The sequence below is a fragment of the Neolamprologus brichardi genome, chromosome 7 (genome assembly GCF_056152115.1).
Source record: "Neolamprologus brichardi isolate AB-2024 chromosome 7, ASM5615211v1, whole genome shotgun sequence".
NCBI lineage: Eukaryota > Metazoa > Chordata > Actinopteri > Cichliformes > Cichlidae > Neolamprologus > Neolamprologus brichardi.
In genome coordinates this window covers 59,480,209-59,755,778 of record NC_142110.1, presented here as the reverse complement: position 1 = coordinate 59,755,778, position 275,570 = coordinate 59,480,209, and the positions used below count along the sequence as shown (strand labels likewise).

General features: G+C 38.7%; 13 protein-coding genes and 1 pseudogene across 21 annotated transcripts; 7 read left to right on the top strand and 7 right to left on the bottom strand.

The window, feature by feature from the left end:
- Nucleotides 1-11,314: 11,314 nt before the first annotated feature.
- LOC148102263 (uncharacterized) lies at nucleotides 11,315-22,154 on the bottom strand. The gene is made up of 5 exons (XM_087842723.1): nucleotides 22,145-22,154; nucleotides 21,663-21,782; nucleotides 18,653-18,738; nucleotides 18,224-18,252; nucleotides 11,315-11,815 (listed from the first exon to the last, which is right to left on the bottom strand). The coding sequence occupies exons 1-5, from the start codon at nucleotides 22,152-22,154 to the stop codon at nucleotides 11,656-11,658; spliced, it is 405 nt and encodes a 134-aa protein (XP_087698849.1). The 3' UTR covers nucleotides 11,315-11,655.
- An 88-nt stretch (nucleotides 22,155-22,242) lies between these two features.
- Nucleotides 22,243-25,493, top strand: LOC148102262 (uncharacterized). The gene has a single exon (XM_087844517.1). The coding sequence runs from the start codon at nucleotides 22,414-22,416 to the stop codon at nucleotides 24,898-24,900; it is 2,487 nt and encodes an 828-aa protein (XP_087700643.1). The 5' UTR covers nucleotides 22,243-22,413; the 3' UTR covers nucleotides 24,901-25,493.
- A 14,621-nt stretch (nucleotides 25,494-40,114) lies between these two features.
- On the bottom strand, nucleotides 40,115-40,233 carry LOC148102261 (5S ribosomal RNA; annotated as a pseudogene).
- A 14,643-nt stretch (nucleotides 40,234-54,876) lies between these two features.
- On the bottom strand, nucleotides 54,877-57,327 carry purbb (purine-rich element binding protein Bb). Its single transcript, XM_006797342.3, has one exon. The coding sequence runs from the start codon at nucleotides 57,239-57,241 to the stop codon at nucleotides 56,330-56,332; it is 912 nt and encodes a 303-aa protein (XP_006797405.1). The 5' UTR covers nucleotides 57,242-57,327; the 3' UTR covers nucleotides 54,877-56,329.
- Nucleotides 57,328-59,521: 2,194 nt separating this feature from the next.
- On the bottom strand, nucleotides 59,522-61,739 carry ved (ventrally expressed dharma/bozozok antagonist). The gene is made up of 3 exons (XM_087844516.1): nucleotides 61,364-61,739; nucleotides 60,255-60,508; nucleotides 59,522-59,893 (listed from the first exon to the last, which is right to left on the bottom strand). The coding sequence occupies exons 1-3, from the start codon at nucleotides 61,737-61,739 to the stop codon at nucleotides 59,522-59,524; spliced, it is 1,002 nt and encodes a 333-aa protein (XP_087700642.1).
- A 13,852-nt stretch (nucleotides 61,740-75,591) lies between these two features.
- On the bottom strand, nucleotides 75,592-84,560 carry polm (polymerase (DNA directed), mu). The gene is made up of 11 exons (XM_006797340.3): nucleotides 84,091-84,560; nucleotides 83,734-83,908; nucleotides 81,871-81,969; nucleotides 81,603-81,773; nucleotides 81,454-81,525; nucleotides 80,322-80,442; nucleotides 78,253-78,385; nucleotides 77,929-78,031; nucleotides 76,634-76,984; nucleotides 76,445-76,528; nucleotides 75,592-75,887 (listed from the first exon to the last, which is right to left on the bottom strand). The coding sequence occupies exons 1-11, from the start codon at nucleotides 84,285-84,287 to the stop codon at nucleotides 75,801-75,803; spliced, it is 1,593 nt and encodes a 530-aa protein (XP_006797403.2). The 5' UTR covers nucleotides 84,288-84,560; the 3' UTR covers nucleotides 75,592-75,800.
- Nucleotides 84,561-86,319: 1,759 nt separating this feature from the next.
- Nucleotides 86,320-98,540, top strand: gnsb (glucosamine (N-acetyl)-6-sulfatase (Sanfilippo disease IIID), b). The gene is made up of 13 exons (XM_006797339.3): nucleotides 86,320-86,659; nucleotides 88,040-88,099; nucleotides 88,725-88,928; nucleotides 89,308-89,373; nucleotides 89,450-89,548; nucleotides 91,857-92,024; nucleotides 92,109-92,191; nucleotides 93,160-93,278; nucleotides 95,170-95,273; nucleotides 95,401-95,502; nucleotides 95,576-95,686; nucleotides 96,241-96,351; nucleotides 96,459-98,540. The coding sequence occupies exons 1-13, from the start codon at nucleotides 86,468-86,470 to the stop codon at nucleotides 96,612-96,614; spliced, it is 1,575 nt and encodes a 524-aa protein (XP_006797402.1). The 5' UTR covers nucleotides 86,320-86,467; the 3' UTR covers nucleotides 96,615-98,540.
- A 1,419-nt stretch (nucleotides 98,541-99,959) lies between these two features.
- On the bottom strand, nucleotides 99,960-104,280 carry mrps24 (mitochondrial ribosomal protein S24). Its single transcript, XM_006797338.3, has 4 exons — nucleotides 104,046-104,280; nucleotides 102,600-102,677; nucleotides 101,874-101,985; nucleotides 99,960-100,489 (listed from the first exon to the last, which is right to left on the bottom strand). The coding sequence occupies exons 1-4, from the start codon at nucleotides 104,085-104,087 to the stop codon at nucleotides 100,206-100,208; spliced, it is 516 nt and encodes a 171-aa protein (XP_006797401.1). The 5' UTR covers nucleotides 104,088-104,280; the 3' UTR covers nucleotides 99,960-100,205.
- An 846-nt stretch (nucleotides 104,281-105,126) lies between these two features.
- On the top strand, nucleotides 105,127-109,785 carry nudcd3 (NudC domain containing 3). The gene is made up of 6 exons (XM_006797337.2): nucleotides 105,127-105,486; nucleotides 105,846-106,153; nucleotides 107,892-108,024; nucleotides 108,113-108,256; nucleotides 108,990-109,178; nucleotides 109,464-109,785. The coding sequence occupies exons 1-6, from the start codon at nucleotides 105,289-105,291 to the stop codon at nucleotides 109,572-109,574; spliced, it is 1,083 nt and encodes a 360-aa protein (XP_006797400.1). The 5' UTR covers nucleotides 105,127-105,288; the 3' UTR covers nucleotides 109,575-109,785.
- A 7,856-nt stretch (nucleotides 109,786-117,641) lies between these two features.
- On the top strand, nucleotides 117,642-182,916 carry camk2b2 (calcium/calmodulin-dependent protein kinase (CaM kinase) II beta 2). 5 transcript variants are annotated; one of them, XM_087843987.1, is made up of 21 exons: nucleotides 117,642-117,933; nucleotides 123,431-123,525; nucleotides 124,858-124,917; nucleotides 126,111-126,165; nucleotides 126,715-126,780; nucleotides 136,734-136,806; nucleotides 144,868-144,970; nucleotides 146,472-146,555; nucleotides 146,639-146,733; nucleotides 146,834-146,956; nucleotides 148,698-148,781; nucleotides 151,546-151,588; nucleotides 156,923-156,994; nucleotides 158,145-158,182; nucleotides 165,624-165,692; nucleotides 168,808-168,852; nucleotides 169,469-169,517; nucleotides 174,506-174,581; nucleotides 178,037-178,131; nucleotides 178,234-178,470; nucleotides 178,634-182,916. In XM_087843987.1, the coding sequence occupies exons 1-20, from the start codon at nucleotides 117,872-117,874 to the stop codon at nucleotides 178,467-178,469; spliced, it is 1,623 nt and encodes a 540-aa protein (XP_087700113.1). In that variant the 5' UTR covers nucleotides 117,642-117,871; the 3' UTR covers nucleotide 178,470; nucleotides 178,634-182,916. The 5 variants fall into 5 exon arrangements, with proteins under 5 accessions (XP_087700113.1, XP_087700115.1, XP_087700114.1 ...); XM_087843988.1 differs by lacking the exon at nucleotides 136,734-136,806 and adding an exon at nucleotides 137,499-137,571 and having other exon boundaries at nucleotides 117,644-117,933; nucleotides 158,148-158,182; XM_087843986.1 differs by lacking the exon at nucleotides 136,734-136,806 and adding an exon at nucleotides 137,499-137,571 and having other exon boundaries at nucleotides 117,644-117,933.
- A 3,162-nt stretch (nucleotides 182,917-186,078) lies between these two features.
- On the top strand, nucleotides 186,079-208,727 carry ogdhb (oxoglutarate dehydrogenase b). Of its 2 annotated transcripts, XM_006797336.3 has the most exons (23): nucleotides 186,079-186,130; nucleotides 187,440-187,838; nucleotides 189,664-189,852; nucleotides 191,162-191,255; nucleotides 193,551-193,666; nucleotides 193,879-194,033; nucleotides 194,165-194,311; nucleotides 197,754-197,844; nucleotides 198,675-198,854; nucleotides 198,949-199,077; nucleotides 199,410-199,589; nucleotides 200,330-200,482; nucleotides 201,049-201,151; nucleotides 201,347-201,475; nucleotides 201,573-201,723; nucleotides 201,920-202,047; nucleotides 202,238-202,416; nucleotides 202,836-202,907; nucleotides 204,712-204,837; nucleotides 204,919-204,991; nucleotides 205,071-205,234; nucleotides 205,524-205,678; nucleotides 207,204-208,726. In XM_006797336.3, exons 2-23 carry the CDS (start codon nucleotides 187,605-187,607, stop codon nucleotides 207,298-207,300), a joined length of 3,045 nt encoding a protein of 1,014 aa, XP_006797399.2. In that variant the 5' UTR covers nucleotides 186,079-186,130; nucleotides 187,440-187,604; the 3' UTR covers nucleotides 207,301-208,726. The 2 variants fall into 2 exon arrangements, with proteins under 2 accessions (XP_006797399.2, XP_087700111.1); XM_087843985.1 differs by lacking the exon at nucleotides 186,079-186,130 and having other exon boundaries at nucleotides 187,555-187,838; nucleotides 207,204-208,727.
- pargl (poly (ADP-ribose) glycohydrolase, like) lies at nucleotides 208,534-225,313 on the bottom strand. Its single transcript, XM_006797335.2, has 16 exons — nucleotides 225,177-225,313; nucleotides 221,592-221,920; nucleotides 220,705-220,794; nucleotides 217,374-217,463; nucleotides 217,127-217,198; nucleotides 216,949-217,035; nucleotides 215,001-215,161; nucleotides 214,838-214,917; nucleotides 214,686-214,758; nucleotides 214,502-214,577; nucleotides 214,262-214,409; nucleotides 212,310-212,388; nucleotides 212,124-212,232; nucleotides 210,816-210,915; nucleotides 210,076-210,204; nucleotides 208,534-209,226 (listed from the first exon to the last, which is right to left on the bottom strand). Exons 2-16 carry the CDS (start codon nucleotides 221,916-221,918, stop codon nucleotides 209,114-209,116), a joined length of 1,734 nt encoding a protein of 577 aa, XP_006797398.2. The 5' UTR covers nucleotides 221,919-221,920; nucleotides 225,177-225,313; the 3' UTR covers nucleotides 208,534-209,113.
- A 5,263-nt stretch (nucleotides 225,314-230,576) lies between these two features.
- Nucleotides 230,577-263,878, top strand: zmiz2 (zinc finger, MIZ-type containing 2). 3 transcript variants are annotated; one of them, XM_006797332.3, is made up of 20 exons: nucleotides 230,577-230,956; nucleotides 237,787-237,862; nucleotides 239,681-239,798; nucleotides 240,778-240,980; nucleotides 241,906-242,074; nucleotides 243,551-243,769; nucleotides 244,336-244,548; nucleotides 247,790-247,873; nucleotides 249,136-249,313; nucleotides 249,822-249,963; nucleotides 250,280-250,358; nucleotides 250,864-250,995; nucleotides 251,130-251,235; nucleotides 252,391-252,548; nucleotides 252,638-252,705; nucleotides 252,797-252,865; nucleotides 254,356-254,597; nucleotides 257,842-257,963; nucleotides 260,196-260,405; nucleotides 260,715-263,878. In XM_006797332.3, the coding sequence occupies exons 2-20, from the start codon at nucleotides 237,819-237,821 to the stop codon at nucleotides 260,820-260,822; spliced, it is 2,664 nt and encodes an 887-aa protein (XP_006797395.2). In that variant the 5' UTR covers nucleotides 230,577-230,956; nucleotides 237,787-237,818; the 3' UTR covers nucleotides 260,823-263,878. The 3 variants fall into 3 exon arrangements, with proteins under 3 accessions (XP_006797395.2, XP_006797396.2, XP_006797397.2); XM_006797333.3 differs by lacking the exon at nucleotides 230,577-230,956 and adding an exon at nucleotides 230,973-231,336; XM_006797334.3 differs by lacking the exons at nucleotides 230,577-230,956; nucleotides 237,787-237,862; nucleotides 239,681-239,798 and adding an exon at nucleotides 230,974-231,336.
- Nucleotides 263,879-265,413: 1,535 nt separating this feature from the next.
- Nucleotides 265,414-267,760, top strand: ppiab (peptidylprolyl isomerase Ab (cyclophilin A)). 2 transcript variants are annotated; one of them, XM_006797331.3, is made up of 5 exons: nucleotides 265,418-265,592; nucleotides 266,193-266,223; nucleotides 266,862-266,950; nucleotides 267,059-267,231; nucleotides 267,326-267,760. In XM_006797331.3, exons 1-5 carry the CDS (start codon nucleotides 265,524-265,526, stop codon nucleotides 267,459-267,461), a joined length of 498 nt encoding a protein of 165 aa, XP_006797394.1. In that variant the 5' UTR covers nucleotides 265,418-265,523; the 3' UTR covers nucleotides 267,462-267,760. The 2 variants fall into 2 exon arrangements, with proteins under 2 accessions (XP_087700110.1, XP_006797394.1); XM_087843984.1 differs by having other exon boundaries at nucleotides 265,414-265,592; nucleotides 266,862-267,231.
- Nucleotides 267,761-275,570: the final 7,810 nt, after the last annotated feature.

Below are 275,570 nucleotides of genomic sequence, written 5' to 3'. Positions count from 1 at the left end.
CAAAAAATACCCTACCCTAGTGACAAATGAAAAAAGTTAAGCTTGTAATTCTTGCGAATTTATTAAAAAGAAAAGAAAATATAACATGTTAAATGGACTGGTTCCCATATACCACTTTACTATGATATCTGAGCACTCAAAGTGCTTTATACAACTTGCCTCATACATACTTATACATACAATACTCTTTTTTCTGTGTGTTTTCTACATAAGTTCTTTCTATCTAACATTCACACACATTCATACGCTGATGAACACATAGGAGAGCAATTTGGGGTTAGTATGTTGCCCAAGGATATTAGACTGGAGCAACCAGGGATTGACCTGCTCTGCCTCCTGAGCTACAGCCACCCCTAACATGTACATAAGTATTCAAAGCCTAGGCTCATTGCTAGCACCTTTGGCAGCAGTTACAGCAACAAGTATTTTTTGAGTATGATGCTACAAGTTTGGCACACCTATTTTGGGGCAGTTTCTCACATTCTTTTTTGTAGCACTTGTCAAGCAAGCTCCATCAAGTTGGATGGAGAGCACTGGTTTTCAGATTTCTCCTGATATGTTAAATCAGGTTCAAGTCTAGCATCTGGCTTGGCCACTTAAGGACATTCACAGAGTGGTCCCAAAGCCACTCCTTTGTTATCTTGGCTATGTGCTTAGGATCATTGTCCTGTTGGAATACAACCCTTTGCCTTAGTCCAAGCGCTCTGGAGCAAGTTGTATCAAGCATAATGCTATGCATTGCTGCATTCATCTTTCCCCTCATCATTCCTGCTGCTGAAAAACATTCCCAAGGCGTAATGCTGCTGTGCTTGGTTTCCTTCAGGCATGACGTTTGGTATTCAGGTCAAAGAGTTCAATGTTTGGTTCATCAGACCAGAGAATTTTGTTTCTTATGTCTAAGAGCCTTTCAAGTTCCTTTAGGCAAACTCCAGGCAGGCTGTCGTGTACCTTGTATTTCAGTTCAATTAAATTTTACTTACATAGCACCAAATCACAATAACACTCACCTCAAAGTGCTTTTACTGAGGAGCTACATCATCCATTGATGGATAACGTAAAACGATGTGCTCATTGGGACCCTCAATGCTGCAGAAATTTTTCTGTACCCTTCCCCAGATCTGTGCCTTGATTCAAACCTGTCTTGGACATCTACAGGCAATTCTTTGGGCTTCATGGCTTGGTTTGTCCTTTGACATGCACTGTCATCTGATGGACCAGTTTATGCCTTTCCAAATTATGTCAAGTCAACTGAAATTACCAGAGATGGACTCCAATCAAGTTGTAGAAACATCTGACAGATGATTAGTGGAATCAGGATGCACCTGAGCTTAATTCTTAGTATCATGGAAAAGGCTGTGAATACTTATGTACATATTAGAATACTTTTTTGGTTTGTTGATTAAATAAACATATTTATTAAATGAAACATATTTATTACATGAGTTTTTAAGCAAACATTTTCACGTTGTCACTATGGCGTAGTGTGTCTAATATTTTAAGGTTACAATTAATTTAATCCATTTTGGAATAAAGCTGTGATATGACAAAATGTGGAACAAATGAAGCGCTGTGAATACTTTCCGGATGCACTGTATATAAAAGATACATAGTCATAAGTTTTTGGTTCCTGAAGTCCATTTGTCAAGCTCAAGTTGACTTTTATTGCTCTTGCCATGCTGGTGCTTTGAGAATGGACATGAAGAGCAGTCAGACTGTGAAACTGATACTGCTTATGTTATCACAGGCTTGTCAGTCTCATTATTAGGTATAGTCTGTTTTATCTTCTTTTCTGACTCTGATGGGGGACACTAATTTACGTGAGAATGTTAAAGATGCAACTTTTTTTTTCCTTGATGTTCTTTAGTTAGAACATTCCACACTAGATGTCAACCAGCTAGCAAATGTAAGTGTTAATGTTTAACTTTATTATAGAAGTGTTGTAGTTTTATTACAATAAAATAGCCAGAATGATAATTTTATATTGGAAGTAAAATAATTTTATATATATAGCAAACCACAACAAAGGTGTAACACTTCAAGGTGTAACTCTTAGTGTGCTTCTGGAAAAATTAAGAATTTGGACTAGGAAATGACTAAAGACCTCACACTTAACAAATTGATAGTTCAGGGTTGTTTCACCAGATATCTTGTGGAAAACATCGGGAACTTCCATCATTCCATTTTCTTTATCCAACTCAGGGTCGCAGGGTGGCTGGAACCTATCCCAGCCACCATAGGGAGATAGGCAGGATACACCCTGGACAGGTTGTCAGTCTGTCACAGGGCTATCAGGAACTTAATAAAAATAAATAAATAAAACAATTGGTATGGGAAAGGGAAATGGAAGTAATTAAAGATTGAGGAAGACATTGAAACAGGATGCAAAACCCATTGAAGAGGTATTACAAAAGATCGTGCTCAAATACTGAAATGAAATGTCACAGATACACATGAAAAACAGGACAGAAGTTATTGTCTTATTGTTATTGTTTAAGGGCTTCTTATATTAAGAAGTCACTTAAACAATTAATTCTTATATTATTGAGGATGTGTCTTTTAAGGTCACTTCTGAATAGGCAGTGCTTGTATGTGGGAATGTTCTTCAAGAGGAGGAAACAGGATTGGGCAGTGTTTCTGAGACTACAGCTATTGTTCAAAACTAAATATCCGGTTATTTTTCTGCTGACATACAGTTTAAAAGATACAAGGCCACTTCTGAGAGTACATTTCCAGTTTGGAAGACCTAGTTAAAATAAAAAGGATAAGAGCTCTTTTACTTTTTGCTTGACATTATAATTAAAGTTGCCTCACTTTAGAATCTGATATTCTTTTTCCAAAATATATTTCATTTCAACAAAATAATTTAGACAACTTCTTGATACAGACAGAAAGACAGGTTACATGCAGGCATCAACACAAGGCTCTTTGAACAAGACCAGTAATGTCATGTGGCTGCAACAATTACAACAATATTATACTACTACTACTACTACTACTACTACTACTACTAATAATAATAATAATAATAATAATAATAATAATAATAATAATAATAATATACACCTCAAGTGTAAATAAATTTGTTTACATTCATGAAACATTGTCAGTTAATGAAGCACCTGTACTTGAATTTATGTATTTCTTTTAATTGAGTCTCTTTAACATTGTATTTGTTGTCTGATGTAAAAGTGCTGTGTTATTTGTTGATGAACAGGCGCAACTCTCACTTCATTTTCTTAAAGACAAACAACTAGATTTAGTTGGAAACAGTTGTATGACTGCCGACACTCAGAGGCAGTCGTACAACTGTTGACTGAGGCCCTGAAGGATTAAAGTGTGTCTCCCTGACCCCATATTTGACATTTGATCGCACTCAAAGATAACTGAATCTCACCTTTATTTTACCTAAAACACAATAATATTTTTACCACTGCACCATTATTTACAACACGGAGTATGAATGGCCTGAGATGTACTATGAAAAACTGTGCAGTTTTAAAAATGTATTTCACTTTTTTTCTCATTAATTGTACTGTAAATACATGTGTGTTCCACACAGCTCACACTAACTTTAAAAAGGCAGATCGCACTGCAATGTCAGGATATGAAACATTTTAGTTGTGACATTCAATGCTGGTCATCCATTTTTTTTTATGGATTTGGTAAATTTGGATCATAAAGAAGTTCTCTCTTCCTGAGGAGACACATGATGTCTTCATACATAATGAAGGGAAAAAAGGCCAGATAGCCACAGACCACGACAGCTCCTCATCTGACTACGCTGTGAAATCTGTTGTCCTCATTTAACATTTCACAAGCAGGAATTGTATTCTTGCCTCATTCCTCACTAAACTTACTAAACTAAGCGTTTCCTCACATGCCTTCCATCCCAAATGCTGATGGTGTCTCTTAATAGAAGGAAGTTTCGAAAAAGATGCTTAGAGCTTCCCTAAAACATCATGTGTTTGCCATGTGATTTGTGTGTATTGCTGACGTAACCATTATGGCTAATATCTGTCATTATAATGTTTTCTTTTTTCTGATATTGCTCAGTTTTTGATACCCACAGTTTTTGATATTTCACAGATATTTCATCCCATTCATCTCTGTTGCAGTGGCATCTATTTGGACATAGAGTCATTTCTCTTTCTCACTTCTATCTCTAAATGGTATCTGCTTTCACTGTTAGGTCACCTGAATTTCACCATCCACCTAATTCCCCGAGGTTGCTCCTTCATCTCTTTAACCCCAACCTTGATGACATTCTGAAGAGGAATTTAACCATTTTATTCAGCTGTGTTGGAGTAATGCTGCATCTAAAAGCTGCAGGAAATTAGCTCTTGAGGACTGGAGTTGGGAACCCTTGGTCTATGGTTTCCCCAGCAGATAAACTACCACACCATTACCCAGTACCTTTTTTAAGCCATATGCCCATAATCATATGTTAGCATGTATTCAGTATTTTTGAGAGTTTATAGATTTTCAAATCTCTGCTTTTCCTTTGAAACTAAAAGCTCTGTTTTCATATAGGTAACACAAGTGGAAGCCCACATGCCCCAGCTTTACACTGGCGCTTTAACGCTGGATGATTTGGATGCTTTGACAGAGAGAGAGATTCACAAATATTTTTAGACATTTGCATGCACAGGAAGCTTTTTTGAAAGTGACAAAGATCATGGTAGAACAACGATCTCAAAACACACAGCCAAAGAAAGTCTCAATTGGTTTCAGAGAAAGAAATTAAAAGTACTAGAACTGCTAAAAGCACTACGCAAAACCAACCACTTCTGTTGCTGAGTTGGCCCCTTTTGTGCTCTCTAAAGCTCAGAGTTTATAGAAGGGGCCAACTGAACCTTCAGGATTTGAATACTGGTTGTCTGGAAGAATGGACCAAAATTACACCTGAGCAATGCATGCCATCAGTTTCTCCATACAGCAAGGGTTGCTTGAAACTGTCATCACCAAAAAAGGTAAATAAACTTCAGTAATTGTCCTGAGACACACTCTCTGGGTTGGTAAGTTCAACATATAGACATAAATTCCTTAATACTACCACAGAAAACCCTGCAAACAGGACTCAATTTTTGATTCTATTTTGGAGAAGACTCCTTTCCTAGTCCAAGGACAGACCAGTGACATGCAAATCCAAATTGTAGTAAAAGGTAAGGGATCCTTTTGATAACCCACTTATTGCTGTATGCAGTTGCCTGCATCTCTGTGGAAATGGAGTCCTAAAGAAGTAGACACCATTCTGATTTTTAAGTAAATTTTCTGTATGCATTACTGCATAGATACTTCCAAACCTCTGGACACATTTGTTTCTAATGTTTTGGAAGACTTTTGACATTATACATCTATAGCTGATAACTCTCAGATTGTATAAGTAAAATCTCATATTCTGTGTAAGCTGCTTGAGCCTTCATATGCTACTCTGCCAGATACTTTGCACACCAACCTTCTTCATTTGCCTCTTTTGTATGCCTCATTGTGAGTTTTTTAAAATCATAAATAGAGCGGCGGTATTCTACCAGAGCACTCAAAGCGCTCTTACATCTTGCCTCATTCACCCATTCATACAAGCACTTTTTTATGCTTTCTTCAGACCGGAGCAGCAAGTGATCAAACAACCTTCCGTAGATAACCTCCGAACCTACAGCCACCCACCAAGGCAACGGCATTCCATCAGGACAAACCTAAAAATGTACATAAATTGAAATGTACCAAAGTAAATTGATCTATCTCTCCTTTTAGCTCCTCATCTGTTCACCTCCATCCTTTATATTGCCTCCATCTTGTGGCCACAGTTGGCAATTGTTGCTGAAAGCTGTGCTTATTTCATACTCATTGAAGGCTGTGGTTCTCTATGTTATATGGGTGTGTCAGCAGCTTTTCTACTGATGATTTAGGTCATAGGTGTCAAACTCTGGCCCGCAGCCTAATTACATTTGGCCCGCGAAGCCATACCAAATTTACTATTAGAGCTGGCCTACTGGTATTATACAGATAATATATATATTGTTTAGTATTAAGCTTTGCTTGTTCCATATTCAGTTTTTCAGCAAAACATGTTTGAGTCCATAAGAAAAGATATAAATATATATATATAATATATAAATATATTTCAATAAATATTAACTTTAGCCCGCAACTTTGTTCCAGTTTTGAATTTTGGCCCACTGTGTATTTGAGTTTGACACCCCTGACTTAGGTTGAGCTTTCACTCCTTTCAGATCAGTTACAACCTGGGCTTTGTATGGAAACACAGCTAGCACCTACCAATTATAATTATATGGTTTGACTCTAGTCTGCATTACACATATCCTTGGGCAAGATATTAACCCCAAGCTGCTCTTTGATGAATCTATGGAAGTATGAATTTCTGTGAATGTTAGAAAAAAAAGTGCTTGTGTGAATGAGGCAAGTTGTGTAGAGCACTCAGAGTAGAAAAGCACATTTGAGCCAGCCTGTTTACCATTCCATTTTGGTAAACAGGCTGATTTTTCAGTAATACAGTTTTGTTTGTACTGAAGTGTTTTCCAAGTGTTTGATTGCTTCTTTTCCTAAAGAAATGATTAGGAAAAAAATCCTCCATCACTTGTCATTGTCAGCAAATAGCAAATAATTTTTGATAATAATAGATATTTATTTAGCTATAGAATGAATAATACTTTTAAATTCTTCAGCAAAGAAGGACCACAGAAAGGTGATGACATCCATGTCCTGATGTAGAGTACAAATAAATTTAATGTTTAAAATTGATCCAGTTTATCTTGAATTGCTAAATTGTGGAGAATGTTTTTGTTTGTCTGAATCTGCCACTTTTGAGGATTTCTATGAAGTCATTTGTTGTAAATACACTGCCAGTCTTCCTCTTTGTTTTTTTCTGCCTTCCATACTGTCAGAAATTAAACTGATTTCAGCTTTGAAAGCAAAGTTACACACAAGAGCATTAAACTGCTGCTGTGCTTGTCACGCAGACACCCACGTATCACACGCCTGTTTTGTGTGCTTAAATTTTAAGCATGCAGGGTGTTAATTTTACATGCAAGGAATTTAACTGTTTCAGTGAGATGTGCCTTTGAAATTGAATTATTTTCTGGTAATTGCTTCCCACTATGCCATATTGCTGATTCCATCTGACAAATACTTTTCAAATAAAAAAGTATTTTGCATTTCTTTTTACATATAAAATTACGAAATGTTTTTGTGCATAGTTCAACTGTAATTTGATTAGCAATATTTAAATCATGTACACAGCTGTGAGATTAAGGATGACCCCTGTGGTTAAAGGTTAAGAGCACGCACCACATAATTTTGGAAAATAATTTTGGATAGCAATAATATTTGTTTGCTGCATCCAGCCTCATTTCTGTCATGGGCCGATTGGGACAAAATGGTCAAAAATGACTGAGGGTAATTTTCTGTTATCTTGGTTTACTTGCACACAGACAGAAAAGGGAGATGGACAACACAGAAAGTCCTCTCAAAGCGACCACAAGTTTCCACAAAAACAGAAAGCCATGTTGCCTCTGAAAGAGAGAGCATATTTTTCCCATATTGGAGAAGATCTGTCAGTGCAACATGAAGAAAGGTTTAATTCTTTAAGTAAGAAGCTAACAAACAGCTTTCTGCTTGTAAACTACGGGAGATATGGTTTATGCCTCCATCGTACATATCTACAGGTAGGACGCTCAGATGGCCAAATCACACTTAAAAACATGTTCCTGCTTGGATTTATCTAGGTAGGACGTTCTGATGGCCAAATCACACTTAAAAACATGCTTCCTGCTTGGATTCATCTAGGTAGGACGTTCTGATGGCCAAATCACACTTAAAAACATGCGTCCTGCTTGGATTCATCTAGGTAGGACGTTCTGATGGCCAAATCACACTTAAAAACATGCTTCCTGCTTGGATTCATCTAGGTAGGACGTTCTGATGGCCAAATCACACTTAAAAACATGCTTCCTGCTTGGATTCATCTAGGTAGGACGTTCTGATGGCCAAATCACACTTAAAAACATGCTTGGATTTATCTTGGTAGGACGTTCGGATGGCCAAATCACACTTAAAAACATGCTTCCTGCTTGGATTCATCTAGGTAGGACGTTCTGATGGCCAAATCACACTTAAAAACATGCGTCCTGCTTGGATTCATCTAGGTAGGACGTTCTGATGGCCAAATCACACTTAAAAACATGCCTCCAGCACACATTCATCTAATGTTGACACAGAATACAAGGAGAAATGGAGGGGGAAAGACAGCTGTTTTTATTAGAAGTTGTTACATGTTTTCCTCACATTTTTTGCATTTATATTCTCGGTTGCTCTCCTTATATTTTGCACATTCAGAAATGTTGACAATCTAAAAAGAAAAAAAAAAGTAAATAAATTAAAAATTAAAATAGTTTTTGCCACTGAAAACCTATTTAAAAATAACACTTTGAGCAAGAAACTGCTTCACAACAAATTACGCTAATTAATAACTAAATGAACACATACCACAAGAATCCAGTGTCTACCAAAGTTCACAGGGCACAGCCACATGTCTTCAACTGGGAACTTCATGTGTGGGATTGGAAGTTTAGAATAATTTCAATTTACTTAGGTACCATGCGTCTCAGGGTGTTTCCAAATATAGTCTTTTTTAGAGGAACTGAACTCTGTCCTCAGAAATAGAAAGGAGTCAACTTTTTGGACCACTTCTGAACTGCCCAGAAAACAACGAGCTTGCAACTACTGAACAGAGCAGGTGTGCAGCATTCTGTAAAAGTATACAAAAATGTTATAGAACAGTAAATACATTTTTTGTATTTCAAAATAAGTGGGCAAAGGACATTTCTTACTTACCTTTTGTGATGGTTCTGGGTCGGTTCGACCCAGCATTTTGAGTTCTGATGTTTTGGTTTATTTTTGAATGATTGTTTTGTTTTTCGGGTGTTATGATGATGATGATTATTATTAGAGTTCCACGTTTCTGTTTATTCGTGTTTGAAGATTTGTGTCTCATGCCTCTCAGTGTCGAGTCTGCGTCTTTGTGTGATGGTTTCTTGTTTCCTGTTTTATTGTGAAAGTCCGTGTCTTATGTGAGTGTTTTTAGTTTTACCTCCCTTGTCTCATCTCGTTAATTACTCCTGTGTGTGTTCTCCGTGCTGTCCGCATGAAAATATCTTAAAAGTGTATTTTGTGACCCAGAAGGAGTAATATTTCAAACTCCGCCACTCTGTGTTCCTCCGCCACTGCCTTGTTTGAGTTTGGGACAAAATGGATTCTGGGATATTGCATTTCGTCATTTCGAGCTGGTTGGAGACCAAAACAGACAATCAGATTTTTTTGCATCCAAGTCTGTGATTGGCTGGTTTTGTGGCACAAATATAACAGTGTACAGAAAGAGTTGAGCGCACACAGGCAGAAATGTTGAGAGCGCAAGCAATACATTGTGAGCAAGCGCAAATGCAAAAACTGAGCGAGAGGGGCTGCTATTGTGTGTGTGTGTATGGATAATAGCAAACACTGAAATACATTTTTTGCACGCAGCAATAAATTTTGTTCACTCAAATTTAGATTTTCTTCGCTCAAAATGAATTTCTCCTCAAAATGCAACACTTGCACCTGCAATTTTTTTTTCTTCTTTTCTTGCTCAGTGTGTAAAATGTGAAACTTAATGGATTGAAAAGAAAAATGATGGCATCCTTGTAGTTCACACAAGTGGTGATGATTCAGGGTTTTAATTTGTAAGGTTTGAATTTTGAGCCATCATAAATTTAAAAACAGAAAAGTATAATATTTAACATATGTTAAGTCAAAGCTAATATAACTGCTCATATATAGCTACTTATAATTTGAAGAGCTGCCTACACTAATGAGTAGACTTCCCAGAATGGAAACGGCACTCTTTGTGTGGTTTGAGAAAACAGTCAAGTTGTTAACTATGACTAAGATGTTAATGGTACTTTTAAAAAATGCAGTTTATTCGTAATTTTGTAGAAAAAGGCTCTGCACCTGTGGAAGAAAAATAGGTATCCACACCCCCAAAATCATTGTAGATCAGAGTAGCTAAGCTCTGGTTAACTGCAATTATATAACAGGAGATGAAAAATATTGGAATGATTGAAAGAAACAAAGATTGCTTTAGGGTTTGAAGATTTGACTTTCTTATTGAAAGAGACGAAAACTAATCCATGTGTGACACTGAGAAAAAAACTGAAAGCTTAAAAGATCTGGAGGTCCAGCTGTTGTTACACAAATGTGCAAACTTGTTTTAATGACATTAGAAAGAAAAATGGGATGTTTAAAAAGGTAATATATAAAATTGATTTTTATATTACTTGAAAAAAAGGATGTTGGTTAGCGCTGCTGTACTTGGAAAAATGCTGGGTCACTAGTAAACTGAGATTTAATGTGATAAAATGAGGAACGGTAATATAATCTACACACTCGCTATTATTGTTGTAATCCATACACCACCATTATTGTTGCATCCATACACCAGTTAATGTTTTATCAAACATCATTTATAACTGGTGATCAATGTAAGTTTTAAGCAATAATATTTATTAATATTTATTTGCATTCCATACTAATTAAAAAAAAATATAAAAAAGAATCTTGTTTTTTTAAGAAAAAAAGACATTTCTAACTGACTTCAAACTTTTGAACATTAGAGTAGATTGATGAGCACGCAATAAAGTGAACTTGTTAGGGAGAGTTTGCCATCAACTCAATTTCTGATGATAGACACAGCTAAAAAAAAGTGAGCGTTTTGTTGACACTGATGTGTGCAGAGATGACATGGTTATAAACCAGGTGAAAATTGACTTCAAACTTTTGAGCTGTAGTGTAGATTGCAGTGATAGTGTATAGTTATCTATTACAGAAGAATATATAGAAGTATGAGGACAGGGAGACACTGTAAAAAAAAGTTATGAGCTGTCTTGCTGCAGAGAAAGTGGAGTCTGTCATCCTTGAAAAGCTCCCAAGATAGGCAGCTGGCAGGTTGAATGATGCTCTGCCTCTGTGGTCAAGTACAGACATAGGCCTTAAGCAACCATGAGCCACTGATAAGCGTGACAGATAAGGAAACATGCATAAAGTGCATTAGTTAGACTCCTATGAGCCACTAATAGGAGAAAATGAGCACGCAATAAAGTGGACTTGTTAGGGGGAGATTGCCATCAGAGTTAAAACACTCCCACTCAATTTTGATGATAGACACAGCTAAAAAACGAGCGTTTTGTTGACACTGATGACAAAATCCTGATCAGATACAGACAGAGACATGCATACAACACACACTACTGCTCAAAAGTTTGTGGTCAGACTGAATCAGTCGTCTTTTAATTAATAATTTACATTTACTTTAACGTAATATTACAAGGAGGTTATCAGTAATGTTTTAATAGATGTGTGTTTAATGAATCATTTCTGTTAAATTACCCATGATTCGTAGAATTCATATCCTTGTTAATAACAATTCCCAAATATGTTACACAACTTTTCACTGGGATACCGGAAACATAGGACACGGTACACTTGTTCACTGGTAGCAGTTCACACTTATTGAGGTTTAGGAAGAGGCCCGATGCTCTGGAGAAAGACTCAAGGGTGCTGATTGCAACTGAAACCTGAGAAACATCTTTAAGGAAGAGCACTGTGTCATCTGCCAGCTGACTGATAAAAATCTCTCTTCCTGAGGTCTGAGTCCAGCTTTGCAACGCCAGCCAGGTCACATGACACAGGGGTGTGCTCTGATGTCAGCAGGCAGGTCAGTGGAGCCCTCTGGTGATGGATATATGCCAGTGAAACAGGAGGAGGCCTGAGAAAAGACAGCAGGCTTAACTAGCAGGACAAAGTAGCATGTAGTACTTGAAGGAGTCATCACAGCCAATCAGTTCTCAGGAAATGGAACATCACATAAATATTTCTCTTCTTTGATTTTCATCAATGTATTTCCTTTGATAGATTTTCTGTCAATATTTCTGCCTGATTAGAAGCTCATAGGCAGTTCCTGTCACTCTACAATAAAACAATGTAAAGGCTGCCTTCTCTGCCCTCCCACTAGCTGAACTAACTGACACAAATAAACTGTGCTAAGATACCCTACATGGACTAAGGTTCTTGGCCACATACATATAGATTTGCTTGGCTGTAGAAATCCATGCCACGAAGCTCCCAGCGCACATTTTTGATGCTTCTGTCTGTGGCAGAGGAATATGTGAATATCAAATAAAGTCTCATGAATCAAATTATGTCAGTCCTTCATCACATGTATCACTTGTTTTTTTAGAGTGTTCTTTTTCTTTGTTTTTTCATTTTGTTATCCCACATGAAAAATTCCAAAACTGCAGATTTTAGACACTTTAGACCTAAAATGTATATTCATTAGGGGAAAAAACATTCATTTGTGATCGTAAACGTAAAACAACCTGAAAGTCTCCATGTGACAGTCAGAACATTGAGCTTAAAAAGTAAGGTCCAGTTATTTGTTTTAACAAACATTTCAGGCACATCCTCTAGTCTATTTGTAGGATTGTTGGCTGTCCACTCAAGAAGTTCAGAATACAAAAAGCAGAACAGGAGATTTTTGACTACCTGACTTCTGTCTGTATTAAGAGTGGCCTTTGGTGTCATATTTCAGCTGCTGCATTGGTTAAGTGATTTAATAGACTTTAATATTTGAGACTGCTATTAAGCAGGTCAAAAATGAAGTTTTATGCTCATCTGAGGCTACATATATACAAACCCCATTTACTTCACACCAGATCATTTCTCATATGTAGGAAAAGGTAAGTTCATTAGATGAAACTTAAAGGATCTTTGGCTCACGTCTTCATCTGGATGGTACAGCATAACCAGGTTAAGACATCTCTAAAAAAAAAGATATTTTTGAGTGTTTTTAATTATTTATTTCAATTTTATTTTCCATTGTTCACTGTGGCCTGTTAAGCATTTTATCAATATATATTTCGTTAAATATTTACAAGAAATCAGGCATTATACAGTGTGTAAACTTCAGTCCAGTGTGATTTGGATGCTCACCAGAAAATTTAGCCAGATATCAGCTGGGTTTAGATACAGTTCAGATAAGTTGGAAAATCAAATTGTTACTGCAGCAGAGCACACAAGGCAGGAACAAATGAACACATGCAGCATACCTAACAGCAATAATGCTTTGCAGAAATAGAAGAAATATAGACTATGCAGGTACAATAAATAGATATGTACTTATATATGTAAATCACTCTATCTACACATACACACACACACACAGAGAGAGAGTCCGGAAGAAAAACAATCCAACATGAGGCAGCTGCAAAAACAAGGACAGCAGGTCTGACAGCTCAGCACCAATCTTGACCACATGATGTGAAGAAAGACCATAAATCCTGGTCAAAGTCACATTTCCTGCACCCTGACAATCAATCTCATTTTAGGTGTACAGTAAATAAACAGCCACCTCTTTAGCATCCTTGGATTTACTCTGTTCCTGGTCTCCAAACCTCATCTTTGTCAGGTAGCCAATGATCAAGACTGAAAGAACGTAGTCTGACTCGGTGGCTTAAAATAGAAAAGCATCAATGAGTCCTCCTTTACCTTCCCCTCGCTGAGCATCCTGGTTGTAGCGCATAGAGCGAGAGCTGTCCCACTTACTCTTCTGGACGCTTACTCTACAACACACACAAACACCCACAGAGCGAGCACCAGTTAACTTCAAACAGCAAACACGAGAAATAGATTATACGTTTTTTTTAATCAATGTTATTGATCCAGATTTACAGCAGAGAAATTCGTTCAGAGTATGAATATGTTGTTATATCAGGTTCGTGCCGTACACTTTCAGCCCCACCTGGAACAAACAGGCACTGAAAAGGAGCAGCTTCCCCTTAACCACAGAGTATTTCCCAGGGTGAGTACCCAGCTTAAGGGGACTATCTCCAGTTAAGTGTGAGAAAAGGCAGCCAAGGACAATGTCCTGACCTGATTCTCCACACCTTACCTGGAACTCCTAAGTCAAAATAACTTGTGCCTATGACGACAACCAATCAGGACACAGAGCGCCTTCCCACATGCAGTGAACATGGCGCAAACGCAGACTGAAGGAGAAACATTTCAAAACAAAACACCGCAACACACCTCTGACTAGTTGCTGTTGACATTCTTGCTACCAAAAGTCCTATCCTGCTAACTTCCACATAAAGATGGCAAAACGATTACTGACTGGGACTAATGTGTCTCAGAACAGTCACTATATCAACTTAAAATTAAACTTTATTTATATAGTACCAGGTCCCAACAACAGTGGCCTCAGGACACTTTATATTGTAAGGCATAGTTCCTACAATAATACAGAGAAAACTCCAACAATCAAATGACCCCCTTCAAGTAAGCACCTGGTGACAGTGGGAAGAAAAAAATTCCCTTTTAACAGGAAGAAACCTCCAGCAGAACCAGGCTCAGGGAGGGGCGGCCATCTGCCACCACCGGTTGGGCATGAGGCAGGAGAAAAGAAACTGTGGAGGACAGCTTAGATTGATAATAACTAAAAATTAAATGCAGAGGGGTGTATAAACACAGAGAGTGCAAAGAGGTGAGTAAAGTAGAAACAGTGCATCATGGGAAACCCCAAGAGCCTAAGCATATTGCAGGGTAACTAAGGTAGGATTCTGGGTCACTTGATCCAGCCCTGACCATAAGCCTTATCAAAAAAGAAAGTTCTAATGTTAAAACCAGACTGGTTGGGCTGAAGGTCGGAGGTGGGTTTTGTGGTTTTGGGTTCTTTATCTCAGTCGGTGATCCCCACATGCTTCAAGGAGTCCATCATTGTTCCTGTCCCGAAGAAACCCCACCCTGCTTCTCTCAATGACTATCGCCCTGTAGCCCTCACCTCAGTAGTGATGAAGTGCTTTGAACGCCTGGTCAGAGACTTTCTTCACTACCAGACACACTGGACCCACTACAGTTCGCTTACCGTCCAAACCGTTCCACAGACGATGCCATCTCTCATCTCCTCCACACATCACTTACTCACTTGGACACTAGAAGGGGGAATTATGTTAAAATGCTCTTCATAGACTACAGCTCTGCATTTAATACCATAATTCCCTCCACACTCACCACCAAACTGGAGCACCTGGGACTCAGCTCATCTATGTGTCAGTGGATCTCCAACTTCCTAACTGGCAGACCACAGGCAGTAAGGATGGGCGGACATGTCTCAGCCTCCCCCACTCTCAGCACTGGAGCCCCCCAGGGGTGTGTTCTGAGCCCCCTGCTGTACTATTTGTACACATATGACTGTGTGGCCACTACCAGCTCCACCACCATCATCAAGTTTGCTGACGACACCGTCGTGGTGGGCCTGATGATAACAACGAGACGGCCTACCTGAAGGAGATTAGGAATCTGGAGAACTGGAGCGGAACAACCTCCTTCTAAACGTCAGTAAGACAAAGGAGTTGATAGTGGACTTCAGCACTAAGCAGGAGAGGAACTACCAGACCCCCGTCATCAACGAGTGCCCAGTGGAGAGAGTGGACAGCTTCAAATACCTCGGAGTTCACATCACACAGCACCTGTCATGGTCCTGTCACATCAACACCATGGTGAAAAAGGCCCGACAGCGTCTCTACCACCTCAGACGCTTGAGAGACTTCCAACTGCCCTCCAAGGTGCTCAGGAACTTTTACTCGTGCACCATAGAGAACATACTGACGGGAAACATCTTAACCTGGTTCGGGAACAGCACCATGCAGAACAGACGAGCTCTACAGAGGGTTGTGTGTTCAGCTGAGCGCACCATCCGCTCCGAGCTCCCTGACCTGCACTCAATCTACAGCAGGCAGTGCTGGACCAAGGCCAGGAAGATCATGAAGGACCTCAGCCATTCCAACAATGGACTGTTCTCTCTGTTGAGGTCAGGAAAGCGATTCCGCTCCCTGAAGACCAAAACAGAGAGACTGAGGAGGAGCTTCTTCCCGCAGGCGATGCGGTCTCTCAATCACACCACCACATAGTACTGACCCACACATATGGTTCTTACACACACACTGAACATTCTGGACATTGTTTTCACTTCATCACTTAAATCACTTTAAGCATATTTGCACTGCACAAGTCACTTACAAATGTGGATTGCACAACACTGGACATTATATTCTTCATTTCCATTTAATACTTGTACAGCTGCTGTTATTGTGTATATATATATTTATATTTCTTCATACATTCTTATATATTTCTATACTGTGTATTGTGTATTTTGTTGTACAGTTATTTTATTTCCAACTTTAATTTATATATTTCATCTTATTCTTTCCCAGTTAAATTTACCCTTCATTCTAATTTTTGTTGTACAGTTATTTCATTTTTAACTTTAATTTTTATATTTTATTTTATTTTATTCCTTCCTTGTTAAATTTACCCTTTTTAATTTTCATATTTATTTCCTAACTTATTCATAGCCTTTTTTTTTCTTCTTTAGGTCACGAGCAGTTGTGTAAGCATTTCACTGCATATTGTACTGTGTATGACTGTGTATGTGACAAATAAAATTTGAATTTGAATTTGAATTTGTAGCTATTTCCCTCACTGCCGGATTTCAAAAATGTCAGTTTTGATTTTTGTGAAGGAGTCTGAAGCCACTGACTGGCCAATCGGTGGCATGCAGTCTGTTGATGTCTGTATTCAAATTGATTTGGATCACTTGGAAACTCGGCTGAGAAACTACAAAAACATTACCTGGTACCAAGTACTACCACTAGAGAAGGGCGATATGACCAAAAATATTTATCACGATATACATTTGAAAATTTGCGATAACGATATAACTGACGATATAATTGACACCAGACAAAATACTTTACAACTCCACAACTTTATAGTGCAAAAAAAAATCTATGTATTTTCACTTAAACAAGCAGCTGTTTTCTATGTGCATTAAAGTTATATAAAAATTTAACAGTGAAAAATTTCTTGCTGACAGTTTAACCAAAAGGTATTTCCAGTAGAAATTGGCCGACATATCCTCAGCATAACCATGTATAATATCCACAAAACTTAAAAAGAGGTTATACACACACAATACGATAATATTATGTTGAAGCACAGTATGTATCACTCCGCGAGGCTCCTGCCTACGATAGCCGTAATGCTCCGACAATCCATCAAGCGGTGCGGCTTCGTAGCTTAGCAAAGTCGTACTAAAACATTTGACAGATTTTTGAGCGCCGTGTACCACATAAAATAGTTTCGAGGTCAGTAAACACAACCAGAATTTATACATAAGGCACACAGGATTATAAGGGGCACTGTCGATTTTCAGAAAAATCAAAGGATTGATTTTAAGTGTGCCGTATTTTCCAAAAAACATGGTAATAACGACGGCCCGCTAGCATGCTCTACCAAAAATAGTGCTTTGTTGTGTATCTGACGGGCGAAAGCTAAACCAGTTCCACACTGAAGCTGCAGCATTTTTACAAACCAATTCTGGTTCATCCGTTTTATTCAACAATCCACTTTCGCCCTTCTTATTCTCCGTCACCGCCATGCTTTTTCCGCTATGTCCGTATGAAAACAAAGGCACTGTGCATACGTGTTTTACCCATATTCTATCGCGGTATTCCATTTTCTTATCGTTGCCCAACATTATACCAGTATTACTGTGAACGGTATGATATGGCCCTAACTACGACCTAATGGAAAACCCTAAAAGCTGAGCTCAGCGGATCCACTGGTTTCTACCCAGGACTGGTTTACCTGTTGTAACTGTTTACCATCACCAGAGGGCACCAGCTGGTCTATGGGCTACTATTGTTCTCTGTGGCTCTTCTGCCACAGACAAGATCCGAGTCATGCTAGACAAAGAAATTTTTAATTGAAGTAAAGTCTGGATAGCTTGAATACCCATAATGCTTTATTCCTTCTAGCCAAATATGCAAACAAACGCAGATGTGGCAACATGAATTCTGTTTCAGTCGGAGCCACGCCCAGTTTTAAAACACCAAGACTGTAAAGGCAATGATACACCCCTCACAACAGGACTTCAACAACAAGTTAATGAGAACATGGTGGCTTCATCCATCTTTTCTATGCAGTCTATGAATGTGATTAATACAAAGTGCTGAACCCTTATATTAGCTCCAGCTACATTTTAAAGAATTAAACTTCAATGCACAGCTACTGCTTAGCAAATTTGTAAGTAGGATAAACGTGTAGATCTACTCACATGAAAGGCGTGTTGTCCCTGGTCTGTGACTGAGGGAGGAAAAAAAGCACATTCTGAAGACAAAATAATGAATGTTGCAAAATTGAAGTAAAAAAAGATAAGCAACAATTATGACAGAATATCTAAAAGGAAGTGTAAGTCAGTGTGTGAGATCTTTTTATGGACACACAATAAGATATTGTGGAGTATCAATAATAAATCCAGCTTTTTCCTGTAGGGTATCCACTAATATCAGATATGCACCAAAATGCTACAAAGTCAGTTCTGTATCCATATTTAGGGCATTTCAGTTATTTATAAGACCCAGCTAAAAACAATTCATCCTGTTGTAGGTTACAGATAAGATGTGTCAGATATTTGGGTTGTACTCTGCCGTGTTTGACTCCATTAAGGAGCCGCAGTGAAATATTCATGAAACTGCTGACTCACTTTCTCAGATTTTTCTTTGCGTTGGAAGTTTGGCGAGGACAGCTGTTTTTTCAAAGGTCTGTGAGCCTTTTTAGCCTTCTTAGCAGCTGGAAAACAGAAAAACAGGATGAGATGTAGTGAAGGACTGCAGCGCCATCTGCAGGCTGAAAAGAGAAATGCCTTCAGTTTCCATTCTTAAGCTGTGAGGACTGACAATAAAATGTTAAAAATAGATGAGGGTGGAACAGCGGTAATGTGCTATGAATAGATCGTGTTTCGTCAAGTATCCTCATCTTGCTTTAATCACTTAAAGAGGCGCTCTGTGACGAGAGGATTACAGGACTGTCGGGTTAAAGGAAATGAGTAAGCATAACATCATGCGATCTTTAGTCAGAGCACATGGTAACATGAAGCCATCACGTGATTAAAACCAGTCAGTGATGAAAATAGGATGACTTTGGGATTTTCAGCTCTCACACTGCCAACATCAAAAGCTACTTCTGATAAGCTGCCAGTTCAGCCCAGTATGTAACAGCCATGTATGTAAAGTTTCAGCATCTTGTGTTCAAAGTTTTAAACCTGTCAGTCAAACCTGTTTTGAAGACGAATAGGTGTGTCACTTTTTTCTGTCCAGCGATACGTATTAAAAACTTAACGTCTGAATTGCTCCTCCTATTTCTAAGTTCTAACAATATCTCTTCTTAAGCTCTTCATTAAGATCAGAGTAAACTAAATGGATGAATGGACACTAGAAACAATGCTCAGAGAGTAAAGTATCTCTTATTTTATGATGAGCCTCATCTATTTGAACGACGCAGTGTCTGTTTTGTAAATCATCAGCCTTTTACATCTGAGAGGAAACAGTCAGCTTGAGGCTTCAGAAAGAGTCATCCCTACAGCTGCAACCCCCAATACCAGTATACCTGGGACTTCTGATCCTCTCAGAAGTACTACCTGATGCAGCGAGTTTTGGGTACTATGATCACCAAGCATTTAAAAAAATCTATTAGAGGATAATAAAGTGTTTTCACCAACTTGGCCAAAAAGAAAAACATATGTTAGCATATAAATTAGCACTCTCTTCTAAACAAGTTCTTCAGCATGCTGATGTTAAAAATATAATAAAAGGCATCTATCAAATTGCTAAAAGTACTAATTACACTGTATTTTAATTGTTTCTAGTACTTTAATTCTAGCAATGTTTTTGTTTACGTTCATAAAAGACAAAATATGTAAAACAATTAATAATGAACGAGTCTGTTCAATGAAAACACTTTACAAGAAAACATATCCAGCTGTAACTATAGCATGCATTAGCTCAGTAGTTGAGATCACAGCTCACTGCGAGGAAAGTCTTTATGCTGGTACACAAATGAGCCTCAAAACTGCAACTAAACTGTCACTGCGAGGCAGAGCTGTGGTGGTAATAAAGACAATGTCAAGCACAATGAAACCTCTGCACGAGCATTTTCCTGACAGGAACAGATCCATTATTACTATTATTATAAGATTATTTCATGTATCACAGATTATCATGACATATTATTGTTACTTCCTACATCCACCTATGAAAGTACTAAAGAAGAAGCTGAAGGCTCCAAGATAAGCTCTTTGTCTAGCCCAAAATTTATGAGACAGGTAAAGATACCAAAATACAAAAAAAGATTTTTAAAAAAAAGCTACATGAAAATGTAAATGTAACACATGTATAAAATATATAGAATTAAAAACACATAAGATTACAATAAAAAAAAGTTAATAAACATAAAGATCTATAAAAAAAAATATGTACAAAAAACAAAATATGTACTGAACTCCTGCTTTAAACATGTTTCCCAATGAAGGTAAATCAGATGTTGTCCTGACTGTGTGACTAAATTTTGTGCTGAAAGCATCAAACTCAGATTTTACTTCATACACCTTTTTCAGGGTGACATTCAAGCAATTTGTAAGCACTATCAATCTCCATCTTCAAGCTTTTCCAGCACATTACCAAAAAATGATGCATATTTCACTTCGCATCACCTCAGTAAGACCATGAGAAAGGCCAAATTAATAAGTCTTCTCATCAGATATTTATGCTTCTTTTTTACGTTACACAAAAGAATAGGAGACAGATGTTTGCTTGTCTCTTTTCATTCATTCAAAACTAACTGTAAGATGCTTAACTACATTGCAGTCTGTGTTATTGCTGAAGTCCTAAATTATCACCTTCAAAGTGTTTGCTAATAACATCATGTACAGTAAGACAGGCACATAGAACAGCACTGACTGGGAGAGGCTTTGAACAGATGACATACTCAGTTCAATTCAACATATAAGACTTTAAGAATGCACAAGCATCTTTCAAAAACCTATTTAATCAATCATCTGTGATATTATTATATACAATTATAATGTATTGTTCATCTCCCTTAAATAAACAGGCAGCCTTAAGGTATGAAATATTCATTTGTCTACTGTTTCAGTGGCTTATAGTGCCCCACAGGCCGTAATGTGAGTTTGAAGCCATTATAATGTTTAAGTTGTTTAACGATAAACAGATTTTGAATGAAAGCGAGGGAACTTCGGTAGAATTAAAAAGTGTATATTCTTTGTGTCCATATGGATCAGCCATTTTATTTCCCCCTAAGGTTGCCAAAAGCACCAAGTTAAAACTTGAAAAAACTGCAGCAATACACAAAAATATAATCAATATTCTATTTACTTGGTGACAACGCCGCTTTTAGCCTTCAATCAGAAAGCCTTAAGTTGGCTAGTTAAGCATCGGGCTAACGTTTAAAGCGTTCACTCTGGGGAAGTAACTCGCAATACTGCTACTGCTGTGTAATCTTGGTTAAATTCACAGCATATTCCATAAATTACCCTGCAATAACTAACTGTTATAATAGCGGCACCGTATTGCATCACACTGAGTACATTTCAATCATTTATCCCACGAGTTTGCTAGCTAGAAAAATAATAAAAAACAATTTTAAAAAATTAGCATGTGTGACGTACACACTCGAGAAAATTATTTACTAGGACTTACGCAAACTCCCCCATTGTGAAAACGTACAAATCCTTCTTGCAGACTCCTTGTATTTTTCGTTTTCCAGCAAACACTCATTAAAACGGCATCCTCCGGACACGTTAGTGCACTCACCCCCGACTGTTGGGGGAGGGAGGGGGGGTCACACATTGAAGAGACAACGTGCAGAGCTACAAGGCAGCCCAGGCAGAGAAATGTTGGTTTTAGACTTCTGTATCTGATAAGAAAACTATTCAAAATCAGATAGTTATTTATGGTGAATGAAATACGGTTACAGTTTCACGAAGTTTTAAGCTCCAAATCCGAAATCCACGCACTACAATATTAAAATCCAAGATTCTTCATTAGTTTATACAGAAAAGCTGGATATGGTATGCAGAAAAAACAACAACAAAAAAAAACAACACCAAATACAAATAAACGAACAAAAAGTTTTGTAACTCAGTTTACTTTTAAAATTCTTAGTGTGAACAAACAACCACGTGTGCGCATGCGCACATATTAGAACGCTTTGATTCCTTGTGATGGGGTACCTTTGCTTTGATCCTTTCTGACGTGGCAACTTTGCTTTGATCACAAAACCCTTAAGTAGGAGCGCTCACCTATTAGACTTTATGGCTTAACGGACATTGACCTGACAGCAACAAAAACCCTTTTGAGAAGTTTTGAGAGCATTTTATGACAGAAACCAAAACAAGTTCAGTTTTGTTTCTCACCAATTCACCAAAAAAAAAATAATACACGTTACACCATGTCAGCCAACCCATCCTTTGGCTCAGATGAGCTTGAAATAAGTCGTGGATCACAAAAATTCAACTGCAGTTTCCAAAACTCAGTTGAATTTCCACAAAAAGGATACTTCAAAACCTCAGCAAACCCAATTTCCTCTGAAATATCATCTTCCTCTGAAGATAATTCTGAAATATCATCTTCCTCTGAAGATGATCTTGAAATACCTGAAGGAACCATTTTGGGAGATCACCATGTGGTAGAGGCTTTCCTTGGGGAAGGAGGCTTTGGTGTTGTAACCAAATGTCGCAATACAAAAAACAACCAAACTGTGGCTATTAAAGTCAACAAGAGCGACCCTGCAATTCTGCAACAGGCAAAACTGGAAATTTTCATCCTGGAGCAGCTGCGACGCTTGGATCCAGACAGGTGCAACATTGTTGAATGGAACGGCTATTTCCTCGATGGAGAGCGTATTTGCTTAAATTTTGAACTCCTCGACCAAAGCTTGTGGGACTATATAGGGGACCGAAATAACCGGGGTCTCCCAATAACAGAACTCAGTCCAATTTTGCATCAGCTCGCAAATGCTCTGTTCCACCTGGGTTCTGTGGGAATAGTGCATGCTGACCTCAAATCTGGAAACATAATGGTTGTGAATCGCCATGAGTCTCCCGTCAAAGTCAAACTTATAGACTTTGGCCTCGCACGTCCCGCTTCTGCACTGATTCCTGGTCACCGTGTGGGGACAGTTGGTTATTGTGCACCCGAGGTTATGCTTGGCATTCCATGTGATGAAGCAATTGACATGTGGGCTCTGGGGCTGGTAGCTGTGGAGCTTGCTACAGGGGTGCCTCTCTATCCTGGGAAAGAGGATTATGATGTTTTGAGATTCATAACTGAAACCCAGGGTCAGCTACCAGATCATCTTCTAGATTCTGGCGTGTACACTGATTGCTATTTCATCGAAGATAACTACAACGAACAGCGCTGGACATTTAAGACCAAAGAACAATTTCAATACGAGACAGATTATCAATCCAAGGAAACTCGATATATAAAACTTAAGTGTCTCGATGACCTCGAAAAACTAATGAAGGTTAGGCGAGGACCTGAAAATGGCCAACAATTACTTGTTAGGCTAATCAAACAGATGTTGGCCTTGGATGCAAATCAGCGCATAACACCCTCGGAGGTTCTGAAGCATCCCTTTTTCAACACTGGCCTCTCAGGGAGAGCCCCCTGCACTGACATGAATAGCACAGGGGGAGAAAACTTTGTGCTCTCTCAGCAGCCTTCAAGCTGGAAAAGTCACGGATCGCAAAAATTCAACTGCAGTTTCCAAAACTCAGTTGAATTTCCACAAAAAGGATACTTCAAAACCTCAGCAAACCCAATTTCCTCTGAAATATCATCTTCCTTTGAAGATGATTCTGAAAAATCATCTTCCTCTGAAGATGATTCTGAAATATCATCTTCCTCTGAAGATGATCTTGAAATACCTGAAGGGACCATTTTGGGAGATCACCACGTGGTAGAGGCTTTCCTTGGGGAAGGAGGCTTTGGTGTTGTAACCAAATGTCGCAATACAAAAAACAACCAAACTGTGGCTATTAAAGTCAACAAGAGCGACCCTGCAATTCTGCAACAGGCAAAACTGGAAATTTTCATCCTGGAGCAGCTGCGACGCTTGGATCCAGACAGGTGCAACATTGTTGAATGGAACGGCTATTTCCTCGATGGAGAGCGTATTTGCTTAAATTTTGAACTCCTCGACCAAAGCCTGTGGGACTACATAGGGGACCGAAATAACCAGGGTCTCCCAATAAGAGAACTCAGTCCAATTTTGCATCAGCTCGCAAATGCTCTGTTCCACCTGGGTTCTGTGGGAATAGTGCATGCTGACCTCAAATCTGGAAACATAATGGTTGTGAATCGCCATGAGTCTCCTGTCAAAGTCAAACTTATAGACTTTGGCCTCGCACGTCCCGCTTCTGCACTGATTCCTGGTCACCGTGTAGGGACGGTTGGTTATTGTGCACCCGAGGTTATGCTTGGCATTCCATGTGATGAAGCAATTGACATGTGGGCTCTGGGGCTGGTAGCTGTACAGCTTGCTACAGGGGTGCCTCTCTATCCTGGGAAAGAGGATTATGATGTTTTGAGATTCATAACTGAAACCCAGGGTCAGCTACCAGATCATCTTCTAGATTCTGGCGTGTACACTGATTGCTATTTCATCGAAGATAACTACAACGAACAGCGCTGGACATTTAAGACCAAAGAACAATTTCAATACGAGACAGATTATCAATCCAAGGAAACTCGATATATAAAACTTAAGTGTCTCGATGACCTCGAAAAACTAATGAAGGTTAGGCGAGGACCTGAAAATGGCCAACAATTACTTGTCAGGCTAATCAAACAGATGTTGGCCTTGGATGCAAATCAGCGCATAACACCCTCGGAGGTTCTGAAGCATCCTTTTTTTCAACCTTGGCCTCTCTAGGAGACCATCCTGCACCGACATGAATAGCACAGGGGGAGAGAAACCTTGTGCTTTCTCAGCAATCATCTGATTGTCTAGGTGTCCAAAACTCTAGGGAAGCTAGCAATTCTTGTGAACAAAAGCCCAAAGTAATAACAACAACAAAAACAACCAATGAATATGGTCTTAAACTTAGGCACAATTGGGGTTAAAATCCATTGACTAATCACTCAAAATTCAAAGCGGAGCAGCAGTCAACTTACCATCACATCAGTCCTTCAATCAGACCTACAACAAATGTCTTCCTTCTCTCACCCCAACCGGTCGCAGCAGATGGCCGCCCCTCCCTGAGCCTGGTTCTGCTGGAGGTTTCTTCCTTTTAAAAGGGAGTTTTTCCTCCCCACTGTCACCAAAGTGCTTGCTCATAGGGGGTCATATGATTGTTGGGTTCTCTGTATGTATTATTGTAGGGTCTACCATGCAATAATACATACAGCCTTGAAGTGACTGATGGTGTGATTTGCTGCTATATCAATAAAATTGAATTGAATTGAATTCAAGATGAATTTGGAACTAATTGGAAATAAACTGGACATTAATTAATTAATTTGAGCATCAAATAATTGTTGTTTGTAATTCTTTATGAATATATAAATATAGTGCTACTCTTTTACTGTTTAAATTGCTACTGTTTAAAACTGACTCGTTTATTCATTCACTCGAACATAAAAACACACACAGACACACACACACACACACACACACATATACTGTACAGTATCAGTCAGTGCTTACATACTAGGTCTTTGCCCTCCTTTTTCATGCTCACTGGTACAAATGCCTGTTACTAGAGCTAAATGCTCTCAATGTACTCTCACAGTTATCGAACTGTACAAATGCATACAGAATAACGCTCACGTAAACATAACTGTGCACTAGTTTGCCCTATTGCTGCAGTTTGTTTTAAATCACTTTGAATAAAGCTCAGCTTCTCTCGGTCTCTCTTTCTTACACACACACACGAGCCCAAATGGACACAAACGTGTTTCTTGGCAGCCACTTAAGCACACTGAGAGCTGTTAATTACGTCAACAACATCTGTCTCTGCAACAGTGACTTTAATGTAATGCATGGCTTTATCTCTCTCTCTCACACACACAAATACACACACATACATATACAGACATACATATATACACATATATGATGCAATTATACAGATTACTAGTAGAAGAAGAATGAAACATAGTGCAGTGTTTGGGTGTTAATAGTAGCAGGTATTGAGTATTGCACACTGATATATGTAAAGACCCCAGTGTGTTCATATGTGGTGTACATTCACTGCTGTTGTGCAGTGTACAGTCTGACAGCAGCTGGTGGGAAAGGCATCCAAAATCTCCCATTTGCACAATGTGGGTGCAGCAGCCAGTCACTGAAGGGACTGCTCAGTGTTGTCAGGATGACCTGTATGGGATGGATCGAAGATGGGGTATTTTAATCGAGTATATAGGGAAATGTGAACTCCTCTGACAATCTCAGTAATTGGATAACGCACTGTTATTGAAATTTCCAACTTCTGAGCCACAGAAAGACATAACAGGCTTCATTAGGTTACCTTCCACTTGTTGACAGCAACTAAATAAAACCAACATATCCACATAATAACACCTTAAAGCAGGGGTGTCAATCTTAAATGAGCTGTGGGCCACTGCTGGTACTGTCATGTCATTGGAGGGCCACTTTAGCGTTCAAGTAGTACAAAAACAAACCAACAAGAAATCACCCACAAATCTTTCAGAAAAAGATTGGAAGCACTTCTACCATAGTTTTGTCCATATTTAACAAAATAAAAATGCAGACATAAGTTCAATTCAATTCAATTTTATTTATATAGCGCCAAATCACAACAAATGTCGCCTCAAGGCGCTTCATAGATACAGAGAAAAGCCCAACAATCATATGACCCCCTATGAGCAAGCACTTTGGCGACAGTGGGAAGGAAAAACTCCCTTTTAACAGGAAGAAACCTCCGGCAGAACCAGGCTCAGGGAGGGGCGGCCATCTGCTGCGACCGGTTGGGGTGAGAGAAGGAAGACAGGATAAAAGACATGCTGTGGAAGAGAGACAGAGATTAATAACAGATATGATTCAATACAGAGAGGTCTATTAACACATAGTGAGTGAGAAAGGTGACTGGAAAGGAAAAACTCAATGCATCATGGGAATCCCCCGGCAGCCTACATCTATTGCAGCATAACTAAGGGAGGATTCAGGGTCACCTGGTCCAGCCCTAACTATATGCTTTAGCAAAAAGGAAAGTTTTAAGCCTAATCTTAAAAGTAGAGATAGTGTCTGTCTCCCGAATCCAAACTGGAAGCTGGTTCCACAGAAGAGGGGCCTGAAAACTGAAGGCTCTCCCTCCCATTCTACTTTTAAATACTCTAGGAACAACAAGTAGACCTGCAGAGCGGGAGCGAAGTGCTCTAATAGGGTAATATGGTACTACAAGGTCATTAAGATAAGATGGGGCCTGATTATTTAAGACCTTGTATGTGAGGAGCAGGATTTTGAATTCAATTCTGGATTTAACAGGAAGCCAATGAAGGGAAGCCAAAACAGGAGAAATATGCTCTCTCTTTCTAGTCCCTGTCAGTACTCTTGCTGCAGCATTTTGGATTAACTGAAGGCTTTTCAGTGAGTTTTTTGGACATCCTGATAATAATGAATTGCAGTAGTCCAGCCTGGAAGTAATAAATGCATGAACTAGTTTTTCAGCATCACTCTGAGACAGGATATTTCTAATTTTAGAGATGTTGCGCAAATGGAAGAACGCAGTCTTACATATTTGTTTAATATGTGCGTTGAAGGACATATCCTGGTCAAAAATGACTCCAAGGTTCCTCACAGTGTTACTGGAGGCCAAGGTAATGCCACCCAGAGTAAGAATCTGGTTAGATACCATATTTCTAAGCTTTTCAGCGCCGAGTACAATGACCTCAGTTTTATCTGAGTTAAGAAGCAGAAAGTTAGTGGCCATCCAAGTCTTTATGTCTTTAAGACATTCCTGCAGTTTAACTAATTGGTGTGTGTTATCTGGCTTTATGGACAGATAGAGCTGGGTGTCATCTGCATAGCAGTGAAAATGTATGCTATATCTTCTAATGATGCTGCCTAGGGGAAGCATGTATAATGTAAACAGAATTGGTCCTAGCACTGAACCCTGTGGAACTCCATAATTAACCTCAGTGTGTGAAGAGGACTCTCCATTTACATGCACAAATTGGAGTCTATTAGATAGATATGATACAAACCACTGCAGTGCAATACCTGTAATACCTACAGCATGTTCTAATCGCTCTAACAGGATATTATGGTCAACAGTATCGAACGCTGCACTAAGGTCAAGAAGGACAAGCACAGAGATGAGTCCACTGTCAGAGGCCATAAGAAGATCATTTGTAACCTTCACTAAAGCTGTTTCTGTGCTGTGATGAACTCTGAAACCTGACTGAAACTCTTCAAATAAACCATTCCTCTGCAGATGATCTGTTAGCTGTTTGACAACTACTCTTTCAAGGATTTTTGATATGAAAGGAAGGTTGGAGATTGGCCTATAATTAGCTAAGACTGCTGGGTCTAGAGATGGCTTTTTGAGTAAAGGTTTAACTGCAGCCACCTTGAAGGCCTGTGGTACATAGCCGATTATTAGAGATAGGTTGATCATATATAAGATCGAAGAATTAATCAATGGCAGGACTTCTTTGAGCAGTTTTGTAGGAATGGGGTCTAAAAGACACGTTGATGGTTTGGAGGAAGTAATTATTGAAGTTAACTCAGAAAGATCGATTGGAGAAAAAGAGTCTAACTTAACATCAATGGAACTAAGAGTAGCTGTAGATAATATTACATCTGTGGGATGATTATTGGTAATTTTTTCTCTAATGATAAAAATTTTATTTGTGAAGAAGTTCATGAAGTCATTACTAGTTAACGTTAAAGGGATGGTTGGCTCAAAAGAGCTCTGACTTTTTTTCAGCCTGGCTACAGTGCTGAAGAGAAACCTGGGGTTGTTCTTATTTTCTTCAATCAGTGATGAGTAGTAAGCTGTTCTGGCTTTGCGGAGGGCTTTCTTATAAAGCAACAAACTATTTCTCCAGGCTAAATGATGATCCTCTAAATTTGTGACACGCCATTTCCTCTCCAGATTACGAGTCATCTGCTTTAGGGTACGTGTTTGAGAATTATACCACGGGGTCAGGTACTTCTGATTAGAGACCTTAGTTTTCACCGGAGCTACAGTATCCAGAGTCGTACGTAGTGAGGAGGTGAAATTATTAACAAGATAATCGACCTCTGTTGGGGTAGCGTTCAGATAGCTGCTCTGCTCTGTGTTGGTACAGGGCATTGACGATGATAACAGTGGCTGGATTATATTCTTAAACTTAGTTACAGCGCTTTCAGAAAGACATCTACTTTGATAAAGTCCACTCTCCACTGCTGCGTAATCAATTATTGTAAATGTAAATGTTATCAAGAAATGATCAGACAGGAGAGGGTTTTCAGGAAACACTGTTAAATGTTCAGTTTCTATGCCATATGTTAAAACCAGATCTAGAGTGTGATTAAAGTGGTGGGTGGGTTCTTTTACATTTTGAGAGAAACCAATTGAGTCTAACAACAGATTAAATGCCATGTTGAGGCTGTCATTTTTAGCATCAACATGGATGTTAAAATCACCCACAATAATTATTTTATCTGAGCTCAGAACTAAATTAGATATAAAGTCTGAGAAATCAGACAGAAACTCTGTGTAAGGCCCAGGTGGACGATAGATGATAACAAGTAAGACTGGTTTCTGAGTTTCACAGCTGGGGTGGACAATGTTAAGCATCAGGTTTTCACATGAATTAAAAGTCTGTCTTGGTCTTTCATTAATTAATAGACTGGTGTGAAAAATTGCTGCCAAACCGCCCCCTCGACCTGTGCTTCGAGATTTCTGGTAGTTAGAATGACTCGGGGGTGTTGATTCATTTAAACTAACATAATCATCCTGCTGCAACCAGGTTTCTGTAAGGCAGAGTAAATCAATTTGTTGATCAATTATTAAGTCATGTACTAACAGAGACTTGGAGGAGAGAGACCTAATATTTAATAATCCACATTTCACTGTTTTACTCTTTGGTTCAGATGTGGATACTGTATTGTTCTTTCTTTGTAAATGTTTAAGTTGTTTGTTGCTGGTTTTTAGTTTGTTTTTTGTCTTTTTGGAAGCAGACACAGTCTCTATGGAGATGGGTTTTTGGGGGGGTAGCAGGAGGAGAGAAGCTGCAGAGAGGCGTGTAAGACTGCAACTCTGCTTCCTGGTCCCAACTCTGGATAGTCATGTTTTGAGGGGTTTAATAAATTTGTCGATATTTCTAGAAATGAGAGCTGCTCCATCCAAAGTGGGATGGATGCCATCTCTCCTAACAAGACCAGGTTTCCTCCAGAAGGTTTGCCAATTATCTATGAAGCCCACATCATTTCTGGGACACCACTCAGACAGCCAGCAATTTAAGGAGAACATGCGGCTAAACATGTCACTCCTGGTCTGATTGGGGAGGGGACCAGAGAAAACTACAGAGTCCGACATTGTTTTGGCAAAGTTACACACCGATTCAATATTGATTTTAGTGACCTCCGATTGGCGTAACCGGGTGTCATTACTGCCGACGTGAATTATGATTTTACTGAAATTACGTTTACCCTTAGCCAGCAGTTTTAAATTTCCTTCAATGTCGCCTGCTCTGGCCCCTGGAAGACAATTGACTATGGTTGCCGGTGTCTCTAGCTTCACATGTCTGAGAACAGAATCACCAATTACCAGAGTTTGACCCCCAGCGGGTGTGTCACCGAGTGGGGAAAAACGGTTAGACACATGAACGGGTTGGTGGTGTACCTGGGGCTTCTGTTTAGGACTATGCTTCCTCCTCACCGTTACCCAGCCGCCTTCTTTCCGCAGCTGCTTGGGATTTGCCGGGGAACAGCTAGCGGGGCCTACGCTATCTTTGGCTGCACCAGCTACAGGGGCCTGGCTAGCTAAGGGTGAGAGAAGGGTGCAAAGCCGAGTCTCCAGATCAGTAATCCTGGCCTCCAGAGCTGCAAATATGCTACATTTGCTACAGATATCATTACTGCTAAAGGAGGCCGAGGAGTAACTAAACATCTGACACAATGAGCAAGAAAGTGCAGAAGGGACAGGTGAAGTAGCCATGGTGCTAACGGGTCGGCTACGAGCTAAGCTAGCGAAACAGTACAGAGACAGTGAGTGAATACTTTGGCTATAAATTAGGTAGTGAGTACACAGAAAGTGTGCTTCGGATGAAGCACGTAAAGATTATACTGTGAAAAAAAAGAATGTATTTAAAAGTTGTTAATTAAACTGCTAAGCAAATAAGCTACTCAGAAACACCACTGTGTTTGAGCAGGAACAGGAAGCGATACTATACCACAGAGCGAGCGAACACCAAGTGAGTGAGTAAGTGAACACATTAGTTTTTGACTGCTAGTAAAAATTGTTTTCTTCACATGTAACTCTCTCACTGAACTAATACAGCCAATCCCTCAACATATTTTCACTCTCTGCTCATATTGCCCTCATTTTAAAACATTTTTGCTTTTTAAACAACTTATTTTCAAATTCCACAAAATCCCCCGTAACAAAAACTAACTTCAAGGGCCAAATTGCATTTCCTTTCTTCACGTCTATAGTAGGGGTGGCAAGTAGGGGTGAGGTGGGCCGCAAGTGGGCCCCAGGCCGTGAGTTTGAGACCCCTGGTTTACCTACTGTCACTGCAGTGATATTAGCGTTTTTATTTTGAAAGGTTACTAGTGGATGCTGGCAACCATCATCAAAGTTACTGAACAGTGTTGGAATAAAGTGTGAAAATTGTGAAGGATTAAAATATCCAGGAGCTCAAATTGGATATTTTGTTTCAATCAAATTTTATCAACACAAATTGCACAGGTTTATTGAATATTAATAACTTTATTGTGTTAATTCACCTCAATTGTTTAAGCTCCTGCCAAAGCAAAACATCTGTGTGCAACCAGTGTCCACTATTGAATTAAGTAAACCCAACATGTTTGGTCTTTTTAGTGCATAATCACATTTAGTGTAATAAATTATTAAACCAGAATTACATATTAGGATTTAGCCAAGTGTTAGGATGTAATGCAGAGTAGTATTTCTAGTAGGCTGGTTTTGATATGCCTGTTTTCATTTTATTTTCTAATTTTTAAAGAAGGCTTTAGAAAGGTCAAAATAAATCTTCTGTAAGGGAGTATCAGCTATTCTAGTAGAATTTATTTTACCAATGCAAGGGTGCATTAGTACCTTGTAATACAACATATGTATTTCATAAAGGGCGAACACAAATGTCCAAAGAGACTTCCTGGCAGCTGCCATTTTAAGTATAACCTCTGGTACGGGCACATTCAGTTTGCAGCAGCTATACAACAGTGGCCTCTAGAGGTGTTTACACACTACGACCAAATCAGACAATGCAACACAACACGCAGGTCGCCCCAATGAATTGATTAAGCTGGTAGCAGTGACTTGTTAACTTATCATTTGTCAAGCATATCTCCCATGAATGATATGAAATAATTTAGAGACGTAACATTGACATCACAAAGTAGAAGCTGCAATCAGTTTTTAGGAAAGTGAGTTTAATAAGAGTAGGTGAAATAATGCAGTAATTTCTTAGATTTTATAATCCTTTAATAAATCATGTTGGCTACAGCCTATTTAGCAGTGCAACAAGAGCATTAGACAAACAAACAAATAAATAAACAGTCAGCAAAAACAAAAAAGTTAGTACCCAGGGATAAAAATGTTGAGTATGAAAGGGAAACCTAATGGACAGATGTGATGCCTGAACAGTGGTGGCTTTAAGTGATGTATCAACTTAAACATGCATCCACAGTCTATGTTACATAAGTATGATGATGGGTGGTGACGGCTGGCGCCACTTTGGAAGCAGAAACTGTTGGTTTGAAAGCCTTTAGTGTCTCCTTGTGGTGGGACTGTTATACTGTACTGTGAGATGTCGAGCAGTGACCCTCCCTCAGTCACTCAGGCACAGCTGGCTGCCGGCGGAGCTCACGGGCACGTCACTGCCCGCCCCCGCCCCCCCACCCCCCCCACCCCCACCCCTACACCAATGAGTAGACTTCCCATAATGGAAACAGCACTCTTTGTGTGGTTGGAGAAAACAGTCAAGTTGTTAACTATGACTGAGAAGAATCCGCCTGTGTAAGGCAGCAGGCTGCCTTCCTAGAATTTGGATATCCCCTGTGCGCTCGTCTCTGCATTATGTGCATTACCTCTCTTGGAAAGTTAAAACCACAGCATCTTTTTATAGTTTTCTTCATTCACTATCAGCATACACAAAAAGTCTACTCTGAAGAAGATTATTGAAAACATGCAACACAGTCACCAACCCCAGCAAATTCACCCCTAAGTCAGACTGTACAATACAGAAAATAAAAGAGCTACATCTCAGACTCTAAAGATCAGTTAGCATGTTAAATGTGAAAGTTCAGTTAGAAAAAGACTGAACAAAAACGGCCTGAGTTTAGCAATTAACCAAAGTGACAAACATTGCTCTAAATAATACTCCCCTAATCGAAGTAGTCACCCAAACCTGGACGTGGATTTAGAGGCCTGAGGGCCATCTCACACATTTATTCAGAATAAAACAAGTTTTAATTAAAATTAAACAAATCAAAATCTCGTGGACGTATGCCTTTTACATGTTGGTAAAATGTTTAGGATGAGATGGAGATATAACACTCATGCACCCTGAAAATTATGAAGGTCTAAACATGTGTCAAAGGAACTCAATGGATTTCTATGGGGCAAACGTACTTAAACCAGCCACTGTGACCATTGAGGCAGAGCAGAATGAATGATACTGATGGGAACTATGAGGGTTTGTAGTTAAATTCCTACTCTTACAGGATCAGTGAGTGTCTGTTTAAAGATTATTAACATACTTTTACATCACAATGGAACACCAGCATTTCTGCAGAGGACAGAACCTGATTTTTTTTTTATTTAAATGGAAATTTTGCGAATACAAGTCAAGGAGGAAACAAGGAGGCAGGTTGGATTATATCTGAGCAGAGCGATGGTGCAGAGCTAATTGTGGATCAAGCCGAAGAAGCAAGCATCAAAACTGTGAGTAAACATAACACACAAAGACTTAAAAATTACTGTGCTGATTAAGGAAACATTAAATTTGGTTAGTTTGGGGTCTGCAGCTTCAAGTTTGTGGGTTCAGTTGGTCTCAAAATTGAGGAAAGACAAAAAATGTTTCTTTTGAAAGGTTGTTGGAGGATTCTTACTGTAAGAAATATCTGGGTGTTCATCTGCTTTTATTTAAAAAAAAAAATAGTTGAATTTTATTTAGTCACATTGGAAAGGGAAAATTGGAGGATCGGGACAATAATGCGGCCAGATTTACTGTTTCCTTAATCAGAACAATAATTTTGATCTGAACTAGACATTTTGAAATGGGTTATTTTCTTTCTTCTCTACTGATCACTGTGTTAAAGGTTGAGTTACTTGTCAGTCTACATTTATGTTAATGGTACTTTTAAAAATGCAGTTTATTCGTAATTTTGTAGAAAAAGGCTCTGCACCTGTGAAAGAAAATAGGTATCCACACCCCCAAAATCACTGTAGATCAGAGTAGCTAAGCCCTGGTTAACTGCAATTATATCACAGGAGATGAAAAATATTGGAATGATTGAAAGAAACAAAGATTGCTTTAGGGTTTGAAGATTTGACTTTCTTATTGAACGAGACGAAAATTAATCCATGTGTGACACTGAGAAAAAAAACCTAAAAGCTTGAAAGATCTGGAGGTCCAACTGTTGTTATACAAATGTGCAAACTTGTTTTAATGACATTAGAAAGAAAAATGGGATGTTTAAAAAGGTAATATATAAAACTGATTTTTATATTACTTGAAAAAAAGGATGTTGGTTAGCGCTGCTGTACTTGGAAAAATGCTGGGTCACTAGTAAACTGAGATTTAATGTGATAAAATGAGGAACGGTAATATAATCTACACTCTCGCTATTATTGTTGTAATCCATACACCAGTTAATGTCATATCAAACATCATTCAGCTGTAGAGTAGATTGATGAGCACGCAATAAAGTGAACATGTTAGGGAGAGTTTGCCATCAACTCAATTTCTGAAGATAACACAGCTAAAAAAAATGAGAGTTTGGTTGACACTGATATGTGGATTGATCACATGGTTGTAACCCAGGTGAAAATTGACTTCAAACTTTTGAGTTGTAGTGTAGATTGATTGCAATGATAGTGTATAGTTATCTATTACAGAAGAATATATAGAAGTATGGGGACAGGGAGACACTGTAAAAAAGTTATGAGCTGTCTTGCTGCAGAGAAAGTGGAGTCTGTCATCCTTGAAAAGCTCCCAAGATAGGCAGCTGGCAGGTTGAATGATGCTCGGCCTCTGTGGTCAAGTACAGACATAGGCCTTAAGCAACCATGAGCCACTGATAAGCGTGACAGATAAGGAAACATGCATAAAGTGCATTAGTTAGACTCCTATGAGCCATTAATAGGAGAAAATGAGCACGCAATAAAGTGGACTTGTTAGGGAGAGATTGATATCAGAGTTATAACACTCCAACTCAATTTTGATGATAGACACCGCTAAAAAATGAGCATTTTGTTGACACTGATGACAAAATCCTGATCAGATACAGACAGACACATGCATACAACACACACTACTGCTCAAAAGTTTGTGGTCAGACTGAAACAGTTGTCTTTTAATTAATAATTTACATTTACTTTAACATAATATTACATGAAATTTATCAGAAATTTTCACAGATGTGTGTTTAATGATTCATTTCTGTTAAATTACCCATGATGCATTAGGAAATGTCTACACAGTTATACATGGGCCCATTTTTAGTAACAATCATCTATCCACGTGGACCGATCACATGGTTATAAACCAGGAACACGTCTGATTTAATCAGATTACAAACAGAAAATGGGATGATCCATCACAAACTTCGACAATTTACTGTTTTTAATCCGCACTATGATTTCGGTTTGTGCTGATATCTTTGGAAAAAGGTTTCTTGACTGGCAAGTTGGAATCTAACATCACAAACTGACATCTGGTGATACGATGTATCAAATGAAAATGGGCTTCTGTAGATGTCATGGTTCCATTGCCCTCTTTTTCTGGCCTGCTTCTTTCTCTCTCTCCTCTTTCGGTGTATGCCTGTGTTGTTGTCCGTGTGCTTGTCTTTTTTAGGGCATGCTCCTCCACCTTCCCGTCCCTCAGTCACTTGTGAACAATCAGCTGTTTACTCGCCTGTTCCTCACGAGGTCTTCATGCTGGCTTCTAAACAACCAGATCATTGCAGTACCAAGGTAACGTATCATGCCACAGTCATGTCACATTTTCCATCAGTTCCTGCCTTTGCTCACTCTCTGTTTGTGTGCAGATGTTTTAGCTTTACGGATCTCCGCGACCTTCTGTGACAGTGTCTGAGTGTGCCTCCAGAAAACCTTCACTACCTCTGCCCCGTCTCCTGGAGCCCACAGTGTTTATCCTGTATTCATAACTATCTGCAAATAAACCTGTAAAACTTTACCACAGTGTCTCTGTGACACAGGACCCCCCCCCCACACACACACACACACGGGTTATGCTTAATGTCTTTTTATTTTGAAAATAATCTGTGGTTTTTTTGCACCCGCCACCGACGCAGCCACTCCGTCTCTCTGCCAGCATCCTCTGCTTCATCTCATTGTGGGCACACAAAAAGACATCTACCTCATTAACGCAGTCCCGTACACCTGTTGCCTCCCTGCCTCCGTGCCGCCCAGAGAGCTCACTGTGTCACCCTTCCTCTGCAGCAGGCCAGCAAACCACTCCCCCGCCACAGTCTCATCATCATTCTGTTGTTTTCATAACAGTACACTGTAGAAATAATGGACTGTGTATTAGGTATTGAGGTCATAGTGAATGTAGTTTATTGGTGTGTGTCGTAGTATGATTTTCTTGTTGATAGGATTTAAGATTAGAAAATAGAAAATAGTCCTGGGATGGGAACAAAGAACTGGGGTGCAGGGAAGTGGGGCAATTAATCCCCAAACACAGGACAGTAGCAAGATTTACTGAGGGTGAGGGGCAGACAATTGCCAATGTACATTACCTTAAAAGGAGATGGGGGTCAGGGTGTCAGCACCTGGCTGGCTGCAGGACCAGGCATGGCAGGACCAGGCATGGCAGGACCAGGCATGGCAGGACCAGGCGTGGCAGGACCAGGCGGCGGCGCAGGACCAGGCGACGGCGCTGCAGGCGACGGCGCTGCAGGCGACGGAGAGGAAGCTGCAAGTGGTGGAGCAGGTGGTGGCTGAACAGACTCACCAGAGCCGTCAGTGGATGTGAGGAAAGGCTGGACGGGCTCTCCAGAACCCACAGCTGACGTGGCATGAGGCTGGATCGGTTCTCCAGAACCCCCAGCGGGAACAGACGGTGGCGTGGAAGCCGTGCAGTGCTGACCAGGTGACTGAGCTTGTCAATGAGCTAGAGACTGAACTGGTGCAATAACTGATAACGAAGCTAAAGACTGACCTGGAGACTGAGCAGGGGACAAAGCTAGACACAAAACAGATACCTCAGCTAATAACTGAGGTAGAGACTGAAGTAGAGGCTGTAGTGGTGGTAGTTGGAATGAAGTTTTTAGCGGTCGTACCTGTGATGGTTGCTGAGCTAATTCTCCTGAACCTCTAGAACGTGAGGTAAACAGCTGGACGGGCTCATCTGAGTCTCCAGCGGGGACAGGAGGCACCTGCTGGACACTAGCCGCTCCAAACCAAGGAGTAGGTACAGGTGCAAAGGAAGGTTGTGTCCTGGCTGACTTTACCTTAGGGACCAGCATGGGTGTAGTGGTGGACCGGACACCAATCACTTCCACCCAAGGAGTAGGTAAAGTGCCAAAAACTGACAGAGCCTCAGCCAGCCTGGAAGCCAGAGCAGGGACCAAATGGGCCCTAGACCCCCCTCACTGATACAAGTGCAGTGGAGGGCTGGCCCACAGCCACCCTGGAAATAGGAACACAAGGCAGAGGAGGTGGCTCAGAAAACACAGACTCATAAACAGGAACACAATCTTCTTTTGCAGCAAAACACAAACTGGGAACACGAAATGTAACCATGTCAGCCAGCTCAGAGCTACTGAGTTTTAGGCCCTTAGCTAGCTTTGAAACAGAAAAAGCAGTCTGAATTAGCAGAGGGTGTTGTAAATGGACCACCTTAGGTTGCAGAACAAAAGTCTCTGGACAGCTGAATGCATAAACTCTGGTACTTGACATGAAGCAGGAACATTCTCTGTGACAAAATGTAATGCTATGTCATTCAGTGCCGACAAAGAGAAAAATGGCAAAAATGTAACTGAGCTATTCTCAGTAGACTGAGGTGTTGTTGAGTGTGAGCCTAAGGAGATCATGCCCATAACAAAGTCTTTTGACTCCTCAAGTAAGTAGTCCATAAACCTTGGATTGGCCATGGCCGGCTGAGCCCAAATAGACTCCTCCTCCTGCTTCCCCGTGCAGTTGCGTAACACGAATTTTAAATTCAACAAAGTCGCTGAAATAAATGTCTGCTGGGTCCAACATGGTCAAGTCGTACTGTCACAGTCTGGCTGAGGCAGACTGTATGTAGTAAGGAGTGGACCCAAAATGCAGACACCAATGAACGTGAAACAAAACTTGATATAAACAAAGTGAGCCCAGTGACCCAGTGTTTGGGTTTTAGGTATTTTTGTATTCATTTTTGATCTAGTTAATTTCTAGGTTGCTGGTTAGTCCTTATTTCTTAGTTGTTTCTGTCATCTCCCCCTGTACTCAGTCTCCCTGGTTCCTGCGTCTACGTGTCATGTTTCAATTCAATTCAATTCAATTCAATTTTATTTATATAGCGCCAAATCACAACAAAAGTCGCCTCAAGGCGCTTCATAGATACAGAGAAAAACCCAACAATCATATGACCCCCTATGAGCAAGCACTTTGGCAACAGTGGGAAGGAAAAACTCCCTTTTAACAGGAAGAAACCTCCGGCAGAACCAGGCTCAGGGAGGGGCGGCCATCTGCTGCGACCGGTTGGGGTGAGAGAAGGAAGACAGGATAAAAGACATGCTGTGGAAGAGAGACAGAGGTTAATAACAGATATGATTCAACGCAGAGAGGTCTGGTAATACATAGTGAGCGAGAAAGGTGACTGGAAAGGAAAAACTCAATGCATCATGGGAATCCCCCGGCAGCCTACATCTATTGCAGCATAACTAAGGGAGGATTCAGGGTCACCTGGTCCAGCCCTAACTATATGCTTTAGCAAAAAGGAAAGTTTTAAGCCTAATCTTAAAAGTAGAGATAGTGTCTGTCTCCCGAATCCAAACTGGAAGCTGGTTCCACAGAAGAGGGGCCTGAAAACTGAAGGCTCTCCCTCCCATTCTACTTTTAAATACTCTAGGAACAACAAGTAGGCCTGCAGAGTGGGAGCGAAGTGCTCTAATAGGGTGATATGGTACTACAAGGTCATTAAGATAAGATGGGGCCTGATTATTTAAGACCTTGTATGTGAGGAGCAGGATTTTGAATTCAATTCTGGATTTAACAGGAAGCCAATGAAGGGAAGCCAAAACAGTGTCTACAGTGTTTCTTGTCTATGCGGTTATGTCAAGTTCATGTCTATGTCTCCGTGTTTCCTGTTTTATTTTGGAAGAGTCTGGTGTTCTTTGTTCATTGTAGTTAGTGTTACTCTCCTCCTCATTATGTTTCCTTCTAGTCAGCTGTGTTCTCATGTGTCTCCACTTCCCCTGATCACCTCATGTGTGTATTTAAGTCCTCAGTCTTCCTTTGTTCGTCGTTGCGTCGTCTGTGTTATCTCCCCTACCCCTTGTCATAGTTTCCCAACCATATTAAGTCATAGTTTGTATATTGTTTAGTCATAGTCTAAATTCTCAGTAAGAGTCATAGTTTCCTAGTCTATGTTCAGGTTTTCCCTCAGTTACTTTGTTGTTGTTTTTTCCGTGAGTTTTTGGCCCTAAATAAAGGCTCGCTTTTTGTTAAGTCCAGTTTTGTCTCCTCGCCTCTGTCTGCTCTTGGGTCCTCAACTCACTCCACAGCTTATAGCACCCGGTATTCCCAGGCAGTCTCCCATCCAAGTACTGACCAGGCCCGACCTTGCTTATCTGCCAAGATCTGATGAGATTGGGCGTGTTCAGGGTGGTATGGCCGTAAGTGAGAATGTTGTAACATAAAAATCCTAAACCTAACCCTGAAAAGGTGGCAAATGTCACACAGTTTAATATATATTATTGTGTTTTGCAGCGAAAACATGCAAACCTCCATTATTAACTGCAGCTTCAACATTGAGCTGCAAAAATGCTTTTCAGTAACATCTCAATAATAACACTTGCTAGTTTATTACAGCACAGTGTTAAAGTGACAGAGAGCACACAGTGTGTTAGGACGATTTGCAACGTCTCCCAATGCCTTTTTGTGAAGGTACGTCTGTGTATATCAGTGATCTTTATATAACTAACCTAACAAACTGCTTTAGCTTTGTTTGCTTTTATTTTCTGATTTCCCATCACCTCGCCTACCTTGGTGCTACTGGACCTCCCTGCATTTGTCTCACGTCCTCTCATGGGCCACCCCATTTTAAAAATCCTGCTAAATTTCCTTAACAGCTCTGTAATGTGACCTTTTTAAAAAAAAAAAAAAAAAAAAAAACTTAATATCAAGGACACAAACATAACAATTGTTTATTTTCTACATTTTGCCTTTCTTTTCTAGTGTGCAACAATCATATGGGTTATTTATGGTTTTGGACTAAATAGTAGAAGATGTACAGTATAACTACAATTTCATGTTATTATCTCAAAAGTTTGGCTTTTCTCCATTTCAGTTTCAGTTAGTTAGACAAAGTTTTGGATGGATGGTTAAGAAAAGAAGAAGCTGTTTTTGTTTGTCTTTTTTTCTTTTTTTCAGAAACAAGTTTGCAAAATAACTGCATGCTTATGTCCTGTTTTCCTTTTATCTTACTATCTCATATACCATTTCTTATTTTATTTATATTGAATTTACTATTTTTACCATTAAGACCACCCCACCTACTAATCCCACTTATCCCCTTGAAGAAAGATTCCCGTTTTCTACCCACATGGGATGCGAAGCTCATTTTATCAAGTGCCAAATATAGCTCGTTTGCATCTCAAGTGTTCCAGACAAGTAAATAAAAACAGCTCTGCGTCACATGAACCATAAGATTTAAAAAAATACATTTAAATCTACTGTTCCTGGACATGGAAAGGGCAGTGTATATAAGCTACGTATAGAACAACATGATTTATGGGAGGTAGGGTAACAGGGGTGTCAAACATAGGCCCCAGGGGACAGATGCGACCGACAAAAGGGTCTAATTTGTCTCATTGGATGGCTTAGCATGTGACAACTGCAGGGAAGTAATTAACAAATCTATGCTGCAAACCCAGGTTTGCTGATGGAAGCTGTTGCAGTCAGAATGTACTGGAAGCCACTAGATGTTTTTGGAAGAGGCCCAGTTAGTTCTATTCCGATTAGCTTCCAGACATGTGACACCTGTCAATGATAAAAGAATCACATTTTTATGATGTACATTATAACACTACTATTTTCTACAACAGCCAAAGGTTTTCCCATTTTTTGGCACTGGTCACAAGCCAGGACCTTAAACATATTATATGTTCTTATTTATATTATCCAACAATGTCAATTAATTAAACAACATAATTACAAATATTCTATAAAAAAAAATACTCAATCAAGCTACAGTGTTAATTACTGTACATCATCCTGAAATCTGGGACAGGTCTTCAGGATAACTATGCATTCTTTTTGTGCACTATTAACATACTATACATTTGTTTTATAAATGACAACTTTAAAAATACATACGCAATTCCAATTCTCAACTGACATGCCATACCAGTAAAATCTGGAACACATTGCAATTTGAGTCTTGAGTACACCAGTGTGTCCACCAATAGGACTTGAATGAAACTTCTGAAATAGTCCCATGGCTTCTTCTTTTGTTTTTATCACTTTCCTGTTTCCAAAGAAGAGCTCTCCATCTACATTTAAAAAAATGTAAATTGATTATAACATGTATTGAACCAATAATTACATCCAGTTATTATTTACATTAAAATACTGACCCTTCAACCTGAATTTTGTGGCGTAAGAGTTTGCCTCTGGGACTTGTCGTATTCTGATGGGTAGGACCCAGCAGAAAGAAATGTGAGCAGTTCCTCGTATTTGTTCTCCATAACTAAGGAGAAATCGGACATTTTCAAAATGGCTTTGGGATCCATTATGTAAGACGCAATGCACATACAGTAAATAAAACGATTAAACAACATTATCACTCAATTTATAAGTATGTGGTGCAATATTACTTTCCCTCGACATAACAACGGAGCGTGGTTTCCACTAACTGTGGAGTGTTGTTAACTGGTGTTCATTCAGTCTTTGTCAGATTGTCTGCTATCCTGCCATGTTACCAGATTGACATCTATTCATGCCAAGTAGCCATGTTTAAGGTTTTTTCTTTTCTTCCATGTTTAGGATGTGTCATGTTTTCTTTCTAGTTTTCCCAGTTTAAGTTATTGTTTAGCTTCGCCTCTGCTTTTTGTTTGGTAATGTTTTCCCAGCCTTAATAAACTGCTCGTTTTCTGTTAAGTTTGAGTTTTTGTTTTAGAGCAGCGGTCCCCAACCTTTTTTGCGCCACGGACCGGTTTATGCCCGACAATATTTTCACGGACCGGCCTTTAAGGTGTCGCGGATAAATACAACAAAATAAAACTAGTACCGGTACCGAAAAAAAGAAAATTTATTCATAACACACGTGAAAAGACCCAGGAAAACCGAGTTAACGATAAAAACGATAACAAAATAACGCCGAAAACCGACAAAAATCCTGAAAACCATACATTTCACACCTGAGCCTCTACTCTCGCGGCCCGGTACCAAATGACTCACGGACCGGTTCCGGACGGAGGCCCGGGGGTTGGGGACCGCTGTTTTAGAGTGTCACCTCCTTTTTCCACACAGTCAGCTTTGCAGCCTGACTGTGACAACTCCATAGTATACATGAAGGGAGTGAAGGGAATCCAATATAGTTGAAATACACTGTCTGTTTTTAGTCCCTGTCAGTACTCTTGCTGCAGCAATTTGGATTAACTGAAGGCTTTTCTGGGAGTTTTTAGGACATCCTGATAATAACGAATTACAGTAGTCCAGCCTAGAAGTAATAAATACATGAAGTATTTTTTCAGCGTCACTCTGAGATAGGATATTGCGCAAATGGAAGAAAGATATGCACATATTTGTTTAATATGTGCATTGAAGGACATATCCTGGTCAAAAATGACTCCAAGGTTCCTCACAGTGTTACTGGAGGCCAGGGTAATGCCATCCAGAGTCATGGCATTACCATTATTTTTTAAGATTTTCAGGGCCAAGTACAATAACTTCAGTTTTTTTTATGAATTTAGAAGCAGAAAATTAGAGGCCATCCAGGTCTTTATGTCTGACATTCCTCCAGTTTAACTAATTGGTGTGTGTTATCTGGCTTCATGGAGAGATGAAGTTACAGTGTGAAGAGGATTCTCCATTTAGATAAACAAATTGAAGTCTATTGGAGAGATATGATACATCTGTGTTGAATGTCACAGCACCATTAACCACTTCAAAGAATTTTGATTTCAGTAAACCAGTTGCAGAATATTTTTAATAGAATAACCTTCAGTCATTACCACCAGCTGCTTGTTATACTCACAAGGATATTACTGTTGTGGTTCATAGCATCATCAAGATAGTAAGTCTTGATTTACAGTGCTTTAAGGCCATAAATACTTGATGAACTAATCATCTTGTACTGTCGATATTAACACTATTGTGTGGATGTTACTTTACTACTTGGTTGCTTTCTTCCAAAAAATGACAGCGACCAAAGTCTGGTTTAAGTAGTATTTTTCCCAGCACGTCCATCTGCCATAAAAAAAACATATAGTGGAACTCTTATAATGTGTCTGCTTTACCAAAATAGTAGGACTGGGAGCATACAGTATAATGTCGAAGAGGGGATGTAGAAAGTCTGCACTGTTTGACTTTACACTTTGGAAATGAATCCCTGACTTATGACAGACCAACAGAAACAGGGAACAGCATCATAAAGGGGTTGGCTCTTTCAGTCTGCAGTCAGAGGGCAACTGGTCTCCTGTGCCATCAATGTGTGGTGCAGTGTTTAAGACTAGAAGAGGTACACACACTGAGTTTGCAACAGATAACCTCACAACAGAAAAGTTTTTCTCTGCCCTGAAACACTACTCTATCAACCCACAATGCCCTCTAGCATCTGAATATGGAAAAGCGCTTTAATAATAGACTCACAAGACTTCGTAAATGAAAGATACATTTGAAAAAAAAAAAAAACTTAAGGGGTGCCTGTTCTAAAGTGAGCTGATTTTAACTCTCCACAAAGGTATGTTTGCAGTGATTATCAAATGTAATATAAATACTGGCCAAATGAATGAAGAGAGACACATAAGATGATGTAATGGCCCAGACTGCTCACAACTAAAATCTTAAACCTATTCAGTCTGCAATTGAATAGGTTCAAGATTTAATTGCCATATTGATGTACCAAATTCCTTTTGAAGATGGTGACTGACTGCATGTGATCACTGACCTGATTCCCATTTTCAAAAAAGCCACTTCAAAGGCAGCAAACTTCCAAATTTATTATACACCGTGACAATAATTTTGGTCATGCTGTAGCCTTCAAACACTGTTTTCCCTGGTGTGACTGTAGCATTACATGCCATTACAGTGTGATTAAGCAAGAATAACTGAATCCAAGATTAGGTAATTTCTTGTTTGTCAGATCTGGTAACACTTATATGACATTTACATTTTTTAATACTTATGTGCTGAGGCACTGAGAGCCATTTTGTTCAAATTGACCATCTAACTATCTCTGTTGCTGAGACACAAGGATTACCAAAGAGAAGAAGGCAATTTGTCTAGTAACAATCCCTGCTTGCGCATAGCTCAGCATGTTTCAGCAGGAGAACCTTGTGTGTACCCAGTGTTGGGAAGGTTACTTTTAAAATGTATTCCATTACAGATTACAGAATACATGCCCCAAAATGTATTCTGTAACGTATTCCGTTACGTTACTCAATGAGAGTAACGTATTCTGAATACTTTGGATTACTTAATATATTATCATGCATTTTACAACTACATGAATGTACTATTGCTGTGATTTATTACTGTTACTGAAGGTCCGCGGCTCCGAACCGTAGTAAAGGGACCTCTGGCTAATACGGTGGGTTCTGTGTCGGCTCGTAGCCGAAAACTAGCTTAACTCTGTTGTCTGGGTCAACTTTGCTAGCGAGAGACAGAGAGAGGCATTGAAAGGCTGCTCCAACGGAACTTATTGTTTTTGGAGGAAAACACGAATACGGTGTACAGTCGAGTCTTAATAGCTTACTTACAACTGGGCTCGTCAGGCACTCTTCTTGGCTGCAGTGGTTATTATTATATTTACATGCTTCCAGCTCCCGTTTTTGCTCGATGACAGCTCCTACTTTTCCTTTTTCTCCCTCCCTCACTCACAGACACATAACGTGTATGGCAGTCCATTCTCCCTGCAGCACGGACTACACTGCCTATGATGCTACATTCTTTAGAGCTATACCGGTAGCATTCTGGTATTAGCTTAGCACAACAACAACAGGCGCTCTCTCACCCAGGAAACACGCAGAGAGAGAGCGTCACCCTGTAACCATGGCAACCGTAACCCAAACAGTCCTGACCCGCCACAATATGAAACAGGGAAGTACCGCCGTGTAATCCATTTATTTCAACAAAGTAACTGTATTCTAAATACCACCTTGTTAAACGGTAACTGTAACGGAATACAGTTACTCATATTTTGTATTTTAAATACGTAACGGCGGTACATGTATTCCGTTACTCCCCAACACTGTGTGTACCACATGTGAGCAGAGCTCATCACAATCAAACTATTGTATGCCTCCATCCCCAGACACTGAAATCCTAATAGCACAGCTGACTCCTAGACCTGGAATGCCAACTCTGTAAAGGACTCCCACATTAAAATAGCCAGCATGCCCTGTCAGCATACCCTCTCTGCATGCGCATAGACGGCTAACAGCTGCCAAATTTTCTCATTGAAGAAACAGCAAACGACAACAGGAGAACAGATCCCTGAAGAGGAGGAGGTGATGGAGTCAGATTACTTGTAAGTCTCTACTTTTCTGATCTTCACACCAGGAAACAAATTCAGCTCTATACTTTCACACATTGTATTAATCATTTTTAAAAAAAGAAAACTAAGGGATGATGCTGCGGACTGAACATGACCAAAAAGCACATCTTGACTTTGTTTAGTTGTGCATTTAAACACAAGTTCTGCTACCTTTGAACACTCTTTTTCTACTTTAGAGTCATATGTGTGCAGGAGGAGAGCAACTGTAAAACACATGTGGCCCATTCCCCAACTGCCAATCATTTTGCAGGTTTCAGTTAAGAACTCCATAGGCATTTCAGTGCCAAAGGTTTATCTGATACTAGTCCAAAACCTAAATTATGTACCATCGGCAAAACTTTGTGCTGTCAAGATCTCTGTCTAAATAAATAAAGAAATCTGGGTAAATTCCCAGATGAATAACCTCCTAGGACCTGGCGCCCGAACTGCAACTGCTCTATCGAAATTTCAAATGAATATCCTTATATGTGGCTCTCATTTTTCTCAGAAACAAAAAATGGGGGGGGCTGTTATATACACACATCTCAATAAAATATTTACATCTGACAACAAATTCAGCTGTATACTTCTACACAACACAATAATCTTATGATTTACACAATGATTAATTAAGACACGCACTTGGCAACATCGAAGTGGAAAAACTCTACTTTACAGGAAGAACCTCCAGCAGAACCAGGCTTAGGGAAGGGCAGCCATCTGCCATGAGGAGTTAGGAGTGAGGTAAAACAGACAGGATAAAAGATACACTGTGGAAGAGAGCCATAGATTTATAATAGTTAATAGTTAAATGCAAAGTAATATATAAATACATGGACAGTGAAGAAAAGTGATTGGAGAAGAAATGCTAAGTGCATTATGGGAAGCCCCCAGCAGACTTAGAATAGAATAGAATAGAATAGAGTAGAATAGAATAGAATAGAATAATCCTTTAATTGTCCCAGAAGGGGAAATTTGGTTGTAACAGCAGCCAAAAAGACACATATACAAACAAACAGTACACAGGACACAGAACAGAAACATACACAATTTTTCTTACATATTTACATTATTGGACTTGGAAGTGTTGCTTCAGTTAAACTAATATACAGTGGGGCAAAAAAGTATTTAGTCAGCCACCGATTGTGCAAGTTCCCCCACTTAAAATGATGACAGAGGTCAGTAATTTGCACCAGAGGTACACTTCAACTGTGAGAGACAGAATGTGAAAAAAAAAAAAATCCATGAATTCACATGGTAGGATTTGTAAAGAATTTATTCGTAAATCAGGGTGGAAAATAAGTATTTGGTCAATAACAAAAATACAACTCAATACTTTGTAACATAACCTTTGTTGGCAATAACAGAGGTCAAACGTTTACTATAGGTCTTTACCAGGTTTGCACACACAGTAGCTGGTATTTTGGCCCATTCCTCCATGCAGATCTTCTCAAGAGCAGTGATGTTTTGGGGCTGTCGCCGAGCAACACGGACTTTCAACTCCCGCCACAGATTTTCTATGGGGTTGAGGTCTGGAGACTGGCTAGGCCACTCCAGGACTTTCAAATGCTTCTTACGGAGCCACTCCTTTGTTGCCCGGGCGGTGTGTTTTGGATCATTGTCATGTTGGAAGACCCAGCCTTGTTTCATCTTCAAAGTTCTCACTGATGGAAGGAGGTTTTGGCTCAAAATCTCACGATACTTGGCCCCATTCATTCTGTCCTTAACACGGATCAGTCGTCCTGTCCCCTTGGCAGAAAAACAGCCCCATAGCATGATGTTTCCACCCCCATGCTTCACAGTAGGTATGGTGTTCTTGGGATGCAACTCAGTATTCTTCTTCCTCCAAACACGACGAGTTGAGTTTATACCAAAAAGTTCTACTTTGGTTTCATCTGACCACATGACATTCTCCCAATCCTCTGCTGTATCATCCATGTGCTCTCTGGCAAACTTCAGACGGGCCTGGACATGCACTGGCTTCAGCACCGGAACACGTCTGGCACTGCGGGATTTGATTCCCTGCCATTGTAGTGTGTTACTGATGGTGACCTTTGTTACTTTGGTCCCAGCTCTCTGCAGGTCATTCACCAGGTCCCCCCGTGTGGTTCTGGGATCTTTGCTCACCGTTCTCATGATCATTTTGACCCCACGGGATGAGATCTTGCGTGGAGCCCCAGATCGAGGGAGATTATCAGTGGTCTTGTATGTCTTCCATTTTCTGATGATTGCTCCCACAGTTGATTTTTTCACACCAAGCTGCTTGCCTATTGTAGATTCACTCTTCCCAGTCTGGTGCAGGTCTACAATTCTTTTCCTGGTGTCCTTCGAAAGCTCTTTGATCTTGGCCATGGCGGAGTTTGGAGTCTGACTGGTTGAGGCTGTGGACAGGTGTCTTTTATACAGATGATGAGGTCAAACAGGTGCCATTCATACAGGTAACGAGTGGGGGACAGAAAAGCTTCTTACAGAAGACGTTACAGGTCTGTGAGAGCCAGGGATTTTCCTTGTTTGAGGTGACCAAATACTTATTTTCCACCCTGATTTACGAATAAATTCTTTACAAATCCTACCATGTGAATTCATGGATTTTTTTTTTCACATTCTGTCTCTCACAGTTGAAGTGTACCTCTGGTGCAAATTACTGACCTCTGTCATCATTTTAAGTGGGGGAACTTGCACAGTCGGTGGCTGACTAAATACTTTTTTGCCCCACTGTAGATCATTACAAGCGTGACATTAAAAACAGTCACACTGACCAAAAGAGCTATTCTCTTGCTCTTTTAAAAGGGATTTAAACTCGCCCATTGTAACCATTTCTGTACATTTCAGCTCCTTCTGTTGATTATTCCAGGAAACAGGGACAGCATATTTAAAAGCTTTCTTCACGTTCTCTTCTGATTCTCAGAACCAACATTTGTATAATGTTGTGAGAGTGTGAGCTTTATAGTGGCATTTACACATGTAAGCACAGATAAGAAGTAAGTAACCCAAGTAGAGATTTAGAGATAAAAGCCAACATCTGTGGATAGACAGAGATAGCCATTTAGCAGCAGCATACAGAAAACAGTGATGTACATGATTTCTACAGCTACTAATGAAATGTAAACCACAATGGCAGACAGTATTGAACTGGCCAGGTGCATTCATTAAATACAGACCACCATAATACAATAAGTGTAAAAAAAAAAAAAAAGGTTGCATAAATCAAGTGTTCCCAAGGTTGGAGAGAGAAACAAAATCTAAAATCTAAAAATCTAAATCTAAAAAAGAAACTTAGTTTAACCCCAAAATTATAGCTAGACACCTGTAAAATGTGACTATTTCAATTTCAGCCCCTTGAAGGGTTTTGGGCTTAGGACGTGTAGATAGGTGTCAATAGCACCTTTAGAAAATGATTTACTTTAAAAATTGGTGACATTTTCAATACTGATTGTACTTGCGCTATGTGATTAAGTAATTGCCCCCTTGTTAAATCACAAATTCACTATTTTGAAACTACTATCACTAAGGGTATCCACAGTAGGTTGCTACTGTTTCATTTGACAGTAATATGCCAGATGCCCTTCCAGACAGACAAAATCCCTTAAATACAACCTGTCAGCTAAAAGATCTTAAAAAGTAACACATCATGCTGTGATATAAAAAAAGCCCCCTCAAGAACAGATGAGAAAAGCTTTATACAGCCTTGGGAATCCAACAAATCCAGGGTGAGACCCATTATCCACAACTTGAGAAGACTCGGAACAGCGGTGAACCTTCCAGGCCTATAAAAGTACTCCAAAAGCACTAATAGTTCATCCAGGAGGTTAAAAACAAAACCAGAACAACATCCATAATACTGCTGAACTCATTCAATTTGAGGTCAGTATTTGTGATTCAATAATAAGAAAGAGACTGGGCAAAAATGGCATCCATAGAAGAGTTCAAAGACAAAAGGTGCAACTGACAGAAAAGAACACATCTTACATTTAACAAAAACATCTTTAAGATCCTGAAGACTTTTGGAAAAATACTCTGTGTCTGAACTTTTTTGAAGGTTGGATTCAGGACCTGGACATGGACCTGGGTTATGTAGCAGGCCAATTATCAAATGTATTACCTCCTCCCAAAAATGGGAGCACCCAGAAATGAGAGTTGGAAGCAGAGGTGCAGTCCTACAAGCCTCTCTGCAGCTTCTCTACTCCTATTGTCCCCCTAAAACTCAGTGTCCATAGAGACCAATAAAAAAAAAAATCAGCATAAATGATTTAAGAATAAAGAACAATACATCTTCATCAGCAGTAAAGATTGGATTGTAAAACATTAAGTATCTCTCTTCTTTGTTAGTAAATTATATAATAATTGATCAACATATTGATATATTCTGCCTTACAGAGATCTGGGTTGAGCAAGATCATTACAGTGGGGCAAAAAAGTATTTAGTCAGCCACCGACTGTGCAAGTTCCCCCACTTAAAATGATGACAGAGGTCAGTAATTTGCACCAGAGGTACACTTCAACTGTGAGAGACAGAATGTGAAAAAAAAATCCATGAATTCACATGGTAGGATTTGTAAAGAATTTATTCGTAAATCAGGGTGGAAAATAAGTATTTGGTCACCTCAAACAAGGAAAATCCCTGGCTCTCACAGACCTGTAATGTCTTCTGTAAGAAGCTTTTCTGTCCCCCACTCGTTACCTGTATGAATGGCACCTGTTTGACCTCATCATCTGTATAAAAGACACCTGTCCACAGCCTCAACCAGTCAGACTCCAAACTCCGCCATGGCCAAGACCAAAGAGCTTTCGAAGGACACCAGGAAAAGAATTGTAGACCTGCACCAGACTGGGAAGAGTGAATCTACAATAGGCAAGCAGCTTAGTGTGAAAAAATCAACTGTGGGAGCAATCATCAGAAAATGGAAGACATACAAGACCACTGATAATCTCCCTCGATCTGGGGCTCCACGCAAGATCTCATCCCGTGGGGTCAAAATGATCATGAGAACGGTGAGCAAAGATCCCAGAACCACACGGGGGGACCTGGTGAATGACCTGCAGAGAGCTGGGACCAAAGTAACAAAGGTCACCATCAGTAACACACTACAACGGCAGGGAATCAAATCCCGCAGTGCCAGACGTGTTCCGCTGCTGAAGCCAGTGCATGTCCAGGCCCGTCTGAAGTTTGCCAGAGAGCACATGGATGATACAGCAGAGGATTGGGAGAATGTCATGTGGTCAGATGAAACCAAAGTAGAACTTTTTGGTATAAACTCAACTCGTCGTGTTTGGAGGAAGAAGAATACTGAGTTGCATCCCAAGAACACCATACCTACTGTGAAGCATGGGGGTGGAAACATCATGCTATGGGGCTGTTTTTCTGCCAAGGGGACAGGACGACTGATCCGTGTTAAGGACAGAATGAATGGGGCCAAGTATCGTGAGATTTTGAGCCAAAACCTCCTTCCATCAGTGAGAACTTTGAAGATGAAACGAGGCTGGGTCTTCCAACATGACAATGATCCAAAACACACCGCCCGGGCAACAAAGGAGTGGCTCCGTAAGAAGCATTTGAAAGTCCTGGAGTGGCCTAGCCAGTCTCCAGACCTCAACCCCATAGAAAATCTGTGGCGGGAGTTGAAAGTCCGTGTTGCTCGGCGACAGCCCCAAAACATCACTGCTCTTGAGAAGATCTGCATGGAGGAATGGGCCAAAATACCAGCTACTGTGTGTGCAAACCTGGTAAAGACCTATAGTAAACGTTTGACCTCTGTTATTGCCAACAAAGGTTATGTTACAAAGTATTGAGTTGTATTTTTGTTATTGACCAAATACTTATTTTCCACCCTGATTTACGAATAAATTCTTTACAAATCCTACCATGTGAATTCATGGATTTTTTTTTTTTTTTTCACATTCTGTCTCTCACAGTTGAAGTGTACCTCTGGTGCAAATTACTGACCTCTGTCATCATTTTAAGTGGGGGAACTTGCACAATCGGTGGCTGACTAAATACTTTTTTGCCCCACTGTATATTGCATCTTATTCACATGTTTGTGTTCACTTGTCTGTACAGAATTATGTGCTTGTTTTCTACTTGTTATATGTTGTAACTTCTGCTGCCCTCTTTTGCCTGAATAAATAAAGGATCACGACATTTTCACCTGTGTCATTTCTCATTAATACACATTTCCAATATGTGGACATACTAATTACATTAACCTATAATGCATGTTTTTGCCACAGTCAAAAGAAATATGTTAGATTAACTGATGACTGGATTAGCCATGGATGTGAGTTAGATAAAGTGCTGTATAGTCAAAAATGTGACTTGAAGTCTAAAGAGCTTTGAATGGTCAGTAAGACTAGAAATGCTATATAAGTGCAAATACGGTACCTTAAATTTAATTTAAATTAAATGATGAAATATGTTTATTTTTTTTATTTCTGTTTGTCTTAAACTCTTTTCTTTCTTTTCTGAAAGGCAGCAAAGTTTAAGTTTTGAACATCCAAGAACAAAATAGTTCATATGATTTGTTTAAAAAAGAAAGCTTCAGTGACTGTTTTATCCAGTCAGAAGTGCTAAATGTTTTAACCCTTTGCATTTATGACAAAGGAAACCAAAGTGTCACATCAGCAGCTTGAACCAGAAGATATTTTTGATGAATTATTCATCAGTGATCAAACCTAAATGCCAATGAGTAGTAGGTCATCCAACTCCTACAAGGGTTTATGTCTGTAAAATAGCAAATGGGAACTAGTTGTATAATTACATTGTTCATGTTGTATGTTAGTTTGTAACTTAAGGGACTGAAGTAAAGGTTTTAAGTTCGCCAAAGTAAATATGGATTTCAAAAGTACTCTTAAATGTCAAATGTGGTTTTAACCAAATGAAACCAAATGTATGAAATGAAGCTCAAAGTGGTGTCAAGTAGTACAGTTTAAAAGTGAAACACTTAAATGTGATTAGCTAATCGACAGAGCATTAATCAGATATTTACAGAGCTGTTTTTTTTTAAATAGATGCTTCTGTTTAATAATAATATAATAAATGCCAGTAAATAATGAGAGTAAACATTATCTGCACAGCTGGTTCAGTTCGATGTGAACTAAGTCCTAATAAGTAAAGAACTAATAAGTGTCATCACTTTAATAGTCACATGAACCTCTTAAATGAATGCAAACTGTATCTTGCGGGACTGATAAATCACCAGCAATATCACATCTGCATTAGGTGATATTGCTGGAATGAATTATACTCTTTAAGGTCAATATATCAGCCAAAAGGTTTTATTTTGGCATTTTTCTTTGTTTTAAATCACTTAGAATCAATTAGAATTACTTAAAATTATAATTAACTAAATAAAAAGACAGGAGAATTTAATGTTTTACTAGTGTTAGAATGATTCATTTTGGGGGGTGAATCAGACCTGGATCCAGAAATTTGTGGAAAGATTCTTCACCATTGTGACAGAAGGCAAAACTGGGCATTTTTGCCATATACAAAAAATATCCAGCAGAACTAGCTGAGTGGGTAGACTGGTGTGGCACTGGAAGAGAAACTGCATAGTGTAGTCATAGCCTGGTGGCCTGGTCTCTAGATGGACATCTGCTGCGCATGGACTCTTACACTGGTCTGGGACATCTTTATATAATTCTACAGTAACTACACTTACATAACTTGAAAAGGTAAAATGTTGGTGGAGGATGTATGCAGTCTCAGACTGCTCTTGTACGTATTTAACCAAGAAAATAATCAATTCACCCAATTAGGCTACGTTCACACTGCAGGTCTTAATGCTCAATTCCGATTTTTTGATCAAATCCGATTTTTTTGTCTGCTCGTTCACACTACAAATAAAATGCGACAGCAAACGCGCTCTAGTGTGAACGCTCAAAGCGGCCCGCGTGCGCAAAAGAAGACTTCACACACAACGCGCTCTGTTTAGACTCAGAACAAACAGTACTGTTTGACAGATGGCCCTTAATATAAAGACTTCGGACTTTACGTTTCCCAATTTTTGCTTTAAGTTATTTTGTTATTTACATAATAATGTAAATTATTATGTACATAATAATGTAAATAACCTAATAATTATCCTTATTGCTGTTTTAGAGAGGAGCGGTGCTTCAAAGGATAGTTGCAGATTTCTGTCAGAATCTGCAGATTATACAGTACAAATAAAATGTTCACGTTTCTCCAACGTTGTCTTCCCAACAGTTTCACTCACATCTACACCGGATGGCCAGGAAGCGTTCGGATGTCTTCTCTGGCGCTGATAATTGGCTTCTGTCTTGTGTCGGTGACGTAAAAGACGGATTTAATGTGACATGACCGTTCAAACAGCAGTCGCTTTCTAAAACATCGGATATGTATCGGATTCAGTACCACATACGAAAGTGACCCAGATCGGATTTGAAAATAACGGATTTGCGCCGTTCACACTGTCACACCATGATCGGATATGGGTCGCATAGGGTCAAAAAAAATCGGATTTGATGCGCTTTCGCCTGCAGTGTGAACGTAGCCTTAGTCTGCAAAATGAATAACCTGATTTCAAGTACACAGTCACAACATCGAGTCTTTCATTTCAAATTGTTTAATAAATGAAGTGTTATACTTTCACTCTAAGAACATGAAAAAATTACCTTGAGATCGAGTCACAATTTTCTTTTAAGAAATTAACTTTTTATTTTTAGGATTGAAATATGTTTTCCTTAATAAGTATCTGAAAATATCTTTTGCTGGTTTGTTTGGTAATATCTGTACTACAAGTAGAATCTCATTTCAATATAGCTCTTTTTGGGGAAAAAAGAAACAAAAAAAGGAAAAACAAAAGAAAACATCCATCAATGTGTTTCTGTCCAGGGTCTTCATAATGTGTTGGAAGGCGCTGTCAGAGAATGGCCTGTGGCTGAATAGGACAGCTGTCCAGTTCTGAACATGAGGCTGATGAGAAAACTTGTCGCTACATGTAATGCAGCACTCCTCCTCCAACTGCAAGACATTTGGACCCCTGTTAGCAAATGATCGTCTGAAAAGTCCCATAAAACCATTTCTGTGTTTCCTCCGGTGGCATCTGCTCCCCAGTTGTTGGCTTTCCAAGCGGTTGTTCTCAAACACCAAGGATGCTCTGGTGTGAGAAGAGTCACCACCCTTCCTCACAGAGTGAATCTTCTTGAAAACAATAAGAAGTACGCTTTGCTAAGATTATATGTATAACATAAAACCCAGCTGTTCTGCACTGTAACTGACTACTGGAGTCAAAGCATTTAATTTAGTCCACCAGGCCCTTTTTGTTTGGGCTTACAGATAATCCTCTTAGTAACAACCCCCCCCCCCCCCCCCCCCCCTTTTGGGTAATCTTTTCGATTAACAGCCTGCAGATGCTGCAGCAGCAGTTGTGCGGTTGTTTGACAGCTCTCCAGCTGCTGACATATCTAACACATAAAACCCATAGAGTGACAGCAGCTCTGTCTCTGCATTGCTCTCAGCTTTTCCTGTCTGACTTGCAAAAATCCCGCAAACTTCCCACAGAGGAGAGTCCTGGACTGGAACAGGATGGATGCTAGCTCTCTCCTTTAACCAAGAAGGGAAAACATCTTGAACAGGTCTTCACTCTTTAAATAGAAACTATGTTGCACATAGGAAAGCATTCAATGGCTTCACCTCTAGTTATGAAAAACCAACTTGCTGGTTTTAGTAAGTTCTCTCCTCTTATTTTTTGCAACGATAAAGCATAACTCACTTTTTTTTCAGCCAATGAGATACATCTCATTCATACATTTTCACTTTCAGAAATTCAAACCACCACTTCAACCTCAAGCCCAACAAACTTTAGGATAATACACCAAAAATTCCCTGCACATGTACTTTTTTTTAAAAACTCCACAATACTTTAGTAGGCTATTACAGAACGATTTGTCATGCACTTTATCTGTCATTTCTGCTTCTTTTTTGTTTTGTTTTTGTTTTTTCGCAAAATAACCCTATAGTGTAGATCTGCCATCATGTAACTTGGCTGATAGCTTTTTCCTCAGTCGTCATCCACATCGTCCCCCTCGGACTCGTCTCTCTTCTCGTACATTTTATCCCTCTGCCTCTCCTGGATCTCCTTCATCTCCTCTGCATATCTGCAGAAAGCTCCTCCAAATTTGCTCCAGGCTTTGAACGGGATGGTGATAGAGTTCCTGTAGCTCGGCTTAACCTCGCTCACGCGCAGGAACACGCCGTATTTGTTGGACCCAACGTCGAAAAAGAACCGTTTAGAGTCCACCATGATGGAGGTGCCCTCGGGAAGCTCGCCGTAGCCCCCGGCGGCCATGCCCCCGGTCATCTCCTCGTCGTCTCCCCCGTAATCATCTATGAGCTTAGCAAGGGCGTCTCTAAACTCTATTAACCCCTGTGCCGGAAGGGCTATGGTCTGGCCGGCCAGCATGCCGCCCACTGGGCCCCCCACTCCAAAGCTAGGTCCGCGGTTTACGGTTTGCCGTATCCGGAGGAACCTCCCCCGCTGGTTCTCTTTCAAGTCCAGGTAGTACTTGCGATTTTCCCGGACAAGAAACTCGCTCTTAAGAGCTCGCCTCGGCCCACCGTCTTCACCCGCGGTAGCTTGTGCTATTTGCTCCGGACTGCTAGGGCCCAGCTGGGCGTAGTGCTCGATGAAATCCCCGAGATAGTCACGGAACTCCGCCGCAACTGACAGCGAGAGGGTCAGGCGACTTTTAGAGCCCCCAGCCCCGACCTCGGCGATTTTAATGAACCTGCCCTTGTTGTTCTGCTTGACGTCCAGATAGAAGCGCTTGTTCTGGATGTCCAGACGCTTTGACGCCAGTTCTTGGGTTTCCTGGTCCCTCTGGAAGTGTTGGAAGCCACCTCCACCTCCTCCCCCGCTACTACCTCCGCGCTCACTCCCGCTGTCGCCATCCGCCATCTTCAGCTCCACCATTCGGCTTCTGCCTCTCTCTCCTGCGTAGCTGCTTTCTGCGAGCACTCAGCCAGCGCGGGCCTCCTTCCCGTGCATCATGGGTGCCCTTCGGGGGACGTTGTGATTGGTTCAACTAACTGCCTGTTTCACTAGTTCACACGATTACGGCATTCCTATTGGTCTGTCGGTATTGTAAGCCGTGCCCACCTGTAATATTTTTCTCTAGCTATTGGTTCAGACTGAAGTTCCGTTTACGTCTTGTAAAACTTTTTTAATCCCGATTGTGAAATCGTCTTGGTTAGAACATGATGAAATGTTTTTTTTTCACAATTATACTTTTGCATTTTAGTTAAATTTCGAAATGGACATTTCCAACCTATTTATATATGTGAAAAATAGCTAGATAAACTAGTACAGTACACCACATAATAATAATCGTTCTTTGTTGAGATGGATCTCATTTTGTTTCACAAGTCTGTGAAAATACACTACCCTTGATAAGTAGATTACATGTTTTGTGTGCACAATTTTACATAAAATGAACAATACCTCATTACAACTGTTCAACATCCACATTCTTACTTATGTACACCAACAAATTAAAATAGCAAAGAATGACTTTGGAAAACAAGGGGGGCGGGTGGGGGGGGGGAGAAAGAAGAAACAAGGGGTGAAGAGGAATAAACTGAAGGCTGGGGAACAAGAGAAAAGAATATGAAGGGGAGAATTAAGAGGAGGGAGGTGAGAGTGAAAAGAAAAGAAAACAGAGAAAAGATGGAGAATAAGAAGAAAATAATAATGGTGAATTCTACTCTCAGCATTGGTGGTTCTCCAGCAGCTTGTCATGTCTGAATGTTTCATTTACTCCATTGTTATTGCATTTCCCGGACCTGCCAGAAGATGTCAGTATAAATCCTAAACAAAGACTAATCCACCCCACTGGAAAGCTTTAGAAAATGGTAACGGATGCAGAGATTTTAAACCTTTTAACTGTATTTTCGTAAGTTTTACGGCGTTTTCTATAGATATTCATACTTTGCCAAAGTTATTGATTAAGAGATGTTTGATGTTTGTTGTTGTAAATAACAGTTTGTTTTTTGGTGAATTTTCAATAAATGAACTTTATATTTTATAATCACGGGACGGCCTGTGCAAGCACTATCATAACTTTTTCTGCAATCTTACATATTTGTCATATCATTTCGCGACACGATCAAAGTTGGCTGTATGTGGCCCACTATGTAAAATGTGTTTGACATCCCTGTTGTGACTGGGTCTCAGTCATCCAAGTCGTGGCAGTCTTAAGCATTTGAAATAAGTAAACCATAGTTTGTTTGTTTTTTATGTCACCTCAATATTTACTTATATAATCACAGTTGTGCCAGTGGAGCCTGTCAGCAAATGATTATAGTAAGACAGCAATCAAGATGTCAAGGACGATAGGTTTCTGCCGGTTTGTTTTTAAAAATGCGGCCACCAGGGGGCATCATTAGAATGTTAAACCCTTTGCAAAAATAAATGCAAGTTACGCTTCTGATCTTGTTTCTATATAGGTGTCTTAGGTTCTTTAACAAGAAATAAATGACATATAATGTGCTGTTGTCTGCTGTATAAACATGTAGCGTAACACATCTAGACATTAACTTATCTTTCTGTCAGCTAATTGCTTAAACACAATGCTCAGAAATCAATCAGTCCACTTCTGTGGAAAAGAAGGGTAATATTTTAAGGGTTTCAGTAATCTCAGTCGGTTGGGAGGTAGGGTGGTGGCCCTACTCTTACAGTCTGGGTAGGAATTCTGGTGGTGTCTTTAAATTTTGCCAAAGCATATAGTTAAGGCTGCATCAAGTGACCCTGAATCCTCTCTTAAAATATCTATAGGCTATAAAATATCCAAAAGTTGATTCTATTCATCTGTACGTAGCGTTTTCTGGGAGAAACGTTTCATCACTCATCCAAGTGACTTCTGAAGAAGTCACTTGGATGAGTGACGAAACGTTTTTAATAATAGTTATTATTTATTTGAATAATATTGACACTGACATAAATCCAACAGTGACATAACAACAGAAATTTAAAAAATGAAATTTAAATACATTCAAACTATACATAAATTACAAACAGACATTATTGCACACTGCCCTGTTTGATTCTTGGTTCAAGCTTCAAAGCAGTATTTTTGCCATGTTTCTAATAACGCATTTTATTTTATTCAAAAATCAAATCAAAAACTTCTCCCTTTGTCTAAGCCAAAATATCACAGCTGAAATTATATTACAGAAGAATGTCTGCATGTGATTTTCAGTAATATGGAGGATAAGTTGGGTAGGACTCTCTGAGGTGAGATGTGGCAGAGGGCACCATCACTCCTGAGAGGCTGCTGTACTGGTAGAAAGAGTCCATGGGCAGAGTGGCGACGCTGGGCAGAGGGGAACTGAACTGCACATGACTGTGTGGATAGATGTAGGAGGTGGCAGCTGGGCCCTCAGGTGCTACTGCTGCTGATGAGTGGTATCTTGGGTATGTCCCTGGCCTGTATGCCTGTAGCTCAGGGTAATGAATGAACTGTGGGGCAACACTGGCCTGGCAGACATTAGCCTGGCATGCCTGAGCCAGAGCATCCTGCATGGTTCTCTTTAGCTTCATCCGTCTGTTCTGGAACCAGTTTCTGATCTGTGATGAAAACAGAAAATTTAAGATATAAGGAACATTTTTAAAATACAAGACATAATGAAATAAAACATAAGTAATGTTAATTTTCTGTTAGTGAACACTAGAGCTTGAGTATTTTAGAGTACTATAAAATATAGAAATTAAAAATAAATTATTATTTTTTTAACTACTAAAAATAGTACATGGTTTTGAAGGTCAGTAGCTGCTATCAAATAGGTGCTCATGAGAACTGATCTCTTGGCAGTTTCTTTTTGAAATTTGCTGCTGTTTCTCATTATTATAGATTTATCATAATTTGAATATCCAGTAGCACCAGGTTCATGAAATTATGATGTCAAGTATTGATACTGGGGGTGGTTACCTGTTTATCAGACAGGTGGAGTTTTTTGCGGAGTTCTGCCTTAGATTGCGTCCCCAGATAAGCACTTATGCCAAAAGCCTTCTCCAGGCTACTGATCTGCTCTGCTGTGAAAGCTGTCCGGGGCCTCCGACCCACTAGAGGAGATGGAGGTGATTTTGAGACGGCTTGAGCTGAAGGGGAGAGAGACTGTCCACCTTCGCTCTCATATCCTGAGGTCTCCTCCTCTGTCCCACTGCTGAAACCAACCTCAGTCACTGGAAACAGAAAGTGAGAAAGAAAGAAACTTAAAATCTGTTCTTCACATTACGTAGATTTAGACATATTCTGGTATTTTACTTGAGTAGTTTACAAAGCACTTTGTTAATTTCAGAGTATTTAACCACATACTGTTAACTGGATGAAAATTCAGCTATAAAAATGTTTTTATTGCAGTTGATTTATAGGTCACGAAACACATCTGCATTGCATCACTGATACATTTATCAACTTATATTCTTCTAATTAATACACCAATATCAGTTAGGTAAAAAGTACTCTAATAACAATAAAACTGCATAAATGTTTTTTTTTCTACTAAAGTAAATAAGAAGATTTTTTTTTAAAAAAAGATCAAATAATTAAGACAACCAAAGTAACTGTGTACCCAGGAGCGCTAATATGAAATGAAAATCTCTTGATGCATTCTTAATCATCCAGGAAAATAAATCTCCAAAAGTTGATTCTGTTCATCTGGACGTAGCGTTTTCTGGGAGAAACGTTTTGTCACTCATCCAAGTGACTTCTTCAGTCTCAGACTTTACTGAAGAAGTCACTTGACGAAACGTTTCTCCCAGAAAACGCTATGTCCAGATGAACAGAATCAACTTTTGGAGATGAAATGAAAATGTAAAAAATATAAAAAATGATTGATGTTCTCTGAGATGTTCATATTTGCATTCAGCTGAAATGTAGTTAAATGTGAAGAATGTTTAGGAAAAAAAATTCAAAATGCACATTTACACAGAACTAATAGATGTTTTAATGTAAATGCACTTTTTTCTGTAATTCACGTTAAATAGACTTTACATTGAAATTGGAGTCTGGGATTTTGGCTCATTATGAACTCTTACCTTGGCTATTGGGAGCGGTTTGTTGCTGGTGAAGACTCTGGCTGTATGCTTCAAGGGCCTGACTCCTGTTTTCTTGCTTTTCCTGCTTAGGGATATTCTCTGACTTCTGCCTGCAATAAAAACCAGGCAGACTCTCAGAAAGCGTCCCACAGGCTGTAGGTCCGGAGACCGTTATGGTGCTGGTCTCTGATCCTTCTTGCTGGCTGCTCTGGGCCATCCACTCAATAGAAAAATGTCCATTCATGGCTGCTGAGGAGGAATCCGTTTGTCCTGAAGCTTGGAGAATTATGACTACCTCATCTACAACCTGCTTGTATTTATAGAAGACATCCCACCTCGTATCAACCTCCCTCCACCCAAAGATCAAAGCACACATCCTCCCCTCCCTGCAGTCCAGCCCTCCTTTAGTTTTCACAACTTGAGTAATTAAGACGTCCCATTCAGTCTCAATGAGGCTGTTACAACAAGGCTCCAGTCAGTCTGGAAAGGACCCCCTACCCACCCTCTTTCCCGCTCTTCACATAGATAATACAGTCACTTTGCCCCAAACTGTCTCCATCTCTTCCACAGCCATATCCATCCTATTAAAAAATTAACCTTCTGCAGTTTTTTAGGGAGTCATTTTTTTCCACTTGGGGTTAGTGAAGAACTTTAAAATACTAGTGTCAGTCCTCATTTCTTTATATTTTTCCCCAAGAAGCAAGATATTGTTGTAAATCTTTACAGTGGTCTTGATCAAATATTACCAAGCCTTTCTGAAGGCTTTCAAACATTAAAAAGACACCTACTTCAAGGGATGAACCAGTGTTCTGTCTACATAAAAAAGACAACTTTGCAATAGACAACTTTGTCTTTAGGCACTTTGTTACTGGTAGCTTGTCACAGAAATACACCATTTGTTCCCATTTCTTTAGCTGAATTTCCAAAACAACATAATTTGACAGACATAAAACAATATTTTTGCAACAAGGCAAATCCAAAGGCTTAGCAGCTGTAAATTTGACACATTTGTCAATGGTGTGCAGTGTAACAATGTCAGTGTAACAATTGAAGGATTTTCTGCTTTCTGAATATCTTGATTTATTGTGTAACAGTCTGTCTCAGCCAATCTCAGTCTAAAAATAAAGGATGCAGGCTGGATTAAAATTCAAACAATTCTATACATATGCTTGTATCTCCACATTATTACCCATTCCTGCTTTTACCATTTGCAGAGCACCTTCCTTACACATATAACCGTAGTGAAAGAAATGACTGCCTAACAACTTATCAAAAGATAAAAGAACAAAAAAACAAGAAAATTGGCGAAAAGCTGAATAAAAACAAGAAGAATACAATTGCCAAATGTAACAAAATATTTGAGCATTATTAATATCCCGTTTTTGCTGAAAATTTTGTAATTTTTTCTTATTTTTCTTTCTTTCTTTCTTTCTTTTAGAAACATTTTGAAGAAACGTTCATGGCCTTTAATCTCCTCAAAGGTTGAATGCTAAACTGCTCATCGTATCCAGTAATTTCAGATGAAGCACCAACAATTTAACTTCTTTGTTTAAAAAGCAGCTTTTAGGTTAATAATCATGACAATGAGCTGTGAGTGGCTGAAAACGGTAACAATGGCTTTTTCTGGGATGATCCCGAGATAAAAGAGTGTTCACACAGCGCACTAACAGTGATCCTTTTATAGCTTATTTCATCAGGATTTATCTGTAGTTGATAAAGAACTGATGTTGTAATGTTTTTAGACCATTTTAAAATTTTAATTTAAAATATTCGCTCTTTCAACTGTCAAATGGTGAGTGAAAAATAAGCTCTCATATAAAAAGAGAGTAGCTAAAAGTTGGGTATATATCGCACTGAAATGTCTTGTAAAGTCACCAAACAAGAAAATACTTGCAAATATTTGAGCAAATGCACGTATTTACGTAAGAGTTTGACAAAGCATAATATGCAGATACGCAGAGTGTAACTTTCCACCCCTGCTGATAGGAACTGGTTGGTCATCTCTTTTGTACCTCCTTAAATCACATCAAACTATGTGGGGATCAGTTAAGGTGGCTGATAATGAGTTGAAAATTATGATCCCAGCTGTGAAGTGGCTGTTAACATCAGCCCCGCCGCCCTGATAGACCCCGAGACTGACTAAGAGGAAGAGGTGTGTGTCGGGGGCGGGGGGATGTTTTATGTGCAAATGTTAAGTATTTTGTGTTGTTTAGAGGTTTTAGTCGATCACGTAACACTCCCATTGATAAGATAATGACAGTGAGCTCTGGTGGTGATCATAGAATGGATTCGAGGCTGTGCGCTCAAGCTGACCCTCCGTCTGTGCGCGCAGTGGAGGGGAGAGCCGGTGCTAATAGTTCATTACCTACTGAAACTGGAACACTTCAAAGGCTCTCAATGCTTTGATACCAACACACCCAACATGAAACAAAAGAGAACTAACACCTTAAAGCCTGTTAATATCTTCTGGAGGCTTTTCAAACCCAATAAAGTCATAGTCGGGTAATGGTGCTGTCAGTGGCGCTAACAAGCACGAATATGCCTCCACTTTAACTCTTTAACTTCTCTGTAATGACTGTGGTCGTGTAAAGGTATTCGAATGGAAGACTTTTATTAGTAGTAAAACGATTTCCATGTGTACTTTTACTTATCTGAATAATATGAGTAATTCTTCCGACACTACTTCAACAGTATAATGTACTGTTGTATTTTTCAGTGCTGTAAAGTAATGCCGGTGTTCCATGTACTCAAATACTTCTACATTACTTTTTTTTTTAAAGTGATACCGTGTTTTTTAATCATTTATATGTATTGTAGTTTTCATATTCGGATTAATAATAATGGTTATAATTAAAAATGTCGTCTTAAATTTGCACATGAGATAATGTAAATACCTGTTTAAGCTGTCATGGTCGCACTCTGCCATAACCTCCCTTACATTCTTTAAGTTTTACTCGTTTAAAAAAAAGAACCAAAACCCATATTAAACAAAGCTAAACACAATTATAGCATGATTATTACAGCTATCAATTTTTTTTGTAGATATTGTAAAAATATTTTTATTGTGAATTATTGAGGCCACAATTGGTTCTAGTGTCAAACAATAGTAAAATTGTTCAGTCTGATTAATTCACATCAAATTAAATATTTGATTATTTAATTTGTAGTAATATAGAGATCAATTGGAACTACCTCCTTGCATTAAACACTTTTACTTTCATATCCCAAGTGCTTCTTGCTTATAGAGGTCTGAGTAAGTCTGATTATTGTTTAATGGTTGATTATATAGTCAGGTTTTTTTAAGTACTTTAAATGTGCATGCTATTTTACATTAAAAGCACAGGATCAACTCTTTATGAGCCTGATCACATCATTTAAAAACTAATCACTGTTAAAGCTCCATCTATGGCCTTCAACTTCAAAGAGTATCATTGTCCAAAGAGTGATTTACTATATTATAAAGATTTACTTTTTGTTCCTTAATCATCAGACATTAAATTTTTAAAGATGAAAAATGCAGTGTGGTCAAGAGAGAGCGGGAGTCTATCTAGGCTGCCACAGGGCAAGAGGGAGGAGACACCCTGTGAAGGTGCAGTGTAAAAATTAAAAAGCATTAATGGGAAAAAATGTTATAGTACTCACAAAAAATGGGACTATGCATATGGTTCTGAGAACATGAAGCTCATTACATCATTTCAAACTTAGTTCAAAGAACAATCCAGTCATATATCAGAACAGAAAAGCCAGATTGAGGTTATTTATTGTCAGTTCAGCTAAACACTGTTTTACAGTAATATGTATTTCTTTTGTTACATGTATCTGTGCGCTGATTTTCTCTGCAGTGTAAATTTGTTTAGTTTTGCTACATATGAAGTAAAATAAATAATATTTGTTATTGTGTATACATGTAGAACTATAAATGTTTAAGGACAGAACAGTTGTATGCATTTAAATATGTAACATGACCCCATAAAGTCAAAACATACAGTGTTTTGTATTTATCACATTAATATTTCTCCGACGCACCATCAATCCTGAGATTAAAACTGTGTGTGTTGTTTTTGTGAAGAGGTTTTGAGAAAAAATCTTTTGGGAAAATTACAACAACAACAACAACAACAACAGAAAAACTGTAGCTGGCTGATTGGTATTGTTAGGAGTTCAAAGGGGAGCTGGTCATTTGTTTTCTCCATTGCTGCCCGTCTGTCTGTCTGGATGCTATATGACTGGGTATCAGTGTCAGCTTGCTCCACCTCGTCACCTCCCTCCTGATCTGTCACAGGACGCAGTGCTTGACTTCTTTGATGTGAGGCCTGCTGAGGCAGACAGACCAGAAGCAGATGAGAGGCTAGGAGACGGGACGAAAACACAGCTGCAAGCAGAGACAGCGAGACATGTCAACAGTCTGTGTTTCTGTGACTCCAGCACTTAGAAACTCATTACAAGATTCATAGGACTGTCAGAACAATGACAGACACACCTGTCTGACTACATAGTTACTTATGAGATATTAACTATGCAGTCAATGAGAGAGAACTGTGAGCACTTTAAAGTCAGTAAAGTAGCAGGAACACATCAGTCTGTGTCCTGTTTACAGCCGGCTTTAGTTTTGGCTTAATGTTTGTATGTTTTATGTTTTGGTTTGTTGTTGTTGTTTTTGGTCAGATTAGAAATTAGAAAAAGATTAGAGGGACAGCTCCGGTTGTGTGATTTGGAGTCACAAGGCTGAGATGTTTGGCAGATGTGCAGGGGACGGGTAGGGTATATACTGAACAAAAGATAAATGTGGAGCTGCCAGGAAGGAGGGGGGGAAAGGAAGACATCAGTGAAGGTTCATGGATGTAGTGGAGGAGGCCATGCAGAGGGCTGATGTGACAGTGGGATAGGGTGTGATGGAGGCAGATGATCCACTGTTGGCGACCCCTCCGAATGAATCGTCACATTATTGCTGTTATGTTTTTCTAATTTTCCGGTATGTCACAGGGCTAATGCAGACAACTAATTTAAAATCACCAGTTAGACTAACCCCACAAAGTATAAGTCTTTGGACTGTAGGAGGAAGCTGGAGTATTCACAAAGATGGGGAGAACATGCACACTCCACACAGAGATCATGACCACATCGCAGATTTGAACAAAGGACTTTCTTGCTGTGAGCTGACAGAATTCTCCACACCACCACTGTGTTGCCCTTTTTTAGGCAATGATGATCATAATGTGAAAATCTGACATGATACCAAGCTAAATCTATAAATGCCAAAATTCTGATTAAACCCATTCAATTTTTTTGCATTCAATCTGCAGACCAGATGCAACTTTGCAATATGCATTTCTAAGGGCCACAAGGGTGTTCTAATATTTCAGTAAAGTCACTCATCTTTATTATCTGCTCAAACTCCAGCTGGGCCTGTTTTTTCCCTACTTGTTTCTTTAACAAGTAAAATTAGTTTATTCAATGAAAGCATCTTCCTGCTCTCTGAACTTTAAGACCACTGGTCTCTGCTTGCTCACTTTAATCAAAACTTCACTGGTGTTGAGTCAGGTCCCAGCTTATTTTAACAAGATTATTATCTACCCAATTAAAAAATGACACAAAAATACAAAATCAACTCTCTTCTTTCCTACTCTTTCCCGACTAATCAAAAGAAAAAAGGAACAACATATATATCTGCATATATGATTTGGAAAACTTTTACAGTAAATAACCTTTGGATTCTTGATCATTTTCGCTCTGACCTTCACAGATCTCGTTCTATGAAACAGCCCTTCTTGGAGTCCCCAGTCCATCTTAATGTGAAGTGATGCAGGAAAATATTCTGTTCTGCTGATGTTGGACTCAACATCTGCCTTTGACGATGCTGACCAATCACCAGGTTGACCATGACAGGCTGAGACTGGGTGTTTGAAATGTTTCTTGTCATATCTGACCAAACAATTCTTTTCTCTGGCAGGATTTTACAAGGTTTCCGACCGAGTATTCATATTTCACACTAAGAGGCTGAAACCTAAAGGAGAAAGTACCTTAGCAAACAGTGGCCCCGAGTCTCTGGAAGCCTCTGCTTGAGCTTGAGATCCATAGACTCAGAGGTCTCTTAAAAAAAGAAGGAAAGAACTCTTGGGTAACATTTTGTTTCAATCTTTTAGCATTTTTGTTGTAAAACACTTTTTGATATTTATGGCAAAGTATTTGTCATAAATAGGGTAAATAGAGTTTTACTTCTTTCTTCTTTTACTTTGGCTTCATGGGGTTTTACATGATCTCATCAGTCTCTGTTTACCTGTTCATGCTTTTTGTCCTGAAACACAGGAGGCAGCATGTTTGTGAGGAGCATCACTACTTGAATAGAATGTTAAACAAACTGAAACAGATAGTAAGTTTTATTGTCTGTCAGTGTTTCTTATCCACAATGAAGGACTTGGTCATCCTTGCTGGCCCCAGTCTCAGACTACTGATGTCTGCTGGGGAACAGTCCCCTGCTGGCCCTGTCTTTGATGGACTCCATTCAGACCCTTTCATCTCTAATGGGCCTGTTTGCTGCTCTGTTATGGAAACAAACACACCTCGACTCACCCTCCCACTCCCATCCTCTCCTCCCCCGCAGTACCAGAGGGAGACTCATGTCCCAACAGAGCTGTTGTTCAGATCTCTATAATAAATATATGAGTCTTCATCATCCCCGGCCAAATCTCCAGTAAACTCATCTTCAGGACCAAGGCTTTGAAGATCCAAACTTCAAATCAAAAACTACAACACAGGTGTAAAGATCATAGGCATCACAACAGAGAATAAAGAGCTTTATGCACACACAGCATACTTACTGAATAATAATTTTATAATAAATAAGCCATAACTGGTTGTTCTTTATAACAGATAGAGTGCAGCAGAAAAATGGCTCATTATATTTCTGCCTCTTGTAGTAAATGGATTCTTCAAGGCTGTGATGACACCTAATAATCACTGAACTCTATTTCTGCCAGTCTCCAGTTGTTCCCCGCCCTGTCTGTAGCACAGTCAGCTAAAGTGTCCTTCCCTATTCCATTGATCCCTATCAACCCCATCAAAGGCTCTGGGAGCTTTGAAGGGACCAGCAGGACTGGTCCTGGTGGATGAGCAGGCACTGCAACCTTTCTTATCAAACGGGGGATGCAGGGCAGCTTGGCTGACAAATTTTCATTTCTCCCAAAGATCTAGGAGCTGGAGCCAGTGTTCCGATGAAGCACATGTGAGACTTTTATGGAATGCTAGTGGGGAACATCCCTGCAACCACGAAATGTAAAAGAGAACAATGTGAGCCCTTTGAAATATACTCTGTACTGAGTGGTGAAACAAACAAAAAAAAGTGACTGTCATAGGTTTAAGCCAAAAAATACACAAAATAATATTTTTCAAGTCTGTGATAAGGTCTCATTATAGACCAGCAGCGCAGGTGGAAATGTTTTAGAAGTGTTTCCCATAACTGCAGATCAGAGGAGTGCAGTGTTCCGCGGGAACTTTAAACACTGTCTGAGACACTATTGTTTCAGATCAGCCACATTCTCATGAGGTCTACTGTTAATTCACTGGGCATTTCTGCTACATGTGAAATACTTGTGTGACAAAGTGAAGAAACGTGAGTAACTAAATAAATGCATTTTTTTCTTTAAAAGAGAACTTTCACCCCTCATTCCCAGTTTTTCCCTGTACATGTTATTATCTAAATCCCAACTAGGATGAGGATTCCATGTGTGTACAACAATTTAATCCAGAGACAGCTGCTGTTACAAATTCTTTGTCATAATGCCTAAAATCATAAAGCCTATCATTAGGTGGCTTATGCTGCTGTGATATCACCGTCACTCATAGAAAAGTTAGAAAAAAGATAAATATATAGATAGAACAAACTAGAACTAACAATGGTTTACAAAGTTCTAACATTGTCTTGCCGATCTCCCAAAATTCAGCTTATTGTACAAAAGCATAACTAATAATATCAACAGCTGACCATTTGTTTATCTTGAATAAATAAGTAAATTTACCAGTGGAAACAATGTTTACATAATGAGAAATGATCACTTTTAATGAGTCACTATTAAAAAGATCATTTAAATCTGCAACTAATAATTGATGTGTTGGAATACTTTCATGGTTTTAGTAATTTGTTATAGTAACAGTAGCAATTAATACGTTTTAGTAATTGTTTTAGTGACTGTATCACAAATTGTGTTAAATTGGATATTTAAAGGATGCTTTTTAAAAAATTTCACAGACAAATAGATTCGTAACTGAGAAAGAGTCTGAAACAGAACTGTTGTTCTAGCTTTTTCCTAGTCACAACTCCTGCTGTTCCTACATCCACAGTTTCATTCATTTACATTCACAAATGCATGAACTCATCTGTTCTCACAGCAGCCCAGACTTGTAGTCTCCTCAGTGCAGGACAAAGTCATATCTCCTTTTGGTTCACACATACGGTGTCAGCAGTCACATGTTAACGAGGATTTATGGGAACATAAACTAAACCTGCTCCTCCCCATCTCTTTTACTGCCTTTTCTTGCTTGCAGTAGCAAAGCTGTAAAGAACTATGTTTGTATTTCATACTTCCCATGGGTCCCTTGTTTTAAAATTTATTTTTATTTTTTTTGCATAAAAAATCCATTCCTGGAGAAGAGTGCACATGTGGAGAGAGTGGACTTGAGAGAGATAGAGGTGTGAGCAATGACACGGCCTTTGATGTTAAAATGGTATTTAGAGGTTAATGAGGCTGTGAAGGAAATGCCACATATTCGCTTTTTTGTTGCTGCCTCTTTCACTCGCTCACTCACACACACACACACACACACACACACACACACACACACACATACACACACACGTACGCACCTCTGTAGCTCATAAAAGTGTTGGATTTTTAAAAAAAAATTTCTCTATGTAACAACTAGAAAGTAGCAAGATGTCTGTGAAGGTTCTCAGTCATCCAGGTCATCGTAGTCAAAGGAGCTTGCAAAGAAAAGCGTCTGGACTTCTTTAAGTTACTTGAAGACGTTTCACCTCTCATCCGAGAAGCTTCTTCAGTTCTGAAGAAGCTGAGAGAAGCTTCTCGAAGAACTAAAGAAGCTTCTTGGATAAGAGGTGAAACGTCTTCAAGTAATTTAAAGAAGTCCAGACGCTTTTCTTTGCAAGCTCCTTTGACTAGAAAGTAGCAACAAATTTAAGTATACAGGTATGTGGGCAAATGTATGAATATTTCTCTGTTCCACGAAAGGAAGAAAGGAACGTTGAGGCAATAAATGATGAACGGACTGATTTTTATATAACGCTTCTCTGCTCAAGCAGTCAAAGAACTTTACACAACATCTCTTATATACAACCATTTTTTACCTTTTTTTCTGTGTCCCAGCACTTTCTAACATTCATACCCTTACGCTAGAACATCAAATACTAGTTGGCCTTCTCTACCTCCTGAACTACAGCCACCCAGGAAATACATTTTAAAAGACCAAAAAAAAAAAAAAAGTAAACTAGGGCCCATCAGATCATATGTATAGTGTTGCAGAGATGTGCAGAGAGTGAAGTTGTAGTAGAACGGGCAATATCCTTATAATTCTGTTTAGAACCACAAGATGGTGTAGTGAGTCAGTGTGGCTTCCAACAAAGAAGTCCAACATAAGTACTACTACTACTACTACAACTACTACTACTACTAATACTACTACTACTACTACTAATAATAATGCATTTTATTTAATGGCACCTTGTAAGGCACTCAAGGCACTCATCTTGTAAGCACGCCTTACAAGAAATTAAATGCCCAAATCAGACCATGCATAAAATAACAGTTGAAAAAAATGTCAATACTGAGGAGGCTGAGACCCGAGGTTCATGGTGTCATGGTCCCAAATGCCTACTTAAAGTAGGTTTAGGTCTTGCCACAGCGGCCATTGTTGTTCCTGCAGCTTGCTGGGCCATCTCAAAGCTTTTCGGCTGAAGTGAATGTCCTGCAGTTCTCTGTGGGATCATGTTTATTATCTACTTCAGCCCTACTGTAATTGTGGATGTGGACCAGTTACCTTTTAAAAGCAGTAATAATGTTTTCTAGTTTTCCACCTGTCTTAAATATGCTGTGCTTTCCTTTATGTTCAGTTTTATTTTGCCCCTCACCCCCCAACCAGTCATGGCAGAAGACCACCCCTCCCTGAGCCTGGTTCTGTCGTAGGTTTCTTCCTGTTAAAAGGGAATTTTTCTTTTCCATTGTTGCCTGGTGCTTGCTCATAGGGGATCACTTGATTTTTTTTTTTGATTTAATTTAATTGACTTGAAATGAAAAACCTAAAAATTCAGGTGATGGGTTCACATAGTAGAGAGCACTACATTTGTTAACTGCACTTTTTTAAAGAAAAATGATTGCAGTTTTTTAGTTCTCCCTACTACAAAAACCACAAATAAAAGCAAGGCCGTTAGCGGCAAATCAAAATGAAGATAAAATATACAAATATGTGTTTATTTTATATATAAATATAAAATAAACACATTTTAAAAAATCCACTACTATGCTGTGTATTTACTTCAGTGAACACTTGTATGTTTTTGTGGTAGAAGAATATAGATTGTCCAAATATGTGAGTTTTTAAATTAGCACTGAAATAATAATACTGTGTACTGTGAAAAAAAAACAGACTCAAGTTGTTCAAACGCAAAAACGACTGACGGGGATGATGTAAGGTGAGAGTGAATTTGTAAATTTGTACTGCAACTGTTTGTTTTTCTAGAAAGACAAAGCCAGAGATTAGAGAAGACTGTATGATGTTAATTATTAAAGAAGCGAGAGAGAATAAGCAGAACTTAACCACATGAAAGTGGGTCAGGGTTACATGCAGCAGAAGGTTTAGATTTCTTAGTAAATCCAAATGGTTCATCAAACAGTGAATATTATTAAGACCATAAAAGTATTACACTGCTCAGGGCAGTAAAACAGAGGTGGAAAAAATGTCAGGTAGTTGAAGGATGCTGTTTAGAGAAAAGGGTGATTTCCTTTAGCTTTTTGTTGGTGCAATTCTGAAGTAACACAGTGAGAAGTTTTCAAAGGTGCAAAAGCATCCAGCAGACTGTTTATTCCATTCTAGTAGTAAAACCCTGTGATGGAGAATCATTTATCTATTCCTGTCTATCATCAGGAAGACTGTCAACTTCACTGAAGAAGCCAGTTATATCAGTGTTCTTAATGTTGAGGAATAACGCTAGAACAACAGATAAGATCGAGAACATTAGAGTTTCTCATTAGAGTTATCAAGACATGATGCAAGGACCCTTGTATAGTATCATAGTATTAGTATTAGTGACAGTGTCCATATGTATATTAATCACTCATCAAAATAACATTTAGGGACAAAGGATAAACTGAGTTAGCAAACAGGGGGTTCAGTCAAAATCCTTATTTAGCTACCCACTGTAGCAAGTACAGTGGGTGGTGCTATTATTATAAATGAGTAATTTCACTGAAGTATTGATCATTTTTATTCCAACCCTGTCTACATAAAAGTCACATTATTTGGATTTTTGCAGAAAGTCTTCACATAAATTGCTCAATAGTGTTGCAGTGGGTTTTGTCTCATTTTAGTTCATATAATGAATGTTGAATTTTTCTTTCCAAAGTATATTGTTTAGATTTTGTGTTAACATACCCCTGTGTTGCTTTATTTTACATTTAGCTGGTTCTTTCTTTTGCTTTTGAATCTTTGTTTTTCGTATATTTTAAAGCGTAGTTTTATTTGTGTGACCTCTTGTGGTTCATTTTCTGTTTTGAATTTGAATGAACCTCACCTGTATCCTTGTGTATCATCGTTTCTTGTGAATTCTTATGTGTCAATTACCTTGTGGTTACATCCAGATGTTTTATAAGTTTTTATAGAAACAAATATTGGGACCGTTTTCCCCCCTTGGCCACATCCTTTGTTGGCTTTTTTATAACACACATTCACATTCATTCCAATAGTTTCAGCAGTCTCTCTCCAGGAATTTGCTGATATATGTGAGTCCTTATTATAGCAGGAAATGATGAAAAGTGCAGTTACATTACCAGGGAGGTCCATATCAGGTTAAGGCAGGGGTGGGGAACTCCAGGCCTCGAGGCCCAGTGTTATACAAAGTAACAGATGATTCAAATGGCTAAATTACCTCCACAGCATGTCTTGTAGTTCTCCAGAGGCCTGGTAATGAACTAATCATTTGATTCAGTTGTGTTGACCCACGGTGATATCTGAAACCCGCAGGACACTGGCCCTCGAGGCCTGGAGTTGCCCACCCCTGGGTTAGGGTGTAGGTTACAGAGTACCTGTGTAAAGAGGTTCCACAACACACTTACTGTGGGTGACATTACCTTGGCCTGCAAGAACACTGAGAAAGTTTGGAGTAACTTTTGACCGGGATATGACTTTCAGCATGCTCATTACACAAATACCCAGGATTTCCTTCTTTAAGTGCAAACAAATTTAAATGAGAAACATCCTGCCTCAGTGTGATGCTGAAAATCTGGTTCTTAGATTTAAAACAACTTCTTTTTTTTATTGCAGGCCTCTGAAAAATACAGGCTTAATTGTCATTCCGGGAGTTTCAAAAAGTAGAAATAGAAACAAAGCCTGCTGTCAAACCCTTCCCGACTCCCATCTCATCCACTATCCAGAAAGAGCTCTGTTAGCTCCTCTTTAAGCCAACCTTCTTATGATTCCTCACAAACATGTGGTTTCAAACAGCAGGTGGGTGGGACTTTCTTGCTCACAGTTAGAGATATGTTTCTGAGATTACAATACTGGAGATAACCGTTGTCAGTGACATCTGGAACAGCTTCCCATAGTGTGAGAGGCAGGATACAACCTGGACAGACCACAAGTATGTCACACAGAGAAACAGGCAACCATTCGCACCTATGGGTGATTTAGAATCACCAGTTAACCAAACCCCACTAAGTGCACGTCAGGACCTTTTTGCTGTGAGGCAACAGTGCTAATCAAACGTTTCGAACAGAGTTGGAATTTCTTTACCTGAATGATTGAAAATGCATCGAGACATATTTATCATGAGAAGCATTACTGTAACAGTATATATTGTATATCAGAAAATAAAAACAAGCAGGTCTTCCTGAACCTTTTATATCTATCAGTAGTGCACAATGTATTGCACTAAAAACTGCAGTCTATCTTTAGTGTGGTTGAACAGAAGAAGAACTGATATGGAAACACTCCAACGCAAATGTTTAATTCACATGCGAGATCTCACACTGTATATTCTCAGAACAGCTGAGTGGGTTTCTTTTCAGCTATATGTACAGATAAGGTGATAAGGATGCTGCTGAATGTAGGTCATCGTGACACAGGTGTGGATGTGGTGAAATAAACCTAACAGCCATTTTGTCTTTACATAAAACATAACAGTTTTCAATCCTCTGAGTAAGGTTTATGTGAGCGGCACAAAAATACAAGATGTGTGAAAAAATGCAGCCTTATTGCATATCGTTATTATTATTATTGTTATTGCCCCCCCAAAAAGTCCAGGGAGGTAGCCAATAAGATCGGCTGTTAGCATTGATTAGGGCCCTATTGCCCTGTTGTAAAAGCTTCTTCACCCTGCTGCCATGTGGCAAGAGGTACCGGAGCATTTGGGCCCTCACTGCCAGACTGCAAAACAGTTTCCTCCCCCAAGCCGTCAGACTCCTATAGAATCAGTGACTGGACTGACACACACACATACATTTATACATGTCACCACCTCAAGCATTTATCTGCGCAGTGTCATGTACACACAGACTTTCATACATCAAGTTCTTTTTTGCACAACCTACTGTCATTGTTGCACCTTTCTATTGCACTGTTGTGTCTGCAAAGTGTTGTGTCTGGTGTTGCACGTTATGTAGTCCTGTGTTGATTGTGCCTTATAAGTTATATGTAGCAGCATAGTGTTGGAGGCGCACTGTCTCGTTTCACTGTGTACTGTACCACTGCACATGGCTGAAATGACTATAAAGCCACTTGACGGCTCCTGCACTCATAAAATCTATAAAATTCTATAATCATATATTCCTTATCGCATATCAGTTGTTTGTGTGCGTTTTGTCGCCCAAAAATTCATAAATTATATGTAAATAGGAAGTCTGTAAAATTTCTGAAATTACACTGTGACTGGAAGCAAGGTTTGTTTTCACTCTTTCAATTATAAATTTCACATTTATTAAAAAAAAAAAAAAACTAAACAGGTTCAGTTCTGGTCAGTGGATTTCATTAATAAATAAAATTCTGTATTTATGTAATAAGAAGATTTCAGTCAGCTGAGTGGGTGTCATCGTTGAGTTCAATCATATAATATTTCTTTAGTAGTTACACAGCAACTCCATGCCATGATGCCGCCCTTCCAACAGAAGCATTTATTCTGCCCTCCAGCTCTTGCAGTCTAGCAGCTGATCAGGCCACTTCAAGCATTTCTCTCTGATGGAGGGATGTACTCCAGACCAAGATAAGCAAATATCTCCTCCTCTGATGTAGCTCTCAGATATTTATTCTGTACAAAAGGAAAACAAGTATGATTCCATCACGCCATCTTCATTTAATTAATGGCAGGTATAATATGCACTTAAAGGAAGAAGTAGAAGTGGTTGGCATGAAAAAAAAAAAGGGGGGGGCGCAATTTTTTTTTTCTCAAGGGTTCGCATGAGAAACTGGAAGTGTAGTGAAGGGTTAATGCGTTTAAGAGAAAAGAGAAAATTAATACTGAACAGAATTGAGTCCCACTTATTGTTGCGGCCCTCCACAACAGACCCAATCACTCACGCAGCCACTTTTTTAACTTAAAAAAGACTTTCCTGTTAGAAGCAAAAGATCTGTTGCTTCTAACAGTTTGTGGAGTGATTTCTATGTAAAGAGCATGGGACAAACTTCCTGCTGAAATCCAAATGTGTTTCTTAGTGCTCAGAGTACTGCCTTCCCTCAACAGTACCTCAAGAGCACTTCTGCTCCCAGCTTCAACAATGAGCAAAACTAATAAAGGATATCTTAAAAATAGACTCTCTAATCGCTAACACTACAAAAAAAGGCTTTATTTTTCTATTTTCGATTTACCTGTGTATTATCAAATAGGGCGTGACTGCTCAGAGACATGTTCTTCTCGTGCCCAGCCCAACGTCGCAGCTCCCTCTCAAACAACTGCACAGACAGAAGGAACATTAAACAATATAACACAGAAAAGCAGGGAAAAAGAACGAGGCGATAGTTTTTGAAAGAGGACAAAGGCCAGGCGTGAGCGATCACCTTGGATCCGGTCCAGCCCAGCACAGCAAAAGCAAATTGGCTGATCGGAGAGACCACCAGGTCCACCCTCACAGCTCTCCATATTTTGTGTGATGCAGCTTCCATCTGGTAATTCTTACTGAGCTCACATAATTGTTGATCTGTGTCTGCCTGCATGTGAGGTCTGAGAACGTCCTTGATTTTCAGATCATTTTGCTCCTCTGGCTGCGTGCTTTCTTGTTCCTTCCCTTTGGTCAGTTTAAAGATGGAGAAACACCTTTCAAAGCGGTCCATGTTGGAGGCAGGCCGAGCAGGGCCATCCTTCGACTCTAGGTATGAGTTTCTGGTAGTTTTCTGGTACAACAGAAATCCCTGAATAGACAACAACCAGTTCAGATCAGAAACATCATATGTCATATAGAGTTGTGAGGAAAGTTTACATGAACTCATCATGGACCTGAATTCACTGCAATTTAGAGCTTTTAATTACTGCTTTGAAATATTCATTTTCCAGGGTGAATGATTGCATAGCATGCATTGGATGCACAAGTTTAAATGCATTTTGAATTTTCTAAAATCCAGAGGGACAAAATTACATATACAGACTCAAATGTATACACACATACAGTCACTTAAAGCTTTAAATAAGTGGCGCTGAAGGTTATACAATTTCTTTTCATGACTTACTACAACTGATACTTTCTCTTTGGAAGCATAAAAAAGTTCTTGTTTAACAGTATTCATTGGACTGAAAACAGTGAGAACAACCTGAAAGTAATATAAACTCCGAATGGAGAGTGTAGATTTCCACAGATTATCAAGGTCTTTTAGAGCCATTTCTGAATAATGGCAGATTCCAAGATCATCACTTCAAACAACTGTATGCAAGTACAAATTTTCAGGCGTGTCACCACTTTTCCAAGATCTGGAACAGACCCAAACTGTCACCCTCAGATGGGAGGAAACTGTTTAGGATGATTAGGAACAATCCAGAAACCACTAAGGCTCAAGCCTGTCATTCACTGGAAACAGCTGACCTCTGACCTTGGGTTCAAAGTCACCAGGATTCAAACATGTCCCAGATATTTAGCAGATGCACCTTTACATCAATTTGATACTCATATGTCACCTCATTATCAAGTTATCACATTCAGACTTGGGTGTGTACGCCGCCTGCACACCAGGGTGACAACAATATCCCAACAGCCCTTTACCACTGAGAGGTAAAAATCTGAATCAGAATAGTTTAACCCCAGAGGAAAGTGTGTTGATTTGTTTCAAAGGATTTAATAAATATAAATTGTCTCAAAAGTTACCTGTGATTCCAACCAGGCGACCACTTTAGGCATCAGTCCCACCTCTTTGCCTTCCTCTGGGTGCGTTATCAGAAAGTCAACATCGTGGCCCGTCAGCTTCCCTCTGTGATAATACCACAGTTCATATTTCTATTAAATTGCAGAGGGCAAGTTTAAAATTTGATTTGGTTCAAGAAGTGTTTACTTGCTGCTCATATAAAATTTTCTTTAAACCGCACGTATAAACAATAATTTTGACAATATAGAGCTCATTGAGATATTTTAGGCTGTGAAGATTTTGAATGTGCTATCAGATGTACTGTGTGTGAATATTTGTGCTTTCACCTCCTGAATCCTCCGCTCAGAGCAACCTGTGATCCTGTTAGCACAGAATCGACGGCTTTCTGCACAATCTCCCCGATGGCATCTGCTTCTGCTTTAGTGACCGGCTCATTGAGGTCATCGTAGTGCTCCAGACCTTGATGATGAGAGTGTATTTATTATTTTCTAACAATTTTATTTTATATAAGACATGAGGAAAGGCGAATTACCAAGCAACCAAGTGAACACATTATTTTTTTTTTAATGCTACACAATGTTGTTAAAAAGTATTTCCCAACTTCCACATTTTCTCAGATATCCTTCTTTTCATATTTATCATTAACAAGTGATTGCGACTGTCAAAAATCTTTAATATTAGACTCATCTCATTTTGTCAATTTTGATGATCCCCAAGACTTTTAAGACAATATTCTGTGGACTGATGAGCTGAACTGTTTGGGGGTTTTCATAAAAAGATCAGTCAAACATGGAGGTGATAGTGTGACGGTATGGGGCTGCTTTGCTTCTCCAGGACCTGGACTGACTGAAATTGATGGAACATGAATTCTGCTCTCTACCAGAAAACGCTTAAAGATAATTATGACAGTGAGTCTGTGAACTCTAAGCATGCTGCAGTGCCTTCAATCTAACTATTGTGTATATTGCTACCAGATTATTTTTTAAAAATCATGCAAAGAATTTCTTTTTCTTTTAAGATTAATGTCTAATTTGTTTCTCACCTCTCCTCCAGATTGCACCAGGCCTCCAGCTGGCCAGACAGGAACTTCCAAACAAGTCTGGCTCTTTTTGGCCTCCTTTTATGGTAAAGTTCCTGGGAGGGAATGTGCCAGGTGTAGTGTGAAGTGGGGGTGGGGTTTTGTGAGGTTAAAGAATCTGTTGATGTTGAACGTTTAGAGTTGGGGAATTTTCTAAATATATTTGTGTTAATGTTCTCACTGTTAACTTATCATCATTATATTTGAATGACAGATTGAGCATTGCTATTAATTTGTTTAATTCTTAATTGCTATTTAATTCAAGGAGTGGGAGGAGCCACTGGTTATTTAGTCAGGGGTTGCAACTCCTCTCGAGGACTAGTGTGTGCCGAGTCACGATGGAGAGTGGACCATAGTGGCTTACATCAGGGGCCGTCGTTACAGTAGTTTAGCCCACTGCAGAGTTGTTTCTATTTAGATTAGGATCATCTTTCAGGTGTTATTTGTCATTTGTTTCTCAGTAAAGTCTTTCTAATTTGAGTTTTTATTTAGTTGGCTGTACTGTATTTATGACACATTAGATCACGGATGTGAAAGAAAGAATAAAAAGACTGGACTGTCAGCTTTCAGAACAACATATTGCTGCCTCCACCACTCGGTCAACCCTCGGAAGAATGTCTAGCCACACATAGTGTCATGCCCTGCAGCTCAAGGTCAGTTGGGTTATGCAGCAGGATAAAAAAACAGGAGTGTCCTAGTCAAAGTCTGGACTCAAGTCAGATTGAGAAATTCTGGCTTGACCTTAAAACAGGCCGCTCATGCTTGCAAACCCTCCAATGAGGTTAAATTTTTTTTTAATTTAACCCCAGCAACGTGAAAGTTTCATTGCCACTTATTAGTCTTAGGGGGCAATAATTTTTTCACATAGAGCCAGAGCAGTCTGAATAGGTATTTCCCTTAATAAATAAAGTCCTTATATTAAAAAACTGCATTTTATATTTACTCAGGTGATCTTTGTCAAACCATTTGTTTGATGAACAAAAAAAATCCCAAAACTAAAAGAGAGTACTGTTCAAGACAACAATCTCAAGTTATCTATATTTAGTTTAATTAAAATGTGTAGACTGAAGTTGGACTAAACATATAATAACTGCCTGAAAGGTTTAATTTTAAAAAAAGTCAAAAGAATTACACATGATGACTTTTTTAAGGCCCATTCAAAAGAGAGACAGACACACAAAGACACAAGAACTCACCTGACATGCTTTAACTTGGACACCAGTTAAAGAGGAGACAGCATACATACGCCTGCTATGATCATTATAGTAAGAAAATTATCCTCATTCAAGAATGCCAAGAAAAACAAAGCTAACAAACCTGCTTTTTGTGCTCGATTAAGTGTTTGTCCTGAATCTCGTAACTGCTCAAGGTTGTATATTCCCGCTCTAATCCATCGGTCAGCAGTTTTGGCTCCAACTCCAAAAATACCAGTCAAAATCTGAAATACATTTATTTAAAAACAAACACAACACTTAATTGTTTCTTCGCCTTTTTATCTCTGTATCTTACCCCTTAAAGTTTTGACTATTGTGGGATGTTCCAACCTGAAAAAAACATTCCCATGCAGTCAGTGACAGCTTTTCAAAACTGTCACTGTAAGGGTTCTGACATTAAAGCCCTCAATAACTTCAATAACTAATAATATAATTTGAAATGCCTTTTCTAATGCTACAAAGCATCACAGACATTTGATAAATCCTAATTAAAAACTAGCCGTGTCTTGGTTAATTTGAACTTGGATGTTTACCTATAAAATGAATAAGCAGAAGTGTTAACTAAATGTTATTTAGTAAGCAATGTTGTTGACTATAACAACTTTAACATCACTACTATCGAGTAAGGTTTTAGACACCTATGAGAAATCATTGTGTCATATATCTGTAAATTATGACCACTAGGCCCATTTTTTCATATTTGTTTTCTTGAGCTCTCCTACATTATTGCATTATTCAACTTTCCCATTACTTGATCTCACACTGGGCTGTGTGCATCCCCCCACCATCCTTCTGGCTCAATGTTTCACACATTCTTCCCCCAAAAGGAGGGAGTAAGCAGCCGGTTCAGTTTGTTTGTTTCTCCATTTGTTTGTTAGCAGCCTAGGTTCCACAGTTTTCAAGATATCATTTTAAAATTTTGTGTGATGGTAGATACCAATAACAGCTCAACCTGATTTAATTTTGGAGAAAATCGGATCAAGGACAAGGTCACACCAAATGTAAAAATGTGTAAAAAGTTTATATTACCAACAATTTTCATCTTCAAACTTTACAACAATGTGCTAGCCCTTGGGACACATGAGGAGCTTGAGTTAAAAGTATTAAGTTAGAAAGGAGAAGAATAATTTCATTTCCTAGTGATAGCTAAAGTGGACCTATTCCCTTTAGATTTTTAACAGCTGCTTTTTAACAAGGGGACACACCTGCAGCAGATTTTAAAATGCCTGAGATACCTTTAGTGCTTTGTACCGCTTTGACTGCTTGGTAGATTCAACCTCACTTGACACTCCATTCTCCAAAACATCCTGTAAGACCAGAGAATTTAATTGGATTACTACATCTTGTTAGGGATGAGCATGGAATGCTAAAAATTTTCACTTACTTTTATAACTCTAAGTGAGTGTTCTCCAAGACAAGGCAGACCCCTGAGCTGTGACATGCTTATCACCTGTGTGGGGAGCGCCTTCAACAAGGCAGCAGCTCGTCGAAAGGCAACGCCTCGTCCATCCTCATTATTGAGCTCAGCGTTTTCAGCTAAAAGCGACAAGGCATCCTGAGACAGAAAATGCAGTTCTGATATATGTGTTAGCTAACACGGCACCTAAAATCAGACTTCTGTGTTTGCTTGGGGTGGGGGTTGGAGGGCTTACAGTCAAGTTGCTGTTATGGTTGTCCAGAGTGGTTCGTCTCTGACAGGCATAGCTGGATACTGAGAACAAAGCAACCTCTGCTTCACTGATCTGCTGCTCCTGGAAGACAAACATAACACTAAAGTCAAGGACTTAAAGTCTTCAGTATAACCTGAAACCAATGCCTATTTGGTTTAAAATACATGTTGGTTAACTTAAAGCTAGCTTTGGAATGATTACAGCAGGGTGAAGTTAAACTTTTGCAAAAGCCGAACCTGAAATCTGTGGTATGTGCTAGGCTTCATGTCAGGAAAAGCCAGCTTCATGTTTAAACCAAGCCTAAAATGTCAAACTCTTACCAAAAATACATTTTAGGATTATACCAAAAACTCATTGGTTAATAAACCAAATTATCAAACCAAATTGGTGAGGGTCATTTAACCAAGTATAGGGTTTTCTGACAGACCATTTTCTTGCTCCATTATTCACTGTGGTCTGAGTGTAAAAATTCTTTGTGGTTCCGAGCTATTGTTCCCATTGCACTCCCAGAACACTCACAACTTTGGAAATTCTCACCTTGACCTGAGCCTCCCCTGGCTGAGGTCTACAGAGTTTCTCAAACATGCACACTTGCCCAATTTCTTCTTACCATCATACGTGGAAGAAACAAAAATGAGTGAGTGCATCAGAGACATACAAAGTCAAGAGGCCTGTGCTCTGCACTGCTAAACCAGAAAGCATTGCAATTTCTGACTGAGGAAACTTACAACAGTTTCTGAGGAGGAAACCAGGGAAGTCCCCAGGAGTGACAATGCTTTAAAGAAAGAAAGCAAGAAACAGTTGATTCAATTTTCTTTCAATTCAATTCAGTTTTATTTAGCACCAAATCACAAAAGTAGTTGCCTCGAGTTAGTGAATGAGTAAAAAAGAATGCCAGATGATAGGCATAAGTGGAGGACAAGAAAAAACACATCTGTCAGTCTGAGACAGGAAACTCACTACAGTTATTTTTTAACAAATAAGTGTAATAGTAAACTTCAATGCAGATGGAAGCCTTTTTAATGAATGCGGTTTATCAAAAGTAGCTTAGTCAGGAGTGGTCACTAGATGTACCACTTTCTGCTCATTTTCAATTTGATGGCAGCAACATATCTCAAAAATTTTTGGACAGGGCTGTGTTAACCTCTTCCAGCAAAAGACCAGCCGATGGACTTTTGTAAGAGGAGTGTTGTCGTATTGTTGTGTGACATAGGATTCTACCGACTCAACAGTCTCAGGTTTTAGTTTCGTTTCATGTGAAAATGTTTTCAACCGGTGAAAGGTCTTGACTGCAGGCAGATCATTTCATAGCCATGCTGCTGTAACTGATGCAGTATGTTGTTTAGCAGTCTAATGTGAACTATGCAAGGCCTTCACTGAAAGTAATTTTACCATCTCACTGCTTTTTGTCCTGACATACAATGTAAAATAGTGGGACCTTTTAAAAAATAGATGTGAGCCTTTCTAAATTCTATTTATAATTTACCATCTTCTATGAGTTCACTCAGCTAATGATGAAAAACTTAATAGACCTCACAGTTAATGATCACAGATCAATGAAACAAAAAGTCATTTTTGGCAATTTAGTGTCAATAGACAAATAAAGCTGTATAAAGACTGATGGTGTCACTGTGCAATTACTCCCTAATGGCAAGTAAAAGCATTTTACGCATGATATGTGATTTGTCACTTTATCATCAGAGAGTTGCTCTATAGGTTACTATTACTATAAACTGCTTGTATTTATTTAGTACATATTTACATTCAGTGAAAACGCTTATTACTACAAAACAAAGCCTCAGATTTTCGGTTTTGATATCATGGATGTGTAAAATGAAAATCTACCTGTAGTTTATGTCTATGTGTTATCTCCACAGGATGACCTGCACGCATGCTCTCTGTGTACCAGCTGACGTCCAGGAGGTGAACTCTAAGGCTTTGACCCCTTCCCTGAGACTTTAGCCACGTCCTGACCTCAGTTCCACAGTTATTCTCAGAAATAACATGTGTGACACTTTCACTGTGGAGAAACAGCAGATTAAAAGTAAAATGACTCATGCACTTTGGATACTGTGAAGGAGGGTTTGAAGACAGATATTTACCTTAATACATTTCATTTTAGGCTTCCGCAAAACCTACATTTTCCAAGTTATACTTGCTTTCCCGTGACATTTGTATCAGTGGATTTGTGACACTTCTCACCTGAACACGTCCTCCACCTGAAAGCCTTTATTTCGTCCGAGTTGAGAGAGGAAAATTTTTCGGCTGGCTCCCATTTTTCTTTCCAACAAGAACAAAACAACTTGAGAGAACTTGTTTGGTACCTTATGTCCACTGCTGTCACTCACAGTATTCCCAGCATCCGAGGGGAGAGTTTTTCTTCGTTTTAGTGGCACCATGGTACACAACAAAACTATTTAATAGAACTCACTGGGTAGTTTGACACCAGGTCCGGTTCACTTTAGTCACACGTTCATGACGTTTGTTTTCCTAGCTTGTCTTTTTCTTTAACTATTTTTGATAAAATTACCACTTCTAAACATACGACACTGTAACCTACATAAATGAACCTGACTCACTGGGTGAGGTTTAAGCTGTGAGGTAGGTTTGTGGGGAAAGAACCCCAATTTCAGTAACAAACGTGAACGACTGCGACCGGATGCAGCTGTGTAGCTGCTGCACCGGTGTCTCGTCACTCCTCCTGTGCACTACCAAAATAATTCCGACTGGAAACGATCGGAAGGTTTTATTTTATTTATAAGACCTCCACGTCCATCATTATTATTATTATTTATTTATTTTTTATTACTTGGTTACGCAGTATGTATCCATCTCACCCTATCTGTTCTATATTCTTCTATTACACCAGCTCTCTCCATATCCTCCTTTACTACATCCATAAACCTTAGTGGTGTGCGATAAGTGCAGGTACAGCATTGTTGATACTTACCGGCGCTTTTAACGTATAAAGACTGTTTATATAGGAGACATCAGTTTGACATGATTTATGAAGTGAGTCTTCAACAATTTGCAACTTCTGAATCCATTTTAATGACTGCTAAATAAACTAATCTGTTTTGTTGTGCCTGCACAGTCCTAAGAAATCTAGGGTAAAAGTCTGAAAATAAAAGTCTCAAAATTTCACTGGTCTTTATTACCATCAGAATGAATCTGAATCTGTAATTTTGGACATATACATCAGTACTGGCTAGTCAGAATATGAAAATAAATAAATCAAGCAGTCCTGTCCCATAATTGAGCACACACTAATAAAAAAAATTGCAGTAACAAAATAGTGGGTTGAATTTCTCTATTAAATGAATTTTCACAGTTCATTTAAATTTCACAATACTTCAAAATAAAGTACATTTATATAGTTCATATGAAATTAGAGAAGGTTTAACTGAAAATGCTCTAAAAGTCTTATTTGATTATGTGAGATAGAGTGACCTAAGTCTCGAAAATGAAAAATATGCATCAATTTATCAATATTATTTTCTCCCTTCCCTCTAGTACCTTCTGCAAACTTCAGAATTGTGTTTTATTTGGATTAAACTATATCTACTGATATTTTTTATTTTGTGATAATATTGTTGTATTTGCTCAATCCAGTGTGAAAACAAAAAGTAAAACCAACCAAAAGAAATAAAAACTACAATTAGCTGCTGAATCATTTCATTTATCAGTTGTAGCTCAGGCTACAGCAAAAGGAAGCGCAAAGATTTGATTGATTAGATACATAGAGCAATCAGTAGATCTCTTTTCATAAGTAAAAAAAAACAACAACAGAGGAACGTAGATTGGATTACTATATGAGTTTATTTGATCATGTCACCATTTTAAGGGATTTTAATGTGACATATCGTGATTTTGCACATAGATACGAATACCAGTGTTTAGGTTTAGGTTTGTTACAACTGTTAGCTGTTAGTTCTGAAAGCATAGCACTCATTTTATTCAATTTCGAATTTGAATATTCCTGGACTGTCTTTGTTGTATGTTTTAGTTTCATAATCCACCTAAAAAAGTTCAGGAGGGAGGCCAGTTGCACACCTGGATCCTCATCCTGTTGTTATGTCTGCTGAACATGGATCACTCTGCTGTTTTGTTTAAGGGAGCTGGCGTCCCTGTCATGGCAAAGATAATAAAAAATAATTTAGATCTTTGAATGGAAATCCTTAATACTTAAATAGCTTAACGGTGCAAACATGTTAGCGTCAAAATATTTTCAAGATGCGGGATTAGTAAAGGATATTTTATCTTGTAATATTTCAAGATTGGTTTTGTTATGCTTGGTGACTTAATGTCACTATTAAACTTAAATAAATGCAAACTAAAGTAATAAAAGCACTCTGAAGCCGTGCTGTACACGGTGTTCTCAGTCCTCTCTCCTCCCACTTAGTGTGATCATATGATCGCAGACTCTTAATCCACTTCCTCAAACTTTAAAACTACCAGTGTGTCCGGTCCAGCCGGATCGCGCTCATTTTACAGCAAGCCTCTCCTGTACAGGAAAGCAAAGCTGCTGAACGGCAGCGGTGGCTTCGTGCAGCACCAGGCCCGGCGCTGTGGTGTCTCAATGGCAGACCTGAGGATCAGAGCTGGTGCGACCAGAAGCCCACAGAGAGGAGGCGGACACTCCGCTGCCTTGTCCCTGGTCACGCTGCTGTCTGCGCTGCTCACCTGCGGCGTCAGGTGTGCAGAAAGCGACAAACCGAGCAACATTATCCTCGTGCTTGTCGACGACCAGGATGTTCAGATAGGTGGGATGGTGAGTGAATTCACTCTAGAAATATACAACCTGTCATTCGTGTCGGTTCCTCAGAGACTTGACAGTTTCTGTAGTGAGGTCATGCAGTGCTCATACTGTTTGAAACGTCCTGTTTATGGTCACCTGATACTGAGTTTAGACAAACACACGCTCTATTTTCTTTCTGTTTTGCGGACTAGCTCTCAGATTTAACCTCCTCAGTGCTTTGAACCTGTTAATCAGTTAGTTGAATAGCTGAACTGTCTTAGATGATGAAAGAATTACAAGAATTGTGGAAAATCTATGACTTTAGAGAAAGACAGGCTGGATATATAAAAAATGATAAAATTGAGCAAATAAAACTAACAATTAGAAAATGCAATTTATGCGAATTTATTAAAGCTGGACAGTCAGTAGAGTCAAAATATGAGATACAAGTGTGCGGTCACAGTATTGATCTGAGACTGAACTTAAAGGTCATTTTTGTAATTAGTTTGTACATATGTGTTAACTAAAAGTTTCATCAAAGGTGTTTGCTGGGCTGGTGTGAGGCGATAGTGCACGAGTGTGCCACCCACGCTCTTCATACATTTTTTTTTTCTTTTGTCAGGCGTCATTGGAAAAAACAACGTGTTTTTATGAGTTGCAGCGTTAAATTATGGCTACAGTATCTTGTGGTACAGGTTTGTATTACACGAAACTACAGCCAGGCCCGAGGGCCTAGGACCTTCAGTTGATATCTATTCTACACAACATGCGGATGTTTTCTACATGAAATAATAGCATTTTTAATGAAATTTTGTTAGGACCTTTACTTGGTTTTGGAATGAAGCTATTTGAAACTCTGGAAGTTACAACAAGTGTTTTTAACCTAAATGTTAAGTTCAGCTTCTAACATGCTTGGAAAGCAGATGCGTTCTGAAACAATTGCTCAGTTAACTCTATTCCTGTTTCAAGTCCTACATCTGTTCCTGTGTGTATTTTTGCTTATAAGTGACGTGCAACCTTAAAGGTACCTCCAGTATAAGCACACTTATGTTTGCAATATTTTGCTCAGAATTGAAAGCATTTTTTATTTTTTTATTTTTTAAAAAGGAGAACTCTGGAATGCACTTAATGTATTTTCAAAAGCTGGTACCTGTTCTTATTAGGTCCTGTGAGATTCTTTACCAGATGTTTGGAACTGCCAGATATTTGAATAATCCACAAAGATCCATTCACAGAAAAATGGTCAGCTGATCAAGTGTTTAGCTAAAAGAGATTACTTTATGCGCCTTTCTAGTAGATGTTTCGACAATAGCTAATACTGTCATAATGTTTTGAGTTTGTGCTTGTAGCATCTATTACTTCTCCAGTACTGTCATTATGGTGTGAGTCACTTTGTCTGTTTCTATTGTACAGACACCAATGAAGAAGGCAAAAGCCTATATAGGAGACGAAGGAGCAACATTTGTGAATTCTGTGAGTATCTTATGCAGTACATATACTTTTACTAGACTACATTTCACAGGGAGACATTTATTTTATTACATTATATTTTACGACAGTTGTAATTACTTGTAGATTGAAGTGTCACACAATAGATCACATTACAAGTTTATGAAACATGTTGGTGACATGAAAACATGAAAAATGTTGGTAAAAATTGAACCACTGGTTCCCAAACGTACTTATTATGACTTCCTTTTACAAGTGTCTACTTGGGGAATCCTGTCATTTTTCAGATGTGAGCAGTTTGACTAACAAAGAAAAATTATTTTCTTGAAGTGTCAGAGCAATTGGTGGGAATCACAGACAAATACAATATATAATATTCTGATATGTTGCCCATGGTAACGAAGATATTATGATAATAATGAATCAGATACATCAAATCTGCAAAACCACATACATTGCAAGACAATAATCAAAGATATGGCACACGATGTGTGTATGAAAGCAAAACTCAAATGTTCTTGAATCACTGTTTGCACCAGTGATTACACAATAAATGAGTCGCATATCCTCCTTTCTGCTGTCACGCTTCTCTCTCTCTCTCCCCCCCCCCCCCCCTTTCCCCCTGTTCTCACTTCCTCCTCCTGCGAAGTTCACAGTCACGCCACTGTGCTGCCCCAGCAGGAGCAGTATTTTGACAGGTCGATACCCTCACAATCACGAGGTGAGAAACAACTCCCTCAATGGGAACTGCTCCAGCCTTCAGTGGCAGAAAGGCCCCGAGGCAGAGGCCTTCCCCACCTACCTCAACAAACTGAAATACCAGACATTCTTTTCTGGGAAGTATCTTAACCAGGTTTGTACATGTATATACTTTTATAAGCATTATACACGTCCAAATGTTTCCAAACTTCAAAACACACAGGCAGTACAATGAATACACCGTGCTTACGGCTGATTTTTCCTGTTCTAAATGTTGAAATATTGTCGGGAGCCCAACAGTGTTTGTGTTGTGTTTTCATTTTATTCACTCACGTATTTGGCAGAGACTGTGACATATCACAGTCAGCAGATACAGCTAATGGAGATACACAAGTCCCACAAGGCGACTCAGCAGTGATGACTGACTCATTACAAAACAGTATTCTGCAGGACTGTCTGTATGAAGCCCTGAAGATGCTTGTTACATCATTTCTCTTGAAGCTGACTGAGCTAACTGTACCTTCTACTTTCAGTATGGTAGCAAAGCAGCAGGAAGTGTTGGCCATATTCCACCTGGCTGGGACCAGTGGCATGCACTGGTGAGTCACAAGTAACATGTACATGCACAATTTCTCCTAAGTACTTCTGTCATGACACCTTTTGCTGCATTTACAGGTGGGAAACTCTCAGTACTACAACTACACTCTGTCAGTCAATGGGAAAGAAGAAAAGCATGGTGACAGTTACGAGGACGACTACCTCACAGACCTCATAGTGAGTAGTAATCAGACCCTCAGATTTGAAGTGGAGGGAGTTCATTATGTGGTTGATTTATCTTTGGTGGTTGATTTACCTGACTCTTATTTTGAGCATTCAGTGCTTTCCAGCTAGGTGCTGTCATTGACATCATGTGTGATATTACTTGATATCATTCAGATGTCTTGAGTTTCTTGTCATTGGTCAGAAATCTTGCAACAATGAGCTTCTTCCCCACTAAGTTTCCATCCCTACTGCACTCTTGTTGGAGACCTTGTTTTGTCCAGAGATTATCTTTGAGCTGGAGGACATGGAGCAGACTGAGATCTGTTACCTCATACTTCAGCTGGCTTTGCCATGCTGAACATGAAGCTGATTACATTTTAATTAGTGTCATAATGTACATATGGAATAGTTTAAGGAAGTGTGGATAGCTCCCTACTTTACAACAATTGTATGGGGGTGAATTTTTGTGGAACTTCTAAGTATTGGCAGTAGGGCCATGGTTGCTTTAACAACTTGTTGGCTATAGCTGCCAGCCATCTGCTCAGCTACACATATACTGATTCATGTCACTAAACTAGACCTCATTTTTAATTAAATTATCTGAAAATAATATGAACTGTTGTCTGGTACAGACTATCCAAGACGTTTTGGTGGCTGAAATTCTAATATTTTATTGCTGATACTTTGCAAAAATGAGCAGGTATGCCTCTGTGCAGTTTGTTGAAGTCATTGGTGGCTGGTTGTTTTTTGTTCTGTTTTTTTTAATTATTTTTTTTATGGTGAACACACATGCTTGTGCACGCACATGGATATGCTTTCTATTTATTACTGCCACACTGTGGGAATGTGGCAGTAACAGTATGTGGGAAATATTGTATGTTTTGGGACATTTGAGGGTGAATTTACAAAAGAGGGTATGGGAAGAAGGTTGTTCACCTCTGCAGTCAGTCAGCTGCTGGCATAGAAACATAAAATGTGATGTTTTTCTGCCAGTCAGCATTGTGACAGGTTAATCATCAGCTAATGCAGTAGCTGGCGATAAAAGGGATGCAAGAAAGAAGTTAATATTAGAAAGGGCTATTTAGTTTCTGTGGGACGCATTACATTACATTCAAGTTTTGGTAAAAATGTTTGGTTTCTTTGTGTTTATATTTAAGGTTTAAATTTCACGCACTTGCTGCTTATCAGGTGACTCAAAGAATTTATCTTACTAAAATTTAGTTTATGAGAGCTGAATGATCTTTGTCACATGTGCTGTTGTCATGATTACTTGCAACAAAGAATAACGGTGGAGAGAAAGAATTGGTACAAGGTTTGGCTTCATTTCATAAAGAAAGATGATAGTAGTCCTAGTTTTAATGTCTGTAAGCCATCAAGGCAGGTTCGAAATGTCAGTGATTTGCTGACACATTCATCCACACAACAGGGAAAAGATGAGATTCAGCATGAGAACTTCTGTTTTCCAATCAAGCTTCATGTCTGTTACCGAACATAAATAGCTCATATTATAAAAATACTCCCACATAGATAGGCTTGGTGTCTTTTTTTCTTTATAAAATTCTATTCTGTAAAACAGGGAGGGAGCATTTTTTTAGCCTTGCTAACCACCACTGCCCCACTGACTAGTAAGCTGACATGTGAGTGATATTTGACATTCAGCTTTTGTTGATGTGTCACATTAGTTTTGTGCTTCTAACTGTTTAAAGATGATGAGATAAAGAGCTGGAAGTCTTGAAAACAGTTTTCTTTTATGGCACAAAAGGGGAAACGTAAATGAAACCTAATTAACAGGAAAAGATGTCATTGAAATTGACTGTTATCCTTGAATTTTACAGTTTGTCCATATTTTATATGGTTAACGAAATAAGCCATTTGCACCCTTAGAGTCATTTGAATTTTTGCAAACCCTTGCTGGTTAATATTTCACTTTCATTTTGACTCGAAGCTGGTTCTGTTGTGCAGCTGCTGTCCCACTGGCCAAAGAAAGCAGTAGTTTATGTGTATATATATGGGCTCTCATACTAACTGATCTATAAATCTTAAACTTAGATGGCAAAAACTAAAATCAAAATTACATTTCAAATTGGGAAAAAGAGAGTAACAGCCTAGAATGGTCCACTGTGGCTTTTGACCAACTGTATTTTTACATCCCTGGGTGATAATGACTTTCAGATGCCACTTTTGTAGCTTACATCATACATTTATACAGTTGGTGTTCATTTCTTTACAAGTCTGCTTGTTTTTGCCTAAGCTAAGCTTTTAAAGAAATGTAAGTTTTGCAGCAGTCATGTAATAGGTCTGTGCCTGTTTGTCAATCCAGCTGAACCGGTCTCTTCACTTCCTGGATGACAGGAGCCCTCAACATCCGTTCTTCCTGATGCTGTCCCCTCCAGCTTGTCACTCCCCCTGGACTGCAGCGCCTCAGTACCAGAAAGAGTTCAAGGATGTCCAGGCCCCTCGAGATGGCAGCTTTAACAAGCCAGGGAAGGTATGCCTTTTCAAGAATGTTATGCTATGTGTCTGGTTTTTAATTTTGTTTCTAATGAATCTTTTATTTTTGTGAATGTTTTAGGATAAACACTGGCTGCTGCGCCAACCTCCTAATCCGATGCCAAACAGCTCAATCACCTTCCTGGATAATGCATACAGGAAAAGGTACAATTGTTAAGCGTACGTCTCTTTTTCCACTGTCAAACAAGAAAACGTAAAAAAAAAAATGGTAAAACTAGTTTTGTTTTTGTTTATTTTCTTCTGTCTTCCTCCTCCCCTCACCCCAGCCTGGTTCTGCCAGAGGTTTCTTCCTGTTAAAAGGGAGTTTTTCCTTTCCACTGTTGCCAAAGTGCTTGTTCATAGAGGATCATCTGATTGTTAGGGTTTTCTCTCTGTTTCCTCTGCATTATTGTAGAGTCTGTACCTTACAATATAAAGCACCTTGAGGCAAGCGTTGTTGTAATTTGACACAGAATTGAATCGAATTGTAGTTTTAACCTCATGAGCCAGCAGGGATAAAGCATTAATACATTTTAGCTGTTAGAATTCTGGAAATCACTCTGTAAATCAGAAGACGCAGCAGAAAGTTCCTTTTTTTAATCAATTATTTATTCAACTACAGAGTTTTCTGCATGATGCTTTTGAATTTTATGGTATTGTATTTTTTAAAATATGGAAAGGATCCTGTGATCATCCTCCCTATTTGTCTTCATTGGGGTTGTTGAGGTCAACACCAGAGCTTACATAACAAATAAACAATTAATTTTAATTGCTTGAAGAAAAATGGCAAATGACTAATAAAAGTTATGAATAAAATTTGTTCCAATGGGTTCGGGAAAGCAAAATTCCACACTTGCAAACAACTGCAGACATTAAACCAGTGTAAACAATTTAGAAAACAAAATCCCTGAATCAAAGGAGTAATCTGCAGTTCAGATAACTCAGTGGTAAAATCAGTATTTGTGTTCAGCCTGACATATTAAAGCCTATGTCTGCACTTTAACTGCATCTTTATTGATTTCTTTCAAATCCATTTTGTTTGTGTATAGATCCAAAATGATGAAAATCATATCAACATCCAAATATTTCTCCACCTAGCATGTACATCCAAAAAATTCTGATGTCTCTGGCAGGTGGCAGACCCTGTTATCTGTGGATGACATGGTGGAGAAGCTAGTGAAGAAACTTGACAGTATAAAGGAGCTAAACAACACCTACATCTTCTACACTTCAGATAACGGCTACCACACAGGTCTGTTTTTGATAAACTCCTCCATTTAATCTTAGATTAGTTCATGCTCTGTACCTTCTGTCTGTGTCATCTTGAGTTGGATTTATACTGCTGGGTTACAGAAGACAGTTTAATTTTAAATTTTTAGCCCCCTGGCTACATTGCATAAATGCAAGTCACCAAAATATTTTAAGTTACTTTTAGGCCCTTTTTATGGTTTGTTTTCTTCAAGAAATACCATGGGTAATAGAAAATAATTCAATTTATTTCAATTCAGTCTATTGATATAGCGCCAAATTACAACAGCAGTCACTTCAAAGTGATTGCTGGGTAAAGGTCCTACAATAATACAGAGAAAACCAGAACAAAAGAACAACACCCTGTTGGCAATGTTGGCAAAGGAAGAACTCGGGGAAAAAACCTCAGGCAGAACCAGGCTTAGGGAGGGGCATCCATCTACCACAACCAGTTGGGGGTAAGGGGAGCGAGACAGGGGAAAAAGACACACTGTGGAAGTAAACCAGAGATTAATAGTAATTGATGACTAAATGCAGAGTGATGTATTAAAATATAGTGAGTTAAGAAGAAATGAGGGATAATTCAGGGTCAACTGATCCATCCCTAATGAAATGCTTTATCAAAAGTCCCTCTCCCTCTTAAAGAGGGTGTGTGTTTCCTAAATCCAAGGTGGGAGCTGATTCCACTGGAGAGAGGCACGAAAACTGAGGGCTCTGTCTCCATTCTACTTTTAAAAAATGATAGGAACCACAAAAACCAGCAGTCTGAGAGTGAAGTGCTCTATTGAGGTGATATGGTACTATAAGGTCTTTAAGATGGGCCCTGATTATTCAACATCTTGTATGTGAGGAGAAGGGTTTTAAAATTGAGTCTGGATATAACAGGGAGCCAATAAAGAGAAGCTAGTACAGGAAAAATAAATCACTTACTGTAAAGACACCATCTGACTCCAGACCATTGTCATGTACATGCGCTTCTAATAATGCTGAGAGATTTGTAAAAAAAAAAAAAAAAAAAAAAAAAAATCTGAATCTGAGGCACTCTGCTGAACATATGTAATTACAACATTTTTATATTCCAAGTATCTTTTATGTTTAAAAAAGAAAAAATCTTCAGATTGTTTTATCTTATATGAATGATAAATATAATAAACCGATATTGACCAATGACTGACCTGTCTGTATGGGATTAGTTCAGTCATAAAAATGTGCAAAAACTACAAAAACCTGTAAATAAACAGTAATGACTGCAACAAATAATCACCCAACTGAATGAAATAATTATTTTAAACCATCTGACGTTGTTTTAAAAGCAATAGCGGGTAAATTGTTTGTTACAGGTTACATTTGTGTTCCCCAGTCTGACCTGAGAGCTTATAGGTATTTGAACAGTCACCTGCCAGTTTACTGTGTACACCTTTCTTTGCATTGAAACCCCTTTTAACTGCAGTACTGCCCTAATTATTTATGGCGTAGATTCAACGAGATGCTGGAAACATTGCTCGCAGTTTGCTCCGTACTGACACGATTGTATCATACAATTGCTGCAGATTTTCATCCACAATGCAAATCCTCAATTCCACCACATCCCAAAGGCACTCAATTATGTGGTGAATGGAGGGCATCTGAATACACTGAACCCATTGTCTATAAACCACTTTGAGATGATTGCGCTTCGTGTAGATCAGCAGTATCTCAAATACTCAGACCAGTCCATCTGTCACCAACAACCATGCCACGTTCAAAGTCACAGAAATCACCTCATCATCCTCATTCTGATGCTAAGTTTGAACTTCAGCGAGTCATCTTGACCATTCCTATATGCCTAAATGCCTTGAATTGATGCCTAGTGATTGATTAGATCTAGGTGTAATCAGCTGTACTTGCTGTTCCAGGTCAGTTCTCGCTGCCCATTGATAAGAGGCAGCTCTATGAATTTGACATCAGGATTCCGCTAATGGTCCGCGGTCCTGGCATAAAAGCCAAGCAGGTGCTGCAGGTCAGAAAAATACTCCACTAAAACACACACTCCAGCTGCTTAAAAGCATATTAATGTCTCTGGAACTGTTTTTTGTTTTTTTGTTTTTTACCTTTTTTTCACCCTCATGATGTTTTTTTTCTTCCAGGCTCCAGTACTGAATATAGACCTGGCTCCCACCATACTGGACATAGCTGGAGTCAACCTGTCATCTGTGAATATGGACGGGCAGTCTTTCCTCGCTCAGATGGTCAGCTGCTTCTTTACATTGACTCTCACTTATTTTTCCCACATGCTAAATCTTAACCCAAATTTTATCTTAGGCTCCTTCATTGCGTAATGGCACTGCACGACCATACTTCCTTGTTGAGTACACTGGAGAAGGACAGCCAACATCAGACCCTACTTGCCCTAAATTAGGTCCAGGAGTATCTGTGAGTACCTACAAAAGCAGGCTTCCTATTCTGGTCACCACTGAAAGTAACATGCTTCCAGTTTCCAGTAATATTATAATCTCTGATTGAAAAAGGGGAAAAAAACCTAAAAAAGTTAGTTAAAATAATTCCTTTTTTCTCTTCAGCGTCAAAGTATTATGATCCAAGAAAATGAAGCTGAATACAGTAGAAGTATTTTCTCAGCCTGAGGGAAGACTGGATGCTACTCACTACTTGACTTATAATAGAAGCTAAACTATAGCCTGGCTCTATTGAGCTTCATGATGTCAGTACACAGTAACTGAAATCAGTTAATTGTTCAGATTCTATTAATGGCTTGAGTTAATGGTGCAAATTTGTAAGGAAATTTCCAATAAGTGCCTTTTAATAGCAAAGTCAGAATAGATGGCAATTTTCCTAAATGGAAACAACTGTGGACTAAAGCCTAAAAATAGGGTTCATGTTGCCACAAAACATATTGCTCCTGCTGATTCTGAAAGTTTGTTGCTCTGTTCCCAAGAAACCTTCACTGTAACATTTTTCACTGTCTTTAGCAATGTTTCCCAGACTGTGTTTGTGAAGACGCCTACAACAACACGTACGCCTGTGTCAGAAGTCTGGACAGCAAAATGAACATGCAGTACTGTGAATTTGCAGACAGTGAGGTACACCCGGGACTTTTTTGTGTGGGGGTTTTGTTTTTTGGACACATTTTAGTGAAAGTAGATGTGAAGCTTCTCAGTGTTTTGTTTTGTTTTTTTTACCCCCCAAGTCGTTTGTAGAAGTCTATAACCTGACGTCGGACCCGCATCAGCTGGAGAACATCGTGAAGAAGGTGGATCCCTCCATCCTGCAGATCATGAACCAGCGGCTCATAAAGCTCCAGTCCTGCGTGAGTGACAGCTGCCGGGATTACAAGCAAAAATAAGACCGCCAAAGAAGCTGCCAAATGATGACCACACCAAAGTCTGAAAGGAGGGTGGGATCAGTTTGTCCAAATTTTTACATATATGAGATGAGATTCTGACAGGAAAAAAAAACATGGTTGACAAATAAAGTGACTGGTGGCTGTATTCCACTTAACTGTGTCAGTTTCAGGGGTCCAGAGTCATTACTTTCGTTTGGAAATTTGCTCTTTTGACAACAGGGACACAAATTATGCAACTTGTTTATATATATATATATATATATATGAAGCCACCACTAGAAGTTTGGTTAGTTTAGCCTGTATATTGGGGAAGACAGCTTGCCTGCGTGCAATGATAACGCAATCAACATTTTGTACTATATACCAGTAAATAGAGATGGATTGACATATCTAGTAAACACTGATATCAGCCAGTATCGACCTTGTTGATTGTTATCAGCGTGTGCACGCATTTGCACTAAATGTTCAAACATTTAAAAATCTAAAAGACTTGTCAATTTTTTTTATATGATGTCCAACATAAAAAGCAAGAAAAAAGACAACAAAATAAACCTTACCCAGTCGTTATCAGATATCGGTCAAAATGTTGGATTAAACATCAATACAGGAAAAGGGTTCACAGTTGGTGTATTATCAGTGTACTTTTCCTTTTACGAGTCAAAATTTCTGCCGTCTTTCTGAGCCACACTCATTTATCTTCTCTTGTAAGTTTACTTTTGTTTTTCAAAGGCGCCACATGTAAGCTCAGTGTTATGGCATTCCTCTACCTCTCCATCAAGTCTCTGCAGTGAAATGGTAGACCTTATTCTTCACTCTTGGTGATCTGCTGGAAGTTGGAGGAACATCCTTACCAAAATTGGCAGCTGGTGGAGAACTGGCTTATCTACTGCTATGCCAGGCTCACCAAGACTGCAGATTGCAAGGACTAAGTCCAGGTTTTGGAGAGACTCAGTGGCCAGTCTTCAATTAGAAAAACGTTAGATGGGAAAGAGTTAGCTGCTTAGCAGTGTCTGAAATTCCCACATAAAATACTTGCGTAAAGCACCTCTAAGATAACCTTCTTTCCCCATGCTGTCATGTGTTTGTGTATAAACTGCAATTTTCAGGCATAGTCAGTGTCTTCTGAACATTTCACCATTCTCAGAAACACAAAATGTTTGATTCTTCTTCTGACTTTGATTGTGAGCAGTTCAGAGAAAGGTTTACTGCTACACTGAAACTGTGACTCATCATCATCATCGTTTTTGAAGAGTTGGTTTAACATTCTGGGGTTTCATTTAAATGCTTTCCATGAGTTGGATGAAGGGATTAATATGACTTAACTTTTTTTTTTTTCATTCAGTATAAACATACCACCAATTATTAGTTAGCCAGCACAGATAATTTAAGCAACTGCGTGTAAGTAGGTTTACACATGGTTATGCTAATCTGACCAAACCAAAAGCTGTTTCTAACTGTATAATGTGGAGATGTATTGTGTCAATATTCTTTTTTGTTTTTGTTCATTTTGCTTTTTTTTGTGGCAAAAGCTTAGTTTCCATAAAAGATCTTTGTACTCTCATAACTATCTCTGCAACCCTTTCAATGAAAGACAACAAAGTCTGAAATGTTCACCATGTCCTGTAATCCAGTATAACAGTTTATTTTCAGTATTGTGCCTCAGATGTGAAGAAGGAACTCGGCTTTTAAAAAACTGAACTCTTTATTACCAAGAGCCTTTTTTTAATTGGTAGCAGGAACACATGCTGATATTTTTCATGTTTTCTTATTGCAAGGAATCTATTAAGGGAACTTTTGCACAGTGATGTTTAAGATGAACACTTTAATCCTGTTAGCCTTATGTTCGCACTGATGAGGTGCATGTGCCTTTAAAATGTGAACAAATCTGTACTGTGATGAAACTGATTAAATTAAATGAAACATTTAAATGCACTTTTTTGTAGGTTTCCTTCTTAATGTGATGTTATGGTAGGTTCAAGTCAATTTCCTTGGGGAAAAAAGTGTACATTTTATAGCTGGCCTAGGTGGCCAGCTGAAATTCCCCTCCAGGTTTATCAGGTAATTCCTAAAACCTGACAAAGTGTTTTGATCAGCTCGTCAGAGGTGTGTCAGGTAGAGTTACCTGTGCTTACACCAAGGTTGACATTTGGCATAACTGAGCGCTGATTCTTTTCTTAGCCTGGCTACAGAACTGAAAATAAACCTGGGGCTATTCTCCCTTTACTTATGTTAGTTTCAGTAAGATGTCCTAGTTTTGCAGAGGACTTTTTAAAAAGACTTTAACATTACACCTTAAATGCACATTTGTGAGTTATACAAGTCAGTCAAGCATCTCTGATGTGTTGCCTTCTTTCACACAGTGAAGATAGAACACCATTAGCAAGATAATCAACCTTTGAGATTTAAGTTCAGGTAGTGTTGTGTTAGCATGTGGCTTTGGAGGTCATAATAGAAGAGGAATTAATTAAAGACTCTGGATTGAAAACTAATGAGACATGTTTCTAAAGACTGTAGTCTAAAACAAGACCAACCACTAGAACCCTGCAGAGGACTGGACTATGAAGCTGCAGACCAAGAAAAACTTCACCACAGAGGAGGCATCTTGAAGCCAGATGGAAGTATGCCAAATACAAACTGAGAAATATTATACATACTGGAAGCACATCCTTTGGTCAGATGAGAAAAAACTAGAGCTCTGACCTATTTTTTCTGTTTTTTGTGAAATAATTTTGTTTCTGTGTGCAAATTAAAATAATTTAATCATCAAAAAAGATTTTTTTAAAAAAGGTCAGATCGCTTTGTCGTCTGCAAACATCACATTCCATAGAGGCTCGGCCTGACCTCATCTGTCAACCTGTCATTCAGCATTGCAAACATGAAGGGACTCAGAGCCATCCCTGATATCTCTGTAATCTCACCCCGACTATGAACCCCTCTGTCACTCCTACTCCACACCTCATCTAACGATCATGTAACGAACGACCAAATGATCTTGAAAAGAAAGCAAAAAATGCAACATCATTCTTTAAAAAGATATGGATGGATGGTGGCGTTTCCATTGCTGAAAAACAACCCACTCATGGTAGAAATGTTTCTTCATAGGATAAAGGTGATCAGATCGACACTCTCCTTTAAAAGGAGAGGTGAATCCAAATCACGACAACAACATTGCCACACAGCATCCCAGAGCTCTGGATTAGAGGTTCAAGTATTTCTTTTGTCACCTGTCTGTAAATCTGCTGATGACACAGTGTTTGATGTGTTTTCACATTTTAAATACTCAATAAATATGTGCAGTTATGTCAATTTCCTTTGCAAACCAGCACTATAAAGTATCTCTTAGAATTCAAAGTTTTGGTCATTTATTTAACTTCAGGAACAAAAATTGATGAGCATTTTGTAGAAAATGCAACAGGTTTCACCAGCTAATTTTATAACAACAGTGATCTCCTCTCTCCTAACTTAAAACCCTTTTGAGGACATAAATAAAACAAATATTTGAAATCTGCTCATTCATTTTTCAAAAATCAAAAAGGTAGAAACTGTTAGCACATCTACTATCTACAGAGAAAAAGATTACGGACAGTTTAATCAGAGGTACTTGTACACAATCTTATCCTGCAGGGTCTGAATCTCTAACTTGACAGGGCATTTGTAAAAGTGTGACAGCAGTGACTCTGTATAGCCAATCAGGAAGTAAAACTTCTGTGGTGGTAACTTCTGTAGCATCACTGCGCACACATTCAGCAAATTGCCACGCCTTTTGATGACAATCTCATTGGCCAGGCACCCGTGGAACGTCCCAAACATGAACCTCCGAATGAAGACATCTTCTACAGTGCGTTCAGCTGCCCCATCTTCTCCTTTGAGGTTACCTATCAGCAAGAGAGAAAAGAAACTGGAGCTGTCATGAAAGATTAAGAGGAATTTGGACTGAATTACACATTAGCTGCGGCTGATGGACAAAGATGTGCAAACGAAAAGATCACTGCCTCTTCAGCAAAATATTTATTAATAAGGCTCACAGTCACATTAAACAATATAAATCTTATTTTAAGTTTATTTACCATGTTTAATATTATGTTTAGAGATATAGTTGAAAAGTTTAATATTTATCTTTAGGTCTTAATTTTGCCTAAATTGTGCATTTTCTGTAATAAACTGCAAACACCATATACAGACACTGAAAAGTATCAAAAGACAGAGCAGAGTTTGATCAAGTCTAAAAAGATTATAAAATGAAACCACTAGTTGCTGCTGTCTGGCCGTGGAGAGCACAAACATCATGACTCTATAAATTGTTTCCGACAGAATGAAATGAACAGCAGCCTGACGTGCAGCAGATAAAAGCTGTGTGCTCGGCCTCACTTCAATAATCTGAGCTGGACCTGTCCTGTTCGTGTTGCAGTTTTGATGAGTGAAATTCTATTATTTTATTGCTCTGTTGTTTAGCATGTGTATGGTAATTAACAGACTAATACGATAAATTCTGGTTCCAAAAAGCCAACTGGGCTGCAAGCAAAATACTAACAGGGAGGCTTTAAAATGCACAGTGTAGAACCAACAGGTGATGTCACAGCGGCTACATCCATTGGTTTTCTTTATAGACCATCAAGTCAAAAAGAGTTTTGATAAGTCAAAAATCAGCTGTCTCTCCAGCGAGTCTCTCATCTCATGGTCAGACAGACCCAAACCTCATAGTTTGAGAACAGTTAGAGATGGTGGTTCTCGTTCTTCTACGCAGCCTAATCAGTTCTCCACTTGCTGCAATTTCTAGTTCAAGCTTCCAGCAAATCTCCACAGAAGAACAAGAACTGCTGATCTCCCCATTGTATCCAACTGCAGGATGAGAGACTAACTGGAGAGCCTCAGCAGTGGGTGAAGCACTGGGTCTTGCCAGCTTTACTCTTTGAAGGTGCTTGATTGCTGTGGTTCTCTTGAACAGATAAAAATATTTAATCAAATGCTAAAATGAGTTTCGACTTGGAAAATGTGTTGGACACACTTTGAAAACATGGAAATGTTTCCCAGTGTCATTGTGTGGATGGCCTGTGCACAACACTTTAAGTCTGTGGCACAGGAGCATTCAAGCTAAAGTGCATAGTTTGGTTGGACTCAGTGATGATTGGTATGTAGTCTGAGAGCTAGCCACACCAATGACTGCTTCCATAAAAATCACAGAGTTAACTAATTCATGACCAAATATGTGAGAGGACAGTGTGCATAAAATCAAATGTGCTCAATCTCAGTCATGCTCACTGGTGTGCTGTGACAGCCATCCTTTGCGGTGGCCAATGTGGTGAGGATGATGCGCTTGCTCATAGGTCACAGGTTTGTCTCCTTTCCCTACTCGGATACGAGCGGCTCGATTCTGTAAAAGAGAAAGACAAAAGGGCACCTCTTGGGTATATTTGGAGAAAACACTATCAGACCCATTGAAAGTTAATAATCTATAACAACCTAACAGCCTTTGTAAAAGCAACAAAAAACCTCAAATTACTATTTTTTTTTTTTAATGGTTGTGACCTCTGAACTACTCTGACTGTGGCTCTGGTAAAGTATCAGAATACTTCAGGTGATACAGCAGCAGGTTTATAAAAAGTCAAATAGGAAATAGGCATTTGGACAGTGTGTATCTTTCACTCTAAATGATTGTATGGGGATGTAAACAAATTTGTTAAAGTATGTTTACGAACACAAAATTAATATATACAAAATACAATACTATTCCCATAAAAGTAAATACTGCCCAGAGAGGGAGCTGCCTCGGGAGAGATATGTGCCCTCCAAGTGCTTTATCATTATGTTCTACATCTGCAACCATACTTATTTAGACTTTATTTTATTTTATTTCATCATCCCTGTGTTTAAATCAAAATGAGCACAGATGTAACAATATAGTGTGTGAAAGTTAAAAAGATAAACACTATGTTAAACAGTTAGTGTTGCTGATACAACAGCCCTGAGACGGTCAAGGCCGCTTACCTTGCAGCACGACACAGTAACATGGAGGCCCCTGCTTCCAGAGAAGCTGCACAATGAGCTGGACCAAGCTAAGGCGCTCTGCGAAACAGGTAATGTTGTGAGAGTGAAAACCAGTGAGTAAATATTGAATTGATGGTCAGAAATCATTTCAAAAGCAAAAAGGTACATCTGGCTTCTCCCTTATTTCTCAATGGGGATGTCAAAGCATGTGGCTCAGCATGTTTGACTTAGCAAAGATAAGCTGGAAGTCCTTGCTGATGCAACACTCCTACTTAGCAGGAAGAGGTGTTGGGCAAGACGAGGCTTTGTAAAACACTGAAATGTCTGAAGCAATTGTGCTTGAATTGTAATACCTAGTGACCACTCTGGCAGTCATTACATCTGCTAATGCTAGTCTGTGAAACAATCATGCATGCTAGCATTGGACAAACAAGAATACTTACTAAAACGAATAACTTATTACTACAAATAATTATAATCAAGACATGTTTTGGAGAAATATCTGTACAAAAATTAATATTTGGATCATGACAGCAAGCTGTGAATGTAGTGAACAGTGTGTTTCAGCGAATTTTATTTTCTTCCTGTGTTAACATGCAGAGGCTGTTTCAGTTGCTTAATAATGTAGTGCAAAATATTTTAAACCAAGTTAAGAAAGGAAAATACAAGGAATGGAGATTTTCACTCAGGCTCTCAGGTCTAACATCAGTGTCTGATCTCATTAATGCTCTTCTTGATAAATGGTCAATTATTTCCACAGACTGCCTCCCAAGTCTTGTAGGAAGCTGATTTTGCTGCAGAGGTGGAGCAACTCTCCACTAATGCTTATGGATTTAGCGTGGGATATCATGGAAGCTCCTGTGGGTGTAATGTGCAGGTGGCAAAACACTTTTGTCCATATAATGCATTTCTTTAACACAGTGCACAGATGTCTTGGACATAGTGTCAGAGATGTTGTATGGTTAAATCACAGCTAGTCTAAACTAGTGGGCTGTCTTGTGAATCATTCCTATTGCAAATTGTTTTAAAGTTGTGTAGTAACGAGTTGTTAAAAGGTATTTGTCGACATCTTAGTTGCCGTTCTTAGTATTCATAATGCAGTTTCAGATATTTCGATAAGGCAAAAGGCTGTTATAGATGTTTCCATGTTTGATAATTCAGGTTCGTAGTGCCACAAACAAACACGCTTGGCTTCTGTGGTCATACAACGCAGTAGTAACAAACTGACACAAACGTTTGTTACATGTCTGAAATTTTTGCTATTTATCACAGAAACTTAGGCAGCCAAGAGCAAGTTAGCTAACCCCTAGCTTAAAATTGTTTATATATATATATAAAGCCTTACCAAACGTGACGCTAAATTAATGGGTGCACGCCGATAGCTACACGGTCAACAAGACTTCATGGAAATTAAGTAAATGTTACGGTTTAAAATGACTTTCTTACCAGCACCCTCACGTTTCCTAAGCTGCTCAAGGACGCCGCCATGTTTTATTCAAATAATTAACTCGTGGTACTAAACTACAACACAGCAGTCACTCTGTTTATTACTGTATAAATAGCCGGAGCTTTTCGAAAGCTCGGTAATAATTATAAGACGTAAAAATAACAAAATTAACGTTTCTATACGGCACTTGAGCTGTATACTGGAACTGTTTTTCTCCACAGGCAGTTTCCACAAGTTTCCACCGGACAACTATTAACCTGAACCAACCGGAAAGAGGGAAAATAAAAGTTTTAAGATAGTAAAAGATGAGTGATATTTTAGAATCAGAATCAGAATCTTTATTGACATTGTGCTTTAAGAACAACGAAAATTGTATGCAAACACACAGTTTAATTTACAGTTTAATTGCAAAGTTTTTCCTCACAACATGTTCTCGTACGAATTGTTATTTAAAGCAAGTTAAAATTCCTATTTTTAACAGATGCATTTTAAAATATACATTTTGTTACCTAATATGTACTCTTTAGTTTTTTTTTAATTTAACTATAGTCGTTCTTTTAATTATTAATGATTAATTTGCTTTAAACATTAATATTATTATTGTGTATAATATACATTAGTACAAAAAATTGTTTTGCATACTTGAGTAATTTTATAGTTATTATTATGTTTCTGTTATGTATTATCTGTGCTTTATTTAAAAAGAGATTCTTTGAAACTATATACCCTATTTGAAAACATATGTCACTTTTCTTGCGATTATTTGTGTTCGTTTATACTTTTACTTTATTTGTAGTGGGTCCACACTGCAGTGGTTCGCCTAACAAGTGAAGGTCAGCCTAAAGTTGCTTAGCCTATTAAAAAATAAATACATAAATATAAGTCAAGAACTGAAAAGGGGGGATCCTAAATGCGTGATTGTTTAAATTTTGTATGTATTAAAAAATAAATAAATACACAAAACACTACAAATAGCCATAGCTTGTGGGGTTTTTTGTTTGTTTTGTTTTGTTTTGTTTTGTTTTGATACCCGGTATCCGATATTTGTCTGACTGCACACTTATTTTGAAAACGTTGCACCGGAAGTATTTGTATTGTTCTGGAAAGAGGAAAGTAGTTGCTAAGAAGCATTATCCTACTCGTCCCACTTGTTTCTTGGCAAACTGTCATTATTTTGGTGGGATAAGTATTGGCTTGAATAATTTGAAGACTTGTTGAGAGGAATAAAGATTGAAAGCTGCGATGGCGTCGCCGCTGGAGATGACAGAGATGTACGATAATGCTCTTCTGGGGATCCTGCAGCACGTTGGGAACATTCAGGACTTTCTGCAGGTCTATTTTGGGTTCTTGTACCGCAAGACGGACTTTTATCGCCTGCTGTCGAGTCCCAATGATAAGATGGGTTTTCCTCCAGGTGTGGCAGAGAAGATGGTGCTTAAGGTGAAATTTCTCAACATTTTAACCTGCTAAATGTAAATACCTTGGCAACACACATGACTATGTGTAGTTTGTGCACGTGCATATTATTTACAATCACAGGTTAAAAATTAAACTGTTATAATGTTACGTACACTTTTGTGGTCCTCGAGTTTCTTAGACTGCAGTGATTCGTCGATGAATTAACACCTACATAATACAAAATAACTCCTGTGCTTGGTGATAGCCTTGCTGTCTATATGAGCCACAGACCTATAGCAATACATTTGTTATTGCCCTAAGACTGGTGAAGGTTAGATCCTAATCTAGAGTTGTCTGCCTCTCAAATGATGATAAGCGATAACCTTTAAATCTTTCCTCAGACATTTAAGTTATTCGAGAAGCTGGCGGAGCACGACAGAGAGAGAGCAGTGAGCAATCTGAAGAAGAGAGAGGAGACTAGGTATGTTCCTCCTGCAGTTCAGGAGCTGGAGGTTGCCTCTGAGCCTTGTGATGAAACCAAGCAGCAGAGTACAGAGGCGGTGCAGATGGAGAACTCCCCCTCACGTTCTGGGGATGTTTCAGCTCCAGCAGCCTCAGGCACATCCGTCTGCTCTCAGCAGGATAGCAGCAGCAGTTCAGCAATTTGTGAAGATCAAGCAGCTGCAGCCAACTCGAAATCCAAAGCAGGGTGAGTAGCTACAGGCGTTTTTTAACCTTTGAAGCATCTGTTGTTTTAAATATGGTCCAACATAAACATTACTCTGCACATTACAGTGTTTCAGTAAATGCACTTGTCAAGGTCAATTTTAGGCCTTAAAATGACTTTGTGACGGGATGCAGACTTTGGTGAAGGTTAGTTGCAGGTTCTGTTGCAGGGCTAACGCAGAGAGACAGACAACCACTGCACTAACATTCACACCTAAAGGCAATTTATAATCACTAGTTAACCTAACCCTGCCCCTGTCTCTGGGCTGTGGGAGGAAGCCAGAGTACCTGGAGAGAACCCAGGCAGAAACAAGGAGAACATGGAAAATATTTATATTTATAAACTAAGACAGAAAATGTTCACTGCTAACCAACCTAGTTCTGCTGTACTTTGCTGTACTATATTGCCAGAAGTATTCACTCACCATCTAAATAATGGAATTCAGGTACTCCAATCACTTCCATGGCGACCAGTGTATAAAGTCAAGCACCTATGCATGCAGACTGCTTCTACAAACATTTAGGAGCTCAGTGAATTCCAGCATGGTTCCATGATAGGATGTCTCCTGTTCAACAAGTCCAGTTGTGAATTTTCATCGCTACTAAATATTCCACAGTCAACTGTTAGTGATATTATAACAAAGTGGAAGCAATTGGAAATGACAGTAACTCAGCCACAAAGTGGTAGGCCATGTAAAATCACAGGAACAGGGATCAGCAGATGCTGAGGTGCATAGTGTGCTGAGGTGGAGTCAATCGCTACAGAACTTCAGTTAGCTCAAGAACAGTGCATAAACACACTCCTAAATCTTGTGTTATAGCTGCAAAGGATGAGCCAATATCATACCAATATCATACTTATACATATGAAGGGTGACAAGTGAATATTTCTGGAAATATAATGTATAACCACTCTGCACTGTGTGCGAGCAATGCTATGTGCAGACTAAAGTGCCTCAAATTTCAGCAATTTTGAAAAAGACAGAGGAGAAGGAATACGTGCCTCGATATTGGATGAAGTGATGTGTATAGGATATGGAATGGACAACTGTGTGATGTACTATATGAAAACAGTGAGATGGGAAAACAGAAAAAATATGTGTGAACTCTCTGTTGTATTTGGAAAGTTTAGTGACTACATGTACTAGACTTGAGGCCTAGCAGCCACAAAACTCCAAAATATTTTAACTCCTCCATTTGTAGCAGCAACTTGTACACAACCTGTAGGGGCTACTCTACCCTTTTCTATTCAAGGGCTGTGGCCTTGGACTTCAAGTTGCTAAATTTCATTCCATCCACTTCATACTTGGACTGGAAGCTGGTTTATTGCGACCTTAAGGTCATCTTGATGAAATCAACAGAAAGACAGCTTTCAAAAGAAGTAGAAGTAGAACCAGACACCTGGCTCTGCTGCAGTATTGTTGAGTTCTCACAATAACAGTGTGATGTCAAGTCTTGTAATCAGTAAGCACATATCCCATCAACAAGTGACACTGGATCTCAGCCTCTGCTTCACTCTTAGGTGGAAACTTCCTGTGAAGTTTGAAGGTGTTTATTTTTTGTTTGTTTTGTTTTGTTTTCGGGGAGACAACAAAACTAAAATTACTATTTTGGATTTGTTAGACTTGTATTAAATTTATTAAATTAAATTTTGTATGGGTGTGCAGGATTCCCACCAGCTTAACAGTGGTTCTTACTTAACTTTGAATTTTGTGTTTCAGAAGTCAAGAAAACTTCCAGTCCAATCCCGACAGTTACAATGGGGCAGTGAGGGAAAATTACAGCTGGTCTCAGGATTACATGGATGTGGAGGTCCGCGTGTTTGTGCCCAAGACGGTTGTTAAAGGCAGACAGGTGAATGCAGGTCTATTTAACTATGTGAGACACCAGTAATACTTTTTTATAACACTTTACTTATTGTAACTGTGTTCACGGCCCACAGGTCAGTGTTAGTCTGCAGACCAGTGGCGTGAGAGTATGTGTGAGGGATGGAGCCGAAGAGAAGACACTGATGGAGGGTGAATTCACTTACAAGATCAACACTGAAAACTCTCTGTGGAGTCTGGAACCTGGACACTGTGTGGTTGTGAGTACACATAAGCATTATCTAATTTTTGTAATAACAACAAGAACACTCCTGAAGAAAATGTGGCAATGAGTGCACCTTCTGCTATTTGAGTTATCAGAATATGAACTAACAAGAGGGATTAACACCTATCAGGAGCTAACATCTGGTTTTATGGTGGTAAAAAGAAGAAAGAAGGTCACTGGCTTGACTGGCCTGACTACTGGCTCATAAGAGGTTGTCATAGCTGTTCCAGAACCAGAACTTGCTTCAAAGCTGATCAGCGAAATCTTAAAAGCAATTGTAAAACACAAAGCCAAGCCAGGAGAGAGGAGGCGAAAGTAAAGTAAAAAGTAAAACAGGAGCTACAGTCCAACCTTTCTGTACACCGAAGGTGACAAGAGCTGTAGATGATGAATAATGTGGTGATCGAAGACAAAAATCTAATTTTGTTCATGTTAATGACTATTAAATTACTTATCTTTGTGTAAGATATTGTTCTTTCCCTGTGGGGATATTAAGTTAATGTCATGTACAGGAACACTAGACTCTACAGAGACTCTACGTTGCATAATGGGATGTTTTCATTTAATGTTTAGTTTAGAAAGAGTTAATGCTCTCTAGTGCTTGGAATAACAGGATAAGTGTAAAAATGAGTTCTGCTCTCAAAAAAGTAATTTTATCAAAAGCCAGTGTTGGCTTTTCAAAGATTGTCTAACATATTTGAATTGAACATCCTGTCTCTGAATTACAGTTGTCACTGAACAAGACATCAGAGGTTTGGTGGAATGCGGTGCTCAAAGGCGAAAAGGAGATTGATATAAACCAAATTAACCGTGAGCGTTCCATGGCATCAGTGGATGAGGAGGAGCATGCTGTTCTGGACAGGCTCACATTTGACTACCACCAGAAGCTGCAGGGAAAGCCACAAAGTCACGAATTGGTAAGGAGCAAATTAAAAAATAACACAAACTATTCATTACACACACACACACACAGGCTATATCTATATTATCTATATCTATGTTATTTCTGTAAAATAAAAACGTTTATCTTATAAATCTGCTTAAATGATATTCAGTTATTGAGTCAAGTCCTTAAAACCTATTCTGACAAATATAGTTGGAAGTCACTGCTGTAGTGCACCTGGGTTGTGTGTGAATTGTGAGGATGTTTGTTAGCATAAAAGATACATGCATAACATATCTGTGTCCATGTTTCTTTGCAGAAAGTGCATGAGATGCTGAAGAAGGGATGGGATGCTGAAGGGTCACCTTTCAAAGGGCAGGACTTTGACCCATCTATGTTTGACATCCCACCGAGTGCCGTGCAGTTCTGACATGCCACAAAACCTCAGCCAAACATGAACTGAAGCATCTCCATTTAAAGAGCTCATGGCAGCAGAGGCAACACTTATTAACAGCTTTGAAATGCTGGAATGATGGAAGTTTGTCCCTAATAAAAGAAGCTGCAAATTTGTTGAGATTGGTGGGAAGGGAATATTTCTATATTCTGACAGTGATGAGTCATTAAATTGAAGCTGATATGTACTATTGTACACTGTTTGACTCTTGATTCAACTCTGCAGTGCCTATGTGTTATCTGCCCTACTGATTCTGTTTTTATTTCAAACTGTGATGATTACCTGCTGGTTTGCTGGTTCGGCTTCCTTGCTCTGCTGTTAATGACTAAACAAAAAAAAAAAAAAAACAAGAATTAAAAAAAACATTTAACAATTTACAAATAAATATGAAAAAGGGTTTTCTGAACTCCTTGAGTCCACGCCACTCTTTGGATAAGAGAATTTTTTATACATACAGTACACATCAAAATCATACAGTGTTGTTAAAATACATCATACGTTTTACAGTTTTATTACATTTAACTTACATATGTGAAAGCATAATCATAACTATTATAATCTTTAAAATAAATGTCAAATAAAATCAGACAGCTTCATTTAAACTTAACTTATTTAAATGATTTAACTACTACTTCAGTAGGTAGGACTGCCTTGGATTTTAAACCCTGATGGTGGTGATGAAGATGGCGGCTTGGATGAAACTGAGCAACGTGGGAGATGTGGAGAAGGTGGATTGTGCAAAGGAGTCTGAAAGGGACAGTGAGCAGTGAGAGTTAAAATAAGTGGCATGGAGGCTGATTGGTTTAAAGATGGCGGCAGAAAGACGATTGGACTAGAATGATGACATCAGCATTGAGTTTTACAGCATGGGGAAAGTGGAAGTGTTGAAAAGCATAGACTAGCAGACAGTGTGATTACAGATGTGTTGAACATGCACATTAAGCTTAGGGATGCATTACTTTAACTTGAGGCTTAAAGGTTCATAGGCTCATAACATTTACAGATATTAAGGCATTTTATCTTACTGATGTTTCAGTTTTCTGAAATTACTGACCAATGATAACCCGAGATAGCTAACGTTAATACATGCCTTCAACTGATATCTACAGTACCTGCAACGTAGACATCAGCTGTGTGATGCTATCATGTCAACATGGACTAAAATCTCCGAGGATTGCTTCCAGCATGTTCAGTCTATGATGAAGAGTTAAGGCTGCTCTCCGGGCAAAATGTGGTCCAAACTGGTACTGGCAAGCTGCATCAGTAAAGTATACTAATGTTGTGGCCAGCTTCAGCTGGAGGTGATTTGACCTATTCTGTACAATACTGTGCAGCAAAAGTCTTAAGCCACCCCTTATTTCTTTATATTTTGATAGAACGGTGGGAAATAGCTGCAGCAATTTATTGAAATGAGCAAATATATGTGGATATATATTAAATAGGGGGAAAAAACAGAGTTTTTAGAATTCTGATGTGCTTGAAAGTCAATATTTAGTATGATCACCTTTATTTTTCAATTCTCTCTGCATGGCACATCAAAATCTGACAGTACTGTTCTGTGTTCAAAATTCTATTAATTTTGACAAAATCCCCAACACCACCAGTTGATATGAAGCCCCAAAGAGGCTGAAAGAGTCTCCACTGTGTTATACAGAGTACTCAGTGTTATACCTCTCTCCTGACCTTCATACATAATCTGTATGTATTATTGTTAGGTCTGCTCTGAGCACCTTGAGGCAACTGTTGTTGTGATTTGGCACTGTATAAATAAAATTAAAATTTAATTGAATAATAATTCAGATTCATTACTCAATGAGACCTATTACAACTGATTTTCAGTCCAGTTCTTGTGTAATATTAGATATGCAATAGCTCAGCCTTTACTCCCCATTTCCCTTTCTTAAAAATTGCTCTTTGATAGCCACCCTTCCATTGAAACCATTTCTAATAAGACTTCAGTGAACAGCAGATGGATTAGCAGAAGTGCCAGAAGGATCTAAAATGTCCTGTGTCTGGTCAATGCTGTAATTTTTCCTATTTATTAATGTTATGACTTCAAGGTATTGTCCATCTGCTGCTTCACTTTTCTCCTATAATTTTTTTTAAACAGACATTGCACACCACATCAACATATGCAAGGGTTTAGGCTAATCACACTCTGGGAATTATCTTGTTGGTGCAAAAATACTATTGTATGCCATATCAATCTGTTACTGTTGGCATGTTTTTGTATATTCAACTAAAGAAATTGCAACAAATTATGTGTTTTGTGACAAGCTGCTGTATAAAACCCAAAGACACAGTTTAGAATGGATTCTTTGCAACTTTTGGTCCATTCTTTCAGTTATGTGTCTTTTTAACTAAGAATGATCCATAGGTCAGTGTTAAGTGGCTTAACAAACAAAATAGAATTGTTCTAAAAAAATTTCTCATTAGCACTTTAAATAATTACAGGTAAACCTGTCTCCTTGGAAGTGTGGGTTAGGAGTAGTGAGGAGTGGCTTAAGACTTTTGCAGAGTACTATACAGTAATGTTTTCCACATTGATTTGTACTGTAATGTTTTCTACTGTTATCAATGCATCATTCATCAATGATAACATGTTAGAAGAACTATATATATACAGTGGGGCAAAAAAGTATTTAGTCAGCCACCGATTGTGCAAGTTCCCCCACTTAAAATGATGACAGAGGTCAGTAATTTGCACCAGAGGTACACTTCAACTGTGAGAGACAGAATGTGAAAAAAAAATCCATGAATTCACATGGTAGGATTTGTAAAGAATTTATTCGTAAATCAGGGTGGAAAATAAGTATTTGGTCACCTCAAACAAGGAAAATCCCTGGCTCTCACAGACCTGTAACGTCTTCTGTAAGAAGCTTTTCTGTCCCCCACTCGTTACCTGTATGAATGGCACCTGTTTGACCTCATCATCTGTATAAAAGACACCTGTCCACAGCCTCAACCAGTCAGACTCCAAACTCCGCCATGGCCAAGACCAAAGAGCTTTCGAAGGACACCAGGAAAAGAATTGTAGACCTGCACCAGACTGGGAAGAGTGAATCTACAATAGGCAAGCAGCTTGGTGTGAAAAAATCAACTGTGGGAGCAATCATCAGAAAATGGAAGACATACAAGACCACTGATAATCTCCCTCGATCTGGGGCTCCACGCAAGATCTCATCCCGTGGGGTCAAAATGATCATGAGAACGGTGAGCAAAGATCCCAGAACCACACGGGGGGACCTGGTGAATGACCTGCAGAGAGCTGGGACCAAAGTAACAAAGGTCACCATCAGTAACACACTACAACGGCAGGGAATCAAATCCCGCAGTGCCAGACGTGTTCCGCTGCTGAAGCCAGTGCATGTCCAGGCCCGTCTGAAGTTTGCCAGAGAGCACATGGATGATACAGCAGAGGATTGGGAGAATGTCATGTGGTCAGATGAAACCAAAGTAGAACTTTTTGGTATAAACTCAACTCGTCGTGTTTGGAGGAAGAAGAATACTGAGTTGCATCCCAAGAACACCATACCTACTGTGAAGCATGGGGGTGGAAACATCATGCTATGGGGCTGTTTTTCTGCCAAGGGGACAGGACGACTGATCCGTGTTAAGGACAGAATGAATGGGGCCAAGTATCGTGAGATTTTGAGCCAAAACCTCCTTCCATCAGTGAGAACTTTGAAGATGAAACGAGGCTGGGTCTTCCAACATGACAATGATCCAAAACACACCGCCCGGGCAACAAAGGAGTGGCTCCGTAAGAAGCATTTGAAAGTCCTGGAGTGGCCTAGCCAGTCTCCAGACCTCAACCCCATAGAAAATCTGTGGCGGGAGTTGAAAGTCCGTGTTGCTCGGCGACAGCCCCAAAACATCACTGCTCTTGAGAAGATCTGCATGGAGGAATGGGCCAAAATACCAGCTACTGTGTGTGCAAACCTGGTAAAGACCTATAGTAAACGTTTGACCTCTGTTATTGCCAACAAAGGTTATGTTACAAAGTATTGAGTTGTATTTTTGTTATTGACCAAATACTTATTTTCCACCCTGATTTACGAATAAATTCTTTACAAATCCTACCATGTGAATTCATGGATTTTTTTTTCACATTCTGTCTCTCACAGTTGAAGTGTACCTCTGGTGCAAATTACTGACCTCTGTCATCATTTTAAGTGGGGGAACTTGCACAATCGGTGGCTGACTAAATACTTTTTTGCCCCACTGTGTATGTGTGTGTGTGTGTGTGTATGTATGTATATATATATATATATATATATATATATATATATATATATATATATATATATATATATATATATATATATATATATATATATTAGTAACAAATGTATTAAAGTGGTTTGTATTAAATCTCAATAGTAATAAGCTGATAAAAGTGTGAATTTTATTAATAATTTCATTTATGTTAATTATTTGTAAAACTTATTTATGTGCTTGTGTCATGGGTATGGGTCTTGAGCCAGTGCTTTATGTTTAGAGTGTTGAATCTTGTAAATTATTTATTGTTTTGAGTTCTCGGTTTGCCAGGCTTCCTGTTTTATTTTGATAGTCCCTCATCTCTTGTGCATTTGGTTCACTTTGCTTCCCTTGCCTCCTTATGTCTAATTTGTTCCTGCTGTGTTCCCCAGATGTCTCCACTCTCCTAATCTTCCTCTTGTGTATATATTGGTCGTGTCCAAATTCATGGGCTGCATCCTCCTGAGGCCGCATTTGTAGACCGATTACGTCACAGCGACGGGCCGAAGGCTGTCCAAATTCGTAGATTCCTCCGAATGCAGCCGACAAATGCATCCTCCTTTTCCCCGAATTTGAAGGATGGGTTGGGTGTGTCCTTCGTGGCCTACCATATCCCAGCCAAACTCCAGTTTCCAACAATGGTGGCCGCTACTAATTTTTAAAATTACTTTTACTAATCTTTCTGGGTCACAAAATAAACTTTTAACATCTTTTCAGGTGAGAAAGTAGCTGTGTAAACATCAAATATCTGCTCGGTTTATCAGGATATCACATATCACGGGGGACCGTGGCTCAGGGGGTTGGGAAGCGTATCTGTAACCGGAAGGTCCCCGGTTTGATCCCCGGGCTCTCTCTCCTGGTCGTTGTGTCTTTGGGCAAGACACTTTACCCTACTGGTGTTGGCCAGAGGGGCCGATGGCACGATATGGCAGCCTCGCTTCTGTCAGTCTGCCCCAGGGCAGCTGTGGCTACAACTGTAGCTGCCTCCATCAGTGTGTGAATGTGAGAGTGAATGAATAGTGGCATTGTAAAGCACTTTGGGTGCCTTGAAAAGCGCTATATAAATCCAATCCATTATTATTATTATATTTGCAAAAGTGCTTCGACGTTTTCGGAGACGTCTGTTACCCACCAGCTCGATAGCTAGTCGGGAGCTCAAGGGTCACTGAAGCCGCCGAGAACGGCACAACTCCCGGCACATCATTTTCAGATCACCGCGGACTTTCGCTACTCAGGTTAAACGTAATATATAAGTCACTTAGACAACCTAAAAATGTTATTGTTGGGCTTTTTTCAGTGTTTTATTTGTTCGTGAGTAAATTGGTTTGGCTGAGATTGAAGTTATTAGATTAGATTAGATAAAATAAAACTTTATTAATCCCCCGGGTGGGTTCCTCCTTGGTTTTTACACTGCTGACTAAACGTCAAACAGAAAACTGATTAAACAGAAGTATGAGACGGTCGAGAATTTACGCCAGTGTCCTGTTATATTTTAGATAGCAAGGAGCAGACGGCCGAGTTTATTAAACTCCACCGAGACAGCGGTGACACATATCTGAAGGCTAGACCGTCCAATTTCCCCAGCCGTTTACTTTTCCGGCCTACCCGGCCCACGTAGACCGCGAAGTCTGGGTCCTCAGGAGGATGCAGCCCATGAATTTGGACACGACCATTGTCTCAGTCTCCCCTTGTCTCCTGCTCCTCTACTCTCATGGTTCTAAGGTTCCATGTTCCCAGTTCCTGTTTCCCACTGTTTCTCAGTTTAGGTTTTCTGTTTTAGTTCCTTGTTACATTTTCTTACATTTTCTTATTTTTGTGTTATTAGATGATCTTAATAAGCCTTTATGAATATGGATAAAGAGATTAACAATGCCTATCCCAATGCAAACTCATATATAAGAATGCTACTATAGGTTAATCAATCAAATATTGAGGCTTTATTTACTAGTAATATATTAATAAAACATTATTAAGCAATTTTGAGTGATATTTCCGTTTCAATAAAGTGTTAAATAATGGACTTAATTGGTAGCAAGCTATAATTTATGCATGAATACATTCTATGAACCTTGCATTAATAATGATTTAATCAATCATTTTTTTTTATTTAACACCAACTAATAAAGAAAACTATCTCTCTCTCTCTCTCTCTCTCTCTCTATATATATATATATATATATATATATATATATATATATATATATATATATATGTATGTATATGTATACATTGGTGAAAACAATGGTCCATTGCATGCATTTTTCCATAAATAGCAAAACAGAAAATATTATAAAATTATAATAAAGAGGTCATAATTACAGTCCTTCCCTTCTAAAGCATGTCTAATTAAAAACTGTTGATGTATGTAAATCAAACAGACTAAAAACTTAAATACATTAATAAGTTCCTAATTACTTAAGAAACGTCAGTGTTGTTTAAATGCATTGGCTCCATACTTTCATACATCATCTTGTATACAGCTGGATAATCCGTAAGTATCGTACATCACACTCATCTTCAGTTATCTGTCTTTTTACTGTGTAAATGGAAATAATAAGTTTATAATATCTTGAAGAGAAGAATAGAATATGAAAGACGGAAACCTACAAAGCAAAATGTAATAAGCCTTAATAGTTTTTTCTCAGCTAAAGGCAAGAGTCGATACTTGATCTGCCTAATGAACCCAGACCACAGCTAGTTTAGTGAATTTTTCCTCTCCCTACAAAATATTTTTTAAAGACACCATTTGATATTTTGGACTTTCTTGTTTCACTTATGGCAGTATAATTGATATAAATAGTGTCAACAGTATTTCCATTGGTTGCTTTAAGAGTAAAGTTGAGAGTAGTCCTCTGTACCCACCCACAAATGATTATTTTGTCTGTCCCTGAGTTTTAATTTAACATTCCTCTGGTTGTTTCACTACTTCTCTTCCTGTGTATATCAGAGAGCCTTATGTGTTAATCTTACATATTATACAAGCTATGAAGCTCTAGCTTCATTAGCATATTTGACATGAGAATAAAAAAAAAAAACAATTCCTCGCAACCGCTACCATCTCCTCCACCACCACATTATTACGCAGCCAGTCAGTGTTGAATCTAGTCTTTCTTAGCTCAACATTTGTACAGAAGTCATGTTACTACCATACTTGATGTGATTTAAATTTGGTAGAAGAGGACAAATATAGAAACATTAGCGGGAAATTGTCTTTCAAGATAGCAATTAAAAATAATTATGGAAATATGGTCGGAATGTATAACAACAGTAAGACTTATGCAACCTTGTAAAAGTTTTCATTTAATTAAAAAACACCTCTGAAATAAACGGTGTGGAGTAGAAAGTGCAATGTTTGGACTTTGAGGCAGAAGCAGAAAGCCATATAACATGGAAATACTGATTTCTACTCATAAATGCATCTTTTGCGGGGGTTCCCCATGACCCATCTCTGAACACGCCCATAATCCCTTTACAAAATTGTAATAAAATTATTATGTTTACTGATTATTACTTTCTTAGGTGTTGTGATAAACTGAGGGACTCCTCACCGAATCCCAAAAATAGATCCACACTGCGCCCTTACTGAGTTCCAAGTGCAGTAATGTCATTATATGCTGCAGGCTTCCCTTCGCTTTATGATGTATTAGGTGTAATCAAATTTTGCGCTCCTCCGCACTCTTGGGTCAGCTCACTATCGGCTTTTGATTTTTCTTTTTCTTTCTTTCTTTTCCTTTTTTCTCTCTCTCTCCGGAGAGACACGTCATGTAGTGAGCTCACATTACTGTTTCGTGTGGTATTTAAAGAGTGCGTCCTCATTGCTTGGCAGAGCGGAGATCCTACTGACATCCGAGCCGGGAGCGTGCGTGTGTGTACCGGCCTGCAATTGAAGCACTCCGCCGTCCGGAGGTCTAAGGTGGGCGGAGACTTGAGATCGAGGTCCTCCTGTGTGCAGATAGAGAGACACCGTACATTTGTGAGACGGCAACCGCACACCGGTCCGAGGAGGAAACATCATGGCAACGACTACTTGCACACGTTTTACAGATGAATACCAGCTGTACGAGGAGCTTGGCAAGTAAGCCGCTGTTATGTTAATTATCCAGAGTCTCCTGCATGCAGCCTGACCCCGTCCTGTAACCGTACAGAGCATGAGGAATCAAGGTCTGCACATCTGCGGTGATGATTGCAGCTCCATCCTTCCAAAACAAACGCACGCTGGTCTGGAGCAACTAAAATTAGCTCTAAACCTAAATCCTCAGTGCAGGGCGTATTTTGTGGACTTCTTGAAATGCATGAGCCAACCAGTGATGGTGTTTAAGATTGTCAGATTCTGTGTGAAGAAATACTTTAAGGGCACCCCCGCCCAGGCTAATTAGGGACAAAGCGGTCTAATATGAGGGACAGATTGGAATCATCATCAGCTGTCTTTAATCACAGTGGCACAAAGCTCAACAGAGATGTCAAAGAATAATGCTGCTACTGCCCTTGATCTACTGCAAATCTAATGAGGTGTGTCTTGTGATTAATAAGGAAAAAAGATGAGGGAGTGAGGATGTGTGGCCCTTAATAGGATGCAGACAAATTGAAACTGAAGAGGCTATGGGTGTCCCAGTGGGTAGAGGCAAAGTGGACTCAATGTCTCTGTCAGGTTGTGCGTGGGTAGAAAGGATCTCTCTGCAATGTTTGCCTCACAGGAACATTTATTCAACAGCCAGGCATAGAGAGAGAAAAGCTTATTGTGATTGCTGTGGTTGGTTACAGTATGAGCATTTTGTGTTTATTTTAAGTTCAGTTGTTTTTTGGTGATCTTTAATGTGTGTGTGTGTGTGTGTGTGTGTGTGTGTGTGTGTGTGTGTGTGTGTGTGTGTGTGTGTGTGAAGTGATAACTTAAAGACAATAGTCACTCCAGCAGCAGCTGCCCTTGCTGATAATAGAGGCTTTATTTTGCTTGTGTTGTCATGTCTGCTGTGTCCCAGGTTTATGAATTTGGTTTTGAATGTGCGATGCAGATGTAAAAACAAGATTTGCTGATGAGTATTCCCTGACTCACACCAAGTGACCTTGGTCACCCAACCAACCCCAACTCTGGTATAAGTAAAGGTACTGCATTGAATACTCAATGACCAGACAAATATGTATTTAGAGTAAAAGTATTGAATGCAGTCAGTGACATAAGGCTTATTTCTAAGTAGCATATTGGATTAAAGCTAACAATAAATTTGATTTTCAGTGCTAATTATTTTTAGGTGTTTTGCAGTTAAGTACAGTTCTGATGTACTTCAACTTTCTAATTTCAGAGTTTAGAGAAAAGTACTTAAATATTATCCAGCATTTCTTTTGAAGCCTTTAACAGCTATAAAATATAACCATGGCTAAAATGTGATTTTGGAGGTTGGGTAACCCTAAATTCAGACACAGGCACACTTGAACCCTTGGATATAATGCATTATTATGCTGTAATTAAAACTCACCAATGTTAGGACTATACGGTACAGTCACAAGTCATCCCTTATGTCTTTATATTTTGCTTGAAAGGAGCCAGCCTCGGAAGCACTAGTTCTCTACATATTTTGAAGCTCTTTCAGACTTTTTCTTTTGGACATTGGCTGCTTTTTTACAGAATTTTAGTCCAGTCCTTGTACCTGATCCTTTTCAGAAAATCTACATAACAGAAACTTAAACAAAGAACCAATTTTAAATTGAATCTTGGGCACTTTATTGCTAGGAGCCTGTTGCAAAAGCATTGTTCAAGTTTCTTTAGTTGAATCTATGGAAAATATCACAGTAGAGTAAGTAGGTATGGAGTAAGAAAAGTGGCAGGCTTAAAAACACTACCTACAGCAGATGAACAGTGTCTGAAAATCATGTCCTTAAGAAATACAAAAACCAGCAATGACACATCAGACAGCTGTTACAGATTTGCCAGCTGCACGTCCATGATGCGAATCCCCATTTCTCCACTTCCCAAAAGTGCTATACTGGATTGAGATCTGGTGACTATGGAGATCATTTGAGTACAGTGAACTCATTGTTATCTTGAATAAACCAGTTTGAGATGATTTGAACTTTGTGGGGAAGATAAATGAGGCTACAAAAGAGAGAGCATATTTCTGCCATATTGGCTTAAAATTCTTCTCCTCACGTATGAGGTCTTGAATAATCAGGCTCCATCTTATCCAAATATAGCACATCCCCCAAAGACTGCTGGCTTACACATGGTTCCCAGGGTATTTAAAAGTAGAATGAGAGGCCTTGAGCTTTTAGGCCCTTCTTGTGTGTAACCAGTTCCCAGTTTGGATTTGGGAGACAGTTTTAAAATTAGACCTAAAACTTATTATAACCTATTAAAACTTATTTTTGATCAAATTTATAGTCAGGACTAGATCAGGTGACCCTGAATCCTCCCATACTTATGCTAGAATAGGTCTAGGCTGCTGGACGCTTCCCATGATGCACTGAGGGTTTCTTGTTCACTCACTTTCTTCATTCACTGTGTGTTTACACACCACTCTGCATTTAATCATTAGTTATTATTAATCTCTGCCTCTCTTCAACAGAGTGTTTTTGTTGTGTCTTCCCCCATCATTCCCAACCAGTCACAGCAGATGGCCCCTCTCCCTGAGCCTGGTTCTGCCGGAGGTTTATTCTTGTTAAAAGGGAGTTTTTCTTTCCCACTGTCACCAATTGTTTGCTCAAAGGGGGTCATCTGATTATTGAGGTTTTCCCTGTATTAGTGTAGGGTCTTTACCTCACATTATCAAGCGCCTTGAGATCTGTGCTGTAATTTGGTGGTATATAAATAAAGTTGAATTGAAAAACTTATTTAATTTTTTTATTTTTACTTTACTTAAATTTTTACTTAAATTCATCTGCTACATACAGTCTGTGATGTCATGTTTAACTTTAATTGTCAGGCCATTGTGATGCCCATAATGTATATGCAGTAGTTCAAAGATTTCCAAGCCAGTAACATTTACATCACCGTGTTTCTCAATGACTATCAAGTTCTTCTCCTGAAAAGCTGGTTTTGTTCTATGCCAAATGTATCTACTGTGGCCAAACAACCCAACATGAGTGACTATGAATGGCTAATTTTGCATATTTGTAGATTACAAGATGCCAATAATTTTTAGAGCTGCATTTATTGGAAATGGACTTTAGTTTTGGCAAATTAGCAGCTTGCTTCACGTGTAAACAAACTGTAGACTCCAGTATCCAAACACTGTAGAAATTAGCATTATTAATGACCAAAATTTTTAACCCCATGTCAGATTCTTGATTACCACATGGAATTTCCAGGAAGATTGCCATTATGTTATTATTATATGAAGGAATAGACTTACTACTAAAAGTTTTCTATCTGGCTATATGACATCCATTTTTATTATATGACAAAAGGGAAAAGATAGTAGATTAGGTAAGAGATCTTACACTCACATTAATCCAGGTTTTAGACCCAGATCCAGCACTCCAGCTGATTCCCACCTGCCCTGCAGATAACCTGTCATGTTTAAGCTCTGCTGCCTTTTCCACCAACCAGCGGGATGTCAGCAAGTGTCATGCTTAGTCACCCTGTCTCCCCATAATATATTCATGTTGGAGAGCTTGTGAGAGGCATGGGCTCTGAGGGGAGTGTGAGTGTTTCATTGCATAACAATACTGAGGTGAGATAAAATTAGCTCTGAGAAATGACAGAGGAGGTTATTTCTGTTGGTCTCTATTGAGTTTGAAGAGCAAATGTGGCCCCAAAAACTCTAAAATGCTCACACTTAGGGTACTTCAAATTGATGGCTTTTCTTTCCTGTTTGATGCCGCTGAAATTACTGGAATTATTACAGTGGACGGGGTTCAAGTCTAACCTGTGGCCGTTTGCACTTTGTCACTCCTTTCCTGTCAATCGTCAGCTCTGCCATCAAATGAAGGCTAATACAATCTTTAAAAACAAACGGTTAACTTATGAGAGGGTAAAATGTCAAAAACAATGAGAAGTACATTTGTCTTCATTATACATTATTTCCTTAGGGATTAATAAAGTATTCTGCTGATGATTTTGATAATAATAGCCCTTTTGGTCTGTCTGTCTATTTGACAGTGCAGTGACAGACAGACAGACAGACAGACAGGCTAGGTTAAGAAGAGAGAGGTGACAATGAATAAGTAGCAGTATGAATAAGTCTGAAGTGGCAGAGAAGTGTGTGAGGACGGTGTAAGACATGTATGAGGACAGTGAGTGATCTTTGGAATATGTAGGTGGAAAAGAGCATGGAGAGGTGGAGATATGCACTGGAGGAATACAGGTGACAGGTGTAACAGTGAAGATGAAGATGTAGAGATAGTAAATGTAGATGGAAAAGAGGACCAAAGAGAATTATGAATGTGGAAGACATCCAGAAGGTAGATGTAACAGAGGAGAATGCAAGGACGAGTGGATGATGGCGGCAAATGATCTGCTGTGCTGACCATTAAAGGGAGTAGCCGAAAGAAGAAGAAGAACACATTTTGAGTGTTGGTGCTGGAGTAGCACCAACACTGAAAAAGAAGCCTATCAATGCTGAACATAATGATATTTCATGCCAGTGTCATTGTAGTAGACCATATTAGAACTTGCCTTAATCAGCCAGGCTATCCTAAGCCTAGGCTTATGTTGTTATCCACAGTAGATACTAAATAATAGTATCGTGTCCCTTGGTTCTGCAGTCAGATCCATTACCTGCTAATTACAGAAAAATCTAAGTAATATAAATTTGAAGCACTTAATTGGGTAAGAGAGGAACTAATCTAGAATAGTTAAGAGAAAACATGAAATATACTATACTCCCTGTGTGAGGAGATAGTGATGTTTTTAATGATTTGTGGTTGACAAAATTTAGGCTTGTGATTTTAATTTATTCTCTTCTCAACATATTCACAGTTTGTTTTTGGAAAAGAATAGATAAACAAATAGAGCTGCAACAAAGGCTACATTGTATAGGGTTTGATTGTATAACTAGTTTCACTCTATCTAACAGATAAATTTCTTGGATTAAAAAAGTGCTTAAACTAATCTGACATCAAATTCAAATTAGTAATTACAGGTGAGGTACTACTGCAGGAAAAGGCATCTTTGCACTTTTTCTCTTGGACACAATCTTTATTTCTTAAATAATGCTTTTATGTGGCTGTGGTTGGATTTAGGAATAGGTTAGGTAATAGTGCTCACTGAGATACATGGTTATGTCGGAAATGATGGGTGGTTTGTATGCTTGCCTAACAGCAAGAAGGTCCAGGATTCAAATCTACCATCTGAGGCCTTTCTGTAAGTTTGCATGTCCTTCCTGTGTCTGCATGGATTTTCTCCTGGTTTCTTCATACAGTACAAAGACATGGCATCAGGTTAACACAGCTGTGATTGAGTTTCTACCTTTCTGCTTCAGTACCTAAAACCTTTGGATAATACTCTGTATTAGATTAGACAGAAAAGAGTCCAGAATGACAGTGAGGTCAGCTGGACAGCTATGATGTCCCTATTGATGCTGACCAAGCTTATACAGTAGCCTCTCACCCCCTGTTTCCTGTCTTTTTTTTTTCCCCAGGGGGGCCTTTTCAGTGGTGCGTCGCTGTGTCAAACTTTGTACAGGCCAAGAGTATGCAGCCAAAATCATCAATACCAAAAAGCTCTCGGCCAGAGGTGAGAGTGAAAAACGAAGCTATCAAATACTCTCTGCATTTTCAGGAATTTGAAGAAGCAGAGACATCATTTCATCATCATGTGTATGTCCCAGATTTGAAAGGCTCACATTAGCATATTTTAGCGCTTGTTTGATTCCAGAGTGTGAAGCCTTCACGTCTGTTTCTCAGAGAGAGGCAGATGATAGGCTCAGTCATAATCCACAGCACGAGAACTAATCTGTGCTTTGAAAATCAAGCATTTCCCCAAAAAATACTTACAAGGAGAGTCCAACTATGAGACAGCAGCATTATGTTTATTTTTACTTTTCCCAACATAACACTGACAAAAAAGGAAAGACAATACAAAACACCTCTGAAAGCAGCTAAAAATACAGTGGTGTTATTGCTGTTCAGAAATGAGCTCATAGGTGGGACCGTGGGAGTGTCAGCCTCACACAACCTTTATTAAAAATACAACCAGTTCTGTCTCAGGTTCAGGAATGTTTCCGCTGAAATTGTTTGTTCCTCTGTGTGCAGAACTGATACAGATGCTTGTGTCTGAACTGTAGGGCAACACTAGCTGCCTACATCTCTTACACTAACCTCCAAGCAAAACATTCAGTTGAACCAAAGCTCTTCTTGTTTCCTTCTCTACTTTCCTTGGTTACTTTTTTCACCTTTTGGTCATTTCCTTACCTGTTTTTTTCTTCTCTATTTTATCCCTTGTTATGCCTGTCTTGTTTTTTTCTTGTCTACCTATTTCTATTTTCTATTCTTTCTGCAGTGTTATTCCTGATATGTTTCTCCTGTAGTCTCTTTCCTCTGATGTTGTTTTTCTGCTTTTGCTGCTGGTTCTTCCTTCTTTTCTGTCTACTTCTCTCTTCACCATTCCTCTTCCTTTCCCTTTTTCCTCTCTTCTTTCTTCCCTTGTATCTTGTATCTTGTATCTGTTTTTTCCTCTCCTTTGCACTGATGTTTTCTTCACTTCTATAATTGTTTAACTCGACTTTTCTCTCGTTTCCCCTTCTATCGCTTCTCTTGTTTTACTTCTTGCTTTTTCTCGTCATATCACATCCCCTCCAGTTGTTTTTGGTATCGTTTTCTTTTTCTGCCTTGTTTTTTGTCCTCTCCTTTCCTATTTTCTCCCTGTTTTCTTTTTGTTTTTCATTCCATGTTTCCTCTCTTCTCATTTTTCAACGCGTTTTATTTACTTTTTTTTCTTGTTTCATTTACTGTCATATCATCCCCCTTTTTCTCCTGTTTCATCTCCTTGCCATTCGTTTCGACCACAGTGGCGTTTTCTTGCTTTGCTTGTTTTGTCTCAAACTAACATAGCATTACTTCCTTGTAGACCATCAGAAACTGGAGCGGGAAGCCAGGATCTGCAGATTGCTAAAGCATCCCAACATTGGTGAGACTTTTTTTCAGATTTCTGTTTATTACAGTTTTAAAGATAACTCATCCAAGTGACTTCTTTAGTCTCAGCTGACTGCAGCTTTCCCCAACCTTATAAACAGTACAATAATGGAAACCACCCCAGTGAATGAACAATGGCTGTGAGGTCAGTTCCTTGGTTATTAATATGCAAATTCTAATGAGAACTTAAGGTTGGGGAAACCTGCAGTCAGCTGAGACTGAAGAAGTCACTTGGATGAGTGATGAAACATTTCTCCCATTGAAAACACAGGTGTCTGAGGTGGAGTTGGGGAGGAGGTGGGTTGCACGAACGAAAGTCTGAAAGGGGGATAGACGAAGATAACAGATTCAAATCATGCGAAGCAGAAGCTGATTGGCTCAAAGAAGGCAGATGAGAAAATAATTGGGCAAGAGTGAGAGTCTGAATAATACAAAGACAGGAGAGTACAGAAATTTAAAATGCACAGAATTGAGCATAAGTAGTTTGTAGACAGCAGGCAAGAATATTATTGGACAGAGTAATGATATCAGAATTGAGTTTAACAGTGTGGGGAAATGAGATGAGAGGTTGCAGATCTTCCTCACTGAATTTACGCATAAGCTTCATTGGAACTGAGCAATACTTAGGAATTTAGTTTTGCTTTTCTTATTTCTATTGTACAGCTGTCTATTTTGTATATGTATCTGACAACATCATGTTAGTGGGCGTGATGAGGCTTAATCAGAATGCGTTAATGTAAGCCCTTTGCATTAGCAATCTTACTGAGTTAGCTAAACTATTGAATTATATATACAGTCATACTAAGTTGTTCTTTGTTAATATTTATTGTTTAAAATCTGTAACCCTGAGTGAAGTGAGTTGTGGGGTTGATGACTATCATCAGAAAAATCAGAAGAGTTCACAATGATCCTCTTTAACACTATGCAAGAGAAATGATACATCATTTGAAAAGATAAACCTATAACACTCCAAAAGACAATGTGGAAAAATATTCATCAGTTAAAAAAAAATAGAAATAGAAAAAGCTAAAGCAATATCTATTGTTTGTTCTTACCAGTATGTCTTAAATATATGGGTTCATTTGGTCTATAATAGTGCCGAAAGGCCTTAATAAATGTGCTTTATAGCAGCCTGTATAAAAAAAATGTCCTAAAACAGACCTAATTAGTCTGATATCCCTCTTGCAGTTCGTCTTCATGACAGTATCTCTGAGGAAGGCTTCCACTATCTCCTCTTTGACTTGTGAGTTGCTTCCTTTCTTTTTTACTTCTCCTGTTTCCCTCCTTCCATCCTCTACTTCTTTTTTCCCTTCTCCCCTCCCTTGTCCTCTGCCTCCTCTTTCCTCTCCAATGGTGCTTCATTTTCCGCTCCCTTCCTTCAGTCCTTATGGCATCTGTCTCCTCAGTGATGCCACTGCTTTACATGATTTCTTTCTTTATACCTGCATCTATTCATTCCTTCTTCTCTTCTTCTTTTTTCTCTTCTGTCTCCATCCCCCTTCTTGGTTCCAAGGCAGTTCCCCCATTGCATAACAGCACCCCCACCCCCTTCCTTGCGGATCCCACTTTAGTGCACACACAGATCTACACTCCCCCGCACTGGAGCCAGTCTCCATGGCAACACAGTCAGAGTGAATCCTGCAACCGGGGTTTCCCCCTAATGAGGACATCCCCCTCCTGCGTGTGTGTGTGTGTGTGTGTGTTTGTGTGTGTGTATACATTTGTGCTGTCTGAATAAAGAATAAAAATTTATATAATTTGCCATTTTAACCTCCATCTTTCTATTTCTCAGAGTGACAGGAGGGGAGCTGTTTGAGGATATTGTGGCTCGAGAATACTACAGTGAAGCAGATGCAAGGTAAACCCCTGGTGAATATTATCTTTGACCCCCTTTTTCTTCATCTTTTCTTCATCCTCTGCCTATGTCAGTCCTCCAGCCTCTGCAGTCCTCCAGCAGCAACTTGGAGAGTTGTGTTCCTCTCATTAGCACGCAGATAATTTTGACACATTGTTTTTTCTTTTTTTTTCTTTTTGGCAGAACAGGCTGTGGCTCTGACGGATTATACCTCTGCGCAATTTTCTGTGCACTGAATTGCAAATTGAGGGCGAGGAGCTTTCTCCAGAGTCCAAATTTACAGACAGATTGAAACATACAAGAAAACTGTACAAAAGGCACACATGCCCATGCCATAACCCCCTTAGGAGGCAGACTTAAATCAATTTGACTGCAGAGGCGGTTTGTGAAGGCGTGAGAGAGAAGAGAAGAAGGGGACAGAAATGTTAAAGGGAGGATGGGAAGAGGTAGAATGAGAGATGCAGTAAACTGATTTTTTTAAGCTATTTATTATTTTCCATAAACAGATTTATCCCTCAATCCTCGTCATAACTCTGGCTTATTCATCTGTTATCCAATTCAGGACAATGAGTGATCTTTTTCACATTCGGTTTGGACTGTTATACTTCCAACATAAAATATGAAGTATTAGTCAACTATAGCGTGAGAGCCATCAAGTTTTCAAGTGAAGCAGGGTTTGTTTTGTGTCTATGCAGCAACAGTAAAACTGGAGTTTTGTATTATGTTGCCAAAAGCATTATATAAATGTTTTATCTGTGGTAATTCCTCAAATTGTAATTTAGTTAAAGTAATAAAGTACAAAATATAATCATCAATCAAATCATGATGTTTATGCTGTCAGAAAATAAATTACCATACCTTATTGTCAATTTATTTTATATTTAAACAGTGCCAAATCACAACAACAGTCACTTCAAGGGGCTTTATATTGTAAAGTAGACCCTACAATAATACAGAGAAGAACCCAACAATCATATGACCCCCTATGAGCAAGCACTTTGGCAACAATGGGAAGGAAAAATACCCTTTTAACAGGAAGAAACCTCCAGCAGGGAGGGGTGGCCATCTGCCATCTGGGTGAGAGAATTGAAGACAGGACAAAAGACATGCTGTGAAAGAGAGCCAGGGATTAATAACAAGAATGAGTCAATGCAGAGAAGTCTATTAACACATAGTGAGTGAGAAAGGTGACTGTATCTTTAGAGTTGCCTTACCTTTAAGTTCTGTTATGGAAATCTTTGCAATCTTTGCAAAGGGGGTCAAATACAGGTAATTGTAGAGTGTAATGAGGAGGTGCTTGATATAGAACAGAAATGAAGGACAGACAGTATTAAATTTGAAAGAGATCGGAAACTGCAAGATGGTGGCAGGGTAGAATGTAACAGGAGGGCTTTCAGTAATCAGTAGGATGGCGTTGGAGAGTAAGAAGAGGAAGTGGGTGAAGGCAGAGGCAAGGATTAAATGGTGGATGTCGGAGAAAGCAGAATGTTGCTCAGAGTTGAGAGTTGAGAAAGGCTCTGGGTGGTAAGAGAGAGTTATCATATAGTACTGAGGCATTTGGTTTAGCCTTTTGACAAACTAAAGAGGACAAGGACACTTGGTGGTGGAATAAGGAAGTACAGGAAGTACAGGAACGTATTCAAAGGCAGAGGATAGCAAAGAGTAAAAAGTAAGTCAGGGAGATGACAAAAGTAAACAGGAGTACTGGGAGGCTGGGGTACATCAAAGAAAGAGCCTGCAAGGGAAAAGGCTTTTAGTGAATTGTTGTATGTGGGATAGACACAAAAGAAAGAGAAAATTACTTTTGCTGATTGGCTAGGCAGAAAGATTTAGCTGCAAGTGATGCACAGCAGGTTAAGGTGATTAAGGAGAGAAACAGAAATGTGCTAACAAGAGAAGAGAGTGTGTTGAGAAATTGAAAGATGATAAACCTGTTGAGTTATGGAGATGTATATAGAAGAGTACAGTGGACTCTTTGGCCAGTTTTTTTTTAAAACACAGTTTTAAAGAATGAGAGGATGACTGAGGAATGGTAATAAAGTATACTGACTCCAGATTTCCAGAATGACAGTAATGTGCAGAGGTATAGTAAGTACAGGGGGATAGAGTTGATTTGCCTCACCATGCAGCTATGGGAAAAAGTTGTGGAAGCTAGGTTAAGAAGAGATGTGATGAGTAGTGATTGTTTGGATAGTTTTACCATTTTGTCTTATTGTAGCTGCTAGTGGTTCAATAAACACAGCAAAGAGAGGTGGTGAGAGAGGACATCTTTACCTTCTTTAATGTTTTTTCTCTGTCTAATAATAAAATTATGGTGTTTATTGTTGTTTGAAAGCTGTATTGAATTGAAAAGTTTTTGGGAATTAATGGATGAATATCTACTTTTAATAAAACCTTTCAGATCAAGATGAATAAGAAATTGTATGATTTTATCTAGTCAGGATGCTATGCTATAAATGTCTTTCAAAGTGACTGGAGAAACCTTCAGTTACAGGCATTTTATTATTCGGCATTTGATTGAGTACATTAGAGATGTTTTATCTAGTGTGTTCATTTGATCTTGTGGGAGGTTTAAGGATGTCAAGCAATTTAATGATCTATTCAATATTCAGATCATAATCTGAGGTTTATAATTACAAAACAAATCCTGAAAACATTAGTTATATCTATAGAACTGTAAAAAAAAAAAAAAAAAACACCTGATAAGTCCTAGGTAACTGTAATTATTGCTTTAACTGTGTTTTGTTTAACTAGATTTGGGATTTTACAAGGTATTCACTTGAATTATTACTACACTGGACTTTGTTGAATTGAAGTCATTGAGAGAAACCGTTGGTGTGTGTGTGTTTTTTCTTTCTGTTTTTGTTTACTAGATCATTTAGTTCTATATCTTATACATATGTACGTATATATGCTTATACAGTCTCAAAAGCATTTTCAAAATCTTTAATTTTTTATTCCAAATTTGAGATCCCATTCAGTGTCTTCCTTTTTTCTTTTATAGTACGAGATGATCATGCTCTTAATACTAGTTGGCTTGTTTCCCAAACAAGTGATGAAGAGTGTTCTTAGAGTCATTTGCTTTGTTGAAGATAGCAAAAGTAGATGAGTTTAAATCATCACCTGTCTGTCAGATTTGTTCTAATAAACATGATATCACTTAGATTCCTTGAGGGGAATTTCTTCAAATTGGGGAAAATATTCACTTGGACTTGAACTTATTAAATTTTAGAAGTGAAAAGTTATTATTAATCTCAGGCTCTCATCCACAGCATCTCTTTTGTCCTGTCTCCCTCCCATCAAACCCAAACAGTTGTGGCAGATAGTTACCCGTCTGTGAGCCTGGTCCTCCCGAAGGTTTCTTCCTGTTAAAAGGGAGTTTTGCCATTCCACTGTCACCAAGTGCTTGCTCACAGGGGGTTGTTTGGTTTTTTGGATTTTCTCTTTATTATTGTAGACATGTTGTTTTACACCATAAAGCACATTGAGGCAATTGTTTTTTGGCACTATAAAAATAAAACTGAGTTAAATTGAAAAAGTCTTCAAGCTCCAAGAACAAAAAAAACTGCTCTGGGTCCTAACTTTGGAATTACACTAAATGTGACCAAATTTCAAAAAAGAAAGGTCATTATATATTCAAATGGTCCAGTTTAAAACTTCATTGACATTGTAATGTTCAACAAGAACACTTTGCTTGCCGTTATTGAAAACAATAAGTCACAAACAGAATAATAAATTGTAATCAGTTTGACCAGATATGACATTGGTAACCCTACTCTTTGGTGCTTCCCAAATAAAGTTCATCAATGACTTCACAATATACTGTACCATAACTGCAACTTGACTGGATGGAAGATGCATACAACCACAAGCCACTTATACATACTAATCACTAAACAGTATGTTAAACAATATGTTTAATGAAACAGAACTCACAGACAGTCAGTGGTGCTAAATATGGGGAAACATGTTGTCAACGGAGACTGAACAAATCACTTGTCAGAGTAATGACATGTTTCTTCCAGTTGAAATGCATCATCCAGATGCACATAATCGGCTTTCTTGGATTTCTTTACCTGGCTGATTAAGGATGCATCAAGACATTTTCTGTCTTTTTATTTTAAAAAAATATATATAATATCACAGATTTAGATCACAGCCTTTATTTCTGTTTAATGAGTAATATTAGAAAGTTGCAGAAAGATCCATCCACACACCTGCAGAAAGGGGCTACATGAACTTGCCTCTAATGAACAAATGCTATACTAATGTTTTGCCAGTTTGAAAAGTCTCTCAACCAATTAAAGGAGATCTGAAGATCAAAAGATATTTAAAAAAAGATAGGAATTTGTGTTAAACTATAAGGAAAGTTATTCCTCTAATTTTAACCTTTACTTTCCCTGTTATTCTCTGTTCTTTCCTTCAGCTGTCTTCAATCTCCCCTGTTCTCTTTGCATAAATTATGTGTGTGTCTGTGTGTGTGTGGCACTCTGTGTGTTCATGTGTGGGTGTGTGATTAGCAGGTCTTGATTTCTGTCCAACAGTATCTCACTAACGGTTTCCTCTCCGTACTCCATCTGTACGCAGAATCACTCAGTCTCTCCATTCTTTCTCTACCCTGTTCATGTCTCACTCACTCTAGATGACCAAAAAACAGATTTCCTGTTACTTAACCTCTTCTGGTGTCCAACCATATGGATTCATTTGGTTTTATGTGTCAGCTTTTCACATACTGTAGTTGTTACTTGAATTTCTGTCCACCACAAATCAGTGTGTAAAATAATTCCACAGAAAACTGATAATGAGTCCTCTGGATCAGTGGTCTCCAACTTTTTTTTGCGACACTGACTGGCTTATGTCCAACAATATTTTCACGGACCAGCCTTTAAGGTGTCGTGGATAAATAAAACAAAGTAAAACCAGTACCGGTACCAAAAAAAAAGAAGATTTATTCATAACACACGGGAAAAGACCCAGGGTAACCGAGTCAACGATAAAAATGATTAAAAAATAATGATAAAAACCCTGAAAACCATAAATTTCACACCCGAGCCTCAACTCTTGCGGCCCGGTACCAAACGACTCACGGACCAGTCCGTGGCCTGGGGGTCCATCCCCAGAGGTTGAATCCTAATGACTCTGTCACAGTCTTGTATATTTTTTTCCTCCAGCACTATCATCAGGTCTGCATTTTAATTTTTCTTTGTTAGTCTGCACCATGGGTAAAGACTTAAAGAACCACTAATGTAATTCTTGGCGAGTCAAAATGGGTGGGTATCCTATTAAAATGATCTCAACTTTGAAGCAATGTGTCACGTTGGCTGTGTAGAAGGCAGGTTAGGACCCAAATGCAGGACTTCAAAAGAACAATGCAAAACTCAAAACAGCTTTATTGCTGAGCAAAAGACAATAAAATACATTATACAAAGTAAATCATACCAGGCAGAAAACAGGAACTCATGAGATAGGCATAAACGAGGGAACATGGACAACGTGGAGCGTACAGCAAGATAAACACAGCCTAGAAGGAGAACATGGCAAAGGGCAAGGGAAGACTGAGACAATATAAACACACAGAGAATACTGAGGGAACAGACCACAGGTGGGAACACAGCGGACACTAATCACAGACTAATGAGACAAGGAGAGCAAAACTGAACATACTGGAGACGAGACACGGGCTACCAAAATAAAACCGGAAGCAACAGAGAATGGGAACGGAAATGCAGGTAAACAAATATAGCAACCCAGATTAAGACATGAGAACGGACAAGGACAAGAGATATACATGGAGACATGACTGACACGGAGACCTGGACAAAGATACACTAGCTTGATGCAGACAGAAGACAAAACACAGACAAAATGAAGTTTACGCAGAAAACGAAGCAGAGGAGACTGGGACACAATGAAGAAATAAGGGAGCGGACTTCACAATGAAACAGTGGACTAGAACCACAAAGACTTAATATAATACTCAATATAAAATAATAAAGACTAGAACATAAATAACATCACAGCCCCAAAAGAAAACATAAAGATTCTACAAAACTAAGACCCCTGGGTCCAAGACACCATAACTGAAGAAACAACCAAAGGGAGTGAAGTGTGGTAAATACATTTGAGGGTTATCTATTCAGGCAGGTACACTAGTGACCAAAGTTCAGCTACAAATGATGTGCTGGAAGCATCTAAGCTTTACAGTCCAATATTTCAGTTCAGTTTTATTTATACAGCAGAGTCACAGGGTTAACAGAGCGCCACTCACACCTATGGCCAAATTTAGAATCCGCAATTAACCTAACCTTACTAACTGCATATCTTTGGACTGTGGGAGATCCAGATTACCCAGCGAAAACCAAAACAACTACAGATTAGAACATGCAAACCCCACAAAGGCTGTGGCCAGATGGTGGATTCAAACCTTGCTCTGAGGCAACAGTGCTAACCAACACACCACCATGCTACCAGCATTTTAAAGCTGACCGCACAGCTGGCTATAACAAAATTTGAAAATAACAATTAATATCTTATTTTTCTTAAGAAGAATAGGAAATGAATTATTACTAAAGTCCTCCAGTATCTCTCTTTTCCAGTATACATGCTGCTCTGCCTCAGTCTTCAGCCTTTCACCTCCTCAGCTCTGCTCCTCTGTGGTGCTCTGCTCCAGATTTCACTCTTTATTTAGTTCTTCATATTCTGGACATCTCTGTTTAGTGCAGTTATTATTCCTCTGCTGCTCTGCATAGCCAGGAACATGTCCATGTGTTCATGCATCCATTATCCCTGCTGATCACAGCTCAATATCCTATTCGCAACCTGTTCAGCCCTGTTCAGAATCATCTATCTAACTAGCTGCTATAGCTAATTTGACTATTGGGTAATTAAGAGCTAACTTTACTGTGTGCACCAACAAGTCAAGAAGTGAAGCTGATGTTGATTCATAGCTCTATCACTGCATCGTTTCATCGAGTCAAATTGAAGTAAAGAAATATTTCAACCAGCACTGAAGAATACATGCCAGGACATGTATTCTTCAGTGCTGGTTATTACTGGTGTTCACTTTGGATATGCACCTTGACAACACTGGACAACAGCTAGATAGCTTACACTTTACTGTATACAGGCATTGCAAAAGTGTCTCTACATTCTTTCTGAAAGCCACAAAGGGGCGATCGCTGTGGTTTCAAAAAGAAATATAGTTGTACATGTAAGAAATCTGTGGGAAAATGGCACTCTGATCCCTTGATCTGTTATTTGCACTAAACTGATGAGTGTACAGTCTCAATAAGTAGTTTCAAGTATTACTGACTATAAAAAGGACATTTATTTTAAAAAGAAGAACTGAACATGCTTTTTGAAATGCAGAGTTAGAATCGAATCACCAAATAATTTCTATGAAGCTACATAGCAGAGGAAAGTCCAGTGAATGTAGCCTAGATGCTGGTGGTGACCAGGATAGGGTAGATACGGGGAGGATGAATGTGCTTCTTAAAGGCAGAGTGATAAAACAGCAATGACGTTTAAAGCACATGGAAAACAGAATGATTGGCTCACAGTGATGATTGGCAAGCCTACTTAGGTAAATGGCAGAATGCGACTTCTTAGGTTTCTCCGTCAGAGTCCCCCTTTGCTCATCACATTGGATATCAAAAATCCAAGATGGTTATGGTGAAAATGTTGAGTTTCTGGCTTTGTAATGGGACTAATCTTTCTTAAAGCCTGATAATACTTTCCACACTCACAAGTCCACTAGGGTATGCTTGCTTCTGAGTGATGTAAATGTCATCATCACACAGTGAGCAAATGCTTGCTTTTTTGTGACCACAGAGAATTTATATTACAATGCATGTGCCCTTGGTAGTGGACTTTAAAGAAATATCACAAGAATGACTACTTGACTATCAGGTCTCCAGCTCAGCTGTCCATGTCCTTGTTTGCAATAGACTATAATCAAGTCATTTCATATGCTAAGTGTGTTAGGGGTCTTAGTCTCTCCAAAGCCTGTTTTATTGATAATTACTCAATAAAATTACTCATTTTAAACCATTTTTAAACCATTTTATATGCTTTGACAAATGGCAAAGCTACTTTGGGATCGACACATATGGATGTGTTGTTTACTTCTTATTCAAGTCCATACCTAATCTGTGATATTCAGCTAGAAAAAAACACAAGAAGGCAACAGTAAAAATACTGCAAACGTGAGGCTTCAGAATTTCCTTCTGTCCATTTTTTCAGTCACTTACCAGTTGAGAGTCAGCGGGCTTATCGCAGCTTTCATAGGTGACATTTCTAACCACTGCACAACTGTGCCATCCAACTTCAAAAAAGTAATGAGTAATGTTACTGTAGCTTTGTCTGTCTTTTGCCATGGTGTGAAAAAGTGTTTGCACCTTCCTTATTTCCTATTTTTTTGTATGTTTGTCACACTTAAATGTTTCAGATCAAACAAATTTAAATATTAGACAAAGATAACACAAGTAAACACAAAATGCTGTTTTGAATAAAGGTGTGGGTTTTTTTTTATTAAGAGGAATAAATTCCAACCCTACATGGCCCTGTGTGAAAAAGCAATTGCCCCCTAAACCTAATAACTGGTTGGGCCACCCTTTAGCAGCAACAACTGCAATTAAGCATTTGTGATAACTGGCAATCTTTTGCAGTCTTTTCCAGTGCTGTGGAGGACTTTTGGCCCACTCATTTTTCAGTTCAGTTGTTCTAATTCAGCCACATTAAAGGGTTTTAGAACATGAACCATCTTTTTAAGGTTATGCCACATGTTGTTGTTGTGGTGGTGTTTTGGATCATTGTCCTACTGCACAACCCAAGTGTGCTTCAGTTTGAGATCACAAAAAGATGGCTGAACATTCTCCTTCAGGATCTTTTGGTACACAGCAGAATTCATGGTTCCATTTACCACAGCAAGTCTTCCGGGTCTTGAAGCAGCAAAACACTCTTGGGAAGGTTCACCACTGTTCCATGTTTTCACCATTTGTAGATAATGGCTCTCACTGTAGTTCGCTGAAGTCCCACAGCATTAGAAATGGCTTTATAACCTTTTCCAGATCAACAGACCTCAGTTACTTTGTTTCTAATCTGTTTCTGAATTTCCTTGGATCGCAGCATGGTGTCTGGCTTTTGAGGATCTTTTGGTCTACTCCACTTTGTCAGGGCAGTCCTATTAAAGTGATTTCTTGATTGAGAAAAGTGTGTGGGTGTGACTAAAGAAAGTGAACTCCGCTTTCCAAAGAGGTAAAACACCACTGTTAATTTATGTTATAAAACATAAATTTACTGGGGACAATCACTTTTTCGCAGAGGGCCACGTAGGCATGGATTTTTTTCCCCCTTGATAATAAACAGCTTTACTTAGAAAGTGCATTTTGTGTTATATTTGTTTAATGTTTAAATTTGTTTGATGATCCGAAACATTTAAGTGTGACAAATGTGTGACAAAAAACAGGAAAACAGTTTTTTCACACCACTGTACACACAGTCTGTGTCAGCAACAATTGTGAAGTACACAGTTTCATGTTCTGTTTTGTTAGTAATATGATGACAGGTCTACAAAGCTCCTTTTCTCTCATTGTCACATAGTGCAGCTGTGTTTTCAGGTTTACACACTCTGGAGGCCATTTTAGAAAAGCTCCATGTTTAAAAATTCACTTTTAATTTGAACAGAATAGCAAGCTGAAGAAACAAATATATGTTTATGAACTGAATGAAATCTTAGCAATGGAGATTTAAAAAACTCTATTCGGAGGCAAATCAGGAAATATGTAAAGTGCTTCTCACATCAACTCCCTCGCTTCCTCGCCCTGCAACAGCCTCTGTGCCTCAGATCTTCCCGTTCTCTTCTCTTTCCACTTCTCTTTTTTACTATGTTTTTGGTCCCTTTCCTTCTCGTGTTGCTTCCTTTATCTGGTCTTCACTCTGTTGTTCTGTCTCCACAGTCACTGTATTCATCAGATTCTAGACAGTGTCTCTTACACCCACCACCATGACATAGTGCACAGGGACCTCAAGGTGTGTGTGTCTCACTGTGTTGCATTGCTGTGCACCCTCTGTACAAGAGCTGCTTGTATTTTATAGTCCTGTTTTTTAATTTTTGCCTGTGATTTGATGCAAGTTTTGTCTGTGCCTGCTGCCTGTTTGTTTGTCTCCCCTTGCCTGTCTTGCCTGTCTTCTGGTTCTGCTTTTGCAGCTCTTGTTGTACTATTTTAGAAGTCTGAAATATATTTACAATTCCTGTGGGTCCTAGGACTGTCATACTTTGAGCAAGAGTGACTGAGTGAGTGAGAAAACCTGAGAAAGGGTGAAGGAGTAGAGGTCAATAGAGTGACAGAGTGGCAGCAGCGACAACTTTAAATACTTGCAGAATCTTTTCCTCAAAGGCTTTGTTATCACTGCTGCTAAATAAATTACACACAAAAATATACAGGTTAGACAGAGTGTCTCCCACACGGAGCTGCAGAGCCCTCCTACGCTGACTGACTAATATTTGGCACTTTCTTTAAAACAGAAAATAGCAAACTGCACGCATTCTCTCTGTGTAGCTCACAGACAGGTTCACACTTTTTTATATGTGTGTGCAAATGTGTTGAGTGTGGAAGAGAGAGCTGGTTCCTACACTGAAAACATGTATGACCTGTGACAGTTGGGGCTCAATGTGCTAAATGTGTTCAGACTAACCTGCTCCCCCTGCTGTCTGCATGCAGTCATTGCATCCAGCAGATCCTGGAGGCCGTGCTCCACTGCCATCAGATGGGTGTGGTTCACAGAGATCTCAAGGTGAGTCACAAGCAGGTCATGTGTCTGTGTCCATGTAGGTGTGTGAATTTTAGCTGCACAGCTATAAAATCAGTATATGGAACATTTTGTACTATGTTCAGGTCAGGTTTAGCTCAGGGACAAGAGTCCATGAAGGAAAAATATAGAGCTTCCACAAAAAGAATGATACCTTCGAAATGTTTCTGGAAGAAAAAAAAAAGATTTTCTTTTTCAGGCAAATGGCCAGCATGACAAAAACACATGAAAGTTATACAAACAGATACCTGCCTCAAAAATGTATATCCTATATATATATAAGGATATGTACATCGAAATATAGGTATAGAAATGATAAGAAATGACAGAAAAAGATGTAATGATTGGCTAAAGGGAGCATGTTAAAGGAGGATAGCAATGGACCCAGGATTGAACCTGGAGGAATCCCACAAATCAGCCACATATTTTGGAATAACAAACTCATTATTGAAATGTTATAAAAAATTTAGTTATAAAAACAAAACAACTTCACTATTACTATTACTGTGTCACAAATGTTGTGATGAACAATGTAATTCAACAACAACAACAACAACAACCCTCCTAAATGTTCACAAACATGGTAATCATTAAATTTCATAAATCTGCATACTATAAATAGAATAGTGTGACACAACCTGCTTTTCATATGTAAACGTCTGCAAATATCTGCAAATATTTCATCAGGAACTATAGGCCTCATAAACCAGAATGTGACCACTGTTCTGCACTGTAGCATTATAAATTTTGCTGCATGTTTATGCCTTTACATTACAAATTATTAATTATGAACAGTGCCGGTTTTTCGAAAAGTGTTCCGAATTTTAAAAAAAAGGTTCTATGTGGAATTCCCACTGTTATATGTGAGTGGTATAGCAGATTAGGTTTTGTTGAGTTTTGTCATCTGTATTGCAGTTTGGTCTGGATATCATCTTCTGATGTCATGTTGTCTGTTTGCCTGATGAAGACCTAGTATGGCTGTGGTCTCACTTTTTTGTAAATCAGTAAGCGGTTCTCCATAGTTCTGTGTTTTGTCTGACTGTTGTAATTGACAGCTGGTAAGTGCAGTGAAAATATTTATATCCAGCATGTCTGCGCATGTCTATGGGCTGGATTTATCAAAACGTGCATGAGTGTTTGTGCACATACATTGAAGTTCTGTCTTGTGCATGCACTTCAGTGGACTACAACTGAAAGAGAAATTTCATAGCAGTTGGAAACCTTGTGTCTGCTCACCTCCAGTGCTGCGGTGATGTATACCGCGCAGCTGACATTCTTTTGATTAAGTTCCTTTGGACATTCATTGACCTGCTTCATGTTTAAGCAGGATATGTATATATATCTGAATAGGTAACAATGAATCCCTGTTCACAGATTAGTAACTAAGTAACTAATCCTTCACAGAGGAATGTTTGAATATTTTTTGTGTATATCAAGCGTTCCTCTTATTATCATATGCTGTTTCTTACAGCATAGATAGATCTGCTGTACTGAATTACATACATTTTTTTAGTGATTTGTTCAGTATGTATGAGTAGCAAATAAACAAATAAAAAAAACCAATGTTAATAACAAACCAACATATAATTAAAGAACAACCTAAAGCTAAAAAAAAACAAATCATTTTTTGTAATGATGCAGTCAAGACAAAATATTGTCAAGAATGTATGTTAACATTAATATAGCAATTTACATTACATTTATAGCAGAAATCTGTGTGATGGCTTTTTATTGATTTTAAGATTATATAAACTTAGTTCAAAAAGTAAAGAAATTTGTGTTTGGTCATGAATTAATAAATAAATAATAATGAATAAATTACTAAATAAAATTAATAAATCTTGTGCTGTTGGAAAGCCTGTTTATTTCCCCTTAAATGGTCTTGAAAAGCTTGCCAAATGTTTTATTCCATGACCATGTACTGAGGCAGGATCAAAGGACAAAGGACAGAGGCCTTGGCAGAGATGATTCAGCTCAGGGAGCTGGTGAGGTGGCCCGTGGCGGAAACTAAGTAGCTGTGGGGGCTAGTTGGACCCTACAGCTACTGGCCAATGGAGTAGATAAATTATACCCTGAGGGCTCAGGATACTCAGAAGACTCTGTCAACTCTTGTGGGAGCTGAGCAGGGTGCACTTTTCTGATGTCTGGGTCCACAGCAGCTCCAGCACGGGATACAGTGGAAGCTCCAAGTTGGCTAGACTAGTTTGTTCAGAATTCACTGGGTTCACTTGCTGAGACACAGATTCAGGGTAGGCCTTGGGTAGATCAGCACTCTCTTTGACCCAGGAAATATAGAAACTAAGGCAGCCTGTACAACCTGAGGGGCCCTCTCTTCTGTGGAAACAGCTCCCAATTTGGATTTGGGAGACAGACTCACTGTCTGCTTTTAAGATTAGGCTTTGCTAATAGGGGGCCATCTGATTGTTGTTGTTGTTTTTTTATTTTCTCTTTATTGCAGGGTCTTTACCTAACAATACAAAACCCCTTAGGGAACTGTTGTTGTGATTTGGTGCTATATAAATAAGATTAAATTGAACTGAATTGAATTGTCCTGTAATAGTCAATTACTGTGAAGTAACTGGGAGTAAGAAGTGGGAATAACCAGCTAGTGAAGCAGTTGAGGTTTGTGAGATTTTATACCTTCGAATGCTGAGATAGCAGCTCGCCAAGCCCTCATATCAGCTGTTTCTCTCAGTCTTTGTTAGTAGACTAGAAACCTAGAACAGTCTAAGTCATTTTCTTCCATGCAGATTGTTGTGTCCTCTGGGTGCTTTGTGCGGTCAACTTGCTCTGTGACTATCAACTGTGTGGAATTTGGTTAATTGTTTTCCAACCCAAGTGCAGAATGCAGGAGACCAAAGTGAGCATAACGTGAACATTTAATGCTGGATTGATCAAAGGAAAACATGATCCCAAAACAGAAAGCAAAAGGAGACACAAAGAGGAATTATACAAGGAGTGTAATACTAGGATGCACTAGGAAATCTAGAAAGCATACTGTGGGTGACTCAACAGAGGGGCAAGAGGAGACTGAGACGATAATGACAGTAATGAGGCTAGGGGAAACGGTGGGGGGAAACAGCTAGAACAAATCAAAGACAGATGGGCACAGTGGGGCATAAAGGGAAGACTATACACATTTTTAAAAAAATGATTTTAAAAAAATGTAATATATAAATTATAAATTATAAAATAACTGTACAAAACCAAAGGCAGAATAGCCAGAAACTGAAACAACAATATATGAAATAAGATACTTAGAAATGTGGCAAATAAGAATAAATAATAACAGCCAAACTGAGAACCCAAAAACACTGAACTAAGGTGTTTATTACTAATAACTGACCCAACCAGTTATTAGATTTAAGGGGCTTTTTCACACAGGACCATGTAGGTTTAGATTTTTCCCCCGGTGCACTGGTGCACAGTCATGTTGGAACAGGAGAGCGTCATCCTCAAACTGTTCCCACAAAGTTGGGAGCATGAAATTCTCCAAAATGTCTTGGTATGCTGAAGCACTAAGAGTTCTTTTCACTGGAACTAAGGGGCTGAGCCCAACTACTGAAAATAACCCCGCATCATGATTCCCCCTCAACCAAATGTTATACTTTGCACAGTGCAATCAGACAAGTACTGTTCTCCTGACAATAGCCAAATCCAGACTTGTTGATCAGATTGCCAGACAAAGAAGCATGATGCATCACTCCAGAGAACACTTCTCTACTGCTCTAGAGTCCAGTGGCGACATGCTTTACTTCACTGCATTTGGAACTTGGTCATGAAGAGGCCATTCCATGAAGCTCTCTATGTAATCTTCTTGAGCTAATCTGAAGGCCCAATTTGGAGATCTGTAGTGATTGCCAACCTCAGCACACTATGCAGTTCACCTGGCCTACTAGTTCATGGCATAGTTGCTGTCATTCTCAATGACTTCTACTTTGTTATATTTCCCCCCAACAGTTTACTATGGAATATTTATTAGCAAGGAAGTTTCACAGCTGGACTTGTTTGGAGGTGGCATCCTATCACGGCATCACACTAGAATTCACTGAACTCCTGAGAGCGACCCATTCTTTCCCAAATGTTTACAGAAGCAGTGTGTATGACTAGTTGCTTGAGTTTATATACCCGTGGCCATGGAAGTGATTGGACCTGAATTTAAGGGTTTAGATGGATAAGTAATACTTTTGTCAATATTCTGTACATAAATAATTAAATATTTCATTTAATAAATACTTAATAAATACTGATTGCAATGTTTTTTCAGCAATACTTATTAAATCTGCCATATTTCATCATGGTATTAGTTAATGCTTTGATGCACTGCTCTCTTTATTTTCATCTCTCACTTTAATACAATGCATGATTGGATACAATGCTTGGGTAGCGACCATCAGATGTACACTACTTTTTGTAAAACATTGAAGAATTCTTTGAGTGCACTATATAGACTGTACTCACTATATTTTAGACAGTACTACATTTTCATTGAATCAGTTAGTGACCCCTTGCATCCTGTGATTCGTGACAGTGTCATCATGGAGAGAACACTCCCATCTTCAAAGAAATACTACATTATATACAACATCATTTTATGTTGATTTGCAGTGACGCTTTTCTTTAAGAGGACAGTATAAACCCCCCACACCACCCCCATTGTCGGAGTTAACAATGAATTCACTTTCATAGTCACTTGGATCGTTTTTGTTTTTTGTTTTTTTGCTGTCTAGACACAGAAATAGAAACAACGATAATTCTCAGCCCTCAGCCTACTCTAATCAGACTATGGTTGGATGCTTATTTCAGTACCAACATCACTGTACGGTGCATTTGTGTGGAATCCTCTACATGTGTTCTGTTAGGATTTTATAAATTTTATGCAAATATCAAAATGTGAATTTTTTTTCCAGGTATAAACATGGAAACTACAGTTACCTACTGATTATTTTCTAAAGCAAATTTCTGATTTTTATTGGAAAATATGAGACAGCATAACTTGTTTGATGATGAAGTTAATGTCCTCATGTTTAGCAATTAATATTAATCACATTAATCATCTAACATCCTTTGGTACAATATTTGAGTCAGGAAAGTGGACAAGTGATATACAGAATAGATGATATGTTAAAATCTCACAACTTGAGTTTTTAAATCTGAATTTTATAAAGAATTCGGTTCACTTTTGATAACATTTAGGAAAGGAAAACACTAAACACTTTTCCATTTTGACTTTAGTTTTTAATTTGACTGTTTTACCCATTGAGTATACAACTATATATAATATATACAGTGTTTAATACTGACATTTGCAGCTCTCTTTATTATGATTATGATATAGTGTCAAAAAGTACAAAAACATCATCTGTTCATTTTGACTAAGTAAAAAAGTACAACAATTAATTGCCCGATTAATCTGAAGTTCAAATCTTGACTTAGAAAGTGTTTTGTTTTGTCTTGGGTTATTTTAAGTTGTCCAAATGAACTAGAACTAGAACATTTTATTAATAAACTGTAGTAGTATTTCCTAAAATATCAAACAACTGAGTCTGTTCTTTGTGGAATGAAAAATACATTTGTCCAACAGTTGTGGAATATTTCTGAATAAGATTGAGCTACTGGGCACATTTACTTTCTTCAAATCTCTCATTATGACTTTGTCAACTGGATTAAGAGTTAAGGCCTTTACTGTATGCACCTTCTGTGTTTTTAAATCAACCAGCAGAGGGTGACATGATAACTGTCCTTCAGCTGGATTACAGCATACAGCTGTTTCTATCACTGTGGTGAAATGATTGCTGCTTCTGTGACACAGATCTGTCACTGTTAGCATAAACTAGTCAGACAGCAAAGAGCTGTCATTCCTGTGTAGTTATTTGTCACATTTGCTTCAGCGTCTGAGCAGCAAAGACACGACTATTGCAGACAGACAAGATGTGTTTGGTCGTCCTCAAGTAAACAAAGGCAAAAAAGGCTTATACACATTTTTCAGTCCCATCTGTCTGTCTCAACCTCAAAATGAGAGAGTACATTTTATTTGCTGGAACATGTATAACTGTACCTCTGAATATGTCTGTAGCCATAACTATTTTTAGCGTTCTGATCTGGGTATAACTGGTCTGCCTCATTCTCCTGTTTTCCCTTTAAAGTTATGTATAGGAAAAGAAGTAAGAGAAGAACTTGTTCCTGTTTTCCACAGTTTTCCACAGTCAGTTGACTACTTCCCCCCCATTTATTGATTTTCTAAATGTTTGCAAGTACACACACAGCAGAGCATGAGATCAGCAGAAGCAGGACACTACCACAGCCAACAGGACTCAAGTTGCAGACAGTGCAAAGGTGCTCCGGAGACTATCCAACATATAGTAGCAGGGTGCAAGATGCAAGCTTGGACAGAGTACACCGAGCAGCGCAACCAAGTAGCTCTGTAGAAACATCTGCGCCACATATGGACTAGAACTCCCCAAGTCACTAAAGGAGTCACCATCAAAGGTGGTTGAGAACAAATGGGGCTAAATTCTTGTGGGAGTTAGGAAGCTGCTGTCCAAGCAACCAGTCATAGTGGTGATTGACAAAGAACAGAGGACTGCAGTTGTGATAGATGACAAGAAAGCTCCTTACCATACGTGGAGGGTTCCATCCCAAGCCTAGTGCCCTGACACTGTACACTGAGGGGGAGGAAAGAGACTGATTAGTCAGTGTTAGAAATGCTATCCAAGATGAAACAACAAAGATCTATCAGTACATCAGGAAGATGTAGCAATGATGTAGCACTAAGCTACATGTGCTTAGTGAATACCCCAGGCAGCAGAAACTCAAGAAACAGGGAAAAAAAAGAACAGGGACCATCTTGGAAGGACAGGTCCTTCCAGTTGCTAAAAAAATAAAATGTCACAGAAAGACTACTGCCTTAATGATAAAATAAAATAAAATAAAATAAAATATCAGCCACAAAGAAACCAAATTAAAGCACAAAAAAAAATAATTCCAACTTAAGCTTGTTGAATGTGATCCTAAACTTTTATCTGGCTCAACTCTGCAAGATTACTGTTGAGATCTTTGCATAGTGATTATAGTACTTGTTGTGAGTGTGTAAGATAGGTTAGATGGAGTTACAAATGACTTAACATGAAATAAAAACTTCCCTAGATTCAGCCACCTCTTCTGAAGTAATTTAAGAAAAAACTTTCAGTAACAATGTCGTAACAACCTTGAGACATAAATTAATAAGGTCATAAAATGTAACACTAACACGACACTACTGTGCTTGTGTTACACCTTCAGCCAGAAAACCTGTTGCTGGCCAGCAAATGTAAGAACGCAGCAGTCAAGTTGGCTGATTTTGGACTGGCCATTGAAGTGCAAGGAGACCAACAGGCTTGGTTTGGTAAGACGCACACACGCACAGACACACACACACGCACAGACACACACACACACACACACAGAAGTGTGCATGTGTCTGTAGGTGTTATTAAAAATAACACAATTAGAAAAGCATCTCCATTAATTTCAAAACATATGTACAATTAGAAAGAATGCCACAGACAAAGTTTCATGCTCAAAAAATTAAGGAAGCATTTAGAAGACAAAGATGATCTAATTCTAAATAAGAGATTATCTAAAGGATAAGACAACCCCCAAAACACAAAAGGTTATACAAGTTGAAGCCACAGATATTTGTCCTTCCTTGTGTTTTCTCATTGGTTTTTTTTTGCATGCAGTTTGCATTTTGCATTTGACTAAAGTCAGTCTCAATACTGATGCAACACTTGGACCCTACAGAGGCTGTACATGTAGTCGAACTCCTTCAAGATGGCACATCAATACATGCCATTGACAGAACGTTTGCTGTGTCTCCCATCCCAGTGTTAACCGCATGGAGGAAATTCCAGAATTTCCAAGCAGTTACTCTAGGAAAGCTGGACAGGACCATAGAAGGTCCTTAAGTCGCATGTGTGTCCTTTGTGCCAGAAGAAACAGTATGGCCACTGCTAGAACCCTACAAAATGATCTCAAGAAAGCCACTGGTGTGAATGTCTCTGACCAAATAATCAGAAACAGACTTGTATTATTGTAGGATCTTTACCTTTTAATATAAAAACAGCTTTTTGGTTTGTTTGTTTTTTTAAATTTGGCGCTATATAAATAAAATATAAATAATTTGATTTGAGGGTGACCTGAGGGGTCAGCATCCTCTAGTGAGCCCTATGATCACTGCCCTGTACTGTGGAGCCCAATTGGCATTTATCATAGACTATCCAAATTGGCAAGTTCACCACTGCCACCCTACGCTTTTCAGAGATGAGCGCAGATTCATCTTGAGCACATGTGACAGACATGAAAGAAGCTATGGAGAATGTTATGCTGCCTGTAAGATCATTTAGCATGGCTGTTGTGTTGGTGTGTCAATTATGGTGTGGAAAACATATCCATGGAGCGATGCACAGTCCACTATAAGCTAGGCAATGCCACACTGACTGCCAGAAGATATTGGGATCCTTCAACCAATTGGCAGATCCTGTGCTGGTGCAGTGGGTCCTTGGTTCCTCCTGATGAACAATAATGTCCAGCCTCCTGTTGGCAGAGCATGCATGCAGTTCCTGTAGTATAAAGGAATTGATACCACTTGACTGGCCGTAACTTGGAGTTCAACCCAGGGATAACGTTTCCCCTGACGTTCTGATTAGTAGACAACCCATTTGAACCACAGCTGCCCCACTGCCTTTTAAAGGTATCACAAAAGACAAATCAAACTATAAAAGTTAAGCACCAAAATAAGAGGTTATCTAAAGGATAGGAGCAGAACCTTTAAAAATGCATTCTTTTCTGTACTTTCGCCAAGAAACAGAGCCTTCATTTGTGTTGCTTTTTGTTTTCGTGTGTAGGCTTTGCAGGTACTCCTGGCTACTTGTCTCCAGAAGTGCTGAGGAAAGAAGCATATGGTAAACCTGTAGACATCTGGGCATGTGGTAGGTTTTTTTTTTTCTATTTTCAGCACCACCTCTGCCAATTTTGTTCTTGGCACTCAAACAATGGCTGTTTATGTGTGTAGGTGTGATCCTCTACATCCTTTTGGTTGGGTACCCTCCGTTCTGGGACGAGGACCAACACAAACTCTACCAACAGATCAAAGCTGGAGCATATGATGTTAGTCAGCTTCTCATCTCTGTTTCTCTTTAAGTTAAATGAGATGTGGTACATATTTTTATTGTATATGTGGGCATGCTTAGGTGTGTGTTTGGTTTAGTTTCCCTCCCCAGAGTGGGACACAGTGACTCCCGAGGCTAAAAATCTGATCAACCAGATGCTTACTATTAATCCAGCCAAGAGAATCACTGCCCAGGAGGCTCTGAAGCACCCATGGGTCTGCGTAAGTAGCATATACACATCCACCATCCTATTAAAACTGACAGGAAACAATATTTCACAGCTCCTGATTTGACTAGCAAGCAATTTGTAATTTGCAAATCCTCTATCAGCAACTATGAGAACATGTGCTTAAAACTGCCAAATATGACATGTGCAAATATGTGCTGACAGGTCAGCTTATCTTGAATATGTTTTTTTCCATAGACAGGCAAAAGTTCAACCTATTAACCTTCAGCAACCAAGACCTGAGTTCCACATGATAAGTTAAATTCCTGCAGAAATCTCTAGACTCCCCAAAGAAGTCTAGAAAATTACAATTATGTTTAAAGTAGAGTAAATTGACATATTAAACAGTGTGTTAGTGTGTTTAATAAAAATATATCGCAGAGTACAAATGTTCAACTTGTTTGGCAATAAATCACAGCTTGATGCTCTGTAAATAAATGCCATCTTACAAGGGCCTTTGATTAATGTAACAATTCAAGAGACTCTGGATTCTTAACTAAAAACACAAGCTTGAGCCCAATGGAATACTTTTCTTCCAGGAAAAGTACTTTTTGATAAACGTGTTTTTTGATACAAGATTTAGAAGGAAAATACAGTTAAAGGTGTGAATGTGCGAATGAATGTGAGTGCGAATGGTTGTCTGTCCCTGTGTGTTGGCCCTGCGACAGACTGGCGACCTGTCCAGGGTGTACCCCGCCTCTCGCCCTATGACAGCTGGGATAGGCTCCAGCGTCCCCCGCGACCCTGAAAAGGATAAGCGGAAGCGAATGGATGGATGGATACAGTTAAATGAATTAAATGACTTGTTTTGACTGTAATAAAATGATCAGAAACACAGTTGCTCTCTAAATGAGCTTTGGTGCTACCATGTTTTGTTGGTAATTTTTTGGGGTATAAAAATGTCAGTTTAATTCAATGAATTCAGTACTTTTCAGTTTAAAACTAGTTTATGTCAAATGTATTATTTGATCAATTAAATTCTTTTACAAAGTTAATTTTTACTTCTGTTTTGTTTTTATGACAGATAATAATAGATGCATTTATGCATTAGGATTTAATATATATAATTATATATAATTAATATATCTAATTAGAATTTACATTTCATACATAACCATTAGACTGAACACTAGTTACAGTGATACGTCCATCTGTAACACTTGTCTTTCATTGGAAAAGAAAAATATTCCCTTAGGCAATTGTATTCACTGGAGTTTTAAGTGAACTTTTGCCAGTTTATGCAAGAAAACTTTGGCACAATATCTTGAAAAATATGATCATAGCAACAAGAAAAAAAAGTTACATTTACAGTATTTTCCATTTATAATTTGTAAAACAATATTTTTCTTGACTGTCTTCATCAGTTTAAGTCATAAACCCCAGTACCTGAGATGTTTGCAGGAATAGTTAGTAAGAATGACAAATGTAAAATTTGAGAGAAATTGGCCCAAAATGCAACAAAATCACTAGCTAAGTCAAAGATCTAAATCCTTAACATAACACCATATCATTATCTCTGCAATGAAACAGAATGTATTGTGCGGATACTGTAAAGCCAAGTTGAATCTCTTTATCCTGAAGTTTTGCTGAAATTTTGTTACCTAAGGGGCCTCAGAATTAACACATTTCACCAATGCAGAATCTCACTGGCAGCTCCTGCCCACATAAACCTATCACTGTCACAGCTGCTCTTGTAACATTTTATTTTCAGCAACTCTTTCTCTGTCTCCCCACAGCAACGCTCAACGGTGGCCTCAATGATGCACAGACAGGAGACCGTCGAGTGCCTGAAGAAATTTAATGCCAGGAGGAAACTCAAGGTGTGAAAATATTTGATGGTTCAAAAAGAAGTTGTATCTCTGATTTCAGGAGAAAAGAGGAAACCCTTACTCTAGCTTAATGTCTACCAGTTTTGAACTGATTTCAGATTTTTTAAAAGGAGCTACAGTAGCTATAAAAACAATTTGCCCCTCCCTACTGTAGTCATACTAATTATTAAGTGGTATATGTGATATATTTGATCTCTTTTCCTTTTTAAACATAGCTTAAGAAGTTTGTAGTGCAGTAAAATGATAAGGGAGGCACGGGGGATGTTTACTGTTATCACAGAGACATTATGTAGGAGTAGGTAATGGATAATAGGTATTGATTTTTAAATAACTGGACATTAATAACTTGAGCTTATTATATAATAGTATACTATAGGATATTTGTTAATAGGCTGCTCAGTCTATTTCTCTTGGCAAAACTTTGGCAAAACTTAGGGTCAACAAAAAAAGGCAAATATGAAATTTAAACGTGAGCTCAGTGGTCAAACGCGACATGTTTCCAATATAAACAAAGGCAGTTCAATTCGGAGATATCATTAGAAACAATTGAACATGATTTATTGATATACAGAATACAATTATGTTATTTGGAGATTAGACTCTGATGAGTCACTGAATGACTTGGGTAAGGCGGAGATGTGGAGGGTGTGGGTTGCTAGAAGGCACCTGGAAGGGCAAATGATGGATGAGCAGTGAGATTTAAAGTACGCGGAGTGGAGGCTGATTGGCCTGAAGACTAGACCACAAATGTCGCAATAAGCTTGACAGTGTGGGAGTGATGTAAGGCTTCGATTAGCCACCAAACACAATGCTATCCTTTTTGTCTTCCTTCGTGAACTTTATGTTTCAATCCACTAAGTTGAAGTGAGCAGTGAAGGATTGTAATTCTTGGATTTAGATATTGACCCAGGTGTCATCAGTTCATGTGTACCGGTGGCTTGGTGCTGTCCCTTTAAAAGAGCCAAGAGCCTTGCTTTCCACTTCCTCCATGGAAAGGCTGGCTACAATAGGTAACACCGGAGGCCCATGGCACATCCATGTTTTTGTCTGTAAAACCCTCACTGTATTTAAAATATGTGGTGGTAAAGCAGTCTAACAGTGTGCAAATCTGATCTGGGGTGAAGCTGGTTCTGTTTTCCAAGGAGCTGTCTTGTTGTAGTTGTTTTCTGACAGTTTCCACTGCCTCAATTGTAGATATGCAAGTGAACAGAGAGATCGCAATAAAAGACACTATGGTTTCATCTGGATCAACTGTAAGTTTTTGGTCCTTGTTGGTGAAGTCAGTGGAGTTTTCGATGTGATTGGGGGTGTTCCAACAAGGGGTGCTAGCATGGTGGCAAGGTGTTTGGAAATGTTGTAGGTGGTTGAGTTTATACTGATAACAATGGGTCTGAGTGAGACCCCTTCTTTGGGGATCTTTGGAAGTCTGTAAATACAGGGTATAGCTTCCCCTCGGTATAGCCGCTGGTAAGTAGGACAGTCAATAACTTCATCCTTTTCCAGTTCTTGTAAGCAACTCATGACATTCTTTTTGTATTTGCTTGTGGGGTTTCGTTTTAAGGCTTCATAGGTATTGGTATATCCAACTGTCAACGTAGTAATTTTCGTGTGATAATCCATTGTGTTTTGAACAACAGTGCACCTGCCCTTGTAGCCTGGTAACATGGTGATGTTATGGTCTTTGCTCAGAGATTTTCTTCTTTTCTTGTATTGTGAGGTTAGACGGGGGAACATTTGCACTGGAGAGTGTGAAACCTTCATCCTGATTTGCTCTGCTTCTGTTTGTGTTAATTTATTAACCCTTATGGCGGTTTCCGTGGTTGTAATCAGGTCCAATTTGGGCGACTGTTGTGGAGAAATGGCAAAATTGAGCCCTTTGGCTAGCCCTTTCTTTTCAGGTTCTCAATTATCCAGGTCATCATAGTCTAAGGAGCTTGTAAAAAAAAGCGACTGGACTTCTTTACGTTTCTTGAAGACATTTCACCTCTCATCCGAGAAGCTTCTTCACTTCTAAAAGAGGTGAAATCATGGTTCCAATCAGGCTGACAAACCATGGATGTCCTGGCTGGTGTCCAGCACTTTATTGTCATCCTGGGGAGTGCTGGCCTATTCTATTAGCACTTTATTGTATCTTGTACACAGTGCCAATCGAACCAGTACCCATGTGGAGGGCACTGAGATATAGGCTTATTTGTAAGATTGGTCTGTCTGCTCTTTGAATCCTGTTGTACAGCTTTATCAACCAATACCCGGTCCTTTGACCCTCTAGTTAGCTTCTTCAGCCAATGGTTACTGGTTCTTGGTATTTTCCAATGTTGCTCTCTCTCTCCCAGTGGTTCTTTCAGTATTGCTCAGTTTCATTTTTGTGTGGATCTGCCCTTGAGCTATTCTTTGCAGCTGAGATTATGCACTGCATGGGTCTTTAGAGAACAGGCCATTTATTCTTTTGGCATATCTTTTCGGCCAGACCTGTGAACCTTTTTTGGGCAGCCTAGAGCCCCAGTTATGGACAGTTTGTTATACCTCTTATTCATCAAGTGTCTGTCTCTCATGACACCATCTCCACTTCTGTTACCCATATCCATGTTATTTGTGTATCCATATTTTATTTAATTGTAGTGATCATTCATCCAGCTTATGATCTTTGATACAAGATACATACAGTATCAGTTTAAAAGTTAATTCACAACACCAGCATATTAAATAGGTTTCAGGGTGGATTCTTATAATGCTTTTCTGTGTTCTTCCTCATCAGGGTGCCATTCTTACTACCATGCTTGTCTCCAGGAACTTCTCTGGTGAGTGTTGCTCTTTAAAAAGACACAGGTGATGAGGAGAGGTGACATGCCATCTCTTCAAAAATTTACACCTACACACACACAGACACACACAAAACACACATTAACACATAACAGGCTCATGGGAGATGCTATGGTAAAGATTTGTCTTATTTAAAAGCTCACCCAACATAGCTGTAATTATATTGTGTCAGTGTCACATATAACTAAATCTTGTTTATTTGTCACTTTGTTCTTTTATGATAAATGACAAAAGCTAAGTCACTGAAATCCATAAAGAAGCTAATAGTAGTGTTAAGAAAATGAAATGAACACTCACTGGCCTGACCCGATTTGCTTAACTAGCAAATCTAGAGAAAGCCAAATATTTTTTGCAACATGTTTTGTATTTGTTGTGTATCAGATTTCCTTTAAAATGAAAGAATTACTGGCTAAAAACTATAATTCTTTTTTTTAACCAATCACATTTTGACTTACAGTTAGTAGGACTAGAACCATTTAACAAACTGTATATTAAGAAAAACTATAAAACTAAGAACGACTGATATACAAATATTTATTTTTACATTTTCCCCAAACATACAAAATTATAACTCTTAACACAATCGTTTATTTCTAGTGCTACAAAGTGCATTTTGTGGAGATCATACGGTGGCCCTGAGAGGCCAAATGGACTGCAACTTCAGAAAACACTTGCAAAAAGAAAAACACTTGCGATATGATGCAACAAACACAGCAGTACTACTAATCCAAAATACTCAAAGCTTCATAGAACTGAAACAAACAATTATTTTTAGCTCCATTCTGCTGCTGATACATACTTTAGGTTTCTGAACATTAAACTTGTTGCTGCCTTTCATAGTGTGTAACTTGAAGGCCCTGAGTACTTTCTCCCACACTGAAAACACTGGAATGATCAAATTATTTGAACATTACCTAATAAGACTGATTCAGGACAGACAATTAGTTATGTTAAACTTTCCTAGCAGTCCTTCACAAACAGGGAACAGTCTGTCTATTCTCTCCATCTGTCAGCTGCTGCTGGCTCTTCCTCCTCCTCTTCCTCACACACTGCTGAGTTTGTCCTGGTGGATCATCAGGGGTGCAAAGCCTCACAGATGATGTGCAGCAGTGGGTCCCTCAGTCTGTCCTCACTCTGGACACTTGCAGTTGTGACACATGGAAATCAAATGTGTGATAAGCTGCAGGATTCAAACACAAGTGTAACTTATAAATACATGTTCATACTTTTATTCCACAATCAGAGAGAAAGAAACAGAGAGAGAGTGCAGGACAGACACACAGGTGACAGTCTCAGGTGTATACACTGCTACAAACAGAAGGATTTAGTGTTTGTGTTATTACGAGTGCTAAACAAGAAGAGTTCCCAGCTGGTACAGTGGACACATGTGTGACTCCTGTGATTAAAGCATCTTTCTTTCAGCTTAACAGTGAACCGTCAGCTCGTTCAAACACATGTTAAATTCCGTTTGGCTCAACACCACCGAACAGAGGCAGCAATATAACTTAGCTAACATTAACAGTGCAGTGAATCCTGCTTGTGCTGTGATATTCAGGACTGCAAACCGAGCAGCATCACTGACTTTCAGCCTGTTGTGTTTGTGGATATATGACTGACTTTAATTATCCACAAAATCATCACATTCTCTGTAAGATTAAGGTTGACTATCGAACGGCGTATAAAGTAAAGACTTTAAAACAAAGTAAACGCTGAAAGTACAAACATCGCTAATGTCACATAACTTTGCCGGCATGTGGCCAACGGTAATGTTTTAATGTTCCTCATTATTAAACATTTGCACATAAATAAGTGACATAATATTCAGAACTTACTTTTGAAAGTTTACTCTTTGGCCGCTCCGCTTCCACTTCGTTGAAGTGTCTCCCAGTCCCATGCTGTGTCCCAATTCAGGGTCTGCACGCTTGAAGTGTGCGCACTACGCGTACTACGTACGGTGCGTACTATAAGTACGAGAAGTGAGGAAGTGAGAGGCTTGTGAAATGGGACGGTCTAGTTTTCGTCGCGCTGTTCAGGCTGCCTAGCAACCATGATACTAACCGAGAGAAACGCGAGATTGTGTGACATAAATGAAGGAGAAAAAAAATGTTTTGTTGGTCATTCATTTTTGTCATGACATCACTTTGATTAGTTGAGTATCTGAGGCTGAGACCATGGGACTGTAAAACATGATTGTTGGGCTTCATTTCTGTACTGAACAGTCATTACAAGAGTAGTGAGTAAATAACAATTAGCTCTTGTTGTTCATGAGACTAAAATCATCTCACTGTGGTAATATAAATATAATATGGCCAATATTATAGTATTGTCAGATTATTATGATATATATATATATATATACGTATATATATATATATATATACATATATTTATATATATATATAGAGAGAGAGAGAGAGGCTGAAAGTACAAACATCACTAATGTCACATAACTTTGCCGATATGTGGCCAACAGCAATGTTTTAATGTTCTTCGTTATTAAACATTCGCACATAAATAAGTGACGTCATATTCAGTACTTACTTTTGACAGTTCACTCTTCGGCCGCTCCCTTCTGCCATATTTTGCGGCAAAATTATCCACACCCACCACCGCGCTATGAATTGTGGGATATATGGGACCACGAAGCGTGCACCGGACCACGCTTGATATTTGGGGAAATCGACGGCGCATTTGGAGTATGCATTTGAAGTACACTTCGAATTGGGACAGCCGTCGTCGCGTGCCGGTGACGTAATCGCACTTAAAATGCGTACTTCAAGCGTGCAGACCCTGAATTGGGACACAGCACCAGTGCACTTGTTAGCATGTTTTGGTTCGTGCAACTGGTCCGTCCGGTTATTGTCTCCCCAGAAACATTTCCGTTGTCTTTTTTCCTATTTCTGTTGTGTTGTGTGTGCTTTTGCAGCGTTTTCCTTTTTGCAACATTTTTCTTTTTGCAGCGTTTTTCTTTTTGCAGCATTTTTCTTTTTGCAGCGTTTTTCTTTTTGCAGCATTTTTCTTTTTGCAGCATTCTCTTTTTGCAAGTGTTTTTCTTTTTGCAAGTGTTTTTCTTTTTGCAGCATTTTTCTTTTTGCAAGTGTTTTTCTTTTTGCAGCATTTTTCTTTTTGCAAGTGTTTTTTCTTTTTGCAGCATTTTTCTTTTTGCAAGTGTTTTTCTTTTTGCAGCATTTTTCTTTTTCAAGTGTTTTCTGAAGTTGCAGTCCGTTTAGCCTCTCAGGGCCACCGTAAGATCATCAAATTGCTAGCAAGTTAATTACAAACAGTGTTCATCAACCTGCAAAAGTAGGTCGATGAATCCTGTTGAATACTTCCAACACCTGAAAAAAAGTCTCGTCAGTGAACTTTGGTGTTTTTGTATTTTTCTTGCTTTCTGTCAGGTAACATTTTTTTAGCTTTAGTTCTAATGAACAGACAGCACCCTAAGGTAAGGTAAAAATGATTTATTTCAAACCAGACTATATAAAAACATGGTGTATAAAGTGGAGGTAATGTGGGCGTGCTTTAAACACCTATTCTTCCCATCCCTTAATCTGTGGCTGTAAATACTTTCCTGATGACTCTATGGTATCAATAGCTACATTTAAATCGTATTGAATTCACTACAATGCTTATTTTCTTAATTATATCACCATTAGAGTTAAAAAGAAGGATAAAACAGTTTTTTTTACCATGCAATTGACAAGTGACTAGTCTGTGAGCAAGCAGTGTTCTTCTGTTTCTCTGTCAGATAACCGTATTGAATGTCACATCCAGTTGCATAAGACCAAGATAGCTCAGCTTGAGGCTTTGCAGTAGGACTTTACTAACCAATGGGTAATGTCACAATGTCATGGTTCATCTGGCATGACAACATCATATGGGTTTGTAGACTCTTTGAGTTACATTTGTACCAGTTATCCCTATAGTGCGGTTGTGGACTGGCTCTTCAAGGATCAAAGCTTCTGATTCCAAAGGATATTGACCAACATGTAATGCCAGACTACCGAGCCGGAGTTGAGAAGATTCACCTGGTTTTAACTGATAACCTCTGGAGGTCGATCCTGCTATCTACTGATGAAATGCTTTATTGAGTAGCCCTGCAGGTCAATTATGAGATTCTGCCTTTTAACAGCAGCTCTACACTATGGTTCATGCACATGGCAAATTTAACCAGGTTATTCTTTAGTGGCCAGGAAAAGAACTGGCAAAAGCTTAATCAAATAGTAACAGTCACTTGATGAATTCACCAGACTTTTATCCTAATTTAACTAACCTATCCTATGCTAATGCTGATTTCTGGTACAGGTGTTGAGAAGAATGTGAGTAAGGAGAAAGGGTATGCACTGATCAGGAAAGAGATCCGCTCTATCCTGTGCCCAGTAAAGTTCAAATGGGGAAGCTGTGACTCAGAACAAAGGCCTCCAGCTCATTTGAGCCTATAATCCAACGTGACAAAAATGAGTAGAAAAAAAAAGCCAAAAATTAGATTTCTGGTTCCTAAGTTCACAATGGTTGGGCAACGGTTATCTTCTGGTGCTTCCTGCTGAAATTTCCAATGTCCTTTCCAGGGGCACCAAATACTCAAAACAAGAATCACTAGTAGAATAAGCTGTTTACATACAGTTCTTATGAAATGGGGAGACATAATTATTTTTATAATAGCTTGCAAATATGTTCATTTATCTTGTAAAGTTGGGCATTATAACATGGAAGTTTGTGGGGATTGGCTCACTTTTGAAGTCAGCCTCAAGTGGCCATATGAAGCAATGCAATTTCTCCAGTCTGTAGACAGATTCGTGGCTGGCATAAGTACCATAACATCCTGCAGTAACACAACATCCCCTCTTGTTTATGGATAGAACGAACATCATTTTTTTCAGTAGCACCATGAGTAAAGTCACACCAAGACGCCCCGTGGGAGTTGTGTGAACAATAACAAGGATAATGGAGGGCTGTATCAGATGATCTGACTTCCACAATCCCTGACCGACAGTCAAGTGAGATTATGATAAATTAAGAGCACAGATTGAAGGAAAAACAGCCAACAAGTGATCAGCAATTGGGAATTTCTTCAAAGTTGTTGCTTAAACTCAGGGGATGATCTCATGAAGCTAGTTGAAGACTGAAGAATATGCAAAGCTGTTCTTGAAACAGATTTGGCATTAAAATACAATATCACCCATATATAAAGTCGTTTTGGTTATGCTTTCTTTCTACACAAACCCATACGTCTTATTTTTTAGTTTTGATCCATTCACATAGTAGTATTAAAGTTTTGACTGGTACTGTTAATGATACTCTGTATTTTTCAGTGGGCCGTCAGACTACAGCCCCTGCTGCTGTCAGCGCTGTAGCAGGAACCACAGCTGGTATCGTGGAACAAGGTAAACACATCTCGCAAGCACATCTTTTAGCATTTTCTCCCTGCAGCTTTTAAAACTTTACATCCTTTCCCCTCATTGAGGCAGGAGCAGATGTGATTAAACGGAAATCTCCCAGGGTCACAACATCACACACTCCTTTAGCTCTATCCCTCAGCTTGTTTTAATCTCTCTTCCTAAATCTTTCTCTCCTCTTCCTCACCCTTATTGCTTCTTTAACTGTTTGCCAAGGTAAGCAATCTCATTTCTCCTCTGAAGGGAAGAGTATTACAGACTTTTCTTTCCTTGTACAGACAAATAGCATGCACTGTGGTGTATAAGTGGGAGTTTAGTTATCACATTTTAAATGTGGAGTGCAGTAACTGTTCAGTGCTGCTTTTAGGTTGGGGATCACACATCCACTCAGAGCTCCAACATGATAAAAGATTAATGTCAGCAGAACTGGAGTGTTTTTAAGCTGTTTCTTCCTTTTTATATCAGCATTTAAGCAGCAAAACACATACTTTATTTTTTCCACATCATCCCAGACTAATTCCTGCCCATCAGTGAACTCTGTGAATTAATCCAGCCTACTCTTCAGATTAACAAACCCATTATCATATACCTGCATCTCTGTTCCTCTTCCCTCATGCTTTCGCTCCTAATCCCCCTTCTATCTATGCCTGTGCGTGCAGCGGTGCGAGAGAGTGTATTTGGATTATACAGAGAATTAGTTTGACTTCTCCCCCCTCCCTCGTGTTTGATGCCCTCTGCTTATCTAATGCTTTGGGCAATGGATCAGGGTCAGGAAGTGCTAGCAGGATGGAGAATTCTTTTTAATATATGTGTGAGTTTTTGCACATTTTATTCATTTGCTTTTTAAGAAGCAGGGAAAGAATTTTCCATTTTTTCAGAGGGAGGGGTAAATTCCTTTTCCCCCTCCTCCTACTGGTAGTGGATGGGAGGATAGGCATTGTAACTCTTCACGTTTATTTGTGCACTTTGACAAGCAGGTGATTTTTTTTTTTCCTTTTAAGCCAGTGCCTGCATGCATGCATGAATGACCGCGGATGTGGATCTGCATTTGTGTGAGCAGATTACAAAGCAGTGGTCATCTGAAGGTAAATAATGTGTACTCTACCATCTGAGGGTGTGTCGTTCTGCCTCTCTGCAGCAGCCAAGAGTCTCCTCAACAAGAAGGCTGATGTCAAGGTAAGCTAGGTCATCCTCTTCATTTTCATCTGCAGTGTTTCCTCTTTATATTCTTGGCTGCCCTTCCATACTTCTACTACTTTTATTAATCCGTAAATGTTTTGGTCAAAGGCAGATGCAAAATATTCGGGGTGATCTTTTTAAAGCACGATTGCGTTCACTTTAATTTTTTGGAAGATATTGTTTTTGGGTGTCTGTGATGGCTGTATTGTTTTCTTTCTTAGACTTTTCTATTATCCTTTCACATTATCCTTTTAATTTAATTAAAAATATTAAAACAGGGGAAAACATGTTTGGGAAGGTCTCCAAAGTTGTTTTAAATTGTATTCCAGAAAACATGTCAGGAAACATATTAAAAAGATGGAATTGGTGGAACATCCAACAACTTTTTTAGGTTAACTGACAATGGGCCAATATAGTGATTAAACGTAAAAACACAAACACCCTACTGAGTGTCAGACCTTCAGAATGATCATAATGATGATGAGGGGTTCAACCATTTAAGAACAGGTTTCTCACAAAGAATTTGGTGACTGTATTATTACTATTCAAAAGCAAATGCAAGGAACAAGGCTGAAAACCCAGTATAAAATGGCTGTGATATTCACAACCTTAAATGACCCTGCATTAAGAATGCACTTTTGGCTATTGGAAAGTATGTGGAAATCTGAAAACCGTTGTCAGTAAATATAGTTCATTGCTGATAAAGCAAGTTAAAATTTTAATGTGCCAACTGTCAAAATGTAAAATTCTTTAAGAAAATTATGGTTAGCACATCCACTGTGCTAGAGCAGAGGGATGATCCAGCTTGTTTTAAGTTTAAAAGCCAGTATCTCTAATGTATAGGAGTGCATTAATACACATGACATAAATAAAGTGGATATCTGTGAAGGCACCATTCATTTTGAATGCATGAAGCACTCAGAATATAGACACAGTCACATGTAATGCACTCAAAGACAGCTGTGGCTCAGCAGGTAGGTTGGGTTATTCGCAGTCATACGGTTGGTGGTTCAGTATGCAGCTCCACCACTGTTAATGTTGAAGTGCACCTGGCAAGAACTCCATTTTGCCCCCAGTATCCATTGTGTGTGTGTGAATGGGTAAATGAGGCTTGTAGTAAACTGTGAGTGATCAGTTTAGGTCACACTTCTGCACAGCGACCTCTGATGTTGTTCCTGGAATCTGCTGGAGCCATTCTTCCAGTTTTGGGGTTGCAGTTCCTAGTGTTCATATTACCACTGGGACCACTTTGTAGTTTACTTTCCACGTCTGCTCCAGCTGTTCCTTCAGCCCCTGATATTCCTCTGTTTTCGGATGCTCCTTCTTCCTCATGTTGCTGTCTTTTGTTCCTTGTCAGCTACCACTATGTGTTGTTGGTTGGCAAACAGGTGCTTTTCTGTCTGGAAACCAAAGTCCCACAAGATCTTAGTGCTGTTGTTTCCACCTTTGGTGGTGTCTCTCATTATGACTGACAGACTGCTAGTCTGTATGTGGCACAGATGTTCCTGTACACTGTCCCAGCGACCTGGTTGTGCATCTGGTGCTTAGGGCCTGTTGCTGTACTGCCATAATCAGAGTGTCAAATCAGCATGTGATGCATGCAACGATGTGCACAGGACAACTGACTGTCAGAATAAAACAGGAAACAGATGGACCAGACACAGGAAGACAGAGAAAACAAACACTGAGATCAGACTGACTAAATACAGAGAATGAGTGAGAAAGATAGCGTGCGGGACAGAGAGAGAGGGCAAGAGAAACATGGAGGCAAGACAGAGACAAAAACTTTACATTTGCAACCAGATACAACTGACTACACACAGGGGGTGCTGGGGAGGACACACAGAGGACACACAGGACAAAGAGGACAAACAGAGCATGAAAGGGAACAAAATTCAATGAACTAAGGACTAGTAGCAGGGCACGCAAACTGAATACAAGAATTGCATAATTCCTAAAAGAATGAACAAGACCAAACCAAGACAAACTCAAACTCCTTTAAACTGGCCTTTTCTAGTCACTGGTAGGATTTCTTGATGTCAGCTACTTATTTTATTTGTCGATGGTACTTTCCATGCAGCGACTCCTGTACTTCCTCATACTTTTGATAAATGCTGGATACACTCAGTTATTCAACCAAATAGATCTGATTTTATTTAAGCAGGGTGAAATTTGTAGTGTATTTACCCTATAATGTGTCTCACACAGCTCATAGTTTAACTTTATTTATTTATTTTTCTTTGTTTGTTCCAAAATAACAGAAGATAATGTCTTGTTAAATTAAATGATGTGTCGATATAAAATATCAGCAGATATTATCTCCTCCTTACAAAAAGTACAAGTCCAGACAAAAAAACTCAAACTCTGGGTCACCTAGGAATCAACTATGCCTTTGAATGATAATGACTTAGAGAAGCATGTATAATGTGCTTTCTTGTGAGATGTATCTCTGTCACACAGAAAGACAACTTGCTTAGATGATGGAGTAAATTTGTCAGTTTTTAAATTTCACACAACATTATAAACATCCATCCATCCATTCGCTGCCGCTTATCCTACATTATAAACATTTGGTATCAAAATCCACAGTTTTTTTATTTAAGTGTCTGATAACTGGAATATATGTCTTGAATTTGTAACAAATGAATACATTTAAAAATAAGTAAAACATTTAGCAGTTATGTTTTTGATTTCGATAGACCTCTGTGTCAACTGACTTGCTTGGAAGGGAAGCTTACCTTGTCCAATGTGGCAGAGTAATTCTGTATTTATGTGTAGCAAAACATAATGATTTTCTTCCTGCACAATGTATTTTAAAGATCTCTGTCACAAGTGCCTAAAACACTTGAATCGTACAGTGGTTCTGATTGGAAAAAAAATCACTGCAACTTAATAAATCACTAACAAATAGGAAAGTGTTGCCACCGACAACGAAGCATTAGACAGAAGCCCTTCTTCTTCCATTCCTCCTGACCTGTTTCCTTATGTCACTCTTCATATCCTACATGTCTTCATTTTCCTTCAGCTTCTCTTCTCTTTTTCATCCTCTGCACAACCCCTCCTCTCCCTTCTTAGGGGTTTAGATTGGTAATCTCAGATTATTTCCCACCAGATGATTAATCTATCATTACACAACCACAGCTTGTCCTTTGCTGGACCATGATGTAAAATGTACATAAACAACCATGGAGCTATTTTAGCATTCTGGCATTGGCACAGGCACAGGCACTATCTCTCATTATAACTTCCACATCTCCTCTTTGTTTCCAGCTTTTTTTTGTAAATATACTTTTTTTAAAGCTTCACACGTAAGTGTCGTAACTAACCCTAATGACAAGATATTTACAGTATTTTAAGGTTGCATGTACTGTTCAGTATTATTTTTGGTAATTGTTTCTTATAACTTTTGAAAGAAATAAACAGTAAACTTCACAACAAGCAATTTTGTGAGTTGCTGGGCAAAAGACATCCTGACAATTACAATATCTTTAAATTAATGTATTTTAAGGGTTCCTTCTGCCTGATCTTGCTATCACTTGGTATAGCAACGTCTATCACTGTGTCCTTTTTCTGCTTAATATCTACTATTATTATAGCCGGTTGGTGAGCCATCACCAGCTTGAATGATAAATGAGGAATTTTGTACAAAGCCCTTTCAGTGCTCAAGTAGAGTAGAAAGGTGCTCCTTAAGAACCAATCCATTTACCTGTATATAAGTTTGTGTAAGCAATCTATTTAGGTTTAAGTTAAATGCACTTTATGCACTTTAAGTGCAAATGTGTTATTATTCTGAGCCTTGTCCTGTCTAGGTTGTCCTTTTATGAAGTGGCTGTTTGGTTTCTCCAGTCTAGAAGTCTGAGCACTCCTCACTGCACTGCACAGCACTATGTTGTTTGTTCTGTTTGTCATTTTGTTTCTTCCTAGTTGGTGTTCTGACCTTCTTTTTTGTGCATCTGTGCTGATTTGAAAGTTCAAACTAAAAGCTCAGTTGGGATAAGTTGGATGTTTTAAGAGCTTTCTTAATGTATGTGTTCTTTTTCTTTCCCTTTTGGCTTAAAGGCAATGTTTTCTGCCCAGTGTTACAGGATACTGATTACGCCAAGCTTTTGTTGCAGAGGGTGGTACAAGTCAAAGAGTAGGTACTGGTCTGTGTGTATAAGTTTCCAGCAAAGTTCAATGCTGAGGTTGAGGCCCAGCCTGGAGGCCAGTGGCAGAGATGAAGCAGTTGTGGAGACTGACTAGAAGGCTATGCTCCGGTAATGTGGCTGGAAGCCAGCATCAGTGACCCTCAACAGGCTGGTGACAAAGGAAACAGAGACCTTCAATGTGGTTTTACAAATTGAAAAAACAATTTGTGGTAACCTGAATGTGATTAAAAATAATTAACAACACTTTTTGTAATGATGTTAAAATCAGCCCAACTTTTATTTTCAAACACAACAAAGTATAACAGCCAACATACTGGACACTGTTCTGCTGAACAACAAACAATTATATTGCCATCACTGTTATAATCTCACAATAAAACAAAGTCTCAGATGTAATTATTCTGAAAATAAGTTTAGGCCTACCACAAGTTTGTTTTGTACTTACTTATATAATCAAAATAAAATATTTGTTGTTCTGTCACAAGAGTCTCTAATTTAAACAACACATTTGTTTTGCATTCCAACACATGAGCTGGATTGTTGTAATGTTTTAAGGATGGCTTGTTTCCAGTCCAGGCATTACTGCCTGAATGACTGTCATGGATCGAGGTGATCCAAATGTAGGTGCAGAAGAAAGTCTTTAACTTCCCTTAAGTACAGTGGCAGTGGATGTTGGTTGGAGATGCAATGAGCTTGAACTTGCAGGCGACCATCTTCACTGACCACACCATCTGTGACGGAGGACTCATCTCTCCTGTTGTCCTGCAAGCAAACAATCATATTTTTTGGAACATGAACTTAACTGCTTTCTTAAAACATTTTTTTCTGCATTTGGTATAAAACAGTCTCCAATTTACTCAGGCTCCCTCCCCACCGGAGAGGTGACATTCAATATCCCACTGTCAGTCTGGATAGCTGTGACCACCACCCAACACACAATAATGTCATGAAAGCATCATTTTAAAAAGGGCTATGCAAACATGGCCAATAACTTTCATTCTAATGATGTGCAAAATGATTTGGGCACAAAACAAATTTTGTTGTTAGAAAACTTGCAGACTTCACTATATACAGTGTAGACCCTCTAAACTAAGTTTGGGGGATGTGATCTTTCAAGAAATGCAGACCAAACTGTTGTTGTTTGTTTACTTACATCATGTCTTGTAGAATTAACGAGTCAACAGCAACAGCACAGTGCAGTCATATCTCAAGTCTAATAACAGAAGACAAGAAAAGATCAGTAAAGAAACAACTTCCCCAAACCAAAGCACAAATAAAACAATAAGTAAAACAGGCTGATCTGAAGTATGATTAAAGTTCAGCCTGATTAATATAAATGTCATTGACAGTTGCTAATATATTGGAAAACCAAAATACTTACCACTGAGTTGATGTCTTTCTGTCCAACAACAGGAGTGCTGGTCCCGAGCCTCAAAGACAGTAAGAAGCAAGCAGAGGGAGAAAAAGCAAAACATTTTTCAGAAACTGATTTGATCCTTAATGGCTGTGCAATTATTGTAACATAGAGTTTGCTTATGTTGTTAAATAAAAGTCTAGAAAGTCTAGATTTGACATTAATAGATGCCATAGATGTTCAAAAGCTGCCACAAAAACAAAAATGGACGTCTCTGAAAACGTTGGAGCATTTTTGCAAATATGTGATATTTTGATAAATTAAGTAGATATTTGAGCATTACACAGCTACATTGTCACCTGAAAATATCTTAAAAGTTTATTTTGTGACCCAGAAAAAGTAATACGTTTTTAGCCGCGCTCCTCCGCCATTGCCGCGCTTACAAGTAGGCACAGGCTCCGACAACCATGGCCGACAAATGCGATCCTCCTTTTCCCCAGACTACCCTTTCTGGGTCACAAAATAACCTTTTAAGATATGTTCAGGCGAGAATGTAGCTGTGTTATGCTCAAATATCTACTTAATTTATCAAAATATCACATATTTGCAAAAGTGCTTCCACGTTTTGGGAGAGCTCTGTTATCCACCAGTGCAATAGCTGACCGGGAGGTCAAGGCTCGATAGAGCCTGCGAGCACAGCTAACTCCTGGCTTATTGCTTTCAACCCCCTGCAGTCTTTTGCTACTCAGGTTAAACATGATATATATATATAATATATATATACAATATTCATTCACTCTCGCATTCACACACTGATGGAGCAGCTGTGGCAGACTGACAGAAGCGAGGCTGCCTTATTGCACCATTGGCCCCTCTGGCCAACACCAGTAGGCGGTAGGTAAAGTGTCTTGCCCAGGGACACAACGACCAGGACAGAGAGCCCAGGGATCGAACCGGCGACCTTCCGGTTACAGATGCGCTTCCCAACCCCCTGAGCCACGGTTTCCCCATTTTCCCCATCAGCTAGAAAACCACCATGGATGTTGCAACCAACTAGCCTTTTTTAAACAGCATAGTGTGCAATGCATTGACTCCACAAGTTGATAGCTGAGAGTATTTTTAGCATTTTTACGAAACATTGCTGTTAGTATTTGGCAACAGTGGTAAAGTGGGTGAGATCAGCTTCAGCCCCTGAGCACACTGAATTTCCATATGGACTTTTTTTCTTGTCCTTTTGCCTAACACAACATCAATTACAAGTAACAGTACCGTGGAAAATTATGAACAGAAAATATAGAATTCCAGTGATTCATGAAGTCTGTGAATAATTCCTGTTTTTGCATGTTTCTTCTGATGTAATTGAAATAGAAAAGTTATGTCTGTGAGTCTTTTTGCTGTACATTTAACATGTTACTAGTGGCTGGCTGTGTTTTCTGTGTTTGTTTTGCATCTCTGTTACGTTTTCTCTATTTGAATGTCAGGAAGACACATTAGAGATACTAATGCAGTGAGTCAAAATAGATGCTCGTTTTTCATGTTTGACAGATATTGTGGAGTTGATCAGCTGTTATTTATTTAATTTACCATTTGCCAGATTACATCCACAGCCAGTGGGCAGTAATGAAAAAGAAAAATGCTGTGATTACTGTTTGGATTTTCCTGCATAGAGAAATGAGTCAGCATGAACGATTGTTGAAAACTTTTTTACCTGATTAATAATGTAGCAAAAAAAAAGTGTGGAAACTGTTTTGGATCCATAGTTGAATGACTACACTCTTCATTCTATACACTACTTTTGTCTTAGGAGAATTTTGCTGCCATCTGCTATTATTAACTGTATATTTTTACACAGTTACCACCCACTTCACTACCAGCAGAAGTCACATCTCAGAATGGTCACTGAGTACTAATATAATACTTTTTGTTTCCTGCACAGCCTCAAACAAACAGCACGAGAAACAGCATAGTCACCAGTCCCAAAGGCAACATCCCCTCTGCTGCACTGGTATGCAGCTCTACGTGTTTCTGTCTGTCCAAAATATTTCTAGCTGTGTGTGTGTGTGTGTGTGTGTGTGTGTGTGTGTGTGCGAGAGAGAGAGAGAGAGTCAAAGAGAGACTGAGAAAGGGGGAGACGTGTATGGTTTTGGTAAAAAAAAAAAAAAAGAAAGAAAAGAAAAGCTCTATGGGTTGTTGCTATGATTTTGTGTGTTATTCTAAGTTTTCAATCACTTTTAAAGTAACAGCTCAATAATTTTGCTTTTTAACTCATTTCCCTTTCTTGCCAAGAGAGTACAGTTAGGTCCAATCCCAGTAACAAACCCATTATCTTGCCTTGTAAGTCGGTCTTAAAATAAAACAAATACTGACACAGGTTGTACTTATTGGAATTATTCTTTGTGTTCATTCTTTGTAAAGGTGTCCATGCATGTGCTGTTTTCTAAAAAAAATAAAAACATGATTCTAAGAGGATCCAGACACAAGCATACATAACCCAAAAGGCACAAAAAGAAACAGTGAGAGTCACTACCCACTGGGTACTAATGGATCCATTTAGGGTTTTTATTTTCTTTTTTAACTGGCTGGTTAATGCATAATAAAATAACCTTGTTGCTGTGGTTGTAGTCACACATCAAGAAGCTTTGTATTGGGTTGTTTCTTGATTTGCAAACCTCTGGGATGGGTCTATACAAGTCAAAAACTTTTCCAGGCATAAATTTGGCAAACCATCCTTTCAAGATGATATGCTTGTATGTATTTGGACCATTTTCAGAACATTTGCTGTTAAGCAGTCATCTATGGTTGATGCAAATGTAGCCCATGGCGAGTGAAGATTTTTGTTTTTATGCTTGCAGTCACAGCTCAAGAAGTTTCTGCATTCCATCAGTTCTACTGATCCTTATGTCAGTATGTCTGTCCCCAGGACATTACAGTCCCCAGGACAGTAGAACTGAGAGTCCCGCTGGGGAACCAATGCATGGTCCACATCTCTAATTGTTTAAAAATCTAAAAACACTAGGAGAATGCACCTGGTCTCACTTCCAATCAAAACCACTTTAAAAGGCTTACAGCCAGGAGGCTGTGAAACGTTGCACTTTTCAACCAAAAACTGAAGAAAACTGATTAAAATTTGCATCAATTTGAAACAAAAGTTGACATTTATGGTACCTATGTCAACTTGTTAAGGCTGTGTGTGCGGGCAGGCAGGGATGAGGACACAAACACAGGACTCGTAGAGACAAAATTGCAACTCAAAACCACAGCTTTATTGCTGGCAAAGAACAAAAACCAAACCATGAAAGCACTAACTGGAACACACAGGCAAAATTTAAGGTTTAATTTAAGGAAAACACAGGACTTATATTCACAGAGGTGTAATCAGGGAATGGGAAACAGGAGGGAGACACAGCTGGGAGAGATTAGGGCTAACGAGACAGAGGGAAGCAAAACTAGACTCACTGCACATAAGACATAGACCTTCAAAGTAAAACAGGAAACCAAGACGCAAACTTGACACTAAACCAAACCTATAATAATAATAATTAAAACAACACAATAAAGAATCAGAAGATAAATCATAATACAGAAGAATACCAAAACATAAGGAACTGAAAATGCTGGGTCAAAATGACCCAGAACCGTGACACAACTTTTCTATGCTAATAAAAGTGATATGTTGTGTTTATTTTTAGCTCCATGTTTTAAAACTTCTGTAGATTTGCCTGATTCTCAGTTCACGTATAATTAATCACTACTTATCATTTAGTGGACTTTTGTAAGCCTGAGATTTGGTTCACACGCATTACTTGCATTTACACTTTTACACTACACCTATTATTTGAAACATTTAGAGTAGGGGCAATACTTAACATACCATGCATGGTAAATATGGTCCATATCTATCAGGTCTTAGTACTTCAGAACCAAGTGAATTTGTGTAGGCCATTAAAAGATTTTTGCAGTTTCAGTGGGGAAAAAAATCCAGTCTTAATTTTGTGAAAATATATCTTCAGTTTATCTGAGAAGACATGTCTGTGTTATAATACAGTTAATACAAGGTGCAGCTGGGAGGCTAAACTGGTAGAAACTAAAACATGAAACCTGAAAATCCAGATGACATGAACCATGGAAACGTGAGGAGGTAAACAGACGACTCAACAATGAACAAAGAGAGACAGGGATGGATAACAAGGGAAGTGGAAACACATGGGAAACACAGCTGACACAAATGAACATAAGGCCACGGAGGACGCAAAACTAAACACACTGGAACACGGGACTATCAAAATAAAACAGGAAACATAGCGAGACGTACACTGTGACAACACGAGCAAGTGAGCTAGAAGGGACACTTGAGAGAGGGAGTGAGACATGAGGGGCTGAAGAAACATACATGGATACACATGACAGAGCAAGGGAAACATGTAAACAGGAAGGAGAGACGAGACACAAGGACACACAAACAGAGGAACACAGGACAAAGACACAAGGGGAACCCAATAGAAAAGAAACTAAACTGAACTAAACAAACTCATTAATGTAATAAGAATGACCTCAGAACTAACCAGTAAACTTAAATTACAAAAATTACTTTTTGACAATAAATGCACCTAACCATAAGTTATAAACAGCTTTGGTTGATAAAATACTTGGGATGCATTGTTTTGGTCTTTCCATGATGAAGTTAACCTGACTTAGTCTTTTATAATTTTGTACACCACTTACTGTATATGTGTGGCAGAATCACATACATGTAGTACACTACCATACATTGAAAGTTATTGTATACAAGATTAATAACTGCATTTATTTAAATTATAATGAAATGAATGGGATTAAAGTGATCACTTTGATGAGAGAGAATGCATGCGACAGAGAATTTAGTTATCATTCACAATTGTTGATTTATTGGTCTCAAGGTCATCATTTACCATGAACTCTTTCCAATCTTTAACGTACTATTCAGAATTTTTACCATCTTTCTATGTGTTACTCACATCCTACGCTGTGCTTATCTTTCTCTTATGTCTCTCAACCTTTTTTTGCCATCATGAAACACCTTCACTTGTTTCCACAACTTCTTTCTGTTTTCTCCCCTCTCTTTCTCTCCATTCTTCCTCCAGGAACCTCAGACTACTGTTATCCATAATCCAGTAGATGGGATCAAGGTACATCCTCCTCCCTTTTGTCCACATCTTTTTTTCTTATACTGGTTTTCATTTGTCATTGTCGTCCCCACATTGTTTCTCTAGCCATTTGGGCTAAACTGTATTTTTCAGGGTTTTTGAAGTTTATTTAATAAATGTGTGCATCTTTTTGTATATTTATGCATGTGGGAGACAGAGAGAGTGTGAGTTGCTGGAGATTTGAGTCCTGTGAGGTGTTTCTTTGTCTTATGGTCGCTTACTGTGTTTAGATCAGTGGAGCTCAATGGTTCTGCCACTGGCTTAGCAATCTTCATATGTCAACTAGAGTGCTACCAGAGTAACCACCATACCACCACTGTGCAACCTATGTGTAACAATGGCTAAGAAATGTCTGTCTCTGTCCATTTATGCTAAGACAGCTCAGTCCATTGTGTCGGAGTGATGCAAAGTCAAATGCTTGGCTTTGTATACTTGGTTTACGTGGTGTGGAGGTTTTGTAGATTTGTAGAATGAAGAAATTTGAGCGTGTTGTGAATATGTGTGCATTTATGGGTGTGTAAAAAAACACATTTATTTTTATTAATTTTATTAATTATTCATGTGAAATTTTTTGTAATAAGGTTTCTGTACTTTGCAGGAATCATCTGATAGCAGCAACACAACTATTGAGGATGAAGATGTGAAAGGTAGGCCACATACATGCAAAGACTGACTTTATTAAAAATCTCATAGCAATACAAGATAAGGCCCCCTTTTACTCTTAGACAGTGTCTTTGTGTAGCACATCACAAAATCTATGTAGTCATTGTATCAAATATTCATTTTATGTGGAAGATTTAAACATCTAAAATTATGGAATTACTTCACTTATATCATTTGGACTGAAGAAGTGTAGTTCGATTACCTTGGAGAATGAATTAGCAATTAGAGTCACAGGAACCCATGATACAATAATATCTCAATAAAGGATTTTGATACATTAAAAGGCAATGCATCAATCACATAACTCATCACCCTGGTAATTGTGTTTCTATATATATTTGTCATTTGTCTTTTTTTATTTGTGTTTTGTTGTGTAGTTGTAGCCTCTCATATTTATATTGTGTGTTTGCAAAGACAAGTGATACAGTATATTATTGTTTCAATATTCTATCCCACCATTATTGTAATTATCATAATTGTAACTACGTTATTAGTCTCTGACTTGAATCTAATTCATGTGGCTTCACGTGACTCTAAGCTACAATTCAGCTGAAACTGCAAAATTAAATGGGAGGATGAATTTCATTTTGTTAAATTTAAGATGTTGTAGTTAGCAGTCCTCTGAAAAAATAAGTACACCCTGACTCCTTCCATAGGAGTTTAAGAAAGTAAGTAGCACCTAGGGGCTGGTGATCAAATGTACTGATTTCATTCATAATCAACAAGTGTAACTACCTCTATTCATTCGAACTGCAAGAATTCTGTTCTTGACACAGAAGAGCTACCTCGTCAGGCCAGTGGACACTCTTTCAATGATGAGACTGTACAAATCCTGGACAGGGAGGAACGCTGGTTTGAGTGCGGAGTCAAGGAGGCCATTTTCGTGAAAAGGGAAAGACCATCTCTGAATCAAGTTGGGGGCCTGAGGGTACATCTTTCGTCATCTTACAATGCTGTGATTGCAACCATTCCCAAACTCTCTGTGAATGGTACTCATGGCCAGTGATCAGTGGCCTTTGACCAGTGGGCCTTGATCAGTGGTTGTTGATCAATGGTCATGAGAATTTGCATAATTATGATAAAGGAACTGACCTCCCAGCCCATTGGTCCTTCAGTGGGCTGGTTTCAGTCATTATGCAAATGTACTGTTTATAAGACTGGGGAAACCTGCAGTCAGATGAGACTAAAGAAGTCGCTTGGATGAGTGACGAAACATTTCTCCTACTGAAAACGCTACATCCAGATGAACAGAATCAACTTTTGGAGATAACAGACTACAAGAAACAGAAGAAAAGCACATGATCTGTCACCCCCAGATGATACACAGAAGTCTATATCTAGATAGATGACCCTGATGGTTAAATGGATGGATACAAATGACTCTGCAGGAAACAAGATTGCAAGGGACTTAATCTAGGCAGCTACTTGAACATACTAGCTAGGAAACTCCAAACAGACAGGAAACACAGCTAGAGGAAGATCACAACAAGTGACAGGAGGAAACTAAGGGCTTAAATACACATTAGGTAATGAGGGAGATGGAACACACCAGGAAACACAAGTGAACTAAACTGACTAACCAGACAGGGAGTGCAACACAAATGGGACAAAGGATCATGAAAATAAGACAAGAAACAAACAGAGACAGAGATCATAAGATAAACATGGTTCCATGCATGAGTGGGGCCCAGAAAGGAATTGGCAGGAACACCAGAGGGGTAAAACACCAGTTCCTGGTAAATAGCAGTCAAATGCAAGAGGCTGCAAGACGAGATTGACTAACCTGTGCATTGCCTGGATTGACTACAAGAAAGCCTGTGACTCAGTGCCTCATACATGGATCCTGGAATGCTTAGAACTGCACAGAATCAACAGGATCCTAATAGCCTTTGTCAGGAATTAAATGGGGATGTGGCAAACAACACTGGAGGCCAACTTCAAGCCAAAAGCACAAGTTGCCATCAAGTGCAGGATTTACCAAGGAGACACTCTGTCCCCACTGCTGCTCTGCATAGGCCTGAATCCCCTTAGTGAGATCCTCTGCAAGACTAGCCACGGATACCAACAACAGAATGGAGCAATCGTTAACCACCTCCTCTGCATGGATGACGTCAAGCTGTATGCCAGGAGTGAACAGGACATCGAGTCACTCATCCACACCACTAGGGTCTACAGCAATGACATATCATTTGGAAAAGAGAGGTCAGGTAGTCAGAACTGAGGGGATTGCAACACTGCAGACGTTGGGGAGAGCTACAAGTACCTGGTAATCCCACAGGCAAACAGGAACCATGAAGAGGCTGCTAGGAAATCTGCAACCACCAAATATCTGCAGAGAGTAAGGCAAGTCCCGAGGAGTTAGCTGAATGGGAAGAACAAGATCTGGACAATCAACACCTGTGCCCTGCCTGTCATCAGATACCCTGCTGTGATAATCAGTTGGCCAAAGGACAAGACAGAAACCACTGACATTGAGACAAGAAGGCTTCTTAACATGCATGGAGGGTTTCACCTTAAATACAGCGCCCTGAGACCTACATGCTAAGTGGAAGGAAGGAGGGCAAGGACAAGCGAGTCACAAACCTGAGGAAGAAGAGGAACAAGGAGATGAACCATCATGGATAGACAGGCCCCTGCATGGTATGTACCACTGTCAGATAGAAGAAGTGTCCACAAAGGCAGTAAGATCCACAGAGGGTCTACTACACCAGGGAAGACCCCAGGTGCAGGCTGTGCAAAGATGCCCCTGAGACAATCCAACACATAACAGCAGGAATGCCACAACTGAGTGGCTGGCACAGTATACAAGAACATCGGTGCTGAGCATGGTCTGGAATTTGGACAACAGTGGTCCACGTGGTAATTGGAGCACTCGAGTCAGTGATCCTAAAACTGGGGAAGTAGCTCCAGCAGATCCCTGGAACGACATCTGAGATCTCTGTCCAGAAGAGCAAAGACACTGCATGGGACCCTCAAGCCACTGGTAGAGGACCCGAGCTTGAAGGATAAAGACTCTCTACAGAGCAAATGGGGAATTAAAAATGTTTTTGTATAATAGAAAGAGACAAGAAATAAAACCTAAACATAAAAGTTTTTCTGAATCCAAAAGATCCATCAACTCTCAAAACCCAAACCATGACCATGACACTCATGGACAAAACCTCTCCCTTCCTCTCACTTTGTCTTCAGCCAACGGTAGCACAGCTCCCACTGATACCCTGCTATTATAGAGGAGTACTTAATGTGACAATAATATAGCTTTGTCTGGACATGAATAACTTGAACTTATTATATAACATTATACAATAGTTTATTTCTAACTAATTTGATAGCTCATTTTCTTTTGCTTGACATTACTTTCTTTAATTATATAACACATTTTGGGGTCAACTTCTAAGAAAGGCAGATGTGAAATATATATATGTATTTTACATCACCGTTTAGTACTTAAGGTTTGATATCTTAGTGTTATAAGAAGCACAAAGTTACCTTTCTAATACATTTTTCTTTAGTTTACTTTATAAAATTATTAGTGCTGTCTGTGTTAATCTTGTTAAAATTACGTTAAAGCCATAACTGCATTAAGACGGCAAATCTCCGTTAGTGAGTTAGCGCGGATCGCCCCGTGCTAACCGTGCCAACGCGTTGACGCCGTGCAGCTATACATACATCTATATATATATATAGATATATATAGATGTATGTATGTATGTATGTATGTATGTATGTATATAGATAGATAGATAGATAGATAGATAGATAGATGTCATACCTATATATGCCTATATAGCATTATTATCACTTTTACAGAGGTCAGAGGTCAAATGTGTCATGATATTTTAAATCTTTATAATTTGTATATGCTGACAATACACACCACAGTTTTAAGAATAACTGTTTCTAAGTTGTTAATCTTTTTGTCACTTTTACCAATAAATCATAAAGTTGGTGTTGAAGACCTTGGGAGATATAAGCCAAATCATATATAATGGAATAATGGAATCTTAACATGAACCCAGTCTACACTTGTACAACATTTTATTGGAATTCATTCAAAATGTTTCAAACTCTTGTGTTTAAAGACAGAAAGGAGGACATGCAAGTACACAAATATTATTATTGTTATGATTTAGAAGGTAAAAAGCAGCAAGGTGCTTAATTCTTCACTTACTGCTTCTGCAATTGGCTTATTTTCTTTATAGGAAATAGTATAATGTTTGATGCATGGCATAATATGTTATGTTTTGTTGTTCATCTGAGATATAAGTATATTTTTGAAAAATGCAGTAACATTTGCATGTTGCTAATTTTTCATGAGTATTGATATAGACAATAAACTGGGGTTTTGAAGTGCAGAGGTGAATTTTTGATAAACAGAGGCACAAAGCAAAATTAAAAACTGAGAGAAGTGGAGAGACTGAAAGAGGTGGGGAAAGAGAGAGAGAGAGAGAGAGAGAGAGAGAGAGAGGGAGGAAGAGGGACAATTAGAGCAAGCTAAGCCTTCCTCTCAGTGTAGGGAGGAAGCGAGGGGAAAGGGACACAGTAAATCTCATCTGAAGAGCTGGGACAAGAATAGCTTGATGAGCTCAAGCAGCCTCACATGCAAACAAGAGATATGATGGATGATGGATGGTAGCGAGCAATTCATCGCCTTTACAGAGCAGTTGGAAGCATTTTAAAAAATGGGGGATATGTAGGGGAGGATCTAAGTAGTGAAGTAGTTTTTGTGTTTAGCAGCATGAAGGAGTTTTCACTCATAACCTCAGATGAGAAAGCGATGACTGATAACATTTACAATGAATAGCAAGCTCATAGGTAAGTGTGAACTGATTTGCATTCAATTTTTCAGTGTCATGAGCTGAGTTTTGCATTCGTACATTGGAACATTAGTACATTGTAGCTTCACAGTGAAGCCGAAATGTCACTTGGGATACAATCAGATTTTCTCACACTTTTTGTTTCTTCTCTGCAGCTCGCAAACAGGAAATCATAAAGATCACAGAGCAGCTTATTGAAGCTGTCAACAATGGAGACTTTGAGGCCTACGCGTAAGTCCAATGCACATCCTTCTGGTTCCACAAAAGATTTTTTAAACAGCTGCTGCAACAGTACAATTTTAGCTTGTTAAGTGGACATTAAAGCTCTCCATCAGCCACAGAGAACCATTAATCTGATTGACATAAAAACATGTTGTATTAAAAGATTAAAAAGTAATTGTAGTCATTGTTTTATCCTCTCTTCCCCTCTCTACCTGCCGTATAATTAAGAATAATGCTTCTGAGATAGAGTGGGGAGGGGTGGTTAAAGTGTACCTAGAGTGATGGAAACCCATTTCCACAAAGAACGGTGACACAGATTAAAATGTATGCATGAGTTTTAAAAAGCAATTATATTATAAGCAAAAACAATACAACAGTTACTCACAGAGCTCAAAAATAAGTCTGAGTTACTTTGAGTAAGATTTGCTATTCTAAATTGGAAGTGGAACTACAAAGACATAGTAATTGTATGTCATACTGAGTCAAATTCAAAAGATAGTAATATAAAATTTCAAAAAATTACAATCATGATCGGTGTAGGTACGTTTATGTAACACAGGGAAGTCAAAAGTGCAATTTGAACTACTGCCTCAAAAGTATACATTTGCAAGTCAAAAATCGAGACTAAAAGTCTGGGTTAAATTTTTACTCTAAGTTAAACTTACCATCTTTAGTAGAATAAGCTACTTTTGCCTGTTCCCTTATTCACAAGGAGTCACATCAGAAGGAGGTGCCGCATGTTTGTTTTGGCAGATTTTTTACATCAGCTGCCTATCTTGATGCAACCCTAGAAGGATTTGTGTCTCCCCCAGGACTGAACCAAGAAACATTTGCTTGTTAGGTGACTGTTTAAACCACTAAACTGTGGAGTATGAACTACTAAATTCACAATCTTTAGTAATTAGTTCAAAATTGAAAGTGAGATTGTTTTTGAAAAAATTAAAAATTTTAACTGGATTAAATATTTGACTTGCTCAGTCACAGTTATAAGATTCAGCTGAAGACATGATACACAATGAGAAAAAGTTAAATACTAAATTAAATTTACACAACATCCATCCATCTTCTTCTGCTTTATCCGGGGCCGGGTCGCTGGGGCAGCAACCTAAGCAGAGAAGCCCAGACCTCCCTCTCCCCAGCCACCCCCTCTAGCTTATCCGGGGGAACACCAAGGCGTTCCCAGGCCAGCCGAGAGATATAATCTCTCCAGCGTGTCCTGGGTCTGCCCCGGGGCCTCCTCCCAGTGGGACATGTCCGGAACACCTCACCCAGGAGGACGATCTGATATCCTCGTGTTGGCGTTGTTCCCTCGTCATCATAAATAATGTTGTTCCAGGTTCAACATTGCAAGTGACCAATCATCTTCTCCTGATGTCATCCGCGACCTCGAAAAAAAAAAAACGCCTTAAAAAAATCGACTTCACTTGCGAGAAGGTAAACCACCTCTTTAAGGACAATATGTATAATGCTTACTGTTTATTAAAGAAAAGTATCCTGAAATTCAAAGAATTCAAGTTCCTGGATCGGCGGACAGAAGCGGTTTCTCTTCTCGCAAGTGAAGTAGATTTTTTTAAGGCTGTATTTTTCAAAGGCACAAAATTGGTCACTTGCAATGTTGAACCTGGAACAACATTTATTATGATGATGTGAGAACAACACCGACACGAGGATATCAGATCATCCCACCCAGGAGGCGCCCAGGAAGCATCCTTGTCAGATGCCCAAACCACCTCAGCTGGCTCCTTTTGATGTGGAAGAGCAGCGGCTCTACTCTGAGCCCCTCCTGGATGGCTGAACTTCTCACCCTATCTCTAAGGGAGAGGCCAGCCACCCTTCGGAGGAAGCTCATTTCCGCCGCTTGTATCCGCAATCTCATTCTTTCGGTCACTACACACATCTCGTGGCCATAGGTGAGGATAGGGACGTAGATAAATTGAGAGCTTCACTTTTACACTCAACACCCAACTCCTCCACTTGGGGCAGGAACTCATCCCCGACCCTGAGTGGGCACTCCACCCTTTTCCGGCTGAGAACCATGGCCTCAGGGACACAGTCGACACAGTCGACACAGTCGACACAGTCGAATGCCTTCTCCAAGTCCACAAAACACATGTAGACTCCCATGCGCCCTCAAGTATGCTTGAGAGGATGGTCCAGTGTTCCACGACCAGGACGAAAACCGCATTGTTCCTCCTATATCTGAGGTTCACTAGCGGACGAATTCTCCTTTCCAGCACCCTGGCATAGACTTCTATTTCAGTCAGTTTACACAACATATTGTCTACAAATGTCTATGCAATCCGAAGAAAAAGATTTACTTGGAATCTACAATACTTTGGTATATAGAAGATTATAGAAGAACTAAACTCAGAATCACAGCTTTATTTGCTTGTAAACAGGTGATGAAAAAAAGCAAAAATGGTAACAAGGCAGGGCTAGAACTGACTGACACATAAAATGACAGACAAGAGGGAAATGCCAGAAAACATCTTGATGATCTCCAAGACTCCCATCTTTGTCTAATAATTAAATTAGTTTGATGATCTGAAACATTTAAGTGTGACAAACATACAAAAATAGGAAATAAGGAAGGGGCAAACACTTTTTTTTACACCATTTTATATACTAAGGAGGAGACACAGTTGAACAGAATCCACCTGACAGAGCAGCAGCAAAACTGAGCATCACACACACATGAGAAAAGGAAGATAAAAACCTTACTCACTGCAGTGAAAAAAAAAAAAGATTCTCCAGTGTCCATATGATAGTGCCAAGAAATTAAACTGTAAGTGATGAATATAGTTATTAGTGAAATATAATGTAGGATAAAATGAAATGAGATAAGAAATATTGGAAAGGGTTTAAATTAAAAGGTTAAAGGTTTTCCATTTAGTATTTTGTGACAATGATTGTTGTTTTTATCGCTATATTTATTATTATTATTATTGTTATTGCTATTCAAAGTGTGACTCTATGCAACATTTGATCCCATTCCATGAGGGAGGAGCATGAAAGAGCAAAATTATAAGCTCTATAATATCTTTACTTATTGTGTATACATTGTTTAATATTGTAACAGTTTGGAAGGTGCATCATAAATGCGTAAATGAAAAGAAACTACTGTATTAACAAACCTGGGTGCAGTTGTGAGATGGTCTGTAATGGTTGTTACTTAGTAAGCAAGAATTTTGACATGCTAAGTCAGAGCTATGAAACAGTAACTGTAACTGCTTAAACAGACGTGGGCAGAATTTTAGGTCTCCTTGTCAGTGTTATAAATTTTTAAAAAATGTTTTAGCTATGAGATATAAAGCCACTAAAGAGTTACGAGTGAAAGTTATGAGACAGGCCAACAGACTACATTTTATATAATATTTTTGCATATAACATTGCTAAAATATTGTTACAGAACTCTTTAAATTATTCCGTGCATCATTTGTGTAAAAATATATCTTGACTAACAGGAAGATCTGCGACCCTGGTCTGACCTCATTTGAACCTGAGGGGCTGGGAAATCTGGTGGAGGGAATGGACTTCCATAGATTTTACTTTGACAATCGTAAGACTAGTTCAATCTACTACTGATGTTTTGAAAATGTAAAATATATGATACATCTATATTTAATATTCATCGCTAAGTGGACTATTTGTCTCCTATCAGTTCTCTCAAAGAACAGCAAACCTATCCACACCACCATCCTTAACCCCCATGTGCATATAATCGGGGACGATGCTGCCTGCATCGCCTACATCCGCCTGACGCAGTTCGTGGATGGCCAGGGCCGTCCTCGCTCAAGCCAATCAGAAGAGACCAGGGTATGGCACCGCAGGGACAGCCGGTGGCAAAATGTCCACTTCCACTGCTCAGGAGCTCCTTCTGCCCCGCTGCAGGGGTGAGGTAGGACAACAATCGCATTCACGCAGAGGATGAACATTTATAAAAATGTGTTTTCACTCAATCATTCGGGGTTATTAAATATAGCTTCATGGGAACAAATGTATATCTGCAGCACAAAAAATAAATATGCAAAATCTGAATGGGTGTAAATACTTTTTTCCAGGCATTTTGAGGAGGCAGAGCAGAAAAGTAACGAGCAGATAATCACAGAGAAAGAAGCAGCACTGAGAGAGAGGTGCAGGTGGATGTGTGGTGGGGTTGAAGGAATCTGATTTGGGGATTGTGGTCATGCTCCTGCACTCTGCACACCCACTTCTTTCTCTCTCTCCCTGTACAACTTCGACAACAGCAGACAGTAATAGCAGTGCTCCCATCTTCTGACAGCAGAGGACACATCAGCTACAACATTAAACTCTTCTAACTCTTCGGCCTGCCTACAGCAAACAAAAAAGCTATTGTTCCTTCCTATTGTTACTTCTAGTATAATTATGGCCACCGTCTGTCTCTGTGTTCTTTCAACTGTACAGTCTATTTATTATCCATTTTAATCCTTTCTTCTTTTTTATGACAATGCATGATTCCTTCCTGTGTTGTCATTAGCAGTGGCTATTCTGCACGACTAAGGCTGCCTGTGTGAAATGAACAATCAGTATCACGTGTCTCACACAAAGAGTCTGGTGGGTGTATTTTATTATGAATTTCATTGTGTTGTGCAACAGCACAGCACAACACAATTAATTAATTTATTAATTTAATTTATTTATCGGGTGTTTAACTCCCCACCACCCCATTCCTCATCCCTCACGACCCCCAACCACTCTGTGAGACAGTGAAAACCATGCGGCATGCTAAGATGTTACTGTTGTTCTTAACTGATATTTATGTACTGAACATTGCAAGTTAACTACTGAAACTATGGTTGAAATGTTGAAATATCCCAATGTTTATGTAAATTTCCAGTTTTATTGTGGTGACTTAACTACAGTTACGCTGTTGATGGTATTTAATTGCATGATATTCCACATTAATGCATTTGGTAAATGGGGTGTTGTCGTGCATTTTCTGTTGGTTTTTTTGTTTGTTTGTTTGTTTGTTTTTTTGCACTGCTGGTGAGCTATAATCTGCTGCCTCTACTTTCTGGATTTCTAAGTGCATAAACTGTTTTTGTTGACATGACAGTGTAGTATATGAGGATTCTGGTGACCATGACAGAATATGCCCTTCCTCAGTAATATTTGGGCCCAGGTTCTTTACTGTTTCAAAGGCAACAACCAAAACCTTAAATGATCATTTTTGATTTAACTTATTGGAACCTGACTAATGTAAAAGGTGACAACTTTAACTCAACACAAGGGTGTGTAGTTATTACTTTTGATTGCAATAATTAAATTATACTTTGGATTTAAAAGAAAGCCAAGGTCAAAGTTCCCAAAGTGAAATCAAAGTTTGCTTTAATTATGTGGTAATTTAAAACCATATTTTAATTGTCAGTTTTTGCTTTGGGTGGCTGTGGCTCAGGAATTAGTGCAGGTCATCTACTAACCGGAAGGTTAATAGATGACCTATTAGAACACAACCTCTTCCAGTTTAATGTCTGGCTCCTCTACTTCCACATGGAAAGATACTAAATCTTAAAATGCATCCATCTGAATTTTAGGTTAAATGTGTTTAGGCATAGAAAAAGACATGGATGTGTATATGAATGAGAGTTGTGGTAAGAAAGTGCTGAAATAGAATAGAAAAGTGCTATAAAAGTAGCAGTCTGTTTTAACATTTTTCTGTCCCTGTACAAAAAACATGTATCTCTAAAACCTTTCTCATCTTATAAAATGCATTTCTTTGATTATTGGGTTAGTCAGTGAGTGTAGGAGGATTGTATCAAGGTACAGGGGAATCCTTGAAGGATTGCATTTTGTCACATTTTCACAAAAGTGTACAGATACAACTCAACAAAGCTAATATTTACTTGTCCTTCCGCATGATTAGCATTTAAATAAGGTAACATTATGCTCTTGTGTCATAATTTGTAACTAAGCTGGAAGCTATTTAAGAGAAAAAGGAAAGCTGAAAAAGAATTTTCTGCTGCTCCTTACACATCGTGTGTGGGGCCTTTCACTTGGGAGGCAAATGTGTAAACCACTAAAGTTATGGAGCCTTAAACAGCTGCCTGCCAAGCAGATTGGAGCAGGATACACAGACATCTATAGATGAAAACAAAAGAACATTTAACACATAAAGTGACACATATTTAAAAAAAAAAAAAAAAAAAAATAGACTAAAAGAGAGTAAAAGTGAAATTGAAAATTATATGATAAATCTTCCGGAGTTGCATTTGAACGTTTTGGAATAGAGTCACTCTCTCATTTTTTATGTATAAACTTTAGTTTTTCTCTGGTCTGGAGACATGAACAGGAACGATTTATTGTATTTCAGAATTCATAAAAGGGTCCTCCTTTTCCATAAAGCCCTAATTTTCACTTTGTCCTTACTCTTGTAGAGCTGTGGCTGACCTAAAACAAGAAGGTTTTAATATGTGGAAATATGGAAAAGCCAATTGACTTATTTGTAAAAGACAACGGTGTCTTGCGCACACACATACATTATTACTTCTATTTCTAGCACTAAGCAGAGTTTCTTTTATATATGTTTACAAATATTTGTGTGTAATGTCTAAATCACAAATATTTACACAGTTTTTCCAGGACATTGATTCAACACACAGGCAGGAATGAAATTTTAAATGGACTGGTTTGGAAATAGTGTTTTTTTTGCACTACTTAAGCACTCGAAGCGCTTTACACAGCTTGCCTCATTTACCCAAGGACTTTTTTTTATGCCAAAGTGCCTTTTTATTGAACATTTATACTCCAATGAACACATTGGAGGGAAGCTTAGGATACCTGCTTGAGGATACTTTGGCATGGAGAAGCCAGATTTCAAAAAAACAAACCTTCTCATTAGTAGATGACCTGGTCTACTTCCTGAGCAACAGCCACCCCTGAATGTTAGTGAGTAAAACCAAAATATTAGGTAGAATATCAAATCCTTTAGTTTTACAATATCTCCCAGAAATATCTAGTGTTGTTGGCTGTATTTTCCCTTAACGATCTAACTTTCTGTCCTTGAGGGGGCATCAGCTTATTGAAGCTTGACATTTAGACTGACTACAGGATTAAAGTACATACATGATTATTGAAAGTGAGAAGAAAAATGCTGAAGATTAAAAACAGGCTTATACAGGCTGTCAGATAAAGCACTGAGCTGGTCTATTTTAGGAATATTCACAATATTGTCAAATTACTTTAGCTCACTCAACAAATAGTATAGAACATGATAGTTCCTAGTTTGATCCTTCAAATATCACATACACAATAAAGCTTAAATGACTGGTTGAATCATCGCAGGACGATGACTGGAAAGATCAAATCATGGAAATGGTTTTTAAAGAAAACTATAAAAATTTGCTGGTTCCAGCTTGTCACCTAACGGAGAAAGGAAATCAATTATCATGAAATATTAAAATATACATATATGATTTTATAAAGTAAACTAAAGAAAAATGTATTGGAAAGATAACTTTGTGCTTCTTACAACACTAAGAAATCAAACCTTAGGTACTAAGTGGTGATGTAAAATACACCATCTACTAGGGTAAATGTATGGGCATACCAGCAATTCACAATGTAATGCTTCTCACCATCCATGCTGTTCATGATGTCAAATAAAGAAATATGCTTTCAAATACCTGTTGCATTGAATCATAAAAATTCGAAGAAGATTTAAAAACAAAAACACATTAAGCACCTAAATTTGGAGAGACGCATGGTGAACTTGCCAAGCCAAGGCTGTGATTTAGTGTTTCACATTTTGCACGAGTAGTGTTTTGTATCAAAAGGTAAAAACGTTTTGAGTGAGTTCAACACATTATTAACAGTCATTCAAAACAGTCTTTTATTAATTACTAATTATTTACATTATAAAATGAAATGGGGAATTATGCATCATCAGACAGTCTTCAGGTTGTTTTCTTGTTTTTTAAACCATTAGTATCAGTAAAACTCCAGAGCTATGGCTTTAGGATAAAGCCATGAATTTCCCTTCCTGGTCAAACCAAATGTCAATGCTATCAGTACTTTAATTGGATTGGTTACTTAGAATTAGTGTTCTCTTTGAAAGCTGTACCTTCTTACTTAATAACTAGGTTTGGGCCTGGGTGTTAATCTTAGGCTTCAGCTATAAAGAAAATTTTAAGTGTATTGATAGATCCTTATCATTTCTTCTTCTGTGTTCATGTGAGCAAGTATGATATGAATGATGATGATGGTGATGACTGTATGTGAAACAAAGCTTTTATCATGTACTTTTGTATTTATTATATGATGATGATCAATATTAAAGTGTGATCAGATGTAATCAGTGTGTAAACTAATAAAACTGTCCACTCTACTATTCCGTCTTATCTCAACTCACAACATTAGAAAGAACCCCGTGTTGTTTTAGTTTTCCTTGTGTTTTTAGTGCTTTAAAATGTTACATGAATAAATGTCAGTATTTCCTCTAAACAGAATATTAGAATATTCCAGCAAGTATTTTTAGAAGCAAAGTTTGAAGGGTCAGTAAAAACATCTCAACCACCACAGTGATTAAAGGAAAGTTCGAAAAGTAGATTTACTCATGAACTGTGCTATAGAATGTTTTAAAGGTGTAAAGTTACTTCTCATTTTGCTGGAATTCTTACTCTACTCATTCTCTTCCACTTATCCAATTTAGGGTCACAGTGGGGCAAAACCTATCACAGTTGCCATAGGGCAAGAGGCTAGGTACACCCCTAGTCTGACACAGGGCCAATACAGAGAGACAGACAACAATTCACAACTATGGGCAATTTGGAAATTAACCTAACCTCACTAAAAGGATGTCTTTGGACTATTGAAGACAGCCGGAGAACCCAGAGAGAACCTATGCAAACCCATGGCCAGACAGTGGATTCTAATTGAAGACCTTGCTGTGAGGCAGCAGTGCTAGCTACTGTTTTAACATGCCATGGATTTCATATGAGTGTATATTAATGTAAGGTTTTTCAGCTTACAGAGTTAAGTTCCCTAATTTGGTTGCTTTTGTAAATTGGAGCTAAATAAATAAATCAAATTGAAATATATTAAATTTAGGGAGATAAAACTCACCTTTTGCAAATACCTTAATGTCAGATATCAAAGTAGAACAGATTATAGTGAAATACAGTAAAAAAAATATTTAAAGTTGCAGTAAAAAAAGGTAGTAATTCACTAGCTGGGATCACATGCTCAGATAGGTTTGCTAACATTTTTGTAGTTAATGGCAGACGGCTTGAGCATAAATTGAGGCTGTGGTTTGGGGAAGGCCTCAGAGGGGACTGGTGCCAGCTCCTGGGTCAGGCAGATCCCCATAAGAAGTGAATTATTTGAAAAAGGGAGAGAGGGTGGGTACGAATCTAAGAGGACACAATAGCGACCTCATTGTACAGGATACAGTAACCATCGCAGTGGCAGACATTGAGGAAAGTTTTTCAATATATAACTGGTTAGGGGTGAGGAGAGGATGACACGATAAAAGACACACTGTGGAAGAAAACCAGAGTTTTAGAAGGATTTTAAATTCAAGAATAAAAAAAACCCCAATATGATCTCTCTTTCTAGTACTCTTGCACCAGCATCATTATGATTATTATGATTAGTAGTAGGAGTAGTAATAGTAGTAGTATTTGCAATGTTGCAATGCTGGTTCTGAGATCTTGGAGGCTGCTGTTCTCTGCTCTTAGGTACACCAGCATTGATATTGTGTAATGCCTGTTTTCCTCAATGCGCTTCTAGCATTGCTCAATTTCAGCTCAGGATCTGCCCTTGTATTGTTATTCACTTGTAGCTGAAAGCACACCTTGGGATCTTAGCATGGATCTTTGGAAAACAGGCCATTTCTCCTCTTGGCTTCTGCTATGGAAATCTTGTTGCACTTTCTTATTCATCCAGGACCAGGTTTTTCAACCTGTTATACTGAAAAACAAGAAAAAGACTAGCACACCATAAACAACAACAACAACAACAACAAAATTAAAAAAAATAAAACATCACAAACAGCAGTACAGAACCAGGAACATGTGATCTGTCAGCCTGAAAAGAGACAGAGACACACACGCACACACAAAAAATGATATTCCCAGCATCCATGGGATAGTACCAAGAAACTGATAAAAGTCATGTTTAATTAAAGACTAGATAAGGAGAATATATTTGTGATTTTTACTTTGTCGTTTTATTTAGTATTTTGTTTTCTTTACAAAAAAATGAGGTACAGCAATACTGATAAATTATGATTTGTGTGTGAAATGTTCATGTGATTTATGCCCAGATTTGATTGTTAATGACGTCCATTGTTTTAAAGTACAGAGCCAAACAAGGCAAGAATTCTTCAGAGAAGAGGCAGTCAGCTGATATTTTCTCTGCAGTAGCTTCAGCAAGGCTGAAGATCGAGAAGATTTTTTATTAAAGGAAAGTTTAAAGGGCAAAACTTCTGTTAAAAAATTCTTGGCTTTATTGCCTATTATGTTTGCAATTCATTTAATTAAATAAAGCTTTCGTGAAATGTAAAACATTTTCTGGCAGTGGTGTAAATGCATTTATTCTATTTTGAATACAGTGTGGTAATACTATGTTAATTATTTGTGCTGTGAGATCCAAGTTTACATAATGAAGTGGCTAAAAATCTGTGTCACCACCACCTGAAGTATATGTGTGAATGTCTTTCTTGTCTCCTCTGTGTCTGCCTTTAGTGTTGCAAATACTTCATTAGCATCATGAATTAAGCTGTGTTAAAACACCAATTACATGAATACATATTAACATCAAAGTCAGTGGTGCAGAGGTATCGGAGCCTGTCTGAGAACAAATTAATAAGCTGAGGGTTAAAATGCTTTTTTACTTAAGGTCTGCTTTGAAGTACTTTGATTATATACTGTGAGCCATATGAATTAACCATTTGAGATTTTAATACAAGTATATTTTTCTTCATGAAACAAGATGCGATAATTAGAAATTCTGCTTTTTTACCAACCAGACTGACAACATTGTGACTCAAACGGTGATAGTATCAGCCTTCTACACCAACACATAACTTTTAACACCTCTTTGTTCTTAGAGTTATAGTCATCTCTTGAGTGTTTGTATGTGTACTCGTGCGGTTTTCATCAGTAATGAAATTTACTGTAATCAGAAAAATATATATTTCTATGTAATAAAAAAAACACCACAAAAAAATGGTTTGGGGTTTTTGTTTAAATGTGACTACATTCGAGATGTAGTTATCCATTCATTACATCTCTGCCCACATTAGGCGCATTTTAAACATGCATATCATTTGAGTTGAACAGACAAAACTAACCCTGCGTTCAGCAAGGCCGAGAACACCAGAGAACGAAAACGTTTTCTTTGTTGCTTGCTTAAACAAGTATTTGTATAGAGTTCACTACCAGGACGCTTTATAGCACCGGGAACGAGACAGCGTTCGCGCGCGACACACACGCGCGCGCACAGACTTTAGTCTACGACAGGACCTCTGACTTTCACTCATTTACAACACGGGAGGCTCCGGGGAAGGCGTCAAAAGCACCTACGAGACGGCGGAAAAGGTAACAAACTCGATACAAATGAAGTGTTATCCTAAAAGCTTTATTTAACGGAAAACTTTACTTTGAACCTGATTAATGCTTCATAGTGATAGTACGGTTTTTGAAGTGTTCTTGCTTTGTGTTTGGGATTGTATTTACTGAATGCAGATTTTAAGGTTACAAGGCTTGTTGTCTGTGTTTAGGCTTTATGCCGTCCCTCAGTGAACTTAATTTTACTAAGATTATTTTTTCCTGAAAAGACCCGTTAGATGTGTTGTTAACCCGCGCCAGTGTTATTTTTCTGGGTTTTCGTAACTAAATTCCTCTGTGTTGTCTTACTGCTTAATTTGTTGTCATAGAAACATTCAATTAGATTGCCACAAAATGCTAAAAAGTAATGACTAGAAATACACCAAAAGCCATACATTCTCTTTTTCAGTAAAATCTGCTAAAGGTTAAAGTCCAGGTTTTAGGAACTACTAAGGTGTCTTTAAAAGTGAAAGCTATTATTTTTGACATACTTTGTTGCTTGCTGAAATAAACTGCAACATTTTGCGACCGTTAGCTTTAGGCCTACATTTAATAGGAGTATGTGCATATAGTGTGTGAATAGTGTCCCTATATTGTATAACTTATAATACTGAAAACCATAAGTAAATCTAAGGCTTGAATATGATAGCTAAACGCTGAGTCTTAAACCTTATAACTAAGTCATAGGCCGTATAAACATGGGGCACATCTTGCCTCTAGAGATCCCCCCTAAACCTGCATTTTTCATTAATGGTGAGCAGGGGCCTGGTTGCAAAAGTACTTTTTGTTGTTCACCTTTTAAATATTGACCAAGATTTAGGGGTAAGGAAATCACAAATTGTTAGTCACTTTTCTGTGCTTGTTAGCAACCCTCTGCTTCTTTAGCATGTAATGGTAGACTAGGACTCCTTCCCCAGTCTTTTCTGAAATAATTGAGGCCTTAGTCCATATGTTGCCTATGGTACATATCACATTTTCAGAATTTTGGTATGAAAATGTATTGTAAGTATCAATTCTGGTGACGTACCTATTGGCTACAACCACTTTTTATGCTTCCTGTGGCTGTTATGCAAATTCACATGTCTTTAAAAACTTCACACCACATTTTTAAGTAATCTCTGCAGCTACATATGGCAAAATGCATACTTGAATTTACAACTAGCACTTCATTCACATACAAGTACTGAGAAACTGAATAAAAAATTGTTTTGGCCCTACCATGTGTTTTTCCACTAAAATATATTTAATATTAGCCTTATTGGGTTTGCTCAATTACAAAATCTATATTTGGAATCTGCAGGATCCATTGGACAGTTGAGAGAAGAGAAGGGGCAGTGTCTGCAGATAAGCCAATCTCTCCATTTCAGCAAGCCAGATGGATTTGAAGACAGGAAGCTGCTGATTAGCCTGGAGGATCTCCTTGTCCAGGAGAGTGGTCCTGCAGAACTGTGACTCATCTGCTGCTATGCACCGCTTAAGGACTACGGTTGTAAGGCTTTGGCCTTTAACGGCTGTACAAATGGCCCAGAGCCTATCAAAGCCTGTACCGTTGGCAGTTAAACAGGGCCTAAGGACATCTCAGCCCGCAAGGCACCTGAACACACCTCTAGCTAGTGAACCCTTTCTTAATGGCACCAGCTCTAACTATGTGGAGGAGATGTACTACACATGGCTGGAGAATCCAAAGAGTGTGCACAAGGTATAGCACATTCATCTTTAATTCTGTGTTTGATGTTGTTGTCATTTCTGCAATTATATATGTTTAAAATATGAAACTGCATGTAAAACCAACCAAGTGTCTTGGTCGGCAGAGATGACCTAATAATGAATATATAACAGTGAAAAATAACTCCACTTCCATCAGTTACAGACAGGTATTAGGTTGCCTGGCATGGGACCAAAGTATGATGGTGATTAACCCATAACTGAAAAGGTGACTATGACACAGTTTTTAAATTTGTATAAAGGAGTAGAAATTTATGATGAAATTTAAAAAGATAAACAGAAACAGATTTTGAAAATAAATTGGGATGTTGGTGGTGGCTGGAGGGGAGGTCAAAAAATGGAAAATAATAATAAATAAGTACATAAATAACGACCACATGTAAAGAAAGAAAGTTGACAATTTTACTAAAACTTGAAAATACCAAATTTTCACACATGATCAAGACACAAAATTTTCCACACCTGTACTTCTTGACATGTTGCACAGTGACAATCCACTGAAGACACATTATTAGTGGAAATCCTGGAATTTAGGTGATGGAGCTGCCTGAATAGAGTGTAAAGGATACATGACACACTCAGTGTAAATGCAATAGACAACCTCCTGCACTATTCTCACTTAGGCTATTTTCACTTAGACATCACACAGAGTGTGCACTATGTCTCCAGTCTAAATGATGAAATGCAAAAAAAACTGTAGTTCCTGGAGTGGCAACTTAAAGTTGCCTGCATAAATTAGTCAGTTCACATAGAATTCCATGGTTAAGTGGCCAGCCGAACAACATTAAAAATGTTTATTGTCCAGTCCAGAAAACAATTTTGGGCTCTATTGATAGTTTCCCCCTTTATAAAAACTGCACAGTCTGAGATTTTGTTTTATAACTGATCTTGCCAGTTGAAAGTCAAGTGTGATGTAGTTGTAGCCTATAGCTGGCTCCTAGGCCTTACTGCATCTAATTTGGTCCTGCAGTAAGGTACAGATTATCCAGAAGTTTGTGCTTCCATTGTGGTGAGTACAGCTGTAGTTACTTAACACTAATAAGCAGATATGTGTGGCTGGAGCCATAGTTTCTCAACTTGTTTGGTAGACTTACATGGTACTGTACCCTTGCTTTCCTCTCTGACTCTCCTCCAAAACAAAGTATAGCAGCAACCAAAATGCTTACATTGATAAATTAAAATGTGGATTCCCTTAGTCAGCCTGGGAGAATCACTGTACGCTATGCACTAGGTACATGGTGAAAAGCTCGTAATGTAATGACTTACACTAAACTGCAAGAAGTAGTCACTCTCCTGCCCTCACACGGATATTAACTTGAGGTACAATTCATTCTTAATTTCTACAGGAGTGTGAGTAAACCGCCTTCAAAAAGTTATGTGTTTTCATTTTACCTATACTGATTTTTGTAAATCTTGCCTCATTGCCAGTTATGGCAAATGCTTAATAACATTTCTTGCTGCCAATGGTGTCACAACCAGTTTTTTCCACATAGGGCCAGCTAAGTTCTAATCAGTGCTATATTTGATCAAAATGTTTATTACATAAAATGGATTTGCACAAAATGTACACACACACACACACACACACACACTTGTGTGTCATAATGAATGCTTACCACTCCTTTCCTACTGAAAGGTCAACTTCAGCTGTCTTCAGATGTGCTCCAGATAATAGTGACTTGACTTGACTCTTGCTTAGTAATCACTGTTTAACCTAACTACAATGGTGACAGGCTATTACTTCATGTGACACAGTTAGCATATTGCTGAGTAAACTGTCTCTTTCTTTCTCTATGCAGTCCTGGGATGTGTTTTTCCGTAATGCCAGTGCTGGGGCTCCACCTGGTGCAGCCTATCAGAGCCCACCACACCTCAGTAGGACTTCAGAAAGACTGTCCAGTGCCCAGGCACTGGTGGGGACTCAACCCAGTGTGGAGAAGCTGGTGGAGGATCATCTAGCCGTACACTCACTTATTCGAGCATACCAGGTTAACTGCAACCACACAGAAAATGTTTTGTCTCTCATTATTGTAGAGTTAGGGTTTTGTTTCATTTTAGTTTCTGGAAGTGACACAGACTGTGTTACAAAATGCAAAGATAGTAAAACCCACTTCACATATATCATCAGTTCTCTGCTATAATCTGCAGTGAAATGATAAGGAAGCAAAATTAAAGTAAGCCTTTTCAGTTTATTCATAAAGGAAAAAACAAAAGATTAACAACTTTCAGTCTGGTGTTTTACTCTGACACGGTACACTAAAAGTAATTCTACTTTAGTTCCTTTTGCCATTAACTACTGCATAATATTTTCTTTAGTAGATTGTGGAAAGTGCGAGGCAGGTGTTCAATGCCATGGTCAATAATTAACTTGCTGTTTATAAAACCTTACTTTAAAAAATTGATTTTTCAAAAATTTAGATGACTGATTGTGGACATAGTTTCAGCCTTACATCCTAAATTGGCAATGTTGTGACCTCAGATTCATCTGTAAATTGAATGCTTAGTTTCCATTATTAAGAACCCTCAAATAGACCAAGACTACACCAATGCATTATGCATTATTGGACCATTGTTCATGTAAGTCTGAGTTGATAATGGGATATAAAGAGACAGTTTCTGCCTTTGGAAATTGTGTTAGAAACTCATCAGAATGGGGAGCTGTTGTGTTTTAAAATGACACAAACGTACGTACAGGACCTGTGTACCTTTGTGCCTATATTTTTAAAGGTGCTATTGGCATGATATTCTTACCAGATGTCAATAATAATCCATCCAGTCCACACATACAAATAAAAAACAAACATAGACCCATAAACTATGTGTATTAATAAGAAATGACACAAGGAAAAGTATTGAACTGAAATATATTTACTACTTGAAAATGTTCCCTCTAAGCCTGAAGGAAAAAAGAGGGAACAAACACATGTAAAGGAAGCTCTTAAAACATGTGGTTATCCTAAATGGGTTTTCATCAAGTCAGCAAAAATGCACAGAAAAGAAGACACCAATTAGGGAGGATCAGAAAGACAAACGCAACAATATTGTCATCCCCTATGTAGCAGGTTTATCAGAGAAACTCAGGAGAATCATCTCCAAGCACGACTTGTGTACTTCAGACCCAGCCACACACTCAGACAAAAACTGGTTCATCCCAAAGACAAACTCCTAAACACAAGCTTAACAACATATTATATCATATAACCATTATAATTCCAATTTTCCCAGTGCACCAAAAACAGTAATGGACAGTTTCAGTATCAATAATTGATGCATTGAGCCATATTCCCTTCTGTGTAGGTAAGAGGGCATCACATAGCCAAGCTGGACCCCCTGGACATCAGTTGTGTAGACTTTGACGATGCGCCCTGTACTATTGGTTTCCAGAACGTCGGTGAGAACAATAATCCTGTTAGATGTTTATTCATTTTCTCTTTTCTTTTCCTATTATTTTTATACTTTGATCCTTTATGTCATGATATATTTGATACCTTTATTTGTCCCACTGCTCTTTTATCACTGATCCACTCCTTATGTACCTTCACCGACGCATTTACCCTTTCAGTTTTCTTTATCAATGTGACAACCCTGCTTTCTTATCTTTTAGCCTCCCTCCTCTTTTATTTACTATCACAGGCCCACGCTTTGTGTGTGTGTGTGTGTGTGTGTGTGTGTGTGTCTGTCAGAGAGAAAACGTGAGTGTCAGTGCATGTGCATTTGCCATAAAACATACTTCTTTGATATTATAACTAACTATAACTAATAATAACTGTCTTGCAGCAAGTCACCCATGAAAGAAGGTGTGCTTGTTGGTTCCTGACAACCTTTGCTCAGTGGCCAATGAGGTCAAGCAGGACTTTTACAGGCTTATCTAAGTGTGCTTCAGTAAAATGTTACTATGATTAGATTACAGGCAGAAACTACTTGATTATGTTACATCATCAAAGAAAACAAGGCTAGGTTATGTGCGAGGAAGTTCAGAAAGGCAGAAAAGTCTAAAGATCTCCTATGTAACACGCTGACTGGGATGTATTGGATTAAAAATCCCCCATGATAAGCAGAGTACTCTGCACTAATTTGCTGACAGAGATGTACAAAAAGACATAGATACAACAAGTTGCCCTGCCCCTTGTCTATCTAGTGTTGTCTTATCACGGTTTGGTGTGACGAGGACATTGCATGCTTAGATAAACACAAGCCACTCTGACGTCTTAGACTGTGTCTCTTCACTATATTGGCGCACCATTTGACCAGTAAACTTAACCTACCTTCAGCTTTAGGTACATTGCTTCTCATTATGTGTGGTTTCTGTGATTATAGATTGGAGCTTTAAAAAAGAAGGAGGGAAAAAAAAGCATTGAAAAAATAACAGAGTTATGTATTTATGACAGGTTATCTGTTTCTTTCCAGGCAAGTTATTAGAAAATTACAGACCCATAAAACCAAGCTAAATGAAAAGTTAATATTACATAATGACCATGGTTCAGGAGTTTAAACCATGGATGCTGGTATTAAGGGGTGATTTGCCTGACCTTGTTTGGCGAGTTAATTCAGAGCCTCGGGGTTTTGAGAAAGAAAGCTCTGTCATTTTGAGAATGTAATCAGCTGAGATTTGATGCTGCAGCTGCTGTAAAAGAGCTTTGGCCCCTGATGAATTAAAGGATAAAAAGAGAGATTTGAGATTTTAAGCTAAAATGTTCCTTAAAGGAAGACTTGACCAGTTTAATCCACAAAGATCAAACTGCTTCCGCTGCTTGTGAGATTATGTCAAGAAAACTGCATAATGGGAAATAATGTAATCATCTTGTGTTCAGGTCAGGTTGGAAGAACATATGATATGTCAGTCATTTCTAAATCAAATCAAATCCCTGTACAGCTCAATGCAAATATTATAGACAGTGGTTTAAGTTCATATGGATTCACACAGGGTAAAGATAAAAATCTTTGCAAAAAGAAAAGCATTTTTCAGTCAAAGAAAAATTATTATAGCCACTTAATAAAAAAAAGATTGCAAACCATTGATGTTTCCTTGTGAATGAATTTAATTCATTTTGTTATAATAGTCAAAATGCCAGAGATAAAAAGCAATTTAAAGGCGTGAAAAGTGGCTTTACCCTGAACCTTTGAGTTAGGCAATTCAAAATGCTGTGTACTTTATAAGACATAAGATGTAAAGAAAACCCACAGACATACAAAATTGATAGAACAAAGTGAAATAATTAAAAAATTACCCAAACTAATAAGATCACTAAAAGTTATGTGTAACTGTTGTTTAACTAACAACTCTTCATGCAGAGTCTTCTACCTTAGTGTTTTAGCTGTTGCATTGTTGATCTTTTGAAGCCAAAAGTGTTACATTTGGGCCAGAGGGTGGAAGGCTTGGTTAGGAAGCTGTGTTTACAAACTGAACAGATGTGTCTTCTACATACACAGTTCTAAGTAACAGGCTAATAACAATTTCACTCACCTAAACTGGAATACTATATCTTGGATGGGCTGTATTGTTAAAATGTGAGAAACACTAACACGATACATACGTTTTCTGTCGTCTGTGTATCATTGTTTGTCTGCCTCATTTTTCTATTATAGAAGTTGCCATTTGGTTTTGTCCTATCAATTTCACAGCCTACATATATTGTGCGATGATGGGCTGAAAGAAAGATTTTTAATTTCATTGTTTACACTGCAGGTATTTATGGGCTGGCTGAAAGTGACTTAGATAAGGTGTTCCGGCTTCCCACTACCACCTTCATTGGTGGGAATGAAAGTGCTCTGCCTCTCAGAGAGATCATATACCGCCTTGAGGTAAGGATCATATATATAAATGCTTATTTTTTAAACACAGAATGTGATGATCCAGCGTGTTTGATTTCCAATGTCTTTGTGGTATAGATACCTATATAGATGCTGATATAGATACCCATATATCAGCAGATACACACAGCCAAGAAAAGTTGTAACAGGAACCTCTTTTTTTATCCAAACTAATACAAACATAACTTTTTTTTGTCTCTTAGAGAGCTTACTGTCAACACATCGGTGTAGAGTTTATGTTTATTAATGACATGGAACAGTGCCAATGGATCAGACAGAAGTTTGAGACTCCAGGAGTCATGCAGTGCACTCTGGAGGAGAAGAGGACCCTACTGGCCAGAATGATCCAGTCAACCAGGTGTGTCTGTGATTCTTCACATTCTTAGTACGCCTCAACAAATAACTAAAAGTTTAAAAGGCCTTTCTCAGTCTGATGGAAGTATAAAGTTCCGAGCCACAGTGTGAAACACCACAACCAACTTTTTGCAGGTTTGAGGAATTTCTCCAAAGGAAGTGGTCTTCAGAGAAGCGCTTTGGTCTGGAAGGTTGTGAGTCACTCATTCCAGCCCTGAAGACCATCATTGACAAGTCCAGTCAGAGTGGAGTGGAGAGTGTAATCATGGGAATGCCACACAGGTGCCATGGCTATGAATTTTTCCTTTTGCCTTAACATGTCAGAGTAGGATTGTAGAGAATCAAGGATCAAGGAACAAACTCAAATCACTGACAAAAGTTATAAAAGGTTTATTTACAGAATTATTAGAATAAATACCAGACAGATGAGCTACTGGGCGGGAAATTTTTCCAGCAGGAGTTCTCAAGAAAAGTCTGCAGAAAGGGAGACAGCATATCGATGACCAGCAAATTCAGTTCTAATTCAATTCAATTTTATTTATGTAGCAACAAATCACAAAAACAGCTGCCTCAAGGCACTTTATATTGTAAGATAAAGACCCAACAGTAATAGAGAGGAACTAGAGAAAACCCCAACAATCAGATGACCCTCTATGAGTAAACATGATGGCAACAGTGATAGGGAAAAACTTCCTTTTAACAGGAAGAAATCTCTTCCTATTGCAGGGTAACTAAGGGAAGATCCAGCCCAAATTGTATGCTGTGTTAAAAAGGAAAGTTTTAAGCCTAAAAGTAGAGAGGGTGTCAGGGCTCTGTGTGCAGGCGGATGGAGAGGAGGATCCAAATGCGAGACTCTGAGACTGAATTGAAACTGAGAACCTTAGCTTTATTGCTGGTGATAAACGAAAACATGAACTGAACAATGACACTGAGAACTGAACACACAGGCATAATTCTGAGGGTACAACGCAACACCGAGCACTGGAAAACACATGGCTTATATACACAAGGTAGTAACGAGGGAATCGGCAACAGGAGGGAGACGCAGCTGGGAGAGACCAGGGCTAATGAGACAGGGGGAACAAAGCTGCACACACTAACATAAGACAAAGACTTTCACAATAAAACAGGAAACATGAATCACAACTCAGAGACACTGACTCAACACAGAGAGACAGAAAATGACAAATGGACTGAACTATACATGAAACCACAATTCCATTCCAATTAAACCAAAACATAATAAACTCAAAATACTGGGTCCAACGGACCCAGAACCGTGACAGAGGGTGTCTGTCGCCCAAGTCCAAACTCTGAGCTTATTCCACAGAAGAGAGCCCTGAAAGCTCAAGGCTCTGCCTCCCATTCTACTTTTGAGTACCCTAGGAATCACAAATAAACCAGCAGTCTGAGAGCAAAGTGCTCTTTTAGGGTGATACAGTACTAAAGTAGAGATTTGCCAATATAAAACTCTGAGGCCTTTTTTGTTGGAGATGGTGTTAGAAGTATAGGAGGGGTAGAAGATGGGCAACAACAAAATTCCAGTGCAATACCTCTAAAATGCAGTAAGGTGGAAGTGTTGCAAGTTCCTCTTCTAAATTCTTGCAGGGTCTGGTTCTGAGTTCCTTGAGGGTTTGATTTATCTTGTTTTTTAGTGTGGGTAATCTAGACTCTTGGGGTAATCAGGACCGTGCAACACCAGGCAGAACACATTCCCTCTCAGGCAGAACGGAAAGAAAGGAAACACACACGTAAAGAAAGCTCTTAAATTCACATGAAAGAAGGTCAGAAATCAACCAGGGAGAAACAGAATAACAAATGGAACAACATTGTCATCCCTGCTGTAGCAGGTTTATCAGAGAAATTCAGGATAATTTTTCCAAGCCTGGCATCCCAGTGCACTCCAGACCCAGTCACACCCTCAGATAAAAAGAAAAAACTTGTTCATCCCATGGATAACGCTCCCCTACATACATAGGTCAGAGTGGTTTTACAAGTAAAATACCCAACAATGCAGTGGTGTAAAGCACACAACCTATTCACTGAAGTGACGAATCAAGCTTCTCCATCTGGCAATCCAATGGACAAGCGTGGTTTTGTCAGTTGCCAAGACAACAAAATTTGCCAGACTGCATTGTTCCAAGTGTAAAGTTTCTTGGAGGAAGGTTGTTTTTTTTTTGTTTTGTTTTTTTTGGTGGGCTCGGCCACTTCCAGTAAATGGAATTCTTAATGCTTCAGGATACTAAGATTTTTTGTACAATTTCATGCTTTGTGGGAATAGTTTCAAGGTGCCCCCTTCCTGCTTCAAAATGACTCCATACCACTGGGCAAAGTAAGTTCCATAAAGACATGGAGAGCAGGTTTGGTGCGGAACAACTTTGGTGTGGACTAGCCTGCACAGAGTACTGACCTTAACTTAATAGAACACCTTTGGAATGAATGCAAACCAGGCCTTTTCGTGCACAGTCAGTGTCTGACCTTAAAAATGCACTTCTGGAAGAATGGTCAAAATTGTTATAAACACACTAAACCTTGTGGAAAACCTTCCCAGAAGAGTTTAACCTGTTATAGTGTGACTGCAAAGGGTGGGAAGATATCATATTAAACCCTATGGATTAAGAATAGGATTTCACTCAAGTTCATAAATTTGTGAAGGCAGACAAGCAAATACTTTTGGCAATGTTGTGTAACTCGACAGTTAGCAGCTTGCAGCTACCTACATCATAGTTCTTTTCAGCAGGTGTTAAACGCAGAGTACAACGATGTAGTGTACCGTGTCCACATATTGAGAAAGAAAGGCCCCATGCACCAACACCAGAGCTGAAATAAAACTGTCTATAAGCTTCTGAAATTTTTTTCATCTTCAGCAGTTTACACAAATGTACGGAGCCCCACAGGGGACATGGAAGGAAAAAAAATTAAGACGGACTTTTACGAGATCTCGCAAAAGTTTTGCAAAAGTTTTGCGAGATCCCGCAAAAGTTGAATTCCAACAATGGCGGCAGCTACTTAGTTGTAATATTACTCTTTCTGGGTCACAAAATACACTTTTAAGATATTTTGAGGCGTGAATGTAGTTGTGTAAATGTCAGATATCTGCTCGGTTTACAAGACATCACATATTTGCAAAAGTGCTCCGACATTTTCGGAGATGTATGAAACCTTTGCGAGATCTCGCAAAAGTTTTGCGAGATCTCGCAAAAGTCCGTCTTAATTTTTTTTTTCTCCCATGTCCCCTGCAGGGCTCCGTACAAATGATCCCCACTCTTACTGGTTGGTATTGACTTTTGGTCATACTGGGCAAGTTCAAGTACAAAATGACCAGACTGACCACAAAAAAGACAGCTTCAACTTGGTTCTCAGCTGCTATTCCTCAGGTGCTAGTATAGCCTGACTGAGCTGTATTGGCCCTTCAGAATGGCGAACAGAGGAGCTTTAAGTGCTGTGCTGGAAGTGGAAGGCAGGGAGAACCAAAGGGCAGAATCAGGACAGGAACTACAGCCAGAGGAAGGCTTAGACTTGTTGTTCCATTCCTTGTTTTGTTCATATAGGTGATTGTCTACACAAATAGTGAGAGCCACAAATTCATTAAAACTCTTCAGCTCATCACTGGTAGCCAATTCAAACCTGTTGCATCTCTGTTAGGAATGTGCAGAAATATGTTACAAAGGTAGAATTACTGTATCTTTATTGAAGTGTTTTTATTCCTCTTATGTGTCTTCAGAGGCAGACTGAATGTGCTGGCAAATGTGATCCGGAAGGAGCTGGAGCAAATCTTTTGTCAGTTTGACTCTAAGTTAGAGGCTGCGGATGAGGTTTGAACATTATTTAGTTAGATTCAGTCAAGAGCAATGAAACAGATTTACACAAAAAATATAACTATGACAGTGCTTGTGTTAATGATAACAACTGATGTTTGGAAAATGTGTTTAGGCACATGAACTTTAAAAATGATTGACACTCTTTAGCTGAGAAAGCCTCTTTTTTCCAACCAGAGGGTATCAATAGTAACTATGATGGGGTCCAGTTAAAAGTCGGGTCCAAATTAGTAGTGCTCCCCATCTGTCACACAGAGACAGCAAAGAGGTGGTACTAACTGTAAACTCAGGAGAGGTGAAAGATAGCTGTTATTAAGAAAATGTTATGTAATCAAAATCAAACAAAAGTGCAATCAAAACCTGAGAAAAAAACAAAGTAAGACACCCGTTCAGCTTTTCAGCAGTTCTCATTCACTGCAATTATGACTTACACAAGTACGTTGGTTAGGTTAGTAGTTAAGAACAAGCTAAAAAGCCAATGCAATTATTAAAATATGTGACCTGCCACATGTATTTAACTCTAGCATATTAATTCAACTGTAGACTGATGGTTGCAGAATGCTGAGGTATATCTAAAAAGGGAACATGCAGTGGCACAGCACCTTCCTAAAATATAAATTTATTACATTAAGTGCTATATTACTATGTTTTTATAGATCAATAAAAGTAGCAGATTATTATGTTGGGTTATTAAATTCAGGTTAACATTAGCTCCACCTGCAATATTAAAAATGTGTAGGCCGTCTATTGAATAGCACATGTGCACATATGTTCTTAATAAAAATAAATAAAGATGAAAGGTTCAGCATCTGACTTTGTGCTCTCAGGGTTCTGGCGATGTGAAATATCACTTGGGGATGTATCACAGGAGGATGAACCGGGTCAGTGACAAGTACATGACATTGTCTCTCGTGGCAAACCCCTCCCACCTGGAGGCCGTTGATCCAGTGGTGCAGGGAAAGACCAAAGCTGAGCAGTTCTACTGTGGGGACACTGAGGGAAAGAGAGTATGTTGAATTTTTTTCTTTACCATATAAACAGAAGACAATGTCTCCATGGATGTTTTCCAGTATGTTTGCATTTTGGTGAATCATTTTGCAGGTGATGTCTATTCTCCTTCATGGCGATGCTGCATTTGCAGGTCAGGGTATAGTGTATGAGACATTCCACCTGTCTGACCTGCCATCCTACACCACACATGGTACAATACACGTGGTGGTCAACAACCAGGTATGGACTGTTCGATTCAGTTTGTTAGGTTTAGAATTCTTTCAGCACTTATCAAGTTTATGTTATGGACTGGTATTTCAACAAATAGATCACTTAATGGTTATAATAATAATAATGGTTTTGTAACTGAATTAGTTTTCCCCAGATAAAACTAGGCTTCTGGAGTATGGATTATTGAATATACACTAAAAGTACTTTTGAATTGACCATAATACTGTGTATTTAACACTGTGTGTGAATTGCTGGAATTGCAGTTCCAGGAGTTAAAATGAGCACAGTGTCATAACTGTAACTGGTTTTAATATACATGTGTGTTACTCTTGCCCACATAGATTGGCTTTACAACAGATCCCAGGGTGGCTCGTTCATCTCCGTACCCAACCGATGTAGCTCGAGTGGTCAATGCACCCATCTTTCACGTTAACGCAGATAATCCAGAGGCTGTGATGTATGTGTGCAAAGTTGCAGCTGAATGGAGGAACACATTCCATAAAGATGTCGTTGTAGACCTGGTAAATATGCTCGTTATTATAACTTTTTGTTAACCACCAAGTAAAATGACCCTGACTGAAACTGCTGTTATTTAAGAAAAAATACTTTGAAAACAGGAAACACTTTTACTAACTATAACCCAAAATAATGAAAGTAAACCTGTGAACAAAGCATAAAGTAGGAGTAAGCATGTTTCCAACATCTAAAAAGGGCATTAAGCCCCATCTGGCCTTACTAAATCGAGGTAAAAACTTTAAAAGTGAGGAGTTTAGAATAATGGGTAGTAGTAGTTTACAATCAGGTGAAGCATGATGATACCCTAATGGCAACAAAAAATAGAATAGATTAGAATAGAATAGCCCTTTATTATCATTGTACATGTACAATGAAATTGTGGAAAATGAAATATTCATGCTCAGGGTGCGTTCAGAAAAGGCTAGAATACCTGTTGCTATCTCAAGGATTAGTTGGTTGCTAAAAGAAGCAACGTCTATTTGCTTCACTTATCTTCCAGTTATCTTAGACTTTAACAATACTGTGTGGATGTGAAATGAGCCAGTAGAAGAAAAAATAATAGATTCAAAAGACTGATTAAAATGATAGCTGGTGGGATCAGCTGTGTCATTTAAATGGACTGTCACTTTACTGCACTGTGCCAACGAGCGAGCCAGTCAGTACTGATATACTAAATTTTCATACAGCATACAGGGTCAAATAGGTGATCAGAAAAACAAACATAAACATTTGCCTCTTCACTCAGGTGTGTTACAGACGGAACGGACATAATGAGATAGATGAGCCCATGTTCACACAGCCGCTGATGTACAAGCGCATCAAGAAGCAGAAAGGAGTCCTGCAGAAATTTGTTGAAAAACTCATTGATGAAGGAGTCGTCACAACTCAAGAATATGAGGTAAAGCTACCTGCACACCTGTGCTGTAGATGGTTATGAAGCATGCACATTGTAGACAAAGACACAATATAACTTATTCTGACCTCCAAGTGGATTTGATTTTCGGCTGCTGTTTTAAACTCTATCACACATTTAGCTTGAGCTTACTCTGTCCGAAGATGATGATCATTGTCAGGATTTTATACCAAAGGAAAAAGCTCAGCTAATTCTTTGAGACTGATCAAGTAACACACAGATTTCTCATGTGGACAGCTGTCACTGACAGTCAACTCCAGTCTATATGACGTAATGGGCAATCTCAGCAGGTTGAGCGTTAAAGTGTGAATTTTAGAGAGCCATTCAAGAGAGTTAACCTCAAGTTTTCTGAAAATCTTGTGAATGCTAAAACTTGAAAAAGGAAGTCACTTAGGATTTTGTAATTACCATAGGTGTGTCTACTAGGAGGCTGCCGCCAGTATTTTACTTATACTGTTGCTATCAGTTACTAGATTAAAAATCACAATGAAGATAAAAAGAAAGACTAAATTTTTCTCATTAGATGCCCAACTTGCATTGATCTCTTGCAGGAGGAAGTAGCCAGTTATGACAAAATCTGTGAGGAAGCTTACACTCGCTCCAAAGATGAAAAGATCGTACACATCAAGCACTGGCTAGATTCACCCTGGCCCGGTACGACTACATGTTGTTAATGAAGCTAAACCATTTCTGTGTGTTGTTTTTTTTAACTCCCTATTTTGTCAATAAATTAACATTAAACACAATAAATTAAGACAGAATACAATGAATACAACTGAATACACAGAATATTTTTGAATCTTGGGCAAGAAGGACATCACTAATGCTTTTGTGTGTCTGTGTATTTAGGCTTTTTCACACTGGAGGGTCAACCTAGAAGTATGACCTGTCCTTCGACTGGCATCAGTGAGCAAGCGCTCAGCCACATTGGCAACATTGCTGCATCTGTCCCAGTGCAGGATTTTGCTATACATGGAGGTGCCCTCATGTCTCATGTGACAAAAATGAAGATCCACTGAATGTACTTTCAAGCTGTTTTAGACCTGGATTTTCTGCATTGGTGTTCATGTTGTAGGGTTGAGTCGTATCCTAAAGGGACGTGCAAATATGGTGAGCCAGCGAGTGTGTGACTGGGCTCTAGGGGAGTATATGGCCTTTGGCTCTCTGCTCAAGGAGGGAATCCATGTGCGTCTCAGTGGTCAGGATGTGGAGAGGGGCACGTTCAGGTAAGAAATAGATGTACTATCTATGTACATATTTATGTAGCCAACTTCCTAAGAATAAAATATCAAGAGGTGATTGCATCTAAATCTCTTTGACCTGTGCTTGTATTAATTTCTTCACCTGCATCTTATCTCTGAATTGAAAAAAAAAGGACAAACTCAGTCATACCACTCGTTTTTTTCTGGTTATATTTCACAGCCATCGACACCATGTTCTTCATGACCAAAATACTGACAAAAGGATGTGCATCCCAATGAATTATATCTCCAATAATCAAGCTCCTTACACTGTGTGTAACAGCTCTCTATCTGAATATGCAGTGCTGGGTAGGTCACATAAACACAATAAAGGCTTCTAAAGTACCAAAATCTGGTGCATTTTGCATGATTCTTTGCCTACCTCTCTCTCTTCCACAGTGCCTTAAGTACAGTATTTCACAGTTGAAGTGTCACTTTTCAATTTGCTGGCATGTTTCAACATCAAGGCTTCTGTTTCATTCTTCTCTCCCATGTGCAGGTTTTGAATTAGGCTTTGCTATGGCCAGTCCCAATGCACTGGTTCTATGGGAGGCCCAGTTTGGAGACTTTCACAATACAGCCCAGTGCATCATTGATCAGTTTATCAGCTCGGGACAGACCAAGTGGGTCAGACAGAATGGCATAGTGTTGTTGCTTCCTCATGGCATGGAGGGAATGGTAAGAATTTAATCTACCACATTCCACATGTATCTCATTTTGATTTGTCTCACCATCAGAGTTTGGGATTGTATTACCACCTTATAATGCAACGCCTGCCTTGTATCGATGTCTTCTTGATTTTACGAATTGTTATATTTTTAATACCATTCTATGGGCTTGCACTGTCAGAGCACAAATCACTTATTTCTCTGTGTGAAACTGTGGGGTACTGTGTTGTACTGGAACAAAATGTTTATTCTGTCCATGGTAGTAAAATTATTTTGATGCAAATGAAAGGACATCTATTGATACATAGTGCCTTATGTGTTACTAATAAACTTGAGATCTGCAATATCACATATAAACAAACCTTAAATACACTACAGGAAAGAAAACTGCATCACATTTGTATTGCTTCCATTTCGTTTTCGTCACAGGGTCCAGAGCACTCATCTGCACGCCCTGAAAGATTTCTACAGATGTGCAATGATGACCCAGATGTTTTCCCTGTGAGTTTGTGTCAGAATGTCATTAAGGAATCATAGTCTGTCAAGTAAATGATTTTCAAGTCTGAAAAGAGAAGGAATTTCAGAAGTTAAATCAGCCTTCTTTTTAATGGCCAGCAGGGGGAACTCTACAGCCAAAAACAGTCTGTCTATCTAGGGCAGGGGTCAGCAACCTTTCACACTCAAAGAGCCATTTTGACCCGGTTTCCACGCAAACGAAAACACTGGGAGCCACAAATACTTTTTGACATCTAAAATGAAGATAACACTGTATATATAGTTTTTTACCTTTATGCTTTGTGTGAACAACTAAGGTGTGTTGCTTATGAAATCCATGAAGTGCTACAGAGAAAGTTACAATTTATTTATGTAATTAACACATTTTGAACTCTTAGAGAAATATAACAAAAGGAAAGACACCAACCTGAACTAAAATGATCCAGCAAACAAAAACTGTTGTGAGCCGCCACCCTTATATAGCCTTTGGGCTTTTGGAGCCTTGACCTTACTTTTAAAAAATAATTGGAAAAAAGCACTATGCTGCTAAAAAATTAAAAATAGATATTTGCAAAATTCTGCCTAAATATTACCTGGTTAATGTTTGTGGCAAGTTGTGGTCTGCAGGGGAGGCGGACGCACCTGAGCAGCACCCGCAATCACGCCTTAACATCTGTGCTATCTATGCTGTTGTTGGTATGTGTCGGGCTGTGAGCTGAAAAGCTACAGCTGGCTGTGTGCGTACAGCAACCGTGTGTGAAAAGTGGTCGATAAAGAGATGCTGAAAAGCGTGTTCATGGAAACAGCGTCGGGTCTGCCGTGGTGTGTTTACAATGGAACTTCTGCTCCCGAACCTCTGTGCACAGCATCTGCAGATCGGGGCTGTACAAAGTCACTTTCATCTTTACGCAGGACTGTAAGCTGTCATCTGTGAGGCGTGAGCGGTGTTTGTTTTTAACATAGTTCACGGTGGAGAACAGCTGCTGACATTATGTGGATCCGAAGATCCATAATTGGCCTACCTGGGGTTTAAAGTGTCGATAAATGCACGCGTTTCGGCGGGTACACCGGCTTCCGCGAGTGTGACGCTTATTTTGAGCGATGAAAAAATAATAGAAAATAATTTTATTTTTATATTTAAATATCACAATAATCTTCCAATTTAGAACTATAAGTTAAAAAAGAACTAACATAAATAAAATACACTTCAGCTAAATACTTCTAATTTATTTTCCCAAACCACGCGGAGCCGCACTATAAGGACTAAAGAGCCGCATGCGGCTCCGGAGCCGCAGGTTGCCGACCCCTGATCTAGGGAATCTATGACCTAAGTAAACATACAACATTATGTTCATTTTGTGCATTTTGAGCATGCTTTTGTGTAAGCCTGTGTCATGGTTGATATGTTTCTCGGTTATATCAGTCCTTAATCAGCCCATCTGGTTTTAAAACACTTAGTTCAGCTAGAGGCTTCAAAAGCAAAAACAATGGGTGGCATCACAGTAACTATGTATGTTAAGGACAGAGTGGAACATGCAGTGCAGGTTGGATTTGTATTTTGCCACAATTAAAACCATCTTTCTGTTTTTTCTTTGGACTCATTAGTAATTTTCCGTCCTCTTCTGTCTTTGTCAGAGTCATATTTTTTATTTGATTAATTTACCTTAGTACCTAAACAAATTAAATAATTGGAACAAATAATTCTGTTTGTCATCAGGTTTTCTTATCTTTTTTAATCTTCCACGTAAAATTTTGTATTTTGTATTGTAATTTCTGGTTGTTTTTTTTTTACTTCATTGTATGTTGGCAGAAACTGTCTGAAGACTTTGCCATGCATCAGCTTTATGACTGTAACTGGATTGTTGTGAACTGCTCTACTCCTGCAAACTACTTCCACGTTCTCCGCAGACAGATCCTGCTGCCTTTCAGGAAGCCCGTAAGAGATATATACCAAAACATGCAAGATAAGAGTCAATTGAAATTATGAACATGTTCTATGCTCTGTCTTTAATCGCAGCTCATAGTACTAACTCCAAAGTCGCTGTTGCGCCACCCTGAGGTTAAGTCCAGCTTTGATGATATGCTCCCAGGTGAGTACAGATCAAAAAAGTGCAAAAGAACTTTTAAAATATTTGGTTATTTTCTGTTTTTATGATTTCTGTCATGCAGGCACACATTTTAGGCGTCTAATCCCAGATAATGGGCATGCAGCCACCAACCCTGAGAAGGTGAAGAGACTAATTTTCTGCACCGGCAAGATTTACTATGACCTGACCCGGGAACGCAAGAACAGAGGCATGGAGGAAGCTATTGCTGTTGTACGCATCGAGCAGGTAATCAGTGTTTTGGTAAAACTGTTCAGAGTGTAAGTCTGTAAAAAGCTGAATCTGAGACTGTGGAGTGACTCGTTTAGTCTAATGTCAAGGCAATTTCACACTTCACATACTTCACTGCCGTACAGGTAAAACAATGGTGGCATGGCCTTATAGTGTGCAGTATTTGTCTGCCTTAAGTCAATCACAGCACCTTGTTAGGCAACACCGCACAGACTTCCACACCAAAAGTAGCAGAAACTTGAGTGTTCATTCCAACCACATTGTGGCATCTTTCTTTTTTTGGCAGCTGTCACCATTCCCCTTTGATCTGGTGAAAGAAGAGGCTGATCACTATCCAAATGCAGATTTGGTTTGGTGTCAAGAAGAGCACAAAAACCATGGCTACTATGAATATGTCAAGCCCCGTATCAGCACCACCATCGGTCACACACGCCCCGTCTGGTAAGTTTGACTTCAGCTGACTGTACACCTGAAGACAGGGCAGTATACCAGTCCATTTACCAATATGTTCACTATTGTTCATCTCCACATGTCTAAACCACCATGCTTGCCTCACTAACTTTGTCTTTAAACCCTCAATCTAAACTGTCCCTCTGATATATCTAATCGAGTCCATTCTGGTCTTTTTGGTTGTGTCCCAAACCATACATCATAACAGGTCTTACTAGTCTTGTAAAACTTCCCTTTCATTTGTGCTGCCATTCTTCTGTCACATATCATACCTGATTTATCGTCCTTCTGATATAATCATTTCTAATCCTGTTCAACTCTGCCTTTTGTTTTTGTTTTTTTAGTGCCACCCAACTATAAAACTTAGCAGGTCTGTCTGCCATCTATTAAACATTTCCTTTCATTCTTACTGCTATCCTTCTGTCATACTCCCTGACTCTTGCCTCCACTCACTGCACCCCACCTGCACTCCTATCTTCACCAGTCTTGTGGATTATAACTTGCTTTGGATGGTTGACCCCAGATATTTAAACTCATCCACCTTCACTGTTACACTTGTCTCTTTCTAATTCACACACATGTATTCTTCATGTACCTTCTTCTCCCCAGTGCATACCTCTGCAGACTCTCATTCCCCTGCTACCTACTTTCACTACAGGCCATAATGTCAAACATCATAGTAGACACAGCCTGAACTCATCTGTCAACCTGTCCAAGACCAATACAAAAATGAAGGCGCTCAGTGCCAATCCCTGATGTAATCTCAGTCCCACCCTGAACCCATCTGCATCTTCTACCACACACCTCACCACTGTCTTGCATGTCCTGCACTTGCCTCACATATTTCTCTGCTATTCCTGACTTTGTAGTACAGTATCACATTTCCTCTTGGCACTTATATGCTTTATCTAGAGCTACAAAGACACAGTGCAACTCCTTCTGACCTTCACTCTTTTGTGGCACACTGCTGCTCACTGATAGTCACCTGTCTTTGTCTTCATGGTCATCAGTTTTTATTTATTTGCACATTTATCGAATGCTTTTTTTTTTCTTTCTTTTTTTTTAAACAAAACAAAAAACATTCACACACACTATCAGTATACTTGGGCACATGGACAGGAGGATCCAGGGTTTGATCCCCTGACATTTTGACTGGTAAATGGATCACCCTACCACCTAAGCTACAGCCATCCTGCAGGACACATTGAATTGCATCATGAGCAGTGATATTATAGTAAACAGGAGTGAGAACTCCTACATCATTTAGAGGCCATGTCAGTACACAAACACACAGCAGACTTTTAATGTTGTGACTTTTAAATATTGAATAAACTCATAGTCTCATTCCACTGTTCTTCACTCATTTTTTGTGTTTAATTTACTCCCAAAAAGAGGAAAAGGCATCTGTAAACAAAAAAAGAAAAACCCGTAAACCAGGTTAAAGGTGATTGTTATTGGCAGTATTGTTCTTTTTTTTAATGTGTGTGTGTGTGTGTGTGTGTGTGTGTGTGTGTAGGTATGCTGGTCGCGAGGCTGCAGCAGCTCCAGCCACTGGAAACAAGCACACTCACAAGATGGAGCTGCAATATTTGCTGGACACAGCACTGAACTGAATATACATTGATACTAAGGGCTGATGATCTCCTACCACTCTGGGATCTAGCCTATCTGCAGAGCTTCAGAGAATCCAGGCTGGCTTCACCATTTTCCAGAAATTTTACGTCAGTGTGTTTTTACTTCAGTATTTTTACAGATTAGAATTGTAAACAGGTGTAATCTTAAAACACACAATGACTTTTAACACTATTACCAACTATTACAATCTCATGTTTACAGTGAAGGACGCCACTAGAGAAAACTCTTATGATATGCCTGTAATCCATCTGTGAATTTAGACAAATTACAGTTTTAAGACTGTAATATTTTATTTGCTTATATTCAGTCAGATAATTAATCCAGATCAAATCTTCAAATAATATTGATGTGTGGTATACTGTTTTGGGTCAAACAATCAGAAACATTCCCCAAAAGTTGATTCTGTTCATCTGGACCTAGTGTTTTCAGTGGGAGATACATTTCCTTCAGTGGTGCTAGTTTCAGTCATTGTGCAAATGTACTGTTTATAAAATTGGGGAAACCTGCAGTCAGCTGAGACTGAAGAAGTCACTTGGATGAGTGACGAAATGTTTCTCCCACCAAAAACGCCACGTCCAGGTGAACAGAATCAACCTTTGGAGATTTACAAAATCAGAAACATTAATGATGTTCATATTTTAATTAAGAAAAGGAGGATAGTTATTTTCTGGCATTTTAGCACATTTGCTCCAGAGTGGCTCCAACAGATTTCACAAACAACATCACAGGTCTGTGGTCCAGAAAAGTGCAGTCCTAAGTATAAAGAACTAACTTGTATTTTTATTATTATTATACATATTCTGTTTTCATTGTTCTCGGCAAATAAAGCTTTTTGAATAGTCCTGCTTTTGCTGTTCAATATTTCACAAATAGATAATTTACAATTTTGCACTTTTTCTTTTATACATGTAATCAAGAAGTCTGTCACCATTGTAACCAAAGATCTTCTAAATACTCAAGATCTCCCAATCATGCTCACGAGAAAGCCCCGAATAGAATTTCTAGATTAACCTCATTTTTCTTTTGGACATTTTCTTTATACTTTCACTTCTTTCTAAAGAGTAGAGATAAGAATTCACAATGAGTCACTTCAGAATGCAAGGAGCTGCCTCTTGATCACCGTCATCTTTACCCACCACAACCAGCATACATGGCATACAAGATGGCTCAGGTGCAATTGTAGTCTTGCAGCAACATTAATATGATGTTGCAGGATCAACACAGTGCTATCACATACACCACATGGACAAACAGAGGCAAAAGAATGTAGTGGACATGAAATGGAGTACTCTGAAAAATATATCCCAGTCTTATTGTGCAAATAGTGTTTTATTAAGGTAACTATCCATGTGTATTTTGTGTATTTGTTAACAAATGTATGCAGCATCTCAAATACTGAAAGTTTCTTTCAGTCTAGTATTAAATAAAATTCAACACAAACTGGCAATAAACTGTCATATAAGTAATTTAATGAGATTGCAAAATTACAAGAAATTTCAAGAATTATGTCTGCAGTTTTTGTATTTTATCTTCAGAATGTCTGGCAATGATCTCAAATGTAAATTTTAGCATAAAGCAGATTAGACCACTGTGCTAACTCTCAAAGCACACACCAAAATTATGCTATTTGGATGTTTATTTTGTTCCTGGCTGCTACTGTATAGTTAATTATCACGTAAACAAAGCACTTCAAAATAATTGTCTTCTCAAAATGATTAAGTAGCTCAGTATTTTCTTCTGTTATAAAAACTACCCTCCAAGATTTTAGTGCAAATGTGGATACAGACTTCTTTACAGATGACTCTTGGAGTTTCTGATGTTTTTGTCGATGAAGTCAAACAGATCCACATGTGGATCACAGTGCTTGGCAGAGCTAAAGTCATGCAGATGTTTGTACAGTGTCCCTGTCAAAAAGGAATAAAAAGGTATATTAGAAAAATTAAAGAAACACCACTTTTTACAGCCAAATTCTGAAAAGTTATATCTTAAAAAAATTGGCATTCAGCTCTAAATAATTAAAGAACACAACATAGTTTAATTCTGATTATAAGGGTGTGGTTCTTGGAGAGGTAGAACAGAGGGCTGGTTTTCTTGGTGTTATTGACTAAGTTTAGTTTACCTAGCTACTAATGTAACAGGTCACTAAAGCCAACATGTGGCAGGCGTGTGGCCTCCTCTGGCTCTGCTGCAATGTGGGGGGGGGGGGTGTTACGGTAAGCTCACAGGGCGGTGCCGGGAGGTCGGAGGGCACAGGTGAGAAGGATTACAATTAATGAACTCGGTCTCCCTTTTAGTGTCTGGAGTCAGGAAGGAGCGGTGTGTGGTGTGGGAAGTAGCTAGAAAGCGGCTGTGACCAACAATCGAAAGCTGTATGGGTCCTAATCACTTCACATGACACTAACAAAATACTATGTGCTTACTGTCAATGCAGAAAGTGAAGGCATTAAGGCAAGGCATTCAGACACAAGTGTGATCATCCTTTGAACTTTACAAAAAACATTGAATCCTTCAAATAAAAATCACTGTCCAGGCTGTTAAAGGCATTCAAGAAGTAAGGAAAGGTCTCCATTTCCCTTATACTAAAGGCCAGTGTCTGCAGGTTTTCAGAAATACCACTTTCAGTCAGACACCAGCTAACCCTTTTAAAGAAATTATTAAGTGTTCAGTAAATTAGCTGGAAAATATACAAGCTTTAAAGTAATGCGATGTTAGAAACTGGAGAAAAGAAAACTGCATGTCTTGGGAACACTCACCTACTGTAATCCCTTCTGCGAACATCAAGTCATATATGCGCTGTAGGCGTTGCTTCAGATTTTCATCCCCAAAGGTGAAGAAAGCCAAACCCCTCTTTGCCTTTGCTGCTGCCATCAGCTGGATCAGAGCTGCACATGAACAGATAAGAAATTACATATATTTATTTCATGTTGCACTGTGACAGACAGACTTCCCTAGATCCTAACCCTTCAACTGTTGTGATTCAGTGCTATATAAATTAAACTGAAGTGAACTGAATTGTCCTGTTTTCTGTCTAGACCAATAAGACATGATTACTCTGTTTGCTAAATATATCCTCTTAATCTGTGTATGGTAAGTGTATTTCTGCCTGACAACAGGGTAATAAAGATGTGGTAAGACCCTGTATAAATAGATTTCCTCTGGTTCTGTGAATTCCTCATTACACTGCTGTATGGACTAAATTCCTTCTTGTAAGAATAAAACTCTTTTTTTTTTAAACTTTATTTAAACTTTAAACTTTAAACTTTATTTAATACACCATTAATTTCCACAACAAATGTTGCACTCAGTTTGTTCTTAACCATTTGTTTGGTTTGTAGAAATAGGTCACATTTATACATTTAATCAGCTGGCTTTCTTTGATGTCAGAAACTCCAAATCAAAGTGTAATCCTGCATATATGATCAAGCATATCACTTTAGTCTTACACTAAACTCAGAGACCTTTGCACTAAACTAATGAATATAAAGAAGTTCACCTTTGAGTTGTGGGTCTCCCTTAAAGGCGCCACAGCCCCATTTTCCTGTAGCGATATCTGGGTTTTCATGCCCATCGTACCCTTTAAATCCACAGTAAGCCTTCAAAGATACATGAGATTAATTAATTTTAGATTGCAGTCATAAGCTTTACTATAACTTTTAAACAAGCAATACAAAAATGTCACAGATGAAAAGTAAAATATAAGTATGCAATTATTAAATAATTAAATTTGTATGTATACATGCCCACTCAGAGGGTTTGGACAAACCCACTCATTTTTTTTTTTATTTGTTTTTTTTTGTTTTTTGTTGTTTTGTTTTATAATCATGAGATTAGGTTTTCAGTTCTTTGTAGAATTGCATTCACGTCTCATTTCCTGCTTACAATACAGCATGGTTACACACAAAAAGTTGTGTGTAACACAAAAGTTTTGTTAAGGCACAGTTATTCACTTATTCACATAGTTTTTCCCAATTGCTGTTACGGCCCTGGCCTGGGGAGCTGATTTGGACTAAGCACACAATCTTGCCACCATGCACACTGCAGCAACTCTGTTTTGTTGTGAAATTTCCTCACAAGTTGAATTCTGCTCACATGCTCTTCTAACTAATATCCAACCTGTGGGACATAGGCACTGGTAACATTTAACATCTACGTTTTCATTTCTAGCTTTAAACTTATGATGCTGTTTGACATTCTCGTCACCTACACAACACTATTCACATTAAAGTGCTCATAAAAGACAATTAAAGCAAGACACGTGCTTCAATACCTAGGAGGAAGGGCATCTGGTGTAAAAAAAAAATGATCTGCCAAATCAGTTGAAATAGCTTTCAGCTAGTTGAAAGGTTGAAGATGAAGTTGAAAATTATTTACTTCAGAGAATTAGTTCATTAAAATTACCCCCCATAGAAACTACCACCCAGCAAATTAGAGTATAAAACCACATTAGCAATTTGTAGGAGATTGCCTGAATCAGCCTTTCATAGTGGAACTACCACAAATCAGGGACACCTATAAGAAGAGAACTGCTGGGACCAAGACAAAAATTTAGACATTTAGCTATTTATTTAACCCTGGACTTTGGTTTGGTGTGTCCAAACGTGAGACTTTTGTGTCCATCCACCAAGAGAATGTAATGGTGATGGATCTCTTGTGTCTAATAGGAGCACAGTGATGGAGTTCTGCAAAATAGGATCTGGGCATCACTATCTGCCAGTCGTAACCCAGCTGAAATGGTTTGAGATTATCCAATCCTACATTTATTGAACCAAAGGAACAATAAATAACACATAATAAACTTCACCTTGTTCAGTTCTCGGGTAATATGTCTCATTCTGTACTGATCCACGCTGTGTCTGAAGTTCATAGCATCAATGGCCAGGATCTTTGTCTTACACCGAGCCCATTCATCCCTAAAAATTGGATCAAAATGCATCAGAAAACTCAATAAAAAGTTCTAAAGGCAAATAGTGAATGACCCCCCTCAGACCTTTCAGACTGATCTTTATAAGGACCTGCCCACTCAAAGGAGTCTCCAAAACCTGAATAGGAGCTGAACTGCTGTGAGCCTGAGAAAACAGACAACATAAGTTGTACATTAATACAAATATTGATACACATTCATTTTTAGTAAATATATTTATCATGAGTTTCTGTACTATATTCCTTTTCCCCATTTTTAATTTCCTAGAGCTATTTATTTTAGGATTATCTTTGTATTCGAGTGGAGGCACTTCCAAAGTTTCTGTGTGTTTTTTATGTGTAATATCTTTACGTATGTTGGTAAATAGACTTCAGTGAACAGGGTTTACAAGTTGTTATATTTAAAATTGAAAAATTACTTGTTAACTATCTTTATAAATCTTTGTTATTATACTTATAACCAATCCGGTCCTTTTTGTGCACTTAAAATATGTTTACAGAACTATTGTTATATTTGTTGCAATTTCCACTGTCCTCTTGGCCAGATTACTCTTAAAAAAACATTTTAATGTCAACAAGATAAGTAAAACATATATAAAAGTCACTGCCAAAAACTGATTGCGGCTTCTACCTTGTCACAGGAATGTTGTTTGTGGCTCAAGATGATTTGATATCATTTATGAGGGATACATTTGACATATGTTTCACATATTATACACCAGCAAGTTATTTATAGCGTTTTAAATCAGTTTTTGGCAAATACCGAAAAGAAGTTATTGGCAGACAGTCACTTTTTGGACACAACACCAGCATCTCACAGATTCTGAAGCTGCAGGTTTTGTCACTTAGACCAAAATTGACTGAAACAGCAGAAGAAGATCAAAACTACACTTCACTTCCACCACAGCTGCATTATTCACTTGCTTATTACGCACCAGTCTACCGCCGTGTACAGTGCTGCTGGTTTTTGTTGTTGTTGTTGTTTTGTTTTGTTTTTCAAAATTGACCTCTGACAAGAAAACATTTTTGATCTTCTACAGAATATTTTTTAAGTTATAAAAAGCCAGGCCAGAAAAAATGTTTTTCTGTGTTTTATCCTCAGTTACTTTGACACAACAAGCTGTGATGCTTATACCTTTGAAGTCTCATAATTGTAGCTGAAGAAGTAGAGCAGGTCATCTGCTGATTGGAAAGTTTGTGGTTCAATCCCTGGCTCCCCCAGTCTGCATGCCAAATATCCTTGGGTAAGATACTAACCCCAATGCTCCAATGCATCCATCAGAGTATGAATGTGTGTGAATTTTAGTTAAAAAGCACTGAAAAGAAATTAGTGCTGCTGTGAACGAGTGAATGTAGCATGTTGTATAAAGTGCTTTGAGTGCTCGAGGAGTAGAAAAGTGCTATAGGAATCAGTCCTTTCCATGTTTCTAACCAATATCTCATTTAAAAACATGAGAACTTACAGGTAAGCTTTAAATTTCTAGTTTATCAAATACCACTGAGCAGAACTTTAATTTAAATATGACCTCTCTTCCTCTTCTCCTGTCCTGTCTTTCTCAACTTTTTCCATGTATACAGACAAAAAGCTAGAGAGCTCCCAACACAGAGCTATGCTGCAATGCTATGATTTATTTGGTAACATGGTCCTAACTGAATTAGATTCTTTTTGTTGTTTTTTGATGATTATTTTAATTTCAAAATTGAAACATAATATATAATTGTTCATTTTATTTTCTTTATCCATCCTTACTTTTTTGTCTTAAATTCTTGTTATAGTTGATTTTTAAAAAATTAACCATTTATGTTTTCTGACATATGAGTGTAACATTCACTTATTAAAATAGCTATGAATTTCTTTTTTTTTTTAAAGAAATCTTTATAGTAGAAAAGATGGAACCAGTTGTTATTTGATATTTTGGCTTCAAAAATGAACTTAATTAATCCTTTTAATCATTCAGGCAATTTTTGTATGAAATCAGCCTAATTTTTGTGAGATGATTAATCCATTTATGAACAAACCTGTAATGATCAGACACTCATTGTCTTCAAGTTTCTCTGTGAAGAGGCGAGCTACAATCAGTTCTGGATTTATAACGAACAGGATCTCCTCCTGCAACAGACCAGAGCCCAGCACACCTCCACCTATCAAGCTGTTAGCGAAGTCTACCTGCACATAGACATACATAGACACACAAATAACCAAATCCCAAACAAAAAATATGAAACTGTAAATCATTATTCATGTGGGACAGTTCTTACCTGAAGCATGCCTTTACCTTCAAGCTCAATCTGACCTTCTGAGGTGATATGAAGTTTAGACAGATTCTCCTTACAGCTATCACATGAACAACAACATGATTTAGAGAAAATCAAGATAGTAAATCAAGGTGGTAACACAGCTGCTGCTTTACCACAGCAGATCTATCAATCTATCAGTTATTACCTTTCCCATGTGGGCATGTCTGTGTAGCTGAGGCACTCCTTCTCAAATGTCACCAGTCCTTTAGGTTGGGTACCTGCAATGACATTGATAAACACCCATGGACTCTTACTGAGATGTCTCACAAACGGGCAGAATGGGAGGATTCAACTTACTTTTATCTGTAACTTCTTTAAAATAATGCATGATGGCCCTCAACTTTTCTATCTTCCTGTCTGACCACTTTCCAAATAGACTGTGTGGAGAATGATTATTAACAATTAACATACATTGGGCACACAGAATGAGAGACTACAGTGAAGGGATTTTTTTTTCAACCTGTTGAAGTTGATGCTGGGGTAACCAGAGTACTCTGCGTTGGGACTGGAGGTGTTACGGTGAGGGAAGGTGCAAAAAAAAGCATTGGCAAGTAGGCAGGATATCTGAACCTGAGACAATGCGATGGTTGCACTGTGTCCCTTTCGTAGAAGCGGGATAGCCTGAGAACATGGAAACATATTTGGTCAGTCAGATTATTTATTTTCAGGAGAACTTAATTTTAGTTTTTGTCATTGAAAACTATTCTTTTTAGAATACAAATGTCCCTAATAATTAATAATTGTTTCAAGTTAATTGGCATTAATTTGTCCAAAGGTGTCATGTTACTGAGTTAATTATATGAAGTGCTCTGCAGACCCACATATACATAACAGTTTAGTGTAACATTATAACGTTAACAACTAGCACCAACCAGGAATGTTGTCTGCTTTTGTTCATATTTATGTTCATTTTGATCATCATGCATACAACAAAAAGGCGTTAAAAGTAAACTTTTTTAAACCTTTTCACAGTAAGCTTTGCTGTTCTTCCCTGTTGTTTTAGACAATCAGCAGTCTACCTACTTATAGTATAGGATGAAAAAGGTTCCTATTTTTACTGGAACCGTTTTGCCTTGAGGTGGCCGTTATTGTGATTTGGCACTATGTAAATAAAACTGAATTGAACTGTTATCTTGCAGAACTGCGCACAAATGTGTCTGTACTCTCTGTGTTGTCCCACAGTCCCTATATTAAGAGACTTTACACCCAGAGACTTCGCAAACCAGTGGACTACAGCCTACTTTTATATCTATTTTTGGAGTTGAAAAAATAAATACCATTCAGATACTGAAAACATAAATGTGTCAGCTTTAGGTCTAAATAAGCATCCTGATCACAATCTAATTAAAGTCAACAAGGCATTCTTAACCTCTTAAGCCCCAACGCCCCCTGATACGGGGGCAAAAAGCAGGAGATCAGGTAGGCTTGGGGCTTAAGAGGTTAATAGGTTATGTATCAGTGCCGCACAATTAGACACATTTTAATATCAGTCGCAATTTTGGCTTCCCACAACAGATGAATATGATTGAATGATACTGTAAATTTCTGAGGGGCCAGTGGAATACAAACCAAAAGCAAATCAAACACTGACCACACGCCTGCATGTTCTAATCACACGCATGACAATCACAGTTGACTTTAGTTTGCTTCTTGGAGATGTACTTTAAATGAGCAGCTTACTGATCTTCAAATGAATGAACTTAAATGTAAAGGCGAAAGTAATGTCCTCATAACTTTGTGTTAAGATTTTGCACATTTTAAAATTTTATTTATTCTTTGAATTTTTCTCCAAAAGAAAAACTGAATTCAGGTGAACAAGGAGGAGCATTTTTTTTTTTAATTCAATAATTTGTACATTTGCAGGAATGCAGCAAAGCATTAATGTTGCATTGTTTAAATGACAGCACACCAAAAAGATTTTTGTCAATAAAATCAATGAATAATGATGATAACTTGAAGACTAGATGTAAGTGCAGGAGGCACAAAACAAGAGATGTTTATAGATAGATGCTTTTTAACCGCTTCCACCAACACCAGGTGCTTATTTCTTCATTCCTTTTCAGCATATTGTCACTCATGTAGTCTGAGAAGAAACTAGGGTCCTACACCTTTTGCGCCCTAAGAAATATATTTGATTTCTGTTTAATTTAAAGAACCTTCCTTTTAGTGACATTTCAAGATAGTGACTCAGTATTTGGGGCTACTTCAAAGAGACTTGGAGCATTTTCAACTGTTCAAGTTTCAATTTTAAAATTTTTGGCAATTCATTGCTTATATGAAAATGCTATTCTCTTGATTTTAAGTTATACGTTTTTTGGAGGGTTTTGTATTTCTTAGATTTTCCAAGAAGATAATTTATTTCAATAGTCAACACAATATTACTTGTAGAAGATAATTTGAAATGATACCTTTTTCACAAAGTTAGGGAGCTTCAAGGCCAATTCAGCAATCTTTGGAAACAGTGTCTTGTAGTAGTTTTCTGTATGTGGGGTAATCTGAAAAGAAAATATGTTATTGCTTATTATCGCTCATTTAAATAGTCAAGTCACAAAACTAATAATTCAATTACCAAATGTGGGCATTCACCTGATCCAATCTGTGGAGGGCATCAAATGACCACTGATCTTTATATTTGGGGTTATACTTGATGATAGCTTCCTGATGAGAGAAGTTTTAAGACCACCTAATATGCTTATATAACAGTCATAGACATTCACATTAAGCATGGTCAAAGAATAGCACCCGTTTAACTTTTCATGTGTCCTTGGGAACAAATTTCACATTATCAGTGTAAAAATGAACAATGATTAAATGTCCACTCTTGCCAACATACCTCTACATCTTTGACACTGGCTGTTTTCTTACTGGCCAGAGATTTCAGCTTTTTGGATATCACATCCCACCTTGACTTCTGATTTGCTACCTGAAATGACAATGACATTTATGTGCTCTGTTCCATTTGAGACAACATATAAAATCTGTATTACTTTTATATAAGCCTAAGTGAAATGCAATTAAAACATATTTAAAATGTGCTTCATGTTAGTCTCTGTCAGTGGGGGTAAAGTTGTAAAACTAGCACACAACTGGAGACTGTGAGCCATAGTCCTGGGCTCCCAGCTTTTTGTGTTTTCAACTAATGGTACTTAACATTTAAGTATGAGTTATTGAGTTAGTCCAATTTTTGGTTATGGTTTTAAGTTTTGTGGTTTTCTGATTGCTCACTGAGGTTAAGATGCCTCAGTTTTTAGTCCTATCTTTCAAACTCCAATTCAATTTCATTTATATAGCGCCAAATGGGCGATTTTTGGGGCAGGGATAGCTCAGTAGGTAGAGTGGTGGACTCATGATTAGAAGGTCGGGGGTTTGAATCCACTGAACGGCCACCCTGAGGTACCCCTAAGCAAGGTGCCGTCCCCGGGCACCCAGTGGCTGTCCACTGCTTCACTGAGTGAATGGGTTAAATACAGAGAGGAATTTCCCCACGGGGATCAATGAAGTATACATTATTATTAAATCATCACAATAGTTGCCTCATTCTGCTTTATGTTGTAAGATAAAGACTTTACAATTGCAAAGAGAAACCCAACAAAGATATGACCCCTGTGAACAAGCACTTGGGAAAGTAAAAGTTCCCTTTTAACAGGAAGAAACATCTGGCAGAACCAGGGTCAGGGAGGGCAGCCTTCTGCCGCAACCGTGTGGGGTTAAGGGAAGGGAGATGGGGCAAAAAACACAAGTGAAGAGAGCATATTGAGAAGATGGGAACAAGTACTTTGAAAAGCTGATGAATGCAGAATGCAGAGGAGGATAGAAGGGGACAGTTAGTGAATTAGGTGGAGCACTGTGAAAGAAGTAAATAGAAAAAAAAAGGAATCAAAGGGATATGAAAAGTTTATAAATGATTATTTTTTTTAAAAAAAGTAAGGAAACAAGCAGAGGACAAGGACCACATGATCTGTCAGCCCCAGATGAGAAATTCACTGCAATAAAAAATTAAAAATCCAGACTTTCCAGGATCCATGAGATAGTGCCAAGAACTTATACTGTGAGTGATGACATCCAGCAATGGTAAATGGTCTGTATTTGTAAAGCGCTTTACTAGTCCCTAAGGAGCCCAAAGCGCTTTACACATCCAGTCATCCACCCATTCACACACTGGTGATGGTAGGGCTGTTTGATATAACGATATATATCGGATGACGATATAAAAACATCTATTGTTTCATTTTACGCTATGGTTTGTTTTTTGGTGTCGCAAAATAAACTATTTACGGTGTTTACTGTTTACCCGATGACAGAATGACAAAACTCATTTTTAATAAACCATTTGAAAGATATTTAAGATGAGATAAGAGATAATAGAATATGTTTAAATTAACAGGACACAGAGATATACATGTTGTACTGCTGTCCGCCTTGCTGAGGACACAGCTGTCTCTAAAAATGAAACTGTTGATTTACCAGTCGATCTACGTCCCTCTCCTCACTTGTGGGCATAAACTGTGAGTAGTGACCGAAAGAATGAGATCATGGATACTAGTGACTAGTGACAGTTATTTTAATACATATATTTCAGTACCCTGTGGCTTGCTCATTAGTTTGAATTACTACTGTGTGAACAACATGCACGTCACTGTACATCAACACCAACTTCTTGCAGTCTTCTTATCTGGCTTTTCTCCAGCTACCTAGATAATACACCTCTTGCAACCTACACATAGCAATTCTTAGCCTCCAGTGGCTCTTGAATGCCTAAAAACCTGTATAACATGTCTCGCAGGTTCGAAAAACCTCTGACAGTGAACTTATCTCTGTGCCTGTCCTGCTAGACCTCAGTGCTGCATTTGATACTGCTGACAGTAATATTTTATTACAGCGATTAGAGCATGCTGTTGGTATTAAATTAATGGTCTGCAGTGGTTTGAATCATATATATCTAATAGACTTCAGTTTGTTCATGTAAATGGAGAGTCTTCTTCACACACTAAGGTTGATTATGGAGTTCCACCGGGTTCAGTGCTAGGACCAATTGTGTTTATTTTGTAAATGGTACACTTAGGCAGTATCATTAGAACGCAAAGCAAACATTTTCACATCTATGCAGATGACACCCAACTTTATCTGAAGTCATATAACACACACCAATTGCAGGAATGTCTTAAAGACATAAAGACCTGGATGACCTCTAATTTTCTGTTTCTAAATTCTGATAAAACTGAGGTTATTGTATTCGGCCCAAAAAGTCTTAGAAATATGGTATCTAACCAGATCCTTACTCTGGATGGCATTTGCTTGCCCTGCAGAAACACTGTGTGGAATCTTGGCGTCATTGTTTTTTTGTTGTTGTTGTTTTGTTTTTTTACCAGGATATGTCCTTCAATGCACATATTTAACAAATATGCAGGACTTCTTTCTTTCATTTGCACAATATCTCTATAACATCCTGTCTCAGTGATGCTGAAAAACGTCATACACATATTACTTCTGGCCTGGACTGCTGTAATTCATTAGTATCATGTCACAAAAACTCCCTGAACAGCCCTTAGTTGCTCCAAAACGCTGCAGCAAGAGTACTGACAGGGACTAGAAAGAGAGAGCATATTTCTCCTATACTAGCTTCTCTTCATCTTCTCTTCTTCCCTGTTAATCCAGCATTGAATTTAAAATCCTTCTCCTAACATGCAAGGTCTTGAATAATCAGGTTGCATCTTATCTTAAAGAACTTATAGTACTGTATCACCCCATTAGAGTGCATTGCTTTCAGACAGCTGGTCAACTTGGCTCCTAAAATATCAGAAAGTAGAATGGGAGGCAGAGCCTTGAGTCTTTCAGGCCCCTCCTCTGTGGAGCCAGCTTCCAGTTCCAGTCCAGAGCTCTACTTTTAAGATTGGGCTTAAATGGGCTTGCTGTGTGGCAGGCAGAGCAGGATCCAAATGTAAAACTCTTCTTGTAAAACACATCTGTTCATAGTCTTGAATCACAGGCTTGTGTCTTAAATTGACTTAATATTGCTATTAATGGCAGTTTAATTTTCTGAGGTTTTTATTTCTTTTAGTCACTTTGAGTTCTGGTTTATAACAGCCACTAAACTTTACATGGTTACTTAATTAATTCTCCTGAATAATAAGTGAATCCTTTTGCAATGAGGAAGCCATACTTGCCTGTGAACAAGGCATCTTCACAAAGTCGCTGTGCCATAGATCTTTCCCTTTCTGAGGTAAAAATTTCTGTTGAGAGTTGAAAATAACCACCTGAAAGATAAAAAGTATAATTTCAAGAACACAACCAATACCTGTTTTCCAATAAATCATCCAATGGTTCTCCATGGTTCTTTGACCATGGGGACTCTGTCTGGAGCCTCCCTCTTCCTTCTGCAGGGATGGGCATGCAGTTATCATCATGACATCTGGCCTCAGGTCTTCACTGCTCTTGAGGGGCTGTGGACAGCGGGTCTCCTGGGCCTTTCTCTGTCTGCCTCTGACTTCCAGAGGACATTGTTGCAGTTTCTCATCAATTATGTTTCATGACTAACACACATGCAGAGACACTCATGGTCTCATACAAACAACATAGCAAGATTTTATTTTTGTGTATCAGTTTTTTAACGTTTTGTTACGCATGCAGTAGTTGGTGACCAATTGTGATTTTTCCTTTATTTCTATGTTTTTGTCTTTGCATCCTTTGTTCTCTTTATGGTAAATGGACTAGTTCTTATAAAGAACTCAAAGCGCTTTATACAACATGCCTCACTCACACAAACACTTTCTATCTGGCATTCATGTATATTTATTCTTTACCTGCATTAGAGAGCAACTTGGGGTTATTGTTGTGATCAAGGTTATTTGGTATGCAGACTGGAGGAGCCAGGGATCAAACCACCAACCTTCCAATTTGTAGATAACCTTCTCTACCTCCTGAGTTAAAGTTTTCCAGTATCACTTTGCCTTTGTCTTTGCAAATTTGTACCTGCCCACCTATCAGCTCTGGCACTGTAAAGCTACATCAATACTAATAGGAATTAATAAATAAATAAATGAGTTGGTCTTACATCTATGAGGACTGTGTGTCTCTTGTCGAATCTTAGGGGACCCAGCTTCATGTCTCCATGTTGAAGATGCTTCATATCCTTCAGCTGACAGCAAGATGAAGTCCGTTCCATCTGTTGAAGGAACTCAGACCACTCTGCTTGTCCGTCTTTTACATTCTCTGCACTGCAAATTCCTGAAGAGGATGGCAAGAAGCTGTCTTGATTCGTGCTATCATTGCTGTGCTGTTCTTTTTCATGTTTTTCTTTCTCCTTTTGAGGATTTTGCTGTGTATCATGCTGGAGGGCTTCCTTCATCTGAGAGCTGTCATTGTGTTTGTGGCTCTTCATGTCTGGGATATTTAAAGACAAGACATGACATCAGGATATCAAGAAGAACTTTTGTTTTAACTCAAGGACTGAAGAAAAAAAAGATCCCGGATAAGTACTTTGAAGAAACAGGCACCAAATACTTGTCCAACACCTAGTTGGTAAAATCACAAACCCTACAGTCTACAAGACACGATTAGACACACTATTATGTCCCGATTTAAAGAAAGAAACACAGAAAGAAAGAAAGACAGAAGAAAAAAAAACATTACTAGAAATTTGTGTGCAGATTAGTCTTTAGGTTCAATGAAACACTAAACCATCCATCCATCGGCTTCCACTTATCCTTTTCAGGGTTGCGGGGGGCGCTGGAGCCTATCCCAGCTGTCACAGGGCGAGAGGCAGGGTACACCCTGGATAGGTCACCAGTGACAGGGCTAACACATATACACAGACCACCATTCGCACTCACATTCACTCCCACATTCACACCAAAACATTAACATTAACTATTAAACCGATCGTGCGATCGTGGCTCAAGAGTTGGGAGTTCGCCTTGTAATCGGAAGGTTGCCGGTTCGAGCCCCGGCTCGGACAGTCTCGGTCGTTGTGTCCTTGGGCAAGACACTTCACCTACCGCCTGCTGGTGTTGGCCAGAAGGGCCGATGGCGCGATATGGCAGCCTCGCTTCTGTCAGTCTGCCCCAGGGCAGCTGTGGCTACAACTGTAGCTTGCCTCCACCAGTGTGTGAATGTGAGAGTGAATGGGTGGATGACTGGACGTGTAAAAGCGCTTTGGGGTCCCTAGGCGGGACTAGTAAAAGCGCTATACAAATACAGGCCATTTACCATTTAAACATTCTTTTAAAATGATATCCACTGACTTTGTTTTCTCCTGCCATATGGATTTACTGTTTTAACCTACATAAAGGTACATTTAACTCTATGTTAAATCCATCTAATTCTGCATTGTACTCAAGTCCTGACAGAATGGCATGACCACACAGTGGATCCAACAGACTGGGTGCTGCTGGGTGGGAAGCTGTAGAAGGACTTTCTGAGATTGTCTAAAAAATTTTAAAAAGACATTGTTATATCAGTGAGATGTTTTCTGACATGAAGGCTATTCTCATCATGCATCTTTGATTGCTTTACTATTCAAACATCTCTGATATTTTTGATTGAATATACCACATGGAAATGTTTAAAGAGATAAAGAAATCACAGCTTGCCCATTCTTCCCGTGCCACACACAGCTCAACCTTTATCTCCAGCTCTTCATCCTCAGTGCTGCAGTCGCTCTCAAGACACTATGCCATAGCTGTCCTGCTCGACAGCTGCACCACCTCAAACTGAGGCTCCTGTGATAACTGGGAGATGGCTTAGCCTTTCAAGGCCATCCACCTACTGGACTTATGACCAGTAAGTGGACCCCATGCTCCCTGCGGTGGACTCAGCCATGATCCTTCTTACTGGACCTGGGACTGCCTGAGTGTGAGTGTTCTCTGCCGACACCACCCAGCTTTCAAACCCTGGCACTGCTCCTGACTGGCTAGTCTGAGATTACACTACCAGGGGATGCTGTCGGCTCCACCCTGGGTCCAGCATTCTTCCTCGCTGCTCCAATTCCTACACTTTTTTTTATACAAAATTATGATTCTCCCTTGCCTTGTTCTTGGTCCCCTTATGCCACACGTAGACAACTCACTGCCACGGCAATCCCCAAGCCCGTGTGGCCAGTGGGAGTCCTTGGTGTTAAGGTTTGTGTACAGTATCAGTGTATTTAAAATACTGGCGTACAGAGACTTTGAAATCGTAATATGATCATAGAATTGTTTGAATGTTTTGTTAGGTAAGGACTTGGGCTAAAGATCACATGTCAGCTGTCTGACAGTCAGCATAGAAAAAAGCATGGACAGACTATGCAGGAAGATTGCACTCTAGACTGCAAAGCAATAATCTTCAAAATGGTAGAGATTATATATTGGTGAAACCAATAATCCCATGTTCTTCAGTCTAAGTAACAATACTACAATGAAATTACATATAGCCAGACATAGGTTTATCTAAGTGTTAATATTCTACAAGGCCTGTAGTGAAAATGAGTGAAAAGCAGCCAATATTCATAGAAAAACTTTGAAAGACTGTCAAAGCCTGGAGATCTGTTGCTCAAGACCAATTTAAAACAATACAAGAAAGCCTCGGTCCTCAGAAGCAAAATATTGTAATGATCTAATCATTAAAATATTTTTTGAGGGTATACTGTTCAATTTAAGTGGCCTCCAGCCTACTAATACATGTTCTTGGTCATGGATATTGGAGTGGATCCTTTCCTGCTGTGATTTCCACAGTTGAGCTTTCGTACCTGTGGTGTGCATTTTTCTCTTTGAGTAATCAGTAATCAATGTGCAGTTTGCAGGGAGCCCCTGCAAACTGCACATTGATTACTGAAGGACAGGTTAAATTTCTAATAAGGATTTATATATATATATATAAATTCGAATGAATTTTATTCCAAGTAAATATCATTGTTTTAAAGTGTCTTGATGCATTCTCAGTCATCCAGGAAAGTAAATCTCCAAAAGCTTATTCTGTTCATCTGGATGTAACGTTTTGTCCAGATGAACAGAATCAGCTTTTGGAGATTGTTTTAAAGTATCAGGTTGCTTGATCGTCCTTGTCCTCTGCACACTTGACCAGATCTATTTAACAAAAGGTGCAGGCAGTAGTACCCCTCTTTCTGCGGCACTGTTCAAAATAATGCATGCTGTTGCAACATGCCTTGTGCTATTGTGCAGACTAACTCTGTCTGCTTAGGGAGGCCAAATACAGCGATTACTCTTTCCACGAGAAGGTAGTTGGGCTAGTTTGTTTCCAAACTGCTACACCGCTGGAAAAGTGTGGATAATAGAAACGGAAACGCTCTTGATCTCACGCGATTGGCTCCGAACTAGTGATCTCATGTTCACTTTTTAAACTACGCATCCTCATAAATCATAATTCACACTCACAATTTAGCAGAAAGAAGTTCAGAATGAAACAATTTAACACTAAGAAAACCCCAGGGCTGCCTGGGAGGACATTAGGAAGCAGCTTAAGAACCTGTGTATGTAGTTTAGGGTAAGTATTGTCATTTACAGTCAAGACTGTGAGGATATTGCAGTCTGTAAAAAACAGTGTTTAAAAGCAAAACTAGCGACGTTCAAATCATATAGGCTACAAGACGAATATGCGAGGGTTAAAGGCTGAAGTCCTGCTATTACACACGGAACCCACTCACCTTTCAACGCAGACTTCTCCGAAGGTGTTCACATTTAATGTATTTTAACTGCAATGTTAACTGTTGGTTTTATGGGTTTAAAAACAGTCGTCACCAAACCAGACACACTCAGCGTATGTGCCTTTTAGTTCACTTTCACTTTGACACGAAAACGAAAGTAAGGTTCAGGGAGCAGCTATTGGTTAAACTGCTACTACTTTCATTACTCAAGAAATGGCCGATGGTCAGTTTGTAACACAATGCATATTTTGAATACTTTGGTACAGTATTACCGTGTTCACTGACTTAAAATGATTACGGAGTTAACATGGAACTAGTTCCCTAATGTCTTAATGATTGTACTGTAGCGTATAACTCCAAATGTAAAACAAAAGGATTAAATGAGCTTAAACCCTCCCCTGATGATCCTGCCACAAGATCGTGTTGGTGTGTGTTATCTGAAAGCCAGATAACGCACGCCAATTAGTCACACAATAAGAATTTCTTAAAGACATGAAGACATGAAGACCAGGATGACCTGCTTTAGTGGGGTCACATTAATCAGTGATTCTAAATTGACCTATAGGCAATTTAAGAATTCTGTCTATTTGTGTTGGCCTTGTGGTCCAGCCAATCATGCATTCCAGATGCAAGAATCCATTTGAACTAGCCACTCAGCAGTCTAAAAACAACACACACTTACACACCTTGGAGGGAGGAGAGAGAAAAAAACACACTCTGATGGAAGAAGCCAAACATAAAAACAACAGACATTGATTTTTGATCATAACAGCATGTTAAGCATGTAAACATGTTACTTATTTAGGAGGCTACAGTGTCCAATTAACATATATTATATATGACCATGTGATAGGATGTTAGGTTGACTTTCTGACTTTACATCATGAAGTCATCGGTTTGTCTGCTTCATCTCCTCCTCTGCATGTTTGTTGGAAATGATGCCACATTTGTGAAGAAAATGCATTTGTTGGTTGAGCAGCAGTGCAACACTGCAACACTGTGTGTGTGTGTGTGTGTGTGTGTGTGTGTGTGTGTGTGTGTGTGTGTGTGTGTGTGTGTGTGTGTTGTTGAACCGATTTCTTCGGCCTGGTCCCCACACAGGGACCTCCAGAATGGGAAAAACAATGCACCACATTTGCTGAAGTTTAATTGTGAGACACAAGATGGCAGTAGTGAGACTGTTATGACAGTTTAAGTTGAGATTTCCACAAAATCACCACCTTGAGTGATTAATAATAGCGACTATTTCTACTACTACCACTACTACTACTACTAATAATAATAATAATAACAATAATAATAATAATAATAATAATTATTATTATTATTATTGTTGTTGTTGTTGTTGTTGTTGTTGTTGTTGTTGCTGCTGCTGCTGCTGCTGTTGTTGTTGTTGCAAGTTTCTTCACATGACTCTAATTATTGTATGTATGCCTAGATAAGAAACTGAACCAGCTTTATATGCAGTATGAATTCTCAAAAAAGGAAGAGGGGATTCAAGAAAGTTTTTTATAGAATAATGTTTTTAATGCTTTGTCAATGTGGTGGTGAAGGAGTGTTGGAGATTTAGTGTCTCTGTCTGTAATATAACAACAATAACAAAAAAAATAATGTGATTAATTAGATTAATCAACTAAAGCGATGGAATAAACGCAGCAAAACTGATTTCTGATCTGATGCAAGGACAAAATGCAAATTCTCAAGTAAACATATAAACATAGAAATATACAGCACTTGCTTTCCCCCCACTGAATGCTGCAGCTTGTCCAGGTATTTACATTTATGGCTGTTATAGTACAACTTGAGTTCAGCTGCTCCAGATGTTAAGATCAGTGCACCTGAAAGAAAATTTTGGTGGACAACATCAGCAGATTCTACCAAGATTTGAAGTCATCTGAAGTTTGGTGCCAGATAGTCACGTAAAAACATGAAGTATGGGGGTTAGAGGACAAAATGATGATTGGAGCTCATGCAAAGCAACTTTGAAGCCATGAAAGAGGTGTACAAATACTACATTGCACTATCTGATCACCCATAATATCTGAGCGACTCTCTATTCATACACAAATGGTGTAAATCATTAATGAAGAGGCCTGGATTAGGAAAATAATTCATCAGCTGTAGAAGTCATTTTAAATGCAATGTGTTATTTAAGTTCTTCTGCATTATAATGGAATACAAAAATAAGGTAATATGATATGGAAATACATATTGTACTCAGAGTTCTTAACCTGAGCTGCCAAAAATATTAATTATGTTTGAGTTGCTTTAGTAATGCTTAAAAAAAACTGTGCTGTGTATTTGAAACAGTTGTTTTACATATGATATGCTGAATGATTCATTGACTCATTGAGGAATGAGTGCACGGGAGCTTTTGCAGAGCAAAGAAATCAACATTGTCTATTATAAACACAGCTGCTTATTTTCTACTCACTTTGCTGCCCATTCCAAAAAGTGAATAGTCAGTGGAAATGCAATGTCTCTTTAAAAGGTAAAAGCAGTTGGAGTCCATCATAGCTGTTTTGTTTTTCTGATGTTTAGCTGCAAATTATTATTATTATTATTATTATTAGTAGTAGTAGTAGTAGTAGTAGTAGTAGTATTAGCATTATTAAGATGGTGGAGAAGAGCTCCCCTACTGGTGAAAGATGCCTCTGGCAGAATCACACTCAGGGATAGGCAGTCATCTGCACTTTACATCAATCATCACTGACCTGTTATCTAATAAGACTTTAACCTAGTGACTGAGACCATAAACACAACAGGAAAGTGATTACTGAGGTCATAGATCAAGGGAACCAAGTGCCATTTTCCAAAGATTTCCTTCCAGTTTATGAATGCCAAAACCCGTAATCTTCCATAGTTTAATTGACTGTGGCTCTGAAAGTAAAGTTGGTTGCCTATTAGTTGGAGAGTGGGTAAGTGTGTGATTGTTGGAAAATAGCTCTGCATGATTTGTGTGTGTGTAAATGCGTAGAGAATGTGGCTTTTAGTAAAAGCATTTTGAATGCTCGGTTGGAACAGCAAGTGTACCAGTCTAGGGTACCAGTTTAGGGTGGTGATTAGTGCTGACCCTTCACAGCAGGAAAGTTCTTGGTTCCCTTCAGGTAATCTTTCACCTGTAGTCCAAATTCATGTATTCTATGTTAAATGGAAAAATTAAGCGTTTAAATTGTCTAGAATATACAGAATAGAATATTATTTTATTGGTAAATGTGACTGTAGTATTTTAATGCGCTTTGAGTTGTCCATAAGACTAGAAAACGTAATATAAATGCCTGTCTACTCACTCGCCCTTCCATAGTAAGTACAAAATTAACGGTAAATGGAGACCTATAAAGATTATGCTAATCATGAGTACCACATTTTTTACTCTTGGACACTTTTATTCAGTTAAAATAATCCTCATACATCTTCTGCTGTCAAAAGCAAGACATTTTATCTCCCTTCTTTTCCTTTTTAAGGCAACTTTCTTCTGACTGGCTGGCCCTCATAAACAGCGTGAGCCTCTTGAACACCAGGTAGGCTGGGTGGGCGGGGCTTCTGTGCTAACTGCAAGAGCTGGGTGCTTGAGATGACCATATTGGCGATATCTTCTCTCCGTGATGTCACACAGATCTCACTGCTTGAAACTGAACATTAAGAACAGTCTGAGCCCAAGCTTTGGCTCACAGATATTACATGTTCATATAATGAACTCATTATTTGATTATCATATTGTATAATTTTTATATGATAGAGAATAAGTAAAAACATAAATGGTTCCTTTTAAGGTCCATGCAGTAGAGAATGTTGCTATGTGTTGCAAACTTCACTTGTATCTATAATTAATCAGATAGTGACAGCAAAGTCTAATGTATAGTAAACTTTTTGGGTCTGCCTTTATCCATTTTGTTGATTTAGAGGCAGAAAGGATAATCTTGATGACACTGGGTGGAACTTAATCTCTTGTATGTATAGCAAAAATTAAAATTTTGTGTAGTAACTTTTTTGTTCTTGTAGCAATCATGTGTGTTTTGTTGCCAGCTGTATCTACACAGTATGCATGGATATGTTTTGCCCACGTGAGAAAAATCATGTGTCTGTTAGGAAATAGGAGTTTCTGCAAGCTCGGCCAGTAAAGGGGAGGAGGACCTCGCTGCTTCAGCCATTCTGTGCCTGTGTGTTATTCTGGGTCAACCATTTCCCTGGAATGTTCTGCCTGCTGCCAAAGACAAGTCACTACAAAGGAATGCACACACAACAGCACAGAAACACAAGGATGACTTAAAAAGGCCTGAATATGAGGACCCAGAGCATTTCTCCTGTGACTGCAACCACTGGCAACACATCCAGAATGCTTCCTCTATTTGGCACTTAGAGGCATAAATGTTCCAAATGATGCCTACAGTTATGAAATAGGTGTGTACAGTATGGATAACCATTTGTGTTAACGCTACAGAATGCTCCCATGAGGATAATTAATTTGATAAGAGGAATTGTTTTAGAGAAGCAGAAGTATGTGTTTTCACCAAAGGCAGAGTATGTAGCTAGCACTGCTTTACCCTCTGTCTCCTCATCCTCCCCATCAACATGCTTTTTTCATTCCTCCCCGAGCACAGATTGTTGCAGCAAGGATGGCTCTTCTGCCTCACATTCAAAATGGGCTTAATCCTTCAGCCGTATACATTGTCAGATTTTTTTGTGTAGGCAAAGGAATGTGTGTAGGAAAAGAGGTGTTCTTTGACATTGTGAAGTGACTGCAGTACACTGGAATTGTATGTGATTGTACTATGCGGCAGGTTGTGGGGGGAGGAAGCAGCAAGGCAGCTGCAGCATGAAGTGTAGAGGTGGAGGTGGTGGTGGTGGTGGGGGGGTAATATGGATAGTGTAGAGAAAAATGAAGAAATGGGAAATCCGGGGAACCTGTTTCCAGGGCAACAGAGGTCTGGAAAAATACAGGCAAGCTGGACTTTTTATTCTCCACACTGCACTAGCCCTCTGGCAAGACACTGCAGACACCTCTAATGACTCCAAAACGCTCACTGGCCCTGCTGCTAAAATACTGCCAGCATCAAGTGATATACGCTCCTTTTCTTAGTGTGTGTGTGTGTGTGTGTGGGCATGCTGCCTAGGAGCCAATACTGTCAAACATGTGCATTGCAGGTGCATGTATGATGGGAATGAGTGAAAAGCACACATGTTGCATGGTGCATGAATCAAACATAAATGATCATTAGCAGGTGACGTCATGGTCGATGATGTCCCCCCCCCCCCCAACGCCCTCCCTCTCGCCACAACACACACAGGCAATATCGCTCCTTTTCTTGTGTAATGACCTGCTGCTCTGGTCTGCAGTCACTCAGCCGCCAGACTTGTAGGAGGAGGGACGTGAAAATGCCTTTCTCTGTGGGAGACAATGACTCTGTGATCTCATGAATATATTAGAGGGTCACTGAGCAATGAGCAAGGTATACAGAGCAGCCATTCTCTGCCTGCCGAAGCACACTGCAAAAACCTATTGTAATTGATTCAGCTGGAGTCATCGTGTGTATTGACACACACGAGAATAGCTGTGTTAATATATAAACACATTAGTTTACCTTTGTGTGTGTGTGCAATGATAATTGCAAAAATGCATTATAAATCGCCCAACTAGCCTCTGCTCGATAATACGGCCATCAAGCAGCTTTGTCTTAATGACACGACTGCGACACTAGTAGCTAAGCTAACGTTGTTTAGCTAACGTAACTACCTACAATCAAGCGGCTTCGTTGTCTGGCAGCTGGAGCAGATACGGGGTGAGTTCTGCGGGCACTTATTATCAGGAATACAGGTTCCAGGAAATTAGTAAGGCGCTTATTATCGCGTGAATAATTACTTCGAAATTAGTTTAGGGTAGGAAAATAGAGTGTTACACAAACTTATCAACGCGAGCTAAGCATCCTCCATTTAGCTAACGGTGCCAACCGGCGGCGTGTTCACATCCCTCTACAGCTCTGTTTCCACTTCTCTGCTGGCATTCACAAGACAGCGATACACGGACTTGCTGCTAGGGTCACAACAGCACGTTGCAGCTTTAACCAATACGGGACTATTGCATTGTTTCCCCCCCGTTTCCTTGCTTTTAAATCGCCATTCGGAACCAAAACAACCCGAGTTTGATCATCAGTCCAGGCAGGTCGGTGAAACAAAACATCTGCTATTCTCATCTTGTTTTTTTTAAAGTGACGCTTACACACTCGTGCAGAGGTTGAACTCCTCCACACAATCTATGCTGCTGATTTTTCCTCCCGTTCTGCTGCACGTACATTACAGCCGCATGTTTTGTTTGTACTGCGATACTCTTGAGTTGAGTGCTAGTGTTGATTTGCATGTTGTACACGGCTCTGATTATCACCTTATATTCACCTTATCATGTCAAAATGTATGTCACCATTAATTTGCAGTACATTTCGTTAACTGGGTGTTTCGGGACATTTATAGGCATAGGTGGTCGTTGTTGTCGCGTTGCGATATATATTTCTGAGCTGAGGTAGCCAGTGCCCTGTTTTTTGTTTTGTTTTTCCTTGGCCATGACTTCCTGGATTGTGTGAGGGGTACAATAACATGTTGTTCTGACATGAAGCCAGACTGTTATTTTGGGTCAGCGTTGACATGAAAAGACAGACTTCTACCTTTGTTAACCCCGTTATACGTTCAGAAAAGGCTCAAATGAATATTTATGGTGAAGCCTTTTAGCTGCTTTTTCCTGATTTATTTAGTTTTTAAGATGAAGTTGGGCATACATTCTAGTTGGTGACTTAATGAATGTAATTCAACACTTTTTTTTTTTTTTTTACTTGTGTCTAGCATTGTATTTATGTCTAACGTATGTGTGCTAACAGAAAAAGGGCTAGTGGAATAACTAGTACAGTATAATATAGGATAGAAAAAACCAAACAAACAGAAATGATTTGAATGAGTGAAGTTTGTTTAGGATTGAGTTGCACCTTGTACTCTGGACTATGACGGCAACTTATTGTTTTCATTAGGGATGCACTGATTGTGAAATTTTTCTCTTGTATTAATGTTTAAAAACAGCTTTTGTTTTCCTTATTGTTCAGTGGAAATAAATTTTTTTCTTTTAGATTTTTTTCAAATTATTATAGACCACTCACACTGGTAAATGCCATCTTATTTTCTGTTATTCTGATACCAGTCAACAGGCTTAATGTTTAAGAAAAAAAAGCTTTGAGCTTTTCTCTACACTTCTGTCCAAAATGTTTTCAGGTTGTTGTCACATGTGATGTAGGTGATATTTGGGAAGCTGACACCAAAAATTTGACCTTTTTTTCCCCCTTGGAAGTGACAACTGTTTGTTTTTAAAGTTGCTTGTTAGTTAAATTTATCAATTGTTTCATCAGTTGGTATATATGAGGGGAATAATGAGCTTTTAGCTTGTTTTGGCACTGTATTTGTTTTAATACTAAAGACACAAACAGACAACAGAAGGCATTATTTCTTGTTAAAGTTGGCCCACAACTTCACCTAGGATTGCTGCAGACAGGCACACACACACACACAGCCCGCTTTACTAGCAGTTAAAGTAGTTAACAATAAACAACAGTAGGAGGAATTTTGAAAGGTCAGTAAAGTTTCCTTTTAAACAATATTGTCGCATTAAACAGTTTTCATAAAGGTTAACTTGGCCAGTGTACACATTGATGTTAGCTGCTTAACTATTAGTAGTTACTTCATAGCCACAAGCATAGTTTCAGGGGCTCAAAAGCTAGTGTACTCCAAGTTCTGGTCCTAAACTCTGATAATTCTGAGGGTTGCAGCTGAAGGTTAACTTAAGCTAGTGAGTAGTGGCTATGGCTAATAATAAAAAGCTCATTTTAATTTTGGAGCTACCCAGCAAACATCAGTCGTGCCCGTCTGTAACATTATAATTTATGGTGTTAATTTGACAGGGTAACACAACTATTTGTGTCTGAAAGTTGTTATTTCAAGAGGAAAGCTTAGCAACTAGAGCGAAAACTGGTATTTTATCTTACCAGCTTTATTTGGTCAGCAATGAAAATGTGAAGCTGAAGTTACTAGAAGCGCGCTTCTACCTCATACAGTCTAAATATAATCACTTTTAATTTTCGTTAGCGTTAGCATGCTGTCTTCACAGATGCTTGCAAAAAAAGAAAGTTGTGTTAGCAGCATAATGGGGTTGTTTTTGTCCTGGATGCCATTTTTCACTTTACCATTTATCTCGTCCTTTTGTGCAATAAAAATAAATATCCATATGTCTCTTTATTTTCCTCCACTGACACACAAAGTAAAACCAGCTGGTTGTAGTGAGAGTGCAAGAACTGATAAGTGGGGTCAATAGGCAGCGAACTGTAAACTGGTTTTTCACAACCACCGGTTCTCGATTCCCATTCCTACTCTTCACCACAGTGAGGATTGCAGCTTATTAGTTTAACATTGGTATTTGGTTGCTGCTCTGTATTGGCAGATACTGTGAGCAAGAAATGTCACAATACCAGAAATTTAGTTGGTATTAATATCAGCAGATTTGAACAATTCTCTATGCCCAATCTGGGAGTTTATGTAGTTAAAAAAAAAATTAAAAACTAATTGCTAAATCACTGAGATTGCGATGATAGGCTGTTTATTTTGAATGTTGGTTACATTTTGAGAAGCTGTGGCTCAGCTGGTAGAGTGGGTTGTCGGTGATCAATTTCTGGCTCATCAGATTACTACTATTATTATTATGAAAAATGAAGGTGGAGTTGGCCAAACAGTTGGTCAAAAGTATTACATTCAGACATTCTGATAGATGGTAAACTATTCAATAGGATACTTGATTAATCTAAATTGCCCATAGGTGTGAATGCAGGAGTGAATGTGAGTGCGAATGGTTGTCTGTCTCTGTGTTAGCCCTGCGACAGACTGGCGACCTGTCCAGGGTCTAGCCTGCTCCTCGCCTTATGACAGCTGGGGTAGGCTCCAGTGCCCCCCGCGACCCTGAAATGGATAAATGAAAGTGGATGGATGGTAATCTAAAAGTGCTGGCTGAGTCTGCACCTGCTCAACTTACCTGTTTTGTTAGAACAAGACACAGTCAGTGCTTCCATCCCATCTCCCTCTTGTCCGAGCCTTTCTTGCTGATGTGCTAAAGAACAACTTTTTCATTTTCCATCTTTGAATCACACATGATCCAAGGTAGAGGAAACGTATCTGTGACAATGCTAAATCACAGAAGCTATGTCCACCAAACATGGAGAGCATAAGTTTTCTAGCAAAACTGAAATAAGCACAGTTTTCAGTGACAATATTGGACTGTGGCCACAGGATGGCTGTAATGTAAAGGATGGCTGCATATACTAATTGACATACAAGAAGTTTTATGACACTGCTCACTGAGATTTAAAAAAACAAAACAAAAAAAACCCAACAACATAATACATATATCTCTTTCTTATCAGTGTATAGGGGTGGCGCTTTTTGCATTTTTAAAATTTTGGCTTTGAAAGGTATCATAAGTCCCAGAGAGCTTGTCCTCAAAGTTAAGATCAGAGGTCAAGTTATCTAAAAAATCTAGACAGTTTGATTTTCAGATACTGTGAATTAGGAGTCAAATGTGTGTCAAATTGTTAAGTGGCTTTATTGGAATTTGCATCAGAGGTTTACTTTCTTTGTGTGTGGGAGAGAGAGAGAAGTGTTAAATAGGGCTGCAGTTTCTAATTTTTTGTGATGGATTAATAGTGTTTTGTTGAATAGTCCAATTTGCACATTTTCAGAAAAGCAGCAATTATTTGCATTTGGCAAGCTTAAATTTATTAATTTTAGGCATTTATGCTTAAAAATTAAAAAAACAAAAATAGAAAACTATGTAAAATTTTCTTAAAACTTTCTTAAAAGCAGGAGCTGGAAAGCAGGAATGCAGGTATAGGAGCAGAGGGTCAGTTGTGAGTTGATTGAGTGGCTCTGGTGTTTTGGCTGGCAGTGTGTTGACAGTAACAGAGAAGCAAAGAACATATTGTGAGAAATGGAATGCTGCTAGACATTATTTTGTCATTTCTGTACAGGTAGTCTGTGCTGGTTCATATTAAACCTGTGATAAATTTAGACATCATAGATGTTTCATATTTATTTTTGTGTGGTTTTTGCCATCCAGCTGTAACGAGACAACAATAAGTTGTAAAGTGCTGGAAGTGCTTTTTGATGAATGAGAATTCAAGTATGGTTTCACAGATTCAACTCTCTTTCTTTCTTTTTATACAAAATATGAAGTGTCTGACCTAAATCTACAAAGTGCAAATAGAAAGCCAGAGAAAAGATACAGTGGGAGGGGATGTTCAAGGCTCTGATGTTGGAAAATTAGCATGTCAGTTGGTAACTGTCAGATAAAGAAAATCTTGAGTGGGAGAACCCAGGAGGAGAGCAGTGGCAGAGCAGTGAGGAAGAATGTGCTGGGAAAAAACCATCTGTCATTAAAGGAGGAAAAGGCACAAATAAAAAAACAGTGGTGTTAATATATTGACCAAGTCAAAGAACAAGTTTAATCTGTTCTTGCATGTTCTCATGTGGTGTAACCTTTTTTGAACATTGTAATTAAGACATGCTGTGTGTGTAGATTAAAATGGTCCAAGCGTCACATTTGTCTGCACAGTAGGGCTGCAGAAATGTGACATTTCAATTTTTGGAGGTTTGATGCTTTTTTTGTCACATATGACAGGGTGTCTTTTACGGATGTACCAATATCAGGTAATTTTGACCTTTTTCTTGTATAATAATATATTGGCAAATATAAATTGCATTTATATATTTGCATGGATGATAATTAGCTGTTATGTCAATTTTGCTTTAGCTACATAATAAAAATAATTGAATTGTTTTAGGCGTTTAGCTTTTCATCACACAAAGTCTTATTTCTTTATATTGTTCTTCTAAGGAGCCACACTTTCTTGCAGTTTTTCTGAAGTGGTCTTGAGACGGTAGTTCAAAGTTTTACTTTTACAGACGGACATGTCTATAGGAGATGAAAGTCATACATTCTTCACTCTATTGCTAAGGGAGAGGCAAGCCACCCTTAATAAAAACCTAATTTCTGTCACTTGGATACGCAGTCTTGCTCTTTGGGTCACTACCCATAGCTCATGACAAGAGGTGAGGGTCTGGCCATAGTTTGACCGGTAAATCAGTAGCTTTGCTTTTATACTGAACTCTCTTTCTACCACAGCAGACCAGTACTGCATCACTATAGCCACAGTCCCAACCTGTCTGTCAGCAAGACCATGAGATGCTTAAACTCCTTCACTTGGGGCAGCACCTCGTCCTTGAACCAGTAGACCATGGCTTCAGACTTGGAAGGGCTAATTGTTATACCCATTGCTTCACACTCAGCTGTGAACTGCTCCTTTAAATCTAAAAGACATGGATTGAAAATACACTATGCTTCAAAATGGATCGTGTTTTTTTTTTTAAATATATATATATATATAATAGTTGTTTATTAAGGCCCTCTTAAAATAAATTTGCACAAGTAAAGGCAGTGACAAATTTTTTTAGAGAACTGAAATATCAATTGACTTTATATTCAAAACACTAGCATTTTTCTACAATATTACAACTTTGAAATGGCACCGAATAGTAGGAAGGACACGGCAACCTGCTAGTGATCAAAGAAATCAGAACAGCGCTATATAGGTCTTTTTAATCAACTTCACACTACCATAAACCTCCAGCAACCAACTGGGAGAGTAATATACACTGTTCCCTATTGTCCCCCAGTTACACGAGCTTAGAGTCTGGTTGGCTTAAATTGATGTCACTTAAACATAACACAGAGATGTTCTGGACATAAAGTTAAAGTGGTTGTTTCTTCACATTCTTTTAATGGCTTCAGTTCATTTTGTAAGGCTTTGGACTCCTTTGAACACAGGAAGCAAAAGAAGTACCTTTTGTATTGGTGCCCTTTTATAACTAGGGGCTCTATTGGCTGATGGAGTTAATGTTTAACTCGTGTTTTTTTTTTTCATTAAAATTTCTTTTAGATTAATCTTTAAAATGACTGTAAATTTATATATCTATTTATTATTTGTAAAATAATGTTCACACATAAGGTGTGTTCAGATGTGTTACCATACTCAGATGTTTGGGTGACAGCAAATTATTTACCCAGGCGATAATAAATTTGATGTTTTGTTTTGTTTTGAATAATGCTTTTCATTTTTTAATAATGAAAAGCATCAAATTGTCTAATTGAAATATTTTAAACGGCAAATATTTCATCTTTTCATCCTGCTTAAGCTTTAAACGTTTGTGTCGGTAAGTGACTATTGTACATTGGTGTTCTGAGAGAAGACGGTGCCTCTCTGTTCTCTTAAATTTCTTTTGATATCAGCAGGCTAAATATAGCTCGCAGCACCCCTCCCCCTCCTTGACGAGGTATCAGAGCCAAGAGAGCAGTCAGTGATAGGCTAACATTTTGATGTGCACAGTGACACACACACACAGATTAAAGTGAGTTGCTCAGAGTGGGACGGCACTGTCTTTGTGCAGACCGAGTACGGGCTACAGTGATGATAAATTGCTGCTGTTTGCAGCACCAAATGAGATTTGAGTATTCGTCTTTTTCTGTGCGTCTCAGGGCTGCCACTGGAGGATGGTGGGGGTACTCCGATGAACCTCCTCAAGTGCATGAAACCCTCCTTGCCTCCACAAAGGTATCCACACACTCACACAAGTGTGACCACAAGCTCAGTGTCCTCAGGTGAATCATGTGACCCTTCACCTGCTAAGCCAAGCAAGAATGAGTCTTGCATTACTAGGCAAGCCACTACAAGTTATAATGGAATGAAATTTTTCCCATTAGTTGTTCACTTATTTAATATGATTTAAATTTACAAATTGGTTATTTCATTAAAATTTTTAAATTATTTTTATGTATGTTTGAAGTGTTCTTAAAACTACTCTTTCCACATCATATCTTCTAAAATTAAAATATGAATAACTTAAATAACTTTCATTTTCAAGCAAACGTCCCAAGCATTTCAAGGCTCAAATAGACTAAATCAGTTTTCTTTGGATTTTGGAGAGCAATCCTGCAGTAAGCTTTTTAAAGGTCTTACACCAGATTTGTCTATAACTGATTGGTTGTCTGTGATACCTACACTACGCCTGGTACAATAAAAGAAATAGTTATGTTTTTCAGAATTTTGAAAGTATGTTTTATCGTAAAATTCCCAATATAAAATCTTTCTTTTATGGCTTTATGCCTCAAAGGGACATTGTCATCTCCAGTTTCATCAGTGCCGTCTCACTTGATGGGGAAGATGTTTTTTTGAGACACAGGTTCAGAGGGAGAGTGCAGTCAGCGCTGCACGACTTGTAGTGTCAAGCGATAGGAGTGTGCACTGCGTGTGTTAGCTATTCTGACCAGAATCAACCCTTCTTCATTCTGTCTCCTCTTGCACTCCATGGTGACATTTTGCTGTTTTTATGCAGACAAATTCATAACACATATGAAATTATGATAATTTTTATTATGAACTATTAATTTAACAAAGTTCATAAACATTACATGTTAAACAATCATTCATAAGCAGAGTCTGTTTTGTGCTGGCTATAGCTGATGTTCCCCTGCAGGCCTTTCCTCATGCATTCATGGAAAATCAGAGGAAGAGAAGTCCAATTGCAGAACCATGATGGCAAATATAAATCAATGCAGATGGATATGAGAATCTTTTGACTATAGAGATGCTCAGTAAGTGTATGTGCTGCACCTCTGACCAGGAAGAAAACTTGGATGCATGGATCTGTAAATAATAAAGGAAAAAAAAAGAAGCAGATAACTGAATCCCCTCCAGTTTGAACTATTAAAGGGAATCCAGAGTGTTTTCTGTTCAGTCTTTATGGATGCATCTGGATTCGCTTAAGCCGAAACAGTCTTAATTGGGTGCAGCCATACAGCCTGGTGACTGCTGTTTCACTACAGAAAGAAGTGGAAGAAATGTGTAGGCAGCTCAACAACAAGCAGTAATGGTTAAAAGGGGGAAAATGGGGAAAAAAGTTACAGAAACATATTGAGTCTGATTATTAAGTGAACAAATGCCAGATTAAACTTCTATGTCTTTACCAAAATATGGAAGAGTAATTTAAAAATATTAAAAATAAAACACCAGGTTTCAGTATCAGTAAGCCTTTAAATATTGTGCTCTGAGACCGGTGCTGTCCTTTCCAGTAAATGGTTTGCAAGGAGGAAGCAGAAACCTTAACTGTGAGATAAATAAACCATGTTATGGTTCATCATTAGCTCGCCAAAGTAAAAGGTGCAATGATTACCTTCTACTCATGTCCTTGTGCTACAGCAGTAAAATGAGCTGTAATAAGGTCTGTTTTCATCATCTATTTTCGTTAGGAAATAATAAAGTTATGTCTGATATTCTGACATTTAATGTTATTGATATCTAGATGAAAGCTCTCTCTGCCTCTACTGAACCTCCACAACTATCCCAGTAACTCGTATTCATATCCTCCTGCAGCACTGGCGGCTCCTTCATAAATGAGCCAGTCTCCTGGCAACCAGGCACCAATCAGCACGCAGGATCTCTCTCTGTAGTAACCACTGTGTGGGGTGTGACCAATCACACACACAATCAGGTAACACATGACTTGGTATCCTGGGTATCCTGGGACATTGTTCTCCTCCTGTTGGCTGTAACTATACAAAAGACTAATTTCAGAAGTATATACAAAGCCTGGGTTTAATTCAGAGTATAAAATCAAGGGCTGCTATTCTGACTGGAAATCTAAAGTGAAATATTTCCTTTTACTAAAAGGGCTAGATTTTGTAAAAGGTACTTGTGCATATTCAGTTTGTTAACTAAAATAGATGGCAGTAGGCAATCCCCTGTTTGGAAGCTTATTGCAGGGTCAGCAGCAAAACGGATGTCGGCCCCCCCAAAAATAGGAAAAATCGGGTGTAAGTGCACACTGTGTATGAGATTTTCAGCCCTGTTCAACAGGGGACTAAAATAATTTTATTACTCTCCTTAAAGCCACCAGAATCACTTGATGAAAACAGTAATTTTGCCTTGCACAATATGAGAGCTGCTCGAGCACCAATGTTTTAGTGTGTTGCTCGGTATTTTTCATCATGATTGTTTTTTTGTTTTGTTTTTTTTCATAAATGTCCCGTAATCCACTATTAGAAAAGTAAAGATTAGAAAACAATAAAGTCATCAATGGGCTAGCTGCTTTTCTCTGAAAGACCTTTACTTTCAGGACACTGATATGGCTGAAGTTGAGCTGCTCTCAATAGTTACATCCACATTTCATTGTTAAATGTCCTATTCCTAACCTACAGTGCTGTTATAACTTTCACAAATACTGTTTCGTCCCAAAGACCAAAACATGTTTGAGTCTACTTAGAAGTACATGTGTAAAAAATTACTTAATTATTTTAAAATAAACTGTCTCTGTTTAACTTTCAGTTTGAGTGTTAAGAGTTAACCTAGGAAGCCCACACTTTGGTCTAATGAATGTCTCTCCCACCACCTTGTCTGCCTTCATATCTTCCCATCACTTTATGGTTTATATGACTGTTTGGAGTGAAATTATTCCTCCTATTCCTATGTAGGTGTTTGGTGCACCCATGGGCCCTGGCGATAGCTCTGGCAGTCACATGATGCCCGGTGGTGGCCCTGGTATGGGTCCTGGGATGGGCTCCCAGTTCATAGGTCAGCAGTCATATGGAGATCCTGTCTCGAAAGGTTATGGCCAGCCAGTCATGTATGGGCGTCCCAGCACTGCTTACAACCCAGCCTCCGCCTACAGTGGAAGGTATGCTATCCTATTGTTCTGATTATTGGCCAGTCTAGTTGGTGCTGTGAAACATTTTTTTATGCTCAGAGAAAAGGCAAAGAGAAACTACTAGTTGTAGTAAATTATGATCACCAGTTAATGGGTTAATATGCTTTTTCATGTCAAGTTAAAAGACATTGTAGATCCTTCAACACCAATTATTAAAAAGATGTAAGTGAATGTATGTATGCATACATTTTACCTTGAAAGTCATTAAAGATATATGCTGTACAGTCATTCCACCCTGGAAAATGAACATTCAAAGAAATCATGTGTATTTTAGTACTGACTATTTACACAGGCACAACTCCCCTAGCTTGCTGACTACATCCCATAGAGATGGTTTTATACTGTCCGACTACCAATATCACCGTAAGCAACTGAACTCATCTTTATCATTGCCAAAGTAACCTTAGAAACAGTTGAAGAAGTAGGCTGGAAGCCAACATCAGTTAACACTGGAATGATGTTAGTTGGTCTAACTGTGGTACAGAAGGTCATCATGAGAGATAGGTCCTGCATTTAGTAACCTTTTACATAACCTTCTCAGTCAATTTTTCTTGCCCACAGTCGCTAAACAACTGCAAACAGCTATGCAGCCCACCACATTTCTTTCTTTCCATTTCTGTTTTGTTTTGATTCCCTGCTATAGTTTTTTCTGCCTCAGGCTCTTCATATATCGGATGGAAGAGGGTGATCTCCCAAATCAGAGCCATATCAAATATAAATATCTTGTTTTGACTCTAGTGGTTAGGACTGAAATGCTTTTTTAAATTACATGCATGTAATGTAATATGGTTGCTCTCACCCACGACTCTGACTCATGCTAGTGACAAAACGTCACATAGTTATGTGTAGTTTACTAATCCCACTCATCTCCCAGTCTTTCTTTCTCTCCCCACAGTTACTCTGGAAACAGTGGAGGTGCCGGTCTAGGCGTTCGTCCACCCTCAGATTTCACTCAGGCTGCTGCTGCTGCTGTTGCTGCCGCCGCTGCCACAGCAACTGCCACTGCTACAGCGACCGTTGCAGCAATACAGGAAAAACAGAACCAGGAGCTGAGCTATGGCCAGGTAAAGGTCTCTGAGAAAAATATGTGCATCTCTTTGTGTTAGGGGAGGCATGCAAGAAGAGAAAAGGGAGAAGCTGCACATAGCTTTCATGGTTCAGGTGCAATCATTTGATGTAATTAGCTGATTTTATTTTCCATAAATGATAGTGAGTTGAATATCTGAACTCTGCGTTGGATGTTACCAGATGTTTCTGGTAGTTGCAGCTCTAGTTTCAACTTGTTCGTGTTGATCCTAATTGCCAAATTTTTGACTCAGATAATTTTAGCATCCAAGGTTGGACCTGTTACATGTCCCACTCTCTGCCTATAATTTCCTCTGAAGTTATTAATGAAGGCACAAAAGCACACAGAGAGCAGCAGGCAGTGATCATGTGCATCCTCTTTTAGCTTAAACATACATACATGTCAATCAAGTATTTGCAATAAATGGCAATAAGTCTTTAACATCACTGTGGAGGAATTTTGGCTCACTCTTCCTTGCAGAATTGTTTTAATTTACCTACTGTGGTGTGTTTTTGAAACATTCAGATGTTGACTTGTGTATTTAAGATACTTCTGGTGCATGACTCAAGTGTGTTTGAGCTTCAGGATTTTCTGGTAGAGAGCAGAATTCATGATTACATCAGCTATGGCAAGTCGTACAGATCCTGAAGCAGTAAAGCAGTCACAGAGAATCACACTACCACCATCATGTTTGGCTGTTGGTATGATGTACTTTTTCTGAAATACTGTTTCATGCTGAATATAATGGGTTGTAAGTCTTCAGAAAAGTTCTGCTTTTGTCTTGGCAATCCACAGAACATTTTCCCCAAATTTCAGGGAACAACAAAGATACTTTTTTTGGCAAATGTGAGATGAACCTGACAGTTCTTTTTAGTCAGCAGTGATTTTTACATTGAAACTCTGAGCAAAAATTGCAATCCGTTAATATTTTGTCATTGTTGAATCATCATACCTAACTGAGGCCTGCAGTTTTTTAGATGTTGTTCTGGGTTCTTATGAGACTTGTGTGACTTCTTAATTACACTTGGAGTAATTTTGACAGGCTGAGCAATACTGAGCTTATTTTCCTTAAAAAATACACTTTAAATTTTAAAAAATGCAATTTTTATTTACTTGGGTTATCTTTGTCTAATATTAAACACTGTTTGATAATCTGAAAAATGTACTGTATCTGAAAGTGTGACAAATATGGAAAAAACCCCAAAACAAAACATCAGGAAGGGGTCTTTTGATCCACAGCACTATATTGATATTGATTAGACTTAAGTTAAATGGGATTCCCATTTTAAGTTACAGGTTGTATTTATTTCAACTACCAAAACTGCGACTGGGCAAAAGTAACTTTCACAGCTCTGAGTTGCTTAATAAATGCAGACCCTAACTCGCTGTGACTGAACTCTGTGAGCTGTCAATGCTGTGGAAAAGATCCAGTTAACTTTATAACATTTTTGATTTTTTCTCCTTTCCTTTTCAGTTGGGCGGAACATCCTCTTACAGCACCCAATTCCTATCTCATGCGGGCCCCCGTGGCCCTCCAGGGATGAACCCTGGCGGGATGATCTCTTCAAGGTCTGGACTTCCACCTTCCACCGGAGGCTTGTATCCTTCTCACCCTGCGCATATTCAGAGGATTCCTCATCAAGGAGGCTATCCAGGTGGACAACAAGGACTCAAACGGCCTTTCCATTCCGAGGTCTGTGATCCCACCAAATGTTTGCTCAAACTCAAACTATATTATAGTATATTGTCCTCCATCCATCTATTTATTTCTGTATATGTTTATCAGGGACTTGGGGTGGTGTAGCTACCATATTCTAGCTACCATAGGGCAAGGGTCAGGGTACACCCTGGATTGATCGCCAATCCATCACAGGGCTAACAAAGAGACAACCATTTGCACTCACATTAACACCTGTGGGCAATTTATAGTCACCAGTTAAAAACATAATTTCACTTCCTATCCCCACTAATTGTCTTTGGACCGTGGGAGGAAGCCAAAGTACCCGGAGAGTACCCACAAAATCATTAGGAGAACATGCAAACTCCACAAATAAATGCCCTGGTCAGAGGGTGGAGTCAAAGTCAGGACCTTCTGTTAGGCAACAATGCTAACTACCTCTCATCTGTCCTATTTTGGTTTAGTCAAAAAGCAGAAAGAATTAGATACTTACTTGATAACTCATGCAATATCATACTTTCCCATTTAAATTATGGATTAAACAGCTCTAATTCCACTTTACCATCTCTGTCTTTTTCCAGGGTTTTTCTGGACCACAGTATGGCTCTGGTGGGATGTCAGGGTACACTAACCAGCCTCTGCAATACCCCTCTGGTTCGCAGCAGAGATGCGCCACCTCGCCCTCTTACCTCTCCAGCCGGATGCCTCACGTGGGACACTACTCTGCTGGATCACACAATCCAGCACAGTTTTCCCCTGGAGCTGGACAGCCCAATCCTCCTCAGTATTATAAGGTGACCACAAAACAAAGCCAAGCAGCTTTGGGATGTTTGAGATTAACATAATTTTTAAGGATATTTGACTATCTTATAATTTCCTAAATAACACTTGTAATGTACAGAATAAAATCAGATGCTGAAACTATTTCACCTGGCACAACTATATCTAGAATATTGGTTATTGGCTGGTAGTTAGATGGTGCCAGTACCTTCTAGGGGGGGTCCTTGGGAATCTGCTCTTAGATCCACTAGCTAGCTAGCAGGTGATACATACTAGGGCTGCCACGATTAGTCGACTAGTCATGATTACGTCGACTATTAAAATTGCCGACGACTAATTTAATAGTCGACGCGTCATTTGAAGCTTTGTAAGATCCCGAAAGACGCAGGAATAAGTAGTAGGATTTTAGAGTGTAATAACGGACTGAAACAGAAGATGGCAGCACTGCATGTCCAGGGATGCCAGCTGCCGTTAAACCTCGAAGAAGCAGAAGCAGTTAGGGGTGGGTTTTGATTATCGATTTATCGATTAAAATCGATTCTAGCTTGGATAACAGGATATCGAACAACATTGACTGAACCAGCAGCATTTCCTCTTACTTTTGCTGTTTTGCTTCCACCGAGATAAAATCACACTTCATGCACAGCTCTCTCTCTCTCTCTCTCTCTCTCTCTCTCTCTCTCTCTCTCTCAGTTCACTTGCTTATTACACACAAGTCTCCTTTTACTTACTTCCTCATATCTGTTGTTCAATAGGCTACTGAACAAATGTAAACTTTTTAAAATTATGCAAAATTGCAAAACGCTTAGCTGTGTCTTTAAAACCTCTATAACTTTGCCCTGCTTCACGTCAGCAGCATCAGGTAATGTTCAGATGTTGATTAATGGTTTTCTTTCGTTTTTGATCTACTGCAGAATGTTTTTATAGAATCGTTTTTCTGTGTTTTATGCTCAGCTACTTTGACACAAAGGCATCTGTGATGCTTACACCTTTGATAAAGTCTTGCAAGTGTCAGCTTTCTTTTTATAGATATAAAAGTATGGAAATGTACTGATACATGATCTGAATTATAATATTTCTGGCTGTTGGAGACAAAATTTCCCCGAATTGAATCGAATCGTGGATCGAATCGATTCCTTCCGCTTAGTGTACAGTCTCAGGGTGCTGGACTGGGGTGAAACCCTCCATGCATGGTCAGGAGCTTTCTCGTCTTGATGTCAGTGGCTTCTATCTCCTCTTTTGGCCAGCTTATTATCCCAACAGGGTACCTGATCACGGGCAGCAGGTAGATGTTGATAGCCCAGATCTTGTTCATACCGTTCAGCTATCTCCTCAGGATTTCTCTGACCATCTGTGTAGTTGGTGGTTGCAGCTTTCCTAGCGGCCTCTTTGTGGTGTCCATTTGCCTGTGGGATTTCCAGATATTTGTAGCTGTCTTTAGTGTCTGCAATTTTGCCTTCTGGTAGTACGATCCCCTCAGTTCTGACTACCTTCCCTCTCTTTGTTACCATGTGACTACACTTCTCCAGTCCTAATGACATTCCATTATTCCATTGTCCTTCAGTCCAGGTGTGGGGCATCAAGTCATAGGTCTTGTAGTCACAGGTTGGTCAATCTGGTCTTGCAGTCTAGGGCGAGTGCTTTGTCTATTTGAACCAATTTATTTATTTTTTACAAAACAGAAATGAGAAGACAATTGAAACCACTAAATAACTAACTGAGGTTTATTCAGTTATAAAGATAAACTATTTAGAGTCTTGTTTTGCCTCTATATAACACCAAAGTGGATTTTAAACAAAATTGAAGGTACAAGCATCCAAGCCTGACACCCTGGCGCATGTCCAGGAGGGGCCTGGTCAAGCCGAGCTACAGCTCCTGCGTGCTGTGGGTAAGCAGATTCACGCGATTATGCGTTTTTCCTGTTGCCACTTGTGTTGCCCTTTAATATCATCACAGTCTTTAACTGCACTAACCAAATATCAAGTTGAGCAGATGAAATCCCTTGAAGGAGTCTGTTAAAAAAAACTTGCCTCCATTTTCCTGAAATTGGCAACGAATATACAAAATTTGCAGCCAAAATTTCACTTTAAATTAAAAAGGCTGGCTTCCTGTTGGGTTTGGGCTATAGTTCCAAGAGACTTTTTTCTACAGCTTGAGACATTACATCAGGGTAAATGGTAATGGTAAATGGACTGGTTCTTATGTAGCGCTTTTCTACTCTGTCTGAGCACTCAAAGCGCTTTATACAACTAATTAATTCACCCATTCACACAAGCACTTCTAAGCTTAAGTGCTAAGTATTTAACATTCATACACATTCACACTCCGATGGATGCATCGGAGAGCAACATGGGGTTAGTATCTTGCCCAAGGATAGTTGGCATGCAGACTGGAGCAGCGTGGGATTGAACCACCGACCTTCTGGTTAGTGGCTGATCTGCTCTGCCACTCCAGGGTGTGCCATTAAATAAAAGTGTTCACACTGAAGCGTCATTGAGGTCTGATGTTTATTTGGATTTGACGTGAATCTGGTCAACCAGTATTTCAAAGTATATTACATGACTTTTCCTGTTCCCACTAGGTGGCACTCCAATTTTTGCTTTGACATAACAATGTGTTCATTTCTGGACTCTCATGACCCCCGAGAAGCTTAGGAGAGACAGTGTTATGTTGGACAATGTGTCTTTGAGTTACAGCAGTTTCGTGCTTCATGGCAAAACATTTAAATTTGCCAAGTTGAAATGATAAAAGTGGTGCCAAAATTTGTTATCTTCGATTCAAAATGGTAGACTTCCTGTTGGGTTTAGGGTATCATGCCTAGAGGATTTTTCGTGTGTCTACAGATGCTACATGTCTGCCAAATTTCATACATGTACATGAAACACAGCATGTGGGCTCATTTCCTTACAATTTTTTAGGGGTCACTACAGAGTTATTTTGCTCTGTCCATGTCCCAAAACCAGTAAAATACAGACATTTTCACCAGTTTTGATGCATGTGCAAAATTGAATTTGTTTTTGAGTATGTTTAGGCCTTTAAATATTCTATTCGTTTCACAGAGTAGATAGAGTAGGGCCTTCACAATTTTGTGCTTGGACCCTAATAATTAATCCAATGCGAGTGAAGTGCAGACTCTCACCTTTCATCCAAAGGGTTTAACAAAAGAATTGCATTAATTGCAGATGTGTTTTCTCCACATCTTTGTGTCGACATACCTGCATACTCAATGTCATGTTTGGTTTCTGTGGTCTTCAGTCAGAGCCTTTCAATGGTCAGGGCAGCATGGCAACTGGAGGACCAGGAGGATACAATGCCTTCACACAGGCTGCAGTGAACGGGGTAAGTCCTCCATGCACTCACCCCATGCTGTCAACACTGAACACCTAAGCTCAGTTTCTCTTAGTTTTGTTATACTAAAATTCTATGGCTTCCTATATTTTATGAAGATTTTAATATCTAAAAATTAGAAGTTTAAGTATTTTTTAATGTTTGAATTTAATTCATACTGTTTTTGATTCATTCTACTAGAAGTCGTGATGTTTGGTTGCAGGACTGTGTGAGGATTGTAAAGCAGAAGCTAGTTTTCTACTGCTTACAGTATTTAATGTTCATCATGGGGCATCATATAATTTGATAAGAATTTAGTAGTTTTAATTCCATTATCGATATCAGTTTTAGATTTGATTCCTTGTCAGTTCGCATTAGGTTCTCACCAGCTCTGATTTAAGAACAACATATGAAAGTCATTACAGTCGTGCAATTATTTGCATGCTGTCAAATTTTTGTGCATGATGGAGATGTTGCCCCTGTTTGTTATGATCGATGTTGGGGTTGTTACAAAAATTTATTACACATATTACAAAGAGAATTTTATTAAGTTATGCAGTAGTTACTTAATTACACACTGAAGAAAGTAATTTGTGTCACTACTCGTTACATTACTTTCATGGTTCTCTGTTAAATTATCTGAAAATCACTGTCTCATAATTACCATTTAACAATATGAATCTATAGGCTACAGTCCCACACACTAACACAGATCCCTATCCTAATGAGGACACACATGATTTTTCTCTCAGTATTTACACAAGCTAACAGTATAAAGTAAAGAAGAAATCCAGTACAAAGAGACTTCAAAGCAATCACCGCAGTGATTCTACTGTAGAAACATGAACAGGTAGAAAGGGATTCAGGCTGCAGCCTGACTGCTCATGCTTTTGTTGCCTGTTGAAATTCAGCGTCTGGCTGCTGAGGTTAGAATTTAGTCAGCTTTAATATTACTCAGGGTTCTTGACTAGCTTAGCATTAGCATGCTGTCTGTACAGGTACTTACAAAGAGCCGAAGTTCTGTTCTGGGGGAGTGTAATGCAGTTATTTCTGTCCTGGATGCTTTTTGAACTTTTCTAATGCACTTAAGTTAAAGTACTTAAATTAAAGAACAACATGTGCTTAAATTACATAGGGTTGTGCATGTAGAGAGGATCGATTTAATCCATTTAGTAATAAGGTTGTAACGTGACAAAATGTGGAACAAGTCAAGTGTCAAAAATACTTTTTAGTGAGGTTTGATGCTCTAAATATTCCTCATCCTCGTCTCTCAGCCAGTTCGGGGTGGGGTGCTTCCTGGGTATCCCACCTCACCAATGGGAGGGAATCCTACCCCTCCAATGACACCGGGGACCTCCATACCTCCCTACCTTTCTCCAGGCCAGGAAACCAAACCCCCCTACCTTACAACAGAAACCAAAGCCAACATCAACACCCAGCAGCCCGTTACAGGTGAGACTCAGCTGCCACAGAGTAAGTACACTGCTAAAGATGATATACAGATGAAGTTTGACTGGAAATAACAAATTACTTGAATTTAGGCTCTGTAACATTTCCTTAATCTTGTGATGAATGGCACTGAAAACTAGCCTCTACCTCAGCTCTCACAGTGTTAATAACAGAGTAGAAGAATAATTAACAATTGAGAAAACAAACAAACATCAAAATGTTTAATTAAAAATTGATTGAGTCATAAACATTGTATCCACAAAAGAACAACTGATCACAAAAAAATGTAAATGAGAACACGTGCAGGTCAGAGGTTTTTAGTATTCATCTAAAAAGGTACAGTTACTTTTGTTTTCTTTCAGACTCCTCTCAGGATAAAATTAGGCATAAACAAAAGTGTCTGTTTTATTTGAAAAAATGGGATCACAACCTCTTGCCTCAGTTGTCTGTCAAGGCACCAGATAGACCTTGAATTCACTGATGCATCAGAAACTGCAACTTTCCATTCAAGGTAACCCCAGTGACGACCTGCGTCTGACTTTCCCTGTACGAGATGGTGTAGTATTGGAGCCTTTCAGACTGGAGCACAACCTGGCTGTCAGCAACCATGCCTTCCATCTGCGAGACTCTGTCTACAAAACACTAATGATGAGGTATAAAGACTGACATGCAGTCACATGACGAGAGCAGAAAAAAGTGAGAAACAGTGTTTGGAACAGTTTGAAGCCTGAGCTTTGGCTTACATAGATTACTTGTGCATGTCCAGGATATGACAGAAAAAAAGAAAAAAATGTTATAGGTTCTTTTTGAAAATATTTGAGGGACACTGTGCTTGACTGTGGTGTGATATGAAAATACATTGCTCTCTTCCTGAGCAATTTAAAACAGCAGAAAGAAAACAAATGAAGAATGTCTGACAACCCCACCCAGTCTTTTCCCCTGACAGCTGTTTTGTGTCTCCCTCCACAGGCCAGATTTAGAGCTGCAGTTTAAGTGCTACCACCACGAAGACAGACAAATGAACACTAACTGGCCTGCCTCTGTGCAAGTAAGCATCCATATCTGTTATATATTTATATATATGGACGTCAATATACACACATGGCCGTATGTATGGTATGTATGTTTGGCTTTTTGTATGGACATTTATTATCAGTGCATTCATATGTCTGTTATTCCTAGGTTTAACAATTAGACTAAGCACTAAACTCTGTTACTTTAAACCTAAAGCCAAGTCTGAACTCTTAAAGATGCATTTGAATGGATATGAAAGGGGAAAAAAGTTTGAATTAAAAAATGTCATCACACTGATGGTCTAAAACTCAGTGGTCTACGATAGAGAAAGCTGAGATAGCTGGATATGTTTTGTATTTATTGGTTTGGTTTCCTGTGACTAATTATAAACAGTTCTTGAGATAACATTTTGAAGAGGTAACTGTCCCCACATTTCAACTTTAATTACCACCTTTAGAAAGGATCTTCTAAAGGTGCTGATTAATTTGCCAGGATTTTGTTGACGTTTTCTCTTCTTTTCTCTTCTTCATTTTCATCAGGTCAGTGTTAATGCAACTCCTCTGTCCATTGAAAGAGGTGACAACAAAACCTCCCACAAGCCCTTGTATCTAAAACAAGTGTGTCAGCCAGGGCGCAACACTGTACAGATCACAGTGACAGCATGCTGCTGTGTAAGTTCCTTGATGTGACTGTTTCCTGACTCAGTCACAGAAATGCAGAAAATTTAGTACAGTACGTTACATTGAACTAATGAATTAACCTCATTTTCTACTCCTGTTTGCCCCTTATGTCTCTTTGTCCCCAGTCCCACCTGTTTGTGCTACAGTTGGTGCACCGGCCATCTGTCAGGTCTGTTCTGCAGGGTCTGATGAAGAAGAGACTGCTGCCGGCCGAGCACTGCATTACAAAGAGTGAGTTATCAACCTCATCAGTTATAGCAGGGCCCACTGGTTTCCACTTAACACTTTGCCACGCTGTGCATCCATTCAGTGAATTAGAAAGCCCTGTACAACTTGGTATAGTGCGTATGTGTATTTGTATTTTATGCAACACTGGCTGTGAGGTTGCATATTGATTAGCAAGTTTCTGTGACTAAGCCTCAAGTTGAAGAGTTTTGGTAAATGGACTGGTTCTTATATAGCGCTTTTCTACCCTATCCGAGCACTCAAAGCCCTTTATACAAGTAGTTCATTCACCCAATCACACAAGCACTTTTTCTAAGCTGTTAGTGCCTATCTAACATTCATACACATTCACACTACGATGGATGCATTAGAGAGCAACATGGGGGTTAGTAAGGATAGTCGAACCACCAACCTTCCGATCAGTAGATGACCTGCTCTACCGCCTGAGCTACAGCCACCCCAGTTTTACCACAGCCACCTTGGTCTATTAAAAGTATGCAGGATATGTGAGGAAATAGATTTGAAAACCAAAGAGACAATAAACACTTATAGTCTAGAGATATGATAATGCTAATCATTGGACACGATAGTTTATGAACCGAATTCCTTATTGTATTCAGTATTGGTGAAAAGTAGCAACTGGCAAATGGACTGGTACTTGCATAGCACTACTGAGTACTCAAAGCACTTTGTACAACATGTCTCATTCAACCATTCATACAAGCACTTTTTCTGTCTAAGTGCTTTCTATCTAACATTCATACTCTGGTGGATGCATCAAATAGCAGCTTTGGGATTAGCAGCTTCCCCAAGGATATCTGGCATGCAAACTAGCATAGTCAGGGATCGAACCACAAAGCATTCGATTAGTAAATGACCCATTCTACCTTCTAAGCTACAGAGAATACAGAATGAAGAATGAAGGAGCTAACTTTGTAGACTTCCAGTTGTGAAAAATAAAATTCACCATTGAAAGAAAACTGATTTGGGGATTTATTGAAAGAAACTTTGCAAGTGGATCAGTACAGCACAAACAGTCTTCGCACCAGCATTGATACAGAAAAATCTTTGTCTATTTTGGCTGTAGAGTTTTCTCCTCAAAGGAGTTCTAGGAGCACTCAGGTAGTCATCTTTTTCTTTTTTATGGTCATTTTGTTTCAGTAAAAAGAAACTTCAGCAGTGGCACCATTCCTGGAACCCCTGGTCTGAATGGGGAGGATGGAGTGGAGCAGACGGCTATTAAAGTTTCTCTCAAATGCCCCATCACATTCAAACGAATCCAGCTGCCAGCCAGAGGCCATGACTGCAGGCACATACAGGTAAGGTCATGTGTGCACTTATTACTTACACCTCCAGATAAATTCGGTGGAGTTCTTTCAACGTGGAAATCTTTGATCTTTTTTTATAGTGTTTCGATCTGGAGTCCTATTTGCAGCTAAACTGTGAAAGAGGGACCTGGCGATGCCCTGTTTGCAAGTAAGTGCATTAACAATGACTTGTTGCCCTTTTTTCATAATCAGTAATCAGCATAAAGTTTTAACCAGCTGTTTGCTCCTCTTGTTCACAGTAAAACAGCTTTGCTAGAAGGACTGGAGGTTGACCAGTATATGCTTGGGATTCTTGTCTATATCCAAAAGTAAGTGTTGTTACTGTAAATAGTTACTTAACAGCTATAGAATCCCAAAATAAGTGAAATCTCTTAAATTCTAATAAATGTAAGAGAGCTGCATTAGTATACAGAAAATGGTAGATGCAGCTGGTTGAGAACACAGAAAGGGAGGATAAGTTCAGGAAATTCACAACCCAGTGGTATGGAAATACCACTGGGTTTAACAATTAAAAACACTGGAGTGATGAATGGCTGCAGATGCTTGCTACTCCCCCAGCCTGGTTCTGCCAGAGCTTTCTTCCTGTTAAAAGGGAGTTTTTCCTTCCCACTGTCACCAAGTGCTTGCTCCAAGGTGGTAGTTTGATTGTTGGTGCTTTCTCTGTATGTCTCTACAGTCTTTACAATATAAAGTACCTGAGGCGACTACTGTTGATATATACAAGTAAAATGACATTGAATTTAATTGATATACTCACTTCCGTACTGCTGTCATTTTTAACAAAAAACAATTTTTTTTAGTAATTCTTTATTTGCCATAATCCTGAAAAATGATAAATGGCTATCTAAAGAGCTTGTCAATTTTCAGGTCACTACATTTTTGTGGTTAAAAAGAATAAGGTTCACAATAATGCTATACACACACACACACACACACACACACACACACACACACACACACACACACACACAACAAAAATGTTGAGTCACCTTTTATTTCTTTATATTTTGCTTCCAATTATTCTTTTAAAATCTGTTAAAGTTTTGCTTTTTCACTTACTTTTTGCCCAGTCTTTACCTGACCATTTTCAGAGGACAATTTTTTGTTTGGTGAACAACTTAGCTCTGACCTTTTGAATCATTCAAGCGTAAAAATGGCACCCAACTCATGAAATGAACTAGTCTTGTCGCTACACATAACAGAAAACTAAGCCAAGAACCAGTTTTAAATAGTATTTTTTAGGTACTTTAATAGCAGACCATTGCAAACACACTTAATTAGTTCACAATTTAGTTGAATTTATGAGAAATGACAAAGATAACATAGTTTGAAAGACATAAAATAGTTTTTTTTTAACCAACAATAGGATTCCAAAAGCGCTATTAGCAGAAATAGCTATTATTGGCATTTCTTAACATGCTGTGTGGTGTGTCATTAAAAAAACATGAGGAAACAGAACAGGTGGAGGACAACAAGTGATGGATCTAAACAGGAGCATTAGTTTCCATTCATCACTCCAGTGTTGTTAATTGGGAATCATCAGATGGTTTGGGTTCTCTCTTTAATATTGGAAGCGCATCATAATATAAAATGCCTTAAAATGACTGTTGCTGGGAACTGGTGCTATATAAGTAAAACTGCATTTAATGAATTATGGACACATGATATTAGAAATGGACAGAATTTGATAAAAGCTCCACGATTGATTGATTGATTGATTGATTGATTGATTGATTGATTGATTTTTGTTATTTAATGTCCTCAATTTTCATGTCTCACCCCTCCCTCCCTTCCTCAGTTCAGACTATGAGGAGATCACTATAGACCCAGTTTGTGGTTGGAGGCCGGTGCCTGTTAAACCTGACCTTCACATAAAAGAGGAGCCTGATGGACCAGTCCTCAAACGCTGTCGCACGGTCAGTCCAAGTCACATGGTCTTACCAAATGTGATGGAAATGATTGCTGCTCTGGGCCCAGCACCATCCCCCTACCAAAGTCTGAATGCAGGAGGCAGGAACACCCCAGAGTACAGTCGGCCAGGTATGAAAGAGGACCTTTTTTTTGTTGTTGTTATAATTTGAAGAGAGGCGGTTATAATTAACATACATAAAATATAATGAGATTTTTTTGTTACAGTTTTTTTTTTAAGTCTGATTCCATTTTATTCACATTCCCTAACCCACCTAACCTCCAAGATCAAAATGTAAAAAATAATTAATCTACATGAATAGACAAATAAACATTTTTAATATAAAAAATGTCTTACAACTAGGTTTTATAACTACTCTTTAATAAAATTTTGAGATAAAAATAAGGTTGAGATTGGTCTATAAGATGGATAGATGTAATTTGGGTTTAGTTACCTTTCCTATTTTTTTGTATCCTGTGGTCATATTTGTATGTTAGAATCTGTCATCTTTTTCTGTATTTCTTGTTTTACTTTGTTCCATAGTTTGTGGAAGAAGTTTGTGTAGAAAAAACATAATCTGCAAGTAACAGAAAATAATGAATCCTATATAATGAAGCCTCAAACCTCTGAAATACTGTCCCATGAATCTGTTGTACACAGTTTTAAAATAATTTTCCAAATTTAAAATAACAAATAAACTCATAACAAGGATCGGGAAAGCAAGTGTGCACTGGGATCTAGCAATTATAACTTTGACCCCAATAGAGATTTATAAACCTGCCATCAAAAAGTTGCTCACTCTGCAGGAAACGCATGTAACTGCATACATGACTAGATTGGAGTGCTTCAAAATGTCCCTTAGAATTATGGTTTTTAAGATTTCTTCAGCATTAACGTAAACCAGTGACAGTTGTTGATTGTCAAGTTGTCCAATTACTTTTTTCAAGTAACAAGTAAAGTAAGGGATTACTATTGCCAAAAAAGTAATTCGATTACTGTTACTGCATTACTAGAACTTGATTTTGTTTGTGAGAGTGTCTCATGACAATGACGTATGAACGTGCGGCGTCCGTGGCAGCAACAGACGTGTATTGATCAACAATGGATAATATGGAGTGCGGAAGAGAGTACGACCATGCAGCGTTTAAAGCTTAGAAGTACTGACATTACTTTGAGTTTTATTCCGTAAAAAGTGACAAAAACATTAGCGTCCACTGTACACTAATAAGGTAATTAATAAAGTAACTAATTACTTTTAAAAAAGTAATCAGTAAAATAATGGGATTACTTTCTTGGAGAAGTAATCCGTAATTAGTATCTAATTACGATTTTCAAGTAGCTTGACCAACACTGGTTGTCAGTATTTCCACTGCTGCACAGCAAACAGCAACTGTTGTTAAGAGCAAACTTTATTTTCGAAATTATAAACAGATACATTTTAAAACAACACTTATGTTGCTGCCATGGTGTAACTCTGTTTAATGCAATAACCTCCATTAAAGTGACCAGTCACTTTAGGACAACTCTTCCTTTGGGCTCCGCATCCAGACAGTCAAAAGTCTGATTTGAGCGAGCAGGATTTAGCTTTTAGCGCAAAAGCTACCCACAAGAGTGTGAAGCTGCACCCATACACACAAAGCAGACTCACGTGTGCAAAGGCTTCTTTGTGTGTGTAGCTGCCAAGTTCTATTCACACAGGATGTTGAATTTGCACACAAGGAATTTAATTGCTTGAGTGGCAATGAATACCTGCACCATGAAATGAAATTACCTTCTCAGATTACTAGGAGGCTGAGGAGTAGCACTGGCGGCTGCCTGCATGTTTGATTTTAGTGTCACGGTTTCTTCATTAGATTTGTGTTATGCTTTTTTACATTTTTCCAGCCTTAATAAATGGCTCGTTTTCTGCCTACCTATGGTATCGGCATTCTTGGTCCTCACTCATTAATCTGTATCATTTACAAATTGTGACAGTTACCTATTATCACGATACCAAGGAGGAAAGATATCAGCCAGCAATGATTTTAAGGTAGCAATTGTTGCTATCTATCTGTCTGTCTGTCTGTCTGTCTGTCTCTGTCTGTCTCTGTCTGTCCATCGCTCTCTCTCTCTCTCTCTCTCTCTCTTTCTCTCTCAGAAGGGTTAAAAGGCCATTTCCAGACAATTTGACAATTATGACAATCAGATTATAAAAACACTGCACAAGTACAGAAAGCCTCTTCTCACTAAAAAGAGCATGGCAACACTACTTCACTTTCCAAATTTGCATTTGAACAAACCATGAGACTTCTGGAACAATGTCTTGTGGACAACAAGACCAAAGTTGAGACCTTAAAAAAACTGTGCATAAAGACATGCCCACAAACTTCAATTAATCGATGCAACACTGTTAGAAAGTGTGGATTGATCCCTGGATACTCCCACCTACATGTCAACCTATACTTGAATAAGATACTGAACCCATGTTGCCCAGATACATGTTTAAAAAAGTGTTTTGAGTGCTCAGTACAAAAGCCCTACATACTGTACATACCATGACTGTAACTATGTATTAAAAATAAAAATTATAAAATGATAAATAACAATAACTAATATGCTCCCTCAATCAAATAAGGTCTGTTTAGTACTCTGTTAAGTCAAATGAGTTAAGGTAGCATCTTATGTGTCTTCATTTATTTTTACTGATGTAAAAACACAAAATTACTTGATGTGAAACGCTTTCCCAAATTCACTTTACCACACCGGTCCATTATCATACCAGTAATCCCTACCCTGTGGTTTAAGGGATTATTATAGTGATTACACTGCTAAAGAGCTGTATACCAAAAAAGCTGTCTTTAATAGCCATTTCATGTCAAGATTTTTTTTGGTTGAGATTTTAAATAGGTTTTAAGAAAAACGTAAATTTTGATTTATAAAATGGTTCAAGAGCCCTGATCTGATGTGGAACCACTGATTCTAATCAGATGGATTTAAAAGCCTGACAAATGTATTGCTGGATCTACTTTTTTCGGTGCAACTTTCATTGACAGCTTTTTTTTTTTTCTTTAATTGATACCATTTTAAAGAGGACTTTTTGCTTGGTCAGAAATGTCCAGAAAATGAAGTTTCCATGGTTTCTATGCTATCCCCACTTCTCGTGATATATATTGTGCATCATTGCAGAAACTATAGACAAGCATCGAAGATAGATGTGAGGTGACCTAAGTAATATTACAAGCACTGCAATAAAGATATGCTCTTTGACTCTTCAGCAGGAAGTTTTCTCTCTCCACTGTTGCCTTGAGTACTATTATGCAACAGGAAAAAAAAGTCTCTACTGGCCTGTTTTTATTTGCTCAATGGAAATAATGTTTGCTATTATTTTTGTTGTAGGGAATCAGGGATTCTCCAACCAGCCAGGATTTACAGATTTCCCCAACACTCCTGGGACCCCAATACTAGGAGAGTATGCACCTTCTGGACCACCACCTCCACTTCCTTATCAGTCTGAGCAGGTTGGATATCTTTAATACCCAATTAATATATATGTAAATAAACGGGTAGGGAAAAAGAGGGACCTTATGGCCACAGCAATGAGAATTAGGGTCAGTTTCCTCAGGTATTTTCCTTTGACGCCAAGTAGACTTCAGCGATAAACAAGAATAAATGCACCACAGTCAAAGGCTTCTTATATACCGTACTGTTGTTTATGTAACCCTAATTGATGCAGTCCATTACTTGAAGAAGCACACATAGTAGTTTATCTTAGGGCTAGCTACTAGAAGCTACAGGAAGTCTGACTTCCTGTTTCAAATTATTTTGTCTGTTATGTTTTCTCAACTGAAAACCTCTATCTCAGAGAGATTCCTGCTCTTAAATCCAAACTTTTAAAAAAACATTTAAATCTTCAACGTAATGTTAAGTCTTATGTGTGATTTGGCGCATCTCAAATAATTAAATAAATGAATAATCCAAAAAGTAGCTATATTAATACTGAAACAAGGTTAAAATATTCCCTCCAAACAAAACGTATAAATTCTAAATGTGCAAATCAGTCCGTGCATGATTACATTGCTCTGCCTGTCAAAAAGTCACTTGCACAAATCTATTGCCTGTCGTCATTTACTGGATTGACGATTGGAAAAATTTTACGTCGCCCAACCTTAATGTCCCTGGGGGGAGAGCTTTATCAACAGGAAAAGCCATATAAGATATAAAAATACAGTTAAAAGTCCAAACTTGATACCCTCCTTTAGATTTTCTAAAGCTGTTCAATGGAGGAGATTTGAGTCTTTGTCGGGCCAGTTCTGACCCTGGGCCCTTATGTTTGACGCTCCTGATTTAGATTATGAACGGAGTAAACAGCTAACCTAACCAATGAGTGCTGTTATAGGATGTTACTGAGTGGATATTGTGCACTGTTTTTTCTCACCCACACCGTCTAGCAGTGAGCCCACTTGTCCAAAAGTTGATTCTGTTCATCTGGATGTAGCGTTTTGTGGGAGAAACGTTTCGTCACTCATCCAAGTGACTTCTTCAGTCTCAGCTGACTGCAGGTTTCCCCAATCTTATAAACAGTACATTTGCATAATGACTGAAACCAGCCCACTGAAGGAACAATGGGCTGGGAGGTCAGTTCCCTAATTATAATTATGCAAATTCTCATGACCATTGATCAACAACCACTGATCAATGGCCATGAGTACCATTCACAGAGAGTTGGGGAATGGATGCAATCACAGCATTGTAAAATGGCGAAAGATGTACCCTTAGGCCCCCTCCTCGATTCAGAGATGGTCTTTCCCACTTGTTTTTCAAAGCTTCTGTTAACAAAGGGCAGCCCATCAGAAATAATGTGGGCTTAAAGGGAGCATGGCCTTAATGGGCTAAAATGGCTTTTTTTCACATAGAGGATGAACTGAGGTCTGCACTGAGGTCTGAACTGAGCCACAGGTCTGAGCCACAGGTCTGAACTGCCCCAGGGCAGCTGTAGCCACAGCTGCCCTGGGGCAGCTGTGGCTACAACTATAGCTTGCCTCCACCAGTGTGTGAATGTGAGAGTGAATGAATAGTGGTATTGTAAAGCGCTTTGGGTGCCTTGAAAAGCACTATATAAATCCAATCCATTATTATTATTATTATTATTATTATTATTAAAGCTAGAAATCCACAAGGTAAGTCTTTTATGGTCTCTTAGAGCTCCTAGGTAACACACTGTTCTCTCACTGCCTCATTAAAAGTGAGAAAAATGTAAAAGTTTAATGTTCTTTATTTTTGGAGAGCAGTTTTCTGATTTTAGACTTCAAAATAATGCACACCTTTCATGGTCATGAAAGTGCTTGGCAAAATAGGCAAAATGTAAAGTTTCCCCCTAATATTTTAAAAGTTATCAATTAGCTATAAGAGTGTTTGCCTTTTGATTGGTTAGTTATTTGTTTTGGTTTGAATCATTTGGCATCCAGCTTAAAATCATGCTTTTCTGCGCTTGGCTGTCATCAACAACATGTTTGCTCACACTTACAGTCATTGGCCACTAAAACAAATCCTGTCACATGCAGCTGCTTCGTTTTTTCAAAGCAGCTGCCCTCCTTTTGCTGCCAGAAACGTCTTGCCTTCAACCTTTGAAGTAAAGGCCTCAATAAATTGTCCTTGCACAGTATTATTTGTGGTGAATAATGTTGTCCATGTGATACTGTAAAATAAGCATTCCCTTCTTGTTTCCTTTTTTATTTTCTTTTTCCTGTTAGACGGCTCATTCTGGACAAATTGACCACTCTCATAACATCCTCCAGCAGCATGGCTCAGGTGTGCACAGTAACCCGAGTCTGTGTGACACTAGCAGCCCTCTGCCACAGCGGAGCACCAATACCCAGAATACCCTCGGACAGAGCGAAGGCACCTTTGGTCTGAGCGGCCCGGGACTGCCTGTGGGAGAGGGGACAGATCATGCGCTAGATGTGAGTAGAGGCCTGTTGATGTCATACTAAATTTTCAGTTTAAAAAAAAAAAAAAAAAGAATAGTAAAGAAATCATAAAAACGTATAAACATAGTTTAGCAAAACATTTCCCATAAAGGAACAGAAATATGAACATGATCCACAGAAAGAGTGGGGTAAACAAGAAGTTTGGTTCTTGTTTGTGTATATAAAGAATTGCTGTAATATATGAATATGCTGTAAGATTGCTGTATCTCAAACTTTCAGTGTTTATTTAATTTGAAAAACATTTTAAGTGTCTATTTTTTTCCTTAATTATCTGTCATCAAGCTTCTTCCTGAGCTGACCAACCCAGATGAGCTGCTGTCCTATCTGGGGCCTCCGGACCTTCCCAACAACAGCAGTGATGATCTGCTTTCTCTGTTCGAGAACAACTGAGTCAAACTTCCATTCCAGCCTCTTTCTCTCTTTGCTGTAGCTCGGCTCAGTTTTCACCAACTTCTTTGTGTGTGTTATGTTGTTTTTTGTGTATCAGTTGCTCTGAAGTGTCCTGCTGCTGAAATTCTTTGAGTACAGTGTTAAGGTGTACGTAGGAACACTCTCGAAATGTGAACACTATTATGAGTATGAAGAATGCAACAGTACACAGGCATTGACTCTACAGACCAGCATTTGAAACTATAGCACAAATCACTGGCTGGAGTATTTTGTATTTAATGATTAAATTGTTTTTTGTTTAGTTTTTTTTATTGGTGTACATTCATAAAGGAGTTCCCAAAATTTGACTGGGGATTTTCATACATTAACATACACTTCTGCACATTGTGAGTGCTGCAAATTGTCTGCAGATCGTTGTATTGTAACTTGTCCACATGTTAAGTATGATAATGGAAACAAAAAGTTTCATGCAAGAATATTTTTGTATTCTTGCCTTAAAATTAGGTTTTTCTGTAAGGTTATTATTGGCTTATTTTTAATGCCAACTCAGCTTAAAAAACATATATATTTATTTATATATACAGTTAATTTGAATTACCTTCCATTACATAGCACCTTTTGTTTAAAGCACCCCTACTATGCTTTTGGGATTTTTCTCATTCTGTAGCTTTTTTTGTGTGTGTTAAGTTTACACAGTTCTAAAAGTAAAGGTTCAAGCTAAACAGGGTCACCCCCCATAGGATACACTGCTCCTAAACGGTATAATGATTATTTATAAACTTGTTTGGCTCTAGCCAATAATATCCCACTAATTACCAACAGACTGCAACATAAACTTCACGACTCAAATACTGATATGGCTTCAGATAGCATATTGCCAGTGACGAGCAATTTGTCTGCATCTGCATTGTCTGGTAATATTAGCCAAAAGAAAGACAATTTTATGCTACAGAATATGTGACCAACGGCCAGGGTGGTATCATGGCATTTAATTTTTGAGGGGAAGGTCAAATCCAACTATGAGCTCACTTTCTGAGTTGAAAAAGTTGAAAGCACCTGTTTTTCTAAGATTTTTGTTAGTAATACAATGGAAAGCAATAGAAAACATTTAGCACTGGTTATTTACATAAACACATTGCCCAATAATGACCAGTTAAATCAAACTGGGGATTGGGATAAGTGTGTTTTCAATAGACAGTATACAAGTTGGAGCCCCGTTTGAAGGTTTGAATTTACTGTTTTCAGCTTTTGGTTAACAAACATTTGAATGTGACAAGGAGGGGCGAGTCTGACTGCGAAACTAGTTGTGTATTGGCTAATGACATGTCGATCACAAGTCATATAAACTTTCATTTTGAAGCATAGTGTGAATAAGATTTACAAAACAGTATTTTGTAAACTAAATTCAGAAATAAGTTACTGAGGTCAAATCACATATAGGGTGTAAAGAGGTGCTGGAGCAGTTTCCCTTTTATTCGTATGAAAATATTACATGGGACCATCATTGAAAGAGCTGATATATATATATATACACACACACACTCAAGAATAGCTCTGACATTCTCATATTATAAATCATAAATTTGTAAGTGATATCTGTTGGAAGTTGATGTTAATCCAAACAAGCAATGTGTGCTCTATTTATAAGAACAGCCAGATATTCTGAGATTATAATTGGGGAAGCCATGAGTGATGTCAATGGTGAGGTGAGGTTTATCTAACCTTATAACGCTGTGGTCAATTTATGAGAAAATTCAAATTTACAAGATAACAAAGGAATGTGGTATGATCCAAACCCAGTAAACTTGGGGTCATTTAAAAGTATTTATAGTTATTTTCAAGCAGCAGTGGTTTGATGAGTTTGAGCCAACCTTGGGAAACTGAAGATGATTACATTGGACATTTTTGGTAATTGATAATATTATTAATTAAATAACTAAATATTAATCTTACATAATTTAGTTTGTTTACATTTATTCAGGTAAAGATTGATGATTTTGTGCAATTTTATTTAAATTAAATACTATAAGTAACTATATTTATTCATACAAGTATTTCTTGCTTGAGACCCACTAATTGGTAGCATGATGCATTTCTTAGTTGTGGTCATCTTCTGGGAATTGATGATAATTCAAGATAAAGAAAACTGACAAACATTTTCTTAAATACACAATGATTACAATGTAAAATGAGAGTGGTTAAGGTGTAGAGCTAAAAGACACCTGTCGTCATAGAGTAAATGAGAAAAAGCCCAAAGTATGAAGGCATTGCCAGTAGGCCTTTTCCACAACATAAAGCTGGGAGAGCACTGACATTCATTGTCTCTCTGACATCCTTCAGCACTGTGAAATGTACAAAGCCTCACTTTCCCTCTGTTGGTTTACCCTCTTTTGAGGGCTTTCAAAAATACTTTATATGAGCTGTGGGTCATGGCATTTTTCTGCCATTTGAAAGTTAGTATGTTTTTATATTGTTTTACATTTATAACCCATCATGGCACGGGTTTACGTATTGTATAATCAACTGTTTTCATTAGAGAACGTGTGTGTGTATCAGACAAATTGTTAAACATGATAATTTTAATGTTATTAGTTGGATAAAGGATCATTGTTGGCACTGTATACTGTATGTTTAAAAGTGTTAAACCAATTGTAAAAATCAAGGTCATACATAAAAGATGCATGTGTGACAAAAAAAAATGGACAGTCAGCAGTCATCAAGATAAAGTTGAAATTATTCCTAATGTGGTTTTTTTAAAGTTGACATTTTTTGTATGAACTATTTACTCGTTGTGGTCCAACATTGTGTTGACAAAGCAACAGAAATTCTTTTCCAGGTTGAGCTACGCAAAATTATATTTGAAAAGTATGAACAAACAAATTTACTACAAAAAAACTAAACAAAAAACAAAAAAGATTTTTAAAAATGTTCTGCCTATTTTGTAACACATTGTAATTGCCATTATTTTCTATTTATTTTTTAATTATAATTATCATTGTATTCACAGTTGCTTTGTCCCCTTCCTGAAACTGAATCAGAATTAAACATTGCTATTTGACCAATGGTGTTTTTTCTATTTAACTTTAACGTTTATTTTAGTTTTAGCTTTTTGAATGTATTTATTGTATGTAAAGCTTTTTCCATCAGAATGCCAACTGCTGTTTGGGTTAGTCATCTTTATTAATTTTGTTTTCCCTAATAGTTAACTATTAGTCTGCTTTTAGCTGGATATTTAAACTCTGTGTTATAAATGGATAAAACTAATAGCATAAATAATTTTTTGAAATAGTTTGTATGTTACAGCATTTTTGGGCTCAGAGCATAGCCTTTAGAATTAATCCTACTTCTATTAGCAGGCATATCATCAATAAACAGTAGTGGTCTGGTTCTACTGGCAACCATGCCTATGCCATAACATTGCCTCCACCATTTCTCTCTTTCTCCATACTTTTCTCTTACTAGCATGCTGTCCCAAGTTAATCTTTGATTTATCTGTTTTTTCAGTGTAATGATGGCCACCTTGACATTTCTGTGGACCTCATGTTGAGAGTTCCATTGAGCAGCTACCAAATGGAAATCCAACATTTGGAATCAGCTTCAAATCTTTGATCTACTTAATTTGTCATAGACCTCTCCTGACCATGAAACTGCTTGTTAGTCAACTGTACAGTTAATGCTGAACCTGAAAATGGGGGACTATGTATAAAAATTCCTAAATTTTCTGTTCAGACAGTTCATCATGCCATCCACAAATGTTGGCTGAAGCAGTATTATGCAAAAAAGAAGGCATATGTTAAAATGATCCAGTAGTGTCACCATTGTATGTGCACCAAAGCTCATTCAAAAATGGACCAAGGCAAAGTGGAAAGCTGTTTTGGGCTCAGATGAATCATCATCTGAGCCCAAATGTAACTGATGTAATGGTCTCGATGGACTTTGGTCTTGTCTTGGTCTCGCTTTCTCGGCGTTGCTGTCTCAGATCGACATAGTGGTCGGGGGAGATTTGGAGTCAACAGTATCCATGACACACAACGTAAGTTCTCTAAGAGCCTCACTTAATTTCCTTTCGCTGCTCAGTTCTCACACAGTGGCTCAGCTATGCTTCAATCCCTCCATATTGTGGCCAATCACATACGAGCATATAGGATAATATCATTATGAGAAAAACAGAGAGGGTGAGAGATGCGACAGTCAAGTGGAGCGTGCGTCTGTCCTCTCTGTAAGTGAGTGAGACAGTAGACAGCGGGGAAGAGGGCTGTGCGAGTGCATCGCAAAAACACATAAATATGCCTGACACCCGTAAACGAAGCAGCATCTGGCTGCAGTTTAAAGACTTTTTTTGTCTCGGTCTCGGTCTTGGTCTTGTCTTGGTCTCGATACCCTCTGGTCTTGGTATTGTCTTGGTCTTGGTTTAGCTGGTCTTGACTACAAGTCTATCAAAAGGGAATAATTTAGGTCAGGGACCTAACTGTTTTGCTCCCTGCCCCGCCCTTGAGCGTTGCCGTGGAAATGTCACACGTAACCTCGATTATCTTAAATCCAATTGGTCAGCATTGGAGTCTTTGAAAGGGAACGGCTGTGATTGGCTGTGGGCCCTTTACATCGCTGCCGCAAGACCCATCCAAAAATAGACCCGAGTGTCGCTGTCAGGTTCAGTACGTTATTCTTTATCACGACCGAATCGCGAGCACATTTGTGAACATGGGAAACCCCAGAGTTTTCTTTGACATCACAATTGATGGCGCTAACGCCGGCAGAATTGTAATGGAGGTAAGAGATTTCCTATTATCGTTTATTTTGTCACTCCGTGTTCCAGAGCTACAGCTTCGTCATCTTCTAAGGAGTAGTCTCAATTTCATTCTCAATAGTCTGATGAGATTTAAAACCTCGCTGCTTTTTTTTTTAAACTCTCGTTAAAGAAAATGCATGTAGGTGTCAGTGTTATCGTCAGGTGACAATATAAACTGAGGGCAACCATAGTGCTACTATGGTTAGCACTGTGGTTTCCAATCTAGCCTCTCTGTGTGCGGCCTATGGCTTCTTCCAGTGTCTCCGTGGGTTCTCTCCGGGTACTCCAGTGTTCCAGGTTAACGGTTTTTTACATGAACTATTTATATTTGTATGTTGCATTCGCAGATCGTCAATTCCTATGAGTAGTGCTTGGGGAAGGGTGGGGTTGCTGTCTCTAGTATAGGGTTGAGTGTCGATAAATATGCTGCTTAAAAATATATTAAAGTTTAAGCAAATAAATAAAAGCTAATCCTTTAGCAGGTCTCAAACGTGCGTGTTTTTATGACATCAATAAATTCTCAACCTTAAAACAGAATCCCCTGTTTCCTTTCCACTAATTGAAATCTCTGTGTTTTGTAGCTCCGAGCTGATGTGGTCCCGAAGACTGCAGGTGAGGTTGAAAAACATTTTCCGTGTGACTGTGCGTCCTCAGCTTCCTCACACCCAACAATCAATTTATGTTTCACTGCTGAAAAGTTTGCGTTCCCATTCAACCTCAGCGGGATTTATTCTAAATATCTGTCAGGGTTATGGGTGATAGAGATTGTGAAAATAATACAGGAATCAACTGACTCGTGGAGATACTAACACCTATAGCTTAATACTAGAAAGAGAAGGATCTGTGTAATGCTTTACAAATTTACTAGATCACCAACCACTAAGGTTTATGCCACAGCTGCCAAAAAGTTATATTATTATGACATTATTTATTATATTTCTGAGATGAATAATTCACCATAACATACTTAATCAAAATGGTATTTCTAAAAATGTTAAAATATAATTATTATTGTTATCCATGAAGTTTCAAATTTACTGTAAAGATGATAGAACTTTATTAATCCCTCAGGTAGGTTCCTCCAGGAAATTGAGTATTCAGGGTTTTTTTTGTTTGTTTGTTGTTGTGTGTTTTTTTTGTTTTTTTGTTTTTTTTTTTACAAAAAGTAGAAACATAGTGTGCATATTATTTTTATTGACTTTAGTTGCTTTATATATTTTTAAGTAAGCAACAATATGTTAATTTTACAGAAAACTTCCGTGCTTTGTGCACTGGAGAGAGAGGTTTTGGCTACAAAGGCTCCACATTTCACCGTGTGATCCCTAAATTCATGTGCCAGGTACAGTCGAGGCTTGGAATATGTAGTGTCCTCACTTTCACCTGTATGTATGTATGTATGTATGTATTTATGTATGTTTACCACATGTGCTTCATTTTTTCTCTTCAGGGTGGAGACTTTACCAACCACAATGGAACAGGGGGCAAGTCCATCTATGGAGAGAAATTTCCTGATGAGAACTTTCAGTTGAAGCACACAGGCATGGGGACACTGTCCATGGCCAATGCAGGGCCCAACACAAATGGTTCCCAGTTCTTCATCTGCACAGCCTCAACTGACTGGTAAGCTCTACTTAGTAATGCTGCTGCATTCAGGTTCTATTCAGCTTATTTCAGGTGTCTTTCTCGCATACTAATACTTTCCTCTGCTCTCCAGGCTGAATGGGAAGCATGTGGTGTTTGGCAACATTGTGGAGGGTATCGATGTTGTCAAGGCAATGGAGAAGCAAGGCACAAAGAGTGGCACAACTAAAGCCAAGATTGTCATTGCTGACTGTGGCGAACTAAAGTAGTGTAACTCATTCCCTTATCTGATATAGCCTTTATCATCCACGCCAGTCAGTTTTTATGGTTCAGCATATCAACAGTCAGAATGGGGGAAAAACACCAAGTTGACCAACTTTCTCCTTCTAAAATGTTTGTCTGCTGTGTTGTCATTTGTCGTGTTATTTTTTTGTTTGTTTGTTTTTTTAAAATAATTTATTTTGTTTAATTTCTTTTTACCTATAACATTATCCTTTTCATGATCACATTTGTTAACGAAATCTAGATAAAATGGTGGTGGTGTTATAAATAAACTAATTGAAAGCATGTTTTTTTGTGTATGGCCTCTTTTATTTATACATTATCAGAATCAGAATCGTGTTTATTGGCCAAGTATATGTGCAGACACATACAAGGAATTTGGTTCCGGTAGATGGTGGCTCTCAAGCACAGCAATGTAAATCACACACACACACACATGTCTATATATACATTACACATGCATACACATACATACTAAAAGTTGTGTAAACCAACTATAAATAACTAATCTAAACTTATATACATAAAATACAGCAATGAAATTAGGTGGAATGAATACTACAGAATGTACATAAGGTGCAGTTGCAGTCTAGCAGTGTGACAGGTCAACTGTTTAGAAGGGAGACGGCGAGGGGAAAGAAACTGTTCCTATGTCGGGTGGTCCTGGTCTGCAGGCTTCTGTACCGTCTGCCAGAGGGCAGCAGATCAAAAAGTCTGTGTCCAGGGTGTGAGGGGTCTGTGATGATTTTCTCTGCCCGTTTCCTGGTTCTTGAGAGGTACAGATCCTGGATGGAGGGCAGGGGGGCGCCGATGATCCTTTCTGCTGCCCGTACAGTCCGCTGCAGTCTGCTCCTGTCCTGTTTAGTGGCTGCACCATACCAGACTGTGATGGAGGAGCACAGGACAGACTCAATGACCGCAGTGTAGAACTGGATTAGCAGGTCCTGTGGAAGACTGTACTTCCCCAGTTGTATCAGGAAGTACATCCTCTGCTGGGTCTTTTTGAGGATGGAGTTGATGTTGGTCTCCCACTTCAGGTCCTGGGAGATGGTTGTACCCAGGAACTTGAAGATCTTCACAGTCGACACAGGGCTGTCTGATATGGTGAGGGGGAGCAGAGTTGAGGGATGTCTCCTGAAATCCACTGTCATCTCTACAGTTTTAAGTGTTCAGCTCCACATTGTGCTGACTGCACCAGAGTACCAGCCGCTCAACTTCCTGCCGGTATGCAGACTCATCACCATCCTGAATGAGGCCAATGACAGTGGTGTCATCTGCAAACTTTAGGAGTTTAACAGCCGAGTTCTTGGAGGTGCAGTCGTTAGTGTAGAGGGAGAACAGTAGTGGTGAGAGGACACATCCTTGAGGGAATACTGAGGGACCGAGTTTCAGAGGTGATCTCACTTGTTGCTTTCTATCTGTCAGGAAGCTGGTGATCCACTGACAGGTAGCTGGTGACACGCTGAGCTGGGAGAGTTTGGAGGAGAGAAGTTCAGGCACAATGGTGTTAAAAGCCGAACTAAAGTTCCTGCTTTGCTGCGTTAGTCCACTTCTTCACAGTTTTGACTACAGGCTTGACACGTTTGAGTTTTTACCTATAAACTGGAATAAGATGGACCATGCAGTGATCAGAATGTCCCAAAGCTGCCGGGGCACAGAGCGATAGGCATCTTTTAGAGTGGTGTAACATACACACATGCACTAGGGAGCATGCAAACCCTTAAGATTAACTTAAATTCTAAAGTCCAGCCAGCTCTGCCACTTTTGCTGAAATCACATAATACTTTGGTTTCAGAATTCTGTTTCCAGTGGTTTGGATTATCTTGTTGCTTAAAATTTCCACAGCAACGTGAAGAAGCCTGCTTGTTTGCAAGTCATTGTCCTTCAGGTGTATTTACAGCATGTGTTCTTTGTTGCATATACTCACTGGGATTGATAAGAACACAGAGCAGACAAGCAGGGCACATTTCTTGGAGCATTACATCTCATCTGTTAAAACAAGAAATTGCCAAAAGAAATAAATGAAAACTTTACTGATCAGTATGTGAAATTACTATCCAAGCCCCCTAATTCTGAAGCTAAACCTTCCCTCTATCCACTTTCACTTCCACTTTTTTTTTTATGGCTCCAAATCACACTTATATTGTATTATACTTTATATTGTAAGGTAAAAGTGCTTCAATAATAGGAGACCCCAAAAATCAGATGACCACCTATGAGCAAGTACTTGACAAACAGTGGAAAGGAAAAAAACTCTTTTAACAGGTCATAGCGCAGGGGTGGGCTACTCCAGGCCTCGAGGGCTGGTGTCTTGCAGGTTTTAGATATCACCCTGGGTCAACACACCTGAATCACATGATTAGTTAGTTACCAAGCCTCTGGAGTTCTCCAGTGGCTTGTTGAGGTAATTTAGCCATTTGAGTCAGCTGTGTTGGCTCAAGGACACATCTAAAACCTGCAGGACACTGGCCCTCAAGGCCTGGAGTTGCCCAGTCCTGTCATAACAGAACCAGGTACGGGGAGGGGCCTCCATCTGTCGTGATTGATTGGGGGTGATGGTTGATATCCATCCATCCATTTTCTTTTGCTTATCTAATTGATGGTCATAGCAGAGATAGAGCTTGTCAGTCAGTTGCAGGGATAATGCATAGTGACAGACAGCAGTCCAAACTCATATTCACACCTACAACCAATTTCGAATACCAATTAACCAAAACAATAACAACTCTAATATGGTAGAACCCAACTCTATCAGCCGATATATCAGCCTATCTGCAATCTGCTGCCCTGAGCCGCTGTTTCTGTGCTGCCCAGCTATGGTGACAGTGGCACAACATGTCGCCCCCTGATTTTTACCATCTCTGCAGAAACTCTGACATTGGCAAATTATGTATTCGGAGTAGGCGGTGGTGTGTCAACAACAGGTGGACACACTGCAAGACCAGGTAGCGCTCCAGACCAGAGTTCTGAGATCTGGCTCCTCCGGGCACCAATAATGATGCTCCACTGGATTAGGGAGGGGGATGAGCCCTAGGCCATATATATGGCACAAAAAGAATTGGGCACTGAGGCTGCTCATGTTAATTGAATCCAAGGTTCTACTAACGATTGTACCCCTCATCTCCAGACTTCTCCCATTATAGAAGGCGTGAGAGTGAGACTTAGGAGATCCTTAAAGTGTTCCATCCATCGGCTGATTATATTCTTCGACCACTGTACACAGTGTGAATAAGGCACTGCTTTCGCCTCCCGAGTTGTCTTACAATTTTCCAGATTGGCTTGAGGCTGACCAAAAGTCTTGTTTTCTGATTTAACTAAACTCTTCCTGCACCTTTTTTTTTTTTTTGAGTCAGCCACTTACTGTAGTGGCTGGGGGTGGCTGCTTGGCCTGCTGGTACCTGTAAGCTCCCTCTGGAGTCCCACAAGCTCTAAAGGCAGACTCCTTTTTCAGCCTGACAGATCCAAACCTTGGCATCAACCATCTGATTCTAGGATTACCGCCATGAAAGGCACCAATGACCTTGCAGCCGCAGCTCCTTGCAGCTGCCTCAGGAAAGGAGGTGTGGAATATGGACTCAATATTCCCAACTTCCCTTGGAAAGCAATCAAAGCTCTGCCAGAAGTGGGAACATCTAACATGTAAGCTGGAGAGGAAATTATGTTGCAGTCATTTAGAACAGAGGTTCCCAAAGTGTGGGGAACCTCTGTTCTGTTGATATATGACGCAATCCTCATTTAAACATAGGTCAACCCTGTTTTTGGCAATTATGACAGTTTCAATAAAACCTGCAAGTTCCTGCATTTATGCTGAAAAGCAAAGAAAAGTTAAATGATGCTTGTACTCAGTGTTGGGGAGTAACGGAATACATGTACCAGCGTTACGTATTTAAAATACAAAATATGAGTAACTGTATTCTGTTACAGTTACTGTTTAAAAAGATGGTATTCAGAATACAGTTACTTTGTTGAAATAAAGGGATTACACGGCGGTCTTTTCCTGTTTCATATGTTAGGCTGTCCCCTCTCTATTTTTGGTAACTGCATGCTGGTGGAAAACCCAAACAAAACACGTATTAAGAGGCTCTAATGCCTGGGTCTCAATCTCACGGCCCATGTCACCTCTACTTGCGGCCTGCATGAGTCATTTTACCCACACTGGCTTTTCTCTGGGATCTTTGCTCCAGTACGACAGTCTCACGTTGCTGTGGAGAGTAAGTCTGACTTTGATTCTGATTTTCAGGGGGATATGGGGTCATAAATCACAGGTTTGACACAAGGTGTATATTATCACCTTATGGTATTATCATCAGCTGTTTTTACGTCTCTGAAGCGAGTCTGTGTGTTCTTCAAGTTGAATGTCCTCTTTCCTTGCATGAACATTAAAATTAAAAATATAAAATATTTGATCTGACACAACACAGTTTGTAAAAAATGAAAACAGTAAAATATTTCAGTTAGAATATTTTTATTACATTTAGTAGAGAATTTATCAAAACAAAATTAGCAATGTTCAGTGTTATTTACAATAAAAACAGACACACAAGATTAAAAACCAACTTGAAGTACACAGATTAAGGCATTAACATCTCATTTGCTAGTGTCTCCTTTAATGAACCGCACAGAAAGTGATACAAAAATAAATTTAAAACAATTCAAGTTTTTCTATAGAAAGGGCTCTATAACAAAACAATAGAGATAGAAACAGGAATTGAGAACAACAACAATCACAGCACAAAAAATTCACAGATACAAAACATGCAAATCCAATACAGCATAGGTAATACAATGGTAATACAGGTCCCATCTAGAAATTATCATATATATATATATATATATATATATATATATATATATATATATATATATGCCTCTCCTGTGCTTTAACTCAGTAAAACTAAGGATGCTTTGCCAAATTTTGCACACCATGCTCCTTTTTTTCCAGATACTAATTGACGCATTAGAGCAACATCATCATATCAATCATGTCAATCAGAATCTCATATTCTTACAATAATGTTCATACAGTATATTCAGGGTAATAATTATCTGATCCTCTGTTGAATTTGGTTTGCTCACTTACAAAGAAATGAACAGTCTCTAATTTTTAATGTAGTTGCATTTTAAAGGAGAAACTGAATATCAATCAAAAATCCAGACAACTCCATTACTTAAAAGTTATAAATTGAATAGCATATGATTTAGTGGAATAGGTAAATGATCCCCTATAACCTAAAGCCAGAATTCTGGCCTCCACAGATTGGTTATGTGCCCATGTAGCACAAAGACTATATTCAATCTATCAAACATTACAATTTCTGATCTCAAAGCCTTCAGGAAAAGCTTTGTGAGAAAGTAACGGCTGCTGGTGTGATGGAATAAAAATATAAAACGACTATCAGTCATTCTCGGTCTCCATGTAAGATCTTGCCTTAATAGGTAAGGATGATCATGACCCAAGACTATGATCTGAAGGCAGTTGGGACCACAGTCGCCAAGAACACGATTGATAACACTCTAAACTGTAATGGATTAAAATCTTGCTGAACCCACACGACCCCCCTGGTCAAGAAAGCACATGTGCAGTTTGCACACTTCTAAATGATTCTGGGAACAGTCAGGTGAAAGTGGGGTGGCTGTAGCTCAGGAGGTAGAGCAGGTCAGCTACTAATTGGAAGGCTGGTGGTTTGATCCCTTGCTGCCCCAGTCTGTATGCTAAGTATCCTAACCCTAACCCCAAGCTCATATGAATGTGTGTGAATGCTTAGATAGAAAGCACTTAAAGCATAGAAGACAGTGCTTGTGTGAATGGGTGAATGTGGCTTGTTGTATTAAGCACTTTGAGTGCTCTAGGAAAGTAGAAAAGTGCTATATAAGAATCAGTCCAAGTCCAGTGGTCATATAAAACTAAAATTGAGCGTTTCAGGGAAGAAAGATGTTGACCCAAAGAATACCATCCCCACAGTCAAGCACGGAGCTGGAAACATTATGCTTTAAGACTGTTTTTCTGCTAAGGTTACAGCATGACTTCACTGCATTAAGGAACCAATGGGCAGGCCATGTACTGTAAAATGTTGAACAAGAACATCCTTTCCCAAGCCAGAACACTGAAGGATCGTGGATGGGTCTTCCAGCATGACAAATACCCCAAACATATAGCCAAGACAACAAAGAAGTGGCTAAAAAAAGAAGCATATTAAGGTCAGGAAGTGGCCTAGCCAGTTTTCAGATGTCAGTCCTATAGAAAATCAGTGAAGGCAGCTAAAGCTTGAAGTTTCCAAAAACCTAAAGGATTTAGAAAATTTCTGGGCCATAATCACTCCTGAGATGTTTGTGTGGTGGGGTGTTGTCTTTGGCTCTGCCGTAGAGGAGGGTTGGTGCAGCGGGTTAAGGGTGTAGTGTCAGGGGAGGCTGGCAGACACAGCAAGGACCTATCATCATAATCATGCATCCACTTTTTCTGCAGTAGCTGAGGAGAGCGAGGGCAAGAAGCACTGCCAAGTGACCAAAGCTGGAAAGCTGTTCACGCAAGCACAAGATTACAAGGACAATGCACATTGTAAATGAAGACTCTGTAATTATACTGCCAAGCGTGGGTCACACTTGCTACAATGCACAAACCTGGTGACAACTACAAAAAACATCTCACAACTACATCTACCAATAAGGGCTTCTTTACCAAGTACTAAGTCATGTTTTGCCTGAGGATCAAATACTTATTTAACTCAAAACATAATTTTCATGTTTTTTGGATTTTGGTTGATATTTTTCTCCGTCCATAAAAATGAAATTACCACTACTACTACTACTACTACATTTCATTTGTTTTTTAAGTTAGTAAACTTACACATTTAGCAGGGGCTCAAACAATGACTTCCTCCACTATATGTATGTATATATACACCCTATCTCCTCCTTAATGGATGGGCCAATCTGAATGAAAAATGTCACAAAGAGCAATTATTTTAGCATTTATTTATTCTAAGTGTAAATTATTTTGATATTTCTAAACAGGACGTTCGTTTCATTATCCCCCTGCATTCGCAGGGGGATAATGAAACGAACGTCCTGCAAACATGCATTTCGTTTGCATTTCTTTCACTTATCACTTTTTATGTATATTGCCCTTAAGTTAATGGTCACTAAAAATTGTACCTGCGATGGAGTTGGAATGACGGAACTGAAAAAGCACCACAGGCCTTGCAAAAAAACACACATAAAGTGGGTTTTTGCCAGTAGAAGTAATTTTTAATACTGCAAGGCATAGACATTAAGATGGACAACATCACAGCTCCCTATTCTTGTTAGCATAGAGGATATGAGCCTGACTAAAACATATTTTATCAAATGTAGCAAATATGTAGTCAAATTGACTTTTACTCATCACTATGATATTTTGTCACTGTTTAGTTGCTTGATGCTAAAAAAAGGTATCTGATGACTGAAAGTGACAGGTAGCTCCTTTGAATAAATAAGTAATGTAGACATGTTTTAGCATCTGTTTAGATATTGTACATAAAAACATTGGAGGACTTTTTAACAATTTTTAAATAGTTTCTCTTATGGCTGATACAGCATTTTTAGATATACAACAATAAACTACTGTTATCAAGTGAGCTACCATTTGGGTCAGGCACAAGTTGTGGCTACAATACTATGGTAATGTCATGCTAGTTACACTCAAAGACATGGGCTAAAAAGGCAGGAAGTGATAATGGGTATTCCATCCATCTTTATATGCTTTCTATAACAGAAAGTTATAGTCTGATGTGGCCATTTGATTATCTATTGACCTCTAAGCACCCAGTTAAGATGCAATTAATTCCCTATAAAATGCACACAAATTGTCACTGAAAAGTCATGACAGTTGAGTTCAGATTGCTTGTTGCTCTTGTTTGCGTTCCAATACTATGGTTCAAAATACAGGTATGTATTTTGTGAAATACACCCTTTCTTGCCAAGAGCAGTGTTGCAGAGTAATGGAATACATGTACCGGCGTTACGTATTTAAAATACAAAATATGAGTAACTGTATTCCATTAGAGTTACTGTTTAAAAAAGTGATAATAAGAATACAGTTACTGTGTTGAAATAAATGG

Bases quoted from the DNA above. Each gene is read 5' to 3' on its own strand.
- LOC148102263 (XM_087842723.1), bottom strand. The intron at 18,739-21,662 runs GTAAGTCCTAGT...TCTGTTTTCCAG, and splicing joins TTCACAATGGGGGAGTTTGC to CTGCTAAGAAGGCTAAAAAG. The intron at 11,816-18,223 runs GTGAGTAGATCT...GTCTTTTCTCAG, and splicing joins AGGGACAACACGCCTTTCAT to GCCTCCTCCTGTTTCACTGG.
- LOC148102262 (XM_087844517.1), top strand. From the start codon at position 22,414: ATGTCAGCCAACCCATCCTTTGGCTCAGATGAGCTTGAAATAAGTCGT.
- purbb (XM_006797342.3), bottom strand. From the start codon at position 57,241: ATGGTGGAGCTGAAGATGGCGGATGGCGACAGCGGGAGTGAGCGCGGA.
- ved (XM_087844516.1), bottom strand. From the start codon at position 61,739: ATGTGTGCTTTGATCTTTGGGTGGAGGGAGGTTGATACGAGGTGGGAT. The intron at 60,509-61,363 runs GTAAGAGTTCAT...TTCTGTTTCCAG, and splicing joins AACCGCTCCCAATAGCCAAG to TGACTGAGGTTGGTTTCAGC. The intron at 59,894-60,254 runs GTAACCACCCCC...TTTTCATCACAG, and splicing joins TCCACCTGTCTGATAAACAG to ATCAGAAACTGGTTCCAGAA.
- polm (XM_006797340.3), bottom strand. From the start codon at position 84,287: ATGGTGCCACTAAAACGAAGAAAAACTCTCCCCTCGGATGCTGGGAAT. The intron at 81,526-81,602 runs GTAAGTGAAAAT...CTGGTCTTACAG, and splicing joins ACTCACTTAGAGTTATAAAA to GATGTTTTGGAGAATGGAGT. The intron at 76,529-76,633 runs GTGATCGCTCAC...CTGTCTGTGCAG, and splicing joins TGGGCTGGACCGGATCCAAG to TTGTTTGAGAGGGAGCTGCG.
- gnsb (XM_006797339.3), top strand. From the start codon at position 86,468: ATGGCAGACCTGAGGATCAGAGCTGGTGCGACCAGAAGCCCACAGAGA. The intron at 95,274-95,400 runs GTCAGAAAAATA...TTTTTCTTCCAG, and splicing joins AAGCCAAGCAGGTGCTGCAG to GCTCCAGTACTGAATATAGA. The intron at 95,503-95,575 runs GTCAGCTGCTTC...ATTTTATCTTAG, and splicing joins AGTCTTTCCTCGCTCAGATG to GCTCCTTCATTGCGTAATGG.
- mrps24 (XM_006797338.3), bottom strand. From the start codon at position 104,087: ATGGCGGCGTCCTTGAGCAGCTTAGGAAACGTGAGGGTGCTG. The intron at 102,678-104,045 runs GTAAGAAAGTCA...CCTGTTTCGCAG, and splicing joins TAGGAAACGTGAGGGTGCTG to AGCGCCTTAGCTTGGTCCAG. The intron at 100,490-101,873 runs GTGAGCATGACT...TCTTGCTGATAG, and splicing joins ATGGCTGTCACAGCACACCA to GTAACCTCAAAGGAGAAGAT.
- nudcd3 (XM_006797337.2), top strand. From the start codon at position 105,289: ATGGCGTCGCCGCTGGAGATGACAGAGATGTACGATAATGCTCTTCTG. The intron at 105,487-105,845 runs GTGAAATTTCTC...ATCTTTCCTCAG, and splicing joins CAGAGAAGATGGTGCTTAAG to ACATTTAAGTTATTCGAGAA. The intron at 108,025-108,112 runs GTGAATGCAGGT...CACGGCCCACAG, and splicing joins CGGTTGTTAAAGGCAGACAG to GTCAGTGTTAGTCTGCAGAC.
- camk2b2 (XM_087843987.1), top strand. From the start codon at position 117,872: ATGGCAACGACTACTTGCACACGTTTTACAGATGAATACCAGCTGTAC. The intron at 117,934-123,430 runs GTAAGCCGCTGT...TTTTTTCCCCAG, and splicing joins CTGTACGAGGAGCTTGGCAA to GGGGGCCTTTTCAGTGGTGC. The intron at 148,782-151,545 runs GTGTGAAAATAT...CTTCCTCATCAG, and splicing joins ATGCCAGGAGGAAACTCAAG to GGTGCCATTCTTACTACCAT.
- ogdhb (XM_087843985.1), top strand. From the start codon at position 187,605: ATGCACCGCTTAAGGACTACGGTTGTAAGGCTTTGGCCTTTAACGGCT. The intron at 193,667-193,878 runs GTAAGGATCATA...TTTGTCTCTTAG, and splicing joins AGATCATATACCGCCTTGAG to AGAGCTTACTGTCAACACAT. The intron at 194,312-197,753 runs GTGCCATGGCTA...ATGTGTCTTCAG, and splicing joins ATCATGGGAATGCCACACAG to AGGCAGACTGAATGTGCTGG.
- pargl (XM_006797335.2), bottom strand. From the start codon at position 221,918: ATGAAGAGCCACAAACACAATGACAGCTCTCAGATGAAGGAAGCCCTC. The intron at 212,233-212,309 runs GTCTGAGGGGGG...TCCAATTTTTAG, and splicing joins TATAAAGATCAGTCTGAAAG to GGATGAATGGGCTCGGTGTA. The intron at 209,227-210,075 runs GTGAGTGTTCCC...CCTTTTTGACAG, and splicing joins CGCAGAAGGGATTACAGTAG to GGACACTGTACAAACATCTG.
- zmiz2 (XM_006797332.3), top strand. From the start codon at position 237,819: ATGAACCTCCTCAAGTGCATGAAACCCTCCTTGCCTCCACAAAG. The intron at 250,359-250,863 runs GTAAGCATCCAT...CATTTTCATCAG, and splicing joins ACTGGCCTGCCTCTGTGCAA to GTCAGTGTTAATGCAACTCC. The intron at 252,866-254,355 runs GTAAGTGTTGTT...TCCCTTCCTCAG, and splicing joins ATTCTTGTCTATATCCAAAA to TTCAGACTATGAGGAGATCA.
- ppiab (XM_087843984.1), top strand. From the start codon at position 265,524: ATGGGAAACCCCAGAGTTTTCTTTGACATCACAATTGATGGCGCTAAC. The intron at 265,593-266,192 runs GTAAGAGATTTC...TGTGTTTTGTAG, and splicing joins CCGGCAGAATTGTAATGGAG to CTCCGAGCTGATGTGGTCCC. The intron at 266,224-266,861 runs GTGAGGTTGAAA...TTAATTTTACAG, and splicing joins TGTGGTCCCGAAGACTGCAG to AAAACTTCCGTGCTTTGTGC.